Raw genomic sequence first — 288,358 nt, 5'->3', positions numbered from 1 at the left:
CTAAACCAAATTTCATAATTTTCCCTAATGTCGCTGCAAAGTTTCATAACCTAATAACAAGCACGTCACAATCGGAGCACAAAAGCCCCTAAACGAGTAATACGGTATTACCTTGTCGGTTTTCGGTGGTTTTCGATGGTTTAAACAACTCTCCGGGTCTTTGGGTCGTAAACTCAGTATATCTACATATCATATAACATCAAACAAAGCATAAATCATCCATAGAACAGCCTTGTTAATTAGGGTTTCGGTTTTGGTTTCAAACCGAACTTTTAAACCGTAAAAACGTAACAAAAACGTTCTAATTCGTGTTTTTGGCCAAAAGACCATAAGTTTCTGGTTATTAACCATGTCCAAAATCAAAATATGTTTTTATATGGTTTTAAGAAATTTTAGATGGTTAAACATGGTTTATACTAATCAAAACAAGTTTATTATGATTATATCAAGAACTAAAACAAGTTCATAATCATTAATTTTAAACCTTACCTTAAGGTTTTTGCTGGGGAAAGAATAACTCAGCGGCTAAGTTGTTAGATATATGTTAAAGTGTGAAAAATATCAATGAAATATCATGTTTATCAATCAAAAATATCTAAGGGTGTGTGTAATGTGTATGGCGGCCGCAAAGAAAAAGGGGGCCCATGTGCCCCTCTTTTGGCCCACATGCCTCGTTTTGCGTGCCCAAAGTTCGGTCTTGGTCCAAAATTTAATTCGGGTTCGGTTTTTCGCGAGAAAATTAAACCGGGTGTGAGAAATAGCATGAAAATATTCGTTTTTCGACTCATTTTTGCAAAATAATAAAAACATATTAAAAGGTTGTAAAAGCCCAAAATATTTTCATGGATAGCTTAGAACATGTCATATAAGTGTTTTATAAATCTTTTTCGGCTTGACGGATGCTACAATGCTCGTTTTGATGTTAACGATTGCGTTTAAAATCATAGCGTATCGTTAAACGAAACCTTTTTCGTTTAAACGGTTTTAAACGTACTGGGGCCTAAATATCAATATGTTAGCCTCTATAGTATATATATAACTCATATATGTCCCCTCGGTGTATATACGGATCAGTCGGTTACTCGTTTAATCGCTAAGAATTAACCGATTTATCGTTTACTCGCTACGTAGTGAATAAAGTATACCCTGTTTTGTCACGAATGTCACAATAGTTAATTTAAGAATTGAGTTAATAGTATTGAACCTCTGTCCAAATCGTTTCTCTCTCAATCTTCAACTTAATGTTATACATACACCTATATACTATTAATATATATATATATATACACTTAACATAAACATATAATCAACATATAGCATCATGAGCTAGATCCGTATGATAAACTATTAGATCTTAGATCTGATTAAGGTATCCACAAAAAGATTGAGGATTGGTTCATGAAAGGTGGAAGACATGATTATCAACTGACAAAGATTTATAACTTGTCAAATTGATTGAAGATATTCGGATGACATCAAGTTCATGGGTCTTTTACATTACTAATTGTTGAAGTTTTGGAAAACCTAGTCTAAGAAAACATCTAATGAGATTGCATGAAATGTCAACTGCTTAGACGACATGACTAAGCAATATCCGAGGGGGAGTCTGTTGGAGCATGAACATCTATCGCTTAGGTCTTGTTTGATAGTTAGTGAATTTGGAATATACTTTAATGTTTTAAAACGTATAAGTCACATATATAGCGGATATGTAGTTATACGACGTATATGTAAATATACGCCAAATAAGACATATACGCCGTATATGTTTTTTTCATGTCTATGAATAGATCTTTAGGCTTATACGTTCATTGTCCTTCTGGTTCAACTTGTACTTTTTATGTACTTGTTATATCATATTGTACTTCACTACTATTGATGAAAATATATGAAAAATAGTGACAATACAATGAGTAATATTGTTGTTTTCGATCACGTTTAGGGATTCCGCACCTTCACGTTGATTCTAGATATCGATCTACGTCTTGCTCATCAATAGTTCCTACATGTTTAGCTCATAAATAGTTTTACACATGCATAAAATGAAGAAGAGAGTCTCTTCTTCATTAACACTTTTCACGTCACAATACTCACCTGAATCGTGTACTTTCGTACTAGAAAATTTAGTGTGAATGGTTAGCTAAGGTTTAGGGGAGCTATAGATTACTATCATTCGATTATAGTTAATATATAAAATTGTTCTTCCACATGAAACCTCTTATTTAGCTCAAATGAATTATGTTTATTAAACTTGTTCATTTAATATACTAAATGAAGTTATAGTTCAAATATGGTTTCAATTAAAGTGATATTAATCCGTTCAAAGGATTAGATCAGCTGCTTACTGTTCCATTGATTGTGTTTTGTGCTCAAGTAGCTTAGATTACCATATCTACGATCCTAACAATTTGTGTCAAAGCACAGGATCACTGAACTTGATCTGACAATCAATTTAGTACCATAGATTTAAGCTCAATTTTATATTTCCAGTTGAGGATTCAAAAAGGATCAAAAATATGTTTCATACTCCATTATTATTGAGAAACCAATTGAATTCAGAATCATGTAGTTCGTACAAGATCCTCATAACACTGGGCCAACCTCCAAACCACCAATGTTGGTTCGAGATTGATATAACATATGGGCTCAAAGAATGCTCCACCATCTATGTAGCCAAAATACTAATTGTTGGAGTTATGTAGTTCATGGGCCTTTTTCCCCTAAACTGCTGATCCATTGGACGGAAACAAAACGATCAAGAAGGATCCTTAGGATTATTCTGATCAAGATCTGCAGAAACTTGAATTTGTTGCCAAAGATCATGTTATTCTAGCCATGGCAATTCCAAATGTAATTTATGGTAGATTAATTCATCAAAAATCTTTTAAGGCTCTATTGGATGCATTGAAATAACAATTTGGTGGTACCCCACAAGTTCTAGAGAATACACATGAAATCTCAGGCAACAATATGAAGCATTTTGTCACTTAAGAAGAGAGATTTTAACTCAACAATACGAACGATTCAGAACTCTAATCATTGAATTAACAATGGTTGGTGTTACCTTCGTAAACTCTTCTCTTAACAACCGATTTCTAAGATCACTTCCAGAAAATTGGGACACTCATGCTATTATACTAAGAACTGTACCAAACTTTCAAGATCTCAGTCTGACTACTCTTCATGGTATGTTACTTATCTTTGAAAGAGATGAGTCAAAAGAAGTAGTGATTGCTACTGTTAAAACCACTGATGATTTTACCAAAGGATAAACACTTCTATGTCAAGAGACTCCATCTGTCCAAACTGCTGACCAAAGTTATTATTACAACATGGACATATCAACTTGTATTGGATTAGGAGTTGATAATCAAGTATTTGTTGCTCAAGAGAAACTTCCACATGTATGACAATCTTCCATTTACCATGGAAGACTTGCAATACATAGATCCAACTGATTTGGAAGAAATGGAAATTTTGAACTCCTTGGCATTGCTTACAGTAAAGGCAAACAAGTTCTACAAAAGGACGAGAAAGAAGTTTCCTAGCATAAATAATAAGCCAAAAGTGGAAAATGGCATGTCACAAGTGTGGCAGATTAGGACACTTTGCACTCGAATGCATAACTCAGATATTGCCAAGTCCTAATCATGTACAACCTATAATAACCTACCCAAGTTCACCTCTACATCCTCACTCACAACAACAATCCTTCAATAACCTCTCCACATCACACTTTGCTCAAACCTCAAATATGCCAAATATTGTTCCTTAGTATCATTATCAGTATTCACCTATGCCTCAACAAATGTAGTAGATGCAGTTTGTTCAACTTTCTGCCATGCAACCCATTAACACACATGTTAAGCCAACTCCTATTGCTACAACTGGATCATCTTCATCTAGTCAAGATAACTCCAAGACAAGTTCTTAACTCAAGAATTTGTTAATTGGAGTAGTCTACCTAAAAAAATGAATACCAAAGATCTAGCTCTTGTGGTTATAGGAGAAGAAACTTCTGGGAAATGATAATAATATGAACAATTATATTCTTCAAGTGCTGATGACAAGTGATGTTTCTGCAAATATACAAACTGCTGCTGAGAAGGCTTTCCATACTGTTGTTGACAAAGTAAGACCTGAGATTTGTCAAAAGTTATGTTCTAATGACTACATCATTGCATTTTCAAATATCAAAATTGCAAACATAAAGCTCATCAAACAAGTTGCTGAACTTTAATCAGTAGTTCAAAATCTAAAAGTGACATGAATGTCAAGTTTAATGAAAAAGGGAAAGAGATTTTCAAATTAAAACATTCCTTGCCAGATAAAAATTCTTTTGTAGAAGATTTGTTGAAAAGTACAATGAATGCAACAAAGCATTAGAACAAACTCAAGTGAATTGTAGTAAATGAATTTAATCCAGCAAATGATTTCAAAGCTGCTAAGTAAGTAATTAAGCAACAATGTGAAGTTTGGTATTGGATATATTCATATTGAACAACCTCAAACTTATACTCCAATAACTCTTCAAAATTGTGTTGATGAACTTTAGGAAGAAGCAATTTTTCCCAAACAAGTTTCATCAATTGTTTTACCAAATGATGTTCCACCAAAACTTGCTAGCCAAGATAAAATAGGGAACTAATATCAAAGAACTGATGCATTCAAGAGTACAAACCAACTTCACTTTCTTATTTAAGTGTTCAATGATCAGTTGTTGGTCAAATATACTCAAATGAATTTCAAAATCTTAATGATCCATCAAAATTCTTATTTCAAGATGGAACCTAAAAATGGTATCAAACAAATGATTCACTTAGTGGAATCAAAGAGATTACCATTACTGCATTGGATGATCAAAAGTAAAATATTGAGCATTTTTAGAAAGTAAACACTACAACAGTTGGTTCCACTCAAACAGCTGATGCATCAAAGTCATCAGCGATTTCAAAGAAAAGTGAATTAAACAAACTAGTAGAAATTGCTCCCGCATTTGTTCCTAGATCAGTTGTATCTCAAGTCAACAACAATGCATCTGACATTAATCAAGCTGAACTTCATCCAACTTCTATACCTGGATACAAATCACCAGGAACAATAGGTGTTGATAGATTGGGTGTAACTAAAATGAAGAAGTCTAAAAATGGTCAAAAGAAACCTTTTTTTCCAAACCCATGTGAAGTATGCAAAAAAGAAACAATCATCTAACGGAGGATTGTAAATTCTTAAACGTTGTTCATCATAAGGAAATTGTTGAGACACTTGATGTTTTCATTAAAAACCAAAGTTCCACACCCAAAAAAAAAGTTCAGTTTGAAAGTGTTGAAATACCTGTTACTATGGCTTTAAAGAACATTCCCAGTTCATGAACGGTTCAACTAACAGATGCTCCACCAACAACAATCTTGTCACATAAATTGTTGTTTCAAATAATCCATCAGTGTAGGGATCAAGAACGGATCAAGGAAGATTGGAATCTTTTCAACCTCCTCAAGAAATGGCTAAGTATGGAATTCGAGCAAACTTGGCACTTTGAGAAAGCCTAGAACTTATTCAAGCAAGGTATCTTACTTTCGAGCAAGGTTATCTTTTGGATTTCTTCTAATTGCTAGTTCGAGCAAACTACATTGAATCAAGCTAGGTTGTTCTTCAGTCGAGCAAGGTTTGTTTTAGAGCAAACCTTTTTGACTTAACCAAGCTTAAAACCAAGTAATTTGGTGGGTCGAGCAAGGTTGCAATAAACAGTGATCTCAAGCACACTTGAAGGAATTTATGATGAAATTGAATTATTCTAAGGACATCTACGAGCAAGGTCCAACCTCGAGCAAACTACAGTGTTACCAGCGCACTTGGTTTATTTGAATAAGTATAAGACAAAAGGTTGAAGAGATCAAGAAGAACATGTTTGCTCGTAGGATATTATTAAGCAAAGTTTGATATTATCATGAACATTGAAGTCTGCTTGAAGATCATTTTCTAAAGAAAATATTACGAGTAAAGCTTGCTCAGAGAACTGTTCCAAGCACACTTATGGTTACATGGTTTGCTCGACAAAGACTAAAAGCTTAATCGAAGACCTTTTACACTTGTAATTGTCACACCCACACTAGGTAATTGCGGAAGCGTAGTACGGGAATGTAGCAGACTACTCTGGTATCAACCACATTGTTTATAAAGAAATTCAAAAGGCTAATTTACATTATATTACATTGGTTGGTACAAAATTTACAAACTAAGTGAAAACACATAACCAGTTCTCGTGGATGCTTATTCTTTAATATATACTCGTATCTATCTACAACGATTCAACTTCACTCTTAACACCGAGCACATAAGCAATTCATTCCAACTTTGGCTCACCATAAAAACATGTTAAAACTAGTCAACTACGTCTAGTTGGTGAGTTGTTAGTACACGGTTTTGCGTCTCGAGTCTTTGTATTTAACGTTAATGTAATTGTCGTTTAATTTATGTAATAAATTATTAAGTCTTTAAGTTAATTCGTTAATGTAATGTCTAGTTTGCTAAGGATGTTTAGCGAACTAAGACCTAAGTTATTATCCATCCTGATTCGTTAAGGATGTTTAACGCATCAGGGGTGATTCGTTAAGAGTATTTCGTTTTAATGCATGTAACGAAGTGGACTCTAGTTCGTTAGGGGATGTTAACGAACTAGGTCCATCTTCTATTTATATGTGAACACTGTTCACAATTAATGTAAGTTTTGAGTTTTAATTAAACGAACCTCTGCCAAAATCTCTCAAGCTTCATTAACGTATTCAATCTTAATATTATACATACACATATATACAACTAATACTAATACTAATACTAATATATAACATATAATCAATGGCATCATGAACTAGATCCGCATAATCGGTTAAGTAATCTAAAATCTGAGATCGATTTAGGCGTTCTCAAGTGGAATCAGAGCTTTCGGGGATTCGATTGCTCTTGATTTGGTTATTAATTCGTTAATTTAGGACTGTTAATTGTTAATTTGGTATTATTCAGTGTTCGGTTCGATCAAATTCAGTGTGAATTTGATTAAAATATGGATTGAGTTTGGTTAATTTGTGGTTTGGTAAGGTATTGGGAAGGATTGTTGGATTGTGATTGAGAATTGGTTTGGATATGGAATTGGCCGAAAACAGAGTGTTGTTTTGGTTAATTTGGGTTCAAGTTAAAGTAAATTGGATTATGGGATGATTTGAGATAGATTCGCGTTAAGTTTTCGAGTATTTTGGTAGTTCATTTGTGGGATTCGGTTGAAAATTGAGGTAGTATTACAGATTTGGTTCTGGGTTTGTTTTTTTTTTGGGTAAAGGGTTACCCGGTGATTCGATTAAAACGTCAACCAAAATAAAACAAGTAGTATGACAGAGTATCATACTAGTTCATGTAAACGACATGCCAATTACACGAAAAAACCCACCAGCCAAGCTAGACCCCCCCAATTACAAAACACAACACCCTTCCACTATATTACATGTTACATAGTGAAAAAAAGAAAAACAAACAAAGACTCAACCATAGCCGTCCCCAATACCATATTTCATCCATTTTTGCCATACACGGTTCTTCGTTTCCGTATTCTTGAACTTTAACGTGATAATCTTCAAAGTTATGGTCTTCATAATCACCTCCCTAAGTTGACAGGGAGTTCTTCTATCAGCTGTAAAGAGTCTTGAGTTGCGCTCTTGCCATATAAAATACGAACACGCTGCTACTCCAATCTTCTCAATAATAGCACTAGCCGAGCGATTGTTTGCTCGGGACACCATATAATCAACAATATTATTCCAGCTACTATCCACATGATCCATATCAAACATTGGTCTCATTTGATTCCACACCTTTTTAGAGAAAATACAATCAAAAAATAAATGATCATGTGAGTCAGGACCCCTCGAGCACAACGAGCAGCACATGAGATTCAGATTTGTCAAGCTTGTTGCATCCCACTCTTTCATTCTATCTTGCGTCTTGAACTTCCGTCTAAAAACCTGCCACATGTGAAACGCATGTCTCGGAATACACTGATTAAACCATACAATTTTTGCCCAATTCACCTCAGGTTGCCTCACCCGAATCGAATCCCAAGCAATAGCGGCTGAAAACGCCGTATAATCCTTTCCAAAAACTCGCCAAACCAAAGCATCTCTTTTATTCGGATCAATAATAGGTATTGGAATATTAATAAGGACTGGAAATAAATCATACCAAGCAACCGGCCATCTCCAAGTCCCAAACTCAACCAACTCAGCCACATTAGAGTCCAAATCAAAACCAGATCTAGCAATAATCCTTGGGGTAATAAAACCCCGTAAAGGGCTAAAGTCATTCCACCTATCACTCCAAGCATTCGTATCCATACCATCACCAATAAGTTTCCATATAAACAGTCTAAAGGTCTCACAGATCTTAAGGATCTTGTGCCAGCCCCAACTAACATTCCCACGCAACTGAACCTCCCAAAAATTTCGACCTTTCAGCTTGTACATTTGAACCCATTGAACCCATAACGAATTTCTATTAGACAAGATACTCCAAACATGGTAGGCCATAAGTGCTTTATTAACATCCGTTAATCGACGAATACCCAACCCCCCCCCCCCCCGACTTCGGAAGACACACAGAATTCCAAGAAGCTTTAGATTTATACTTACCCTCATTATCGGATCTCCAAAGAAACTGTCTCATCTTTTGTTCTAAATCTTTAATAATTCGAGAAGGAAGGATAAAAACTGAAGCCCAATAAACTGTCTCATCTTTTGTTCTAAATCTTTAATAATTCGAGAAGGAAGGATAAAAACTGAAGCCCAATAAACTGTCTCATCTTTGGTTCTGGGTTTGTGTTCATATGATTTCCAGATTTCTGGAAATCACATTTGAAGATTTGAAGATCTTCAAACAAATTTGAAGATTCATTGATTTTTGTTCAATTCGTTAACACTGTTCACCAAATTCGCTACCTGATTCGTTAATTTTTAAGCTAATTCATTATGAGTTTTAGTTGATACGTGAACCAATTCGCTACACAACCCGATTCGTGTCCAACTGATTCGTGTGACACGCGTCTACCTTGGAAATTGTGTTATAACAACTTTTGCCATGTGGCATTTGTTGTCAGAGTTTGTTACAAACCGTTGTAACAACCCGATTCGCTATAAGCTGATCCGCTATTAACTGTAGCTAGTTCGTTATCTAACTCGCTAGTGATTTTGGTTTGATCTTGGCTGATTCGTGTTTCCTTATTTATTGATCTTGATCTTGATATTGATTTTGGGGTATCTTGGCTGGATTTTTATTGGGGTTGCATGGAGAATAAGGGTGGCATTGGTTCTGTTGATCAGGTTATACATGGGTTTCCAGCGAATCGGGTAACGAACATTGATGGGGCTCCCCCTCGTAGGGGGGTTCTGAAAACTGGTTCTTCGGGAAACCCTAATGTTACGGGTTCTTTTGGTTCGTTTGCTGCAAACACTACATTCACTGCTCCGTTAAATGACGTTATCCATAATGTTGGTGGTTGTTCAGCCGTGGGGAACAAAGATAGTGGTTGCTTGAGCGATAACAAGGGTATTGGATCAGGTTCGCTAAAGAGTCAACAAGATAAGGGTTGTTCAGCTTTTGTTCCGAACGAAAATAAGGTGGTTGGAGCTGAATCGTCTAATATTCAGAGGGATGTAGGGAAGGAAAAACATATGGAAAATTCAAAGCCTTCCTACATGAGTGTTGTTCAACTTGAAAACAAAACATCGAAGGCAACTTTAAGAAAAGTAAATGTTGAATCAACGATGGATGGAGTTGATGTGGTTATACCGGTTGATTCTGTCAAGAAAGTTAAAGAGAGGTTTAATAATACTCTGTTTGGCTATTTTTTGGGTAATAGACTCCCTTTTCCGGTTGTTGAGGATTTTGCTAAGAAAAATTGGAACAAATATGGGCTTACGAGACTAATGATGAATGCGAAAGGGTTTTTCTTTTTCAAGTTCCATACGGAAGCTGGGATGATGAAGTTGATTGAGGAAGGTCCTTGGATGATTAGGAATGTTCCCATTATTCTCCAAATTTGGACTATGGAGTCAGATTTGGAGAAGGAGGATGTACGGTCTGTTCCGGTTTGGGTCAAATTACAAAACATTCCCCTGGGTGCCTTTACTGAGGAGGGTCTAAGTATGCTCGCGTCAAGAATTGGGGATCCGATAAGTATGGACTCTTATACTGCTAATATGTGTAAGGAATCGTGGGGAAGAAGTAGTTTTGCTAGAGTACAGGTTGAGCTCCATGCAAATCAGGAGATTAAAAGGAAGCTTGTTGTTGCTGTTCCGGATACGTGGGGGGAGACAAATAAGATCTCGGAGATTAAAGTTGAATATGATTGGGAGCCCCCCAGATGTTCTTTATGTGAGGTGTTTGGCCATTCGAACGCCCAGTGCCCGAAACAAGTTCACGATAGAAAGTTAAATGACGAACAAACGAAAGTCACTAATGATGATGGTTTCCAGAGGGTGAAGGGAAAGAAAAAAGTTAATACGCAAATCAAGAAACATAATCTTGTCTACCGACCGGTGGTTAAACCTGCTGTGCCACAAACTAGAAATAAACCATCCGCTCAAGAACAAGACAATAATTATCCTGTGGGTAAACCTACAACTTCCATGGCTAAGGGGGTCCAGTTAAAGGAAAATCATACTGTCCAAACCAGTAACAGGTTTGGTAAGTTGGCGGACGAGTCGGAAAGTGATGAAGATGATGATGATGTGGAGGAGTTGGTTACGGATGTGGCTAAAGCTATGAAAGCGGATATTTTTTCTGAGGGTGCAAGCACACCCGGTGAATTGGGTGTTTAATGGGTACCATCGCCACTTGGAATATAAGAGGGTTGAACCGCCCTCTTAAACAAAAAGAGGTTCGTAAGGTAATACAAGATAATAATATTCAGGTTTGCGCTATTCTTGAGTCTCACGTCAAATTAAACGCGGTTTTTGATGTTTGTAAGAAGATCTGTAATAATTGGGATTGGACCAGCAATGGTAGTGTTTGTGATAAAGGTACTCGGATTATTGTGGGGTGGAATACGGATTTGGTTGATCTTATGGTTATTGATTATTCGAATCAGGTTCTTCACGTTCAGTTAAAGTTTAAGCTTGATTGCAAGGTGATGTATGGTTCTTTCGTGTATGCTGAGAATTGTTATTTGAAAAGAAGGGAGTTATGGCGTAATCTTCTTGTTCATAAACAACTCACTCGTGATAAACCTTGGGCTTTACTTGGTGATTTTAATTGTGCTCTTAGTTTGGAAGACAGCTTGCATGGTTCTTCCAAAATTTCTACTGGAATGATTGATTTTCGTGATTGTGTTAACAACATTGAAGTTGAGGATATAAAGGGGGTCGGACTCAAATACACTTGGAGCAATAAACCGAAAACGGGTATGGGCCATTTTAAAAAGCTTGATAGGGTGATGGGAAACTCTAAATTCTTGGAGATTTTTAATGATTCTTCGGCGGTGTTCCTTCCGTACCGGATTTCAGACCACTCTCCATGTCTATTGAAATTCCCCTCTCTTATTAAAGGTAAGCCTAAACCGTTTAAATTCCCTAATTTCTTGATTGAAAAACCGGGTTATCATGATATTATTGCTAAAGGCTGGAATATTGAGGTGAACGGGTATCACATGTTTCGCGTGGTAAAGAAACTCCAGAACTTAAAACACCCTATTCGTTCTTTGCTGTACCGGCAAGGCAATCTCCATAAGAAAGTTACTGACCTAAGAACCCGTCTGGATGCTTGTCAAACCCGCCTTGACACTGACCCTACTAATTTGGAGTTGATTCGGGAACAGAGTAATTATCTTAAGGCTTATCATGAGGCGGCTAAGGATGAGGAAGAATTCCTTAAACAAAAGGCTAAAGTTGATTGGTTAAAGCTTGGTGACTCTAATACTGCATACTTTCACAATTCTTTGAAAATGCGAAACCATAGGGGTCGCATTGATATTATAAGTGATGCTCAGGGCCGTTTATTTGAGGGGTTGGATGTTCCTTCGGTGTTTGTTAATCATTTTACGAACATCTTTGGCTCTGATTTGAAACCATTGAGGAAACTGGATAATCAGATGTTTACTACTAAACTCTCGGCCTCCCAGGCGGAGTTTATGATTAGACCTATCTCCGATTTGGAAATCAAGGATGCGGTTTTCTCTATTGAGAATTCCAAAGCGCCGGGACCTGATGGTTTTTCCTCGGCCTTTTTCAAGAGTTCTTGGGATATTGTTGGGAAAGATGTGTGTTTGGCGGTTCGTGAATTTTTCAGCAGAGGAAGTCTCCTTAAACAGGTAAACCACACCATTATTGCCCTTATTCCTAAAGTGACTAATATTGTGACTCCGAATGATTTTCGTCCCATCTCGTGCTGCAACACTTTATATAAATGCATTACCAAGATTATCTCGGTTCGTATGATGAAGGGGTTGGAGTCGTTAATTGATATTAATCAGTCAGCGTTTGTGCCTGGGCGTAGGATTTCTGATAATATCCTTTTGACCCAAGAATTAATGCATAATTACCACACTAATACAGGTCCGCCTAGATGTGCTTTTAAAGTTGATATCCAGAAAGCCTATGATACGGTCAGTTGGGACTTCATACGTGATATTCTTTTTGGGTATGGTTTCCATGATAAGATGATTCAGTGGATAATGGAGTGCATAACCACTTCTTCTTTTTCGATAGCAGTTAATGGGAATTTACACGGGTTCTTTAGTGGTAAAAGAGGTCTGAGACAGGGTGATCCGATGTCCCCTTATATTTTCACGCTGGTTATGCAAGCTCTCACGTTGATTCTGCATCGAAAGGTTCGTATTGATGGATCGTTCCGTTTTCATCGATGTTGTGAAAAGTTAAATATTATCAACATTTGCTTTGCGGATGATTTGTTCCTGTTTGCTCGTGGTGATGTGAATTCTGCTAAAATTATTATGGGGGCTCTGAATGATTTCAAAGATATGTCCGGGCTTACTCCGAGTGTTCCGAAAAGTACCGCGTTTTTCTGTAATGTCCCGGACCGTGTTAAAGGTGGTATTTTGAATATTATGCCCTTTGTTGAAGGAAGGCTCCCGGTTAAATACTTGGGGGTTCCTCTTATATCCACGAGGTTAAATTACCGGGATTGTAAGAGGTTGCTGGATTGTATGGATAGTCGGATTGGAGATTGGAAGAATAAAACTTTATCTTTTGCGGGTAAATTGCAGCTGGTCAGGTCTGTTCTTTCGTCTTTATATATTTATTGGGCTGCTGTGTTTTCTCTCCCTTCTAGACTTATTGCTGATCTTGAGAAACGGATTAAAAACTTTCTTTGGGATTATGGTCAAAATAAGGGAAAGCATAAAGTCTCTTGGGATATTGTGTGTCGGCCGAAGTGTGAAGGTGGTTTGAGTATCCGGCGTATACGGGATGTCAATAACTCTGCTGGTTTATCATATTTGGAGCTTAATCAATGTGCGTAACTCGTTGTGGGTTAAATGGATTTATGAGTATAAAATGAAGGGGCGAAATTTTTGGAGCTTGCAGATTCCTAACTCGTGTACGTGGGGATGGAGGAAAATTCTTCAGTTCCGTCCTCAGATTAGAAAATTTATATGGCATGAAATTGGGAATGGGAGATCTACTTCAGTTTGGTATGATAAGTGGGATGAGATTTGTCCTTTAATTGAATATATTAACCCTAGTCATAATAACTGGGGTTGGCCGCCGGATTGGATTTTGAGGTATCCAATTCTTTTGAACCTAAAAGAAGTCAGCATTTGTCCGGATGAGAGGGACAAGATCGTGGTAATGGATGAGAATGGGACTTCAATGAATTTCTCGGCGTCTGGAATTTGGAATCTTATTCGGAGACCGGCTGATAAGGTGTCTTGGGTGCATGTTGTTTGGTTCTCTCAATGTGTTCCAAAACACTCCTTTATGTTGTGGATTGTGCTTCATGATAGGTTGAGCACGCAGAATCGTATTATGGGATGGAAAATTGGTGGGTATCCAAATTATAACTTGTATTGCTGCCCTCTTTGTAATGGAGAGCCGGATTCTCGTAACCACCTCTTCTTTGAGTGTAAGTTCTCTGCTGAGGTTTGGAGTATTGTAAGAATGAAAGGGAAGTTTCAGGGATGTAGGAATGGTTGGGCGAATATTCTTCAATATGTGTCTCAATTTGGAATGTCCAACTCTATTGAAAATGTTGTTAATCGGCTGCTATTTGGGGCTTCGGTTTACGTTATCTGGAAGGAGCGAAACAACCGGCTTTTCAAGAACTCTTTGAAGACCCCGAAGATGGTTGCGGACGAAATCATTAGGGGGACGCGCCTAAAGCTTATGACTCTAAAGTTCAAGAATTCTGAACGGGTTAATCGGGTTCTCGAGGATTGGCACTTTCCGCGGGGAGTTTCCCACCAGATTGATGATAATGGTTGATTTGTTTTAGTTTTGTTTATTTACATTGTTCTTGTGTAAGCTTTGGCTGTGTTTACCAATGTTTGGTGGTTTTTGGTTTGTTTACTCTTGTATGGCATGTCATACATGAGAACTAATATGGCACTCTGTCATATTACTTGTACTTTTTGATTGTGTGGAATGCATTTAACCGGGTGAATCCCTTTACCCAAAAAAAAACTCGCTAGTCCTGTCTTTGTGATTCGTTAAAGATAACTTTCTTATTCGCTAAGCCAATACTTAGTGATTCGTTTAGCTAATACGTTAGTTGACTTATTCGTTGACCATATGATTCGTTGATCAATTCGTTAATTTCAATTCTGATTCGCTACCTGATCAATCTTAATTTCGTTAAGATTTGATTCATCATTTACTGTTCACAGTTCGCTACAACTGTTCACAGTTCGTTACACTGTTTACAGTTCGTTAACAAATTTTAATTTTTAACCCTTGAATTTTTGAAACTTGTCAAAAATGGCTGGTATGTATGCACTAGCCTCACGGAATATGTTAATGAAACAAATGTTGCAACTTGATACTGAGATAGGTTCACATTTGAAATGTCCAAGGTTGATGAAATTTAGCGATTTTGCTAAATGGGAACCCCGGTTCCGTGCTCATCTAGGATCAGTTCACCCTGACTGCTCATATTGTTTAGATGAAGTTTACACCGTTCCTATGATTGGGGATGAGCCTATTGGCTTTACACCTAAGACTATCTCACAATATTCGGTTGAAGAGAAGAAAGCTTTAGAAATTGAGACAAAAGCCTATTATACTCTTACTATGGCTTTACCTGAAAATATTTTTCACCAAGTAGGGAGTGTAAAGATTTGTGCATCTTTATTTCAACATATCCGTATGAGAAGTATGGGAAACACCACTGAAAGTAAAAAGGTTATGCTCAAGTTTCAATATAGAAACTTTAACCTACTGTAGGGTGAAACTGTTGAAGAGATGACAACACGATTTAATCATTTAATAGCCGAAATGGACAAGATGAAATTGGAGATATCTGAATTTGACAAGATTGATACTATTAAAAGTGCTTTACCAAGTTCTTATTCAACTTTCCTTATGGTGTTGAAGGAGAATAATTATTTTAGTAATGAGGATTTGACTGCATCTGAATTTCTGCAGCAGATCGAGGCTCGAGAATATGACCTTAAGTGTCAGAAGTCATCAAAAGATAATCAAGATCCTGCATTTTATGGCGGAAGTATGCCATTAAGTTCAACCATTTCACCTATCGCTACTTTTCTCACACAAACTGCAAGTGAGAATGCAACAACTTTGTATAGTGATCCAAGAGCTTGTTTTTACATGACTGGAAATACTGGATTTTCTGGTGTTCCTAATTCATCTGGAGGATCTGGATCTTCATCGTCCACAAATCAATTCTCGTCTCAAACAAATGTCAACATGAGGGAGGTCAAACAAAATTTTGCGTTCTTGTCTGCCTTCATGACTTCATACGAGAATTTGGTTAGTAGTAAGATTGCAACAAGCGATCTGACTGAAGAAGATTACGATCAGATTGATCCTGATGATTTGGAATTAATGGACTTGAAGTGGAATAGGCTATGATAGTCAGGAAAGTAAAAAAGTTCATGCAGAGAACGGGTAAAGATCTTCCTTCATTGAACAAGAAGTTGGGGTTTGATAAATTGTAGGTCAAGTGCTACAATTCTCAAGAGTTTGCTCACTTTGCCAAAGAATGTGATAAACCTAAAAAGGAGTATACCGGTCCCAGAAAGCAAGATTAAAACTCATTGGGAAAGAGTGGTAATGATGCAGGAAAGTCTTCTGGAGGTAAATCTTCGTTTTCTGGATCTCAAGCAATGTTATCCAACGTAGATGGAGATGACTGGTCATAAAGGTTATTAAGTGGTAACAATGAAGCAAATCTTGCAATGCTTGGATTTCCTAAGTCCTTTTAAGATGTAAGTGGAAGTGAAATTTCTTCTGATGCTGATACTGAGTCTGAGTCTGATGATTCAAATGAAAAGCTTCCAACTACTTTCACCTGCATGGCAAAGATCAGTGGTTCAACCACGTCTGCTTGCATAGCTAAGCAAAATGAGGTTAGTAATTCTACTTCTAACTTATCATGTGTTGATTGTGAGACCAATAAGTCTAAGATAGATGCCTTGAAACTTCAAAATGATAATTTGCTAAAAGAGATTGTTTCGTTAAAAGATACTTATAGGCAATCCTTGACCTCTCAAATGAATTCAAGAGAGAAAAATGAGGCTTTAACTATAAGTAATCATGATCTTAAGGCTGAGTTGTCTGTGAAAATGACCATCAATGATCAAAAATTTCAAGAAATCTTGAAACATAGATCAAAGATAACCGAGCTTGAAAATAAGGTTCTTGATTTAAAGAACAAATTGGGCAAATTCAGAAACTCTTCCTTTTTGCTAAATGAAATAATTGAAGTATCTGGTAAGCAAAAAGATTCAAAGAAGGAACAGGTTTTGTCGAGATTCCACCACGTTTTCATATTTATTACAAACCAAACCCTTTTGCTAGATAAGAAGAGGATGTAATTTGTTTGAACTCAGTTAACCCTTTACTAACACAGATCTCAGATCTGAATTGTATATAAATTAACTTCTAATACGGATCTAGCTCATGATTGCCATTGATCTATAGTTAATACGTTATCTATCTCTATATGTATTAGTTGTATGTATGTTAATATTATTAGTATGAAGATTGAGAGAGAGATCGGGCAGAGTTTCGTTAATTAACTCTCAAAAACTTACATTAATGTGTGAACAGTGTTCACTATAAATAGACGATGGAGTTAGTTCGTTAACATACCCTAACGAACTAAACTACAATTCGTTACATACATTAAATAGACAATAATCTTTACGAATCACCCCCTGATTCGTTAAACATTCTCAACGAATCAGGAGGGATAATATCTTAAGTCTTAGTTCGCTAAACATCCTTAGCGAACTAGACATTACATTAATGAATTACACAGATAGATTAATTGTTTATATTAAACAAAACAACAAATACGTTAACAATAAATACAAAGACTCGAGACGCAAAACCATGCACTAACAGACACCCCCTCGTCTTGAGCTCTTTGTCTTTGATCTTCACTTGAAACGCTTGGACTGCCAATCTCTGCAGCTATGAATCTCGTTCTCATAACAAACATGCACAAAGCGTTGGAATTGCATAGCCAGATCATAGTCTTCATTGCGCTCAATCAGAATCTTGTTCTTGTGCAACACGTCATTATCGGTCTCGGATAAATTAACCAACCACATCGGGTCGATAATCTTAATAAGCTCAGTCTTCAGACCTTTACCCAACACAATGACGGCCTCGCCAGTACGGTTATCATAGTACCAGCGGTCGAACGAAAAATGCATGTTTTGGTGCATCGTCTTCACCGGCACACGCTTCATCGTCTTCGGCGGCTTTACCTTAAGAACAAGCTTCCTCCAGCCAGTCCTTGGATCAATTTCATCAATACGTTTAAGTGTAGGGATCTGGGGCTTTAGAAACTTGAAACCATGATTGACTTCGAACAGCAGGTGTTGATGAAACCACTCAGCTATCCGGTCGCCACCACGATTGATAAACGGACGACACGCGAGGGTACGAACATCCCAACGTGGTAAGGTAAGAACGTCCATTATCTTCTCGTAGTACTGAATTCCCTTCTCCCATTTAACGATACATACCTTAAGATCAGAATCATATAGCCAAGAGATGATATCACCATGAACGTTTGATACAGTCTTGAAAGATGTCACTTGGTTTGCTTTGACCCAAGTTGCAGCTTCATCTTTCTGCTCTTGATCGACATGCCGATATGCATCGATAATTTTACCCACTTTCTGGTGACTGAACCACCTTGCAATATCAGCATCAGTTGGGTTCTCAATTGATTTGAAACAAGTATCCACAACCTTCTTACCCTTAGACGTCTTTTCCAAATCATCCTCAGCTGCTTTAAATATATGCTCATTAAATACGGGAGCCCCTTGATCAACGTTTGTGTGTTGAAACAAATCAGGATACTGCTCAGCAGTGACGTCTTCAACTTCAACTTCCTCATCTTCATAAATAAAATCGTGTTCATCTCAACAGTTGGATCATTTAAGATCTCTTCATCGTTTACTACCTCAACATCAGGCTCTGTCTCTAGCACGGTCAACTGTTCATCATTCAACCCAAGCAGTATGGAAATCTGCTCTCGTGTTAGAGACCTTTCAACGAATTCACCAACCTCAATCTCATCCCTGTTCACCACACTCCTAACCATCCCCGATCCATCCACAAATATGACGGTATTGGCTTCAATCATTTCGATCGGTTTAACAGCAGTTGAGTCATGATATACAACAACCTGCTTACGTGAGTCATCACCACCACTTGTACCTGCACCGGAAGATGAGCTGTGCGTTTGTTTAGGCTCACCTCCAGCACCAGACTCATCAGGATCTTGGTTATCATTCTTGAGTTTCTTCAATGCATCATCTTTGCACGTTAACTGCAAAATCAAATCCTCCTGTTCTTTGAGTTTCACCCCCTGAGACATAACAATCACACGAAGCTCCTTTGTCTCTCTTTGACAGAATGAAACATAACTCATCAGCCTTCGTTGATTCTCCATTAGACGTTCTTGATTTTGACGATCAGCAGACATTTAATTTTCATACAAATGGAGGAGATTCAAAAGCATGTCTGTCTGACGATTCTGTGGCATATTATACAATGAAGGATGAACAGGCTGGATTGGTCCCTGAGGCCGGGTAGTTCTCATAAAAGAGACATCACTCGGTGGAGGAGGCCTCAAAGACGGTGTTGGAACAGTGGAAAGAGTATCAGAAGGCATTGGTAATTCAGCTAAAGCCATTTGTGGAATCATACCAAGCCTATCATGAGGAACCATCGTCGTTGTCAAGGTAAGCGCCAGAGTGCTAGTAGTAAGCGGCACTGCCGGGCGTTGAGACATGGTTGTACGAGGCGGTGGAACACCAATAATTACACCAGCTCCAGCTGATACACGTCTCTTGGCTGGAATTTCAGATGCCGGTCTTTATCCTTTAGTTTCCGTTCACGTTGAGCTGCAATTGTGGCAGCTAACGCGGCTTTGACTGCAGCTTGTTGTTCTTGAAGTGCTGCATCACCAGCACCACCATTTCCATCATCATTACCATCATCATTTTCATCGTTCCCACCTTCTCCTCCCTCACGCTCGGAATCTGAGTCATCGTGGATCCAGCGATCCTCGGGAGGACATTCATAATTAGGGTTAATGATATGACCAATCATACGTTTGTCTCGTGGCCTCTCCTTACGATAGATCGTCATTCTACGCACAGTATCGGCCTTCATGTGTTCTAAGTCAAGGACATCTTCCACTAACGTTCGATCAATCACCAAGGTATAAGGTCTTGAATTATCAACTGTAGAAATCGGGGATACATTAAGAACTTCTTCTTCTGAGCAGTTTGCTGAACTTGTTCTTTCAAATGATCGAAGACCAAGTTGAATGGTTTATTGAGAGAATAAGAGCCACAAATGCTGATTGCAAACTGATACGACATTCATCAAATCCACCCCGACGACCACCCAAACAATGAATCAGTACGTGTAGAAGATACTTGTAAGGTGGGCACAGTCCATTCTTGTTAAACATGGACTCTTCAACATCTCTACCATAACGTACACGTGTAAACAAACCCTTGATTAACTTCTTATCAAACTCACTTGGGTTATTATCATTGTCCCCAAACCGAAGCACCCTTCTAATCACATCAACATCCACTGTTATAGGAGTTTGATTGATAGTGGCTTGAATGTGATTCTCGACTTCAACAAACTCAGCAGTATTCCAGAACTGCCTAATAATGCTCAGATAAACAGTAGGTTGAGCAGTTATAGCATAATGTATCACCGAACGTCGTAAAAATGCCAATACATCCCCAAACATAGCTACGTCAGCAACATCTGGATCAACATAATCACATATGTTGTGTTTCTTATCATATGGTAGCAACTGAACGTCAGCTTGTTCTTAAGGTTGTTCTAGATATTGGGGTTGTTCTTGTTCTTGGGGAGCAACAGGTGGGTCTTGATCCATTTGATCGGCCATTACACTGAATAAATAATAAAATATGAACGAATATAAGTAATGAGAAAGTTTATATACTTTAGGCATTTATATATATCTATCAATATACAGTGTATTTAATTTTAGATGTCGTGTGTAATCGATGTATCGATGCGTTTAAACCTTTGGAATATTTTATTAATTTACAATATTTAGTTAAATTAATTAAATAAATTAATATTGAAATGTCATTCGTTAAAACATCAATCTGATTCGTTAAGGAAATATAACAAATCAATTGATTCGCTATCAAGTAAATAATTTAACGAAGGAGAATTAGCGAATTAACTATTAATACTAACGAACTAACTTGTAGTTCGTGTTAATTTGACGAATCCATAGCTGATTCGTTAAATAACCTATTCGCTAATCTAGTTCGTGTGAGTTACGTAACGAATTGGACACAAAGAATTCCAATTCTCTAGTTATAACAAATGGCCACAAAGTTGGCTTAATCTTTGACTCTCCTGGTCAAAGTCAAAATTAAATAAGAACACTGAAAGTCAACATGCTGAATCCAGGTTCGATTATTCCATAATCCTCGTTGAATAACCGAATCAACACTCGTAACAATCTCAGAAACACAATACAGAGAGAATGGTGTTGATTTGAAGTTCAAAAGCATGACATAAGTTAGGTTATTAAGGGTTTTAACAGAGCAAAAACACCCGAAATAACAAACAATCAATTTGACCCGGCAATCTAAAATCAAACTCTGATTAAAGACTACCAAGGGTGTCGGAATGATATTCCGATCACAGTGATATCAAAATAAGATACATTAACACAGTATGACTCCGATGATGCAGAGTTTAAAAAGCCGTAAAACCCTTATAACAAAATCACATAATTAGCCTATCAAAACTGTAACATTTTTGATGAAAATTACGAAGAAGTGATCATCTATACCTTAGCAATACACTGGTATACTCAAAAGGTCAAATTTCGATGATCGATTAATTATGAAAAATTTTGGCAGAGTAACTTTAAGTGTAAGGAAGAAGATGAATAGTATACGACGGTTCGTATACACGCCGTCCTATATACTCTGTCCTTACATGCTTCCCAAGGCACGAAATAGACTAATTCGTTTGAAATTTGAACTAACGAATCAACTAATTCGTTATTTAATTTGAACGTGCAGAGTAGCGAATGAGACTTGATTCGTGTCTTGATTCGTTAAATATGCATAACAAACTAGAAGTGTTTCGTTACAGAGTGCGGAAGCGAATTAGGTGAACGAACTAGAGTGTAGTTCGTTAAAACACCTAATTTGTTATCCATAATTAACGAATTAGACATTATTTTGATTTTATCTTTTAAATTAAATGAATTTAAATTAAATTAATAAATCAAATAAATAAATAAATGAATTAAATAAATTAAACTGATTACTAAAATAACTTACAAGAATTACCGAGGACCGTTATCTCAGTAATCGAATAACTTAAAAAACATAATTTAAAATACCACTTAAATAATATGTAAAATAAAAAACTAAAATGTTTTTGGTATTTTGTAAAAAATTAAAGAATGTATTTACAGAAATATCCGAACTGAAAACAAAAAGACAATCTTTTTTGTGTTTTTCTTTAATTTTTCAAAAGCAATACATATTTTTGTATTTTTGTTGAGTTTGAGCAGAGAATCATATTGATTAAAATGCCTTTCCATCACAGTTTTATATTTCAACACTATTATGACTGGCGTTAAGTCGGTCATTGATATTGTTGTCCACTTAAATCTTATAACAAGCCTTCAAGCATTTTTGTGATATGGTTTAGGGTTCAATTAGCGCACAGAATATCAGAAACTATCAGCCCCTAATCTCGGTTCAAGCTTATTTTTATTTTTGCCAAATCACCCCAACTTGACTTAAACCGTTGTAGTGTTGATCAAAATTTGAGACTTTTAGAATATATGGGCAATGCATCAAGTTTCCTTTACTGTGAGTGAGTATGCATGAGTCCATCTGTGGGCTTACATACATTGTATCCCTTGGGGTCCGTTTCTTATTGGTATTGAGACGCGCGCAAGGGAGGAACAATTGTATGACTAACAGCGGATTTTGATCAAGTCAGTAATTTGGATTGTACGAAGTACATCAGTGATCAAGTTTAATGACTTTGGGTTTGCTCTAAAAGCGAATGAAATATTCATGTTTATGAATACCCAGATGATTAAGCCGCATAAAGACTCACAATGTCCAGAATCCTAACGCTTGTTATTTGCTTTATTATATTTTTGGGAGATCAACAGCTATAAGGCTTGAGTATGACCGGTTATTACATTTCTGTCATCCTCACCGAGACTTTTGCTAGAGACTAACACCTCTTTCAGTTTGGCTTTTCTTTAGGTTTATATCACTTATTTTACTCTAACAGCTTGTTTAAGACCTATCAATGCACCAATGATTAAGCACTCAATCTTTTAAGCTTATTTCTTACTGGATTTGGGGTCAAATAATCAATGTACTATCATTTTCTCTTTTTGCTTCAAAAACTCAAAATTTTGAGGAGCATAAAAAAAATGAATTTAGTCGCCTCAGTTACTTTGAGTCTATAGATAAATGGCTATCCTATCCATCTACAGGTAGATAACAGGACCAAAACATGCAAGCATGCTCCACAAACTTAAATAACTGGTAAAATTTTCAGCGAGAAAATAAAGTAGAAAGCTCAACGAACGCCCCAAGTACTTTCCATTTGTCAGGTGAACGGCTAACCGAATATTTACAAGAAATTATCAGGACCAAACATATACAAGTATATGTCCTTCAAAATAGAAGCAAATGACATAATTTTCAGCGAACATAAGCGAAAATCTTTTTGGTTTTTCTCTTTGCATACATAAAATACAATCTTTTTGTCTTTTCAGATTTTTCTTTACAAACGAGAAATTCACATTCTTTTTGTCTTTTCGGATATTTCTTTACAAACGAGAAATTCACAGTCTTTTTGTCTTTTCAAAATTTCTTATAAATTAAAAATTAAAAGTTTCACAATCTTTTTGATTTTTCAATTTTTAAGATGTTTTTGAATTTTTAAAATTTTGAAACTTAAAGACATGAAAACTAAAGACATGAAAACACACTATTTTTGAAGTTTTTAATTTTTTTAAATATTTTTGGATTTTATCTATACAAACGAAAAGCACAATCTTTTTGTATTTTCTATTTTCACCCCGAAAAACCAAAATCAAAATAAAATTTAAACTAGAACAAACTAAAATAAAAGATAATTATCCTAATTTTAGGATCTCAGCAAGGGTCTTCAATCCATTTAAACCAAACAAAAATTGAAAACGTGTCTTTTCAAAGGATTTGGTAAATAGATCGGCTTTCTGAAAATCAGTATATACATTTTCATAATAATCCCGTATAAAATAATATCGAATTTCGATATGTTTCGTTTTAGAATGTTGTACGGGATTTTTGGTGATACTAATGGTAGCATAATTATCAATTAAGATGGGAGTAGTAAGAAACTTCAAACCGTAGTCGCGAAGATGTTGTTGTATCCACAAAACCTGGGAACAGCAACTCGAGGCTGCAACATACTCAGCTTCGGCGGTTGAAGTGGAGACCGTTGTCTGCTTCTTACATTGCCAGGAAACAAGCCGGTTTCCTAAGAATTGACATCCCGCTGTGGTAGACATCTTGCATCCTCCATAGTCTGAGTCGGAATAAGCGGTAAAATCAAAAGTATCGTCCTTGGGGTACCATAACCCGATGTCAGGATTGCCCCTCAGATATTGAAGAATACGTTTTACCGCTGCCAGGTGAGTCACTCGGGGACTAGCTTGGTACCTAGCACATAAACAAACAGCAAACATTATGTCGGGTCGAGAAGCAGTAAGATACATCAAAGAACCAATCATAGCACGAAAGAGGGTAGGATCGACAGTATCTTCCAATTCATCCGGTGATAATTTGTGACCACGGGGAGAGGATTAGAAGGGATTTTTCGGCAGTAATCTTGAATCACCTCAAGACGTCGTTCACATACTTTGTCTGGTGATTAAAGATTCCTTTCGCTGACTGATGAACCTGCAACCCTAAAAAGAAATTCATTTCTCCCATCGAACTCATCTCGAACTTGGTTTGCATTGATTTCTCGAACTCCTTACACAACTTATCGTTTGTTGACCCAAAGATTATGTCATCAACATAAATCTGGACGAGGAGAAGATCATCACCAATATTCTTATAGAACAACGTGCAATCAACAGTCCCACGTTTGAAACCATTATCCGTTAGATGGTCGGCGAGCGTTCCATACCAAGCTCTCAGGGCTTGATGTAGACCATATAATGCCTTGTTTAATCGGTAAACTCGGTCAGGATAATCAGGATCTTCAAAACCTGGAGGCTGTAAAACGAACACTTCCTCATGAAGTTCACCATTGAGAAAAAGCACTTTTAACATCCATTTGGTATACTTTAATGTTCTTGTAAGCAGCATATGCCAGAAAGATTTGAATCGACTCTAATCTTGCAACTGGAGCATATACTTCAGCGTAATCAATACCCTCTTGCTGATGAAAACCTTGCACCACTAAACGTGTCTTGTTTCTCACAATTACCCCACGGTCGTCTTTCTTACACTTATATACCCACTTAGTTGGAATTGCCTTCTTAACTCGAGCAGGTTTATCAATAAGATCCCAAACACCCAAACGTGCAAATTGCTGTAATTCTTCTTGCATGGCTTCTACCCAAGAAGGATCTTGAAGTGCCATACGAGGAGTCGTTGGCTCAACTTGGGATAGAAAACAAGTGAATTTTGCAAGATTTACAATCCCAGACGAGTGTAAGTCAGCATAAGCACATAAGACATTATTTTCACCCGATGAAGCAACTAGACGACGTGTTTGAACTCCCACATCAAGTTCTCCAATAATGTTTTCTTGTGGATGGTAATTATGAATCCTAAGAGTAGGATTCTCAGAAACAGCAACATTTTCAAATAAATTAGTGTAATATTCACCCAATTCATGAGATGAAACATCACTATCAAGTTCAACAACTTGATCCACAACTGTATTATCATCAGATGACGTAGAAGCATTATCAAAAAGAACAGGAGACTCATTCTCAGGTTCTTCTGTTGGAGCATCGATTGGAACTTCAACATCATTAGAACTTGCAAACCTTGGAATTTCCAGGTGTTCTTCAAAATAAGCACGAACTAAATCTTAATTTGAATGATCGGTTGTTGGAGTAAATGAATTAAATAAGCCATCATAGTCAAACATCCAGTCGGGACCTTTCCCTTGAGAAGGAGTAGTGTACTTTTGAAAGTCCACATGGTACCATTCTTCAACACAACCAGATGTAAAGTAAAAAACTCGTTTCTTAGGTGACGCATACCCCAAGAAATAACCTTCAATGGCTTTTTCATCAAACTTTCCCACATCCTTTTTCAACATAGTACAAGGACACCCAAATGGTTCCAAGTACTTTAAATTAGGTTTACGATTATTCAACAACTCATAACTGGTCTTCTTAAATCTCTTAACAGTCAGAACACGATTGAGTGTATAACAAGCCGTATTCACAGCTTCATTCCAAAAATGGATAGGAAGCTTTGAGTCGGCCAGCATCGTTCTAGCAGCTTTAATCAACGTTCTATTCTTTCTTTCAGCTACACCGTTCTGTTGTGGTACATATGGAGCACTGTATTCTAGATGAGTTCCTTTTTGTAAACAAAAGAAATCTAATACAGTTGTTTTAAATTCAGTACCATTGTCACTTCGAATTCTCCTCACTTTCTGTTTGTATAGTGATTCGATCTTAGTGATTAAGTTTTGAACGAGACCTGGTGTTTGGTCTTTTGAACTCATAAACAAGACCCATAAATATCGTGAATAATCATCTGTAACTACTAGGCAATACCAGTCTCCAGAAATACTCGCACGATTCACTGGACCGAATAAATCCATATGAAGTCGCTTAAGAGGAGTATCAATGGAATTCAATAACTTAGAGGGATGTGACTTTTTTTCTGTTTGCCCTTTTTGCAAGCAACACAGTGATCGGATAACTTAAAATTCTTCAAAGACACATAGTCAACTAGATCATTTGCCATTAGATAGTTCATCTTACGAACATGTATGTGACCCATTCTACGACCCCATAGAATAGAGTATTTCTCGGTTGTTTTCGAGACAAAACATGTTTCGATCGATGTTAATACTTTAGAACTCATATTCAAGACATAAATATCATTTGATCGAGGTGATCGCATGACAACCATGTCCTCGGGAATCACATATCCCGGTTTTAAAATCAGAAACTCTTTATCAATAAATATTGTAGTGTATAGCTTATCACAAATTTGTGACACACTCAATAAATTATGGTCCACTTTATCAAAATAATAAACTTTCTCAAAAGTAATCTTCCCATTCGAAACATCACCTTCTTGTGTAATCATACCCCCAGAGTTCCCAGCAAATGCCACATAACCTCCTTGAATATTTCTCACATTTGTTAACAGGTTGAGATTTCCGGTAATATGACGAGAACATCCCCTATCCATAATCCAGTTTTCACCAGATATGGTCTTGGACGTACCCTACACACAAAAGAAAATGATTAGTTCAAAACGGCAGCCCAGGCCTCAGTCTTGGGCACCTTTTGGTTTCCTTGAGAAAAATTAAACTTAGTTGCATTCAATTGTTGTTCAGCAACTCGAGAATAAGTTACAGGTTTCTTAGACTTTCGTCTTAGATACGCAGCTTGAACAACATTTGAATTAACATTTTTGCACAACGGTTCGGTTGGAATAAACTTTGGTTTAACAGAACCATGAGTTTCATTCACATGAACAACTTTTCGAGGATGCACGTTAGAGAACATAATATGAGTATCATCAGCATACGACACAGGTCGTTTCAGAATCTCCTTTACCAAAGAAACCGGCTTGGAATGGTCTTTGATAAAAAGGTGAAGATTCTGATAGTTCTTCTGGCCACAATTTCTTACTACATGACCTTGTTGACCGCAAAGGAAACAGCTTCGCATGTCAACATGATGATGTAGAGAATTAGTCGGAACATGTGACACAGAAGATGAATGTTGAATCACATTTTTGGTCAAGCTCTTAGCAAAATCATCAGATAAATCAGGTTTCTTTTTCAAGTAAAAATCTAAGTTAGAAATGTTTGAAAAACTTTTCAAAGTGTCAGCTCCGGTTGACTTTACAAATTGAATTTTCTTAGCATTTATTAAACTTGCTTAGCTTGAGTCAACTGATCTGATGAAGCTGATGTTTTAGCTTGAGCATACAAACGTTCAAGTTCACGAATCTTGGAGGTTTCATTATAAAACACACTCTCAATTAGTTCAGGTTTAATGATACTTATTTGAATGTCTTTCTCAGTGAACATCGTGTCCATCCCCTTTTAACATAAACACACGAGCAGATGATGGCTTAGATACATTAGGATTTATGAAACGCAACAAATCCTCATCAGAAATTTTGGGTTTTTCTTGTTTCTTAGCTCTCACTGGTTTGACATTAACATGACATCTTGTTTCACCTTGGTTGTGTGCGAACCATAGACAGCCTCCTTAAATTCATGAGGTTCACAAAGTATGTGATTAGAACTTGGAATGTTCTTGTTTTTGTGTATGATATCAGGTTCGAACACATCCTCAATGATAACTTTGTCAACATTTTCAACATAAACTTTTTTGCTTTGAACATGAGATTTTTGAGGAGCAAATTGGGTTTTAACAGTTTCAGATTTACTAAGTTTAGGATTTTCTGAAATCACAGGTTCTTTTACAATGACCTCTTCTTCCTTTTTAGCAAAAGGATTAATTTTATAATCATTGTGAAACAGTGCAGGAATTTCAACAAAACCTATACCTTTCTTTGAATCCTTTTGTTTTCTAGATACTTCAATAATTTCATTCAACAGAAAAGAAGAGTTTTGAAATTTACCCAATTTGTTCTTCAACTCAAGAACCTCATTCTCAAGTTCGGTTATTTTTGAACGATGTTTCAATATTTCTTGAAACTTTTGGTCATTAATAGTCATTTTCACGGATAACTCAGCTTTGAGATCATGGTTACTTGTTGACAATGCTTCAATCTTCTCACGAGATCTCATTTGAGATTCGAGAGATTGTCGATAAGTATCTTTTAGTGAAGCAATTTCTCTGACTAAATTATCATTATGATTCTTTAAAGATTCTAACTTAGGTTTGTTAGATTCACATTCAACACAAGTTACTTTAACCGATGATGTTGCAGAAATAGAATGACTAACCTCATTGATCTTAGCCATGCATGCAAAGACAGTTGTGGGCTTGTCACAAGAGTCATCAGAATCAGATCCAGAATCATTATCAGAAGACAACTCACTTCCACTAGCATCTAGAAAGTCTTGAGTCAACCCAAACAAAGCCAAATTAGCTTGATTATCATTACACAGTAGTCGTTGTGACCAATCATTTCCATCAGCTAACATTTCTTGTGACCCAGAACTTGAAGGTTTCTTCTCAGCATCATTATCTCGTGGTGTTGAAGAATTTTGATTATGACCACGAGGACCAGTATACCCCTTTTTCGGTTTGTCACTTTCTTTTTCAAAATGCCCGAATTCTTGACAATTGTAACATTTCACCTTTAACTTGTCAAATCCCAATTTCTTGTTCAAGGCAGGAAGATCTTTTCCGGTCCTTTGCATAAATCTTTTCACCTTACGAACAATCATTGCCATGTTCCACTTTAAATCCATGATTTCTAAGTCGTCTAGATCAATCTGATCATAATCTTTATCAGTCAGATCACTAGTGGCAATCTTACTACTAACCAAATTTTCGTAAGACGTCATGAAGGCTGATAGAAAGACAAAATTTTGTTCAGCTTCTTTCATGTTGATATTCGGAGGTGATAAGTATTGATTTGCAGTGGATGAACTTCCCGAACCAGCATAAGTGATCAGAGTTATCAGCAGTATAAAAACATGCTCTAGGATCACTATAGATGGTTGTTTCATTTTCTCTTGCATTCTGTGTAAGAAATGCAGTAATCGGTGAAATGGTTGAACTTAGAAGCATGCTACCACCATAGAAAGCAGAATCTTGACTTTCCTTGGATGATTTTTGACACTTGAGGTCATATTCACGAGCTTCAATCTTTTGTAAAAACTCACTTGTAGTCAAGTCTTCATTGAAATAACTGTTTTCTTTTAATACCATTAGGAAAGTAGAGTACGAACTTGGTAGTGCACTCTTAATAGTATCAATCTTATCAACCTCAGAAATTTCCAATTTCATTTTATCCATCTCTGCAATCAAGTGATTAAATCTTGTTGTCATTTCTTCAACCGTCTCACCTTTGAGTAGGTTAAAGTTTCTGAATTGAAACTTAAGCATAACCTTTTTGCTTTCAGCAGTGTTTCCCATTCTTATCATTCAGATATGTTGAAACAAAGAGGCACAAATTTTTATACTACCCACTTGGTGAAAGATGTTCTCAGGTAAAGCCATGGTTAGAGTAGAATAAGCTTTTTTCTCTATCTCTAATGCTTTCTTCTCTTCCTATGAGTATTGAGAGATAGCTTTAGGTCTGAAGCCTATGGTCTCTTCCCCAATCATAGGAACGATATAAACTTCATCTAAACAATATGAGTAATCATGGTGAATTGACCCTAAATGAGCACGAAACCGAGGTTCCCACTTGGTAAAATCATTGAACTTCATCAAACGTGGACATTCGAATGCGAATCAATCTCAGTATCCAATTGTAACATTTGTTGCATCAACATGTTTTGAGAAGCTAATGCATACATACCAGCCATTTTTGACAAGTTTTGAACTTCAAGGGTTAAAAATTAAAATGAATTAACGAACTGTAAACAGTGTAACGAACTGTGAACAGTTGTAGCGAACTATGAACAGTAAACAACGAGTTAGACCTTAACAAAGTTAAGATTAATCAGGTAGCGAATCAGAATTAAAGTTTAACGAATTAAGCAACGAATCTGATGGTCAACGAATGAGTCCAACTAACGCATTGGCTAAACGAATCACTAAGTATAAGCTTAGTGAATTAGAAAGTTTTCTGTCGAATCACCAAGAGATACTTAACGAATTAGATAACGAACATGCTACAGTTGATAACGAATCAACTTATTGCGAATCAGGTTGTTACAACGGTTTGTAACAAACTCTGACACCGAATGCCACATGGCAAAGGTTGTTATAACACGGTTTCCAAGGGAACCACGTGTCACACGAATATGTGAACACGAATCAAATGGATTAGCGAACTGATTAAACGAATCAACTGTAACTCATAGCGAATTGGTGAAATATGTTAACGAATCAAGTTGAATGGACTGTATGGATAGTCGGATTGGAGATTGGAAGAATAAAACTTTATCTTTTGCGGGTAAATTGCAGCTGGTCAGGTCTGTTCTTTCGTCTTTATATATTTATTGGGCTGCTGTGTTTTCTCTCCCTTCTAGACTTATTGCTGATCTTGAGAAACGGATTAAAAACTTTCTTTGGGATTATGGTCAAAATAAGGGAAAGCATAAAGTCTCTTGGGATATTGTGTGTCGGCCGAAGTGTGAAGGTGGTTTGGGTATCCGGCGTATACGGGATGTCAATAACTCTCTGCTGGTTTATCATATTTGGAGCTTAATCAATGTGCGTAACTCGTTGTGGGTTAAATGGATTTATGAGTATAAAATGAAGGGGCGAAATTTTTGGAGCTTGCAGATTCCTAACTCGTGTACGTGGGGATGGAGGAAAATTCTTCAGTTCCGTCCTCAGATTAGAAAATTTATATGGCATGAAATTGGGAATGGGAGATCTACTTCAGTTTGGTATGATAAGTGGGATGAGATTTGTCCTTTAATTGAATATATTAACCCTAGAGCTATTCATCGTGCTGGCTTGTCTTTAGAGACCTGTGTCAGTGATGTTGTTCATCATAATAACTGGGGTTGGCCGCCTGATTGGATTTTGAGGTATCCAATTCTTTTGAACCTAAAAGAAGTCAGCATTTGTCCGGATGAGAGGGACAAGATCGTGGTAATGGATGAGAATGGGACTTCAATGAATTTCTCGGCGTCTGGAATTTGGAATCTTATTCGGAGACCGGCTGATAAGGTGTCTTGGGTGCATGTTGTTTGGTTCTCTCAATGTGTTCCAAAACACTCCTTTATGTTGTGGATTGTGCTTCATGATAGGTTGAGCACGCAGAATCGTATTATGGGATGGAAAATTGGTGGGTATCCAAATTATAACTTGTATTGCTGCCCTCTTTGTAATGGAGAGCCGGATTCTCGTAACCACCTCTTCTTTGAGTGTAAGTTCTCTGCTGAGGTTTGGAGTATTGTAAGAATGAAAGGGAAGTTTCAGGGATGTAGGAATGGTTGGGCGAATATTCTTCAATATGTGTCTCAATTTGGAATGTCCAACTCTATTGAAAATGTTGTTAATCGGCTGCTATTTGGGGCTTCGGTTTACGTTATCTGGAAGGAGCGAAACAACCGGCTTTTCAAGAACTCTTTGAAGACTCCGAAGATGGTTGCGGACGAAATCATTAGGGGAACGCGCCTAAAGCTTATGACTCTAAAGTTCAAGAATTCTGAACGGGTTAATCGGGTTCTCGAGGATTGGCACTTTCCGCGGGGAGTTTCCCACCAGATTGATGATAATGGTTGATTTGTTTTAGTTTTGTTTATTTACATTGTTCTTGTGTAAGCTTTGGCTGTGTTTACCAATGTTTGGTGGTTTTGGTTTGTTTACTCTTGTATGGCATGTCATACATGAGAACTAATATGGCACTCTGTCATATTACTTGTACTTTTTGATTGTGTGGAATGCATTTAACCGGGTGAATCCCTTTACCCAAAAAATCAAGTTGAATGGGTTAACGAATCAAGCTTAAATTCTAGAATCAAACTTGAATCTTCATATCTTCAAATCTTCAAATGAACATTTCCAGAAATCTGGAAATTGAAGATCATGAACCCAGAAACATGAGTTTGTAATACAAACTCAATATCCAAACAAATCGCTCAAATAAGCTACCAAAATACTTGCACACCAATCGCGAATCCACTTGTATCAATCCCGTAACACAATTACACTTAACACATATCCAATTTAACCAAAAACCATCCTCTGTTTCTCGGCCAAACTCAGATCCAAACCAAACAATCCAAACACAGTCCAAACCTCAATTCCAGTCAACCACAGCTCACAATAACCTTACCAAACCCAAATCAAATCCAATTCAATCCATAACCAGCCCAATTTACACTCAATTGAACTAAATCAAACCGGAAACACAATTATATCACAATAACAATTATACGTCTATAATAACAAATTAACTATCAAATTCAAGAGCAAAAGAGCACCGAAAGCTCTGATACCACTTGCTTGAACTCAGTTAATTACTAACACAGATCTCAGATCTGAATTGTTTATAAATTAACTCCTAATACGGATCTAGCTCATGATTGCCATTGATCTATAGTTAATATGTTATCTATCTCTATATGTATTAGTTGTATGTATGTTAATATTATTAGTATGAAGATTGAGAGAGAGATAGGGCAGAGTTTCTTTAATTAACTCTCAAAAACTTACATTAATGTGTGAACAGTGTTCACTATAAATAGACGATAGAGTTAGTTCGTTAACATCCCCTAACGAACTAAACTCCAATTCGTTACATACATTAAATAGACAATAATCTTAACGAATCACCCCCTGATTCGTTAAACATCCTCAACGAATCAGGAGGGATAATATCTTAAGTCTTAGTTCGCTAAACATCCTTAGCGAACTAGACATTACATTAACGAATTATACAGATAGATTAATTGTTTATTACATTAAACAAAATGACAAATATGTTATCGATAAATACAAAGACTCGAGACGCAAAACCGTGCACTAACATAATTGTTAAAGAATCTGTGATTCCTGAAAAGACTAAACCAGTTAAACCTGAAAGTGTTAAAGCCCAACCTTCAATTCAGAAACCTCATGTTCAAAGCAACAAAGTTTTTGTTGAAAATGTTGACAAAGTTATCATTGAGGATGTGTTCGAACCTGAAATCATATACAAGAACAAGAACATTCCAAGTTCTAATCACATACTTTGTGAACCTCATGAATTTGAGGAGGCTGTGTATGGTTCGCACACAACCAAGGTGAAACAAGATGCTCATGTTAATGTCAAATCAGTAAGGGCCAAGAAACCAGAAAACCCAAAATTTCTGATGAGGATTTGTTGCGTTTTATAAATCCAACTGTTTTTTTTTGGGTAAAGGGATTCACCCGGTTAAATGCATTCCACACAATCAAAAAGTACAAGTAATATGACAGAGTGCCATATTAGTTCTCATGTATGACATGCCATACAAGAGTAAACAAACCAAAAACCACCAAACATTGGTAAACACAGCCAAAGCTTACACAAGAACAATGTAAATAAACAAAACTAAAACAAATCAACCATTATCATCAATCTGGTGGGAAACTCCCCGCGGAAAGTGCCAATCCTCGAGAACCCGATTAACCCGTTCAGAATTCTTGAACTTTAGAGTCATAAGCTTTAGGCGCGTCCCCCTAATGATTTCGTCCGCAACCATCTTCGGGGTCTTCAAAGAGTTCTTGAAAAGCCGGTTGTTTCGCTCCTTCCAGATAACGTAAACCGAAGCCCCAAATAGCAGCCGATTAACAACATTTTCAATAGAGTTGGACATTCCAAATTGAGACACATATTGAAGAATATTCGCCCAACCATTCCTACATCCCTGAAACTTCCCTTTCATTCTTACAATACTCCAAACCTCAGCAGAGAACTTACACTCAAAGAAGAGGTGGTTACGAGAATCCGGCTCTCCATTACAAAGAGGGCAGCAATACAAGTTATAATTTGGATACCCACCAATTTTCCATCCCATAATACGATTCTGCGTGCTCAACCTATCATGAAGCACAATCCACAACATAAAGGAGTGTTTTGAAACACATTGAGAGAACCAAACAACATGCACCCAAGACACCTTATCAGCCGGTCTCCGAATAAGATTCCAAATTCCAGACGCCGAGAAATTCATTGAAGTCCCATTCTCATCCATTACCACGATCTTGTCCCTCTCATCCGGACAAATGCTGACTTCTTTTAGGTTCAAAAGAATTGGATACCTCAAAATCCAATCCGGCGGCCAACCCCAGTTATTATGATGAACAACATCACTGACACAGGTCTCTAAAGACAAGCCAGCACGATGAATAGCTCTAGGGTTAATATATTCAATTAAAGGACAAATCTCATCCCACTTATCATACCAAACTGAAGTAGATCTCCCATTCCCAATTTCATGCCATATAAATTTTCTAATCTGAGGACGGAACTGAAGAATTTTCCTCCATCCCCACGTACACGAGTTAGGAATCTGCAAGCTCCAAAAATTTCGCCCCTTCATTTTATACTCATAAATCCATTTAACCCACAACGAGTTACGCACATTGATTAAGCTCCAAATATGATAAACCAGCAGAGAGTTATTGACATCCCGTATACGCCGGATACTCAAACCACCTTCACACTTCGGCCGACACACAATATCCCAAGAGACTTTATGCTTTCCCTTATTTTGACCATAATCCCAAAGAAAGTTTTTAATCCGTTTCTCAAGATCAGCAATAAGTCTAGAAGGGAGAGAAAACACAGCAGCCCAATAAATATATAAAGACGAAAGAACAGACCTGACCAGCTGCAATTTACCCGCAAAAGATAAAGTTTTATTCTTCCAATCTCCAATCCGACTATCCATACAATCCAGCAACCTCTTACAATCCCGGTAATTTAACCTCGTGGATATAAGAGGAACCCCCAAGTATTTAACCGGGAGCCTTCCTTCAACAAAGGGCATAATATTCAAAATACCACCTTTAACACGGTCCGGGACATTACAGAAAAACGCGGTACTTTTCGGAACACTCGGAGTAAGCCCGGACATATCTTTGAAATCATTCAGAGCCCCCATAATAATTTTAGCAGAATTCACATCACCACGAGCAAACAGGAACAAATCATCCGCAAAGCAAATGTTGATAATATTTAACTTTTCACAACATCGATGAAAACGGAACGATCCATCAATACGAACCTTTCGATGCAGAATCAACGTGAGAGCTTGCATAACCAGCGTGAAAATATAAGGGGACATCGGATCACCCTGTCTCAGACCTCTTTTACCACTAAAGAACCCGTGTAAATTCCCATTAACTGCTATCGAAAAAGAAGAAGTGGTTATGCACTCCATTATCCACTGAATCATCTTATCATGGAAACCATACCCAAAAAGAATATCACGTATGAAGTCCCAACTGACCGTATCATAGGCTTTCTGGATATCAACTTTAAAAGCACATCTAGGCGGACCTGTATTAGTGTGGTAATTATGCATTAATTCTTGGGTCAAAAGGATATTATCAGAAATCCTACGCCCAGGCACAAACGCTGACTGATTAATATCAATTAACGACTCCAACCCCTTCATCATACGAACCGAGATAATCTTGGTAATGCATTTATATAAAGTGTTGCAGCACGAGATGGGACGAAAATCATTCGGAGTCACAATATTAGTCACTTTAGGAATAAGGGCAATAATGGTGTGGTTTACCTGTTTAAGGAGACTTCCTCTGCTGAAAAATTCACGAACCGCCAAACACACATCTTTCCCAACAATATCCTAAGAACTCTTGAAAAAGGCCGAGGAAAAACCATCAGGTCCCGGCGCTTTGGAATTCTCAATAGAGAAAACCGCATCCTTGATTTCCAAATCGGAGATAGGTCTAATCATAAACTCCGCCTGGGAGGCCGAGAGTTTAGTAGTAAACATCTGATTATCCAGTTTCCTCAATGGTTTCAAATCAGAGCCAAAGATGTTCGTAAAATGATTAACAAACACCGAAGGAACATCCAACCCCTCAAATAAACGGCCCTGAGCATCACTTATAATATCAATGCGACCCCTATGGTTTCGCATTTTCAAAGAATTGTGAAAGTATGCAGTATTAGAGTCACCAAGCTTTAACCAATCAACTTTAGCCTTTTGTTTAAGGAATTCTTCCTCATCCTTAGCCGCCTCATGATAAGCCTTAAGATAATTACTCTGTTCCCGAATCAACTCCAAATTAGTAGGGTCAGTGTCAAGGCGGGTTTGACAAGCATCCAGACGGGTTCTTAGGTCAGTAACTTTCTTATGGAGATTGCCTTGCCGGTACAGCAAAGAACGAATAGGGTGTTTTAAGTTCTGGAGTTTCTTTACCACGCGAAACATGTGATACCCGTTCACCTCAATATTCCAGCCTTTAGCAATAATATCATGATAACCCGGTTTTTCAATCAAGAAATTAGGGAATTTAAACGGTTTAGGCTTACCTTTAATAAGAGAGGGGAATTTCAATAGACATGGAGAGTGGTCTGAAATCCGGTACGGAAGGAACACCGCCGAAGAATCATTAAAAATCTCCAAGAATTTAGAGTTTCCCATCACCCTATCAAGCTTTTTAAAATGGCCCATACCCGTTTTCGGTTTATTGCTCCAAGTGTATTTGAGTCCGACCCCCTTTATATCCTCAACTTCAATGTTGTTAACACAATCACGAAAATCAATCATTCCAGTAGAAATTTTGGAAGAACCATGCAAGCTGTCTTCCAAACTAAGAGCACAATTAAAATCACCAAGTAAAGCCCAAGGTTTATCACGAGTGAGTTGTTTATGAACAAGAAGATTACGCCATAACTCCCTTCTTTTCAAATAACAATTCTCAGCATACACGAAAGAACCATACATCACCTTGCAATCAAGCTTAAACTTTAACTGAACGTGAAGAACCTGATTCGAATAATCAATAACCATAAGATCAACCAAATCCGTATTCCACCCCACAATAATCCGAGTACCTTTATCACAAACACTACCATTGCTGGTCCAATCCCAATTATTACAGATCTTCTTACAAACATCAAAAACCGCGTTTAATTTGACGTGAGACTCAAGAATAGCGCAAACCTGAATATTATTATCTTGTATTACCTTACGAACCTCTTTTTGTTTAAGAGGGCGGTTCAACCCTCTTATATTCCAAGTGGCGATGGTACCCATTAAACACCCAATTCACCGGGTGTGCTTGCACCCTCAGAAAAAATATCCGCTTTCATAGCTTTAGCCACATCCGTAACCAACTCCTCCACATCATCATCATCTTCATCACTTTCCGACTCGTCCGCCAACTTACCAAACCTGTTACTGGTTTGGACAGTATGATTTTCCTTTAACTGGACCCCCTTAGCCATGGAAGTTGTAGGTTTACCCACAGGATAATTATTGTCTTGTTCTTGAGCGGATGGTTTATTTCTAGTTTGTGGCACAGCAGGTTTAACCACCGGTCGGTAGACAAGATTATGTTTCTTGATTTGCGTATTAACTTTTTTCTTTCCCTTCACCCTCTGGAAACCATCATCATTAGTGACTTTCGTTTGTTCGTCATTTAACTTTCTATCGTGAACTTGTTTCGGGCACTGGGCGTTCGAATGGCCAAACACCTCACATAAAGAACATCTGGGGGGCTCCCAATCATATTCAACTTTAATCTCCGAGATCTTATTTGTCTCCCCCCACGTATCCGGAACAGCAACAACAAGCTTCCTTTTAATCTCCTGATTTGCATGGAGCTCAACCTGTACTCTAGCAAAACTACTTCTTCCCCACGATTCCTTACACATATTAGCAGTATAAGAGTCCATACTTATCGGATCCCCAATTCTTGACGCGAGCATACTTAGACCCTCCTCAGTAAAGGCACCCAGGGGAATGTTTTGTAATTTGACCCAAACCGGAACAGACCGTACATCCTCCTTCTCCAAATCTGACTCCATAGTCCAAATTTGGAGAATAATGGGAACATTCCTAATCATCCAAGGACCTTCCTCAATCAACTTCATCATCCCAGCTTCCGTATGGAACTTGAAAAAGAAAAACCCTTTCGCATTCATCATTAGTCTCGTAAGCCCATATTTGTTCCAATTTTTCTTAGCAAAATCCTCAACAACCGGAAAAGGGAGTCTATTACCCAAAAAATAGCCAAACAAAGTATTATTAAACCTCTCTTTAACTTTCTTGACAGAATCAACCGGTATAACCACATCAACTCCATCCATCGTTGATTCAACATTTACTTTTCTTAAAGTTGCCTTCGATGTTTTGTTTTCAAGTTGAACAACACTCATGTAGGAAGGCTTTGAATTTTCCATATGTTTTTCCTTCCCTACATCCCTCTGAATATTAGACGATTCAGCTCCAACCACCTTATTTTCGTTCGGAACAAAAGCTGAACAACCCTTATCTTGTTGACTCTTTAGCGAACCTGATCCAATACCCTTGTTATCGCTCAAGCAACCACTATCTTTGTTCCCCACGGCTGAACAACCACCAACATTATGGATAACGTCATTTAACGGAGCAGTGAATGTAGTGTTTGCAGCAAACGAACCAAAAGAACCCGTAACATTAGGGTTTCCCGAAGAACCAGTTTTCAGAACCCCCCTACGAGGGGGAGCCCCATCAATGTTCGTTACCCGATTCGCTGGAAACCCATGTATAACCTGATCAACAGAACCAATGCCACCCTTATTCTCCATGCAACCCCAATAAAAATCCAGCCAAGATACCCCAAAATCAATATCAAGATCAAGATCAATAAATAAGGAAACACGAATCAGCCAAGATCAAACCAAATCAAGAACAATATCTCACTCACAATAAACCAAATCAGCCAAGAACAAGATCAAAAACAAGATTCGGCCAAACCAAGATCAAGATCAAGATCAAGAACAAGGTCCGCCAATAACAAGATCAAGATCAAGATCAAGAGCAAGATTCAGCCAAGAACAAGATCTCACGTAACAGCCAAGAACGAAGAAACCAAGAACAAGATCAAGAACCAATAACAAGAACCTTAATCCAGCCGAATCCAAAAAACCCAAGCCAGCCGAATCCAAGGAACCAAGAGGAGAATGGAACCTTAATCCAAATCTGCCCAAAGATCCAAGATCTAACAACCCCAAGAACGAACAAGATCAAGAAACAAGAAACAACCCTAACCTTGAAAACCACAAGATCCTTAATCAATTAATAGGGTGTTATCGATCTAACTAAACTATAACAATAGCCGTGATCAATAACAAACCTACTAAGCAATCAGAACCAAGGATTGGAACAAGATTAGAGCAACAAAAAAATCCAAGGAAAGCCAAAAACCCTATGCGGCCGATCGCATAGGGTTAGACACCAAAATCGCCTTCCTAGAGAGAGAACCTTTGTTTTAGCACTATTATTTTCCCCTATAAATCCAACTGTTTCCAAGCCATATACTGGTAGAGTATTTAAATTAAAGGGGATAGACACGATATTCACTGAGAAAGACATTCCAATAAGTATCATTAAACCAGAACTTATTGAGAGTGTATTTCACAATGAAACTACCAAGATTCAAGATCTTGAACGTCGGTATGTTCAAGCTAAAACATTTAGCAAAGCAAGTTTTAAAACAGGCTAAGAAAGTTCAATTTGTGAAGTCAACTGGAACAGATACGTTGAAAAGTTTTTTAAATTGTTCTAATTTAGATTTCTATATGAAAAAGAAATCTGAGTTATCTGATGATTTTGCTAAGAGCATGACCAAAAATGTGAGTCATCATTCATTCTCTGTGTCACATGTTCCGACTAATTCTCAACATCATCATGTTGACATGTGAAGTTGTTTCCTTTGCGGTCAACAAGGTCATGTAGTAAGAAATTGTGGCCAGAAGAACTATCAAAATCTTCATCCTTTTATCAAAGACCATTCCAAACCGGTTCCTTTGGTAAAGGAAATTCTGAAACGACCTGTGTCGTATGCTGATGATACTCATATTATGTTCTCTGGCTTGCATCCTCGAAAAGTTGTTCATGTGAATGAAACTCATGGTTATGTTAAACCAAAGTTTATTCCAACCAAACCGTTACACAAAAATGTTAATTCAAAAGTAGTTCAACTGCGTATCTACGACGAAAGTCCAAGAAACCTGTAACTTATTCTCAAGTTGCTGAACAACAGTTGAATTCGACTAAGTTTAATTTTTCTCAAGAAAACCAAAAGGTGCCCAAGACTGAGGCCTAGGCTGCCTTTTTGAACTAATCATTTTCGTTTGTGTGTAGGGTACATCCAAGACCATTTCTGGTGAAAACTGGATTATGGACAGCGGATGTTCTCGTCATATTACTGGAAATCTTGACCTTTTAACAAATGTAAGAAATATTCAAGGGGGTTATGTGGCGTTTTCTGGGAATTATGGGGGTATGATTACACAAGAAGGTGATGTTTCGAATGGGCATATTACTTTTGAGAAGGTTAACTACTGCGATAAAGTGGATCATAATTTATTGAGTGTGTTGCAAATCTGTGATAAGCAATACACTATAGTATTTTTAGATAAAGAGTGTCTGATTTTAAAACCGGGGTATGTGATTCCCGAGGACATGGTTGTCATGCGATCACCTCGATCAAATGATATTTATGTCTTGAATATGAGTTCTAAAGTATTAACATCGATCGAAACATGTTTTGTCTCGAAAACAACCGAGAAAGACTCTATTCTATGGCGTCGTAGAATGGGTAACATACATGTTCGTAAGATGAACTATCTAATGGCAAATGATCTAGTTGACGATGTGTCTTTGAAGAATTTTAAGTTATCCGATCACTGTGTTGCTTGCAAAAAGGGCAAACAGAAAAAAAGTCACATCCCTCTAAGTTATTGAATTCCATTGATACTCCTCTTGAGCGACTTCATATAGATTTATTCGGTTCAGTGAATCATGCGAGTATTTCTGGAGAGTGGTATTGCCTGGTAGTTACTGATGATTATTTACGATACTCATGGGTCTTATTTATGAGTTCAAAAGATCAAACACCGGTTCTCGTTCAAAATTTAATCACTAATATCGAATCACTATACAAACAGAAAGTGCGGAGAATTCGAAGTGACAATGGTACCGAATTCAAAAATACTGTATTGGATTTCTTTTGTTTACAAAAGGGGATTCATCGAGAATACAGTGCTCCATACGTACCACAACAAAACGGTGTTGCTGAACGAAAGAATAGAATGTTGATTGAAGCTGCTAGAACTATGCTTGCTGATTCAAAGCTTCCTATCCATTTTTGGAATGAGGCGGTGAATACAGCTTGTTATACACTTAATCGAGTTCTAACTGTTAAAAGACTCAAGAAGACAAGTTATGAGCTGTTGAATAATCGTAAACCTAATTTAAAGTACTTGGAACCGTTTGGGTGTCCTTGTACAATGTTGAAAAAAGATGTGGGAAAGTTTGATGAAAAAGCCATCGAAGGGTATTTCTTGGGTTATACTTCTCCTAAGAAACGGATATCTAATTTTACGTCTGGTTGTGTTGAAGAATGTGACCATGTGGACAGTGAAAAGTACACTACTCCTTCTCAAGGGAAAGGTCCCAACTGGATGTTTGACTATGATGGTTTATTCAATTCGTTTACTCCAACAACTGATCAACCAGATGAAGATTTAGTCCGTGCTTATTTTGAAGAACAATTGGAGATTCCAAGATTTGCAAGTTCTAATGATGTTGAAGTTCCAATCGTAGCTCCGATAGAAGAACTTGATAATGAGTTTCCAGTTCTCTTTGACAATGCATCTACTTCATCTGATGATACTCAAGTTGTTGATCAAGTTATCGAACTTGATAGTGATGTTTCATCTCACGATCTAGGTGAACACTACACTAATTTATTTGAAACTGTTGATGTTCCTGAGAATCCCACTCTTAGGATTCATAATTATCATCCGAAAGAAAAAATTATTGGAGAACTTGATTTGGGAGTTCAAACACGACATCAAGTTGCTTCATCAAGTGAGAATAATGTATTGTGTGCTTATACTGACTTACACTTGTCTGGGATTGTAAATCTTGCCAAATTTACTTGCTTTCTATCCCAAGTTGAGCCAACGACTCCTCGTATGACACTTCAAGATCCTTCTTGGGTAGAAGCCATGCAAGAAAAATTACAGCAATTTGCACGTTTGGGTGTTTGGGATCTTATCGACAAACCTGCTAGAGTCAAAAAGGCGATTCCGACTAAGTGGGTATATAAATGTAAGAAAGATGATCGTGGGGTAATTGTGAGAAACAAGGCACGATTAGTGGTGCAAGGTTTTCATCAGCAAGAGGGTATTGATTACACTGAAGTATATGCTCCAGTTGCAAGATTAGAGTCGATTCGAATCTTCCTGGCGTATGCTGCTTACAAGAACATTAAAGGTCAAGAGTGCTTTTCTCAATGGTGAACTTCATGAGGAAGTGTTTGTGTTACAACCTCCACGTTTTGAAGATCCTGATTATCCTGACCGAGTTTATCGTTTAAACAAGGCATTATATGGTCTACATCAAGCCCCGAGAGCTTGGTATGGCATGCTTGACGACCATCTGACTGATAATGGTTTCAAACGTGGAACTGTTGAGTGCACTTTGTTTTATAAAAATATTGGTGATGATCTTCTCCTCCTTCAAATTTATGTAGATGACATAATCTTTGGGTCAACAAACGACACGTTGTGTAAGGAGTTCGAGAAATCAATGCAAACCAAGTTCGAGATGAGTTCGATGGGATAGATGAATTTCTTTTTAGGGTTGCAGGTTCATCAGTCTGCGAAAGGAATTTTCATTCATCAGACAAAGTATGTGAACGATGTCTTGAGCCGATTCAAGATTACTGCCGGAAAAATCCCTTCTACTTCTCTCCCCGTGGGTCACAATTTATCACCGGATGAATTAGAGGATACCGTTGATCCGACCCTCTATCGTGCTATGATTGGTTCTTTGATGTATCTTACTGCTTCTCGACCCGACATAATGTTTGCTGTTTTTTTATGTTCTATGTACTAAGCTAGTCCCCGAGTGACTCACCTGGCAGCGGTCAAGCGTATTCTACAATATCTAAGGGGCAATCCTGACATCGGGTTATGGTTCCCCAAGAACGATACTTTTGATCTTATCGCTTATTCTGACTCAGACTATGGAGGATGCAAGATTAATTTCAAGTCTACCACAGCGGGATGTCAATTCTTAGGAAACCGGCTAGCTTCCTAGCAGTGTAAGAAGCAAACAACGGCCTCCACTTCAACCGCCGAAGCTGAGTATGTTGCAGCCTCGAGTTGCTGTTCCTAGGTTTTGTGGATACAACAACATCTTCGCGACTACGTTTTGAAGTTTCTTACTACTCCCATCTTAATTGATAATTCTGCTGCTAGTAGTATCACCATGAATCCCGTACAACATTCTAAAGCGAAACATATCGAATTTCGATATCATTTCATACGGGATTGTTATAAAAAGAAATTAATTGACCTTGAGAAAGTACATACTGATTTTCAGAAAGCCGATCTTTTTACCAAAAGCCTTTAATAAAACGCGTTTTGAATTTTTGCTTGGTTTAAATGGATTGAAGACGGGCTGATATCCTGAAACAAAGATGATTATCTGTCTTTTCTGTTAATTTTAGTTTAAAATTTATTTTGTTTTTAGGTTTTAGGGGGTGAAACTTAGAAAATACAAAAATATTATGCATTTCGTTTGTATAGATAAAACCCAAAAACATTAGAAACTTAGAAAAATCAAAGAGATTGTGCTTTCAGTTTGTACAGAAAATTTGGAAAAATAAAAAATAGTGTGATTTCGTGTCTTTAATATTTTTCTTTTATATTTTGAAAAACCCAAAAACATTAGAAACTTAGAAAAATCTAAGAGATTGTGCTTTCAGTTTGTACAGAAAATTTTGAAAAATCAAAATAGTGTGATTTCGTGTCTTTAATATTTTTCTTTTATATTTTGAAAAACCAAAAACATCAGAAAATTTTGAAAAGACAAAAAGATTGTAAATTTCTCGTTTGTAAAGAAAAATCCAAAAAGACAAAAATATTGTGTTTTTATGTATGTAAAAAGAAAAACCAAAAAGATTTTTGCTTACGATCGCTGAAAATTATGTCATTTGCTTCTATTTTGAAGGGCATATACTTGTATATGTTTGGTCCTGATAATTTCTTGTAAATATTCGGGTTAGCCATTCACCTAATAATGGAAAGTATTTGGGGCGTTCGTTAAGCTCTCTACTTTATTTTCTAGCTGAAAACTATGTCAGTTATTTAAGTTTGTGGAGCATGCTTGCATGTTTTGGTCATGTTATCTACTCGTAGATGGACAAGATAGCCATTAATTTATTAACTTAAATTAACTGGGACAATTAATTTGTTTATGCTCCTCAAAATTTTGAGTTTTTGAAGCAAAAAGAGAAAATGATAGTACATTGTTTATTTGACCCCAAATCTAGAAAGAAATAAGCTTAAAAGACTGAGTGCTTAATCATTGGTGTATTGATAGGTCTTAAACAAGCTGTTAGAGTAAAGTAAGTGATATAAACCTAAAGAAAAGCCAAAATGAAAGAGGTGTTAGTCTCTAGCAAAAGTCTCGGTGAGGATGGCCGAAATGTAATAACCAGTCGTACTCAAGCCTTATAGTTGTTGATCTCCCAAAAATATATTAAAGCAAATAACAAGCGTTAGGATTCTAGACACTGTGAGTCTTTATGCGGCTTAATCATCTGGGTATTCATAAACATGAATATTGTCAGGTCCCCGATTTCAGCTGGATCTTACTCAAATCAAGTCACAACTCACACAAATAGATGTGTCGACAAGGGAGTTAATGACGGGTTGCTATATTTAGAAAGATTACTGTTTATTAAAGGCGGAACCAATAATAAACAGGGTAGTTGCTAACAATAATCAAAGGTAACCAACACACACAATATTCACTCAAAAGATTTCCCTTTATATAACATTCATCATACAAAAGGATAATCGATGTAGCACGGTTTCTTGATAGGAAAGTTATATCCGTACAAATCCTAGGACAGTCGTCACTTTCGAGAAATATTCTTTCTTATCCGAAAAGTGTAAAGGCTAAAATCCGTCCTTAGCGCCGCAGGAGGTGTGCCCTAAATTATTCTATTAATAGGCCTGACACCTCCTTTATAGCTGTCATTCCTTCTAGAAACCCTAAACGTTAATACATATTCAAATTACATATTCAAAGTTATTCTAAGTGTGAAACAAGTCTTCCGGGTAGGCTTTGCAACAATATTCATTTTCCGAGTAGACTCTGTGTTCTGCCTTCCTTCAGCACTTGGTAACATAGATGTGTGCCCGGGATCAGTTTCCGGGTAGACTTTACTTGAAGAGTATTTTACCAAGTAAAATACTCACTGGGTAGACTTCAATCTTCTTGACTTTGCCAGACTTTTCCCGACAAACCCTTACGAGCAACCTTGTTCTTCAATGGTCCCTTTCAACTCTTTGCTAGAGAATAGCTTATTAGCAAAGTGTGCTCGGCAGCACTGTTCCTTGCTTGAGTTGAACCTTGCCCGATGTTACTGAGAGATATTCCATTAAAACATCAAGCCTACTTGGACCATAATTATTAATGAATACCTTGCCCGGTCTTCCAATCACTTGGCGTCATGAGCTTGGATAGCCAAATGCTTACTCGGGAGTGAACTTTACTTGGCTCTGAAGAACAGACTTTCTTGATAAAGTGAACCTTGCCCGGATTTGCATAAACTAGTGAACCTTGCCCGATAATACACCAATTTGCAAACCCTGCATCCACTAAAGAAGACTTCTAGAAGATAACCTTGCCCGATAGACAAAATATCGTACCCGGCTAAAGCTTGCTTGGAAGTCTAAGGTGTGCCCGGATCCATACTTAGCGAATGCTGAGGAGGTTGAGAAGATTCCAATCTTCCATATATCTCACTTTGATCAAATCTTTGACTCAACAATCTCCCCCTAGATTGGAACACCTCAGCTAACCCAAAACATTTCTATGGTTACTTACACTTAGTCAAAATACACATCAAACTAAAGTCAAATTACATATTCAACAAAACATAACAAATTACATAATCAGTATTCTGTCCGAAGACATTACATATCAAAGCCTATTCTAGGAATCTTGTCTCTTCCTTGCATTGTGTGCGGCTTGTCTTCTGTTGACTATTACTGATGCAGCTCTCAGCCTAAAGATATCAAGGATTTGGTAGTTAGTGTGACTTTCTTGTATGACCAAATCCCTTATATCCATCAGATCTTCATCATGCAAGTAAGTCAAGTCTTCATACTTTTTGATTATCCCCAGTACTTTTCCATCAGAGTTTCTCAACAAGTAATGGCCAACATCTTCTTTGTATTCAATCTCAGTTATGATGCCATTCCTTTGAACTGTGTAGTTGGGGCGTGTCATTCTTCTTTCAAGACTGATGCATGTGTTCATGTTTGACAATGGATTCCTGTCTTTGACATTCATCTTGTAGTACAGTTCAGCACTGTCCATTTTCTTTATCTTCTCTGTCCTTCTTGATCTGTGAAGCTGAATTGTTCTCCAGCTTCTTTTCTCTTTCAAGAATGGGAATCCCTTATCAGCTTCATCTTTCAAAAATTTTCACAAATCATTCATTTGTCTTCCAGCCATCTTGTTTCTGTTTCGATAATTTTACAGATTGAGTGTGGCCATTCTTTCCAGTTGTTCTTGAGTGTATTCATAAAAGTCACCTCTCACAACTATGTCACTCAGTTGTCTGCTTACCATAATCACTCTCAGACATTCAGATATAGAATCATAGTAGAGTTCTCTTGGAAGATCCACATCTGATTGTGGTCTTATTATTCTTTGGGGTTCAGATCTACTTGATTCTCCTCTTCCACCTTGTGGATGTCTTCTTGAAGTTGGAGGCCTGAATGGAATAGACTTCTTGGGTTTTCCAAGCTTCAAATTGAAGGTGTTGTTGTAGATTGCCTCTACCATTTTAGGTGGAAGGTTGGCAAGATCAACAAGATTGTGCCCTGCTTGTTCATTAAGAGTCTTCATCATTTTTGCTAAGCCAAGACTATTTGACAGTCCTGTAGGTATAAACCTTCCATCAACAAAGCTTCTAGGGTTATCACCTTCCCTCAGAGCTTTCTACCAATAAGCCTTTTGGATATAGAAAAGTTCTTTCAAGTCTTGCTTTTACAAGGCATTAAAAGAGGCTTCATCCATTCCCTTCTGATTTATCATTATGCCTCTCATAATATTGATCATCTTTTCATTTTCCAAAGGGACAATGGGTTCATCTTCAAGTTCAGGTTTGACTTCTTGTGGGATTGGGGTTTCAACCGGTCTGACTTGTTCTTTCAATTTCTCCCTTAAAGTCTGAATTCTTCTTTTCTTTGCATGAGGTTCATCAGATGGTTCAGACTGCTTTGAGGAGATCTCAGTTTGTAACCTCTTCAACTTTTGTTTTCTCTTGAGTTTATTGTATTGGTCCAACACTGATTCTCTTGATAAGTTCTCAACTATCTCAAGCTTCACCCCTTTCTCCAGCAAGTATCCACACATACCTTCAAATTTCTTTTTCAGAGCTTCCATTTTTTCAATCTTTTCATTCTCTCTAACATATTTTTCTATCACCTTAGCTCTTTCACCATTGTAAAGATCCTGAAGTTTGTCAAATTTGAAATGTGTTAGATCTTTTTCTGAATAACCATGCCTTCTAAGATATTCTCTGTATTTCTGATCATCTCTGTTCTTTTGTTGCATAGCTCTTCTGATCTTGTCATTTTCTTCTTCAAGTCTCTTATTCAATTCATCATCATTCATATGAGCAATACTCTCAAATTTTACACCAAGTGCCTTCAGCTTAACAATCAAAGGATTGTTCATTTTGGCATTCAACAAATTCTGCTCAATGTTATCCCTATTGTCACATGTGGGGATTCAACATTAGCAGTCTTTCCACTTTCCTTGATTATCATTGTCATCATCATCATCAGATTCATCAGACTCATCCTCCTCCTTAGTTGAGTTATTTACTGCATTTATCTTGGGCTCATCAGAAGGTGGATGTTCTGGGTTTGGTTCACTTCTAATAGGCACATCAGGAACACCTTGAACCTTTTCTCCTGGTTGCAGGGTTTGCAATGGGGCTGCCCTGATTGGGCATGCATTATCATCAGGAGTTTCTACAAAATATTTGTTCTTATCATCCTACTTGCCTTTCTTTGCAGATCTTTCAGACTTCTCATTTTCCCTCTTTCTTCTCTCATAGATCTTAGCAAATCTGTTGACTTTTTCAACAAATTGTTCATACATATTAGAAAGTCTTTCTTTCTTTGACGAATTGTTTCTGATTCTTGAGGTTGAGTCACATTTACCCTTTCAGACCAGCTGTCAGTTGGGTTTTTCTTTAGATCTTCTTTCACTTGCTCAGTCCATTTCTTGGCAGCCATTGAAGCAATGGACTCACCAATTTCTTCTTCAACCATCATTTCAGTATTCAGATTGACTGGTTCAACAGTTTCATTTGATTTCTTTTCAGGTTGACTTTGTGTTTGAAACGTGCTAACCACCATAGCCAAAGAGTTGTCTGCTTCCTCAACTCTTTTCAACTTAATCAAAGCTTCAATCACATCTTGATCAGCCACTTCTTCATTAATTTCTTTAGCAATATTGGATTGATTGATCAAGGCTTCCTGCTCTGCCAACTCTACAGGGTCCATGGTTTGGGCCAGTATTTATCTGTCCCTTGTTTCCCTCTTAATGTTTTCGTGTTCTCTCAAGGCAGCAGCAGCAGTTTCAGCATCATCTTTAAAAAGAATGTCTTTCTCAGGATTAGCCTTAACATGCTCTTCTTCAGTCACCTTTTCTTTACCTTTATCCATTCTTTTCTGCACTTCTTCCTCTTCATCAGTTTTTTGATAATCGTCAATTTCTTTCTCAAGTGCTTCTAATTCAGGATCAAACTCTACCCTCTTGGAGCTTTCAGGTTGCTCAACTTCAGTAGTGATTGGCTCCTCAGTAGCAGTATTCCCTTCATTGATTTCATCAGTTTGAGTCTCTTTTAACACATTAGTGACCACATCAGTGGTAGCCACTATCTCTTCATCATTTATCCTTTCAATCTCATCCTCTGTCTCTTCTACATTCTCAGCTTCACTCCAAACAACATTCATTATTTCATCATTTACATCATAGTTCTGTTCTCCAATGTCAGATTTATCAGCTTCGTACTCATCATTCTTCAATCTCCTTTCCTTACTATCCTCATCCTCATCATCATATGCATTCAAAATCAATTTCAAACCATCCACAGTCTCTACACCTGTTTCCATCTCAGTCTCAATATTCATAGAATCAGTTGGCACATTCACATTCTCCCCCTGTTTTGGGGCAGCTGAGGTCTTCTCAACCTCCTGCTCTAGGGTTTGAATCTTCATCATAGCTTGGGCCAAACGTTCCATCAACTTAACATTCTCCATAGTCACCTCCTCATTCCTCTTCTTCAATTCGGCATTTTCTTCCAACAAGTCCAAATTTCTTTGGAATAGGTCTGTGTCAGTAGGTGGTGATGTAAAGAAAGGTTCATATTCAGGTTGTTCTTGGGTTGTGATTTGAGGTTGGATAATGGGTTGTGGTGGTGATTGTGTATGGGGTGGGCTTAGAATAAATGGTTCTGAATGAATTGGGCTTGTGGTTGGTGGTGTTTGTGGTATTGGGGATATATAAGTTGATGTTTCAGGCTGGCTCAAGGTTAAGGTTTGGGGTGGGGATTGAGTGATTTGGTGTGGTGGAGTTTGTGGTGGTGATGGTATAATGGGTTGGTCAATGGGTAGTGTTGATTGCGGTGGTGTTGGAATAGGTTGTTCTGGTTCCTCAGGTTGCTCCCCCTGATCAAGTGCACCAATCTCCATGGCTACTCCAGCCCCTTCTTCATCTCCGTCATCATCATTATCATCTAACTCATCAATCTCCTCATCCTCCTCTGAGCTCAGCTCAGGAACCGGCATTATCTCTAAATCATGGTTCAACAACCATGGTAATATTTCAAACGGAATGTTGGAATCAAATCTGTTGGCAGCACCCGGATTTGCAATTCTTCTATATGTGTAGGGATTCTGCAGCAGATGTGTAATGCCAAGTGTGGGTAAGTCTTGTAATTCCCTGTTGAAAATTATCTGTAAGAATCTGGGGTATTGCAGGAATCTATCCACCTGTTCCTTCTTCAAATTTGATACTAATCCTTCAAAGATCATCTTGGAGAAATTGAACGGCAAATCATATATAATACCAACAGTGGCATTTGCTAAATCACGACTCATCAGAGTCCATGATCCTTTTGTTGGAGCAAACCCATGTATCACATGGTGAATAAAGAATCTATACAGCATAGGGAACATTCCCTTTTGAAATTGCCCATCATGTAAAGTTCCCTGATATCCCATTGTTTGTTCAAAGATCCTCATCAGGTGAGCTGTATTGAAATTTATAGAGTTATGGTCAACATCATGTAACTGCAAGCATCTTCTTATCATTCTCTCTGTCACATGTATTTCATGGCTTGCAACAGTACACATTAGTGACCACATCAGTGGTAGCCACTATCTCTTCATCATTTATCATTTCAATCTCATCCTCTGTCTCTTCTACATTCTCAGCTTCACTCCAAACAACATTCATTATTTCATCATTTACATCATAGTTCTGTTCTCCAATGTCAGATTTATCAGCTTCGTACTCATCATTCTTCAATCTCCTTTCCTTACTATCCTCATCCTCATCATCATATGCATTCAAAATCAATTTCAAACCATCCACTGTCTCTACACCTGTTTCCATCTCAGTCTCAATATTCATAGAATCAGTTGACACATTCACATTCTCCCCCTGTTTTGGGGCAGCTGAGGTCTTCTCAACCTCCTGCTCTAGGGTTTGAATCTTCATCATAGCTTGGGCCAAACGTTCCATCAACTTAACATTCTCCATAGTCACCTCCTCATTCCTCTTCTTCAATTCGGCATTTTCTTCCAACAAGTCCAAATTTCTTTGGAATAGGTCTGTGTCAGTAGGTGGTGATGTAAAGAAAGGTTCATATTCAGGTTGTTCTTGGGTTGTGATTTGAGGTTGGATAATGGGTTGTGGTGGTGATTGTGTATGGGGTGGGCTTGGAATAAATGGTTCTGAATGAATTGGGCTTGTGGTTGGTGGTGTTTGTGGTATTGGGGATATATAAGTTGATGTTTCAGGCTGGCTCAAGGTTAAGGTTTGGGGTGGGGATTGAGTGATTTGGTGTGGTGGAGTTTGTGGTGGTGATGGTATAATGGGTTGGTCAATGGGTAGTGTTGATTGCGGTGGTGTTGGAATAGGTTGTTCTGGTTCCTCAGGTTGCTCCCCCTGATCAAGTGCACCAATCTCCATGGCTACTCCGGCCCCTTCTTCATCTCCATCATCATCATTATCATCTTCATCATCTAACTCATCAATCTCCTCATCCTCCTCTGAGCTCAGCTCAGGAACCGGCATTATCACTAAATCATGGTTCAACAACCATGGTAATATTTCAAACGGAATGTTGGAATCAAATCTGTTGGCAGCACCCGGATTTGCAATTCTTCTATATGTGTCGGGATTCTGCAGCAGATGTGTAATGCCAAGTGTGGGTAAGTCTTGTAATTCCCTGTTGAAAATTATCTGTAAGAATCTGGGGTATTGCAGGAATCTATCCACATGTTCCTTCTTCAAATTTGATACTAATCCATCAAAGATCATCTTGGAGAAATTGAACGGCAAATCATATATAATACCAACAGTGGCATTTGCTAAATCACGACTCATCAGAGTCCATGATCCTTTTGTTGGAGCAAACCCATGTATCACATGGTGAATTAAGAATCTATACAGCATAGGGAACATTCCCTTTTGAAATTGCCCATCATGTAAAGTTCCCTGATATCCCATTGTTTGTTCAAAGATCCTCATCAGGTGAGCTGTATTGAAATTTATAGAGTTATGGTCAACATCATGTAACTGCAAGCATCTTCTTATCATTCTCTCTGTCACATGTATTTCATGGCTTGCAACAGTTGCTTCAATTCTTCGACCATTTATGTCATCAACAAGTCTTGCAGAGCGCCAGAAATCTAGTGAATGATTTCTATAGATAGGGCACTCTGTGAAAGCAAAGCTCACATTGGATCTGGCCATCCAGGTAATCATCCTTAACACCGGCTCATTATCAGGTGTAACTTGTAACAGTGCACACATGTTGTGTTTCTTTTCAAAGAAATATTTCGGTTGAACTTCTTCTTCTGCCATATCTGAACAACACAATAAAACATATTCAAAGTGAAATTAGTCATAAAGTTCACTACTTTAAGTAATTTCAAGTTATAAAAATGAAGAAGAAAGAGAGAAAAATACCAAGAACCTGTTCTTCGACAAGTTTATAACCTAAACACAAAAACAGAGTATTAGTAATCAAATACATAATCAAAGCCCATTGTAGTCTAATCGTGATCGGAAAACACATTATTATTGCTTACCGAGTCAGAATTAGAGGGCTGATTAAAATTAGGGTTTGGATTAGAAACGAATGTGATAAGTCGGTTTAGGTTTCTTTGTGATTAAGCAGTTGCAGTGGAAGGAGAAAGAGGGAAAAGTAATGTTGAAAAATATTTCTAAAATATTTCTAACTCCCTCTTATATACCTTTTGAAAGTGGGTTTTAAATGCTTTTTGTCGTTTAGTGAATTATTAGCTGTCAAACAGTAACATTATCCACTGAATATTTAAAAACATTTGAAAAAAAAACGAACACCTTTTTATCATTCAAGTTTAGCGAACCTTACCCGAAAAGTTTAATCCTTGCAAAGTCTACTCGGTATACTTCCACTTACACAAAGCTTACTCGAGAAAAATATCAAACCTTGCTTGGTAAAATTTTCATTATAAAATTAACAAAGTTTTCCCGGTACCTTGTACTCACAAACCTTGATTGGTCAAGCTAAGTAATTTAAAGTCAAGACATTATGAAGAAAGTTTACCCGAAATACCAGATTTCTTGAGAACTTAATCACAAGGTAAATAATCAAGTATAAAATGTCAAATAAACATCCTTGCTAGGAATCAATTAAGATACCCGTATACATTTCTTAAATTTAAACTAGAAAGCTTAATCTAGCATAAACCCTATCAGAATAAGAAACACATTCAATCAAGTATACTTGATTGCATAGTGTGTCCGAGCAACCTTCCTAATGTATAGTGGCCCGAACCACCTTCTTATGCAAAGTATACCCGAATAACCTTCCTAGAGTACAAAGTGTGCCCGGAAAAGGACTTCTAGCAGACAGTGTACTTGGAAAGTCAAGTTTTGAAATTACCAAGTAAAGTATATTGAGGAAACAAAAGTTATAAAGTGTGCCCGGAAAACAAGGTTGCCCGGAAACACTTGTAATTTCAAAGAAACATATTCACACAAATCACAAAGCTTACTTGGTGTACTAACTTAAGTTCACAAAGTTTGCTTGGAATAACAATCAGCATATAAAATGCAAAGCTTGCCTGGAACAAGAATTTCTTGTTAAAAGCTAGCTATCACACATAATCATCTCAAGACTTCAAGCTTGCTCGGGAAACTAGTACAATAGTGTGCTCTACCCGGAAAGTGTAAACACTTCAAGTGATTATATTAACCCGAGAGCTATACATGGGGCTGGTTTGACTTTAAAAACCTGTGTCAGTGATGTTGTTCATCATAATAACTGGGGCTGGCCGCCTGATTGGATTTCGAGATTCCCTATTCTTTCGAACTTAAAGGGGGTGAGTATTTATCCGGAAAAGAGGGACAAGATCGTGGTAAGGGATGAGAATGGGACTTCAATGAATTTCTCGGCTTCAGGAATATGGCAACTTCTTCGAATCCCGGCTGATAAGGTTTCTTGGATGCATGTTGTTTGGTTCTCTCAATGTGTACCAAAACACTCCTTTATGTTGTGGATTGTGCTTCATGATAGATTGAGCACGCAGAATCGTATAATGGGGTGGAATATTGGTGGGTATCCAAATCATAACCTGTATTGCTGCCTTTTATATAATGGAGAGCCGGATTCTCGTAATCATCTCTTCTTTGAGTGTAAGTTCTCTTCTGAGGTTTGGAGTATTGTCAAATTGAAAGGTAAGTTTCAGGGGTGCATGAATGGTTGGGCGAATATTCTTCAATATGTGTCTCAATTTGGAATGTCCAACTCTATTGATAATGTTATTAATCGGCTGTTACTTGGGGCATCGGTCTACGTAATTTGTAAGGAACGAAATAACCGGCTTTTCAGGAACTCTTTGAAGACTCCAAAGATTGTTGCTGATGAAATCATTAAGGGTACTCGCCTAAAGCTTATGACTCTAAAGTTCAAGAATTCTGATCGGGTCAATCGGGTTCTCGAAGATTGGCACTTTCCGAGGGGAGTTTCACACCAAATTGATGATAAATGGTTGATCTGTTTTTGTTATGTTTGTTTCTTTGGTTCTTGTGTAGGCTTTAGCAGTGTTTACCTTTGTTTGGTTGTTTTTGTTTTGTTTACTCTTGTATGGCATGTCATACATGAGAACTAATATGGCACTTTGTCATATTACTTGTTCTTTGTTGGTTGTGTGGAATGAATTTAACCGGGTAAAACCCTTTACCCAAAAAAAGTGTAAACACTTCAAAGCATGCCCGAAAATCATAAACTTAGTCAAAAATGACTAAGCTTGCCCGGAAAGGTCATCAAGCATCAAACCTTACCCGAAAATTCATATTCAACCATATTCAACTGTTTTGTGCCCGGAAAGGTTAGAAAGCATCAAACCTTACCCGAACTTACATATTCAACCTATTTAGGCAAAATGCAAAACGTTTTGACTTAAACCACTTGTCAAAATATATTTCTATTAAAGATCATAGTTTAAGAGCAAACGGTGCATTTAGAGATCAAATTTCAGTTGTATTTCTCTTCAAAACAGTTTCTTCCATTTTCTGAAAAGATCTCAAGACTGGGATCATATTGACTAAGTAGCTTTCTCAATACTTCATTCTCAGCATTATTATGACAACATAGATAGGTTAACAGCAGGTATAAACTTAGCATTAATTTCATCTCTTTGGTGATATGATTAAGGTTCATTTAGTAGCATAATACATCAATGGTCAACACTATGCTATGATGCCTCATATCTCTTCTCAAAGCTTATTTGGCTTTCCCCAGATCACCCCAATTTGACTTCAACCTCCTATATTTGGTCAAAATTGTTTTTGTATGACAGAACTTATTGGATCTTTTGTATTTTTGATTTTCAAACATATATAGAGGTTGAACGTTGGACTTACTGTTAAATAACAGGCCTTTCATTCAAGATGAGACAGATTTTGTCAACATCTTTGTAGTTCTTGTTGTAACCCTCTTGTTTGATAAAATATTTAAAACACTTATCAACTTTTGGTTGATTTATTCATTCTTCCCCCTTGTTTTTGATATTTTCTCAAATTTTCTTAAATAATGTTCTTTGTCATATTTAAAGATGTTTCATTTTCGGTTGACCAAATAACAACATGCTTGTGTATGACAGGGTAATCACTTTTCTGCCTATCATTTGGAGAGATTTATCTTGAGACATGCAAAGACAACTATGTATCTCCACATAAAGATTAGCATATTCATTATGTTTATATCACCTTAGATTTTACATCATCAAGGGAAAGCAACCATACATGTTAATGACTATACTAAAGTCCTTTTAGCCTATTAAATCCATATGATTGGCTAAGTAGTCAATGTACTATCATTTCCCAAATTTAATTCAGTTTAATATTCAATCACCCCAATTTCTCTTCATTGGCAGGTAAATGGCTATCCTGTTTGACCAAAAGTGGTCAACAGGACCAAACATACATGTGAATATATGTCCTTTCAAAGTCAGAGCTATTGACATGGTTTTAAGTGAAGGAGTAGAAAACAAGTTATAAGTGCCCCAAATGCTTTCAGTTTTCAGGTCAATGGCTATCCTTTGAATCTGTAGAGATTTTAGGACCAAACATACACAGGTGTATGTCCTTCCAACTGGGCAAATGACGTAATTTTCAGCAAGAATAACTACTTGAGATTTTTCATTGAAAATCCTTCTTTTTAAGCTTCTTTAAAGCTTGAACTGAATAATCTTATCATATCTCTACACCATTAATCAACTTGCTCATGTTTTGACCAAAATAAAGTGTTTATGCAAAATTCATTAGAAAATTCATTTTATCATTTAATTTTGAAATAAGACTCATTTTGACACAAACAGTTGTAACATAATCAAATCTTAATCAAACATAATATCATCAAGATAAGTAGACAGTACTAACATTCAAGGTCTATTCTATCTTAATAACATCAGAAGATCAGATAAAACACATATTCAAGCAATTTGAGCAGTGAAGTCAGACAAGCTTACTCTAGCAAGTAAATCATAACAAGAACACTTATCCTAACATCACAAATGCACATCAACTGATTAACATGCAAAAATATCAATCAAATCAATCATGTCAAACTTTTACACTCATAATCAGTTAAAGCACATAACAGTTAACATATCAAGTAACATAATCAAACATATTCACTTAACATTCATTGTGTGTAACCTCTAACAATATAATCAGTTAGCACATAGAGGTACACAACTAGGCACACATCCTTATTCAGATCTCATCAGAGTTGATCATTCCCAGGGCTTTCAGAAGAAAGTTGAACCTGGTTCTATCAAGTGGTTCGGTGAATAGGTCTGCCAAATTGTCACTTGTATCAACTCTTTGCATTTCAATCAAACCTTTTTCACTACAATCTCTTATGAAGTGATGTCTGATTTCAATGTGCTTAGTCTTAGAATGTTGAACTGGATTCTTAACAGTAAAATATGCAGCAATATTACCAATAAGAATAGGGGTATTCAGAAAATTCAAACCATAGTTCAGCATCTGGTTTTGAATCCATAGAACTTGTGCACAGCAGGCAGATGCAGCAATGTATTCAGCTTATGCAGTGGAGATTGAGACAGTAGTCTTCTTTTTGCATTGCCATGACACTAGCCTTTCACCCAAAATTTGACATCCACCTGAGGTTGACTTTCTGCTCATGTTACAGCCATCATAATCACTGTCAGTGTAGGCAATCAGATCAAAAATTGGAATCTTGCACACACACATACAACAAACATAATACCTGGTCTTGTTGCAGTAAGGTACATCAGGGATCCATTTTGGCTCTGTATTCATGTTCATCAACAGGCTCCCCCTTTTCATCAGCAATCATCTTTTATTTTGTGTCCATTGGAGTTGAAGCAGTTTTGTACTCATGACAGTTGAACTTGTTCAAGATGTCCTGTATATATTTGGTCTGGTAAATGAAAATCCCTTCAGCTTTCTGTTGAACTTGCAGTCCAAGAAAGAAGTTCATTTCTCCCATAGAGCTCATGCTGTATTTGGACTTCATTACCCCTTCAAACTCCATGCACATTTGTTCATTTGTAGATCCAAAGATGATGTCATCCACATAAACTTGTAACAGAAGCAAATCTGATCCCTTTCTTTTATAGAAGAGTGTCTTGTCAACGGCTCCTCTTTGAAAGCCATTTTCAAGAAGATGATTTGACAGCTCATCATACCAAGCTCTAGGAGCTTGATGCAATCCATATAGGGCTTTATTTAACTTATACACCTTGTTTGGATACAAAGGATCCTCAAAACCTGGAGGTTGAGCAACATACACCTCTTCATCAATCTTTCCATTTAGGAATGCAGACTTAATATCAAGCTGGAACACTTCTTTGAGGCAGCATATGAAAGAAAGATCCTGATAGCTTCAAGTCTTGCAACAGGTGCAAAGACTTCCTCAAAGTCTATTCCTTCTTCCTGAAGGCATCCCAGTGCCACAAGCCTAGCTTTATTCTTAATCACCAAACCCCTCTCATCCCTTTTGTTTCTAAAAACCCATTTAGTTCCTATTGCATATCTGTCTATTGGCCTATCAACAAGATCCCGCACATGTAGATCTCTGAACTGTGCCAGTTCAACCTGCATTGCTTCCACCCACTATTGTCTTTTAGTTCTTGAGCAATGTTCTTTGGCTCTATTTGGGATAGAAAGCAGGAGTAAAGACAGATGTTTGCAATTTCAGAATGGCTTCTTGTGACTCTTTCATGCAAATGATAAATGGGATGATTTATGTCCTTTAAGTGATTATATTAACCCGAGAGCTATACATGGGGCTGGTTTGACTTTAAAAACCTGTGTCAGTGATGTTGTTCATCATAATAACTGGGGCTGGCCGCCTGATTGGATTTCGAGATTCCCTATTCTTTCGAACTTAAAGGGGGTGAGTATTTATCCGGAAAAGAGGGACAAGATCGTGGTAAGGGATGAGAATGGGACTTCAATGAATTTCTCGGCTTCAGGAATATGGCAACTTCTTCGAATCCCGGCAGAAAAGGTTTCTTGGATGCATGTTGTTTGGTTCTCTCAATGTGTACCAAAACACTCCTTTATGTTGTGGATTGTGCTTCATGATAGATTGAGCACGCAGAATCGTATAATGGGGTGGAATATTGGTGGGTATCCAAATCATAACCTGTATTGCTGCCTTTTATGTAATGGAGAGCCGGATTCTCGTAATCATCTCTTCTTTGAGTGTAAGTTCTCTTCTGAGGTTTGGAGTATTGTCAAATTGAAAGGTAAGTTTCAGGGGTGCATGAATGGCTGGGCGAATATTCTTCAATATGTGTCTCAATTTGGAATGTCCAACTCTATTGATAATGTTATTAATCGGCTGTTACTTGGGGCATCGGTTTACGTAATTTGGAAGGAACGAAATAACCGGCTTTTCAGGAACTCTTTGAAGACTCCAAAGATTGTTGCTGATGAAATCATTAAGGGTACTCGCCTAAAGCTTATGACTCTAAAGTTCAAGAATTCTGATCGGGTCAATCGGGTTCTCGAAGATTGGCACTTTCCGAGGGGAGTTTCACACCAAATTGATGATAATGGTTGATCTGTTTTTGTTATGTTTGTTTCTTTGGTTCTTGTGTAGGCTTTAGCAGTGTTTACCTTTGTTTGGTGGTTTTGGTTTTGTTTACTCTTGTATGGCATGTCATACATGAGAACTAATATGGCACTTTGTCATATTACTTGTTCTTTGTTGGTTGTGTGGAATGAATTTAACCGGGTAAAACCCTTTACCCAAAAAAAAATCTCCAATGATGTTTTCAGAAGGATGATTCTTTTCTACATAAGGAGTTTGAACAATCATATCTATAGACACATTTGTTTCAAGATTTGATTCATTGAGATCTGGTTCTTCAATGATCAAATTAGTTTCTGCATCATGAAATTCTTGTGCTTCTTCATCATTCTGTCTTGAAGTGGATGCACCATTGTTTTCTAAATTCAATCTCTCAAATAGATCTTTAAATCTTGCAGTAGATACAACTTCTTCTTCATTTACTTGGTTACTTGTATTTCCCTCATTATGAATTTGATCATTCTGTACTTCTTGATTGTCTTGATTGATCTCAGTATGATCATGTTCCGGACTGTGATTGTTTTCTTGATTATTTTCTTGTTCTTGTTCAACAATATCACTTGAGGAATTCTTCACAAAAGTGTATTCCTTTCCTTTTCTAGCAACCCTTTTCCACAACTCTTCTAAGTCCAATGGTTTCTTCTTTTTCTCTTCAATTACACTGGTCTTGTAGAATGAGTCATCAAAGTCTTCAGGATAAATCTTGAAATACCTTATCAACTTCTCATGATCAAACAGCCATGCTGCACCATCAATTGTGTTGAATTGATTCTCATTAAAGATGATGTCAGATGATTCTATGACACTCAAATGGTCTTTCACATATACTCTGTATGCTTTTGAGTGTGTAGAATATCCAACAAATAAACAATCTAAAGATTTTGTTTGAAACTTGTTCAAATAATCTCTAGTGTTCAGAAGAAAACATTTGCATCCAAAGGGCTTGAAAAACTTGATATAAGGCTTTCTGTTGTGGAATATTTCATAAAGAGTTTAGTTGTGCCTTTTTTTTACAAGTACCCTGTTCTGAACATAGCAGGCTGTATTAATGGCTTCAACCCAAAAAGTAACATGTAAAAGCTAACATGGTTCTTGCAGCTTCAATCAAAGTTCTATTCCTTCTTTCTGCAACACCATTTTGTTCAGGAGTTCTAGGAGCTGAGAATTGTTGAATGATTCCTTTTACTTACACAAAATTCTTCCATTGCCCCATTTTTGAACTCAGTACCATTGTCACTTCTCATCATTTTAACCTTCTTATTCAGTTTGTTTTCAATCATTGTTACACATCCCTTAATCAACTCTGCAGTCTCATCCTTGGTACTTAGGAAATAAACCCAAGTATATCTTGAATAGTCATCAATGATCACAAGACAATATCTTTTCTTTCCTATACTTGGCACACTCACAGGACCAAAGAGATCCATGTGAAGTAATTCAAGTACTTGATCAATTGAATTGATGAGCTTTGTCTTATGAGAAGATTTGTGTTGCTTTCCTTTTTGGCATGAACTACAATGATCTTCCAATTTGAACTCTCTTGTAGGTAAGCCTATTACATGCTCACCTTTGACAAGTCTATTCATGTTTTTTAAGTTTACATGAAAAAGTTTCCTATGCCACAATTTTGACTCATTTTCAGTGGCTTTGGACACAAAACATGCTCCTCCCCTTGAAATAGCTTCTTTCATATTCAATTCATATAGATTGCCATTTCTTGGTGCAATCATCATAATCATTTCAGGTGGGATTACAAACTCAGGTTTTAGGATGAAACAATGTGAATCATCAAAACTGACTTTGTACTCCTTATTACACATTTGTGATATGCTCAGTAGAATATACTGTAGACCCTCAACATGAAACACATTATCAAAAGAAACTTTTCCATTTGTCAAAATTCCTTTCCCAACAATCTTTCCACCATTTTCATCACTCCCAAATGCTACAGGACCTTCAAACTTTTCTTCATAATTGACAAGTGATCTTTTGTCTCAAGTCATATGCCTAGAACAACCACTATCCATATACCATATGTCATTCAGAGGAGTGGACTGAGCCTGCACAAAAGAAAGAGTTTGATTAGTTGAGTGATGAAGTGCAGGCTGTTTTAGCTTGCAACTCATCAATTTCAGTTTCAGTGGCAGCTTGGGAAGTGAGTGTTGTTGGTTCAGGATCTTCATGAGTGACTTCTATATTATCTGAATTGTCTGTCTCATAACCACACTCTCTTGGGGTTTTAACAAATGAGGTTGAGATCTGACATTCTGCTGAGTCAGTGGCATACTCCTTTATCACATAGTCCTTCTTTTCAGAGTAGTCTCTTACATCATCAGCTGTCTCAACCTTAGTTTCAGCCTTAGGTTTCCAAAGGAACCCTTCAGGTTCAAACCCATGTTTCAATAGAAACTTCTCATCACCAGTAAGTTCTGTTGGTTTCTTTCTAGGAAAGACACCTCTGATTCTTGTCTCCTCATTGTTTGGTGATCCTTGAGAACTATCAGATTTGACTGATTGTGTATCCCTTTTAGGAATGATTCTCAAGGGTTGAAGTTCTTTTTGACATTCCTCTCATACTTTACAGGAGATTTACTCCTATGAGCTTATTTAGCCACATGTTTCTTGGCTTTCACTGATTGCTTCTGGCTTTCTTTATTAAGTTCTTCCTTTCCACAAACTTTTCCTTTTCCCAGGTATTCATCATACTTTTGCTTGTACACAACAAAGTCTTGACCATACTTTGTTTCATCTGGGACATGAAAAGGCTTGAATTTGAGTCTTTCATTACAAGAATCTGTATGATGACCATACTCATCACACTTTTTGCACCAAACTTTTCCCTTGTATTTTTCATGTTCTTTTTCTTTCTTGAATCTTTCACTTGGTCTAGGTGCTTTAACACCAAGTGTCTTCTGAGGTTTTAGACTATCAAAGTCTATTGAGAAAGGATCAAATTCCTCAATCTTGATGTCTTGTCTTTCAGTTTTGCTCTTTACAAACACAATTTTTTGCATATTCAGTGGTTCTTCATCTTGACTTTCATAGTAGACGGTGATTCAGACTTCATGAAGAAGTCTGAATCTTAGAATCCACATATCTTATCTCAAGCAAACCAACTTTTTCAAGCAGATGTTTGACCCTCATTTATATCTTCCAATCTTAAAGGCTCGTTCATAGTAGACAGTGTAGAAGGCAATACAGGATTATGTGTTGTTGAAATAGGTATAGGAACAACCGGTGGTACAACTGGGGGTATTTACATTACAGACAAAGCACTATTTCTACCTGGAATATGACTAGACAACTGGGATCTGCCAGAACTAGAGAGTGGTATCCTTGCGGAGTTTAACATTATGTGTTTTATTTTTATTTTATAGAGATAATACTGGGGTTTTTTAATATGTCTACACCCTTGATTGTCTTTTCTCATATTCTTCCATGGTTTCCACTTCTCCAATATCAAGCACCTCATAATTAGAGAAAATAGGGTAAATTGGGATAAAGTGTTCAACATCCACATTTTCTTTCACCTTTTTCTTGTTGTTCTGCTTTATCTTTTCCAATACTGCTTTGATTGGAGGCCTTACAACATTGTAATTTACCTTCTTCTTTTCACATATGTCAAAGGACACATGCTCTCTCTTCATCCTTTCATTCTATTTCTTCATTCTTGGTGTGACAGGTGGATACCTTGGAGGTTTGTCAATGGATTCTGGTTTCTTGTATTTTCTTCCTCTTTCAGCATCTTTAATTTCCTCATCAGTGATTTGATCACTCAAATCACTCAAGTCATCTTGATTCAAATCAATTGAATCAAAATCATCTTCAGAGACTTGAACTCCAATTGACTTTTCTTCTTTCATATCTTTCTTCACTACAAATTCTCCTTCTTCATTCACCTCAACATTCTTATACAAATCAACAAATTCTTCTTTGTCTTGAAAAACATCTTTGAATTGTTGTAGATATGCATCTCTTTTCTCTTTATCAACTTTTGGCATAAAGTTGTTGTTGAATGGTGGTGGAACTGCTTTGTATTTATCTTCTTCTTTTACTTGGTTTAGAATTCCACAGATGTTTCCAGTGGAGACCAAGTTCTTCAAGAATTCATTGTCAACTTGTAGTTTTGTGTTCTGCATCTTTTCTTCTATAATCATTTTCTTCAACCCTTCTATTTCAGTTGTGAACCTTTTCTGAGCCCTATAACTGTTTACACAATCTTCTTCCAAACTTTTCATTCTTTCTTCACTTATCAATTCACTTGCCTCATATGCATTTATAATACTTTGTTTCTTAAAACACTCACTTTCCAGCTTGCCTACTTTCATTTTCAAATCATTGATAACTTCATTTAAATCAATAGTAGGAGCAGAGTGTACCTGAGATGATGATTCAGTTTCTTTCTCAATTATGGCCATGAATGCCACATTTGCTTTCTTGATATCATCTTCAATGTCTTCTTCATGATTGCTCCAATCAAAACTACCCTCATGCTGTGTAGTTACAGAAACATTTCTTTTATTTCTAACCTGATTTTAGTTGGCTGGAATAGTGTTGTCTGGAACAATTTGAAGGTTTTGGTTGTTGTTTCTCTGAAAACCTTGATTCTAAGGCATTCCTTGATTATGATTGTTCATTTGAGGCTGGAAGTTGTTGAGGTTGGGATTATAATTGTTGTTGAAGTTGTTGTTGTTGGTTCTCTGCTGATTCTGTTGATATTGAGGTTGCTGATTTCTTGGTTGATTTTGAAACTGGTTCATTTGAAAGTTTCTAGGCATGTTACATTCTCTTGCAAAATGACCAGGCTGTTGACAATTATAGCAAATGGCTTTTGACTTATCAAAACCAATTCTTTCATTAGGTCCTGATAGTAGTGACCTACCAGTCCTGTTGTATAGCCTCTTGCTTCTAAGAGCCAACATGGCTGCTTGCCACTTCAAATCCATGTCCTCCAAGTCATCAGCATCTATCTGCTCAAGATCAACTTGTACTACACTTGTGTGAATTAAATTCTTTGCATCAAAAGCATTATATGACTCTGTAAACATTGAAAACAAGGCCTGTGTTTCACTGCCTTGACCATTTCCACCACTGGTATGAGGTACATGCCCACTTGTCATTGAGGCAGAATCAGTGTCATCAATCAGTTGCACATTGAATCTTTGCTGGTTTCCAAGATTACTTGTGCTACCTCCAACAAAAGATTTTGGAGTATCAGCATTATGCTCAACTGGTTCTTCAATAATGGGAATTTGCTGTTGATTCTTGATAGTCAAATTTCCCATGGGTGCAATCAATGCATTTGAAACATTGAAGCAAGGTGTTTCCTCCTTAATCATCTCATTCTCTATCATCTCAATCTCTGCAGCCTGAAGGAAGCACACTACATCATCCAATTTCAAATCTTTGAAGTTGTGCTTCTGAAGGATGAATTTCCAAGCAGTGTACCATTCCTTTGGCATTGAGTTGAGGAACTTGGTATTCAAGTCAAAGTCAGTCATAACATAGTCTGTGGTTCTGAGATCATTCACTATTGCTAAGAACCTTTCAAGAATAGACTTCAGCCTTTCTCCATCTTTATACTTAAACCTCTCTAACTGTTGTTTCAGTCTCTGCTTTTTGATGTTTTTGAGTTCAATGTTTCCCTCAAACATTTCAAGTATTGCATCATACATTGCCTTTGCGGTGGCATGGTGCAACCTTGGTAAGTATCTCCCAAGACAGACCTAACTTTAACATTGCTAAAGACTTGTCATCCACTTTTCTCATTCTTTCGCTCACAGCAGCAGTTGTACCCGGATTTGCACCATCCTCAACAGTGCCTTGTGTCCACATTCCTGATTGAGTTCCACATATCAACATCATTATGGCAAACGGCTGCTTCAAACAAGACCTTCCTTTTTGTGAAATTTTCCTGTCCATACAGTCTAGGAATCTTGTTAGTAGACACTTCTTGTTCTTTGTAACCAAACATTTTGAGAAATCAAAAATAGTTTCTTTGTAAAAACAGAGTTAAAAAATAATCAGATCTGAAAACCGGTTGTTCAGATGTGATGTGTCTGATGCGATTAGAACGAGATTTATATATAAAAATTAAAGCTTTAAATGAAATAAGGAATAGAAGACACCAAAAGATTGTAGATCTAGAAGAAAAATGAAGAACAAAGCTGCTGACGTCACTTTTCAATGGAACAGTGGCCTGCATACGTCATCTTTCTTCAAATCTTCAATGAGCAACAAGAATCTTTCCAAAATAGCAGCAACAAGCTCTGATACCACTTGTCAGGTCCTCGATTTCAGCTGGATCTTACTAAAATCAAGTCATAACTCACACAAATAGATGTGTCGACAAAGGAGTTAATGACAGGTTGCTATATTTAGAAAGATTACTGTTTATTAAAGGCGGAACCAATAATAAACAGGGTAGTTGCTAACAATAATCAAAGGTAACCAACACACACAAGATTCACTCAAAAGATTTCCCTTTATATAACATTCATCATACAATCGGATAATCGATTTAGGGTTTCTTGATAGGAAAGTTATATCCGTACGAATCCTAGGACAGTCGTCACTTTCGAGAAATATTCTTTCTTATCCGAAAAGTGTAAAGGCTAGAATCCGTCCTTAGCGCCGCAGGAGGTGTGCCCTAAATTATTCTATTTATAGGCCTGACACCTCCTTTACAGCTGTCATTCTTTCTAGAAACCCTAAACGTTAATACATATTCAAATTACATATTCAAAGTTATTCTAAGTGTAAAACAAGTCTTCCGGTTTGGCTTTGCAACAATATTCATTTTCCGAGTAGACTCTGTGCTCTGCCTTCCTTCAGCACTTGTTAACATAGATGTGTGCCTGGGATCAGTTTTCGGGTAGACGTTAACCGGGTAGACTTCAATCTTCTTGACTTTGCCAGACTTTGCCCGACAAACCCTTACGAGCAACCTTGTTCTTCAATGGTCCCTTTCAACTCTTTGCTAGAGAATAGCTTATTAGCAAAGTGTGCTTGGCAGCATTGTTCCTTGCTTGTGTTGAACCTTGCCCGATGTTACTTAGAGATATTCCATTAAAACATCAAGCCTACTTGGACCACAATTATTAATGAATACCTTGCCTGGTCTTCCAATCACTTGGCTTCATGAGCTTGGATAGCCAAAAGCTTACTCGGGAGTGAACTTTACTTGGCTCTGAAGAACAGACTTGCTTGATAAAGTGAACCTTGCCCGGATTTGGATAAACTAGTGAACCTTGCCCGGTAATACACCAATTTGCAAACCCTGCTCGGATTTCCACTAAAGAAGACTTCTAGAAGATAACCTTGCCCGATAGACAAAATATCGTACCCGGCTAAGTAAAAGCTTGCTCGGAAGTTAAGGTGTGCCCGGATCCATACTTAGCGAATTCTGAGGAGGTTGAGAAGATTCCAATATTCCATATATCTCACTTTGGTCAAATCTTTGACTCAACAAATATTTCATTCGCTTTTAGAGCAAACCCAAAGTCATTAAACTTGACACTGCTGTACTTCGTACAATCCAAATTACTGACTTGATCAAAATCCGCTGTTTGTCATACAATTGTTCCTCCCTTGCACGTGTCTCAATACCAATAAGAAACGGACCCCAGGGGATACAATGTATGTAAGCCGACAGATGGACTCGTGCATACTCACTCACAGTAAAGGAAACTTGATGCATTGCTCAAAAATTATAAATTTCTCAATTGGTATTCAAAATTTTGATCAACACTATAACGGTTTAAATCAAGTTGGGGTGATTTGGCAAAAATCAAAATAAGCTTGAATCGAGATTAGGGACTGATAGTTTCTGATATTCTGTGCGCTAATTGAACCTTAAATCATATCACAAAAGTGCTTGAAGGCTTGTTATAAAATTTAAGTGGACAACAATATCAATGACCGACTTAACGCCAATCATAATATCGCTGAAATATAAAACTGTGATGGAAGGGCATTTTGGTCAATATGATTCTCTGCTCAAACTCAACAAAAATATGTACTGCTTTTGAAAAATTATAAATTCTCATAAAGATTGTCTATTTCTTGGTTCGGATATTTTTCATGTAAATACATTCTTTAAATTTTTATAAAATGCCAAAAATATTTTACTTTTTCATTTTACATACTATTTAAATTCTTTAAATTATGTTTCAAAAATGTGAAATGAGTAAAGTATTTGATTATCGAAATAACGTTCCTCGGTAATTCACTTAAATTAATTGGTTAATGTTCAAATTCTTTATTTAACTCTTTTATTTATTTATTTGTTTTATTTATTTTAATTAAAGTTAAAATTAAATTAAGCATAATTCATTATTTATGGATAACGAATTAGGTTGTCTTAACGAACTACATCCTAGTTCGTTCCCTAATTCGCTTCCGCTCTCTGTAACGAAACACACCTAGTTCGTTATGCATATTAACGAATCAAGACACGAATCAAACCTAATTTGTTATACCACGTGTTCAGTTCGAATAACGAATCAGCTGATTCGTTATTTCAAATTTCAAACGAATTAGTTTGATTCGTACATTGGGAAGCGTGTAAGGACAGTGTATATAGGACGGCGTGAAACGAATCGTCCTACACTATTCCTTCATCTTCCTTACAACTAAAGTTACCCTGTTCAAATTTTTCCTGATTTTTCGACCTTCAAAATTCGGACTTTTGAATATACCATTGTGTTCGTAAGGTATAGATGATTATTTCTTTGTGATTTACGTCAAGAATGACACAGTTTTGATAGGGTAATTATGTGATTTTGATATCAGGGTTTTTACGGTTTTTGAAACCCGGTATAATCGATATAATACTCTATTAATATACTTAAGTTTGATATTATTTTGATCGGAATAGATTTCGACACCCTTGGTGATCTTTAATTATAACTTGATTGAGTGATTGTCGGGTGAATAATTATTGGTCATTTTGGATGTTTAAGCTATGTTCATAACTTAACTTATCAGTTGGTTTAGAACCTCATAAACGGTACTATTGGTTTTGCAATGAGTTTCCGAGACTTGTATAGTCATTTGTTCGGCTACCCATCGTCAATTATGGAGTCATTGATCTCCGATTTGCTACTTTGACCGTCTGTGTTCTTGTTAATTTTGACTTTGACCAGGAGAGTCAAAGATTAAGTCTAATTTTGACCATTCGTTAACCTTAGCGAATTGGAACTCCTTCGTGTCCAATTCGTTAAGGATTCACACGACTTAGATCAGCGAATCACTCACTCAACGAATCAAATGTGGATTCGTCAATTTGAAACGAACTAGAGGTTAGTTTGTTATCTTTTAATGGTTAATTCGCTAGTTCTTTCGTTAAAATATTTACTTGATAGCGAATCAGTCGATTCGTTATACTTCTGTAACGAATCAGACTGTTTTGATAACGAATGACATTTCTAAATAGATTATCTATTTAATGTAACTTAATAATTGTAAATTAATAAAAAATACCAAGGGTCTAAACGCGTCAATACATCGATTAACACACCATCTAAAATTAAATACACTGTCTATTGATAGATAGATATATATAAATGCTTAAAGAATATTAAACTTTCACATTACTTATATTCGTCTATATTTATTCAGTATAATGGCCGATCAAATGGATCAAGACCCACCCACTGCTCCACAAGAACAAGAACAACATCAAGAACAAGATGAAGTACAATTGCTACCATATGACAAGAAGCACAACATCTGAGCTTATGTTGATTCAGACGTTGCTGACGAAGCTCTTTTTGGGACTATGTTAACATTTCTACGTCGTTCGGTGATACACTATGCTATAACTGCTCGACCCACTGTTTATATGAGCATTATTAGGCAGTTCTGGAATACTGCTGAGTTTGCTGACACCAAGAATCACATTCGAGCCACAATAAATCAAACTCCCATAATAGTGGATGTTGAACTGATCAGACGTGTGCTTCGGTTTGGGGACAATGATGATAACCCAAGTGAGTTCGACAAGGAGTTAATCAAGGGTAATTTCAAAAACTCATCATTTTTGCTAAACCAAATAACTGAAGTTAATAGTAGTCATCCACAAGGAACTAAACATGGTATTGGCTTTGTTGAAATTCCTCCTTCATCTGGTCATGATTATATTATGCTACCTAATACTGAGAATCTAAAGAAGTGGATATTAAATCTCCATTGACTATAGATCCTCCGATTCAAGTTAATGTAGAAAAATCTGTTTAAAAGGAAAAAGTTATTCATAACAAATTAAAAGGTGTTGATAAAGGATAAAAAGTTAGCTACAAAACCTCATTGCAAGAGTCATATGGTATTTATTCAAACTGATGACAGTGTCATCATTGAGGATGCGTTTGAACTCAAATGAAAACATTCTATTTGAAAATCATATTCTTTGTGAACCACAACATGTTGAGAAATCTAAACTTGGTAACACATCATCTTTTGTTACACCTAAGAGATCTAAGAAGAAGATGGTCTCAGATGAAGGTTTGAAATTTTTTGTGAATCTGGTTGGTTGTTAGAAAAATTGGAAGGTGTACAAACTAAAGGGAGTTAATCAGGTTATTGATGATGAAGTATTTCTTTTGGCTTTAGTAAAACCAGAATTTGTGGAAAAGGTTTTTGATGTTGGGAAACCTATATCAAGGGAGACTAGAATTTCTATTGGGGAAATCAAGAAAGACAAGCCTAAATCCCAAAAGAAATTTCAACCAACTTTGTTAAATCATTTGGTTCCAACACGCTTAAAAACTTTTCTGAGTGTTCTAACCTAGATTTTTAGAAAAGAAAACAGAAAGAAAAGTTGGTTAAGTGTCAAGTGGAGGTTGTTACTTTTTTAACTTGTTGGTTCACTTGTGAGACCTAGTTCACCATATAAGTTTGTAGAAAAGGGAACTTGCTTTTCATGTGGTGAACATGGTCACATTGCTATTTATTGTGAATCTAAGTTGATCAAGATTGAGAAACCTTTAATCAAAGACAAACAACCTTTGATTAAAAGTAGACAACCAACACTAAAAAAGTTAAAAGAGAAACAAAAAGTTATTGAAATTATTGACTCTAAGAATGTTGTTGGGGTTAACAATGAATTGAAGAAGGTTGAAAACAAACAAGTTGAGCTTGTTAAACCTGTTTGTCAAAATTTTAAGATTGATGTAACTCCTGTCAATGCTAAAATGACTAAAAGGTCGAAGATAACTTTGACATTTAGACAATTTTAGAACTTACATAAGCATGATTTAAAGAAGAAGGTAAATGATGATATGGTTCCTGTTGAAGATTTGATAACATGAAAGCCTAAAGTTGAGAGAACACGGAATTAACTCAGATCTAAAACGATTAAACTATTAGATCTAATCCGTAATGGATCTAGTTCATGATTACTCTTAATTATAAGTTATATTAGGTGTATATATATAATAGTAATGCGTTAGATATAAGAAGCTTTGATCGAGAGTGTAAACGGACAGCAATTCAATACTTTAATCTCAAAACTTAAATTATCAGAGGTGTTCACCTCTATATATAGAAGATGGGTCTAGTTCGTTACAAATTCCGTAAAGAACTAGCCTTCCACTTCGTTACATTACAATACATTAAATAAACATAACGAACTAAGTCTCCCAATCATTAAACATCCTTAACGAATTGGGAGAAACAATACCTTAAACGTCTAGTTCGTTAAACATCCTTAACGAACTAGACATAACATAACGAACTAGTCTATAGTACAAGTAACTTTTACATTATAATAAACAAACGATAAATACAAAGACTCGAGACGCAAAACCGTGCACTAACAGACACCCCCTCTTCTTGAGCTCTTTGTCTTTAAGTTATTAGAAGCGTTTGATCTGCCAGTCTATGCAGCTGTGAATCCCATGCTCATGACATACACGAGCAACACGTTGAAATTGCATTACTCGGTCATAGTCTTCACGACGCTCGATTAATATTTTATTCTTGAACATCACATCATTGTCGGTCTCTGTCAAGTTCACGAGCCACATCGGATCAATAATCTTAATCAACTCGGTCTTTAAGCCCTTTCCTAAAACAATAACGGCCTCGCCAGTTCGATTGTCATAATACCAGCGGTTGAAAGTTAAATACATATGTTGATTCAGCGTCTTGACTGGTACACGCTTCATCGTTTTTGGCGGTTTAACTTTAAGCACCAACTTCCTCCAACCCATTGTTGGATCTATCTCATCAATGCACTTACGAATTGGAATCTGCGGCTTAAAGAACTTAATGTCACACCCCAACCTACGGCAGAAATGCCGGGGCGTGAGCTGATTGTCACAGCTCTCAAGGTTACTATCATGCTAATATTATTAAAAGTTTCGATATCTATTAATTAAATTTCCAAATAACAATCATCTTTACAAAATCCAAATAAACAAAGTACATATATCAATCAATCACAATATGTCTTAAATTTCCTTCTAGCATAAATCCTTAAGTAATCTTCTACTCTAGTTACTGACATCAAACGTAACCTGCATATGCGTTGAAAATAAAGTTGTTTTGTCAACACAAGGTTGAGTGAGCAACACACCAGTTCAAAAGTATAAATAAAAATAAGTAGTTGCAACAAGTCATATGAGTATAACAAATTAACCAAATGAGCAAGTATAATGAGATGTCGAGAAGCACAAAGCTATAACGACTGGCGTATGATCATACTAGACTGAGATTATGTTGGACCTCTCCGAATGCGAAAGCATACAAAGAAAAATAAGCATGTAAACAAGTAAGGTATAAGTTGTTAACACATAAGACAAAATTGCAGTTTTAAGTATAAGTATGTAATGAGAAATATATGTTGGAATCGATCTGCCCAAGACACCTATTAGAGTTGATGTGGCTAGTACGTATTGATCCAAAGTCGTCACGATATTTATTATTAAATATGATCTAGTTAATAAATATCAACACTTATAATATTTGGAAAATGGTTTTCTAAATATTTGCATTCGTGTGTTAAATAAATTATATGGATAATTTATATTTTGAGAGATGTTATTTAAATTGGTTAGATAACATATTGCATGTTACTTATGATATGTTTTATAACATAAATATTCTAAGTAAATATGTAAGTAATTAAAAGGGGATTTGAAATTTGGGTGGGAAAATTCCTCCCTCTTCTCTCTCCTCCTTTTATTTCTTTCAAGGCATGCAAGAGATACTATTGGAAGATCATTATTCTTGGGTGAATAATAATTTACACCTTCTCTCACACACACATATCTTTCTCTCTTTTTCTCCCTTTGAGGCTGAGAACAAGAAGAAGAAAAGGAACAAAGGTTGTTCTTGCATCAAGTGTTAGGACCCTAGCAACCAAGGTGTTTGTTCAAGCTCGTTGGGTATACAAGCTTGAGGTTTCCTCCATTGGAAGCTAGCCGTTCATATCTTTCATCCTCTTTATCTTTCGGACTTGAAGGTATGATTCATCGAACACCCAATGGTTGTTTTTATAGCATGCATTTTGTATATGGATCCGGGCATTGGGTTAATCTATATAAAATCGGTTTTATATTTATCAAACTAACAAGATTTAAAACTAATTATTATCCGCTGCGTTTTTCTATATAATGGGTTATATGGACTTTGATAATCTTGTTAAAACATGGAAACATGGAAAACAATATATTTATGCATATGTCCCCAAAACATGGAAAACAAGTAAAATAGGGGAATGTGGTACTCACCTCGATAGACGAACTAAGGTGATCAAGATAATAAGAATGTAGAAAATCACACGTTGACAATAAAGCCTTAAAGGAAACAAAGAGAAGTATGGATATGAACAAGATCGATTTTGAAGACTCGATAACCATTATTAATAAGTTAATATTTTAATGATAAAATATTATATGTAAAGATTTATATAGAATAATTAGTTTGATTATAAAACCATATTTTGAAAATATAATTTTTAGTTTTATAAATAAACTTTGTTCCCTTAGTTTCTTTTATATATATCAAAACATTAGTTTTTAAGTTATTATATATATATATATATATATATATATATACGTGTATGCTTATATGTATATACACGAAGGAAACGCGAGAAAGCAAGTATTATATAGTCGGTTTTATTTCAATGGTTTTAAATAATAATTATTGTTAATAATATAGTTATAAAATAATTTAAAAGAAAAATAAACAAAAACTACAAAAAAACCGGGGTGGCAGGGGGTTGAACCCGTGACCTGGCCCCCTGTGATCCATATGTTTTAACCAGCTGGACTATCCAGCAACTTGCGATATAGCCCAGACCCAAATTAATATATACATAAGCAGAACGAACATGAATAGATCATGAACCCTAATTTTTGAAATTGGGAGATCAGGTTTATGTACGAATGATTAAGTTTAGGGCTTTTAATCCCCGTGTAAATCCGACCAGAACCATAAAATTACATTACCTTAACTCGTTAAAATTGAAGGTGAAGGAGACGTGTTTAATGCCGGCCAAACTCGATTACGAAGGAGCTTATAGACTGAAAACTGATATAATTGATGTTAGGGGTACCGTTTGCGACGTCTAAGGGAAGGTTTGTGTGAATTCAATTGAGTTATAATGATCGTTTATATAGAAAACGAATTTAGGGTTTAGTTTGAAATTTAAAACCTGATAATAATGAACAATTGGAGATAATAAACACGTTTAGATTGTTTAAAAGGCCGGACGTAAGATATTATGATAATTACGAGCTCAATTATCACCAACAAACGAAGATTTAAAGTTCAAATTACTAGATTACGATTTCGAGTCTAAGAAGATGAAATGAATACGGGTTTGGATCAATGGGTATCCAGATTTGTGAAAATGGATTATAACAATATATACATATATGACCCTGGAGTTTAAGGATGGATACAAAAGAAATTTAAGCTTGGTTTGGGTTAAAAGTGTTAAAACAGAAAAGTTATAAATTGAATAAATAATAATTTATTAATAAATTTAAGCTCGATAAACGCATTATATTTTTTTTATAAAATAACGCGAACATTAAACCGAGTCGGGTAAAAGTATAAGTTCGAAAAACCCGAGTTGTTACACTTAAACCCGCGATTGACCTCGAACATCAGATGTTGATGAAACCAATCTGCATGTCGATTTCCCCCACAGTTGATGAATGGTCGGTAGGCAAGAGTCCGTACGTCCCATCTTGGTAATGAGAGAACGTCAGTGATGTTTTCATAGTACTGAACTCCGTTCTCCCATTTGATGATACAAACTTTTAACTCGGAATCGAAAAGCCATGAAATAATATCACCTCGAACTTTTGACACGACTTTGAAAGAAGTCATCTGATTTGCTTTGGCATGTGCAACGGCTTCTTTATTTCTTTCTTCATCAACGTATCTGTATGCATCAATAATCTTACGAGTCCTCTTGTCTCGACAGGCAAACCATCCTTGGATATCAGCAACAGTCAGATCTCGCTTTGAGTTGAATCTTGTATCAACGCTCTTGCCCTTTGACGTTTTCTCCAAATGGTCTTCGGCTGCATTAACGTTTTCTTCGTAAATACAGAAGCACCCTAATCAACATTAGTTCGTTGAAACATATCAGGGTATTCCTTAGCCGTAACGTCCTCAATCTCAATTTCCTCGTATTCATAAATAAAAGACGTGTTTATCTGAATAGTCGGATCATTCAAGACCTCTTCATCACTCACGACCTTCACATCTTTCTCAGCCTCTAACACGGTTAGCTCATCGTCATTTAGACCCAGAAGTATAGAAATATGCTCTCGTGTTAAGGACCGCTCAACAAATTGTCCCGCTTCTATTTCATCAACATTCACTATGCTTCTGACCATCCCCAACCCATCAATAAATATAACAATATTGGCTTTTATTGATTCGATGGGTTTAATGTTTGTCGAATCATGATAAACAACCAACTATTTTTCAGAATCACCAACTGTTGGAATCGATCTACCCAAGACATATATTAGAGTTGATGTGGCTAGTACGTAATTGTTTTGGATAAAAATCACTCAAGGATAATGTATCCAAATTCGTAAATGTGAGGTAAGGTGCTAACTTGATAATATCGAATGAGTAATCGTAATCAGGGTGAACACAGTGATTTGATCACGAGGGAAAAAGCCCTTAACCAAGATAGTCTTACCTCGGTCAAAACTTATCAAGGTAATCTCTTGGTCGAATCTTTTCGGTCAAGGATCAACAAGGTAACCTTTGGTCGATAAGTATGTGATTATCGTGATCTCCGGCACAAAAAACCCTCGGACGGTGAAAACTATCACCGTCGATTATATTGATAATAAAAGGTGGTTACAAGTGTTTGGAGATTGTGATCGATATTACAACGAAATGCTAGTGTGTAGAGAGAATTATAATTTCTGCTCTAGTGTGTGTCTACAATGTGTCCTAAAACTGATCATAATCTCAATTATATATAATAGATAATAACTCAATGGAGTTATTAATAATAAATGCTATTAACTAATTTTCCTAAAAATCCGCCTTTATCTTCAATGTAAACGTAACAGCCACTTTGACCACGTGCTCCATCACTCAGGCTGCGAAATAGGGGGTAGACCAGGTCTTGGAGCCGTTACACTTGATAAATATCAGCCTTCATATAAGAAATAACCGTTAATAGCACCAAATACCGAGGATCCATGATCCTGACATAGCTCTGGAACTTTTCAGAAGGATAATTGATCCAGATACGTATATATCTTCTTGACTACAAGTTAGTAGATAGACTGAATCTTCTAATCGTTATACCTGCTAAATATTAGATTACACATGAGAACAACCGTTAGTAAATAATAAGTACTGTGGATCCTTGACCCTGACGAGATCTGGAACACACGCTAAGGATAACTGATCCAAAACATATGCCAGGATAACATATTCACAGTGTCAAATTTCTGTGCACTAACAATTGCCCCCAAAATAGCAGTTGTGATAAGATCACAGCTGTCATTTTGCCTTTGAATTCAAACTTCCTGCAAAAACATATGAGATTTGACAAGTTGGATATAATTGTCACATATCAATAGAGTTTCCATGGGAACTTCCCTTCCGGCTGTATATCCTTCTCCTTGCAAATCATAAACAACTAGTAACACCTGTTTAACCCGGATGGATGGTCCATCTTTAAATGGTGAAATCCGGGTTAAAGATTTTTGGTAATTGCAAGTAAATAGTATCTTTTAACTATTTGTTGATTGTCTGTTATTTTGAAAGTATGTCTGATATAGCTTTAGACTTGTTGAAAGTTTTGAGAAATATTCTTTAGTAAACCGATAAACAGAAGTCATACCGTAAGGTCTGGTTAGACCTAAGTTACCATAAGTATTGATCCTTTTGCAATCCTTATAAAACTGAATTTAAGGATTTTGAATCCACAAGTATTGATTCTTCGGTGATCCTCAGAATCTAATTTATGATATCTGATGCAAATAACTTATGATATTATCTGGGATTAAACCCAATAAACCGGGGACAAGCCCATAAAATAAACTGGGGACAAGCCCGTGAACTGGGGACAAGCCCAAATACGGATGTTACTGGGGACTCGCCCAAACCGGGATTTAGGCCAAACGTGAGATAACGTGAAAACGTTATAAACCTTAGCTAACATGAAAATGTTAGAAACCTTTGTCTTGAGATAACGTGAAAACGTTATAAACCGGTGGTATGGTACGTCTACCATAAATCGTAGGATCCTCCATATAGCCGAAAGCAACGAAATTGTCAGCCACTAAGCGTGTACTGGTCCCGCTGCCCCGGACTATACGTTGGATAGCGTGCGCTCCAGGCGAGACTGTAGAAACTCTAATTTATAAGAAAGGTGAAAACATTTAAACCTTGGAGGATATGAACATCGGGGGTCATATCCAATCGTGGGCTAGGCCAAGGAAAATAGCAATGTACCTTAAGCGTGAGGGAGAGGTGGCCAACCTCTTAGACATTAAACCTCTTATTGAAATATGCATTGTTACTTAAAAACTTGGAAAAGATAAATGTTAAGAATACATTATCCTTAAATTATTAACAAGAATATGAAATAAATAAGTGATCAGATAGATATTACCAATTTTAGGATGCTTGATCCTAGATGGATGCTTGATTTTCGAAGGATACTAGATCCTGACTAGAAAAAATACTTCTTGAGATGGATAGCATTCCATGCTCTTGGTAATCTGTTGCCTTCCATGGCGAGCAAATGATATATCCCTTTCCCTGCTTCCGACTCGATCAGATAAGGACATTCCCACTTGGGTGCTAGTTTCCCATCTGCCGGATTGGTTGTGTATTGGAAGGCTTTCCTCAAGATTAGATCTCCTTCTTGAAATCTTCTTATCCCATCTGCCGGATTTTTGTTGTATGCCCCAGCTACCCTTTGTTGATATGCTGCCATTCTGATTTTAGCTAGGTCTCTGAGCTCATCAATAGTATCCAGGTCTTGGAGAAGGATTTCATTGTTGGCTTGAGGATCACGGATGCTTGTTCTGGCAATAGGAACCACCATCTCCGTAGGGATTACAGCTTCTGAGCCAAACACCAATGAGAAGGGTGTTTGACCTGTTGCATTCTTTGGTGTTGTTCTATTAGCCCAAAGAACATATGGTAGCTCTTCGGCCCACTTGCCTTTCTTGGATCCTAGTTTCTTCTTCAAGTTGTTGATAATAGTCTTGTTACTTGATTCTGCTTGACCATTAGCTTGAGGATGAATTGGTGTGGAGGTAATCATCTTAATGCCCCAACTGTCACAAAAGTTAGTGGTTCATTTCCCGATAAACTGGGAACCATTGTGACAAATAATTTCTGAAGGGATACCAAATCTAGTAATAATATTTCTTTTAATGAAGGATATCACCTCTTTTTCGCGGACTTGAACGAAAGCTTCTGCTTCTATCCACTTTGAAAACTAATCAGTCATTGCAAGCATGAATACTTTTCCTCCTGGCGCTTTAGGTAGCTTACCCACAACATCCATGCCCCACTTCATGAAAGGCCATAATGAGGATATAGGATACATAGGTTCTGCTGGTTGTTGTAATATGTTTCCATGCCTTTGGCAAGCATCACATTTCTTTGAGTATTCCATGGCATCTCTCTTCATTGTTGGCCAGAAGTATCTTGTTCTTAGAATCCTAGAAAACAGAGCTCTACCTCCAGTGTGATTACCACAATCACCTTCGTGAAAATCTTTGAGCACCGCTTTAACTTCAGGATCCTCGATGCACCTCAAGTATGGACCTGCAAGAGATTTCCTATACAGCACATCATGTAATAAAATGTATTGTGATACCTTGAGTTTGAAAGACTTCGGATTCTCTGTTGCTGGAATTTCTCCATCTTGAATGTATTTTTTTGATTGGGAGGATCCAGGATCCTTGGTTGTTTGAGGATGATGGATCCCAAAGTACGATGTCAGTTGTTATCTCCCTAACTTCTTGAACTCCTATTGCTGGTGAGAGAACATGAATGATTGGAATCTTCGTGTCTTCTGGAATTTTCAAAGATGAGGCTAAATTTGCCAAAGCATCTGCCACGGCATTTTCTTCCCTTGGTACCTGTATAATACTAAACAATTCGAAGGATTTTGCTAATTCCTTCACAACATCTAGATATTTGATTAGTTTTTCACCTTTAACAGCATATGAGCCATTAAAGTGGTTAGCAATCAATAATGAATCTATATATACTTGAAGATACCTGATCCTCATGCACTTAGCTAATTGCAAACCTGCGATCAAAGCTTCATACTCTGCCTCGTTGTTCGTTGCTTGGAACTCACAGGCTATAGATTGGGGTAATATGTCCCCCTGTGGCGATTTCAGTAGGATTCCTAATCCTGTTCCTCTTACATTGGAAGCGCCATCAGTGAAGAGTATCCAAGGATCCTTAGTCTCTTCTAGTCGTTGGACCTCCAAGTCAGCTTCTTTCTGCATGTCGCTACTGAAATCAGCCACAAAGTCTGCAAGCGCTTGTGATTTAATGGCTGTTCTAGGCTCATACTGAATATCATATGCACTCAGCTTCACAGCCCACTTGGCCATTCGACCTGATAATTCTGGCTTTCTAAGAACATTCTTAATATGATAGTTAGTTCTCAAAATAATAGTATGTGTTTCAAAGTAATGTCTCAATTTAGTAGAAGCCATAATAAGTGCAAGAATTAATTTTTCTAAATGAGAATACCTGGCTTCTGCATTTAAAAGACTTTTACTTACATAGTAAACGGGATGTTGTTCACCTTCATGATCCTTCACAAGGACAGCACTTACAGCGTTTCCTGAGACAGCTAGGTACAGGTATAAGGATTCAGATCCACAGGCTTCATCAGAGCTAGAGCTGAGGATAAGTAATCCTTCAAGGTACTGAGTGCAGCCTCATGCTTTTCTGTCCACTCGAACTTCTTATTCATTCTCAGAATGTCATAGAAGTCTTTGCACTTCTCGGAGGATCTTGAGATGAACCTGTTGAGAGCGACTATTCTTCCCGTGAGCCTTTGGACATCCTTGGCATTTGCAGGAGATTTCAAGTTGATGATGGCTTCAATCTGCTCGGGGCTTGCTTCAATTCCTCTTTTAGTCACCATATATCCCATAAACTTTCCAGCCTTAACACCAAAGTGGCATTTTGACAGATTCAATTTCATGTTATATTGGTCGAGTATACCTCCATAGTCTTGCCCAACTGATCCTTGAACATCATGTTGACTAGTCTTTGGTATGTTGCCCCTGCATTTCTTAGTCCAAACGGCATAGCAGTATAACAGTATATGCCTGTAGGAGTCATGAATGTTGTATCCTCTTGATCAGATGGTTCCATCTGAATTTGTTGGAATCCAGAGGAAGCATCCATAAAGGTAAGCCTTTCATGTCCTGCCGTTGCATCCACCATGGAATCTATATGTGGTAACGGGAAAGGATCCTTGGGGAATGCCTTGTTTAAATCAGTAAAATCGACACACACCCTCCACTTTCCATTCTTTTTAGAAACAAAAACCACATTAGCTAACCATCGAGGATACTTAACCTCTCTGATCATACCGGCCTTAAGAAGTTTTTCAACTTCTTCTTGTATGATCGCGTTCCTCTCAAGAGCGAATTTCCTTCGCTTCTGATGGACGGGTTTAATAGATAAATCAAGGCCTAATTTATGAGTAATTACCTCCTTGGAAATACCTGTCATGTCTGAATGTTTGAAGGCAAAAGTGGATTTTTTTCGCTTTAGTAAGGATATCATATCCTCCTCGATTCCGCTGGGGATACTGGATCCTAAGAACACCTTTACATCTGGATCCTCGGGTTTTAAGGATACTTCTTTAATGTCTTTCTCCCGAGCTTCCAGTACATTCCTAGGATTTTGCTGTAATTGCTATGCTATCGTTTGTTTAGCTGTCAGCTTCATGGATGAAGAATAATAATTCTTGGCTTCCACTTGGTCACCATCAATCCTTACTACTCCCCAAGGAATTGGTAGTTTAATGCACTGATGGTAAGTAGAAGCTACAACCTTCATCCCATGTAGCCAAGGCCTGCCTAAAATAACATTGCAACAAGAAAGGTTATCAGTAACACACATTTTTTTATATGAATTTAACCCTTCAATATTGGGAGGTTGATGTCCCCCAATGTCTTCATGGTTTCTCCACTGAAACCGACTAGCACTGATGTTCTAGGAATGATCTCCAAATCTGGTATATTCATCTTCTTGAGGACATCATGCTGGATAATGTTGACCGAGCTCCCACCGTCAACTAGGATCCTGCGTACATAATGGTTAGCGATAAATAAAGTAATAATCAAACCGTCATGGTGAGGATCCTGGATGTTTTGTTTATCTTCCTCATCGAAGAAGATCCTTTTATCTGTTGTCAAAGTGGTAGATACTATCGGTCGTTCTCCGTTATCCAACTTGATCTCTTTAGTGAGCCTCTTTGCTGCCGAGAAGGAAGTTCCACATATGTCTGATCCTCCAGAGATGAAATTGACCATTCGCACATCCATTTCATCCTGGTGAGGATCCTGGATACTTGAATCGAAGAAGACTCTCTAATCAGTTATTCGAGTAGTGTGAATGAGTGGTCTTCTTTCATCGTCCAACTTAAATTCTTCTGCAAGCTCTACTTTTGCAGGATAAGAGGTTCGAAACATGTCGTAATCTCTGGCAACGAAGTTGATTACATGAGCATCTTGTGGTGGTGTTGCTTTCTGTGGAAGGTCTTCAGGATCCTGGATCTTGGATTTCTTCCTTCCCAAGAGTTCTTTAAAGTGACCCTTGCTCAGGAGGTATCCAATTTCCCTCCTTAAACCGATAAACTCGTCTGTCATGTGGCCAAAATCTTCGTGGAAAGCGCACCACTTAGACTTGTCTTTGAAGCCGGTCGTCTTCTCATTCTTTCGGGGCCACCTTGCTTTTTCTCCCAGATCCTTCATGGCACAGATCAAGCCATGAGTGTCCACAGAGAAACAATAGTCTAAGATGCAAGGATAGTCTTCATCGTCATCTCCTTCTTCGACTGCTCGTACGTTTTGATTGTCGAACTTGGTGTACGGCTTCGAATTGTTGTTCCTGTATGAGGATCCTTTATTCTTATCGGGGGATTCTTGTTTTGTTTGCCCCCCAAGACGATCCTGGATCCTTTTATCATCTTCTAATCGGATGAATCTTAACGCCCTATTCCTTACTTCATCTAGGGACCTGCAAGGAGTCATCACAAGATCATCATAAAAGGGGGAGCCCCTCTGAAGTCCCATCTTGAAGGCTTCAACAGCCGTAGCCATATCAAGATTAGGGATTTCCAAGGCTTCCCTTCCAAACTTCGTAACATAATCCCTAAGGGATTCATCACTTGGTTGGATAACTTGGTATAAGTCACACTGGTTAACTTTTCAAATTTCCTATTACAGGAAAATTGACTGTTGAACAAGTTAACTAAGTGAGAAAAAGAACTAATTGAAAAGGGAGGAAGACTTAGCAGCCATTTTAATGTTGATCCTGTCAGTGTGGATCCAAAGCCTTTGCATAGGCAAGCTTCTTTGAGTCTCTCCGGAATAGGATTAATCTCCATCCTTTCTCTATATTGTGCCACGTGTTCTTCAGGATCAGTGGTCCCGTCGTAAGTCTTCATATTCAGAGTCTGGAACTGCTTCGGGATTTCAGCATCACAGATAGGTGGAGCAAATCTGGATAACTTGTGGCTCCCTTCTGGTATTTCAGGAATTGGACGGACCACTCCTGGCACGCTGGATATCATATCCTTAAGCTTCTGAAGTTCCCTAGCCATAGCATGATTGATACTTGTATCCTGCATAGAGCCAAGGTTAGTGTCTAAGGATATGTGATTATAAGCGTTACCTCTTGGTTGGTTGAACGTTGGCATCCCAGAAGTGTAGTTAAGATAAGAGGCATCTGCTACAGTAGCAGGTCCATTAGAGGCAATGGTCTGCATGGGGATTATATCTCCTTCATGGACCTCAGAGGATCGTTTATGTTGAATTCCTGAGGATCCTTGATTCTGCCAGAAGGATCCTTGAGGTTGGGAGCTGAAGGATCCTTGAGGATACATCCCAGAGAATCCTGGTTGAAGGATGGATGATCCTTGTTGAAGGAACGAGGATCCTTGAGTTTGCTGGCCCATGGACCCTTGTTGAAGGATAAATGATCCTGGTTGAATGAACGAGGATCCTTGATTTTGTTGACCCATGGACCCCTGTTGAAGGATACATGATCCTTGCTGAAGGATCGAGGATCCTTGAGTATGTTGAGCCACGGATCCTGGAGTAGTGAAATCCAACACCCTAGGCGTCAAGGGAGTCTGATCCTCCGCTGGCCTCTTTCTTTTCTTGAGATCTTCATTTCACGTAGGATCATCTGGTTGGTTTTGTTCTGCTGCTCCATGTATGCCTTAACCTGTGAAAACATTGCAGAAACATCATTGTTAGATTTGACCGCCGAAGTGGCAGCAGTGGCTTTTGAGCTCTGGAAGACTGGAATTTGTGTCTTGTTTCCAGCTGCGGTGGTCGTTTGAGAGGCCATCGGCGGCAAAGTTCTTGATGAGAGAGAAACCGAGGATGGCATGGTTGATGAAGCAGAGGTTGATTGAGAGGCCATTGATGATGATATGGGTATGAAAAGTTGAAAATTGATAGGAAATAATCTGGATTATAGCACCAATTGCCCCGCGGTGGGCGCCAAATTGTTTTGGATAAAAATCACTCAAGGATAATGTATCCAAATTCGTAAATGTGAGGTAAGGTGCTAACTCGATAATATCGAATGAGTAATCGTAATCAGGGTGAACACAGTGATTTGATCAAGAGGGAAAAAGCCCTTAACCAAGATAGTCTTACTTCGGTCAAAACTTATCAAGGTAAGCTCTTGGTCGAATCTCCTCGATCAAGGATTAACTAAGTAATCGTTGGTTGAATCTTTTCGGTCAAGGATCAACAAGGTAACCTTTGGTCGATAAGTATGTGATTATCGTGATCTCCGGCACAAAAAACCCTCGGACGGTGAAAACTATCACCGTCGATTATATTGATAATAAAAGGTGGTTACAAGTGTTTGGAGATTGTGATCGATATTACAACGAAATGCTAGTGTGTAGAGAGAATTATAAGTTCTGCTCTAGTGTGTGTCTACAATGTGTCCTATAACTGATCATAATCTCAATTATATATAACAGATAATAACTCAATGGAGTTATTAATAATAAATGTCATTAACTAATTTTCCTAAAAATCCGCCTTTATCTTCAATGTAAACGTAACAGCCACTTTGACCACGTGCTCCATCACTCAGGCTGCGAAATAGGGGGTAGACCAGGTCTTGGAGCCGTTACACTTGATAAATATCAGCCTTCATATAAGAAATAACCGTTGATAGCACCAAATACTGAGGATCCATGATCCTGACATAGCTCTGGAACTCTTCAGAAGGATAATTGATCCAGATACGTAAATATCTTCTTGACTACAAGTTAGTAGATAGACTGAGTCTTCTAATCGTTATACCTGCTAAATATTAGATTACACATGAGAACAACCGTTAGTAAATAATAAGTACTGTGGATTCTTGACCCTGGCGGGATCTGGAACACACGCTAAGGATAACTGATCCAAAACATATGCCAGGACAACATATCCACAGTATCAAATTTCTGTGCACTAACAGTAATGATCCAAGTCGGGTAATACCCAATAACAAGCTAGACAAACGCCACGATAATTATTATTAGATATGATCTAAGTAATGATTATCAACACTTATACATGTTTGGAAATATGTTTTTTAAATATTTGCATTTGTGTGTTAAATAAATTATATGGATAATTTATATTTGAGAGAAATGTTATTTATTTGATAAATAACATGTAATGTTTTAATAGAAAAACAAAGATGGGTTTTGAGTTTTTGGGGGGAAACCCATCCATGTGGGCCCGGCCCCTCTCCCTCTCTCCTATTTTTATTGTTTCTTTCAAAAACATGCATGGATGTCCATTGGGGGGATATAACATTGTTTGTATCAACAATTTACAATTTCTCTCACACACTTAAGCTCTCTCTCTTCTCTTCTTCCTTTTGGAGCCGAGAACAAGAAGAGGAAGAACAAAATCGGTTTTGCTCTTGCATCAAGTGTAAGGATCCTAGCAACCAAGGTGTTTGTTGGAGCTTGTTGGGTATACAAGCTTGAGGATTTCTCTCTTGAAGTCTTGCCATTTATTCTCATTCATCCCTTTCATTCTCGGACTTGAAGGTATGTTTGTTAAACACCCTATGGTTGTGTTTTGATAGTATGTATAATCGTATATGGATCCTGGATTGGGTTTAACATAAACGGGTTTATGTATTTGATAATAACAAGATTTAAAACTTATATTTCCGCTGCGTTTTCCTCAATAAATGGTTATTTTGGACTTTGATAATCTTGCTAAAATCCAACAATGACATCAAGAGCCGCTTATAGAATTACATGCTTTAAAAATGGGTTCTAAAGTGCTCGGGTTTGACGGTATTCTTTACCATTTTGGCCGAGGACTTTAGGCATTTTGGTTGCCCCTTGTTTTTCCATGTTTGTACCATACATGCATGTGGTAAAATCTGGAAAAATGGTCATTCGATTACCAAATCTTGTTCGGACAGATTCAGGGTTGTTTTCAGCTCTGGCCGAAAAGTCTTGGTTGGGAACTAAGGTTTTCGGTCTGGCCAAAATCACCCAGGACCCGTGTTCTCGGTGTTGACCGAAAACAAGTTCTCGGTTGGAGCGAGAACTGATGGTCAAGGACCATAGTTCTCGGTGTTGAACAATAGGTTCTCGGTGAACCAAATCTTTCGGGCCGAAAACTCTGAAGCTTTGTTCTTCTGGCCGAGTTTTAGGCCGAGAACTAAGGGAAAAGTGAAACCATTCTGGTCAAGGGTTGACCTGTTTGGTCAAAGTTTCACCTTCTTGTGTGGATGTTCATAACCTAGCCATGACCTTGTGTATATTGAAGAGACTTGTTGTGATTTATTCATTTGTTTGTAATATTCTTTATTCGGGTTTGTAATCTATTTATTCTTTCAAATGGTTTGTAATAATAAGTAGAATAGTTATATTTCTTTTATTAGACAAAATGTATCAGGATATATTTTGTAAAGGAAGATGCAACTACATCATTTTGGTGGAAGCCCAAGTAAAGAAGAAGGATCACAACAAGAAGTGAACTCTTGAAGCATAAGGATGCGGAGTCAAGTGGGAGTTCACCATCTCATACCTTGTGTCATGCTCGTCCCTTAGGAGAGACCTTATGACACACTTGTTTCGGTCAACATGTGATGTTTATTTAGGTGGCTATGGTTATGAACATGTGATTGTATTTTATGCTTGTGTGGTTGATTTATGTTTATTGTTTTATCATGTTTGGATGTTAACAATTAAAATCGACAACTAGCATAAAAGTGATTCCTTTGAAATTGTTAAGTTATAAAAATTGGTTTTATTAACTATTAATGATTTCATAATAAAATGGGTTTCATTAAAAGGAATTTGAAAATTGGTTTTCAAAGGTACCATACATTTGAATGCATGCAAATGGAAGGTACATTAAATAGTTTTTCAATCTAGAGTTTTGAAAACCTAAATCCCTTTTAAAACAAGTTGAACACCATCCTTTTATACGACACTTAAGTCACTTGTAGACTTGAATAGTGGGATAAGGGTCACCTAACCACATTTAAGAAAACTAGTGATCTTAAGGTGGTTTTACAATACTTGTGGGACGAGGGTCACCTAACCACTTGTATATGTAAACTAACACGTGTGTGTAAGTAGGACGACTTGATTTGGAAACCATGTGAACAGGGTCACCGACACATGGCGTTCAAAGGTGTTGATGGGATTAAATATGCCAACTAAACATATGATGTTTAACCGATCCCATAAAACTAAAAGTTGTAAAGGGCTGCAATTGTCAAAAGTTGACTACCTTGTAAATTTGAATAGTAGGATAAAGGTCACCTAACTATTATTAGAATGAAACGTTGGATTCTATATTTTAATCATTAATTGTCTTGGAGACATTAAAGGGTATTAACGATTAAAATTTATTGATTTTGAAAATAATAAATAGAACTTTGTTAAATTCTTTATAGATGGCGGCAAACAATCCATAGAACGCTATTATCCCTCATGTGAATAATCTATCACTTAGATCCATTCTGGACAAGGATCGTCTAAACTTTAATAACTTTATAGACTGGTATCGAAACTTGAGAATTGTTCTCAAGTAAGAGAAGAAGTCAACAACTTGGATGCCTACGCGGATTGGTTGAAATACACCGAGGATTCGGTGCAAGTTTCTTGCCTCATGTTGGGAACAATGATTCCCGAGATCCAAAAGGATTTCGAGAATCATGGGGCGTATGACACAATCACCCTGCTTAAGGAAATGTTCCTTACTCAAGCTAGGGTAGAGCGCTTCGAAACGGTTCGAGCACTTCATGCATGTCATATGGATGAAACCCAATATGTCTCATCTTATGTTCTTAAGATGAAAATCCACATTGATCGGCTTGACCGGCTTAACTGTCCCGTCTCAAAAGAGTTAGCCACGGATTTGATCCTAAACGGCTTAACTAAAAGGTTTGAGACATTCGTCATGAACTACAACATAAACGGATGGGAAAAAAGCATAGGTGAGCTTCACGCAATGCTTATGACAGCCGAAGCCGGCATGGGTAAAAAGGTTTTACCCGTTCTCACGATTAATGAGGGTGGCTTGAAAAAGAGGCAAGTCAAGAAAGGGTTCAAGGGAAAGGCAAAGGCGGAACCAAAACCCAAGAAGCTAAAGGTTAGCGCTGAGGATTTTTGGGTAAAGGGTTTTACCCGGTTAAATTCATTCCACACAACCAACAAAGAACAAGTAATATGCCAAAGTGCCATATTAGTTCTCATGTATGACATGCCATACAAGAGTAAACAAAACCAAACATGCCATACAAGGTTAGCGCTGAGGATCTGTGCTTTGGTTGTGGGTATCGGTCACTGGATGAGAAATTGTCCGACCTATCTCAAGGAGTTGAAAGCTAAGAGGGATGCGGGGCAAACCTCAGGTACAACTTTCATGATCCACACTGATCTTAATATTATTTCTTCTAACACATGGGTATTGGATACCGGATGTGGAACTCATATCTGCAATTCATTGCAGGGGTTCAAAAGAAGAAATGATTTCAAGAAAGGAGATATAAGTCTCTTCATGGGCAATGGAGCAAAGGTTGACGTCCAAGCCCGAGGAGATTATGTTTTAAAGCTTCCAAATGGTTTGGAAGTTCTTTTGAAAAACATTTTATATTCCTCTAGTTTGACTAGGAATATTATCTCTGTTTAAGACAATTTGGTTATGATTTTAAGTTTGTATACAATGGTTTTTATGTATTCATGAATGATGTCTTTTATTTTAAAGTAATGTTGTTTAATGGCATTTATGAATTGGTTCATGTTAATATATTCGTTGATAACTCTTTGTACCAAGCTAGCACCAAAAGACTCAAATTGGATTTGAGTAAACAAGGATCGCATTCATACACTTCAAAAGAATGGTCTTTTGAAATCAAGTGATGATTCATTTGATGAATGCGAATCTTGTTTATTAGGAAAGATGACCAAGGAGCCCTTTAAAGGAACCAATGAAGGCGAAAGACTTATCAGGTATCATACGTTCGGATGTATGTGCTCCTTTTAAGACAATGACAAGGAATGGTGAAAGATACTTCATTACCTTTATCAACAATTATAGTCGCTATGGGTATGTGTTCTTGTTAGGACACAAAAATGAAGCCTTTGAAATGTTCAAAGACTTCCAAAATGAAGTACAAAATCAACTCAACAAAATAATCAAAGTGTTACGTTCCGATAGAGGAGGTGAATACCTCAATGATGCATTTCTAGAACATCTTAGGAGTTGTGGGATTGTCTCACAACTTACTCCACCTGGAACGCCACAATATAATGGTGTGTCTGAAAGGAGGAATCGAACTTTATTGGATATGGTTCGATCCATGATGGCTAGAAGCACATTACCTCTATCATTTTGGGGTTTCACACTGATCTCTGCTGCCCGTATTCTAAATATGGCACCAACCAAGAAAGTGGAAAGGACACCTTTTGAAATATGACATGGAAGGATTCCATCATTATCATATTTTAGGGTATGGGGTTGTGAGGCTTATGTCAAAATCTACACCCAAGACAAACTGAAAAGCCGATCCACTAAGTGTATCTTTGTAGGTTATCCCAAAGATTCGATGGGATATTACTTCTACAATCCAAATGACCATAAAGTGTTTATAGCTCGCAAGGCTAAGTTCTTGGAAACAAGGTTCCTTATGGAAGGAACTGATAGAACTACGGAACCGAAGAGGATCGAGAACCACGAGCCGATACACGTTTGGTTGACACTAGCAATCAATAAGAGATTGTTGAGAATGATCAAATGGTTTATCAACCCACACAAAACGTTCGCAAATCTGGTAGAATTAGCACCCCACCTGAAAGATATGGATTTTTCATGGATGGATGCTATGTTGTAGATTCTGATGAAACAACCACATACCGAGATGCAATGTAACAATATGATTGTGATAAATGGCTAGAAGCCATGAACATTGAGATGCAATCCATGCATGACAACCAAGTATGGGACTTAGTTGCTCCACCTCTTAATTCCAAACTGGTTGGAAGTAAGTGGGTTTTCAAGAAGAAAACTGATATGCATGGGAACTTGGATACTTATAAAGCAAGACTTGTAGCAAAAGGTTTCACCCAAACTCAAGGGGTTGATTATGATGAAACTTTCTCGCCCGTGGCGATGTTAAAGTCTATAAGGATATTGTTTGCCATAGCCGCATATTATGACTATGAGATATGGCAAATGGATGTCAAAACTGTTTTTCTAAATGGACACCTTGAGGAAGATGTCTATATGGTTCAGCCTGAAGGTTTTGTCGATCCACAACATCCTAATAAAATATGCAAGTTAAAGAAATCAATCTATGGATTGAAACAAGCATCTAGGAGTTGGAATCACCGTTTTGATGATGAAGATAAGAGTTGATGTGGCTAGTACGTAATGATCCAAGTCGGGTCATACCCAATAACAAGCTAGACAAATGCCACGATAATTATTATTAGATATGATCTAAGTAATGATTATCAACACTTATACATATTTGGAAATAGGTTTTCTAAATATTTGCATTTGTGTGTTAAGTAAATTATATGGATAATTTATATTTGAGAGATATGTTATTTTTTTGATAAATAACATGTAATGTTTAAATAGAAAAACAAAGATGGGTTTTGAGTTTTTGGGGGGAAACCCACCCATGTGGGCCGGCCCCTCTCCCCCTCTCCTCCTCTCCTCCTTTTATTGTTTCTTTCAAAAACATGCATGGATGTCCATTGGGGGATATAACATTGTTTGTATCAACAATTTACACTCTCTCACACACACATAAGCTCTCTCTTCTCTTCTTCCTTTTGGAGCCGAGAACAAGAAGAGGAAGAACAAAATCGGTTTTGCTCTTGCATCAAGTGTAAGGACCCTAGCAACCAAGGTGTTTGTTGGAGCTTGTTGGGTATACAAGCTTGAGGATTTCTCTCTTGAAGTCTTGCCATTTATTCTCATTCATCCCTTTCATTCTCGGACTTGAAGGTATGTTTGTTAAACACCCTATGGTTGTGTTTTGATAGTATGTATAATCGTATATGGATCCTGGATTGGGTTTAACATAAACGGGTTTATGTATTTGGTAATAACAAGATTTAAAACTTATATTTCTGCTGCGTTTTCCTCAATAAATGGTTATTTTGGACTTTGATAATCTTGTTAAAACCCAACACCAACAGCACTTGTACCTGCACCATAAGACGAGTTGTGAGTTTGTTTAGGCTCACTTCCTCCAGTACCCGAAGCATTTGGATCTCATCATCATTCCTAAGCTTCTTAAGTGCATTGTCCTTGCATGTCAGCTGCAAGATAAGATCCTCTTGCTCCTTTATTTTCACCCCCTGAGACTTAACAATCTCACAAAGCTCTTTAGTTTCTTTTTGGCAATAGGAGACATATCCCATCAGCTTTCGTTGAATGTCCATCATACGCTCTTGATTCATTCGGTCGGCAGACATTTGATTTTCATATAAATGAAGTAAAATCAAGACCATATTCATTTGTTGATCATGTGACATAGCAAGAAATGAAGAATAGGTCGGCTGAACAGGACCTTGAGGTCGATTAATCCTCAAAAATGAGATATCCATTGGTGGTGGAGGCATCATTGTCAGTGTCGGAGAAACCACCGATGTTGCTGTAGTAGGCCTTGGCAATGTGGATAGAACAGATTGTGGAATCATGCCAAGCTGAGGATCCGACGTGAGTGTGGTCGTCAAAGTGAGTTCCGGGGTGCTAGTAGTAAGCGGCACCGCAGGTCTTTGAGGAATAAACGACCTTGGAGGTTGAACTCCAAATGAGATACCAGCACCAGCTAACACACGAAGTTTAGACGACCCTTCACTAGCTACCTCCTTCCCTTTTCGTTTACGTTGAGCAGCTATAGCAGCAGCTGCCTCAACCTCAACTTGTTGTTGGGCTGGATCACAACCATCACCATCATCACCATCATTATCATCACCATCGTTCCCACCTGGTCCTTCCTCACGCTCAGAATCCGAGTCATCGTGGATCCATCGATCATCGGGAGGGTATGTAATCCGGATTCACCAGATGGCCAATCAACCTTTTGAACCGTGGATTAGGAGTTTGACGATACAACTTCATCCTTTTCACAGTGTCCTCTTTCATATGTTCTAACTTCAACATATCATCTCGAAACGTCAGATCGATTACCAAATCACGAATCGCATCCTGAACGAAGAGTTCGATAAACCGTGGATACATTAAGAACTTATTTCATCGATTAACTACAAGACAATTCTCTTTGACGTGATAGAAAATCAACTCCGAGAAATTAAACGGTTTGATCAAAATTAACGCGACGAATGCCGATTGAATCATGATTCGACATTCATCAAAATCGCCTTTCCGTCCACCAAGGCAATGTATTAAAACATGTAGTAAATACTTGTATATGGGACACAAGTATGCCTTGTTATACATGGACGCATCAAGTTCTCCAGTATAGAAAACACAAGTAAATAGTCCTCTAATCAACCCTTTGTCAAATTCACAAGGATCATCCATTGTGTCATCAAATCTTAGCACACGTTGGATCGTCTCAGTTGATATCACAAATGGTTTACCATTTACCTCAGCAGCTATATGATAATTCGTCTCCACATATCGAGCCGTATTCCAGAATTGACGGATAATACTGAATTATACTTCCGGATTAGCTGTAACAGCATAACTGATGCGTGATCGACGTATAAAAGACAGCATCTCCCCAAATATATCTTCGTCAGCAAAATTTGTACCAAAAAAGGCACAAATATTATGCTTTTTGTCAAATGGAAGTAACAAGAGATTTTGTTCTCGTTGTTGTTGTTGTGGCTCAACTGCTGGAGGATCCTGATCCATATTGTCAGCCATTACTCTATATATATAAACCTGAGAACTAGTGACAATGAATAATAAGAAAAATAATATTAGAATATAATTAAAAGGATTAAAATTAAAATAATTTATAAACTTTTAACTTTAAAATAATTTAAAAATGTCATTCGTGAAATATTATGATTCGTTATAAAAAACTGGTGATTCGTTATGACGAGTTAGCTACTTCGCTATCAAGTAAATAAGGCGAATTAAGTTTAACGAATCAGGAATGGAAGGATGACGAAGTAAAGTCTGATTCGTTATGAATAACGATTTATATCCTGATTCGTGTGACCTGTGTAACGAATTGGACACGAATTAGTTCCAATTCGTTACAATATATAGCGAATGGCTCTTAAGGATCTTTGACCAATGAAAGTCCAAGTCAAAATTGGAAAGAACACAACAAGTCAAAATAGCAAACTGAAATCAATTCAAACGTAATCAACGATGTGAAACCAAACCAATGATCACAAGGATCTCGGAAACACCTAGTGAACTGATTCAACTTGTATACCAAAACATGATATATAAAAGGTAAATTAAGGGTTTCGTAATAACTTAAACCCGATAGCAAAATCAACAAATTAACCCTTAAGATGTTCATAAGATTTGACGAATATCATCACTTTGTGATCATCTTTACCTTATGATTCGATATTGATGATTAAAACACGAAATAATGATGATCGAAAATGTTGGAAAAATTTGGCTAGAGTTTCATTATGTAAGGGAGAAGAAAGGTGAATAGTGAAGACGAATGAGCTTCACATATCCCTATATGACATAGCACAATCTCTAATGTTACGAATCATCAGATTCGTTTAAATTTGAAATAATGAATCAGGTGATTCGTTATCATAAAAACACACGTGGCATAACAAATTAATGTTAATTCGTTAAGTTAAGTATAAGGAATTAGAAGTATGTAATTTTAAATTAAATAATTAAATAAATTAAGTAAATTAAGTAATAAATGTTTATTGATACCAATTGAGAAATTAAATAAATCAACGAAATCCCGTATCTCGATGATTATTTACCTTAACGTGTTTTACGGTCAAAAACACTTAACTTAAAAGGAATTAAATAATATGTAAAAGAAAAATCTTTTTGGTATTTTGCGTTTTCAAAATATTTACAAGAAAAATATCCGAAAATAAATATAAAGAGTAAAAATGTTTTTGTGTTTTTGTATGATTTTTCAAAAGCAGTACATATTTTTGGATTTTTGGTGAGTTTAAGCAGAGAATCATATTGACCAAATTGTCCTTCCATCACAGTTTTATATTTCAGCATATTGTGACTAGCGTTAAGTCGGTCATTGATATTGTAGTCCACTTAAATCTTATAACAAACTTTCAAGCGCTTTTGTGATATGATTAATTGTACAATTAGAGCACAGAATATCATAAACTATCAGCCTCTAATCTCGGTTCAAGCTTAATTTTATTTTTACCATATCACCCCAACTTGACTTAAACCATTATAATGTCGATCAAAATTTAAATTTATAGAACTTTTGAACAATGCATCAAGTTTCCTTTAATGTGAGTGAGTATGCACGAGTCCATCTGTCGGCTTACATACATTGTATCCCCTGGGGTCCGTTTCTTATTGGTATTGAGACGCACGTAAGGGAGGAACAAATGTATGACTAACAACGGATTTTGATCAAGTCAGTAGTTTAAATTTGTACGAAGTACAGCAGTGATCAAGTTTAATGACTTTGGGTTTGCTCTAAAAGCGAATGAAATATTCATGCATATGAATACCCAGATGAATAAGCCGCATAGAGACTCACAGTGTCCAAACCCCTAACGCTTGTTATTTGCTTTATTTTATTTTTGGTGATTAGACAAATATAAGGCTTGAGTATGACAGGCTATTACATTTCTGCCATCCTTACCAAGATTTTTGGTAGAAACTAACACCTTTTTCAATTTGGCGTTTCTTTATGTTTATATCACATACTCTAACGGCTTGTTTAAGACATATCAATGCACCAAATGCAATTAAGCACACAGTCTTTTAAGCTTATTTATTTCTGGATATAGGGTCAACTGATCAATGTACTATCATTTTCTCTTTTTGCTTCAAAACTAACTTTTTGAGGAGCATAAAAATAAATTCCATCGCTCCAGTCACTTTCAATCTATAGATTAATGGCTATCCTATCAATCTACAAATAGATAACAGGACCAAAACATGCAAGCATGTTCCACAAACTTAAATAACTGACATAGTTTTCAGCGAAAGAGTAAAGTAAAACGCATAACAATCGCCCCAACTACGTTTCATTGTCAAGTAAATGGCTATCCTGAATTTTACAAATAAACCTCAGTACCAAACATATACAAGTATATGTCCTAAAAATATAGGTAATTGACATAATTTTCAGCGAACGTATGCAAAAATCTTTTTGGATTTTCTCTTTACATACATAAACACAATCTTTTTGTCTTTTTCAGATTTTTCTATACATACAGAAAAACAATATTTCTGGTTTTTCAAAATTTTTAAAGTTTTTGGATTTTATCTATACAAACGAAAAGCACAATATTTTTGTATTTTCTATTTCTATTTCACCCCCTAAAATTCAAAACCAAAATAAAAGAAAAGAAAAATAAGACAAAATAAAAATGAAAATAAAGATAATTATCCTTGTTTCAGGATATAAGCAAGGGTTTTTAATCCATTTAAAGCAAGCAGAAAGTTAAAACGTGTTTTGTCAAATGCTTTGGTAAATAGATCAGGTTTTTGAAAATCGGTATGTAGTTTCTCAAAGATTAATTAATTTCTTTTCAAAACAATCCCGTATGAAATGATATTGGATTTCGATATGTTTCGTTTTAGAGTGTTGTACGGTATTTTTGGTGATGCTAATGGCAGCAGAGTTATCAATTAAAATGGGAGTAGTAAGAAACTTCAAACTGTAGTCGCGCAAATGTTGTTGAATCCACAAAACCTGGAAACAGCAACTCGAGGCTGCAACATATTATCCTTTAGCGGTTGAAGTGGAAACCGTTGTCTGCTTTTTACGCTGCCAGGAAACAAGCCGGCTTCCTAAGAATTGACACTCTGCTGTAGTCGATTTAAAGTTAATCTTGCACCCTCCATAGTTTGAGTCAGAAAAGGCGGTAAGTTCAAAATTATCGTCCTTGGGGTACCATAATCCGATGTCAGGATTGCCCCTCAGATATTGAAGAATACGCTTGACCGCTGCCAGGTGAGTCACTCGAGGACTAGCTTGGTACCTAGCAAATAACAAACTACAAACATTATGTCAGGTCGAGAAGCAGTAAGATACATTAAAGAACCAATAATAGCTCGATAGAGGGTAAGATCGACGGTATCCTCCAATTCATCCGGTGATAAAATGTGACCCACAGGGAGAGGAGTTGAAAGGATTTTGCCGGCAGTAATCTTGAATCGGCTCAAGACATCGTTCACGTACTTAGTCTGGTGAATAATGATTCCTTTCGCAAACTGATGAACCTGCAACCCTAAAAAGAAGTTCATCTCTCCCATCGAACTCATTTCGAAATTTGTTTGCATCGACTTCTCGAATTCCTTACATAACATGTCATTTGTTGACCCAAAGATAATGTCGTCGACTTAAATCTGAACGAGGAGAAGATCATGACCAATATTTTTATAAAATAAAGTGCAGTCAACAGTCCCTCGCTTGAAGCCATTATCAGTCAGATGGTCGGCAAGCGTGCCATACCAAGCTCTCGGGGCTTGATGTAGACCAAACAGAGCCTTGTTTAAGCCATAAACTCTGTCGGGATAATCAGGATCTTCAAAGCCAGGAGGCTGTAACACGAACACTTCCTCATGTAGTTCACCGTTTAGAAAAGCACTTTTCACATCCATTTGACAGCCTTTAATATTCTTGTAAGCCGCATAAGCCAGAAAAATTCGTATAGCTTCCAATCTTGCAACCGGAGCATATATCTCAGTGTAGTTTATGACCCTCTTGCTGATGGAAACCTTGCACCACTAGTCGTGCCTTGTTTCTCACGATCACCCCATGATCGTTCTTTTTACATTTAAATACCCACTTAGTTGGAGTAGGCTTCTTATACAAATTGTTGCAATTCCTCTTGCATTGCTTCCACCCAAGAAGGATCTTCAAGTGCCATACGAGTCGTCGTTGGCTCTATTTGGGATAGAAAGCAGGTGTATTTAGCAACATTTACAATTCTAGAAGAATGTAAATCTGCATAAGCACACAATATATTATTCTCACTCGAAGAAGCAACTTGATGACGTGTTTGCACGCCCACATCAAGTTCCCCAATGATGTTTTCCTTTGGATGATAATTATGAATCCTAAGAGTGGGATTCTCAAGACCAACAACATTTTTGAATAAGTTAGTGTAATGTTCTCCAAGCTCGTGATATGAATCATCACTTTCAACTGTATCAACACTATCAAGCTCAATAACTTGATCAACAACTTGATTATCATCAGAAGAAGTAGAAACATTATCAAATGAAGCCGGAGAATCATCACGTGGATCTTCAGTTGGATCTACAGTTTGAGCTTCAACATCATTAGAACTTGAAAACCTTGGAAGTACCAATTGAACTTCAAAATACGCACGAACCAGATCTTCATCTTGTTGCTTTGTTGATGGAGTAAACGAATTAAATAAACCATCATAATCAAGCATCCAGTCGGGACCTTTTCCATGAGGAGGTGTGGTGTACCTTTGACAATCCACATGGTACCACTCCTCCACACAACCAGAAGTAAAATTAAATACCTATTCTTCGGAGATGCGTAACCTAAGAAATAACCCTCAATAGCTTTTTCTTCAAATTTACCCACATCTCTTTTCAACATCGTACAGGGACACCCAAATGGTTCCAAGTACTTTAAATTCGGCTCTCTTTTGTTCAAAAGCTCATAACTCGTCTTTTGGAGTCTCTTAACAGTCAAAACCCGATTAAGCGTATAACAAGCAGTATTCACAGCCTCATTCTAGAATTGGATAGGAAGCTTAGAATCAACAATCATAGTTCTAGTAGCTTCAATCAAAGTTCTGTTTTTCCTTTCAGCAACACAGTTCTGTTGTGGTACATAAGGGGCACTATATTCCCAATGAATTCCTATTTGAACCCAAAAGAAATCCAATACAATGTTTTTGAATTCAGTACCATTATCACTTCAAATTCTCCTCACTTTATTCTTGTATAGTGATTCGATCTTATTGATTAGATTTTGAGCTAGAACAGGTGTTTGATATTTTGAACTCATAAATAAGACCCCATGAATATCTTGAATAGTCATCGGTAACTACAAGACAATACCAATCTCATGAGATACTAGCACGATTCACTGGACCGAACAAATCCATATGAAGTCGTTCTAAAGGAGTATCAATGGAATTAAATAACTTAGATGGATGTGACTTTTTCTTCTGTTTGCCTTTCTTGCAAGCAACACAGTGGTCAGATAACTTAAAGTTCTTCAAAGAAACACCTTCGACCAAGTCATTTGCCATTAAATAATTCATCTTTCGAACATGAATATGACCCATTCTACGATGGCATAGAATATAGTCCTTCTCAGTTGCTTTAGAGACGAAACATGTTTCGATCGATGTAGATACCTTAGAACTCATATTTAAGACGCAAATATCATTCGATTGAGGTGATCGCATGACAACCATGTCCTTGGGAATGACGTATCCCGGTTTCAAAATCAGACATTCTTTATCGTTAAATACAGTAGTGTACTTCTTGTCACAGATTTGCGACACACTTAATAAATTATGATCAACTTTATCACAATAGTTGACTTTCTCAAACGTGATATGCCCATTTGGAACTTCACCTTCTTGTGTTATCATACCCCCCAGAATTCCAGCAAAAGCAACATACCCTCCTTGAATATTTCTAACATTTGTTAAGAGGTTGAGATTTCCAGTAATATGATGAGAACATCCACTATCCATTATCCAGCTCTCACCAGACATGGTCTTGGATGTACCCTACACACAAAGTGAAAATGATTAGTTCAAAAAGGCAGCCCAGGCCTCAGTCTTGGGCACCTTTTTAGTTTCATGAGAAAAATAAAATTTAACCAAATTCAATTGTTGTTCAGCAACTTGGGAATAAGTTACAGGCCTTTTAGACTTTCGTCTCAGATAGGCAGCTTGAACGACATTTGAGTTCATGTTCTTGCAGATTGGCTCGGTTGGAACAAACTTTGGTTTTGCTTGAGCAGATGTTTCATTCACATGAATCACCTACGTGGATTCACATTAGAAAACATGATGTGAGTATCATCATCACACGAAAAAGGTCATTTCAGAATCTCCTTTATCACAGGATCCGGTTTTGATTGGTCCTTGACAAATGGATGAAGATTCTGAGATTTCTTCTGTCCACAGTTTCTCACAACATGACCTTGTTGACCACAAAGAAAACAACTTCGCATGTCCACACGATCATTTTGAGGTTTAGCAAAAACAAATGCCACAGAAGGTTGATGACTCACATTCTTAGTAAAATTCTTGGCCAAATCATCAGACGACAGCGATTTCTTTTTCATGTAGAAATCAAGATTAGAGTAGTTTGAAAAACTTTGTAATGTGTCATTTCCACTTGATTTCACAAAATGAACTTTCTTTGCAGTTTTTAACAATTGCTTAGCTTTAATCAATGGGTCTTATGAGTTTGATGTTTTGGCACAAGCATACTTACGTTCAAGATCTTGTATCTTGGAAGTTTCATTGTGAAAGACACTTTCAATCAATTATGGTTTGATGTTACTAATCGGAATGTCTTTCTCAGTGAACATGGTATCCAAACCCTTTAACTTAAACACACGACCAGTAGAAACTGTAGGATTTATGAAACGCAACAAATCCTCATCTGAAATCTTTGGTTTGTCGGATTTCTTTGAGTTGACCTTAACATGTGTTTTCTTTTTCTCATGAACTGTATTTGAACCATATACAGCTTCCTCAAATTCATGAGGTTCACATAGGATGTGATTTGAACTTGGAATGTTCTCATTTTTTTGTATAATTTCTGGTTCAAATACATCTCCAATGATAACTTTATCAACATTCTCAACAAAAACTTTATTGCTTTCAACATGATATTTTTGGGTTGAAGATTGGGCTTTAACATGATCAGTTTTTACTTGTTTAGGTTTTTCAGAAACAACAGGTTCTTTCACAATCACATCTTCTTCTTTTCTAACAAAAGGATTTGCTGTATAATTATTATAAAACGGTGGTGGTATTTCAACAAAACATATACCCGTTTTAGAATCCTTTTGCTTACCAAATACTTCAATTATCTCATTTAGCAAAAATGATGAGTTTCTAAACTTGCCCAACTAATTTTCAACTCCAGAACTTCATTCTCAAGCTCGATTATCTTAGAACGATGTTTCAAGATTTCTTGAAATTTTTGATCGTTAAATGTCATTTTGACAGATAACTCAGCTTTGAGATCATGATTACTTATCGACAATGCTTCAATTTTCTCCCTAGATCTCATCTAAGACTCTAAAGATAGTCTATAAGTATCTTTAAGTGAAGCAATTTCCTTCAGTAAACAATCATTATGATTTTTCAATGATTCTAACTTAGGTTTGTTTTTCTCACACTCAACACAAGAAATAGAATGACTAACTCGTTAATTTTGGCCATGCAAGCAAAAGTAGTCGGTTGCTTCTCACAAGAATCATCAGAATCAGACTCAGTATCATTGTCAGAAGATAGCTCACTCCCACTTGCATCTTGAAAATTTTCATTTGACCCTAACATAGCCAAATTTGCTTGATTGTCATTGCACAACAATTTTTGTGACCAATCAGTTCCATACATGTTGGGCAAAGCTTGTGACACAGAAGAAGATGGTTTGGTTCCAGAAGACTTATCAGCATCATTTCCATTTTTCCCAGATGAACTTCGATCTTGACTTCTAGGAAGAGTATACTCCTTCTTTGGTTTATCACACTCTTTGGCAAAATGTCCAAACTCTTGACAATTATAACACTTAACTTTCAATTTATCAAACCCAACCTTTTTGTTTAATGAGGGAAGATCTTTGCCAGTTCTTTGCATGAACCTTTTCACCTTTCTGACGATCATTACCATATTCCATTTCAAATCCATGATTTCCAAATCATCATGATCGATTTGGTCATAATATTCATCAGTTAACTCACTTGTGGCAATTTTACTACCAACCAGATTCTCATAAGAAGACATGAAAGCACTCAAGAAGGAAAAATTTTGTTCAGCTTCCTTCATATTCACAGTCAGTGGAGTTGAAAATTGATTTCCAGTAGCTGAAGTTCCATAATTACCAGAAGATCCAGAACCTCCAAAAGCATAGAAACAAGCACGTGGATCACTATACGTTGTTGTGGAGTTTTCTTGTGCATTTTGACTGAGAAATGCTGTGATTGGAGCAATTGTCGAGCTTAAAGGCATACTAGCACCATAAAAAGCTGGATCTTGACTTTCTTTCGAAGACTTTTGACATCTCAAGTCATATTCTCGAGCTTCAACTTTTTGCATAAACTCGGAAGCAGTATCCTCATTCTTGAAATAATTATTCTCTTTCAACACCATTAAAAATGTCGAGTAAGAACTAGGTAAAGCATTCTTGACTGTATCAATCTTATCAGATTCCGATGGTTCAATCTTTAACTTGTCCATTTCAGCAATTAAATGATTGAAACGAGTAGTCATTTCCTCATTAGTTTCACCTTTGAGTAGATTAAAGTTTCTAAATTGAAACTTTAACATAACCTTTTTACTTTCCTCAGTATTACCCATACTTCTCATTTTGATGTGTTGAAATAACGAAGCAGTAACCTTGATACTACCCACTTGATGAAATATGTTATCTGGTAAAGCCAAAGTAAGAGTCAAATGAGCTTTTGAATCGATCTCTAACGCCTTTTTCTCCTCTTGAGAATATTGTGAAATAGCCTTAGGAGTAAAACCAATATCTCCAATCATCAGTACAGTGAAAACCTCATCAAGACAATAACAACAGTCAGGATGAACGAAACCAAGATGAGCACGAAAACGAGGTTCCCATTTAGCAAAGTCGCTAAATTTCATCAATCGAGAACACTTGGAATGAGATCCAATTTCAGTATCCAATTGTAACTTTGTTGCATGAGTGCGTTTTGAGAAGCTAACGCATAAAAACCAGCCATCTTGAAAACATATTAACAAACTGCGAATAGTAAATCTAACGAAATGTGAACAGTGTTTTAACGAATTAAAATAACGAATCAATTATAACGAATTGACTGTTATCTGAGTAACGAAAAAGGAACAGTCTCACACGAATTAGCTTATGACGAATTGATAACGAATCACCAACGAACTGAGTCAACGAATCAGGTCAAGTTGACGAATTAGTCTAACGAATTAGATTAACGAATCTAAATTCAATGTAACGAATCAGACGAACGAATCTCTGAATCCACTTAACTAATCCAAGTAACGAAACACTAAGTCAACTTAACGAATCAAAGTAACGAATCTCTTATTCAATATAACGAATCAAGCTAACGAATTAGTTACAGTTAACTAACGAATCGGGTTGTTATAATGGTTATAAAAAACTCTGACAACCTTTGCCACATGGCAAAAGTTTGTTAGATACGAGGCTAACGAATCAGACCACGTGTCTGACGAACTAAATAACACGAATCAAATTTGGTAACGAACTCGAATTGAGCACGAATTAACCTAGTTTAACGAACTACAATAACGAATTAACTGAAGATATAACGAATCTTCAACAACTTATGAATATCTTCAAATCTTCATCCTTAATTTCTAGATTTCTGGAAAAATAAAGAACACTAAATACCAACTCAAATCCTTAATACTAACTCGATACTACACCAAATCACGCAAATAATAGCTCAATTTACTTGTAAACCCATTACGAAACCAAATCGCAACACTCTATATACCAAAACACTCAATATCCAATCCAAAAGTCCAAAACCAGACCCCTGTTTTCATTCAATCTCAGATCCAAATCACAACACAATCAATAATTTCCAATTTCAATCAACCACACATTACGAATACCTTAAAAACCATAATTCCTCCTCAATTCAGTCCATATTCAACCAAATCAACAGAGAATTCACCACAATTAACCCGAAACTAAGTAAAACCAAAATAACTTAATATTACTTCAGTTAACAACTTATAATCACTAGATCAAGAGCAATCAAACCCCGAAAGCTTTGATACCACTTGAGAGAATACAGAATTAACTCAGATCTAAAATGGTTAACTATTAGATCTAATTCGTAATGGATCTAGTTCATGTTTACTGTTAATTATAAGTTATATTAGTTGTATATATGTGTATATATAATAGTAATACGTTAGATATAAGAAGATTTGATCGAGAGTGTAAAAGGACAACAATTCAATACTTTAATCTCAAAACTTAAATTATCAGAGGTGTCCAACTCTATATATAGAAGATGGGTCTAGTTTGTTACACATTCCGTAACGAACTAGCCTTCCACTTCGTTACATTACAATACATTAAACAAACATAACGAACTAAGTCTCCCATTCGTTAAACATTCCTAACGAATTGGGAGGAACAACACCTTAAACGTCTAGTTCGTTAAACAACCTTAACGAACTAGACATAACATAACGAACTAGTCTATAATATTAGTAACTTTTACATTATAATAAACAAACGATAAATACAAAGAGATCCCAACTACCGGGAGATTAGGGTTTGTGGGGTTTCTTGGCCGTTTTCTTTGATTGCTGCATGATTGATTGCTGCATGATCTTGATCTTGGCCGATTAGTGTTTCTATTGCATGATCTTTGGCCGTTTCATCTTGATCTTGATCTTGATCTTTGCTGATTCATCTTGGCCGATCTTGATTAGGGTTTTCTTGGCTGATCTTGTACGTTTCTTGGGGAGATCTTGGCTGATCTTGGCTGATCTTGTACGTTTCTTGGGTTGATCTTGGCCGATTAGTGTTTCTATTGCATGATCTTTGGCCGTTTTCATCTTGATCTTGATCTTTGCTGATTCATCTTGGCCGATCTTGATTAGGGTTTTCTTGGCTGATCTTGTACGTTTCTTGGGGAGATCTTGGCTGATCTTGGATGATCTTGATCTTTCTTGGCCGATCTTGATTGATTCTTGGGGAGATCTTGGCTGATCTTGGCAGATCTTGATCTTTTCTTGATTGATTCTTGGGGAGATCTTGGCTGATCTTGATCTTTTCTTGGTCGATCTTGATCTTTGGTTCTTGCTCTTGATCGTTTCCTTGGATCTTGGTGTTGCTTGGCCGATCTTGATCTTGCTCTTGGCTGATTGTTCCTGGCCGATCTTCATCTTGATTGATTAGGGTTTTCTTGGCTGGTTCTTGGTGTTGCTTGAATCTTGATCTAATCCTTGGTTCTGATTGCTTAGTAGGTTTGTGTTGATCACGGCTATCGGTGATAGTTTAGTTAGATTGATACAATCCTATTAACTGATTAAGGACCTTGTGGTTAATCAAGGTTAGGATTAGGGTTTGTGAAGTGTTCTCGTTCTTGGGTTTGCATGGAGCAGAAGGGTGGTAATGGTTTTGTTGATCGTGTTAAGCAAGGGTTTTCAGCCAATAGGGTAACGAACATTGATGGGGTTCTCCCACGTAGGGAGGCTCTGAAATCTGGTTCGTCGGGAAACCCTAACGCTACGAGTTCGTTTGTTTCGTTTGCTGCAAACACTACATTCAATGCTCCTTTAAATGATGTAATAAACAAAGATGGTGGTTGTTCAGCCTTGGGGAAAAAAGATAGTGGTTGTTCGAATGATAACAAGGTTATTGGTTCAGATTCGTTAAATATTCAACAAGATGGAGGTTTTTCTGCCTTTGTCTCGGAAGACAACAAGACGTTTGAATCTGAATCATTTAATATTCAAAGGGATGTAGGGAAGGAGAAACATATGGAAAATTCGAAGCCTTCGTATATGAGTGTTGTCCAACTTGAAAACAAGACAACTAAGGTAACATTAAGAAAACTAAATGTGGAGTCTACAATGGAAGGAGTTGATGTGGTTATCCCGGTTGAATATGTCAAGAAAGTTAACGATAGATTTAATAATACTTTGTTTGGTTATTTTCTGGGTAACAGACTTCCTTTTCCGGTTGTTGAGTATTTTGCTAAGAAAAATTGGAACAAATATGGGCTTACGAGACTTATGATGAATGCAAAAGGGTTTTTCTTTTTCAAGTTTCATACGGAAGCTGGGATGATGCAGCTGATTGAAGATGGTCCTTGGATGATTAGGAATGTCCCCATTATTCTTAATATTTGGACTTTGGAGTCAGATTTGGAAAAGGAGGATATACGGTCTGTTCCGGTTTGGGCCAGATTACAGAATATTCCTCTGGGTGCATTTACTGAGGAGGGTCTAAGTATGCTCGCTTCAAGAATTGGGGATCCGATAAGTATGGATTCTTACACTGCCAATATGTGTAAGGAATCGTGGGGAAGAAGTAGTTTTGCTAGAGTTCAAGTTGAACTTCATGCAAACCAGGACATTAAGAGGAAGCTGGTTGTTGCTGTTCCAGATACGTTGGGGGAGACAAATAAGATATCGGAGATTAAGATTGAATACGATTGGGAGCCCCCAAGATGTTCCTTATGTGAAGTGTTTGGCCATTCGAACACTCAATGCCCGAAACAAGTTCAGGAGAAAATGTTAAATGAAGAACCAATGAAAGTCAATAATGATGATGGTTTCCAGAGGGTGAAGGGAAAGAAAAAAGTTAATACGCAAGTCAAGAAACATAATCTCGTCTATCGACCGGTTACTAAACCTGCTGTGACACAGCCTGCAAATAAACCACCCTCTCAAAGACAAGACACTAGTAATCCAGTGGGTAAACCTGCAGCTTCTAAGGCTGTGGGGGTTGAGTCAAAGGAAATGCATTCTGTCCAAACCCATAACCGGTTTGGTAATTTGGTGGACGAACCAGAAAGTGATGAAGATGAGGATGATGTGGAGGAGCTGTTTACGGATGTGGCTAACAGTATGAAAGCGGATATTGGTTCTGAGGGTGCAAGCACACCCGGTGAATTGGGTGCTTAATGGGTACTATTGCTTCATGGAATATAAGAGGGTTGAACCGCCCTCTTAAACAAAAAGAGGTTCGTAAGGTAATCCAAGATAATAATATTCAGGTGTGTGCTATTCTTGAGTCTCACGTACATTTAAACGCGGTTTTTGATGTTTGTAAGAAGATTTGTAAAAATTGGGATTGGACTAGCAATGGTAGTGTTTGTGATAAAGGTACTCGGATTATTGTGGGGTGGAATACGGATCTGGTTGATCTTATGGTTATTGATTATTCGAACCAGGTTATTCACGTTCAGTTAAAGTTTAAGCTGGATAATAAGGCGATGTTTTGTTCTTTCGTGTATGCTGATAATTGTTATTTGAAAAGAAGGGAGTTATGGCACAATCTTGCAGTTCATAAACATTTCACTCGTGGTAAACCTTGGGCTTTACTAGGAGATTTTAATTGTGCTCTTATTTTGGAAGACAGCTTACATGGTTCTTCCAAAATTTCCACTGGGATGCTTGATTTTCGTGCTTGTGTTAAGAACATTGAAGTTGAGGATATTAATGGGGTGGGCCTCCATTTCACGTGGAACAATAAACCGAAAATGGGTATGGGTCTTTTCAAAAAGCTTGATAGGGTGATGGGAAACTCTAAATTCATGGAGATTTTTAATGATTCATCGACGGTGTTCCTTCCGTACCGGATTTCAGACCACTCTCCATGTTTATTGAAATTCCCCTCCCTTATTAAAGGTAAGCCTAAACCGTTTAAATTCCCTAATTTCTTAATTGGTAAGCCGGGTTTTAATGATATTATTGCCAACGGCTGGAAAATTGAGGTGAATGGTTATCACATGTTTCGTGTGGTAAAGAAACTCCAAAACTTAAAACATCCAATCCGTTCTTTGCTGCACCGTCAAGGCAATCTCCACAAGAAAGTTAATGATTTAAGAACCCGTCTTGATGCTTGTCAAACCCGTCTTGACATTGACCCTACTAATTTGGAGTTGATTCGGGAGCAGAGTAGTTACCTTAAGGCTTATCATGAGGCAACTAAAGATGAGGAAGAATTCCTTAAACAAAAGGCTAAAGTCGATTGGTTAAAGCTTGTTGATTCTAACACTGCGTATTTTCATAACTCTTTGAAAATGCGAAACCATAGAGGCCGTATTGATACTATAAGTGATGTTCAGGGCCAATTATATGAGGGGTCGGATGTTCCTTCGGTGTTTGTTAATCATTTTATGAACATTTTTGGTTCGGATATGCAACCAATGAGAAAACCGGATAATCAGATTTTTACTACTAAGCTCTCGGCCTCTCAGGCGGAGCTTATGGTTAGACCTATATCCGATTTGGAAATCAAGGATGCTTTTTTCTCTATTGGGAATACCAAAGCGCCGGGGCCTGATGGCTTTTCCTCGGCCTTCTTTAAAAGTTCTTGGGATATTGTTGGGAAAGATGTTTGTTTGGCGGTTCATGAATTTTTCAGAAAAGGAAGTCTCCTCAAACAGGTTAACCATACTATTATCGCCCTTATTCCCAAAGTGACCACCATTTTGACTCCTAATGATTTTCGTCCCATCTCGTGCTGCAACACTTTATATAAATGCATTACCAAGATTATCTCGGTTCGTATGATGAAGGGGTTGGAGTCGTTAATTGATATCAATCAGTCTGCTTTTGTTCCTGGGCGTAGAATTTCTGATAACATACTTTTGACCCAAGAATTAATGCATAATTATCACACTAATAACGGTCCGCCTAGATGTGCTTTTAAAGTTGATATCCAAAAAGCTTACGATACGGTCAGTTGGGACTTCATTCGTGATATTCTTTTTGGGTATGGTTTCCACGATAGGATGATTCATTGGATAATGGAGTGCATAACCACTTCTTCTTTTTCGATATCCGTTAATGGGAACTTACACGGGTTCTTTAGTGGTAAAAGAGGTCTGAGACAGGGAGATCCGATGTCCCCTTATATTTTCACGCTGGTTATGCAAGCTCTCACGTTAATTCTGCATCGAAAGGTTCGTATTGAACGCTCGTTCCGTTTTCATCGTCATTGTGAAAAATTAAATATTATCAATATTTGCTTTGCAGATGATTTGTTCCTGTTTGCTCGAGGTGATGTGAATTCTGCTAAAACTATTATGGGGGCCCTGATTGATTTCAAAGTTATGTCCGGGCTTGCTCCTAGTGTTCCGAAAAGTACCGCGTTTTTCTGTAATGTTCCGGATCGCGTTAAAAGCGGAATTTTGAATATTATGCCCTTCGCTGAAGGTAGGCTCCCGGTTAAATACTTGGGAGTTCCTCTTATTTCTACGAGGTTAAATTACCGTGATTGTAAGAGATTGCTGGATCGTATGAATAATCGGATTGGTGATTGGAAGAATAAAACTTTATCTTTCGCGGGTAAACTTCAGCTGGTCAAGTCGGTTCTGTCGTCATTATATATTTATTGGTCTCCTGTTTTTTCTCTTCCTTCTAGACTTATTGCTGATCTTGAGAAACGGATTAAAAATTTCCTTTGGGACTATGGTCACAATAAGGGAAAGCATAAGGTTTCTTGGGATATTGTTTGTAAGCCGAAATGTGAAGGTGGTTTGGGTATCCGGCGTATCCGGGATGTCAATAATTCTCTTCTGGTTTATCATATTTGGAGCTTAATCAATGCTCGTAATTCGTTGTGGGTTAAATGGATACATGAGTATAAAATGAAGGGGCGAAATTTTTGGAGCTTGCAGATCCCTAACTCTTTCACTTGGGGGTGGAGGAAAATTCTTCAGTTTCGTCCCCGTATTAGACATTTTATATGGCATGAAATCGGTAATGGGAGATCTACTTCAGTTTGGTATGATAAATGGGATGATCTTTGTCCTTTAAGTAACTATATTAACCCGAGAGCTATTCATGGGGCTGGTTTGACTTTAGAGACCTGTGTCAATGATGTTGTTCATCATAATAACTGGGGATGGCCGCCTGATTGGATTTCGAGATACCCGATTCTTTCGAACTTAAAGGAGATCAGTATTTATCCGGAAAAGAGGGACAAGATCGTGGTAATGGATGAGAATGGGACTTCAATGAATTTCTCGGCTTCAGGAGTTTGGCATCTTCTTCGGAGACCGGCTGATAAGGTGTCTTGGGTGCATGTTGTTTGGTTCTCTCAATGTGTTCCAAAACACTCTTTTATGCTGTGGACTGTGCTTCATGATAGGTTGAGCACGCAGAATCGTATTATGGGGTGGAAAATTGGTGGGTATCCTAATCATAACTTGTATTGCTGCCTTTTATGTAATGGAGAGCCGGATTCTCGTAATCATCTCTTCTTTGAGTGTAAGTTCTCTTCTGAGGTTTGGAGTATTGTAAAAATGAAAGGTAAGTTTCAGGGGTGTAGGAATGGTTGGGCGAATATTCTTCAATATGTGTCTCAATTTGGAATGTCCAACTCTATTGATAATGTTGTTAATCGGCTGTTATTTGGGGCTTCGGTCTACGTTATTTGGAAGGAGCGAAATAACCGGCTTTTCAGGAACTCTTTGAAGACTCCAAAGATTGTTGCTGATGAAATCATTATGGGTACTCGCCTAAAGCTAATGTCTCTAAAGTTCAAGAATTCTGAACGGGTTAATCGGGTTCTCGAGGATTGGCACTTTCCGAGAGGAGTTTCCCACCAAATTGATGATAATGGTTGATTTGTTTTTGTTTTGGTTATTTCCTTGGTTCTTGTGTAAGCTTTAGCTGTGTTTTCCTTTGTTAGGTGGTTTTGGTTTTGTTCACTCTTGTATGGCATGTCATACATGAGAACTAATATGGCACTCTGTCATATTACTTGTATTTTTTTGGTTTTGTGGAATGCATTTAACCGGGTGAATCCCTTTACCCAAAAAACGATAAATACAAAGACTCGAGACGCAAAACCGTGCACTAACAAAAGTTGTTTTGTGTCAAAATGTGACTGAGGTGAAACCCAAGATTGAGGCTTGGGTAACCTATTCAAACTAATCATTTTAATTTCATGTGCAGAGTTCATCCAAGACTATTTCTGGATATAAGTGGATTGTTGATAGGGGATGTTGTCACACCTCGCAAATGGTGAAACACGAGATTTAACAAAATAAGGTTTCACAACACATTGATAAATGAGGATTTCATTTCATGTCTTAAAAATCTTGTATCAAATACAAGTGGCCAACATTACATCTGAATAATCTTAAAAATAACTAAATCTTATACAATCGTCCAAAGTAGCTTGTCATAACTAACTCTACTATCAACTGGTTCAACTGCAAATAAACTTATCAATGTCTTATAATCTTTCTGAAAACATGGATGAAAGCAGTCAACCAAATGAGTCGATGAGCTTGTAGGTTTTATCTTATATAACCAAACAAAACAAGTTTTAAAAATATACATGTTCCACTATAAGATATATTTAATATTTATATATATATATATATGCAAACAACCATAGTGTTGATAAACCCACATTGCGATTCCTGACGACATTTCAACCCTTCAACTCATCTTATTATAGAACAAGTCATTCCAAATAACGTGCATTCACAAGGATTATTCACGACTCCATCAAGTTTGTTGCTTCGAGTAAACAAAGGGATTTTTTTTATATGAACGACTTATTTACGTATTAAATTCATTAATGCATATATCATGACCTATATTTTCAAATAAACATCCATACCAATAAGCACACGGCTTATCTTGTGTTTATTAATGCAAATTATCAAACTAAAAATTTAACAATAATAACCCATGTTTCTCCCAAAACAAATATTCAAAAATAGGACTACAAGAACTCACAGTTTCAGTGTAAAGCCGGTTGATATCGAGCTTGAACTTGTAGTGAGTCAATAGCGATCCCACACTATGAAGGTGTCCTAATAAGGCTCGAGATCAATTGTGTATTTTGACCCGGATAAAATCATGAATATCGAAAAATAACGGAAAACCGAGTTTTAACGATTAAATCTCGGCATTAGAATGATATTCGGTTTAAAACTCAATCCGATCATTTTCCAATCTATGAACAAATAAGTGTTGGTTTTGACATGTTTGAGTTTTGGTATAAAAAATCGTATAATGCCTTATCATTGGTTTAACGGGTTCGGTTCATTAAACTGGTTTAAATCTACTAAATTGTAGAAGGTTTATCAAACTTGTGTTTATATATTAAGTTAATAAGTTTAAGATTTCATAAATTATATAAAAATGTTCTTTTTAATTTTTCTAAACTATTTACTTAAAACTACTTTTTTGTTGTTAGAAGTTTTAAATTTATCAATAAAATTTCATTAAATTTATGAAATCACTTTTGGAAAATCTTATAAAAATTTACAGAAGGTCTTCCACTCATAAAAATTCTGAAAACAAATTTTTTATATCATTTTACATTTTTTTTATTTTCTTGATTAAATGACAATTTATGACAATTTAATAAAGCAAAAATTAGAAAACATAGTTCCAGAATTCCAAATGTCTTGAAACTTAAACTGGAACTCATATATATATATAGTCTCAATTTGGAATGTCCAACTCTATTGAGAATGTTGTTAATCGGCTGTTATTTGGGGCGTCGGTGTACGTTATTTGGAAGGAGCGAAATAACCGGCTTTTCAGGAACTCCTTGAAGACTCCTACGACTGTTGCTGAAGAAATTATTAGGGGTACTCGCCTAAAGCTTATGACTCTTAAGTTCAAGAATCCGGAACGGATTAATCGGGTTCTCGAGGATTGGCATTTTCCGCGGGGAGTTTCCCATCAAATTGATGATAATGGTTGATTTGTTTTTGTTTTGTTTTTTTCCTTGGTTCTTGTGTAAGCTTTAGCTGTGTTTACCAGTTTTGGTGGTTTTGGTTTGTCTACTCTTGTATGGCATGTCATACTTGAGAACTAATATGGCACTCTGCCATATTACTTGTATTTTTTGGATGTGTGAATGCATTTAACCGGGTGAACCCCTTTACCCAAAAAAAAACTCATATATATATATATATATATATATATATGTGTGTGTGTGTGTGTGTGTTTAAGTTCAAGAAAGAAATCAAATTATTGTAAGAAATGAGAGAAATGAATATGAGCCACTAGTTTTATTTTAGGTTTTAAATATTTAAAATGAATAAAAAAAATGTTAATGCAATAATAAATGCACTCTCTCTCTCTTCAATTAATACAACTAATATAACCATAATAAATATCTCTAATTAATATATCTAACTAATTTAACTATAATAATTAAAAAGATAAAAACACTAATTTAGTTTTATTTTTTATTTACACATTATTCATTTTATTCAACATAAATACAATTTATTCATATAATACTATTTCTTTATATTAAAAAATAATTTCCACTCAATATATTAGCATATATCAACGTATTTAGGTTCGATAAATATACAACCTACACTAGTTTTGAGCAATAAAAACGTATAATCTACACAAAGTTAAATAAATATACAACCTACACAAAGTTATATAACGTACAAAGTTATATAACCTACACTTGTTTTGAACAAGTGTAGATAATCTACACAAAGTTAAAATTTTCGTGTGTAGGTGTTTTTTGTGTGTAGGTTATATGTTTTCGTGTGCGTGTGTATTTTATTGATGATAAATTTTGTGTGTAGATTAAATGTTTTCCGTGTGTAGGTTATATGTTGTCTTATTCTTAGAACAAGTGTAGATTATACGTTTTTGTGTAGGTTGTATGTTTTTTGTTGATATCTAATGCAAACACATGTAAAATTATTTTTTTGGTATTATTCATCATAATGTAAGTATGTGTTGATGGATATTAATATATTGAGTTGGAAGAAATTAGTTTTGGATAGAAAAAATTTTAATGTATGAATTAATTATACGTGTGTATGATAAAAATTCAAGAAACAAAAAGTAAGTTATAAAAATAAATGGGTTCTTAATATTTTCTAACTATAATAATTTATTTAGTTATATTAATTAAATAATTAAGTATTATGGTTTATTAGTTATATTAATTGAAGAAAAAGAATAATTAATAGTTTCTTTATTTAGCTTTAAGCATTTAAAACTTAAAACAAAACTAGTGGTCCATATTCATTTCTTACATTTCTTGCAATAATATCATTTCTCTCTTGAATCATTCCATATATATATATATATATATATATAACTACATTGTTTGTAAAAGATTCCAAGTCGTTTGGAGTTGTTTAACTCTTGTTTGAAAAATATACTTTAAATAAAGAAATAAAATTTAAAACAGTAGCCAAACATCTCCAAATTTTATAAAGTTTTATTTAAAAGCGTTTCGTGATATAAAAAAATTTGTGTAAATATTTCATATTTTAATAGGTCACGAATCATAAATTTATTATTTTTCTTGAAATTGCTGCATTATGACATTTATTTTCGTTTAAAATCCAAAACACATCAAACAAAACCACAACTTTAAATTTCTCAAAAAAGACATAAAGTTACTAATTAAAAGTGATCATACTCGGAAACAACATTTTTATACATTATTTGAAAAAAAAAATTTAAAATTTATTAAACTAGTTATGAAAATATGTGCTTTAAGGTATTGTACCTTTCCAATCTTTCAATTTTAACAAGTTTTGGTTTATGAGGTCATAACTAATATAATGTTTGATGATCTCTCACATTTTTTTCTTTTAAAACTTTAACATACGTTTTCAAGTATGTTCATAGAACTTAACTAACTTTTGCATGGTTTAATGGTGGTTTGATCATGAAATTCACCAGCTAAGATCGTTAATCAAAGTGAGTTTTCATCAAGATCACCTATGCTTCTTATTCATATATTTTTTTTTTATCAAAATACAAAGAAAACATAAAGTAAATTAGCATAGTTTACAAGTGTCCATCATCATAGTCATTTAACACTTGGTTGTCACATAATTGGATTTCAAAAACAAGTAAAATGACCTTATAACAACATTGGAGCAGATTTGGAACATTCCAAGTTGAGGAAGTGAGGGTATTTATAGGATGGAAGTGAGGGTGAGGTGGTGGTGTGTAGTATAGGTGGCTTTGTGTGGTGTAAGTAAGCGGTATTTAGGCTTGATTAGTGTTAATTCAAGGGCTCTGTAGGGTGACGAGGACATAAATATTATATTAATTGTTTTTCTTTAGTAATAGATATAATTAATTTATGAACTAGTGTCTGGGAAACTCAAAAAACTGATAATTTGATCAAACGCAGGCTTGATAAAATGTACTTCCAGTGTTATTTTATTAGATTAAGTAAGACTCTTATATTTTCATCCGTCGAGAAAGTATACAACTCACGTGTTTATAACTATATGTGTCAGGCAAACATTGCATGTTTGAATATTTTACATGCTTATAATAAAACTATTTGTTGGGATCAAGATTCGACAAAAGGAAAATTGGAATCTTCTCAATCTCCTCAGAAATGGCTAAGTATGGAATACGAGAAAGCTTGTCCTTCGAGCAAGCCTAAACTTAATTCAAGCAAGGTATTTTTCATTCGAGCAAAGTTATCTTCTGGAATTCTTCTAAGTGTCAATTTGAGCAAACTACACTTCATCAAGCAAGGTTGTTCTTCAAGTCAAGCAAGGTTCTGTTTCAGAGCAACTCTTGACTTAACCAAGCTTAAACCAAGTTGGTGGATCGAGCAAGGTTTAATAAACAGTGGTCTCAGCATACTTGAAGGAAGTTTATTGAAGAAATTACTAAAGAATTACAACGAGCAAGGTTCAACCTCGAGCAAGCTACAGTGTCACCAGCGCACATAACTTGTTCAAATAAGTTAAGTAACAAAAGCTTGAAGGGATTCAGGAAGAACAAGTTTGATATAAATAAGAAGATTGAAGTCTTCTTGAAATATCCTAAGTAAAGCTTACTCGGAGAACTGTTCCAAGCACACTTATGGTTACAAGATCTGCTAGACAAGGACGAAAGCTTACAAGCTTACTCAAAGACCTGTTTACACTTGTAATATTTTTGGATATGTTTGAATGTGTAATGAAAAAATCATTAGGGTTTCTAAAAGATGTCAGATGTGCCTATTTAAGGAAACTTTAGGACACGCCTATGACAACAGACACAGAGCAAATATTGTGATTTGATGGCTACCATTTCCTGAAAGAGAATATCTTTGTACGGAAAAGTTGCTACCAATACAAACATTCCACCTAGAAACCCTTCACAATATTAATGGAAATCTTTTGAGTTACTTTGTGTGTTTGTTACATTTATGTTTGTTTAGCAACAATTTGAGCATTATTGGTTCCGCTTTTCATTGGATCTTCACAAGAGCAGAACTCGTAACCGTCTTTTCAACACGCTGTTGTTGGTTACGAAACTGATTGTTGTGTTGATTGGTCCTGACAAGTGGTATCAGAGCTTCGTCTCTGCATTGTGAAGATTTGTTGCTGATTGTGAGTTTTAATGAATATTCTACTGATTTTGAAGATGAAGAATGATGATGTCAGCTGAACACTGTTCCATTGATTTGTGAGGTCATCTTCTCTATTTTTCATTTCTCATATCTACTGGTTATTGAGGTTTAAAAGTTTTCTTTTTCTCATATCTACATTGATTATATTCATCAGATTTGAGGAATTTATCCACAGATCTGGTTGTTTTAAAAATTTTTAAAGTTTCAAGTGATTTATGTTTTCTAAAACCTTTAAAAAATCACCAAAAACATTTTTGGAGTAATGGATGATCAAAAGTGTCAACTAACAAAATTCCGAGATTGTTAGGACATGAAAATTACATTCATTGGATGGTTCTGTTTGACGCAGATGTGTGTTATAACGATGTTGACATGTGGAATTCAATTAAGAGTGGCCCATATGTTCCTGATGGCACATCAAATAATCCATCCTTGGAAAGACATATGAGAAAGAAAGATGATAAAGCACTGTCTATGCTAAATTTTGGTCTGTCTTGGGAGAGTCTGACTAGTGTGGCTCATCACACTACTAAAAAGGCTATGTTTGATGCCATAGTGGAGATGTTTGAGGTAAATACTGAGCAGAAAGGCATCAAAGAAAGACAGACTAAAGCAACAGCTGGATAGATTCAAGTTCAAGAAAGGTTTGTTGCCATTGTCAATGAAATTAGAGCCACTGACCTTGCAATAACAGATTGTGATTTAACAATAAGTTGTTATCATCTTTGTCTGGAGAATGGTACACTGTAAGTAAGTTCATCAAAGAAAAGGCTAATTTCCCAACATTCAAGCTTGATGATGTTATTTGCTTTTTGCAAGCTGTTGAGCATGAAATGATTGAAAATCATGTGATCAAAGAAGACAAGCCAAGCTTCTAACTGGAAAATGCTCTAATTGCACCTATGTGGAATCTGTCAACAAAGAACCAACAGAAGGTCCCTATAATTGAAGAACCAACTGAGTATAGTGCTGAAACCCCAAGAGTGTTTGTTGCTGGTCAGTCTAGCAATCAAAGTGGGCAGTCAAGATTTAATTTTCAATTGATGGATTATAGTGATACATCATCAATGAACAACCTGATAACCATCAAGAACAAGACCAAACTGAAAGACAATCAAGATTTGAAACCTTGTTTCAAGACTTGAACATTAGAAGTGATCTTGCTTCAACATCACAACAGAATATTGAAGAAGAAGCTGATATGAAAAATGCAGCATCAGATTTAGTCATTGAGGAATCTGATCTCAATGATACAAATCTTGATTCAACAGTTTCTTCAAATCAAATTATTCAAACTTCTTTGTTGAAAGAAATCATCATGCTGAAAACATAATTGGTGATCTACATGAAAGAGTTACAAGAAGTGCATCTGAATCTGCAAACATTTTTTTGTACTCCTGCTTTCTATCCCAAATTGAACCCCGGAATATTGTTCAAGCATTGAAAGACAATAGTTGGGTGGAAGCTATGCAAGAGGAGTTGGCTCAGGTCAAAAATTCACAAGTTTGGGAACTTGTTGACAAACCAAAAGGAAAGTTTATGATTGGCACCAAATGGGTTTTCAGGAATAAGAAGGACGAAAGAGGGAGTGTAATGAAAAACAAAGCAACACTAGTTGCACTAGGATGCTTACAATAGGAAGGGATTGATTTTGAACAAATGTATGCTCTAGTGGCAAGGCTAGAAGCTATTAGAATCTTCTTAGCCTATGCTGCTTCTTAAAATATCAGAGTGTTTCAATTGGATTTCAGATATTCTTTCTTAAATGGAAAAATAGAAGAGGAGGTGTATGTCACTCATCCTCCAGGTTTTGAGGATCCCAAGTTTCCAAATAGAGTGTATAAACTGAACAAAGCTCTATATGAACTACACCAAGCTACAAGAGCTTGGTATGATGAGTTGTCAAACCATCTACTTGTTAATGGATTTCAAAGAGGAGCCACTGATAAGACACTCTTCTACAAGAAAAGAGGAAGATATTTGCTTCTGGTAAGACATGTTGATGATATCATCTTTGGATCTACAAATGAACATATGTGTTTGGAGTTTGAGGACCTATTAAGTCTAAGTATTGCATGAGCTCAATGGGAGAAATGAATTTCTTTCTTGGTTTGCAAGTTCAACAAAAGAAAGAAGGTATATTCATTTGGCAATCAAAATATATGCAAGACAAATTGAACAAATTTAAATGTCAAGACTTGAAGATTGCTTCTACCCCAATGGACACTCATCAAAAGATTATAGCTGATGAAAAGGGGGATTCTGTGGATGACATGAGTATAGAGCTAAGATTGGATCTTTGTTACATCTAACTACTTCAAGACCAGACATTATATTTGTTGTGTGTTTGTGTGTGTGCAAGATTCCAATCAAATCCAAAAGTTTCTCACATGACGGCTACCAAGAGAATCTTCAGATATCTGAAAGGAAAACCTGATTTGGCCATTTGGTATCCTATGAACTATGCTTTTGATTTAATTGCTTATACAGACAGTGATTATGATGGCTGAAACATGAGTAGAAAGTCTACATCAGGTGGTTGCCAATTCTTGGGAGACAGACTAGTATCATGGCAATGCAAGAATCAAACAACTATTTCAATCTCAACTGCAGAAGCTGAATAGAGTGCTGCATCTACTTGCTGTGCTCAAGTCCTCTGGATTCAGAATTAACTGCTGGATTATGGTTTGAATTACTTGAACACTCCTAGTTATATTGATAATAATGATATGCTATGTTCATAGTTAAGAATCCAGTCCAACACTCAAATACCAAGCACATTGAAATCAGACATTATTTTATTAGATATTGCAGTGAGAAAGGTCTGATAGAAATGAAAATAGTTGAAACTAGTGACAACTTGGCAGATTTATTCACCAAGCCACTAGATAAAACAAGATTTCAATTTCTACTAAAAGCTTTAGGCATGATCAACTCTATTGAAGTCTGATTGATGACATGTGCTCAATGTGCTACCTGTCTATTTTTTAAAAGGTCTTGAGTGAGTAAGTTGTGTTTTATGTTTGAATATGTGAAGCTGTTTTAACTTATGTGTGCTTTAATTGATTATATTTCACTTAGGTATCTATGATGCATAGGTATGAATTCAGTGATTGATCATGATGTTTAGATAGGTGTGTGAATATATGCTTTGAAATGATGAATCTGCTTGCTTATCCGATATATTGTATTTTGATTAGATTATCTGAAATGATGATGCACTTAGGATAGAATAGACTTTGCATAATTAATCTTGATTTGAACATTATGTTAGTCGGTTGTGTTAATGCATGCAATTCAATTTTGATTATTCTTGAATATGTTATTGAATGCCTGTGTCAAAAAAATTGTGCTTTGAAAATCAAACTGGTATGCTCAAATGAATAATTTTACAAATAATTTTTTTCAAAGAAAATCATTTTTGGCAAGCTGAGCAACTTAATGGTGGTGAGAAATAATAAGATAATTCAGTTCAAAGATTTGTAGAAGCTTAAAAGGTTTTCAATGAAAATTGATCCAACCTTTTGGGAAATGATAGTAAATTGATTATTTATACCAATCATATGGATTTAATATGCTAATGAATATGTAAAAACTGAGTTGATATAAACATAATGAATATGCTAAACTTAGGCCCTGTTCTTGAGTTTTTTTAAAGGAGGGAAAGGAAAGGAAAACTAAGGATAGTTAAAGAATTGGTGTTCTTGAGTTTTTTTAGGATGGAAAGGAAAGGAGTAGGAGGAGTTAGGAAGGATTAAATTAATGTATTTTCCCAATAAGTTATCCTCCCAAAAATGGGATGATTACTAAGGATAACTATTATTTAACATAGTTATCCTTTCCTTTCCTCTAATTTCCTTCCAACTCAAGAACACACCTAATTAAAAAAATTTTCATTTCCTTCCCTTCCCTTTCTTATCCTTCCCTCTCCTTTCCTTTTCTTTCCTTGGTTAAAAAACTCAAGAACAAGGCGTTAATGTGGAGATACATTGTTGAAATATACATGTTTCAAGATAAATCTCTTCGAATGATCGGCAGAAAAGTGATTACCCAGTCATACACGAGCCTGTTGGTATTTGGACACTCAAAATGAAACATCCTATGTATATGACAAAGAACAAATTTGTGCAAATTGATTATACATGTTGAATGAAAGGCCTGTAAGTCGAACTGCGTGGCATGTAAGTCCAACATTCAACCTTAAATGTTTGAAAATTTTGAAAAGAATTTTTTTTAAGAAAGTTTATATGTTTTGTCATAAAAATATTTTGACCAAATATCAGGGGGTTGAAGTTATTTGGGGTGATCTAGAGAAAGCCAAATAAGCCTTGAAAAGAGATATGGAACATCATAGTGCAATAAGTGTTATCCAGTTTTGTATTATGCAACTAAATGAACCTTAAACATATCACCGAAGTAATGAAATTCAGGCTAAATCAAAACCTAGTATTAACCTGCCTATAATATCATAATAATGCTGAGAATGAAATATTGAAAGGTGACTTAATCAATATGATACCATGTTGAGATCTTTTCATAAAAGAAAAGGATTTGAAAGGATTAGAACTGAAATTTGATCTCATTAAGCGCCATTTGCTCTTAAACTTTGAAGTTATATGAGTAAACTGTTTGATGAAAATTTTAAGTCAAAATGTGTTGCATTTCACCTTGAATATCTCTGCATATGTAATTTCGAGTAAGCTTTGATGATTTCAAACTTTTGAGTAAACTTAAATGCTTTTATTTGAAGTTTTAACCCATTCGAGCATACTTGATACTTCTTTGTTATGAATAAGACTGATCATGTATTTTCGAGTTCACTTTGACGATTATGCACTTTTGAGTAAACTTGGTTGCTTTGAAGGTCATCTCATACAAGCATACTTGCTGAATATGTGCTATAAATGTCTGAATATGCTTTAAATACTTGTTTTGAGTAAACATGTGTATTTTAATTGAAACCTCTATTTGTCAAGCATACTTTATGACTTTGGTTTTGAATTTGATCTAAATGAATATTTTTCGAGTACACTTGACTATGTAATTAATATTTAGCTCTATCGGGTACACATGGTAAATGTGTCAAGCATACTTGATAAAACTTTGATATACTTATTTATTGTTCATCTATGGATACTTTCTTTGAGATTGCAAGTGTTTTCGAGTAAACTTCGTTTATCGAGCAAACTTCATGCTTAGAGCACACTTGTATATTAATACAATAGTTCAAGTGTTCTCCAAGCATACTTGCATATTTCAAATGCTTTCGAGCAACCTTTACTCCACGAGTACACTTTATGCTTTGAGCATACTTGTATTTTAATATATCAAGTCTTCTCAAGCATACTTTGAACTTTTGAGGTAATATCGAGTAAACCTTTTTTCCGAGTATACTTGCATGTATATCTCTGGATAATGTTATCTCTTTGTATTTCTAAGTAGAATCGAGTAAACTATGTGATGATAAGGTATTCGAGTAAGGTTGACATTTAGAGATATTCCTAAGTTATTATTTTGGGATCTTTATTGGTCTCGAGTGAGGTTGTCTATTTGATCAAATATACTTGATTATTTAATTTGTGATTAATTTCTTGAGTAATCTTGTATATTCGAATAAGCTTCTTTCATTTTATTTACTTAGTTTATTTCTAATAAATTTAATTCCCGAGCAAACTCTAGGACGAGCAAGCTTGGATAATATACTTTATCGAGCAAGCTTTGTGCTGGTATATTTAAAATTGGGTTTTTGGCTGTATTCTCGTACTAAATGACAAAATTCATTTAAAACCCACTTTCAAATGTGCACAGAGTACACTATAAAAGGGGGACTTAGAAAATTTTCATTTCGCCTTTTCCCTCTTTCACTCTTGCATTATTATCCACTTGCTCGCAGCCTACATATTCAACCGTTGCTCAACATTCTTACCCGAAATTTTTCATCCTTCTAATTCCGACTCAGTAAGATTCAATTTAATGATTTCGGTCACTCATTGTATGAGTTTAGGGTCCTGTTTATTGATATCTCCATTTTCTGTGTAGGTTATTAATTTGTTGAAGAACAGGTTCATAAAGACTATCCTTTAATTTCTTCTACAAATTTAACTTGATGCATAATAAAGTGATTAACTTTAATGACTAATTTTAGTTTGAATGCATTTTTGTTTGTGATTGTGCACAAATGGTATACCTGTTTGAAATGAAGCACAACACTGTTTTGGATGAAAATCGGCTAAGGATAATATATCCAAATCTGTCAGTGAGGTATAGTGCTAACACGATAACAATGAATGTATACTCGAAATCTTGGTGAACACAAGGATTTGATCACGAGGGAAAAAACCCTTGAATACGATAATCTATACTTCGGTCAAAAACTAACAAGGTAATCTTTGGTCGAATTGCTTCGGTCAAGGATTAACAAGGTAATCTTTGGTCGGATGGTACGTGATTATAGTAATCTCCGGCACAAAAAACCCCTGGACGGTGAAAACTATCACCGTCAAGTTTATTGATAGTAAAAAGGTGATTACAAATGTTGTGGAGTCAATGATCAACGAATACTATGTGAGTGAATACAGATATCTTAGTAGCTATGATATGAGTGATGTGTGTGTTCTATGTTGATCTCAACTCCGTATATAAAGATAAATTGAATACAACAAACTAACAACTATTCTCTATAATCTCGCTAGTCTTCCACTTTCTTCCAACGTGCTAGTTGACCACGTGCCACAGAAGTCCGGTAGCGACATAAGCGGGAGAATAAGTCCATGAGCCGTTATTGATATTTGAACATCAATCCTTCACACAAAATCATCTATTAACAGCTACATTGAATAAGGATCCTGGATCCATACTCTAGCTGGAGTATACTCCATGAGGATAATTGATGTCAGCATGTCTTAAAATCGTCATACCTGTATAACACATCACCATACTAAACGCAATCATTAGTAAAAAAATAATACCGAGGATCGTCGATCCTTTATAACCTGATACATATCTCAAGGATAATCTATCCATAAGATAGTTAAGGATTAAGGATCCTCAGCCTAAAATTCAAGCCCTAACAATTGCCCCCAAAATGGCGGGTGATTGTGTAAAACAGCTGTCATTTTGAATTTCAAACCCCTGCAAAAAAGGAAGGTGATTAGACGTTTGTCAGGCGGTTAATATCTACAAACCATTATTATACGCTGCCTATATATGCGATGACCATAACTCTTTTATAACCACATATCCAGTCGTCTTTCAGGTATCCTTCTTTCTTTTTGTTTATTTTCTTTCAATATGTCGACTGTTTCTATATCCTCTTCCTCTTCTTCTTTCAATCATATCGACCCCGATGATCTCTACTCACAAGGTATCCTCCGAGCCCCCTCTTTCGAGGTGTGTAAGTTCACAGACCCGGAAATTGATGAAATCCGACCACACTTTCCAGCCGATACAGTTTTCCGACCCTTCGATTCTACAGCCCGTAGCGACAGTATTTCGAAAAATTGGGTTTGCTTTCTGGCCCAACCATTTCTCATAGGTTATAAGTACCCTTTTCCCGATTTCACCCAAAGGTTCTTCACCCTAAAGGGAATTAGTTATATCCAGACCATGCCGATGCTGTGGAGAGTCCTTCATACCATAGAAAGAATAATCGTAGAGGAGGGTGTCGAGTTTGGCTTGGCTGAGTTATCATACCTGTATAATCTGTTTACCCATGGTTTCAAACGCTTCGTCCTCAAATCGAAACCTCACCAAGTGATTCCCATTTCTAAAGTCACTCTAAATGGTACCCATTGGAGGAACCAATTTTTCTTTGTAAAAAGGGATTCCATACCTGGTGGAACTGACCTTCCCAAAAAGTGGATACCAAAGGGTAGGATCTAGGATCCTTAGGTAACCAAGGAAAAATATCTATTCTTCAGCTAACATCTTTCATTGCTTGTGTAGTTGAAAATTTCGATCTGATGTCTGATCTTCCTAGAGTCAAAGAGAGAGTCAAGAAGTTCTTATCACTGGATCCTGCAACTAGAACCTTTCAAGCCAAGTTTATAGAAGCTTTTCAAGAATCAAACTCAGAGTCAGTCATGTCAAGTAAGAATAACAGTTTTTAATATTAAAAAGATAAATATTTGAAAACTTATCTGTGAACTACTGTTTGTAGGTGCTCAAAAGTCAGGAAAGTCTGCTTCCAAGTTCTCCCTTGAGGACATTGACTGCATGTTTGTCAAGAAAGAGACCCCAAAATCAACTACATTGTCTGAACCTCGTCCGATCACTACTCGAGCCAAATTGGGATCCAAGAGGAAGAAAAGTTCAGATCCAGAGAACCCCTTCGACACTGAGAAACAGCTCCTCGAAATGCTTTCAACTATAAGGATCCTTCATTCTTCTAATCTTTATTGTCCCAATATCCTTATTCGGTTTTCTCATTATAGGCTAGCAATTCTGCACGAAGCTATTATGAGAAGACTGTTGGCGAGTATGAAGAGACCCTTGCTGCGATGAGATCCATGGCCGCTGCCAAGGACAAGGCCCTCTCCAAGATGACCAAGGAGAAGAAACAGGCAGAGGACCATGCTTCCACACTTGCAGTCCAAATGCATGATGAGATCAATCGAGCTACTGACGAGGCAAAGGTCTGGGCAGCGAAGTCGGTCCTCCTAGCTAGAATCAAGCTGGTGACCGAGGCTAATGATCCGTCCTTTGACAAGTCTTCATGGGAAATCAAGAAGTGGAAGCAAGCCTTGATCGATTGGGTGGTGGCGAGGACGAAGCTGAAGGAGGAATGGTTGATGCAGGTGAAGCAGGGACGAGCGGTGCGAAGGATCAGGATGAAGCTGAAGGAGGAAACGAGGCAATGGTGGAGGTTGAAGCAACTGCATGAACGGGCGATGAAGGATTCAGAAGACAAGGCCCAAGCCCGTTTTATTTTGCTTTTATGATGTTTTTCTGAACAATTTGCTTTGGTTTGTAATAAACAATAGTAATTAGGGTAAAGGATCTATGATCCTTAAGACAATATGCGGGGGTGACAAAGGTGGAGGGATCCTCTGTTTGTGGGGATGAAGCCTTTGTTGCCCCTATTTTTTAATTTTCCTGCACTTATGAACTGTTAGTAACACTCACTTAACCCGGATGCATGGTCCATCTTTTGCATGGTGAAGTCCGGGTTAAGAATTTTGAATAAGTCCTAGTGACTTATTATTAATATAAATTTTTTAACTATTCACTTTTCGTTTATTTTTACAAGTCTGTTTTGATATAAGTTTAGCATCTTTGATAGTTTTGAAAAATAATCTTAAGCAAAAGATTTTAGATAGAAGATCCTTACGAAAATTACTTAAGATACAATATCCTTAAAGAACAAGTAGAAGAATAAAACATCCTTAAAAGTTGATAAAAGTCAAACAATATATTATCCTTAAAGGACAAATTTTAGGATAGAGTATCCTAGAAAAGTAGATAAAAATTTTTTTTATTAATAAAATGACTTTAAGGGATTAACCTTCTAACTTGAAATGTCCAAAATTATTGCGACCAACATAATACATAAATTAGTTAACAGAAATCATACCAGAGGGTCTAGGTAGACCTAAGTTACCATAAGTACTGAATTTTCAATGATTCTTGAAGGAATAACTTTTAGGATTCTGGATCCTTAGAATTTTGATCTTCACAAAGAACTTAGAAAATCTGTTACAAATAATTCATAGCGTTATCTGGGATTAAACCCTATAAGCTTGGAACAAGCCCAAATAATAAACTGGGGACAAGCCCGTGCAACTGGGGACAAGCCCATGTAATCTGGGGACAAGCCCGTGAGCTGGGGACAAGCCCAAAACTGGGGACAAGCCCAAATACGGATGTTAACTGGGGACTCGCCCAAACCGGGATTTAGCCCAAACGTGAGATAACGTGAAAACGTTATAAACCTTAGCTAACATGAAAATGTTAGAAACATTTGTCTTGAGATAACGTGAAAACGTTATAAACCGGTGGTATGGTACGTCTACCATAAATCGTAGGATCCTCCATATTGCCGAAAGCAACGAAATTGTCAGCCACTAAGCGTGTACTGGTCCCGCTGCCCCGGACTATACATTGGATAACGTGCGCTCCAGGCGAGAGTGTATAAACTCTATTTATAAGAAAGGTGAAAACCTTTAAACCTTAGAGGATATGACCATCGGGGGTCATACCCAAACGTGGGCTAGGCCAAGAGAAATAGGATAGTACCTTGAATGTAAAGGAGAGGTGGCCAACCTCTTAGACATTGAACCTCTTATCAAAATCTGCATTGTTACTTAAAAACTAGGAAAGGATAAATTGTTAAGAATATATTATCCTTAAATCAATAATAAAAATTCAAAAAGAATAATTGATCAGATAGATGTTACCGATGTCGGGGATCCTTGATCCTTTAAGGATAAAATATCCTCTTAGGATATTGGATCCTATTTAGAAGAAATAATTTTTGAGGTGAATAGCATTCCATGCTCTTGGTAATCTGTTGCCCTCCATTATGAGCAAATGATATGCCCCGTTTCCTGCCTTTGACTTGATCTGATAAGGTCCTTCCCATTTGGGCGTTAACTTTCCATCGGCTGGATTAGTAGTGTTTTGGAAGGCTTTCCTCAAAACTAAATCTCTTTCCTGGAATCTTCTGATCCTGATATTCTTGTTGTATGCCCCAGCAACCCTTTGTTGATAGACCGCCATTCTAATCTTGGCTAGATCCCTGAGTTCTTCAATAATATCTAAATCTTCAAGAAAAATTTCGTCATTGGCCCGAGGATCACGGATGCTTGTTCTTGCTGTAGGAACCACCATTTCTGTGGGTATAACTGCTTCTGATCCAAACACCAAGGAGATGGGTGTTTGGCCTGTTGCATTTTTGGGTGTTGTCCTGTCGGCCCAAAGAACATATGGTAGTTCTTCAGCCCATTTACCCTTCTTGACTCCTAACTTCTTCTTCAGATTGTTGATGATGATTTTATTGCTCGACTCTGCTTGGCCATTAGCTTGAGGATGAACTGGAGTGGAGCTAATCATCCTTATGCCCCAACTGTTACAAAAGTTAGTTGTTCTTTTCCCAATAACTTGAGAACCATTATAACATACAATTTCAGAAGGGATACCAAATCTAGTTATGATATTCCTTTTAATAAAAGATATAACTTCCCTTTCTCGGACTTGCACGAATGCTTCTGCTTCAATCCATTTGGAGAAGTAGTCTGTTATCGCAAGCATAAAGACTTTTCCTCCTGGTGCCTTTGGCAGCTTGCCAACAATATCCATTCCCCATTTCATGAAGGGCCATGAGGAGGATATAGGATACATCGGTTCAGCTGGTTGATGGAGGATGTTTGCGTGCCTTTGGCAAGCATCACACTTCCTAGAATATTCTGTTGCGATTCTTTTCATCGTGGGCCAATAATAACCTGTTCTTAAAATTCTAGAGAGCAGGGCCCTACCACCAGTGTGATTACCGTAATCACCTTCATGAAAATCTTTTAGCACCTCTTGGATTTCTAGATCCTCAATGCACCTTAAGTATGGACCTGCAAGAGATTTTCTGTAAAGCATATCATCTAATATAATATATGGTGATACCTTGAGTTTGAAGGATTTTGGATTCTCAGTAGTTGGAATCTTTCCGGCTTGAATGTATTCTTTAATAGGGCGGATCCATGATTCTTGATCACCCAAGGATAATGGATCCTTATTATCCGTTATTTTCCCGACTTCTTGTTCGACAATTGCTGGTGTCAGAATATGAATGATCGGAATCTTCTTGTCTCCAGACATCTTCATGGACGAGGCTAAATTTGCCAAAGCGTCTGCTCCAGCGTTTTCTTCCCTTGGTACCTGTTCAATGCTAAAAATTTCGAAGGATTTTGCTAATTCCTTCACGACATCTAAATATTTGATTAGTCTTTCTCCTTTAACAGCATACGAGCCATTAAAGTGGTTAGTAATTAATAATGAATCTACATAAACTTGAAGATACCTGATCCTCATATTTTTAGCTAATTGCAAACCTGCAATCAAAGCTTCATATTCTGCTTCATTGTTTGTTTCCTGGAATTCACAGGCTATGGACTGGGGTATTATGTCCCCCTGTGGCGATTTAGGATCTCTAATCCTGTTCCTCTGACGCTAGAGGCGCCATCGGTGAAGAGTACCCAAGGATCCTTGGTCCTCTCCAGTTGTTGTACCTCCAATTCAGCTTCTTTTTGTAGGTCACTAGTGAAATCAGCCACAAAGTCTGCAAGTGCTTGTGACTTGATTGCTATTCTTGGCTCGTACTGGATATCATATGCGCTCAGTTTCAAAGCCGACTTGGCCATTCTACCTGATAACTCTGGTTTTCTAAGAACATTCTTAATAGGATAATTAGTTCTTAGAATAATAGTATGTGTTTCAAAATAATGTCTCAACTTGGTTAAGGCCATAATTAAAGCTAGAATTAGTTTCTCAAGGTGAGAATACCTGACCTCTGCGTCTAGAAGGCTTTTACTTACATAGTAGATGGGATGTTGTTAACCTTCATGATCCTTTACCAAGACGGCACTTACTGCATTTCCAGAGACAACCAAATAGAGAAATAAGGATTCTCCATCCACAGGCTTCATTAAAGCTGGAGCTGAGGATAGGTATTCCTTCAATGCCGTAAGCGCAGTCTCATGCTTTTCCGTCCATTCAAACTTCTTATTCTTTCTAAGGATCTCGTAAAAGTCCTTACACTTTTTTGAGGATCTCGAGATGAACCTATTGAGGGCGGCTATCCTCCCTGTGAGTCTTTGGACATCCTTTGCGTTTGCAGGAGACTTCAAATTGAGGATTGCTTCAATTTGCTCGGGGCTTGCTTTAATTCCTCTTTTAGTCACCATATATCTCAGAAATTTTCCCGCCTTAACACCGAAGAGGCATTTTGACGGATTTAATTTCATGTTATATAGGTCGAGGATATTGAAAGCTTCCTCAAGGTCCCTGAGGTGATCCTCGGCTTTCTTCGACTTCACCACCATATCGTCTATGTATACCTCCATAGTCTTGCCCAACTGATCCTTGTACATCATGTTGACTAGTCTTTGGTACGTTGCCCCTCCATTTCTTAGTCCAAACGGCATAGCAGTATAACAATATATGTCGGTTGGAGTCATGAATGCTGTATCCTCTTGATCGGATGATTCCATCTGAATTTGTTGAAATCCAGAGGAAGCATCCATAAAGGTGAGCATTTCATGTACAGCCTTCGCGTCCACCATGGCATCTATATGTGGTAATGGGAAAGGATCCTTGGGGCATGCCTTGTTTAAATTCGTGAAATCAACACACACCCTCCACTTTCCATTCTATTTTGATACAACGACCACATTAGCTAGCCATCGAGGATACTGAACCTCTCTGATCATACCGGCCTTAAGAAGTTGTTCAACTTCTTCTTGTATGATCTTGTTCCTCTCAGGAGCGAATTTTCTTCGCTTCTGATGGACGGGTTTAACAGTTAAATCCAGGCCGAGTTTATGTGTAATTACCTCTTTTGAAATACCTCTCATGTCTGAGTGCTTGAAGGCAAAGGTAGATCTTCTTCGTCCTAAGAAGGATACTAAATCCTCCTCAATCTTACTGGGGATACTGGATCCTAGGAACACCTTTATCTCTAGATCTTCGGGGTCCAATGATACTTCTTTAAGGTCTTTCTCCTGAGCTTCCAGCACGTCCCTAGGGTGTTGCTGTAGTTGCTATGCTATAGTTTGCTTGGCTGTTGGCTTCATTGATGAGGAATAATAATTCTTGGCCTTCGCTTGGTCACCAACTATCTTTACAACTCCCCAAGGAGTAGGTAGCTTGATGCATTGGTGATAAGTTGAAGCTACCGCCTTCATCCCATGGAGCCAGGGCCTACCTAAAATAACATTGCAACAGGAAAGGTTATCTATAACACAAAATTTTTGGTATGAATTTAACCCTTCGATATAAATTGGGAGGTTGATGTCCCCCAATGTCTTCTTGGTTTCACCACTGAAACCGACTAGCACCGATGTTCTAGGAATGATTTCTGAATCCGGAATGTTCATCTTCTTGAGGACATCATGTTGGATAATGTTGACCGAGCTCCCACCGTCAACTAGGATCCTGCGTACATAATGGTTAGAGATAAATAAAGTAATAATCAAACCGTCGTGATGAGGATCCTGGATTTTTAGCTTGTCTTCCTCATCGAAGAAGATTCTTCTGTCTGTTGTTAAGGTGGTTGATACTATTGGTCGGTCTCCGTTATCCATCTTGACCTCTTTGGCAAGTCTTCTTGCTGCAGAGAAAGAAGTTCCATATATGTCTGAACCTCCGGAGATGAAATTGACCGTTTGCACATCCGGCTCATCTTGATGAGGATCCTGGATCCTCGAATTGAAAAATATTCTCTGATCAGTCACTCGAGTTATGGGGATGAGCGGTCTTCTTTAATTGTCCAACTCGAATTCTTCCGCGGGATTTTCTTCTATAGCACAAGAATCTTAAAACAATTTGTAGTCTCTGGAGACAAAGTTGATCACATGAGCATCTGGTGGTGGTGGTGTTGCCTTTTGTGGAAGATCTTCAGGATCCTGGATCCTGGATTTCTTCCTTCCCAATAGCTCTTTATTGTGACCCTTGCTCAGGAGGTATCCAATTTCCGTCCTTAATCCTATGCAATCATCTGTCATGTGGCCAAAATCTTCGTGAAAGGCACACCACTTGGACTTGTCTTTGAAGGCGGTTGTCTTCTCATTCCTCTGAGGCCACCTTGATTTATCTCCCAGATCCTTCATGGCACAGATTAAGCCATGAGTATCCACGGAAAAACAGTAGTCGGAGATGCATGGATAGTCTTCATCATCTTCTGCGTCTTCGACTGATCGTACAATCTGGTTGTTGAACTTGTTATACGGCTTTGCGTTGTTGTTCTTGAACGAGAATCCTTGCTTCTTGTCAGAAGATTCTGGTTTGGTTCCCCAGACGATCCTGGATCCTCTTGTCTTCTTCTAACCGTATAAATCTGAGAGCCCTGTTCCTTACTTCATCTAGGGTCCTGCAAGGAGTCATCACAAGATCATCATAAAAGGGGGAGCCCCTTTGAAGTCCCATATTGAAGGCCTCAAAAGCTGTAGCCATGTCAAGATTAGTGATTTCCAAGGCTTCCCTACCAAACCTCGTAGCAAAGTCCCTAAGGGATTCATCACTTTGTTGGATAACTCGGTATAAGTCACTAGTTAACTTTTCAAATTTCCTGCTACAGGAAAATTGGCTATTGAATAAGTTAACTAAATAAGAAAAAGAAATAATTGAAATGGGAGGAAGACTTAGCAGCCATTTTAATGTTGATCCTGTCAGTGTGGATCCAAAGCCTTTGCATAGGCAAGCTTCTTTGAGTCTCTCCGGAATAGGATTGATCTCCATTCTTTCTCTATATTGTGCCACATGTTCTTCAGGATCAATAGGATTGATCTCCATTCTTTCTCCATTCTTTCTGTAAGTCTTCATATTTGGAGTCTGGAACCGCTTCGGGATTTCAGCATCACAGATAGGTGGGGCAAACCTGGACAACTTGTGGCTCCCCTCAGGTATCTCGGGAATCGGTCGAATCACCCCGGGAACACTGGATATCATATCCTTTAGCTTCTGTAGCTCCTTGGCCATTGCTTGGTTGATACCTGCATCCTGCATGGGACCATGGTTAACATCTAAGGATAAAGGATCATACAAGTTACCTTTTTGCTGAGTGAAGGTTGGCATCTCGGATGAGTATCTGGGATAAGAAGAGTCAGCGATAGGAGTAGGACCGCCTGACGCTATAGTCTGCATGGGAATGGAATCTCCTTCATGGACTTCGGAGGATCGTTGATGGTGAACCCCTGAGGATCCTGGGTTCTGAAAGGAGTATCCTTGAGGTTGAGAGTTATAGGATCCTGGTTGAAGGGTGGATGATCCTTGCTGAAACAGTGAGGATCCTTGAACCGATTGACCCATGGATACCGGTTGAATGATAGATGATCCTGGCTGGAACAGTGAGGATCCTTGAGCATGTTGACCCATGGACCCCTGTTGAAGGATAGATGATCCTGGCTGAAACAGTGAGGATCCTTGAGCATGTTGACCCATGGACCCCTGTTGAAGGATAGATGATCCTGGCTGAAACAGTGAGGATCCTTGAGCCTGTTGACCCATGGACCCCGGTTGAAGGATAGATGATCCTGGCTGGAACAGTGAGAATCCTTGAGCCTGTTGGCGCATGGACCCATGTTGAAGGATAGATGATCCTTGCGAGAGCTGAGCCATGGATCCTGGACTGGTGAAATCCATCATCCTGGGCACCAGGGGTGAGATCCTCTGCTGGCCTTTTAGTCTTCTTGAGATCTTCTATCTCACGAAGGATCCTCTGGTTAGTCTTGTTATGCTGCTCCATGTATGCTTTAACCTGCGAAACCATAGATGAGACATCATTGTTAGTATTAACCACCGGGGCAGCAACAGCGGTTCTCGAGCTCTGGAAGACCAGTAGTTGCGTCTTGCTTCCAGCAGCAGCAGTCCGTTGTGCTGCCGTGATTGGCGGAGGCATCGGTGGCAAAGTCCTCGATGAGAGAGGGACCGATGACGGCATGGTTGATGAAGCAGAGGTTGATTGAGAGGCCATTGATAGTGATATGGGTACCAAAATATCGAGAATCGATAGGAGTAATATGGATTATAGCACCAATTGCCCCACGGTGGGTGCCAAATTGTTTTGGATGAAAATCGGCTAAGGATAATATATCCAAATCTGTCAAGTGAGGTATAGTGCTAACACGATAACAATGAATGTATACTCGAAATCTTGGTGAACACAAGGATTTGATCACGAGGGAAAAAACCCTTGAATACGATAATCTATACTTCGGTCAAAAACTAACAAGGTAATATTTGGTCAAATTGCTTCGGTCAAAGATTAACAAGGTAATCTTTGGTTGGATGGTACGTGATTATAGTAATCACCGGCACAAAAAACCCCTGGACGGTGAAAACTATCACCGTCAAGTTTATTGATAGTAAAAAGGCGATTACAAATGTTGTGGAGTCGATAATCAACGAATACTATGTGATCACTAGCAGCTATGATATGAGTGATTGTGTGTGTTCTATGTTGATCTCAACTCCGTATATAAAGATAAATTGAATACAACAAACTAATAACTATTCCCTATAATCTCGCTAGTCTTCCACTTTCTTCCAACGTGCTAGTTGACCACGTGCCATAGAAGTCCGGTAGCGACATAAGCGGGAGAATAAGTCCATGAGCCGTTATTGATATTTGAACATCAATCTTCACACGAAATCATCTATTAACAGCTACATTGAATAAGGATCCTGGATCCATACTCTAGCTGGAGTATACTCCATGAGGATAATTGATGTCAGCATGTCTTAAAATCGTCATACCTGTCTAACACATCACCATACTAAACGCAATCATTAGTAAACAAATAATACCGAGGATCGTCGATACTTTATAACCTGATACATATCTCAAGGATAATCTATCCATAAGATAGTTAAGGATTAAGGATCCTCAGCCTAAAATTCATGCCCTAACAAACACGTGCCCCTTTCTCCAAGTTATTGAGGAGAAAAGGCCGATGGAATTGAGGATAAGGTGGCTCGTTCGCTCTAACATTCGATTTGCCCTAACTGAAAGCCCTGCGATCTACAGATGTCATCATCTCGATTTCTGGAAACAGCACACCTTGAAGATGATATTAGTGGGTCACGAATTGAAGACACTTTGGCTGGTCACGAATTGGAAATCACTGAGCAGAATAAGGGCGAGTCTACAGTTTGCATGATAATCTGAATGCCCTGCTATCTTATTCTACCCAACGATTGTTGAGGATTATCCAAGAAACAATGGGGTACCAAGGGAACATGCATGAAGGCCAATTCCAAAAGGGAATGTTCCCGGTTTTATACTGTTTCCTGATCCGCCACATAATCAAAGGTTTAACACCACGGAGGGGTACTTGGACCCTAATGAACAGCGAGATATCCACAGCCACAGTTGCTTTTGTTTATAATACGTCGCTTAATTTTTCAAGAGTGATCTTTGAAGTCCTGGTGGTGAGCTTAACATTCTATATCTAGATCTTCATGAACCGAACCGAATGTGTTTTTAAGAATTAACAGGTTGGGACCAACAAGCCCTTTCAATCCAGAAGTCGAGTATGATATTCTCCCTTGGCTTGTTGATAATAACATTGAAGTTATGGAAGTACCTGAGTCACCCAGGGTGACTGGTGATGAAGAAAGCAATGAGAGTGATGATGATGGTGGCATGTCGGATTCTGATGATAGAGGAGATGATGGACAATGAGGAGATGATCTTTTTGTTGAACAAGATGCTAAGAGAGAGGATGAGATTGTTAATGTTGATGATGTTTTGAATACAGTTGTGAATGATGTTATAACACAAGTTCAGGGGAGACAGTCAATGATGAAACCCAAGATGATTTGATCTTTGACAACATTGTTTCTACACCACCAACTTCACCACAACATCAATCACCACCTTTAAAACATACCCATGAGCCATATATACCTTCTCCACGTCACCATGATCAAACAAATGAACCATACATACCATCCCCACCTACCTCACCACCAACCCAAAGCCAAACACAAAGCCAAGACCAACCTGACCATGAACCTTACATACCAGAATACATTCCATCCCGTCTTATAAACCAACCCAACACACCTTACCAATCACCAATATATTCCCCAACTCTTGACCGACAACACATACCAACTTTAACAATCATACATACTCATACACCTACAATTCAAACCAAAAATCCTTTACCAAGCACCAGTGAAAATATCAATGAAAGCCCACCACATGCAACTCAACCAACTAAAATACCTGGTTCATTTCCTATATCACCTATAAACTCACCATTCCCTGATGCTAGAATGAGACTTCTTGACAGGAATATGACTGTTATTATTGATAACTGTGATCTAAGAAGAGAAAATCAGGTGTTGAAGAAGAAAACACTTATATTGAATCTCAACTGGAGCAGGCTCTGCAACAAATTCAAACCTGGTGACTTAGGTTGAGAAGACCTCAGATGCACAAAATAGGGGGAGAATTTACCTGTTTCTGGTGATGATGAAGAAGAGGATTTTTAAAAATTCTTGGTGATATGTATGGGAGTGAGGAGGAAGAGGAAAGTAGGGATGATGAGAGAGGGTATGAGGCAGATGTTTCTGATGACGTTGTCTAGGAGTATGTAAATGATGTTGAGGTGAATACTGATGAGAATGAAACTGGGGGTGAAATGAATGATAACATTGTGATTGAGACTATTGTCGAAAATGAAGGTGAGAAAGTGGATGAAGTGAATGAAAGTGTGAAAGGTGGGAATGATGAAAATTTGACTAATATACAAACAGATAAAACACTTGAGGCTTACAATGTCACTGAGGAGATGGTGATCTCAGGTGAGACTGTAGCCTTGATCGACAAAACTGAAGAGCTGAATAATGATATGAATGAAGTAACCTCCAAAGAAAAAGAAGTTGATGATGAATTGAATAATTTATTTAAAAAAATTGATAATTTCCCATAAGATTTCCCACCCATAGTGGTGAGGGAAGTAGGCCCATCTAGAATTGAGTATATTGAAGATGAAAGGAGGAGAATCAAGGGGAAGGCAGTGGCTGAACATGAAGGCCAGCTGCAACCCTTAAAACATAAAAGAATTGAGTCCAGTGATGAGGTACTCTTTGTGGATGAATCGGCTAAAGAAGGGATTAAATACATGATAAGATTGTGGGAGAATTGATGCAGATGGAAATGATTAATAGATTTTTGACTGACAAAGAAATGGAGGAACAAAAATTTTGTTGGAAGAGTGTGAGCTGAAAAAGAAATTAAATGAAGAAAAGGGGGGAATTGATCAATAAGTTATTGAAGGGTTATTGAGGTTACGTCAAGCAGAAGATGCTGACAAAGTTCTTGCTATTGTCATTTATAAATTCCAACAACCAAAAACCCCTAAGCCTCAACCGAAAATCCCTGGGCCTAAATTGAATATTCTCACTGCTAAATCTGTAACTGAAAATTCTGATAAGCAGCTGCTGACTGACCTTGATGGAAATACTATTCAACAATTGGTGAAGAAAGCAAGTGAGATGATGAATCATATCTTAATTGATGAAATAAAGAAAGTTGAGAAGAGTTGGCTGACTAATATGCTGCAATATGTAAGGAAAAGGAAAATATTTGGAGTGAATAAAATCCCTGAAGAGGCCTTACCTAAAAAGAAGATAGGGGTAATTCATGTTGTGTCTTTACAAATAATATAACATGAAGATTGTGTGGAGAATGAGCCACGAATTGATGCTCTAAATGACTTGACTGATGCTGAAGATGATGAGGTTGATGAAAACAAAGAGGTTCATGATTCGCCCAATGTGGATATAAGGGGGTGTTTGGTAGAGAGATTTGAGGGTGGAGAATTAGGTTTCTCTTGTTTGGGAGAATTAGGCGGAGAATTGGGCGGAGAATTGGTTTTCTCTGAGAATTGGGTGTAGGCAAAAAGTAGAGAAATCCAATTCTCTCCATTTGGAAGAGAAATGGAATTCTCTCTGCTTCTAAATCGCGTCTCTGCTCTACTCCGTTCGCGTATGATGATGATGATGCTCCGACCGGCGATGGTGATGATGATGCCGACGTCCGGCACGGCGGCCGACGCCGCAGCCACGTCCGTTCGCGTCTCTGAGCCAAAACGAAACCCTAAATCGCGAGGCGGTGTTGCGAGGCGGAACCCTAAATCGCGGTGTTGATGTTGCGCGGCGATGATGATGACGCTCTACTTCGTTCGCGGTGTTGCGACGCGTCTCTGAGCCACCATTTCTCCACCATGATGCCGAGGCGGAACCCTAATCACGTCTCTGCTCCCGTTTCTCCACCCATTTCTCTATTGTACCAAACAAAGGAAATGATTGTCAATTCTCCACCCATTTCTATTTCTCTCCAATTCCATTTCTCTCCCATTTCTATTTCCATTTCTTCCCATTCTTTTTCTCTGTACCAAACACCCCCTAACAGATATTCACAGGGAAAATATTCAAGCCAGACTGGATGAGTTGAAGAGAGAAGATCCCAGGATCATAATTTTAATGGGACATGGCTTTGAATTTGAGAAGTTGGCGGTTTTGACTGTTCTGATGATAAAAAATGATCTGATGAAATATTTAGCAGATTTGTAGGTAAATTTGGATTCCTCATTGAGCATGGTTTTAACCTTGAGATTGTGGACTCAATGAGCATGAGGGAATTGGACGAGAAGTTTAAAAGATTATCACAGAAAATAAAAGAAGATGCTAATAATGCTAAGAAAAAAATACTTTCACAAGATAAAATAAAGTTTATTGGAAAGATTGATGGTGGCAAGGGGTTAAGGAGATAAAGTGAAGAATTTGATTGATAGTGGGAAGAAGAAGATGTATGTGTACGAACTGTCAAAATACTTAGAGGAGAAGAAGACTGAATCTAAAAGTGATAAAAGAACTCAAGCTTCTCCTTTGTTGAAAAGAGTGAAGGAAGAACCTGCTGAAACAAGTACAAGAGTCAATCTATTGCCGTGGGAAGATAAATATAGAATCAGGACTCTAAAAGAATTCATGTCAAGTAAAGGAATGTCTGAAAAAGTCTTTGATAATCTTGGCCAAGCACAACTTAAGGAATTGTTCTATACTGGAAAGTACATTGGGAGAAATTGGAAGAAGAACAAAGAAAATTATTATCTTTCCAATAAGGACCAGGAGGGGAACCAGTTCAAAGGAAATCTCCCCCCACTGAACAAATTGATAGAGAGACAATGGAGATGATCAAAACCTTGTCTCAAGAAGGGGGTGATTACATAAAGTTGATCATGATGAAAAAGGCTGAAATTGTGAAACTGTATGAACAAAGGAGGCATGTGAGAAGACCTAAATCCAAAAGACAATATACTCCAAGGGTCTCCACTGTAAGTGTCCCCATTCCAACTACAAGGTCAAATATGCAGAGACAACAAAGGCCACCTTCAGATGTGGACCTACCCAAGAACCTTTATTTTGATTCATGGACAAAGACCTTGAAAATGATCATATCTAATGGAGAATTGAAGAAAATTATATTCAAAGATGACTTTCAAGATTACAAGAGAGACCAACTGGAAGAAATGGCCAGACTCAACATGTATGATTATCAAGAGAGACAAAGATTTGCTGGACAACAGAGAAATGAACTTTCTAGGTTCTTAAAAAAACAATCTAGAAAGGGATTTCCTTTGCTAAACAAGAAAAGGAAGGTGGAGCTCTCACAAGCTGAAAGGAAAAAGAGATAGAGGTGGATGAGTGATATTAGGATGACTGAACTACCCAACAAGCAAACAAGAAGATCCTCTAATCCTCTGGCTACAATAACGGAGTGCATAAACATGAAGTAGAAGATGTTGAGGCCCAACTATGAAGTCCAAAAATATGGTAAAATTACCAAGATAGTCTTTGAAGAAAAATCCCAATCTTTCATTTTGAGAAATTCTAATGGACTGGCCTTATGCATCACTGAGCATGCCACTGACTTGGAATATCTACATGTGGAGGATCTTGATGACATAATAAGATGGAATCTGCCGTCTCAACATCCATACCACAAGGAGATCTCCGTATTATAGCAAAAATTTTGATAGAAGATCAGAGGCTGGAAGCTCAGGAAGATGAAGGCCTTTTATTTTTCTATTTGATTTTGATGTGTAATATCCATGTTACAGCATTTTGAATATGTAATATTCTTTATGTAATGTAATTTTGATTCTAGAAATTTGATGTGTATTTTGAAAAGTGTATGAAACTACAACTGCTTTGGTGTATCAGAGAATTCCAGTCTATGGGGAGATTGTTGGGATCAATATTCAACAAAAGGAAGATCGGAATCTTCTCAGCCTCCTCAGAAATGGCTACGTATGGAACACGAACAAGCTTGGCCCTTCGAGCAAGCCTAAACTTAATTCAAGCAAGGTATTTTGCTTTCGAGCAAAGTTATCTTCTGGAATTCTTCTAAGTGTCATCTGGCAAGGTTATCTTCTAGAATTCTTCTTTAGTGGATATCCGGGCAGGGTTCGCAAATTGGTGTATTACCGGGCAAGGTTCACTAGTTTATGCAAATCCGGGCAATGATCACTTTATCAAGCAAGTATGCTCTTCATAGCCAAGTAAGATTTACTCCCGAGTAAGCTTTTGGCTAACCATGCTCTTCAAGCCAAGTAATGGAAGATCGGGCAAGGTATTCTTTAATAATATGGTCCAAGTATGCTTGATGATTAATGGAATATCTCTAAGTAACATCGAGCAAGGTTCAACTCAAGCAATGAACAGTGCTACCAAGCACACTTTGCCAATAAGCTATTTACTAGTAAAGAGTTGAAGGGACAATTGAAGAACAAGGTTGCTCGTAAGGGTTTGTCGGGCAAAGTCTGGCAAAGTCAAGAAGATTGAAGTCTACCCGGCGAGTATTTTACTTGGTAAAATACTCTTCAAGTAAAGTCTACCCGGAAACTATCCCGGGCACACATCTATGTTACCAAGTACTGAAGGAAGGAAGAGCACACAGTCTACTCGAAAAGGTAATTCTGCTACAAAGCCTACCAGGAAGACTTGTTTTACACTTAGAATAATTTTGAATATGTAATTTGAATATGTATTAACGTTTAGGGTTTCTAGAAGGAATGACAGCTGTAATGGGGTGTCAGGCCTATAAAAGGAATGATTTAGGGCACACCTACGGCAGCGGCGCTAAGAACGGATAGAGGCAAACACACTTTTAGGATAAGAGAGAATATTTTCTGAGTGTGACAGCCGTTCCAGGAACCATACGGATAAACTTTCCATTCAAGAAACCCTAAATCGATTATCGTTTGTATGATGAATATTATAAAAATGGAAATCTTTTGAGTTAATCTTGTTTGTGTTAGTTACCTTTGATTATTGTTTAGCAACTAGTCAGTTTGTTATTGATTCCGCCTTTAACAAACGGTAATGTTACTAAATATAGCAAGCCGTCATTAACTCCCTGTCGACACATTTATTTGTGTGAGTTATGGCATGATTTGAATAAGATCTACCTGAAATCGGGGACCTGACAAGTGGTATCAGAGCTTGTTGCTGCTATTTTGGAAAGATTCTTGTTGCTGATTAAAGATTTGAAGAAAGATGACGTAAGCAGACCACTGTTCCATTGAAAAGTGACGCCTGCAGCTCTGTTCTTCATTTTTCTTCCCGATCTACAATCTATTGGTGTTTTCTCTTCCTTATTTCAATTAAAGCTCTAATCTTTATTTATAAATCTTGTTCTAATCGCACCAGATACATCAGATCTGAACAACCAGTTCTCAGATCTGATTGTTTTAAAAAAAACTCTGTTTCTTTCACAAATTAACTGATTTTGATCTTTCAAAATGTCTGGTTATGAAGAACAAGAAGTGTCTACTAACAAGATTCCTAGACTGTATGGACAGGAAAATTTCACATAATGGAAGGTCTTGTTTGAAGCAGCCGTTTGCTATAATGATGTGGATATGTGGAAGTCAATCAAGGAAGGTCCACAAGGAACTGAGGAGGATGGGGCAAATCCAGCTGCAATTGCAGCTGTGAGAGAAAGAATGAGAAAAGTGGATGACAAGGCTTTAGCAATGTTAAAGTTAGGTCTGTCTTGGGAGATACTTGCACATCATGCCACCGCAAAGGCAATGTATGATGCAATACTTGAAATGTTTGAGGGAAACACTGAGCTCAAAAACATCAAGAAGCAGAAACTAAAACAACAGTTAGAGAGGTTCAAGTATAAAGATGGAGAAAGGTTGAAGTCCATTCTTGAAAGGTTCTTAGAAATAGTGAATGATTTGAGAACCAAAGACTATGTCATGACTGACTTTGATTTGAATACCAAGCTGCTCAACTCAATGCCAAAGGAATGGTACACTGCCTGCAAATTCATCCTTCAGAAGCACAACTTCAATGATTTGAAATTGGATGATGTAGTGTGCTTCCTTCAGGCTGCAGAGATTGAGATGATAGAGAATGAGATGATCAAAGAAGAAAAGCCCTGTTTCAATGTTTCCAATGCTCTCATTGCACCTATAGGCAACTTGTCAACCAAAAACCAACAACAGATTCCCATCATTGAGGAACCAGCTGAGCATGGTGTTGACACACCAAAATCTTTTGTTGAAGGTAGTGCAAGTAACCATGGTAACCAGCAAAGGTTCAATGTCCAGTTGATAGATGATACTGATTCTGCCTCTATGGAAAGTGGGCGAGTTCCTTACACTGGTGGTGGAAATAGACAAGGGAGTAAAACACATGTTTTGTTCTCAAAGTTTACAGAGTCATATAATGCTTTTGTTGCAAAGAATTTAATTCACACAAGTGTGGTACAAGATGATCTTGAGCAGATAGATGCAGATGATTTGGAGGATATGGATTTGAAGTGGCAAGCAGCCATGTTGGTTCTTAGAAGCAAGAGGCTATACAACAGGACTGGTAGGTCACTCATATCAGGACCTAATGAAAGAATTGGTTTTGATAATTCAAAAGCCATTTGCTACAATTGTCAACAGCCTGGTCATTTTGCAAGAGAATGTAACATGCCAAGAAACTTTCAAATGAACCAGTTTCAAAACCAACCAAGAAATCAGCAACCTCAATATCTACAAAATCAGCAGAGAACCAACAACAACAACTTCAACAACTATAATCCCAACTTCAACAACTTCCAACCTCAAATGAACAATCATAATAATCAAGGAGTGCCTCAGAATAAAGGTTTTCAGAGAAACAACAACCAAAACCTTCAAACCATTCCAAACAACATTGTCCCAATCAACCAAAACCAACCCAGAAATCAAGGAAATGTGGTTGTAACTACACAGCATGAGGGTAACTTTGATTGGAGCAATCATGAAGAAGACATTGGTGATGATATCAAGAAAGCAAATGTGGCATTCATGGCCTTGATTGAGAAAGAAGCATGATCATCATCTCAGGTACACTCTGCTCCTACTATTGATTTAAATGAAATTATCAATGAGTTAAAAGTAAAAGTAGGCAAGCTGGAAAGTGAGTGTTACAAGAAACAAAGTAATGGGTATGAGGCTAGTGAGATGATTAGTGAAGAAAGGATGAAGAGTCTAGAAGATGACTGTGTCAGTAGTTACAGAGCTCAGTAAAGGTTAACAACTGAAATAGAAGGGTTGAAGAAAATGATAATTGAAGAGAAGGCGCAGAACACAAAATTGCAAGTTGACAATGAGTTCTTGAAGAACTTAGTCTCCACTGGAAACATCTGTGGAATTCTAAACCAAGTAAAGGAAGAAGACAAATACACAGTAGTACCACCACCATTCAACAACAACTTTATGCCAAAGGTTGATAAAGAGAAAAGAGATGCATATCAACAATTCAAAGATGTCTTTCAAGACAAAGAAGAGTTTGTGGACTTGTATAAGAATGTTGAGGTGAGTGAAGAAGGAGAATTTGTGGTTAAGAAGGATGTAAAAGAAGATAAGTCAATTGGAGTTCAAGTATCTGAAGATGACTTTGATTCTGTTGACTTGAATCAAGATGATTTGAGTGATTTGAGTGATCAAATCACTGATGAAGAAATCAAAGCTGCTGAAAGAGGAAGAAAATACAAGAAACCAGAATCCATTAACAAACTTCCAATGCATCCACCTATTACACCAAGAATGAAGAAACATAATGAAAGAATGAAGAGAGAGCATGTGTCCTTTGACATATGTGAAAGGAAGAAGGTAAGTTACAATGCTGTAAGGCCTCCAAGCAAAATAGTATTGGAAAGGATAAAGCAGAACAACAAGAAAAGGGTGAATGAAAATGTGGATGTTGACAACTTTATCCCAATTTACCTTGTTTTCTCTAATCATGAAGTAATTGATATTGGAGAAGTGGAAACCATGGAAGAGTATGAGAAGAGGAAATCAAGACATAGAGAAAGTCAAGATGAAGAACCACTGAATATGCAAAAAATTGTATTTGTAAAGAGCAAGACTGAAAGACAAGACATCAAGATTGAGGAATTTGTTCCTTTCTCAATAGATTTTGATAGTCTAAGACCTCAAAAGACACTTGGTGTTAACGCACCTAGACCAAGTGAAAGATTCAAGAAAGGAAGTGAACATGAAAAATATAAGGGAAAAGTCTGGTGCAAGAAGTGTGATGAGTATGGTCACCACACAGACTCTTGCAATGAAAGACTCAAATTCAAGCCTTTTCATGTCCCAGATGAAACAAAGTATGGACAAGACTTTGTTGTGTACAAGCAGAAGTATGATGATTACCTGGGAAAGGGAAAGGTCTGTGAGAAGAAATCATTGAACGAGGATAGCCTGAAGCCATCAGTAAAAGGCAAGAAAAATGTGGCTGAACAAGCCAAAAGGAGTAAATCTCCTATGAAGCATGAGCAAGATGTCAAAACAAATTTCAACCATTGAGAATAACTCCTAAAAGGGACACACAATCAGTCAAATCTGACAGTTCTCAAGGATCACCAAACTGTGAGAAAACAAGAATCAGAGACATCTTTCCTAGAAATAAACCAACTGAACTCACTGGTGATGAGAAGTTTCTAATGAAACATGGTTATGAACCTGAAGGATTTCATTAGAAACCTAAGGCTGAAACTAAGGTTGAGACAGTTGCTGATGTAAGAAACTACTCTGAAAAGAAAGATTATGTGGTGAAAGAATGTGAAATTGCATCAGAAGAATGTCAAAGCTCAACCTCATTTGTTAAAACCCCAAGAAAGTGTGGCTATGAAACTGACAATTCAGACAATATAGAAGTCACTCATGAAGATCCTGAACCAACAACACTCACTTCCCAAGCTGCCACTGAAACTGAAGTTGATGAGATGCAGGCTGAAACAGCTTGAACTTCATCACTCAACTAATCAAACTCTTTCTTTTGTGCAGGAACAGTCCACTCTTTCTTTTGTGCAGGACTTGTGACAAGAGATCACTTGTCAATTATGAAGAAAAGTTTGAAGGTCCTGTAGCCTTTGGGAGTGATGAAAATGGTGGAAAGATTGTTGGAAAGAGAAATTTAAAAAATGGAAAAGTTTCATTTGATAATGTGTTTCATGTTGAAGGTCTTCAGTATAATCTGCTGAGTATATCACAAATGTGTGATAAGGGATACAAAGTCAGTTTTGATGATTCACATTGTTTTATCCTAAAACCTGAGTTTGTTATCCCACCTGAAATGATTATGATGATAGCACCAAGAAATGGCAATCTATATGAATTAAATATGAAAGAAGCTATTTCTAGGGGAGGTGCATGCTTTGTGTCCAAAGCCACTGAAAATGAGTCAAAATTGTGGCATAGGAAATTGTGTCATGTGAACTTGAAGAACATGAATAGACTTGTCAAAGGTGAACATGTAATTGGCTTACCTACAAGAGAATTCAAATTGGAAGATCATTGTAGTTCATGCCAGAAAGGCAAGCAACACAAATCTTCTCATAAGTCAAAGCTCATCAATTCAATTGATCAAGTACTTGAACTACTTAACATAGATCTCTTTGGTCCTGTGAGTGTACCAAGTATAGGGAAGAAGAGATATTGTCTTGTGATCATTGATGACTATTTAAGATATACTTGGGTTTATTTGCTGAGTACCAAGGATGAGACTACAGAGTTGATTAAGGGACGTGTAACAATGATTGAGAACAAACTGAGTAAGAAGGTTAAAATGATGAGAAGTGACAATGGTACAGAGTTCAAAAATGGAGTTATGGAAGAATTTTGTGTTGGAAAGGGAATAATTCAACAATTCTCAGCTCCTAGAACTCCTGAACAAAATGGTGTTGTAGAAAGAAGGAACAGAACTTTGATTGAAGCTGCAAGAACCATGATAGCATATGCTAATTTACCAGTTACATTCTGGGCTGAAGCCTTAAATACAGCCTGCTATGTTCAGAATAGGGTACTAGTCAACAAAAGGCATAACAAAACTCCATATGAGATTTTCTTTAACAGAAAGCCTTATATCAAGTTTTTCAAACCTTTTGGATGCAAATGTTTTCTTCTAAACACTAGAGATTACTTGAACAAGTTTCAGACAAAATCCCTAGATTGTTTCTTTGTTGGATATTCTACACATTCAAAAGCATACAGAGTATATGTGAAAGATCATTTGAGTGTTATTGAATCATCTGACATCATCTTTAATGAAAATCAATTCAACACAGTTGATGGTGCAGCATGGCTGTTTGATCATGAGAAGTTGATAAGGTCTTGCATGATTTATCCTGAAGATTTTGATGACTCATTCTACAAGACCAGTGTCACTGAAGAGAAAAAGAAGAAAACATTGGACTTGGAAGAATTATGGAAGAAGGTTGCTAATAAAGAAAAGGAGTATACATTTGTAAGGGTTCCCTCAGGTGATGTTGTTGAACAAGCTGAAGACAACAATCAGGAGAACAATCAGAATCCAGAATAAGATCATGTAGATTTGAATCAAAATAATGAAGAACCAAACAATGATCTAGTTCAGGATGAGGGAATCTCAGGCAACATGCAAAACAATGAAGAAGCTATATCTACAGCAAGGTTTCAAGATATGTTTCAAAGACTGAACTTAGAAAACAAATCATAATAAAGTATATGTGTTCCTTGTCAAGATGGGTTAGATTGATACCTGGTAATGCAAATCATAATTGATCTATTTGCAGTATGAAGTTTGATGAGAAATAGTTCGTCGGTCAATGAAGAAGATGAGCATCGAAACTCTAGTAAAATAAATTAATCAATAATAAAGTATATGTGTTCCTTGTCAAAGACTCAAAATTTTTCACATCTTAATTACTCTTACTAAGAGATATCAAGTAGCACTACTAAATTAACTAATTATTCTACTAGCAATTGGATTTACATTGGTTTACAACATTTATACATGTATTAGAAGAAGCTAATGGTTTCCAGACTAAAATATTGTCAAACTGCTCTTAGCTTATGCAAATGTCAACATATGTTGCAACGCGAGATGCCTCTATAATTCACATATTAATCACAAAGCACCAAATTATGAATTAACATGTGAATTACTCCAACTAAGCCTATAATATTAAAACTCACGATTTTAAGGTATCTAAGCTTCTCTAGCATGAAATCCACATTTATAAATTGATCCGAGACGGTGGTGATTCCATCTTCATTACTTTTAATAGAAATCTAATGGCCAAAATCTGATAAGAATAAACAAAATAAATGAAAAATATTTGAAATCATAATAAGCCCCTTATCAGTAGGAGCAAAAGATCGGCGTGGGTCAGATTGATACCTGGTAATGCAAATCATAATTGATCTATTTGCAGAATGAAGTTTGATGAGAAATAGTTCAACGGTCAATGAAGAAGATGAGCAAAGAAACTCTAGTAAAATAAATTAATCAATAGTGATGTAAACGGTCAATGAAGAAATGGTTCATCCTCAGGTTCAGGCTTAGGTTCCTCTGGGATGGGTGTTTCAATAGTAGGCACTTCATCTGGTTTTTCCTTTTCAGCCTGTTTCTTTTGTTTCTCCCTCAAAGTTTGGATTCTTCTCTTCTTTGCTTGAGGTTCATCAGTTGGTTTAGCCTGTTTGGTAGAGCCCTCAGTTTGGACCCTTTTCAATTTTTCTTTTCTTTTTAGTTTGTTGTATTGGTCCAACACTGATTCTCTGGATAAATGTTCAACAATCTCAGGCTTCATACCTCTCTGCAGTAAATAACCACACATGCCTCCAAACTTTTTCTTCACTCCTCCATCTTTTCAAGTTTCTCATTTTCTTTCACACATTTTTCAATCACCCTTTTCTCTTTCACTGTTATAGAGATCTTGGAGTTTATCAAAAGTAAAGTGAGACAAATCCTTTTCAGAATAGTTGTGCCTTCTGAGATAATCTCTGTATTTCTGGGCATCTCTATTCTTTTGTTGCATAAGCTTCTTGAGAGTATTATTTTCTTCTTCTAATCTCTGCTTCAATTCATCATCATTCATAGCAGCCAGAGTTTCAAAGCTTATACCAAATCTTCTTAACTTTATCACCAATGGATTTTTCTTTTTAGCTTCCAACACATTCAGCTCAATGTTTGCCCTATGTTCCTCAGTCATTGTGACTTGAGGGGACACAACATTAGCAGCTTTCACATTCATTGCCTGATCATTCTCAGGGTCATCATCATTATCATCATAATCCTCATATTCATCCTCTTCTTCAGTTAAATCATTCATGGCATCAATTTTTGGTTCATCAGAAGGTGGATGATCTGGTTCATTTCTGGTTGGCACATCAGGGACACCTGGGATCTTTTGTCCTGGTCGTAGTGTCTGCAAAGGAATTGCCCTTATGGGACCTGCTTCATCATCTGGTGTTTCAACAAAATACTGGTTTTTATCATCCCACTTTCCTCTTTTAGCAGATCTTTCTTGTTCGGTTTGCTCAGCTGACCTCTTTCTTCTCGTATAAATTTTGGCAAATCTGTTGACTTTCTCAGCAAATTCTTCTTTTAGTTTAGAAAGCCTTTCTCTTTTCTGATTGAGTGTTTCATAAGGCTCAGGCAAATTTACCCTTTCTGACCAACTGTCAGTGGGATTCTTCTTCAGATCTTCTTTTACCTGTTCAGTCTATTTCTTGGCAGCCATTGAAGCAATGGACTCACCAATTTCTTCTTCAATAATCAGACCAGTATTCAAGTTGGTTGGTTTAGCAGTTTCTGATTGTTGACTTTGAGACTGGAACTTTCTAACCACCATAGCTAGGGAATTTTCAACTTCCTCAGCTCTATTCATCATAATCAATTCTTCAAGCATCTCCTGATCAGCCACATCATCAATCATTTCTTTTGCAAGATTGGCTTGTTTGATCAAGATCTCCTGCTCTGCCATTTCTTCAGGAGTTATGGGTTGGGCTATTTTCTCCCTTTCCATTGATTCTCTGATAATTCTTTCTTGTTCCCTTAAGGCAGCATCAGCAGCAATAGCATCATCTCTAAATAATACATCATTTTCAGGATATGCCTTAACAGGCTCTTCTTCTGTAACTTTTGCTTTTCCTTTGTCCATCCTTTTCTTTAACTCTTCTTCACTTTCTTGAGGGAAATTATCAATTTCTTTTTCAAGTTCATCCATCTCATCATCACATTCTACATTCTTGGAGCATTCTGCTTGTTCATTTTCTGGTTCAGTGAGTATTAGCTCCTCAGTAGCAGTATCTTCATCATTCATCACTTCAGTGTCTACTTCTGTACGTATGTCAGTCAAGACATCAGTAGCTATGTCAGTAGGAGTATCAGTGGCCATATCAGTGATAGCCACATTTTCTTCTGTATTTATCTCTTCAATCCTTTCCTCTGTCTCAACCTGCTCTTCAACATTTATCTTTTCAATTTCATTCACTTTCTCAACAGTCTCTTCATCTCTTCTTTCATCAATGTAATCATAGTCTTGTTCTGCACCCTCAGACATATCTCCTTCATACTCATCATCATCAATCCTCCTTTCATCACTGCTTTCCTCTCCATCATCATACACATTCACAATCAACTTTAAAGCATCAGCAGTCTCTGCAACTGTTACATTTTCTTCATCATTTCCACCTGAGACAGCTGGCATAGATACATTCTTCCCCTGTTTTGGGGCAGCTGAGGTCTTCTCAACCTCCTGCTCCAGGGTTTGAATTCTCAAATTTGCTTCTACTAGTCTTTTCAACAACATAACATTTTCCTCAGTTACTTCCTCATTCCTTCTTCTCAGTTCAACATTTTCTTTTAATAAGGTCAGAAGGTCACTATCAGTTGGTGGTGTTGTAGGTGGTGATGTGGTGAAATGTTCATAATCAGGTTGTTCTTGGTTTGAAGTGTGGGATTGAAATATGGATGGTGGTGTTTGTGGTGGTGGGGATGTATGTGTAGGTGTTTTTGGTTGGCTTAAGGTTAGGATTTGTGGTTGTGTGTGAGTGATCTGGTGTGGTGGAGTTTGTGGTGGTGATGGAATTTTGGTTGTTCAATGTGCTCAAGTTGCTCCCCCTGAATAGGTGCAACAACTTCAATATTCACTTCGTCTCCTCCTTCATCTCCATTACCATCTCCATTATCAGAGTTTCCATCATCATCACTGTCATCATCCTCTCCTCCTTCCTCCTCTGAGCTTAACTCAGGTACTTGCATCACTTGCAAGTCATGGTCCAATAACCATGGCAATATCTCAAATGGAACATTTGAGTTGTATGTATTTGAGACACCTGGATTTTTGATTCTTCTATATGTGTTAGGGTCTTGTAGTTGGTGTGTAGTTCCAACAGTGGGTAGATCTTGAAGCTCACTATTGAAGATTATCTGTAGGAATCTTGGATATTGTAAAAATCTTTCTCTTTCAGGCTTCTTCAGATTTCCTACTAATCATTCAAATATCATCTTAGAGAAATTGAAGGGCAGATCATATATAATCCCAACTGTGGCATTTGCCAAGTCGTGACTCATCAAGGTCCATGATCCTTTCCTTGGAGCAAATCCGTGTATACCATGGTGAATAAGAAATCTGTACAACATAGGAAACATGCCCTTCTGAAACTGTCCATCATGAACATTTCCTTGATAACCCATTGTCTCTTCAAATATTTTCATCAAGTGGGGTGTGCTGAAGTTTATTGAGTTGTGATCACCATCATTCAACCTGAGACATCTTCTTATCATTCTCTCTGTAATATGTATCTCTTGTCTAGCCACGGTTGCCTCGATTCTTTTACCATTTATGTCCTCAACCAGTTCTGCAGATCTCCAGAAATCCAAGGAGTGATTTCTGTAAATTACAAGGCTTTCAGTGAATGCAAAACTGACATTGGACCGAGCTATCCGAGTTATCATCCTAGCCATCGGCTCATTGTCAGGTGTGACTTGTAGAAGTGCACACATATTATGTTTTGGTTCGAAGACATACTTGGGTTCATCGTCTGCCATATCTGAATCACATAAACAAACATATTCAAAGTGAAATTAGTTATAAAGTTCAGTACTTTTAGATAATTTCAAGGTATAAAAATGAAGAAGAAAGAAAAGAGAGAAAAATCATCAAGAACCTGTTCTTCGACAAATTTATAACCTAAACACATAAACAGAGTATTAGTAATTAGATACATAATCAAAGCCCATTATAGTCTAATCGTGGTCAAAAAACACATTAATGTTGCTTACCGAGTCGGAATTAGAGGGCTAATTAAAGTTAGGGTTAAGAATAATAGAATGTGATAAGTCGGTTTTGGTTTCTTTGCGAGTAAGCAGTTGCAGTGGAAGGAGAGAGGGAAAAATAATGTTGAAAATTTTGCCTAACTCCCTCTTATATACCTTTTGAAAGTGGGTTTTAAATGCTTTTTGTCATTTTGTGAATTATTAGCTGTCAAACAGTAACATTATCCACTTGATATTAAAAACAATATTTATATTTTAAGTTAATAAAACCTTACTCGGAATTATTCTTTTCAAAGTCTACTCGGTATACATCCACTTACAAAGCTTACACGGTCAAAATTTGCTTGGAAAATTTTCATTTTTGAATATACAAAGTTTGCCCGAATCCTTCTATTTATAAACCTTGCTCGATCAAGCTAATTAATTTAGAGTTAAGACATAATGAAGAAAGCTTACCCGAAATACTAGATTTCTTGAGAAATTAATCACAAGGCAAATAATCAAGTATAAACATCCTTACTAGGAATCAATCAAGACACCCATATAGATTTCTCAATCTCAAATTAAAACTTATCTAGCATAAACCCTAATAAGAATCATAATCAATTTTATCATACTAAATACCATATTCAATCAAGCATACTTGAAAACATAGTGTGCCCGAGCATCCATTCAAGAGAATATTGTGCCCGAACACCTTTCTAATGCAAAGTATACCCGAATAACCTTCATATAGTACAAAGTGTGCCCGGAAAAGGATTTCTAGCAGACAGTGTACTCGGAAAGTTAAGTTTTGAAATTACCAAGTAAATTGAGGGAACAAAAGTGTACCCGAAATATAAAGTGTGTCCGGAAAACAAAGTTTGCCCGAAAGCACTTGTAATTTCAAAGAAATCATAAACACACATATCACAGAGCATGCTCGGAATGAAATTAAAACACATAAACATTAAAGTGTGCTATAGTCTATAATTTCATAGAGCTTCCCCGAAAATCCTATGTTAGCACTAAGCTTGCTAGGATAAACACATTCAATCATCAGGTATGCCCTTACCCGAGGGATTTCAACATGCCAAACCATACCCGAAAAATGACAAACTTAAATAGTAATATCTAAGCACGCCCGGAAAGATTAACAAACCTTTCCTAACAACATATTCACACAAATCACAAAGCTTACTTGATGTACTTGACTAAGTTCATAAAGTTTGCTTGGAATCACAATCAGCATATAACATGCATAGCTTGCCCGAAACAAGAATTTATTGTTAAAAGCTAGCTATAACAATACATAACCATCTCAAGACTTCAAGCTTGCTCGGGAAATGAGTACAACAGTGTACTCTACCCGGAAAGTGTAAACACTTCAAAGCATGCCCGAAAATCATAAAGTTAGTCGAAAATGACTAAGCTTACCCGGAAAGGTCATAAATCATCAAACCTTACCCGAGATATCATATTCAAACATATTCAACTGTTTTGTGCCCGGAAAGGTTATAAAACATTAAACCTTACCCGAACTAACATATTCAGCCAATTAAAGGCAAAATGCAACACTTTTTGACTTAAACCACTTTGTCAAAATATATTTTTCATTTCAGATCATAGTTTAAGAGCAAATGGTGCATTTAGAGATCAAATTTCAGTTATATTTCTCTTCAAAATAGTTTCTTCCATTTTCTGAAAAGATCTCAAGAATGGGATCATATTAAGCTATCTCAATACTTCACTCTCAGCATTATTATGACAACATAGATAGGTTAACAACAGGTATAAACTTAGCATGAATTTCATCTCCTTGGTTATATGATTTAGGTTCATTTAAAGCATAATGCATTAATGGTCAACACTGTGCTATGATGCCTCATATCTCTTCTCAAAGCTTATTTGACTTTCCCCAGATCACCCCAATTTGACTCCAACCTCCTGTATTTGGTCAAAAACTTGTTTTTGTATGACTGAACTTATTGTATTTTTGTATTTTTTAGATTCAAACATATATAGAGGTTGAACGTTGGACTTACAATTAGTAACATGCCTTTCATTCAAGATGAGACAGATTTTGTCAACATCTTTTTAGTTCTTGTTGTAACCCTCTTGTTTGATAAAATATTTAAAACACTTATCAACTTTTGGTTGATTTATTCATTCTTCCCCTTGTTTTTGATATTTTCTCAAATTTTCTTGAAGCATGTTCTTTGTCATATTTAAAGATGTTTCATTTTTGGTTGACCAAATAACAACAGGCTCGTGTATGACTGGGTAATCACTTTTCTGCCTATCATTTGGAGAGATTTATCTTGAGACATGCAAAGACAACTATGTATCTCCACATAAAGATTAGCATATTCATTATGTTAATATCACCTTAGATTTTACATCATCATGGGAAAGCAACCATACATGTTAATGACTATACTAAGGTCTTTTTAACCTATTAATTCCATATGATCAGCTAAGTAGTCAATGTACTATCATTTCCCATTAAACACAGTTTAATATTCAATCACCCCAATATCTCTTCATTGTCAGGTTAATGGCTATCCTGTTTGACCAAAAGTGGTCAACAGGACCAAACATACATGTGAATATATGTCCTTTCAAAGTTAGAGCTATTGACATAGTTTTAAGTGAAGGAATAAGAAACAAGTTATTATTGCCCCAAATGCATTCAGTTTTCAGGTCAATGGCTATCCTTTGAATCTGTAGAGATTTAAGGACAAAACATACACGGGTGCATGTCCTTCCAACTGGGCAAATGACATAGTTTTCAGCAAAAACAACTACTTGAGACTTTTCTTAAAAAAAATCCTTCTTTTAAGCTTCTTTTAAAGCTTGAACTGAATAATCTTATCATATCTCTTCACCATTAACAACATGCTCATGTTTTGATTAAAATAAAGTATTTATGCAAAATTCATTTGAAATTTCATTAAATCACTTAATTTTGACATAAAACACATTTTGACATAAACAGTTGCAGTACATAATTCAATCTGAATGACACTCAATATTATCAGGAGAAGCAAACATTTAACAACATTCATGTGTAAGCCTATCCTAACAACATCAGATGATCAGATAAAACACATAGTCAAGCATTAAAGCAGTGATGTCAAATAAGCTTACTCTCACAGGTAAATCATAACACAGACACTTATTCTAACATCACAAATGCACATCAACTGATAATCATGCAAACCTATCAATCAGATCAAACATGCCAAATTTTGCATACATAGACAGTTAAAGCACATAACAGTTAACATATTCAGTAGCATATTCAAATATCATACTTAAGTAACATAATCAAGCATATTCACTAAACATTCAATATGTGTAATCTCTAACAAAATAATCAGTTATCACAGAGAGACACACAACCAGGCACACATCCTTAATCAGATTTCATCAGAGTTGATCATTCCCAGGGCTTTCAGAAGAAAGTTGAACCTGGTTCTTTCAAGTGGTTTGGTGAAAAGGTTAGCCAAATTGTCAATTGTATCAACTCTTTGCATTTCAATCAAACCTTTTTCACTGCAGTCTCTGATGAAATGATGTCTGATTTCAATGTGCTTAGTTTTGGAATGTTGAACTGGATTCTTAACAGTAAAATATGCAGCTGTATTGTCAATAAGAATAGGGGTGTTCAAGAAATTCAAACCATAGTCCAGCATCTGATTTTGAATCCATAGAACTTGTGAACAGCAGGCAGATGCAGCTACATATTCAGCTTCTGCAGTAGAGATTGAGACTGTAGTATGCTTTTTGCATTGCCATGACACTAGCCTTCCACCCAAAAATTGACATCCTCCTGAGGTTGACTTTCTGCTCATGTTACAGCCATCATAATCACTGTCTGTATATGCAATCAGGTCAAAATATTGATTCTTTGAATACCAAATCCCTAGGTCTGGTCTTCCCTTCAAATATCTGAATATTCTTTTAACAGCATTCATGTGGGAGACTTTTGGACTTGATTGGAATCTTGCACACACACATACAGCAAACATGATATCTGGTCTTGTTGCAGTCAGATACATTAGAGATCCAATTTTGGCTCTATATTCATATTCATCTATAGGCTCCCCTTTTTCATCTGCAATCATCTTTTCTTAGGTGTCCATTGGAGTTGAAGCAGTCTTGTACTCTTGACAGTTGAACTTGTTCAAGATGTCCTGCACATATTTGTTTTGATGAATGAAAATCCCCTCAGCCTTCTGTTGAACTTGCAGTCCTAGAAAGAAGTTCATTTCTCCTATAGAACTCATGCTGTATTTGGACTTCATTACCCCTTCAAACTCCATACACATTTGTTCATTTGTAGAACCAAAGATGATGTCATCCACATACACTTGTAACAGAAGCAAGTCTGATCCTTTTCTTTTGTAGAAGAGTGTCTTGTCAATGGCTCCTCTTTTGAAACCATTTTCAAGAAGATGATTTGACAGCTCATCATACCATGCTCTAGGAGCCTGATGCAATCCATAAAGGGCTTTGTTTAACTTATACACTCTGTTTGGATACATTGGATCCTCAAAACCTGGAGGTTGAGCAACATACACCTCTTCATCAATCTTTCCATTTAGAAATGCAGACTTAACATCAAGCTGGAACACTCTAATGTTCTTTGAGGCAGCATATGCAAGAAAAATCCTGATAGCTTCAAGTCTTGCAACAGGTGCAAAGACTTCCTCAAAGTCTATTCCTTCTTCTTGAAGACATCCCAGTGCTATAAGTCTAGCTTTATTCTTAATCACCAAACCCCTTTCATCCCTTTTGTTTCTAAAAACCCATTTGGTTCCAATTGCATATATGTCAAATGGCTTATCAACAAGAACCCACACATGCAGGTCTCTAAATTGTGCCAATTCCTCTTGCATTGCTTCCACCCAACTATTGTCTTTTAATGCTTGTGCTATGTTCTTTGGTTCTATTTGGGACAGAAAACAAGAGTAAAGACAGATGTTTGCAATTTCGAAATGACTTCTTGTAACTCTTTCATGCAAATCACCAATGATGTTTTCAGAAGGATGATTCTTTTCCACATAAGGAGTTTGTACAATCATATCTGTAGACATGTTTGTGTCAAGATTTGTTTCATTGAGTTCTGGATTTTCAATGATCAAATCAGCTTCTGCATCATGAAATTCTGGTGCTTCATCATTATTTTGTCCTGAAGTAGATGCACCATTGTTTTCTAAGTTTAGTCTTAAAAATAGATCTTGAAATCCTGCAGTGGATGCAGTTTCATTTTCACTTGCATGGTTGCTTGTGTCATCCTCAGGCTGAATTGTGTCATTCTGTACATCTGGATTGTCTTGATTGTGCTCAGCATGATCAAGTTCATCAGTGTTCCATGAGGAATTATTCACAAAAGAATATTCTTTCTCTTTTCTAGCAACCTTCTTCCATAATTCTTCTAAGTCCAATGTTTTCTTCTTCTTTTCTTCAATTACACTGGTCTTGTAGAATGAGTCATCAAAGTCTTCAGGATAAATCTTGAAAGACCTTATTAACTTCTCATGATCAAACAGCCATGCTGCACCATCAACTGTATTGAGTTAATTCTCATTAAAGATGATGTCAGATGATTCTGTAACACTCAAGTGATCTTTCACATAAACTCTCTCGGCTTTTGAGTGTGTAGAATATCCAACAAAGAAGCAATCCAGGGATTTTGTTTGAAACTTGTTCAAATAGTCCCTTGTATTCAAAAGAAAACATTTGCATCCAAAGGGCTTGAAAAACTTGATGTAAGGCTTTCTGTTGTGAAATATTTCATAAGGAGTTTTGTTATGCCTTTTGTTCACAAGTACCCTGTTCTGAACATAGCAGGCTGTATTTATGGCTTCAGCCCAAAAAGTGACAGGCAGATTAGCATCTGCTAACATGGTTCTTGCAGCTTCAATAAGTGTTCTGTTTCTTCTTTCTGCTACACCATTTTGCTTAGGAGTTCTAGGAGCTGAAAATTGTTGTTGTATTCCTTTTGCTTCACAGAATTCTTGCATAACTCCATTCTTGAACTCAGTGCCATTGTCACTTCTCGTCATCTTGACTGTCTTATTCAACTTGTTCTCAATCATTATTACACAATCTTTAATCAACTCTGCAGTCTCATCCTTGGTACTTAGGAAATAAACCCAAGTGTATCTTGAATAGTCATCAATGATCACCAGACAATATCTTTTCTTCCCAATACTTGGTACACTCACAAGACCAAAGAGATCCATGTGAAGTAATTCAAGTACTTGATCAATTGAGTTGATGAGCTTTGGCTTATGAGTAGATTTGTGTTGTTTTCCCTTTTGACATGAATCACAATAATCTTCCAACTTGAATCTTTTGTAGGTAAGCCTATGACATGCTCACCTTTGACAAGTCTATTCATGTTCTTCAAGTTCACATGACACAGTTTCCTATGCCACAATTTTGACTCATTTTCAGTGGCTTTGGAAACAAAACATGCACCTCCTCTTGAAATAGCTTCTTTCATATTCAATTCATACAAGTTACCATTTCTTGGTGCCATCATCATAATCATTTTAGGTGGAGTTACAAACTCAGGTTTTAAAATGAAACAGTGTGAATCATCAAAACTGACTTTGTAACCCTTATCACACATTTGTGATATACTCAGCAGATTGTACTGAAGACCTTCAACATGAAATACATTATCAAATGAGACTTTCCCATTTGTTAAGATTCCTTTTCCAACAATCTTTTCACCATTCTCATCACTCCCAAAAGCTACTGGACCTTCATACTTTTCTTCATACCCGGAAACTGATTTCGAGTACACTTCTATGTTACCAAGTCCTGAAGGATGGCAGAGCACAGCGTATTCGGAAAATGAAGATTTATGAAAAGCCTACCCGGAAGACTTGTTTTACACTTAGTTTATTTTGAATATGTAATTTGAATATGTATGATTGTATTTAGGGTTTCTAGAAGGAATGACAGCTGTCCTAGGTTGGCAGGCCTATAAATAGAATGTTTAGGGCACGCCGCCAAGGGGGACACACATAGACAGAGAAAGACAAATTTATTGAGATAGAATATATCGTGTGACGGCTGTCCTAGGAATCCCAAAACCCTAAATCGACTATCCACTTTGTATGATGAAAATTATATAGATGGAAATCTTTTGAGTGAATCATGTGTGTGCTTTCTACCTTTGATTATTCAATGCAACTGTATGTTTGTTTTTGATTCCGTCTTTAACAAACGGATATCTTTCTAAATATAGCAACCCGTCATTAACTCTCTTGTCTGCACATTAATCTGTGTGAGTTATGACATGATTATGTAAGATCCAGCTAAAATCGAGGGCCTGACAGCAGTTGCAGTGGAAGGAGAGAGAGGGAAAAGTAATGTTGAAAAATTTTGCCTATCTCCCTCTTATATACCTTTTGAAAGTGGGTTTTAAATGCTTTTTGTCATGTTGTGAATTGATAGCTGTCAAACAGTAACATTATCCACATGAAATATAAAAACATTTGTTATTTTCATTTAAGTTAAGAAAAACCTTACTCGGAAAGTTTAGTCTATTCAAAGTCTAGTCGGTATACTTCCACTTATACAAACCTTACCCGATTGAAATAAGAACATCAAACCTTGCTTGGTTAATCTAAATAATTTTAAGTCAAGACATTATTGAAGAAAGCTTACCCGAAATACCAGATTTCTTGAGAACTTAATCACAAGGCAAATAATCAAGTATAAAATATCAAATAAACATCCTTACTAGGAATCAATTAACATCCCCATATAAATTTCATGAATTTAAATTAAATGATTTAATCTAGCTTAAACCCTATCAAGATAAGAATCATATTCAAACAAACATACCAAGAAACATATTCAATCAAGCATAGAAACATAGTGTGCACGAGCAACCTTTTAAGAGTTTAATGTGCCCGAACAACCTTCTTATGCAAAGTCTACATGAACCACTTTCATAGAGTATAAAGTGTGCCTGAAATGATATCTATCAGACAGTATACTCGAAAAGTCACATTTTGAAATTACCAAGTATATTGAGGGAACAAAAGTGTACCCGAAATATAAAGTGTGCCCGGAAAACAAGGTTTGACCTGAAACACTTTTAATTTCAAAGAAAACATATTCACACAAATCACAAAGCTTACTTGGTGTATTGATCCTAAGTTCACAAATTTGCTTGGAATAACAAACAGCATATAAAATGCAAAGCTTGCTTGAAACAAGAATTTCTCGTTAAAAGCTAGCTAAAACACATAATCATCTCAAGACTTCAAGCTTGCTCGGGAAATTAGTACAATATGTACTCTACCCGGAAAGTGTAAACACTTCAAAGCATACCCGAAAATCATAAACTTAGCCAAAAATGACTAGGCTTGCCCGGAAAGGTCATAAAGCATCAAACCTTACCCGAAAATACATATTCCACCATATTCAACTGTTTTGTGCCCGGAAAGGTTATAAAGCATCAAACCTTACCCGAAAATACATATTCAACTGTTTTGTGCCCGGAAAAGTTATAAAGCATCAAACCTTACCCGAACTTACATATTCAACCTATTAAAGGCAAAATGCAACACTTTTTTGACTTAAACCACTTGTCAAAGTACATTTTTCATGAATGATCATAGTTTAAGAGCAAATGGTGCATTTAGAGATCAAATTTTAGTTGTATTTCTCTTCAAAACAGTTTCTTCTATTTTATGAAAATATCTCTAGAATGGGATCATATTGACTAAGTGGCTTTCTCAATACTTCGTTCTCAGCATTATTATGACAACATAGATAGGTTAACAGCAGGTATAAACTTAGCATGAATTTCATTTCTTTGGTGATATGATTAAGGTTCATATAGGAGCATAATTCATTAATGGTCAACACTGTGCTATGATGCCTCATATCTCTTCTCAAAGCTTATTTGGCTTTTCCCAGATCACCCCAATTTGACTCCAACCTCCTGTATTTGGTCAAAAACTTGTTTTGTATTACAGAACTTATTGGATCTTTTTGTATTTTTGATTTTCAAACATATATATAGAGGTTGAACGTTGGACTTACTGTTAAATAACAGGCCTTTCATTCAAGATGAGACAGATTATGTCAACATCTTTGTAGTTCTTGTTGTAACCCTCTTGTTTGATAAAATATTTAAAACACTTATCAACTTTTGGTTGATTTATTCATTCTTCCCCTTGTTTTTGATATTTTCTCAAATTTTCTTAAGCATGTTCTTTGTCATATTTAAAGATGTTTCATTTTTGGTTGACCAAATAACAACAGGCTTGTGTATGACTGGGTAATCACTTTTCTGCCTATCATTTGGAGAGATTTATCTTGAGACATGCAAAGACAACTATGTATCTCCACATAAAGATTAGCATATTCATTATGTTTATATCACCTTAGATTTTACATCATCATGGGAAAGCAACCATACATGTTAATGACTATACTAAGGTCCTTTTAGTCTATTAAATCCATATGATTGGCTAAGTAGTCAATGTACTATCATTTCCCATATTAGGTACAGTTTAATATTCAATCACCCCAATTTCTCTTAATTGGCAGGTAAATGGCTATCCTGGTTGACCACAAGTGGTCACAAGACCAAACATACATGTGAATATATGTCCTTTCAAAGTCAGAGCTATTGACTTAGTTTTAAGTGAAAGAATAAGAAACAAGTCATAATTGCCCCAAATGCATTCAGTTTTCAGGTCAATGGCTATCCTTCGAATATGTAGAGATTTAAGGACCAAACATACACAAGTGTATGTCCTTCAAACTGGGCAAATGACATAATTTTCAGCAAAAACAACTACTTGAGACTTTTCTTTAAAAATCCTTCTTTTAAGCTTCTTTAAAGCTTGAACTGAATAATCTTATCATATCTCTACACCATTAAACAATTTGCTCATGTTTTGATCAAAATACAGTGTTTATGCAAGATTCATTAGAAAATTCATTTCATCATTTAACTTTGACACAAACAGTTGTAACCTAATCAAATCTTAATCACACACAACATTATCAGGACAAGCAAACAATATCAATATCCAAGTTTAAGCCTATCCTAACAACATAAAATGATCAGATAAAGCACAAATTCAAGCAATTAAGCAATGATGTCAGATAAGCTTGTTTTGGACAAAAATCTGTTGAGGATCATGTATCCAAATCTGTTATGTGAGGTAAGGTGCTAATTCGATAACGACGAGTATATAAGCGTAATATTGGTGAACGCAAAGATTTGATCACGAGGGAAAAAGCCCTTAACCAAGATAGTCTTACTTCGGTCAAAACTTATCAAGGTAATCGTTGGTAAAATAACTCCGGTCAAGGATTAATAAGATAATCTTTGGTCGAAGCACTTTAGTCAATGATCAACAAGGTAACCTTTGGCCGATGAGTATATGGTTATCGTGGTCTTCGGCACAAAAAACCATTGGACGGTGAAAACTATCACCGTCGATTATATTGATAAATAAAAGGTGATTACAAGTGTTTGCGGAATATATGATCGAGATTACAAAGAAAGCTAGTGTGTAGAGAGAGTATTTGCTTCTGCTCTAGTGTGTGTGTAGGTACATGTGTCCCCTAACTGATCACAATCTCCCTTATATATAAAAGATAATAATTCAAGGGAGTTATGAGTAATAATGACTATTAACTAATGATCCCTAAAAATTCGCCATGTCTTCAATATAATCGTAACAGCCACTTTGACCACGTGCTCCATCACCCAGGCTGCGAAATAGGTGGTAGACCAGGTCTTCTTGCCGTTACACTTATTAAATATCAGCCTTCATATAAGATACAACCATTAATAGCAGCAAATACCGAGGATCAATGATCCTGACATAGCTCTGGAACTCTTCAGAAGGATAATTAATCCAGACACGTCAATATCTTCTTGACTGCAATTTAGTGGATAGACTGAGTCTTCTAACCATTATACCTGCTAAATATAAGACCACACATGAGAACAACTTTTAGTAAATAATAAGTACTGTGGATCCTTGATCCTGACGGGATCTAGAACACACGCTAAGGATAAATGATCCAAAACATATGCCAGGATAACATATCCTCAGTGTCAAATTTCTGTGCACTAACAATTGCTCCCAAAATGACGGTTGTGATAAAATCACAGCTGTCATTTTGCCTTTGAATTCAAACTTCCTACAAAAACATATGAGATTTGACAAGCTAGATAAAATTGTCATATATCAATGGAGTTTCCTTGGGAACTTCCCTTCCGGCTGTATATCCTTCTCCCTGCAAATCATGAACAACTAGTAACACCTGATTAACCCGGGTGGATGATCCATTTTTATGAACAGTGAAATCCGGGTTAAGATTTTTGATAATTGCAAGTAAGTTTAATAAATAGTATCTTTTAACTATCTGTTGATTGTCTGTTATTTTGAAAGTTTGTCTGATATAGCTTTAGACTTGTTGAAAGTTTTGAGAAATATTCTTTAATAAAAAGTTTTTAGGATAAAATATCCTTGCAAAAATAAACCAGGATCTTAAATCCTTATAAAAATAGATTGAGAATAATGATTCCTTATATCTATGAAGATATAAACTGAAATCAAATAAGTGTAAATCGATAAACAGAAATCATACCGCAATGTCTTGTTAGACCTAAGTTATCATAAGTATTGATCCTTTTACAATCCATATAAAACTGAATTAAAGGATTTTGAATCCATAAGTATTGATCCTTTGGTGATCCTCATAATCTAATTTATGATACATGATGCAAATAACTTATGATATTATTTTTGGGTAAAGGGATTCACCCGGTAAAATGCATTCCACACAACCAAAAATTACAAGTAATATGACAGAGTGCCATATTAGTTCTCATGTATGACATGCCATACAAGAGTAAACAAAACCAAAACCACCAAACACTGGTAAACACAGCTAAAGCTTACACAAGAACCAAGTAAATAAACAAAACAAAAACAAATCAACCATTATCATCAATTTGGTGGGAAACTCCCCGCGGAAAGTGCCAATCCTCGAGAACCCGATTAACCCGTTCAGAATTCTTGAACTTTAGAGTCATAAGCTTTAGGTGCTAACCCGTTCAGAATTCTTGAACCCGATTAACCAAACACTGGTAACTTATGATATTATCTGGGATTAAACCCAATAAATCGGGGACAAGCCCATAAAATAAACTGTGGACAAGCCCGTGCAATTGGGGACAAGCCCGTGTAATCTGGGGACAAGCCTAAAAACTATGGACAAGCCCAAAACTGGGGACAAGCCCAAATACGGATGTTAACTGGGGACTCGCCCAAACCGGGATTTAGCCCAAACGTGAGATAACGTGAAAACGTTATAAACCTTAGCTAACATGAAAATGTTAGAAACCTTTGTCTTGAGATAACATGAAAACGTTATAAACCGGTGGAATGGTATGTCTACCATAAATCGTAGGATCCTCCATATAGCCGAAAGCAACGAAATTGTCAGCCACTAAGAGTGTACTGGTCCCGCTGACCCGGACTATACGTTGGATAGCGTGCGCTCCAGGCCAGAGTGTAGAAACTCTGATTTATAAGAAAGGTGAAAACCTTTAAACCTTGGAGGGTATGACCATCGGGGGTCATACCCAATCGTTGGCTAGGCCAAGGAAAACAGTGATGTACCTTAAGCATGAGGGAGAGGTGGCCAACGTCTTAGACATTGAATCCTTTTATTGAAACCTGCATTGTTACTTAAAAACTTTGGAAAAGACAAAAGTTAAAAATATATTATCCTTAAATTAATAAGAATCTGAAAAGGATAAGTGATTAGATAGATGTTACCGATTTTAGGATCCTATATCATTTAAGGATACTCAATCCTCTTAGGATACTTAATCCTGATCAGAAAAAGTACTTCTTGAGATGGATAGCATTCCATGATCTTGGTAACCTGTTGCCCTCCATTGTGAGCAAATGATATGCCCCATTTCCTGCCTCCGACTCGATCTAATAAGGTCCTTCTATTTGGGTGCTAACTTTCCATCAGCCGGATTGGTAGTATTTTAGAAGGCTTTCCTCAAAACCAAATCTCCTTCTTGAAATATTCTGATTCTTATATTTTTGTTGTATGCCCCAGCTACCCTTTGTTGATAAGCTGCCATTCTGATTTTGGCTAGGTCTCTGAGTTCTTCTACAGTATCCAAGTCTTCAAGAAGGATTTCTTCATTGGCTTCAGTATCAAGGATGCTCGTATTTGCTGTAGGAATCACCATTTCTGTAGGAATTACTGCCTCTGAGCCAAATACCAATGAGAATGGTGGCTGGCCTGTTGCATTCTTGGGTGTTGTCCTGTCGGCCCAAAGAACATAAGGTAGCTCTTCGGCCCATTTTCCCTTCTTGGATCCTAGTTTCTTCTTCTGATTATTGATGATGATTTTGTTGCTAGACTCCGCTTGACCATTAGATTGAGGATGTACTGGAGTAGAGGTTATCATCTTGATTCCCCAGCTGTCACAAAAGTTAGTGGTTCTTTTCCCGATAAACTAGAAACCATTGTCACAAATAATTTCCGATGGAATACCAAATCTAGTAATAATATTTCTTTTAATGAAAGATATCACCACTTTTTCGCGTACTTGAGCAAAAGTTTCTGCTTCTATCCATTTTGAAAAGTAGTTTGTCATTGCAAGCATGAATACTCTTCCTCCTGGTTCCTTAGGTTTGCCTACAATATCCATACCCCATTTCATGAAAGGCCACAGAGAGGATATATGATACATAGGTTCTGCTGGCTGGTGGAGGATGTTTGCATGTCTTTGACAAGCATCACATTTCTTTGAATACTCCATTGCATCTCTCTTCATTATTGGCTAGAAGTATCCTGTTCTCAGAATCCTTGAAAACAGGGCTCTACCACAGTCACCTTCATGAAAATTTTTGAGCACCTCTTGAATTTCAGGATCCTCGATGCACCTCAAGTATGGACCTAAAAGAGATTTCCTATACATCACATCATGTAATAAAATGTATTGTGATACCTTGAGTTTGAAAGACTTCAGATTCTCTGTGGATGGAATCTCTCCATCTTGAATGTATTTTTTGATTGGGAGGATCCAGGATCCTTGGTTGTTTGAGGATGATGGATCCCAAAGTACGATGTCAGTTGTTATCTCCCCAACTTCTTGTTCTCCTATTGCTGGTGAGAGAACATGAATGATTGGAATCTTCATGTCTTTTGGAATTTTCAGAGATGAGGCCAAATTTGCCAAAGCATCTGCCCCGGCATTTTCTTCCCTTGGTACATGTATAATACTAAACAATTCGAAGGATTTTGCTAATTCCTTCACAACATCTAGATATTTGATTAGTTTTTCACCTTTAACAGCATATGAGCCATTAAAGTGGTTAGCAATCAATAATGAATCTATATATACTTGAAGATACCTGATCCTCATGCACTTAGCTAATTGCAAACCTGCGATCAAAGCTTCATACTCTGCCTCGTTGTTTGTTTCTTGGAACTCACAAGCTATAGATTGGGGTTATATGTCCCCCTGTGGCGATTTTAGTAGTATGCCCAAACCTGTTCCTCTTACATTGGATGCTCCATCTGTGAAGAGGATGCAAGGATCCTTGGTTTCTTCAAGTAGTTGGACCTCTAGATGAGCTTCATTTTGTATGTCACTACTGAAATCAGCCACAAAGTCTGCAAGCGCTTGTGATTTAATGGCTATTCTAGGCTCATACTGAATATCATATGCACTCAGCTTCACATCCCACTTGGCCATCCTACCTGGCTTCTGCATTTAAAAGACTTTTACTTACATAATAAACGGGATGTTCACCTTCATGATCTTTTTCCAAGACGGCACTTACTGCATTACCTGACACAGCTAGGTAGAGGTATAAGGATTCTCCATCCACAGGCTTCATCAGAGCAGGTGCTGAGGATAAGTAATCCTTCAAGGCTGTAAGCGCAGCCTCATGCTTTTCCGTCCACTCAAACTTCTTATTCTTCCTAAGGATGTCATAGAAGTCCTTGCACTTCTCGGAGGATCTTGAGATAAACCTATTGAGAGCGGCTATTCTTTCTGTGAGCCTTTGGACATCCTTTGCGTTTGCAGGAGATTTCAAATTGAGGATGGCTTCAATCTGTTCGGGGCTTGCTTCAATTCCTCTTTTAGTCACCATATATCCCAGAAACTTTCCAGCCTTAACACCAAAGTGGCATTTTGACGGATTCAATTTCATGTTATATTGGTCAAGTATATTGAATGCTTCTTCAAGGTCTCTAAGGTGATCCTCAGCTTTCTTCGACTTTACCACCATATCGTCTATGTATACTTCCATAGTCTTGCCCAACTGATCCTTGAACATCATGTTGACTAGTCTTTGGTATGTTGCCCCTGCATTTCTTAGTCCAAACAGCATAGCAGTATAACAGTATATGCCGGTAGGAGTCATGAATATTGTATCCTCTTGATCAGATGGTTCCATCTGTATTTTTTGAAATCCAGAGGAAGCATCCATAAAGGTAAGCATTTCATGTCTTGCCGTTGCATCCACCATGGAATCTATATGTGGTAATGGGAAAGGATCCTTGGGGCATGCCTTGTTTAAATCAGTAAAATCGACACACACCCTCCACTTTCCATTCTTTTTAGAAACAACAACAACATTAGCTAACCATCGAGGATACTTAACCTCTCTGATCATACCGGCCTTAAGAAGTTTTTCAACTTCTTCTTGTATGATCGCGTTCCTCTCAGGAGCGAATTTTCTTCGCTTCTGATGGACGGGTTTAATTGAAAAATCAAGGCCTAACTTACGAGTAATTACCTCCTTTGAAATACCTGTCATGTCTGAGTGCTTGAAGGCAAAGGTAGATTTTCTTCGCCCTAAGAAGGATATGAGATCCTCCTCGATCTTGCTAGGGATACTGGATCCTAGGAACACCTTTATCTCTCGATCCTCGAGGTCCAAAGATACTTCTTTAAGGTCTTTCTCCCGAGCTTCCAGCACGTCCCTAGGATGTTGCTGTAATTGCTATGCTATAGTTTGCTTGGTAGTTGGCTTCATCGATGAAGAATAATAGTTCTTGGCCTCTGCCTGATCACCAACTATCTTCACAACTCCCCACGGGGTAGGTAATTTGATGCATTGGTGGTAAGTTGAGGCCACCGCCTTCATTCCATGCAGCCAGGGCCTGCCTAAAATAACATTGCAACAAGAAAGGTTATCAATAACACAAAATTTTTTATATGAATTTAACCCTTCAATATAGATTGGGAGGTTGATGTCCCCCAATGTCTTCTTGGTTTCTCCACTGAAACCGACTAGCACTGATGTTCTAGGAAAGATCTCCGAATCTGGTATATTCATCTTCTTGAGGACATCATGCTGGATAATGTTGACCGAGCTCCCACCATCAACTAGGATCCTGCGTACATAATGGTTAGCGATAAATAAAGTAATAATCAAACCGTCATGGTGAGGATCCTGGATGTTTAGTTTATCTTCCTCATCGAAGAAGATCCTTTTATCTGTTGTCAAAGTGGTAGATACTATTGGCCGTTCTCCGTTATCCAACTTGATCTCTTTAGCGAGCCTCTTTGCTGCCGAGAAGGAAGTTCCACATATATCTGATCCTCCAGAGATGAAATTGACCATTTGCACATCCATTTCATCCTGGTGAGGATCCTGGATACTTGAATCGAAGAAGACTCTCTGATAAGTTATTCGAGTAGTGTGGATGAGCGGCCTTCTTTCATCGTCCAACTTGAAGTCTTCCACAGGTTCTACTTCTGCAGAACAATAGGTTTGAGATATGTCATAATCCATGGCGACGAAGTTGACTACATGAGCATCTTGTGGTGGTGGTGTCGCTTTCTGTGGAAGGTCTTCAGGATCTGGATCTTGGATTTCTTCCTTCCCAAGAGTTCTTTAAAGTGACCCTTGCTCAAGAGGTATCCAATTTACCTTCTTAAGCTGATGCACTCGTCTGTCATGTGGCCAAAATCTTCCTGAAAAGCACACCATTTAGACTTGTCCTTGGACGCGGTTGTCTTCTTGTTTTTCCGGGGCCACCTTGCTTTTTCCCATAGGTCCTTCATGGCACAGATCAAGCCATGAGTGTCCACAGAGAAACAATAGTCAAAGATGCAAAGATAGTCTTCATCATCATCTCCATCTTCGACTGCTCGTACGTTTTGATTGTTGAACTTGGTGTACGGCTTTGAATTGTTGTTCCTGTATGAGGATCCTTTATTCTTATCGGGGGATTCTTGTTTTGTTTGCCCCCCAAGACGATCATGGATCCTTTTATCATCTTCTAGTCGGATGAATCTTAACGCCCTGTTCCTGACTTCATCTAAGGTCCTGCAAGGAGTCATCACAAGATCATCATAAAATGGGGAGCCCTTTTGAAGTCCCGTCTTGCATGCTTCATGTGACATTCGTGACAAAACGAGGTATATTATATTCACTATGTAGCAAGTAAACGATAAATCGGTTAATTCGTAGTGCTTAAACGAGTAACCGACCGATACTAATTATGACCCGTATACATACTGATGGGTCATATACGAGTTATAGATATATTATAGAAGCTAACATATTGATATTTAGGCCCCCGTACGTTTAAAACTCTTTAAACGAAAAAGGTTTCGTTTATCGATACGCTATACGCTTAAACGCAATCGTTAATATCAAAACGAGCATTGTAGCATCCGTTAAGCCGAAAAAGATTTATAAAACACTTATATGACATGTTCTAAGCAACCCGTGAAAATATTTTGGAATTTTACAACGAGTCAGTACGTTTTTCTTATTTTACAAAAAGAAGCTGAAAAACACTCGTTTTCGCTCTGGTTTTCGCACTCGAACTAGTTTTCATGCGAAAAACCAAACCCGAATTAAATTTTGGACCGAAGTTTACGTATGGCACGAATACCGAGGCACCATTGGGCCAAAATGGAGGCCCAATGGGCCTTATACATTGGCGGCCGCAAAGGGGGCAGCCCACCCCCTTCTAGTATTTTCTATATAAAAAAAATTAGAGATATTTCGGACCAACTTTTCCAGAAAATACTTACCCTTGCTGTTCTTCTTCATCCTCCAGCCCAAACCCTAAGGTAAATATTGATTTTTACATTAATTTTAACCATGATTAACATAGTTTAACCATGAAAAATTAATCCTTAATTAGTTTTAAACATGTTTAACCATCCAAAAAGCATAAAAATCAAGTAAAATCATGTTTTGATGTTAAACATGTTTACAAACCAGGAACATATACTTTTTTGATCAAAAACGCGGATTAGAACATGAATACAACGTTTTTACGGTTTGAAAGTTCGGTTTGAACCCAAAACCGAAACCCTAATTATCAAGGCTGTTACATGGATGATTTATGCTTGGTTTGATGTTATATGATCTGTAGATACACTGAGTTTACAACCCGAGACCCGGAAAGTCGTTTAAGCTAGCAAAACTCATCGAAAACCGACAAGGTAAACCCGTAACACTCGTTTAAGGGCTGTTTAGTATTAGGTTGTGACGTGCTTGTTTTTAGCTTGTGAAAATTTTCAGGGACAATAGGGATCATATAAATTAGTCCCTGTTCAAATTTGGTAATTTTTCGATAAACGGAGAATATTTGGTGAATTTATTTCCGTTTATGAGCGTTTATTTGGAAAAAATAGCTAAACATATTGAAAAATTATGAAATTTGGTTTTGGATATTAATATGTGATGGTAAGATCACTGGTAAAGTTTGGGGATCATTGGAAATGCCTAAGTATGGTTTTTGCAATTATGATTTAACCGAATTTTAACAGCCGAAAAACGCACAAAAAGGCATTTTGTCAAAAGAGTTAGGTTCTGGAGATTTTTCAGGGGCTATTTAATAACATTGATGCCAATTGTAAAAATTATCGGATTTTTCGGAGGTCGTTTGATATAAACGGGCCATTTATTACACGATTATAACCTATTAAATGAATTTTTATAAATAAATAATTAATCATAAAATTTCTGAAAATATTTTTATAAAATTATCCATATTTTAATGTATTTTTACAAAAAATTACATAATTTATATATAAGTACATACTTAGTTATGAATAATCAAAGATTTAAATTATTATTGTTTTAACGAAACCGGCAGTTTGATGTTTAACGGACTGACTGGTACGTCAAAATATCAAAAGTGGTCAAATATTATATTTTTGGATGAAATTGATAAAAACGAACTTTTTACGAGAATTCCGGACAATTCGGGTGGATTGTACGCGTCTTGTATAAATAAACCCGTGTGAAAACGGAAACGAACCCTGCGATCAATCCAGTTACCGAAACCTTAAAATTCTTTTATAAATTAAATCATTTTATCAATCAATATGTTTACTTAAGTTTTTATGATCTTACCTATTCCCGAAACGCGTAAACGATCAACTTGGCTAGGCTCGGAAAACGGTGAAACTGAGCCAAATCTGATTTTAAGTATTTCACAGCATACAACGTCACAATCTAAGACTATGGTCATGTTTTGGGCCTAACAGCTATAACCAAACAAGTTATACACTCTGATTTGGTTTAAACACTGTACTAGTATTAACAGTACGATACCGATTATAGGATACAAGCTATAATCGAGGCATAACACTTATTGACGTATATTACCTGCTCGAACTACAATAAGGTGAGTTTCACGACCCCACTTTCTAAACTGTTTGATGAATTTTTGAGGTGGAAAGCATGTTTACATATACTTATATACTTGAAAACGTGTGATGATGTGAATTATCTAAGTACTAACACTTGACAAATCCCCACAAACACAAGTGATTAACTTCGTGCCGGTGACGTGTGGATAGTACTATCGGTTTGACAAACCCAACTGACAGAGCCGGTGGGGTATGCCGGAACATGTTAACCCAGTTGCACATTGTCATTTAAACTTATTACATACTTCTATGTGGTGTTAGACATAGTACATACTTGGGGCAAAGTGGCTGTTAAATGCCAACGGGAGTGCATGGGCAGGGGTGGCCATGTGTTTTAGCTCGTTTCGGTTTCACTTGTGGCTTAGTATAATACATCATACACATACATGTATACATACACACTGTAAACTTTACGAACTCGTATACTGATTTCGTTGATACTCGTGAATCTTGAAACTCACCAACTAGACGTAGTTGACCCGTTTTAACATACTTTTCAGGTAAAGCAAAGGTGGAATGATTTGCTTACGTTCTTGGTGTTAGGAATGAAGTTGAATAGCTGTGAATAGACGCAGATATATAATATTGAATAAGAAGCTCGTAAACCGGTTATGTGATTCTCATCTAGTTTGTAAACATAGTACCAACCCATGTAATATGATGTAAATTAGTTTGTGAATTTCTTTATTAACAATGTTGTTGATACCAGTATTATCTGTTACATTCCCGTTTTACGCTTCCGCAACTACCTAGTCGGGGTGTGACAGAAGTTGGTATCAGAGCCATTGGTTATAAAGAATTAGGTTGTCCCTTAGGATACCCTAAGATAACCGTAGGCTCGATTAACTCTGGGAATAAAATAATATTAAATAATATACACTGATGATTCTCGTGATGAACGCGAATGGACAAGTGGGTTATTATGGTCCGGAACGTAATAACGGACTTGTTTGTACGAGGAAATTCGAGAAGAAGTCAGTAAACAATCCGATAAGTAAAAACAGCAACATATGTGTAGAAAATATAATAATAATAATAAATATATATATATATGTATATAAACGAATATTTGTGCTTATGTGTATAAATACCTGCATGTATTTTACTTTGATTAATATAGAAAGATATTATTCTTATTACTAACAATTGTGCAGGAATATGTCAATATCTACTGATCGTTTATCTAATACCCTACCAATATTGTCTGAGGAGGAGGAGGATCCAGAAGAGGAAACTTGGGAGGAATCAGAGGAAATGGAAGAAGGTTCAGATGCGGTAATTCCCCACGAGGTACCCTCAGATCAACCCGACTTATCGGGTTACCGTTGTGACACCTATCCCCCTAGGGAATCCCCTAGGAATGTTGTGGGACAGGGACTAGCTTATCATTCACCTATTAGGGCACCCAGATCCCATACTCCACCCGTACAGCATACACCAGTACCCCCAACCACTATTAGAAACCGTCAGACCGCTCGTATTTCAGTGCGGCCACCTGAGCACACCTCTCCCCCACCTCGATCTACGTACCATAGGGGAGAAACATCACGTGTCCAGGTCACTGAAATACCCATTCCCATCTGGGGTCTACCCGCCCCGGTACCAGAGCCACCTCTTCTGTCTGATTCAGCATGGTTGGGTTTAGTGACTGATCAGACTTTAGAACAATCACATTCGATAAATAACCTTAACCAGCATAGACATGATATGCAAGATTACATGTGGTACATGCAGCAAGAAATCAGAAATGTGCAAAGATCTAGTGCTCACAGCCATGGGCATCAAGATCGGGCAATGATACTGCTAGGAGCATGTTTAGCGGTTAATGCAGCCCTAGTGGCTGCTGTTGTTTGGTTGTGGCTTCATGTTACAAAGAATGGATAGGACATAGTAGTATAGCCTTATGTATATAGTCTTTTGATATCCCAAGCAACATTTTGTTACAGCGTGTTGGGCTGACTTGGGAGTTGTTTGTGGTTTAGTACTATTTCAAGCACTGGCCCTTATCGGGTTAAGTCTATATGTCACTTAGTGACAAATTTTGATACGCATATAAGCGCTGGCCTATACCAGGTTAAGCCTATGCGCTAATTTTGGATGCATATGTACAGTAATGATTATAATTAATACAAATGTGTTTTCTTTGGCATAGTTGTGTGTTGTGAAATTGTAATATCGTAAAGTTGTGCTGGTTATAGTGAAACAATATTAATTATTATATAATTGATTATTTTATAGAATTGCCCCGAAGAAAGCAAACCCTTTGTCTGAGGCGGAAGTGGCCGCAATGATTGCTCGTCAACTACAAGCAGTGATACCAACAATTGTAGCACAAGTCACTGCAGGCACAATACTGTTAATCAACCTACGAGCACCACCATGGCCACTGCTAATATGCCTCCGCCGGACACTAATGTAGCCCCGGGTGTTACTACCCCGGTGAATACTGATAATGTATAAACACTAATAATACTCGCCCGACTGTTAATGTTGTTGGGAACCCTGAAACCGTTTTGAACCCAAATAATGTCACGAATCTAAATCTCGTACCGGTTATCAACCCAACTGTTAATAATAACACTCAACCAAATACGGGTAATGATCGTAATAATCCCGAACCCCCACGTCAGGAGTACGCATACAAACAATTTACATCATGTAAACCGATTGAGTTTAAGGGTATTGAAGGACCTAGCGGGCTGGTCAAATGGATAGAAAAGACCGAATCAGTAATTAATATCAGTGAGTGTCCACCGAACCGCGTGGTCAAATTTGCTACCAGTATGTTTCTAGACCAACCGCTGATGTAGTGGAATACGGTAGTCCAAATAAGGGGACAAGATGCTGTTAATCGTATGTCATGGACTGAATTAAAAACCCTCATGCTAGAGCATTTTTGTCCTAAAAGTGAGATTCAAAGGTTGGAACACGAGTTATGGAATCAAGAAATGAAAGAAGCGGACCATGTGGGATACACGAATCATTTTAACGAACTGTCCCGCTTAGTTCCGTGGTTAGTTACACCGGAAGTGAAGCGAATTGAACGTTATATCTGGGGACTGACCCCTGCTGTGAGAAGTATAGTGAATTCAGTAGTCCACCCAACATTAGAAAGTGTTGTATATCAAACGGGTGTCGTTACTTTTGATCTGATGAGAAGTGGAGTGATAAGGATGCCAGGTGAAACAACAAGTTTAAAACGAATTGATTATGGGACAAGGATGCAAGGAAACCCTCAAAACAAACGGGCCCGTTCGAATACCCGAAGTTATGCCATGACCAGTTCTAATGTAAAACAAGAGACCTATAAAGGGACGTTACCGAAGTGCAGAAGATGTAACTTTCATCATGTGGGTGATTGCAAACCGATCATTTGTTAGAAGTGTGGAAGAACGAGACACTATGCCCCCAACTGTAGAACCCCCACCAACGCTGTTAACCGTCCACCGCAATCAACTCAACTACCTCGACCTCAACCAACCCGATCCCAACTCAATCAAAAAACCCCACCCACCATGAACCTCCGTACTTGCTACGAATGTGGTAGTACGGATCATTTTCGGAGATACTGCCCCAAGCTGAATCAGGGTGCAGTGAGAAGGCAGAACCAAGCACAAGCATCAACCTCCAACGCAGCTAGGGGACACGTTTGTATTAGGATCGGGTGAAGCGCGTCATGATCCGAATGTGGTGACAGGTACATTCTTAGTTTTCGGTCAGTATGCTTTAGTTTTGTTTGATACGGGTGCCGATAGAAGTTTCGTATCTGTTAACTTCTTACCCTTAGAAAATATGCCGGTTAGTGAACTAACAAAACCATATACTATAGAACTCACTAACAGTAAGTCTATACTTGTTAACCGAATAGTCCGAAACTGTTCCCTCATCCTAAACGACCACCCATTCCTTATTGATTTACTTCCAGTGGAATTGGGAAGTTTCGATGTTATAGTCAGTATGGACTGGCTATCTAAGTATAGAGCTGAAATTGTCTGTAAGGATAAGACTGTTAGGGGCTATGACTGTTCAAGGTGAGAAATCTGGTACTATGTTGCCTCTCGTATCCCAACTTAAGGCATTGAGATATTTACGCCAAGGTTGTACGTTATACTTGGCGAGTGTAACAGTTAAGGAACCCGAGGAAAAACGAATGGAAGACATCTCAGTGGTACACGAGTATTCAGATGTATTCCCCGATGAGTTGCCTGGTTTACCACCGACCCGACAAGTGGAATTCCATATTGATTTGATACCGGGAGCAGCCCCCACTGCTAAGGCACCTTACCGACTTGCACCTTCTGAAATGCAAGAACTATCCAACCAATTGCAAGAATTGTTAGACAGGGGTTTTATCCGACCTAGTTACTCACCGTGGGGAGCACCAGTGTTATTTGTAAAGAAGAAAGATGGGAGTTTTCGAATGTGTATTGATTACCAGGAATTGAATAAAGTGCCTATAAAGAATAGATACCCCTTACCTCGAATTGATGACTTGTTTGATCAGCTCCAGGGTGCGAAGTATTTTTCGAAAATTGATCTTAGATCTGGTTATCATCAAGTAAGAATTCAGGAAGAAGACGTACCAAAAACAGCTTTCCAAACTCGGTATGGTCACTATGAATTTTTGGTTATGCTGTTTGGGTTGACAAATGCACCTGCAGTGTTTATGGACCTCATGAACCGAGTTTGCAAACCTTACCTTGACAAGTTCGTGATAGTGTTTATCGATGACATTTTGATATATTCGAGAAGTAAGGAGGAACACGAACAACATTTGCGGGAAGTCTTAGAATTATTGAGGCAAGAGAAGTTATACGCAAAGTTGTCCAAATGTGAATTTTGGCTACAAGAAGTACAGTTTTTGGGGCACATTGTGAACCATCAAGGGATCCAAGTAGACCCAAGTAAAATTGAGGCCATTAAAAATTGGCAAGTGCTTAAGTCACCAAGAGAAATTCGTCAATTCTTAGGACTAGCCGGGTATTATAGAAGATTCATTGAAAACTTTTCAAGTATTGCCCAACCTCTAACCCTCCTAACTCAAAAAGATCGAGCGTATGAATGGGGATAAGAACAAGAAATGGCCTTCCAAACATTAAAACAGAAGTTATGTGAGGCTCCAATATTAAGCCTTCCAGATGGAACTGATGAATTGGTGGTATATTGTGACGCGTCTCGTAAAGTTTTAGGATGCGTACTGATGCAAGGAAAGAAAGTAATAGCATATGCCTCCCGACAATTAAAGATACACGAGAAGAATTATACAACCCACGATTTGGAATTGGGAGCGGTTATTTTTGCATTGAAGATCTGGAGACACTACTTGTACGGCACAAAATGTACTATCTATACTGATTACAAAAGCCTACAACACATATTTGATCAGAAAGAGCTAAACATGAGACAAAGGAGATGGGTAGAACTGTTAAATGATTATGATTGTGAGATTAAATACCATCCGGGTAAGGCCAACGTAGTAGCTGATGCTTTAAGCCGAAAAGACAGAGTCAAACCATTAAGGGTACGAGCACTCGGAATGATTGTTCAAAGTAGCCTAACCGAACAAGTTCGTGTTGCACAAGATGAGGCTTTGAAGGCAGATCAGCTAGAAAAAGAAGAACTACATGGGAATGAAAGGAATTTTGAGAAGAAAATTGATGAAGTATATTATTACAAAAACCGGGTCTGGATTCCAACACTTCATAAACTCCGAAAGTTGATTCTTGATGAGCACATAAGTCCAAATATTCTATTCATCCAGGTACTGATACGATGTATAAGGATGTTAAAGAATTTTACTGGTGGCCTAGCATGAAAAAGGATATAGCCGTGTATGTAAGTAAATGTGCAACGTGTGCAAGAGTTAAAGCCGAATATCAAAAACCTTTGGGAATGTTACAACAACCCGAAATCCCACAATGGAAATGGGAACAAATTACCATGGACTCTGTGACGCACCTTCCTAAAACCTCCCGAGGACACAATGCTATCTGGGTAATTGTTGACCGATTAACCAAATCCGCACACTTTATTCCCATTCGTAACAACTACACCACTGAAAAACTCGCTCAAATTTACATCGATGAAATTGTATCCCGACACGGAGTACCTCTTTCGATTATTTCAGATCGAGACAGTCACTTTACTTCACATTTCTGGCAAGCAGTACAAGAATCTTTTGGAACTCGAATAGATTTGAGTACCGCCTACCATCCCCAAACCGACGGCCAATCTGAGCGAACCATTCAAACCTTAGAAGATCTACTCCGTGCTTGTGTACTTGATTTCAAAGGAAACTGGGATCAACATCTCTCGCTTATTGAGTTTTCCTATAATAATAGCTACCACAGTAGTATAAAAGTTGCACCTTATGAAGCTCTATACGGGCGAAAATGTAGATCACCACTATGTTGGACGGAAGTGGGTGATACCCAAATTTCAAGGTCAGATTTAATTCAGGAAACCACCGATAAGATTCACCAGATTAAGCAAAAATTGAAAGCTGCCCGCGACCGACAAAAGAGTTATGCCGATGTTCGCAGAAAACCGTTATCTTTTGAAATAGGTGATACGGTGTTTTTAAAAGTATCGTTGTGGAAAGGTGTTATAAGATTTGGAAAGACTGGTAAACTAGCCCCGAGATACATCGGACCTTTTGAGATTATTGCAAAAATTGGTCCCGTAGCTTACCGATTAAAACTACCCTTAGAATTGAGCACTATTCACGACGTGTTTCATGTATCGAATCTGAAAAAGTGTTTGACTGATGAAACGACAATAGTATCACTGGAATAAGTTCAGATTAATGAAAAGCTCAACTTCGTAGAGGAACCGGTAGAAATTGTGGACGGGAAAACCAAACAGTTACGACACAACAAAATATCTCTGGTAAAAGTTCGGTAGAATTCAGAACAAGGACCCGAATATACTTGGGAACGAAAGGACGAATTCCGAAAGAAATACCCACACCTGTTTCCTAAAAAGAAAACCGATGACACATTAAATTTCGAGGACGAAATTTCTTAACGAGGGGAGAATGTGACATTCGTGACAAAACGAGGTATATTATATTCACTATGTAGCAAGTAAACGATAAGTCGGTTAATCCGTAGTGCTTAAACGAGTAACCGACCGATACTAATTATGACCCGTATACATACTGAGGGGTCATATACGAGTTATAGATATATTATAGAGGCTAACATATTGATATTTAGGCCCCAGTACGTTTAAAACTCTTTAAACAAAAAAGGTTTCGTTTATCGATATGCTATAAGCTTAAAAGCAATCGTTAATATCAAAACGAGCATTGTAGCATCCGTTAAGCCGAAAAAGATTTATAAAACACTTATATGACATGTTCTAAGCAATCCATGAAAATATTTTGGAATTTCACAACGAGTCAGTACGTTTTTCTTATTTTACAAAAAGAAGCTGAAAAACACTCGTTTTCGCTCTGGTTTTCGCACTCGAACTAGTTTTCTTGCGAAAAACCAAACCCGAATTAAATTTTGGACCGAAGTTTACGTATGGCACGAATACCGAGGCACCATTGGGCCACAATGGAGGACCAATGGGCCTTATACATTGGCGACCGTAAAGGGGGGCAGCCCACCCCCCTTCTAGTATTTTCTATATAAAAAAATATTTAGAGATATTTTGGACCAACTTTTCCAGAAAATACTTACCCTTGTTTTTCTTCTTCATCCTCCAGCCCAAACCCTAAGGTAAATATTGATTTTTACATTAAATTTAACCATGATTAACATAGTTTAACCATGAAAAATTTATCCTTAATTAGTTTTAAACATGTTTAACCATCCAAAAAGCATAAAAATAAAGTAAAATCATGTTTTGATGTTAAACATTTTTACAAAACAGGAACATATACTTTTTTGATCAAAAATGCGGATTAGAACATGAATACAATGTTTTTACGGTTTGAACCCAAAACCGAAACCCTAATTATCAAGGCTGTTACATGGATGGTTTATGCTTGGTTTGATGTTATATGATATGTATATACACTGAGTTTACAACCCGAGACCCGGAAAGTCGTTTAAGCTAGCAAAACTCATCGAAAACCGACAAGGTAAACCCGTAACACTCGTTTAAGGGCTGTTTAGTGTTAGGTTGTGACGTGCTTGTTTTTAACTTTTGAAAATTTTTAGGGACATTAGGGATCATATAAAAGAGTCGCTGTTCAAATTTGGTAATATTTTGTTAAACGGAGAATATTTGGTGAATTTATTTCCGTTTATGAGCGTTTATTTGGGAAAAATAGCTAAACATATTGAAAAATTATGAAATTTGTTTTTGGAGATTAATATGTGATGGTAAGATCACTGGTAAAGTTTGGGGATCATTGGAAATTCTAAAGTATGGTTTGTGCAATTATGATTTATCCGAATTTTAACAGCCGAAAAACGCACAAAAAGGCATTTTTCAAAAGAGTTAGGTTCTGGAGATTTTTCAGGGGCTATTTAATAACATTGAGGCCATTTTTAAAAATTATCGGATTTTTCGGAGGTCGTTTGATATAAACGGGCCATTTATTACACGATTATAACCTATTAAATGAATTTTTATAAATAAATAATTAATCATAAAATTTCTGAAAATATTTTTATAAAATTCTCCATATTTTAATGTATTTTTACAAAAAATTACATAATTTATATATAAGTACATACTTAGTTATGAATAATCAAAGATTTAAATTATTATTGTTTTAACGAAACCGGCAGTTTGATGTGGAATGATTTGCTTACGTTCTTGGTGTTAGGAATGAAGTTGAATAGCTGTGAATAGACGCAGATATATAATATTGAATAAGAAGCTCGTAAACTGGTTATGTGATTCTCATCTAGTTTGTAAACATAGTACCAACCCATGTAATATGATGTAAATTAGTTTGTGAATTTCTTTATAAAAAATGTTGTTGATACCAGTATTATCTGTTACATTCCCGTTTTACGCTTCCGCAACTACCTAGTCGGGGTGTGACACTTCAACAGCCGTAGCCATATCAAGATTGGGTATTTCTAGGGCTTCCCTGCCAAACCTTGTAACAATCCCTTAAGGATTCATCATATGGTTGGACAACTCTATATAAATCACTAGTTAACTTCTCACATTTCCTACTATAAGAAAACTGGCTGTTGAACAAGTTAACTAAATGTGAAAAAGATGTAACAGAATAAGGAGGAAGACTTAGCAGCCATTTAAGTGCATATCCTGTTAGTGTGGATCCGAAACCCTTGCATAGACAAGCTTCCTTGAGTCTTTCAGGAATTGGATTGATCTCCATCCTTTCCCTATACTGAGCCACGTGCTCTTCCGGATCAGTGGTCCCATCATACACCTTCATGTTGGGTGTTTGAAAGCGTTTTGGGATCTCCGCATCGCATATCGGTGGAGCAAATCTGGACAACTTATGGCTCCCTTCTGGTATTTCAGGAATCGGACGGTCCACTCCTGGAAAGCTAGATATCATATCCTTAAGCTTTTGAAGTTCCCTAGCCATAGCCTGATTGATACCTGTATCCTGCATAGAGCCAAGGTTAGTGTCTGACGATATGTGATTATAGGCGTTACCACTTGGTTGGTTGAACGTTGGCATCCTAGAAGTGTAGTTAAGATAAGAGGCATCTGCTACAGTAGCAGGTCCACTAGAGGCAATGGTCTGCATGGGGATGATATCCCCTTCATGGACCTTTGAAGACCTTTGATGGTGAATTCCTGAGGATCCTTGATTCTGCCAGAAGGATCCTTGAGGTTGGGAGCTGAAGGATCCTTGAGGATACAACCCAGAGGATCCTGGTCGAAGGATGGATCTGAAGGAACGAGGATCCTTGAGTTTGTTGACCCACGAACCCCTGTTGAAGGATAAATGATCCTGGCTGAAAGAACGAGGATCCTTGAGTTTGTTGACCCACGGACCCCTGTTGAAGGATAGATGATCCTGGCTGAAAGAACGAGGATCCTTGAGTTTGTTGACCCATGGACCCCTGTTGAAGGATAGATGATCCTGGCTGAAAGAACGAGGATCCTTGAGTTTGTTGACCCACGGACCCTTGTTGAAGGATAGATGATCCTGGCTGAAAGAACGAGGATCCTTGAGTTTGTTGATCCACGGACCCTGGTTGAAGGATGGATGATCCTTGCTGAAGGATCGAGGATCCTTGAGTATGTTGAGCCATGGATCCTGGAGTAGTGAAATCCAGCACCCTAGGCATCAAGGGAGTCTGATCCTCCGCTGGCCTCTTTCTTTTCTTGAGATCTTCAATTTCATGTAGGATCCTCTGGTTGGTTTTGTTCTGTTGCTCTATGTATGCCTTAACCTCTGAAAACATTGCAGAAACATCGTTGTTAGATTTTACCACCGAAGTGGCAGCAGTGGTTTTTGAGCTCTGTAAGACTGGAATTTGTGTCTTGTTTCCAGCCGCGGTGGTCCTTGGTGCTCCCGTAATTGGATGAGGCATCATCGGCAAAGTTCTTGATGAGAGAGAAACCGAGGTTGGCATGGTTGATGAAGCAGGGGTTGATTGAGAGGCCATTGATGGTAATATGGGTATGAAAAGTTGAAAATTGATAGGAAATAATATGGATTATAGCACCAATTGCCCCACGGTGGGTGCCAAATTGTTTTGGACAAAAATCTGTTAAGGATCAAGTATCCAAATCTGTTATGTGAGGTAAGGTGCTAATTCGATAACGACGAGTATATAAGCGTAATATTGGTGAACACAAAGATTTGATCACGAGGGAAAAAACCCTTAACCAAGATAGTCTTACTTCGGTCAAAACTTATCAAGGTAATCGTTGGTAAAATAACTCCGGTCAAGGAGTAATAAGATAATCTTTGGTCGAAGCACTTTAGTCAATGATCAACAAGGTAACCTTTGGTCAATGAGTATATGGTTATCGTGGTCTCCGGCACAAAAAACCCTCGGACGGTGAAAACTATCACCGTCGATTATATTGATAAATAAAAGGTGATTACAAGTGTTTGCGGAGTATATGATCGAGATTACAAAGAAAGCTAGTGTGTAGAGAGAGTATTTGCTTCTGCTCTAGTGTGTGTGTAGGTACATGTGTCCCCTAACTGATCACAATCTCCCTTATATATAAAAGATAATAATTCAAGGGAGTTATGAGTAATAATGACTATTAACGATCCCTAAAAATTCGCCATGTCTTCAATATAATCGTAACAACCACTTTGACCACGTGCTCCATCACTCAGGCTGCGAAATAGGCGGTAGACCAGGTCTTCTAGCCGTTACACTTATTAAATATCAGCCTTCATATAGGATACAACCGTTAATAGCAGAAAATACCGAGGATCCATGATCCTGACATAGCTCTGGAACTCTTCAGATGGATAATTAATCCAGACACGTCAATATCTTCTTGACTGCAATTTAGTGGATAGACTGAGTCTTCTAACCGTTATACCTGCTAAATATATGACCACACATGAGAACAACCGTTAGTAAATAATAAGTACTGTGGATCCTTGATCCTGACGGGATCTAGAACACACGCTAAGGATAACTGATCCAAAACATATGCCAGGATAACATATCCACAGTATCAAATTTCTGTGCACTAACAAAGCTTACTCTAACAATTAAATCATAACAGAAACACTTATACTAACATCACAAGTGCACATCAACTGATAATCATGCAACCATATCAATCAGATCTAACATGTCAAAAATTATGTAATCATAATCAGTTAAAGCACATATCAGTCAACATATCAAGTAACATAATCAATATCATATTCACTCAACATTCATTATGACCTGTTAACAAAATAATCAATTAGCACATTGAGGCATACAACTAGGCACACATCCTTAATTAGATCTCATCAGAGTTGATCATTTCCATGGATTTCAAGAGAAAGTTGAACCTGGTTCTATCAAGTGGTTTGGTGAATAGGTCAGCCAAATTGTCACTTGTATCAACTCTTTGTATTTCAATCAAACCTTTTTCACTGAAATCTTTGATGAAGTGATGTCTGATTTCAGTGTGCTTAGTTTTAGAATGTTGAACTGGATTCTTAACAGTAAAATATGCAGCAGTATTGTCAATAAGAATAGGGGTGTTCAGAAAATTCAAACCATAGTCCAGCATCTAATTTTGAATCCATAGAACTTGTGCACAACAGGCATATGCAGCAACATATTCAGCTTCTGCAGTGGAGATTGAGACAGTAGTATGCTTTTTGCATTGCCATGACACTAGCCTTTCACCCAAAAATTGACATCCTCCTGAGGTTGAATTTCTGCTCATGTTACAGCCATCATAATCACTGTCTGTGTATGCAATCAGATCAAATGATTGGTTCTTTGGATACCAAATCTCTAAGTCTGGTCTTCCCTTTAAGTATCTGAATATTCTTTTAACAACATTCATGTGGGAGACTTTTGGACTTGACTGGAATCTTGCACACACACATACAGCAAACATGATATTTGGTCTTGTTGCAGTCAGATACATCAGAGATCCAATTTTGGCTCTATATTCATGTTCATCCACAGGCTCCCCCTTTTCATCTGCAATCATCTTTTCTTTGGTGTCCATTGGAGTTGAAGAAGTTTTGTATTCATGACAGTTGAACTTATTCAAGATGTCCTGCACATAGTTAGTTTGGTGAATGAAAATCCGTTTAGCTTTCTGTTGAACTTGCAATCCAAGAAAGAAGTTCATTTCTCCCATAGAGCTCATGCTGTATTTGGACTTCATTACCCTTTCAAACTCCATGCACATTTGTTCATTTATAGATCCAAAGATGATACCATCCACATACACTTGTAACAGAAGTAAGTCTGATCCCTTTCTTTTATAGAAGAGTGTCTTGTCAATGGCTCCTCTTGTAAATCCATTTTCAAGAAGATGATTTGACAGTTCATCATACCATGCTCTAGGAGCCTGATGCAATCCATAAAGGGCTTTGTTTAGCTTATACACCCTGTTTGGATACATTGGATCCTCAAAACCTGGAGGTTGAGTTACATACACCAAACCCCAGTGCAAAGACTTCCTCAAAGTCTATTCCTTCTTCTTGAAGACATCCCAGTGCCACAAGTCTAGCTTTATTCTTAATCACCAAACCCCTCTCATCCCTTTTGTTTCGAAAAACCCATTTGGTTCCTATTGCATATACATTGGCCTATCAAAAAGATCCCACACATGTAGGTCTTTGAACTGTGCCAGTTCCTCCTGCATTGCTTCCACCCAACTATTGTCTTTTAATGCTTGAGCAATGTTCTTTGGTTCTATTTGGGATAGGAAACAGGAGTATAGACAGATGTTTGCAATCTCAGAATGACTTCTTGTGACTCTTTCATGCAAATCTCCAATGATGTTTTCAGAAGGATGATTCTTTTCGACATAAGGAGTTTGTACTATCATATCTGTAGACAAATTTGTGTCAAGATTTCTTTCATTGAGATCTGGTTCATCAATGATCAAATCAGTTTCTGCATCATGAAATTCTGGTGCTTCATCATTATGTTGTTCTGAAGTAGATGCACCATTGTTTTCTAAATTCAGTCTCTCAAATAGATCTTGAAATCTTGAAGTAGTTGCAGTTCTACTTCATACAATAGGTTACTTGTGTTTCCCTCATTCTGAACTGGATCATTCTGATAGGAATCGTTTGGCCATGCTGATAGGAAGTGTCCAAAACAAGTTAAGGAGATTGTTAAAGAGAAGAATCGGAATGATGAGGAGGGATACCAACAAGTTCAACGAAAGCATAAATCAAAAGCTGGTGGTAGTGAGCATAAGATTATTGAGGGTGTTCATCTCTCTAAACCTAAGCCAAAATTCGTTTACCGTGTTAAAAAAATTCAGAACTCTGATAAAATGAAAGGGATTGAAAATTCTTTTGCACCTTTGTCAGAAACCATAGGAGATGTGGATGGGTTCAATGAAGAGTCGGATGATGATATTGAGGAAGTTTTTAATGAGATTAATTGTAAGGTAAATTCTGAGGGGGCAAGCACTCCCGTTTCAATGGTTCCCAATGTTTAATGCTATGTCTTGGAATGTGAGGGGTGTGAACCGCTCCCCTAAACAAAGTGAGGTTCGGCAGGTTATAGCTGAAAATAAGATTTCGTTATGTGCTATTTTAGAATCGCATGTTCAACCTTCTAATTTGAATGGGATTTGTAGTAGGATATTTCGTAATTGGAGCTGGAGTTCGAATGGAAATGTTTGTGATAAGTATTCTCGGGTTATTGTTGGATGGGATACGAATGTGATGGATTTGATGATTCTCTCTCTATCGGATCAAGTGGTTCATACGCAAATTACCCTTAAGGCTGATCGGAAAGTAATTTTCTTTTCTTTTATTTATGCTCATAATTCGTATCTTTTGAGGCGTCAATTGTGGCAAAATCTTCTGATTCATAACAATTTTGTAAATAATCAGCCTTGGATTGTGATGGGGGACTTTAATACTATTATGAGTCTGGATGAGTCTACTTCTAGTTCCTCTTCGAGGAATATCTCGATGGTTGAGCTTAAGGATTGTATTCTAGAGCTGGAAATTTTAGATTTAAAATTTTCTGGTCTTCAATACACTTGGAACCAAAAACCTAAGGGTGATTCGGGTCTAATGAAGAAGCTGGATAGAGTAATGGGGAACCAGGTTTTCAATGATGTTTTCCCGGGGTCTTATGTTGAGTTTCTGCCTTATAGAATATCGGACCACACGCCGGCTATTATTTCTATTCCGTTGTCCAAGAAGTTCTGTCCGAAGCCGTTTAAGTTTTCAAATGTTCTAATTTCGCATCCAGGTTTTAAACAGGTGGTTACGGCTGGTTGGAATATAGAGGTAGAGGGCTATTATATGTTCTCTTTGATTAAAAAGCTGAAAAATTTGAAGAAACCTCTTCGTAAACTGTTATATGACAAGGGTAATCTCCATACTAGAGTTAATAAATTGCGGATGGAAGTGGATTCTGTTCAAAGGAGTATTGATGCGGATCCGTTTAATCAGATCTTGCGCGAGGATCATGCTGCGTTAGTTTTTGCGCTGAATGATGCTATTTTGGATGAGGAACGTTTTCTTAAACAAAAGGCAAAGGTGGAATGGCTAAAGTTGGGTGAGTCGAATACAGCTTATTTTCATAAAGTTGTCAAAGCTAATCAGTCTCGTAATCGGATCGATTGTATTGAAAATGAGGCGGGAAATGTGTTTCATGGGGAGGATGTTGCTAGAGTTTTAGTAAATTATTTTAAAGGTTTTCTTGGTAATATGGGTACGGTGTCTGAGTTGGATGATCAAGATCTTTTTCGTACAAAACTTTCGACGACTCAAGCTAACAGTATGGTAGGTCCCGTTTCGTGTGAGGAGGTTAGAGGTGCTATGTTTGATATTGGAGATGATAAAGCCCCCGGTCCGGATGGTTTTTCAGCCGCTTTCTTTAAGAGTTCGTGGGATATTGTCGGTCCTTTAGTGATTTTGGCGGTGCAGGATTTCTTTATGTCGGGGAGATTGCTTAAAGAAGTTAATCATACTATTCTCTCCTTATTACCTAAGGTGGGAAATGCTCGTTATCCGAAAGATTATAGGCCTATATCTCTTTGCAATGTGGTGTATAAATGTATTACTAAAATCATTGCAAATCGTATTAAAGGTTCGTTGGAGGGTATAGTTGATATAAATCAATCGGCTTTTATTCCTGGTAGGAGTATTTCAGATAACATTTTACTCGCCCAGGAGTTGATGCATAGCTACCACCTTGATCGTGGAACGCCTCGATGTGCTTTCAAAGTGGATATTCAGAAAGCCTATGACACTGTTGATTGGTCGTTCTTGAAGAGGATTTTAAATGGTTTTGGGTTTCATCCTAAAATGATCAATTGGATCATGACTTGTGTTACCTCGTCCTCTTTCTCAGTTTCGGTGAACGGCATTCCGCATGGTTTCTTCGTGGGTAAACGTGGATTGCGTCAAGGGGACCCGTTATCCCCCTATTTATTTACTCTTGTTATGGAGGTTCTCACTCTTATTTTGAAGCGTAGGGTTCGAAATTCTGGGGGTTTTATTTATCACCCGAATTGTGAAGACTTGGACATTGTTAATTTATGTTTTGCGGATGATCTCTTCATTTTTCTACATGCAGATCCGGTGTCAGTTCAAGTTATTATGGGAGGTTTGGAGGAATTTAAGGATGTGTCGGGTTTGGCTCCTAGTTTACCAAAGAGTACTGCTTTTTTCTGCAATACTCTGAACCATGTCAAACTAGCTATTCTAAATATCTCCCCTTTTGCTGAAGGTAATTTGCCCGTAAAGTATCTTGGTGTACCGCTGGTTTCTAAAAGTCTTTCTTACAAGGATTGCCGGGTTTTAGTGGATCGTGTTCGAGGAAGGTTAGCTGATTGGAAAAATAAGAGTTTGTCTTTTGCGGGTAGGCTTCAATTAATTAAATCAGTTATTTCTTCTATGCATATTTATTGGGGTATGATGTTCTTACTTCCGGCTAAATTAATCACTGAAATTGATAAACTCATGAGAAGATTCTTATGGTCTAATGGGGATAGTTGTCGGGGAAAAGCTAAAGTGGCTTGGGAGGCTGTATGCCTTCCTAAATCTGAAGGTGGTCTTGGTATTCGAAGGTTTTCCGAATTTAATGTTGCGCTTTTGTCTGCTCATATATGGAAGTTGCTTAGTAATAAGGAATCTCTTTGGGTCAGATGGATTCATACATATAAACTGCGGGGTGTAAGTTTCTGGGCTGTCCAAAATCGGGGTAATATGTCTTGGACTTGGAGAAACCTCTTACATATTCGGCAAATGGTGAGACAATTTTTCTGGTTTCGAATAGGGAACGGTGAATCTACTTATGTCTGGTATGATAACTGGTGTGCTATGCGTCCTCTGATTGATATGGTTTCTACTAGATCAATCCATCGGGAGGGTTTTTCGTTATCTGACAAAGTTTCAAATTTGGTTGAAGAGGGTTTTTGGAGGTGGCCGGTTGAATGGAATTCTATTTTTCATTCAGTGCAGTTTCCTTCAATTCAAAATCATAAAGATGATGAAGTTTGGATCAAAGATTTGAATGGAAAGTTTGTTCAGTTTTCTGTTAAGGATATTTGGCATGCTTTTCGAACTAAGGATCGCAAGGTCACTTGGTGTAATGTTGTATGGCATCCTAACTGTATTCCAAAGCATGCATTTTTATTGTGGCTGATCATTAAGAATCGATTAAAAACTCAGGATAAGGTGAGGTATTGGGAGACCCGAACTGATGTCAGCCAGGTATGTCCGTTTTGTGATTCTCAACCCGATTCTCATGATCATCTATTCTTTCGATGCTCGTTTTCGCTTAAAGTCTGGAAAGGTGTTTGTGATTTTGCTAAGATTGAGTCCTATTCTGATTTTTGGGGGGATATCTTGGTGAAATACGAGTCTCTTACTTCTTGTAAAGCGGCGGATGTGGTTACTGCTAAACTTGTTTTAGCTGCGTGTTGCTACTTGATTTGGCAGGAAAGGAATTTAAGACTATTCAAAAATCAAAAGAGGGATTGCAATCAGATCATTGAAGCGGTAGTGGGCATTGTCAGATTGAAACTTCTCTCGAGTCGGTTACGTTCGGGCTCAAGGAAGTGGATGGAAGTTTGGAAGCTGCCTAATGCTACGTTGGAAGTCTAATGTTTATTTGGTTTTCTTGTAGTTTTATGGGCTGTGTTTAGTGTGTTTTGGACTAGCGAGTGGTATGCCTCTCGTCTAGTTTGTGGTTGTGTTTTTTTGTTGCCGTTTTGATACTCTGTCATTACGCCAGTTTTTAATTTTAATATAGCCTGGGTAACCCCCTTTTACCCAAAAAAACTGGATCATTCTGTACATGTTGATTGTATTGATTGTTCTCAGTATGATCATTTTCAGGATTGTGATTGTTATCTTGATCTTATTCAGCAATATCACTTGAGGAATTCTTCACAAAAGTATATTCGTTTTCTTTTCTAGCAACCTTCTTCCATAATTCTTCCAAGTCCAATGATTTCTTCTATTTCTCTTCAATTTCACTGGTCTTGTAGAATGAATCATCAAAGTCTTCAGGATAAATCTTGAAAGACTTTATCAACTTTTCATGATCAAATAGCCATGCTGCACCATCAACTGTATTGAATTGATTCTCATTAAAGATGATGTCAGATGATTATATAACACTCAAATGATCTTTCACATATACTCTGTAACCTTTTGAGTGTGTAGAATATCCAACAAAGAAACAATCTAGAGATTTTGTTTGAAAGTTGTTCAAATAATCTCTAGTGTTTAGAAGAAAGCGTTTACGTCCAAAGTGCTTGAAAAACTTGATATAAGGCTTTCTGTTGTGGAATATTTCATATGGTGTTTTGTTATGCCTTTTGTTCACAAGTACCCTGTTATGAACATAGGAGGCTGTATTAATGCTTCAACCCAAAAAGTAACAAGTAAAATTGTATCTGCTAACATGGTTCTTGCAGCTTCAATTAAAGTTCTATTCCTTCTCTCTGCAACACCATTTTGTTCAGGAGTTTTAGGAGCTGAGAATTGTTGAATGATTCCTTTTTCTATACAAAATTCTTGCATTACTCCATTCTTGAACTCAGTACCATTGTCACTTCTCATCATTTTAACCTTCTTATTCAATTTGTTCTCAACCATTGTTACACAACCTTTAATCAGCTTTGCAGTCTCATCCTTGGTACTTAGGAAATAAACCCAAGTATATCTTGAATAGTCATCAATGATCACAAGACAATATCTTTTCTTTCCTTTAATTGGCACACTCACGGGACCAAAGAGATCCATGTGAAGTAATTCAAGTACATGATCAATTGAGTTGATGAGCTTTGGCTTATGAGTAGATTTGTGTTGTTTTCCCTTTAGGCATGAACTACAATGATCTTCCAGTTTAAATTCTCTTGTAGGTAAGCATATTACATGCTCACCTTTGACAAGTCTGTTAATGTTCTTCAGGTTCACATGACATAGCTTCCTATGCCACAATTTTGATTCATTTTCAGTGGCTTTAGAGACAAAACATGCACCTCCCCTTGAAACAGCTTCTTTCATGTTCAATTCATATAGATTGCCATTTCTAGGTGCCATCATCATAATCATTTCAGGTGGAATCACAAATTCAGGTTTTAATATGAAACAATGTGAATCATCAAAACTGACTTTGTATCCCTTATCACACATTTGTGATATACTCATTAGATTATACTGAAGACCTTCAACATGAAACACATTATCAAATGAAACCTTTCCATTTGTTAAGATTCCTTTCCCAACAATATTTCCACCATTTTCATCACTTCCAAATGCTACAGGACCTTCAAACTTTTCTTCATAATTGACAAGTGATCTCCTGTCACAAGTCATGTGCCTAGAACATCCACTATCCATGTACCATATGTCATTCAGAGGAGTGGACTGTTCCTGCACATAAGAAAAAATTTGATTAGTTGAGTGATGAAGTGCAAGCTATATCAACTTGCAATTCATCAGATTCAGTTTCAGTGGCAGCTTGGGAAGTGAGTGTTGTTGGATCAGGATCTTCATGAGTAACTTCTATATTTTCTGAATTGTCAGTTTCATAACCACACTCTTTTGGAGTTTTAACAAATGATGTTGAGCTTAGACAGTCTTCTGATGCAGTGTCACACTCCTTCACCACATAGTCTTTCTTTTCAGAGTATTCTCTTACATCAGCCACTGTCTCAACCTTGGTTTCAGCCTTAGGTTTCCAAAGGAATCCTTCAGGTTCAAATCTATGTTTCATCAGAAACTTTTCATCACCAGTGAGTTCTGTTGGTTTCTTCCTAGAAAATGCATTTCTTCTTCTTGTCTTCTCACTGCTTGATGATCCTTGAGAACTATCAGATTTAACAGATTGAGTATCCTTTTCAGGGATAATTCTCACGGGTTTAGAATTTTGTTTAACCTTTTTCTCATGCTTTATAGGAGATTTACTCCTTTCAGCTTGCTTAGCCATAAGTTTTTTGGCTTTCATTGAAGGCTTTTGGCTTTCATCCTCAGAACTTCTTTTTCACAAGCTTTTCTTTTTCCTAGGTATTCATTATACTTTTGCTTGTACATAACAAAGTCTTGTCCATACTTTGTTTTATCTGGGACATGAAAAGGCTTGAATTTGAGTCTTTCATTACAAGAGTCTGTATGATGACCATACTCATCACACTTTTTGCACCAAACCTTTCCTTTATATTTCTCATGTTCCTTTTCTTTCTTGAATCTTTCACTTGGTCTTGGTTCTTTGACTCCAATGGTTTTCTGATTCTTTAGTTTATCAAAGTTGATTGAGAAAGGGACAAACTCCTCAATCTTGATGTCTTGTCTTTCAGTCTTGCTCTTTACAAACACAAATTTTTCCATATTCAATGGTTCTTCATCTTGATTCTCTTTATGTCTTGATTGTCTCTTCTCATATTCTTCCACTGTTTCCACTTCTCCAATATCAAGGACTTCATGATTAGAGAAAATAGGATAAACAGGGATAAAGTTTTCAACATCCAGATTTTCTTTTACTCTTTTCTTGTTGTTTTGCTTTATCTTTTCCAATACTTCTTGGCTTGTTGGCCTTACAGCATTATAGTTTACCTTCTTCTTTTCTCATATGTCAAAGGACACATACTCTCTCTTTGTTCTTTCATTATGTTTCTTCATTCTTGATGTGATAGGTGGATACATTGGAAGTTTGTCAATAGAATCTGGTTTCTTGAATTTTCTTCCTCTTTCAGCAGATTTGATTTCTTCATCAGTGATTTGATCACTTAAATCACTCAGGTCATCTTGATTTAAATCACTTGAATCAAAGTCATCTTCAGAGACTTGAACTCCAATTGACTTCTCTTCTTTAGAATCTTTCTTTACAATAAACTCTCCTTCTTCACTCACCTCAACATTCTTATACAAATCCACAAGTTCTTCTTTGTCTTGAAAGACATCTTTGAATTGTTGTAGATAAGCATTTATTTTCTCTTTATCAACTTTTGGCATAAAGTTGTTGTTGAAAGGTGGTGGTACTGCTTTGTACTTGTATCTTCCTTAACTTGGTTTAGAATTCCATAGATGTTTCCAGTGGAAACCAAGTTTTTCAAGAATTCATTATCAGCTTGCAGTTTTGTGTTATGTACCTTCTCTTCTATAATCATTTTCTTCAACCCATTTATTTCAGTTTTGAATCTTTTCTGAGCTCTGTAACTGTTTACACAGTCTTCTTCCAAACTTTTCATTCTTTCTTCACTCACCAGTTCACTTGCCTCATATGCATTGATAATACTTTGTTTCTTAAAACGAGGAATCCTAGATTAAGTTTGCAATCGAAAACCTAACGATTTGGAGGTTTTGTGGAGGTTTTGAAGAAAGTGACGATGAGGATGCGTTTTGAAGAAAATTCATGATTTAGAGGATTTGTGGAGGTTTTTAAGTTAATTTTACGGATGATACAATAACTTTAATAACGGAAGATGTTGTTAATGCTCGTAACGGACGATGATTTTAATTCGCCGGAGATCAGAGACTTACCGCAGACCTAATGAACATTTAATTTAACGGTGTCTTATGAATTATGGAGAGAGTATGAGAGATGAAGGAGACGAAAGGACGCCTATGTCCCCCCTAAGGCGGAAACGCTAGGGCGTGCGTAATCTGAAATCATGCACATGGAATGAAATGTAAAAAACTCTTATTTAAATAAACCAACACATTGTTTAAACCAAACATAATACAAATAACAAGCAAAACATAACACTTGATTTACTTACAACTTCTAGATCTAATACATCCACTAAGTGATACTTCATGAATTTTCATCTCCTGAAAAAAATACGAGAGTGTCAACTAAAAATAGTTGGTGAGAACACAGGACTTAAATTTAAAATAATAGGAAAATATATTTTATGTTTAAAACATTCCATATGTGTTAAGTCACTTTGTATACTTTAGTGATTACAACCAAACCTCTGGCAAGTTTAGTGAGTCGTCTAATCCACGATTAGACTATTATGTTTAATGTTTAATGATCGTCTGATTCTAAACACACATGCCTCTACCCGAGGCCTGCATGGGCGGGTCGGGTCAATAGATCTATCATCATAATACCACTGGCTTAACAAGTTAATGGTTATCAATTCGAATATGTATACACTTCTAATAATCACACAATGAATATCATGAATAAAGCTTGAATCAAATAGCATGTAAAATAAATTTTCATGCATATTTTCCACCCCAAAGTATAAAACGTTTAAAAGCATGTAATAGGGGCTATGAACTCACCTTGCATTATGGGTGAACACAAACAAGAGCAAGAGTTTGTTGAACCGGTCAAGGGATGCCCTAGATTTAGTTTTGATTTTTAAATTAGTTAGAGTGTCGTATACTAGAATTTTCTAAACCAAGAGCATGACCTCCAGCAAGTTGATTCCCAGGTACGAGTCACGGGTCCAACGGAATTATTTACTCCACTCTTTCCTTCGATAGAACCATTTGCTAGTCAATACATACATACCCGCTTTATACTCTATTTGTATACTAACTTATGGTTTTGATAAATGAGAAAAGATGAGGTTAAAAGTGTAATATGATATAGTTTGGGTGTTTATTGACATTTAGGAAAGTATAAGGTTTAAAGTGTGAATATTATAATTTAGGATATCTATTAACATTTATGAAAGTATAGGGTTTAATGTGTAAATATTATAGTTATTAGTTATGATAACATTATGAGTTTTTGAAGATCATAAGAATATTCATAGTTGTTTATGGAAATATTTATACTTTGATCCAATATCTTGAGAAAATGATTGTACTTTCTTGGAATAACATGATCATCATAATACTTTAAAGCAAAAAGTAAGGTTTTATAAACTATTTTTGATGATTACGGTGAGAGTATATGAACAACTATGAAGATTCAAAAGAGAACGCGAGAACATAAGACCAAACTAAAAGATATTCATAAGAACAAGATCAACATCAAAGGAAATGAAGAACACAAAAGAAAACATGTAAAACTTACTTGATTATGCTATAGAGAATCGGGAGAATGAGATTTGGTGTGAAAAATAATGAGAATGAGAGGCTTTAGTTATAGGCCAAAAGTTGAGATTTGAATGCAATTTAGGTAGAGATAAAACTTGTTTCAAGATCAAAAGATAACTTAAAACTTAATGACAATAATAATAATGATAACAAAAATAAAAATATGTATATTATATGCACGAAACGTTTTGTTTTTCTTTTCTCTTTTGCAAATTAAATTAACTAGATAAACTTACTCGTGAACCAATGGTAAGATAGAAAGTTCTAGAATGTTCCATTTTTTAATCACATGATCAATTTAAAAAAAAAACTTAGGATAAAATTAGTAATAACATAATATTTTTGTTACATGTAATATTATAATCTAGCTATTCCAGTTCAACGTGTCAAATTAGCGATTAAGCATATCTGTGATTAAATGAGTATATGAGCATATAATTACGCATACAAAGTTAATGTTATTCAATAAATAATATATAATTCAACACAATAAATGTAGGCGATGAAATGAATACGAGAACTTTATTAAATGAGTACAAACGACTAGCGTTTTAAAAATGCATAGATGTTACAGTCTCCCCTACTTAAGGGAATTTCGTCCCGAAATTAAACATTGGAGATTGTTTCGGATTGAAAAAGAGTAAGGTATATTTGTTTCATTTGATCTTCAAGTTCCCAAGTAAACTCGGGTCCTGTATTATAGTTGCACTTCACTTTCACCAGACGGATTCGACTTCGCTTGAGTTTCTTGACATCATGATCCACGATTTTGATAGGTTCCTCAACAAAGTGAAGTTTATGATCAATGCAGATATCATGAAGGGGAATAGGCTGAGTTTCATTAGCTAAGCATTTCTTGAGGTTGGAAACATGGAAAGTGTCATGAACACCGCGCAATTCCTGAGGTAGTTTAAGTTTGTATGCCACTTGACCAATTCTATCAAGAATCTCAAAAGGTCCAACATACCTAGGAGCAAGCTTTCCCTTTTTCCCAAATCGGACAACACATTTCTAGGGGGAAACTTTGAGTAAGTTTTGGTCACCAACTTGAAATTTCAAGTGACTTTCTTCGATTATCGACATATCACTTTTGTCGGTCACGAGCAGCCTTAAGTCTTTCTTGAATTTTGGCAATCCTGTCAAAAGTTAATTAGACGATTTAGGGACCAATAAATTGCAAGCCACCGTTTCGGTCCAACACAAAGGTGTTCGACATTTCCTGATATACAAAACCAAAAAAGGATCACATTTGATGCTAGTATGGTAGCTGTTGTTATAGGAAAATTCAATGAGAGGTAGATGATCATCCCAATTTCCTGCAAACAATATTATGCAAAAACGGAGCATGTTTTCTAAGGTTTGATGGTTCTTTCGGTTTGACCATCCGTTTGGGAATGATAGGTTGTGCCAAGATCTACACGAGTCCCCAAAGCTTTTTGAAGGGATTGCCAAAAGTTAGAGGGAAAGCGGCTGTCACAGTCGGAGATTATGGATAAGGTAACACCATGACGTGTCACAATTTTGTTGATGTAAATTTAAGACAACCTTTCCATTTTGTAGGCTTCTCTAACATGGATGAAATGAGCTTATTTGGAGACACGATCGACTATAACCCAAATAGAATCATGTCACACCCCAACTTAGGGCCTAGGTGTGTGCCAATAGTTGGTACCTGTTTTGCAAATATATCAGAGTTTAAGGTTGTAAAGCAGGAGTTATGATTAAAATATTAATATATTCCAAAAGACAGGAATTTAACACCCGTTTTGTTACAAAAGAGTTGAAGTTATAAACCATAATTCACAATATTTTAATAATAAATCTTCATGATCCATCATATCGTCTGACGGCTAGACTCCAACTCCAAACATTCTATTATTGATTACTTGTAAACAGATTATAAAATACATCAGCAACACATACTGGTGAACATGTTGACGCTAAAACATTAATGAAAACCTTTAGTTCATACTCGAAACAATCAGCGGCCCTCTAGACCGGAGAACCAATTATATCACGTTAGTCCAGCCTTCACAGCCCTATAGACTGTCTCAATGAGACGAGGACCTGGTACCACACGTGGTGGGGTATGCTTACCCTATGACCACATATGTAAGGATCCAAACACAAGTATAACTTGCCCAATTGCCAGCATATATTAAGTTTTAGGGATACGATATCCCATGTAAACTTTGGTTTCTTGGTAAATGACTCGATGAAAGAGTTTAATAGATGTGAGCGTATTCACCTTTGTTTTGATCAGCGCTTTCATTGATTTTGTTTTGAAGCTACCTCGGACCTATAGTACGAGAATAACCAAGTAGAAATACTAGATCAACAATCTAGCTTTAGACCTTTAGTCTATTTGCATAATCATTACATTGATAATTATTTCTTTACACATGGACCTTTTGTCCAAAACATTTATTCATAAAATATTACGTTTCTTCTTCATGAAGAAACATATATACTAAGTTTCTTCTTTGTTAAAAAACTTTATAAAACTTTATAAAGAAATAATATTTTATCTATACCCTTGTCTTATAGAACTATATTTCACTTTTAATCTTATCAAGGTATAGACTATACCCCTGACTAGGGTCTAAGCCATATATAATAAAGTAATCGGGCAGAACCCCTACATTGTATGGCTATCTTATATGAAATGCCTAAGCTTGACACGGGCAACCCTTCTACTTGTCGACGGGTAATCGAGAATCCAAACAAACAAAGGTTCAACACTTGCACGTACTTCGAGAAACCAATTGTCGGAACGTCAGGATCGAGGCACGATTATCGAGACAAGTGAGTTGTGAACTTGATTTGGGATGCACAAAGAAGAGCCCGACACCCCTATTTATAGAGTTGAAATTGTGACCCATTGCAATACACGATGGGTTCAAAAGGGATCCATCGCGTATCGCGATGGAGCGCTTAACCGCCACTGAATACTATTTCCATCGCGTATCACGACGGAACTTAGGTTCGACCATCGCGTATTGCGACGCCGCGCACTAGGTTTGATTGGTAGTAGACCTGCCACGTGACGCCACGTGTTCATGATTGCTTCGTATGGTATCGCGATAACCCAAAAGGCTAGGCGATCATGTACCGCGACACCGCTCATCCTGGGGCACTATGATGTACCCGTCACGTATCTCGATGGGTTATTCCTTTGATCCATTGCGTATCGTGATGGGTCTTTAAATTAAGTTTTTTCACTTTAGTCCTTGAACTTTTATATCATGTCACTTCCTGGCCTCGCTTCCACTTTCCAAAAACAATAAGGCGGCTCGCGGTGATGCGAGCGTGCAAAGTGCAAGTGCTCCATCAAAGCGCCACATTGCGTCCTTCACCTTCGCCGTCGACGTTGTCCTCGCTCGAGCCCGTGCGCATCAGGTGCTCCGCACCCTCCGCTAGGACCACTTGGTGCATGCTAAGCGTAAAAGAATATTACTATGGAAACTCCATCTCTCATAAAGAGCTTTCAAATCTATCTCACTTTCCATGTGGGATATAATTTATTTTCCTTATTTATAACCATGGAATGGAATTCAATTTTCTTCCTCCTTTCCATGTGGGATGGAATCCTTCCTCGCATTTCTTTAATATGAATTCTTCTAACTTAATATAGTCATGTATATTATTTTTTTTTTACCATATTTATTATTAAATTATTTTGGGTCCTTCTATTTTCAAAATTTACATTTTAACCCAAAAAATAAATATGATATTTTTCAAGATGTCACATTCACCCCATCATAGAATGAATCTCGTCCTCGAGATTCATTAAAACTAGGTGTGGGTATTTCTTTCTCATCTCATACTCCAATTTCCAAGTAGATTCTGGTCCTCTTCTAGAATTCCATCTTATTTTGACTAACTTCAGTTTTTGCCTTTTAAGATTGTTAACTTTAAAATCTTCCACTTGTAGAGGTTGTTCTACAAATTTCAGATTCTCGTTGATTTCAACATCTGTTAAAGGCATAGCTAGAGTTTTGTCAGCCAGACATTTACGTAGGTTCGAAAAATGGAACACGTCATGTATTCCTTTCATTTCTTCGAGCAAACGTAAGCGATAAGGTACAATGCCTATTCGCTCAAGCACTTCAAAGGGTCCACCAAAACATGGACTTATTTTTCCTTTCTTTCCGAATCGGACAAAACCTTACCAAGGTGATACTTTTAATAACACTTTATCGCCTACTTGAAATTCCAACGGCTTACGGCGTACATCAGCATAACTCTTTTGTCGATCTGTAGCCGTCTTAAGTCGCTCACGAATTTATAACACTTTATCCGTGGTTTCTTGGACTATTTCGGGTCCATACATTTGGTTATTTCCAATTTCAGACCAACATACCGGTGTTCTACATTTTCGTCCATACAAATCTTCGAACGGTGTGGTTTGAATATTTGTGTGATAATTATTGTTATACGAGAATTCCATTAGGGGAAGATGATCGTCCCAACTTCCTCCTAAGTCCACACAAGCTCGGAGCATATCTTTAAGCGTTTGAATTGTTCTTTCGCTCTGCCCATCAGTTTGAGGATGATAAGCTGTGCTAAGATTTAATTGAGTTCCTAACAATTTTTGGAAACTATACCAAAAATGAGATGTAAATCTACTATCTCGATCAGATATGATAGATAATGGCACACCATGTAATGATACGATGTTGTTTATTCATATTCGTGCCACTATATATATCCATAGAGCAAGACTAGAAATTAGCGGATTTGGTTAACCTATCAATGATAACCCAGATTACATTTTGTTGACGAGTAGTCTTTGGAAGTTTTATTATAAATTACATGGCTATCATTTCCCATTTCCAAACGGGATGTTCGGGTTGCTGAAGCAAACCCGAAGGCTTTTGATGTTTAGCATTTACTTGTAAAAATGCAGAGCAATGCCTTTACTTGGCTACATGCAGAACAATGTCTTTCTTCATTCCATTCCACCAATAGTTAGGCTTGAGATTTTGATACATTTTGTCACTACCGGGGTGCATCATGTATTTGGATTTATGGGCTTCACTCATTATCTTTTCACGTAACTCTATATGACCGGTACCCGAATCCTGTTTCCAAGTCTGAGTATACCGTCGTCACCTTTGACTAACAAGTCAATGGTGCCATTACGGTTTTCTTCAGAGATGTTGTTTTCTTCAATGGCTTGCTCTTGAGTTTTCTTAATTTTCTCGATTAGATCTATTTGAAGTTCTAATCTTAAAGCTCGAACACTTTTGGGTTTCTCATGTTCCTTTCAACTTAATGCGTCATCCACTACATTGGCTTTACCTTCATGATAAATGATTTCGCATTCATAATCATTTAGGGTTTCCACCCACCTTCATTGACGCATGTTAAGTTCTTTCTGATCAAAGATGTGCTTTAAACTCTTATGATCAGTGTACACGATAAATCTAACTTCATAGTGATAGTGCCTCCATAGTTTAAGGTGAAAATTATGGCACCTAACTCTAAATCGTGAGTTGTATAATTCTCTTTGTGCACTTTTAATTGATGAGAAGCATAAGCTAAAACTTTCTTTCTTTGCATTAATACACAACCCAAACCCAAATGGGATGCGTCACTAAATACAACGAAATCTTCCGTACCTTCTGGCAAGGACAGTATAGGTATGTTAGTAAGCTTTGGTTTGAGAAAGTCAAATGCTTCTTGTTGTTTAGTTCCCCATTCATACTTGACGTTCTTTCGAGTTAACGAAGTCAGAGGAATGGCTATACATGAGAAATTTTCAATGAATCTTTGATAGTATCCCGCCAAACCTATGAAACTTCGGATTTCGGTTGGTGATTTTGGAATTTCCCACTTAGTTATCGCTTCAATTTTGGCAGGGTCTACTTGAATTCCTTTAGCATTAACCATATGACCAAGAAATTGTACTTCATGAAGCCAGAATTCACACTTTGAAAACTTAACGTACAATTTCTCGTTCCTAAGTATTTCAAGTATGATTCTAAGACGCACTTTGTGATCTTATTCCGATTTAGAGTAATTGAGTATATTGTCAATGAATACGATTACAAATTTATCTAAATAAGGTTTGCAAATTTTGTTAATCATGTCCGTGAAAGCGGCTGGGGCATTAGTGAGTCCGAATGGCATTATGGTGCGTTCATAATGTCCATACCTTGTGCGAAATGCCGTCTTCGGAATGTCTTCTTTTTTTGGGTAAAAGGGTTTGTACCCAGGCTATAATAAAAATAAAAACTGGCGTAATGACAGAGTATCAAAACGGCAACAAAAAACACAACCACAAAAACTAGACGAGAGGCATACCACTCGCTAGCCTAAAAACCCACTAAACACAGCCCAAAAAACTACAAGAAAACAAAATAAACATTAGACTTCTAATGTAGCATTAGGCAGCTTCCAAACTTCCATCCACTTCCTTGAGCTTGAACGAAACCGACTCGAGAGAAGTTTTAATCTGACAATGCCCACTACCGCATCAATGATCTGACTGCAATCCCTCTTTTGATTTTTGAATAGTCTTAAATTCCTTTCCTGCCAAATCAGGTAGCAACTCGCTGCTAAAACAAGTTTAGCAGTAACCACATCCGCCGATTTACTAGAAGCAAAAGACTCGTAATTCACCAAGATATCCCCCCACATATCAGAATATGAATCAATCTTAGCAAACTCACATACACCTTTCCAGACTTTGAGTGAAAGCGAGCAGCGAAAGAATAAATGACCATGAGAATCAGGTTGAACATCACACAGCGGACATACCTGGCTGACATCAGTTCGGTTCTCCCAATATCTTACCTTATCCTGAGTTTTTAAACGATTCTTAATGATCAGCCACAATAAAAAAGCGTGCTTAGGAATACAGTTAGGATACCATACAACATTAAACCAAGTGACCTTGCGACCCTTAGATCGAATAGCATGCCACATATCCTTAACAGAAAACTGAACAAACTTTCCATTCAAATCTTTGATCCAAACTTCATCATCTTTTTGATTTTGAATTGAAGGAAACTGCACAGAATGAAGAAAAGAATTCCATTCAACCGGCCACCTCCAAATACCCTCCTCAACTAAATTTGAAACTCTGTCAGATAAAGAAAAACCCTCCCGATGGATTGATCTAGTAGACACCATATCAATCAGAGGACGTGAAGTACACCAATTATCATACCAGACAGAAGTAGAGTCACCGTTCCCAATACGAAACCAGAAAAATTGTCTCACCATTTGCCGAATCTGTAAGAGGTTTCTCCAAGTGCAAGACATATTACCCCGCTTTTGGACAGCCCAGAAGCTAACGCCCCGCAGTTTATAAGTATGAATCCATCTGACCCAAAGAGATTCCTTGTTACTAAGCAAATTCCATATATGAGCAGACAAAAGCGCAACATTAAACTCGGACAACCTTCGAATACCAAGACCACCTTCATATTTAGGAAGGCAAACAGCCTCCCAAGCCACTTTAGCTTTTCCCCGGCAACAATCCCCATTAGACCAAAGGAATCTTCTCATGAGTTTTTCAATTTCAGTAATTAATTTTGCCGGAAGTAAAAACATCATACCCCAGTAAATATGCATAGAAGAAATAACTGATTTAATTAATTGAAGCCTACCCGCAAAAGACAAACTTTTATTTTTCCAATCAGCTAACCTTCCTCGAACACGATCCACCAAAATCCGGCAATCCTTGTAATAAAGATTTTTTGAAACCAACGGAACACCAAGATATTTAACGGGTAAATTACCTTCAGCAAAAGGGGAGATATTAAGAATATCAAGTTTGACATGGTTCAGAGTATTACAGAAAAAAGCAGTACTCTTTGGTAAACTAGGAGCCAAACCCGACACTTCCTTAAATTCCTCCAAGCCTCCCATAATAACTTGAACTGACACGGGATCTGCATGGAGAAAAATGAAGAGATCATCCGCAAAACATAAGTTAACAATATCCAAGTCTTCACATTTCTGGTGATAAATAAAACCCGCCGAATTTCGAACCCTACGCTTCAAAATAAGAGTTAGAACCTCCATAATTAGAGTAAATAAGTAAGGGGATAACGGGTCCCCTTGACGCAACCCACGTTTTCCCACGAAGAAACCATGCGGAACGCCATTCACCGAAACTGAGAAAGAGGACGAGGTTACACATGTCATGATCCAATTTATCATTATAGGATGAAACCCAAACCCACTTAAAATCCTCTTCAAGAACGACCAATCAACAGTGTCATAAGCTTTCTGAATATCCACTTTAAAAGCACACCGGGCTGCACCACGATCAAGGTGGTAGCTATGCATCAACTCCTGGGCCAGTAAAATGTTATCAGAAATATTCCTACCAGGAATAAAAGCCGATTGATTAATATCAACTAAATCCTCCAAAGAACCTTTAATACGATTTGCAATAATTTTAGTAATACATTTATACACCACATTGCAAAGAGATATAGGCCTATAATCTTTCGGAAGACGAGCATTTCCCACCTTAGGTAATAATGAGAGAATAGTATGATTAACCTCTTTAAGCAATCTCCCCGAAATAAAGAAATCCTGCACCGCCAAAATCACTAACGGACCAACAATATCCCAAGAATTCTTAAAAAAAGCAGCTGAATAACCATCCGGACCAGGAGCTTTATCATCTCCAATATCAAACATAGCACCTCGAACCTCCTCAGACGAAACAGGCCCAACCATACTGTTAGCTTGAGTCGTCGAAAGTTTTGTGCGAAAAAGATGATGATCATCCAGATCAGAAACTGTTCCAATATTGCCAAGAAAGCCTTTAAAATAATTCACTAAAATTTTAGCAACATCCTCCCCATGGAAAACATTTCCCTCCTCATCTTCAATACAATCGATCCGATTACGAGACTGATTAGCTTTGACAACTTTATGAAAATAAGCTGTATTCGACTCACCCAACTCAAGCCACTCCACCTTTGCCTTCTGTTTAAGAAATCGTTCCTCATCCAAAATAGCATCATTCAACGCACTAACTAACACAGCTTGATCCTCGCGCAGAATCTGATTAAACGGATCCGCATCAACACTCCTTTGAACAGAATCCACTTCGAACCGCATTTTATTAACTTTAATATGGAGATTACCCTTGTCATATAACAGTTTACGGAGAGGTTTCTTCAAATTTTTCAGTTTCTTAGTCAAAGAGAACATATAATAACCCTCTACCTCTATGTTCCAACCATCCTTAACCACCTGTTTAAAATCTGCATGAGAAGTCAGAACATTTGAAAACTTAAAAGGCTTCGGACAGAACTTCCTGGACAATGGAATAGAAAGAATAGCTGGAGTGTGGTCCGATATTCTATACGGCAGAAACTCAACATAAGACCCCGGGAAAATATCATTAAAAACCTGGTTCCCCATTATTCTATCCAGCTTCTTCAAAAGACCAGAATCACCCTTTGGTTTTTGGTTCCAAGTGTATTGAAGACCAGTAAATTTTAAATCTAAAATTTCCAGCTCTTGAATACAATCCTTAAACTCAACCATCGAGATATCCCTCGAAGAGGAACTAGAAGTAGACTCATCCAGACTCATAATCGTATTAAAGTCCCCCATCACAATCCACGGCTGATTATTAACCAAATTGTTATGAATCATAAGATTTTGCCATAATTGACGCCTCAAAAGATACGAATTATGAGCATAAATAAAAGAAAAGAAAATTACTTTCCGATCAGATTTAAGACTAATTTGCGTGTGCACCACTTGATCCGATTGAGAGAGAATCATCAAATCCATCACATTCGTATCCCATCCAACAATAACCCGAGAGTACTTTTCACAAACATTTCCATTAGAACTCCAGCTCCAATTACGAAACATCCTACTACATATCCCACTCAAATTTGAAGGTTGAACATGCGATTCTAAAATAGCACATAACGAAATCTTATTTTCAGCTATAACCTGCCGAACCTCACTTTGTTTAGGGGAGCGGTTCACACCCCTCACATTCCAAGACATAGCATTAAACATTATGAACCATTGCAACGGGAGTGCTTGCCCCCTCAGAATTTACCTTAATATTGATCTCATTGAACACTTCCTCAATATCATCATCCAAACCTTCATTGGAACCATCCACATCACCTATGATTTCTGACAAAGGAGCAAACGAATTTTCATTCCCTTTCTTTTTATCACTACTTTGAGAATTCTGAAACTGTTTAACACGGTAAACGAATTTTGGCTTAGGTTTGGAGAGATGAACACCCTCAATACCCTTATACTCACTACCACCAGCTTTTGATTTATGCTTTCGTTTAACTTGTTGGTATCCCTCCTCATCATCCCCATTCTTCTCTTTCGCAATCTCTTTAACTTGTTTTGGACACTTCCTATCAGCATGGCCAAACGATTTACAAGTATTACAATGAGGAGGCTTCCATTCATACTCTATCTCCACTGTTTGTTTAATGACACCCTCCCCAATCAACGCTGGAATTCCCACTACTAAAGAATCTTTAAACTCATGATCCGCTTTCAATTCAACCAAAGCTCTAGCATAGCTACTGCGACCCCAAGAATCAACACACATAGATGATGTATAAGAGTCCAGCATGATCGGATCACCAACCTTTGTAGCTAGCATACTTAAACCATCCTCCGTATAAGCAACTAACGGCACATGATGCATTTTAATCCAAACCGGGACACGGGTAACTTCAGATTTACATAACACAGTGAACGGTGTCCATATATTTAAGATAAGAGGCATCGACCTGATTAGCCATGGACCATGTTCCATAACTCTATCCATTCCCTCCTTTGAATCAAATTTAAAAAAGAAAAATCCATCCGCATTCATCATGCACCGTTGTATACCAAATTTAGCCCAAGCATTTTTAACATATGATTCTACAACCGGAAAAGGGAGTCTTTTGTCCAAAAAATAACCATACAATGTATGTTCATACCTTTCATTGACCTCCTTTATTGATGATTTTGGCAGAATCACATCCACACCTTCAATGTTAGAATCTGACTCCAAACACCTAAAGTTTACCTTCTTTTTCTCAGAATTTCCAGATTTAAGAACCCCGGCATAAGAATCTTTTGAACCAGAATTTTCAACACCATCTTTCCTACCAGAATCGCCTTGAGGATCAGCAATCTTATCATCCTCCAAATCAACATTCAGATCGTTAATATTTTGGGAAACAACTCCATTTTTGTTAACTGAATTTGATAAACTAATATCCTGATTCATAGAATCAAGAATATTATAAGAAACCCTAGTCACCTTTGCATTATGTGGAACCCTAGCCACCATTGGATCAGCCATCACATGAGCAGAAACACCATGATTATGTTTCTTTAAAATACCACGTATCGGAGCACCATCAATGTTCTTTACCTTTGACACGAGATTGACCTCCTCTTTAGACTCCATACTCGGACATCAAAAGCACAAGTGAGGTTAACTTCTGCCAAAAAAACGGAAAAGAAAGCAAAGAAAGAACGAGCAGCAAAGAAAGCAACGAAAGAACGAGCAGCAAAGAACGAGCAGCAAAGAATCGAGCAGCAAAAACCCGTGCAAAACAGAAACGAAAAACACCAAGCAAAACCCTAATAAAGAATGACGACAGCAAAGAAAGATCGAGCAGAATTTAGAACTGAAGGTTATATTCAAGGATTACTACCAATAAGGAATCCGAATAAACCCCAAACCCTAAACAAGATCGATCACAAGAAGAAAAATCAGCAAAATCGCCATTCTAGAGAGAGAGAATTAGGGTTTTGACGGCAGCTCGATGAACTTGGTAAGTTTCCTTGGGAATGTCTTCTTCTTGAACCTTCAATTGATGATACCACGAACGTATGTCTATTTTGTAAAAGTAGCTCGCTCCTTGCAATTGATCGAATAGGACGTCAATTCTAGGTAGCGGACATCGATTCTTAATAGTTAGTTAGTTCAAGCCTCTATAATCAGTTGACATTCTCATGGATCTGTCCTTCTTGACGAATAATATCGGAGCTCCCCAAGGTGTTGAACTTGGAAGAATGAATCATCTATCCAGCAGCTCATCTAATTGTTTCTTCAACTCTTTCATTTATGTCGTAGCTAAGCGATATGGGGCTTTGGTGTAACATCTATGGATTTTTCATGCTAATAAACGCTGGTTTTTTTTACTCATTTAATAAAGTTCTTGTGTTCATTTCATCGTTTACATTTATTAGTGTATAATTATTTTTTATTATTGAATAAAATTAACTTTGTATGTGTAATTATATGATCCTATACTCATTTCATCATAAACATGCTTAATCGCTAATATGATACGTTGAACCGGAAAACCTAGATTAATATTTTATCATGTAACAAAATATTTAGTCATTATTAATGTTATCATAAGTATATAAATTAATCATTTAATTTAAAGTGAAATATTCTAAACCTTCTATCTTAACCTTGTTTCATAAGTAAGGTTGTCTAGTTAATTTAATTTGAAAAAAAAAGAAAAGAAAAGAAAAAAAGTAATAACAAAAAAAAGTGTCGTGCACCTATATTCATGCACACATATATTATTTTATTTTATGATTATTATGATTATTATTATTATTATTATTATTATTATTATTATTATTATTATTATTATTATTATTATTATTATTATTATTATTATTATCTCTAAGGTGATCTTTTAATCTTAAAACAAGTTTTATCTCTATCTAAATCATATTCAAACCTCACATTTTGGCCTATAAATAGAGCCTCTCATTCTCATTATTTTTCATACCAAATCCCATTCTCTCTTTTCTCTCTAAGCATACACAAGTAAGTCTTTATAATTATTTAGCTTTTCATTGTTGTTTTTATACATTTTTGCTTTTTATTATGAATTTCTTCTTGTTTGTTCTTATGTTCTTGAGTTTTCATTTGAATCTTCATAGTTGTTCATATACTCTCACCATGATCATCATAACTTGTTAATAAAATCCTTACTTTTTTGCTTTAAAAAATTATGATGATCATGTTATTCCAAGAAATCACAGTTATCTTCTCAAGATCTTGGATCAAAAGTATAATTTTTTCATGAAAAACTATGAATATTCTTATGATCTTTAAAATCTCATAAACTTATCATAAATATCCTAAATTATAATATTTAAACTTTAAACCCCATATTATAATAAAAGTCAATAAGTATTCTAAACAATAATGTTTACTCTTTGAACCCTATACTTTCCTAAAGACAATAAATACCCAAAACTATAGGATATTAAACTTTTAACCTTGTACTTTCTGATTAATCAAAAACATTCTAAAACATTTTGAGTTAGTATACAATTAGAGCATAAACCGGGTATGTATGTATCTGACGAGCAAACGGTTCTGCCTAAGGAAAGAGTGGCGTAAATAATCCCATTGGACCCATGACTCTTACATGGGAATCAACTTGCTGGAGGTCGTGCTCTTAGTTTACAACATTGTAGTATGCAATACTCTAACTAATTTAAGAAGCAAAACATAATCTAGGGAATCTCGTGACCGATTCAACAAACTCTTGCTCGTGTCCGTGTTCATCCATCAAGTAAGGTGAGTTCATAGCCCCTTTTACATATTTTAAATGTTTTATACTTCGGGGTGGAAACATGCAACTTATTTATTCTATGTTTTAATATTCATTGTGTGTGATCATTACAAGCATATACTTAATCACATGTACAACCGTTAACTTGTTAAACCTGTGGTAGTATGATGATAGATCTATTGGCCCGACCCGTCCACTCAGGCCTCAGGCTGAGGCCTGTGTGTTCAGAATCCGACGATCGATAAACATTAAACATAATAGTCTAATCATGGATTAGACGACTCGCTAATTTTGTTAGAGGTTTGGTTGTAATCACTAAAGTATATAAAGTAACTTAACATATATGGAATATTTTCAACATAAAACTTATTTTTGTATTATTTTAAATTTAAAGCCTATGTTTTCACCAACTATTTTTAGTTGATACTCTCGCATGGTTTTCAGGTAATGGAAATTAAGGAAGATTCTTAAAGTTTCATATAGGGGATGCGTCAGACTTAGAAGTCTAATTGCTATGTCATGTTTTCTATTTTGGATTATTTATGGTTTGAACAACGTGTTGGTTTATTTTAATAAGAGTTTTTATATTTAATACCATGTACATGATTTTAATCTACACACGCCCCAGCGTTTCCGCCTTCGGCCGATATCCATTTGGATATCCATTTACCAATCCCGACCCATATCCATTTATTGTACCCAAAATAAAAGATGAATTTCATGGGACAATAATCTTTGTGTAATTGATGAATTTCATCTCGTAAATCGTTTATATTTACCAATTGCGGCTTAACCGACATCTTATACGAGTTAGAAATATCAACTAGTGATCCGTTTTCCTTTTTTATTCAAGCCGACAATTGTATTAACCCTAGAACTCGAAAAGGTTTGTGATATTTCAATTAATTTACATGATACGATCCTTATATAGTGGCCGACATTACCCCTGTATATAATTAGATTAACTTGATCTTTAAGCTGTTTGTTCATACACCTTATTGAGCCGGTACTGTTTGGTCTAATTAACCTCGTCTGGTCATCAATCAAGGTAAACAAATTACATGGTTTTGATCGCGAGATGGTGTTTAACAAAAGCCCCATATTTGATTTGATTAATATTAACGGATTGGATCAAATCAAATGTTAGGGTTTATAATCAAATTGGTTGTTTCTGTTTATGTATTTATATAATGGAAGCCAACTCTTAACTGCACGTCGTTGTAGCCCAGCTGGTTAATATATCCGAGTTATGGGGCGGAGATCGCGGGTTCAACCCCTTGCACCCGATATTTTTGGTTATTATTTCTTTTAAGCAATTACTAATTATATTATTAATAATAATAATTGATTAAAGATTATTTTAATAAAAACCGGCTTTGTAATACTCGTTTTCGTCATTTTTTGTTCATATATATTTTCATAAAGGTATATATATATATATATACATACATACATATATATATATATATAGTACACAATAACTTAAAAACTAATGTTTTAATAGATATATAAATCAAGTAAAATAATTTTATAAAATATTTATAAGACTATAAATAATATTTACTAACTTATGTTTTTATAAGTTAAAATAATTGTTTTATATAATAAATCTTGATATATAATATTAAATTATTATAATATTGTTTAACTAGTGTTAATAAGAAATCTTTACTTAGCGTATCCGTTGCTCTCGTTTCTCATTAGGCTTTAACGTTCTCTGTGACTTTACTGCCTTCTCATTATTTTAATCTCCTTTGTTCGTCTTTGAGGTGAGTACCACATTCCCCGTATTTTACTCGTTTTCCACGTTTTGAGGACATATGCGTAAATATACTTTTTATATATACTTATACACAAAACTGCATCTATTGTCTTATGTGCTAATGAATTTTATACCATACTTGCTATGTGCTTATTTTCTTTACGTGAACCGCATTCGAAGAGGTCCAACATAATCTCGAAATAGTATGATCATACGCCAGTCGTTATAGCCTCGTTCTTCTCGACATCTCATTTATACCTGCTCATTTGGTTAATTTGTTATTCTCATATGACTTGTTGCATTAACTATTTATATATATATATATATATATATATATATATATATATATATATATATATATATATATATATTATATGTACACTCAACCTTGTGTTTACAAAACAATATTATTTTCAACGCATATGCAGGTCATCGTGTGATGTGAAGTAGTTGAAGTTGGAAGATCACTTAAGGATATATATTAAAGAAAACTTAATGAGACAATTATTTTATGGTTATGTTTGTTTGATGCTTTAATTGTTTTTGGGATATTGTAACAAATATTTTTATTTGAAATTATTAAATAGATATTGAAATCTATAATGTTGCATGATAGTAACCTTGAGAGCTGTGGGCAATCAGTTCACGCACCGGCATTTCTGCCGTAGGTTGGGGTGTGACAGTCTCTTAGGTTGAAATTATGTTCTATTAGATGTAATAACTTCTCTTTTGTAGCATGTCTTTTGATTCCGCCAACCCTTCCAAAAACTCCGACATCCCCTTACCACCATTGGACGAAGACTACATTGCGCTAGAAGACTTGGATGTACCCTTGAACCCTCCATCACCAAATCTCCAAATACTACCCATTTAGTTGGGCCCGTTTAATGAGAAGTCCTTCCCCCACACATGGAGAACAAATAGGCCTAATCGGAGAATTCGTAACCCAGTTAGTCAATAACTCGGTAGGATGTAATAAACTTCTTGACGATGAGCTCGAGGATGATGCCACTAGCAAATGGGGCTGGACCATTACAACTCTTGAATACTAGCAGACTTGTTGGACTTGGAGTGTTGATGTGCCTTTATGACTTTCCTAATCTATCTATGTGTAGTCTTGATCCGATGTTGATTTTGAACCCCTTGTTAAATGAAAACCGACAAAACTAGACTTCCCTTACACCGTCGAGCTTGCCAATGGTACATCTATCTAAGCCAATACTCTTATACGCAATTGCACCTTGAATTTTGATGATCATTCTCTTAATATGATCTACCCTTGAAGATTGGTAGCTTTGACCTAGTTATGGGAATGATTTGGTTATCCCATAATCAGGCCGAAGTTGTATGTGCCAAGAAGCTCATTCGTATCCCGTTACCATCCGGTGAAACACTAATCATTCAACTATTCAAGAAGAAAAACCATATCGTAACCTAAAAAGCATCTCTTGTATGAAGGCCCGTAAACTTTTGAGGAAACAATGCTATGCCTTTTTAGCCGATGTAGTTGACAAGAAATCCGAAGGGAAAAAGATTCAAGACATTCTTGTTATCAAAGACTATCCCGAAGTATTTCTCGACGACTTTCTAGGACTTCCTCCGTCTCGACAAGTAGAATTCCGAATCCACCTTATACCCGGTGCAACACCCATAACAAAATATCCTTATCGCTTAGCCCTATCCGAGATGCAAGAACTCTCTAGCCAACTTCAAGAACTTCTCGAAACAGGCTTTATTCGACCCAGTTTCTCACCTTGGGGAGCTCTTGTCCTTTTCGTAAAAAAAGAAGGACGGATCTTTCCGAATGTGTATCGACTACCGAGAGTTAAATAAACTTACCATCTAGAATCAGTACCCACAACCAGCTTCAATGAGCCACTTGTTTTTTCAAAAGTTGATCTCTACTCAGGTTATCACCAACTGCGAATTCTAGATGAAGACATACCTAAAACTGCCTTTCGTACCAGCTATGGACACTACGAGTTCATGGTTATGCCCTTTGGCAATGCACCCGCAATGTTCATGGACCTCATGAATCGTGTCTGCAAACCATACTTTTACAAATTCATCATTGTTTTTATTGATGACATTTTAATCAATTCAATAACCAAGACTGAGCATGAGAACCACCTTCGTCTCACCTTGGAACTGTTGGAGAAAGAACAACTTTATGCTAAATTTTCGAAATGTGAACTCTGGCTTCGCGAAGTTTAATTTTTGGTCATGTTATTAACAATAAAGGTATGCACGTTGATCCCGCAAAAATCAAAGACATCAAGCTCCGAAAACCCCGTAAGAAATTCGTTCGGAAGCCCTCGGGTTTGCTTCAACAACCCGAGATTCCTCTATGGAAGTGGGATCAAATTTCCATGGATTTCATCACTAAACTACCAAAAAAAACTTGTAAGCATGATTCTGTTTGGGGTTATAAAATCGATCATCTCTCCAAATCTGCTCATTTCATCCCTGTTAGTGATGCCTACAAGATGGAGAGGTTATCTCAATTTTACATCAACGAAATCGTGACACGTCATGGTGTTCCCTTATCCATAATCTTCGACCGTGATAGTCTCTTTACCTCCAACTTTTGGCAATCCCTTCAAAAAGCTTTGGGGACTCGTGTATATCTTTGCATAGTTTATCATCCCTAAATGGATGGTAAAACCGAGAGAACCATCTAAACCATGGAAGACATGTTTCATTCTTGCATAATCGAGATTGGAGAAATTGCGATGATCATTTACATGTCATTGAATTTTCCTATAATAACAGCTACCATACTAGCATCAAATGTGTTCTTTTTGAGGTTTTGTATGGTAGGAAATGTCGAACACCCGTGTGTTGGACCGAGATTGTTGACTCACAAGTTATTGGTCCCGAAATCGTCCAAGCAACCTCCGACAGGATTGCCATCATTCGAGAAAGATTTAAGGCCGCTTGTGATCGACAAAAGAGTTATGCCGACAATCGAAGAAAACCACTTCAGTTTCAAGTTGGCGACCAAGTCTTACTTAAAGTTCCCCACTGGAAAGCCATTGTCCAATTTGAAAAAGGGAAAGCTTGCTCCTAGGTATGTTGGACCTTTTGAGTTCTTGATAGGATTGGTCCAACGGCATATAAACTTAAACTACCTCAGGAATTGCGCGGTATTCATGACACTTTCCATGTTTCTAACCTCAAGAAATGCTTAGCCGATGACACTCAGCCTATTCCCCTTGAAGATATCCGCATTGATCATAAACTTCACTTTGTTGAGGAACCTATCGAGATCGTGAATCATGATGTCAAGAAACTCAAGAGAAGTCAAATCCGTCTAGTGAAAATCAAGTGGAACTATAAGCAAGGACCCGAGTTCACTTGGGAACTTGAAGATCAAGTGAAACGGAAATACCCTCATCGTTTTCAAACCGAAAAAGTCTCCCCTATTTAATTTCAGGACGAAATTGACTTAAGTGGGGAAAACTGTAACATCTATGGATGTTTCATGCTAATAAACGCTAGTTCTTTTACTCGTTTAATAAAGTTCTAGTGTTCATTTCATCTTTTACATTTATTAGTGTTGAATTATTTTTTATTATTCAATTACATTAACTTTGTATGCGTAATTATATGATCCTATACTTATTTCATCATAAACATGCTTAATCGCTAATATGACACGTTGAACCGGAATGTCTAGATTAATATTTTATAACATGTAACAAAATATTTTGTCATTATTAATCATATCCTAAGTATTTAAATTAATCATGTAATTTAAAATGGAATATTATAGAACCTTCTATCTTAACCTTGTTTCACAAGTAAGGTTATCTAGTTAATTTAATTTGAAAAAAAAAAGAAAAAAATTAATAACGAAAAAAGTGTCATGAACTTTATATTCATTCACACATATATTATTTTATTTTATTATTATTATTATTATTATTATTATTATTATAATTATTATCATCATCATCATCTTCATCATCATCATTATCTCTTAGGTGATCTCTTAAGCTTAAAACAAGTTTTATCTCTATCTAAATCATATTCAAACCTCAACCTTTGGCCTATAAATAGAGCCTCTCATTTTCATTATTTTTCACACCAAATCTCATTCTCTATTTTCTCCCCACGCATAAACAAGTAAGTCTTTGTAATTATTTTGCTTTTCACTATTGTTTTTATACATTTTTGCTTTCTATTATGAATTTCTTCTTGTTTGTTCTTATGTTCTTGAGTTTTCCTTTGAATCTTCATAGTTGTTCATATACTCTCACCATGATCATCATAAATTGTTAATAAAACCCTTACTAAATGTCAATAAGTATTCCAAACTACAATAAATATCCTAAATTATAATATTTACACTTTAAACCCTATACTTTCATAAATGTCAATAAGTATTCTAAACTATAATATTTACACTTTGAACCCTATACTTTCCTAAATGACAATAAATACCCAAAACTATTGGATATTACACTTCAAACCTCATACTTTCTGATTAATCAAAATCATTCTAAAACATTTTCAGTTAGTATACAATTAGAGTATAAACCGGGTATGTATGTATCTGACGGGCAAACGGTTCTACCTAAGGAAAGAGTGGCGTAAATATTCCCATTGGACCCGTGACTCTTACCTGGGAATCAACTTGCTGGAGGCCATGCTCTTGGTTTAAAACATTCTAGTATGCAACACTCTAACAAATTTAAGAAACAAAACTTAATCTAGGGAATCTCGTGACCGGTTCAACAAACTCTTGCTCGTGTCCGTGTTCATCCATCAAGTAAAGTGAGTTCATAGCCCCTTTTACATGTTTTTAAACGTTTTATACTTTGTGGTGGAAACATGCAACTTATTTATTCTATATTGTATAAATGCTATTTGATTCAAGCTTTATTCATAATATTCATTATGTGTGATCATTACAAGCATATACTTAATCATATGTACAACCATCAACTCGTTAAGCCCATGGTAGTATGATGATAGATCTATTGGCCCAACCCGCCTACTCAGGCATCGGGTAGAGGCATGTGTGTTCAGAATCCGATGATCGTTAAACATTAAATAAAATAGTCTAATCGTGGATTAGACGTCTCGCTAATCGTGTCAGAGATTTGGTTGTAATCACTAAAGTATATAAAGTAACTTAACACATATGGAATATTTTCAACATAAAACATATTTTTCAATTATCTTAAATTTAAAACCTATGTTCTCACCAACTATTTTTAGTTGACACTCTCGCATGTTTTTCAGGCAATGAAAATTAAGGAAGATTCTTGAAGTTTCATATAGGGGATGAGCCAGACTTAGAAGTTTAATTGCTATGTCATGTTATCTATTTTGGATTATGTTTGGTTTGAACAACGTGTTGGATTATTTTAATAAGAGTTTTTACATTTAATACCATGTGCATGATTTCAATTTACACATGCCCCAACGTTTCCGCCTTCAACCGAGGGGGGGGTGACATTTGGCTATTGGCGTAGTTCCAGGCATTAAGTTTGTTCTAAACTCGACTTCTCGGTTAGGTAGAATACCTGGTAACCCCTCGTGAAAGACGTCTGAAAAATCGGCAACTATAGTTACATCTTCTATCTCTTTTGGTTTTAGCTCTTGATATCATAGGCCATAAATGCTAAACAACCTTAGCTTAGACATTTGTTAGCTTTAATCATGGATAGTAGGCTAATTTGACCAGCATCTTTGTCACCGGCAATTTGTATTGTTCGTTTATCTAGAGTTTGTAGTTCTATGGTTTTCTTATTGCAGATGACACAGGTATGGTTATCGGATAACTAGTCCATACCTAGACTATATCAAATCCGTCTAATGTCATGGGTAATAATTGAACGAGTATGACATAATCGGCTAACAAGATCTTTCCATTTTCTAAGGTTTTGGAAATCTTAACTACCTCACCATTGGTCGTTTCAAAGTTTAAAGTTTTATTCAATTTTGTTAAAGGTTCGTTTAATAGACTACAAAAGTTATAATCTATAAAACTTTGATTTGCACCAGAATCAGATAAAACTCTAGCATAAACGTTATTAACTAAGAACGTACCGGTGATGGTGTCCGGTATGTCTGCACCCTTCTTGGTGTAGAGTACAAAGACTAGAGCATTTCCTTTCTTTCCGTCATTCTTGGTGCCGCTTCCTCCAGCACCTCCTCCAGTTCCTCCAACCAAAGTATTCTTTTTAGGGCAATCGAAACTTAGATGCCCCATCTCCTTGCAGTTAAAGAAAGCCATGTTTTTCTTCCAACAATTTTCCACTAGATGGCCTGGTCGTTTACATGAGTCACAAAATTTTGTTGGTGAAGTAGAAGCTTAATATCTGCATCGCCCTAAATGGTGTCTCTTGAAAGTATTGCATAAAGGAATTGTTGGAGTAAATCCTGCCTTCTTCCTCTCCACTTGTTTACCCTTGAAGCGGGTATCCTTCTATCCTTCACCATCTCCTTTCTTGTCTTCCTCCTTGTTTCGAATCAAACCATTCATTAGTTAACCGGCCATTTCCATGGCGGAATCAGCAGTTTGTGGCAAATGAGACCTCGCCATGTCTCGTATTTCCCGTGGTAAACCCCATATGTAACGGGTCACCTTACTTGAATCAGGAGTAACTAACTGAGGCACCAACCAACAACACTCTTGGAACTTAGTATTGTAGTCTTTCAGATTGGTTCCGACAACCTTGGGGTTTAGGAACTTGGTTCAGATTAAGTCTGTTTCGTGCATTGAACAAAGTTTCTGCATCACCAATTCTTTAAATTCTTCCCACGTCAACTGATACATGGGCTCTCTTCCTTTAGACATAATTAGAGTGTTCCACCACTCTAACGCTTCACCATTAAACATTTAAGAAGTATATTGATTCTTCTCCTTTTCAGTACACTTGCTTATTACCACAATTGATTCCATTTCTTCTAACCATCTTATAGCAACAATGGCGTCCTTGTCGCCATAAAATTCTTTTGGACCATATCTCTTGAAATCTTTAAAAAGGCAACATTCAATCCTAAGTTTCTTTTTGAAATTTCGGTTAAAGTTATCACTAGCATTCAATCCTTGGTCGCTTTCTTCATCTCGGTGGGTAGGGTTAGGATGTGTCTTGGTTTTGATGGTTTTGTTAGATTGTCAGGTTTCACTTTTGCGAATTGAACCTTCTTTCATAGCTTGAACCAGTGGGTGCATAGCTTGTGTAATCATTTCTCGTATTTTTATCATTAGATTCTAGGGAATTTCAGCGAGTTCGGTTCTAGTTTGATTTCTTCTTACGTTAGATGCTTCTTGGTTTGTGAAGGATTATTGTAAGTCCCCAAAGACGGATCTTTCAATATGATATTAACACACCTAAACAATATTGCGGAATATATCGCATGGTGATTCAAGACAAACAAGCAAATACGTAAAGAACACAATGGGATGCTTCAAAACATGCGTATATTAAACGTCTGATGCTTAAGAAAAAACAATACTCGTTCAACACAATAACAAAGTGACGGCCAAACCGAAACCCTATACATGTAATCTACAGGAAAGACAAACAACCTAGCCCAATAAAGCCCAAGCCCACCGATATCCCTAAGGATCTCGGTTTACATACATAACCCAAAACCAAAGCTAACTCACGTGAATATAAGTACAAACCACCAACATAGACCCAAAAATCTCCCCCTTGGTTTGTAGCTTCGTTCATAATCATGCTCCATGTAATCGATATCCGCATCCTTTAGAGCATTTGCCCAAAATTTAGTTCTGACAATAGAATCTGCCATACTTGTGTATTCCTTTGCAGCCGCTTCAAAAAGTGGATCAACAATGATTTGAAATGTTCTGAGTGTGTTAATGTCTCTTTCACCAAAGTTGAGCAAGTCTCTTGGATCAACAAACCTAAATTGCCCTTTGCCCTTCTATAGACGTACGACAACGGTAGCAGTCTCACTATCAAACATCCAGAACCTCATATTATCCAGGGTACCATCCGGGATGGCGTTAGGCATATTAATATGATTAGCCTTATTTGTAGCAGGCCACATAACATTTACCATGGTCTTTCCTGTCCTTGGATCTCTAACCCCCTTAGCCTTCTTCAAAAAAGAATCAGCAGTCTTCATGTTTGGGAACCCAATATCAACTTGACGCTGAATAAAGTTCTAGAAGTCAGTAGCTCGATTATCATGAGTTGGGTTGTGGAATGGGGCGTTGAACAAGCCTCTTAGATCTACCTTCGTCCAAGATCCGAAGTCTTTCATCTTCTTATAATACTCAGTATTCGCAGCCTTTCGTCTAACCCACCACATGTTCTTTTCAGCATCAAATCCCCATGACAAGACTCCAGAGCGATCACCATACTTGTCTGAGAATCCCTTTTGAAAAGTGACAATAAACTTGTCTGGATGATCGGATGATTGAACGTTTTGATTAGAATTCTTCATTATGAGGAGCATTTTCTGAATGCGTTCCGGTTGTTCAGCTGTTTTTGGTGGAGTTGAAAGATAGTGCTCTGGTGACTCAGTAGCGTCAGCATGAGCAAAAATTTGTGCAATAGAGCTCCCACCTTGTTCAACAGTAGTTGGCTTCTTAACTTGTTCTTCACTGCCCTTGAATTCGTCTCCAAATTTTTGAATAAGTCTCTATTGGAGTCTTGGTTCCTAGTAGTTAGGCCTCCCATGTTGGACTAAAGCTCTTTGATCTTGGAATTTTTATCAGGGTTGCTAGATTCAAGTTCTTGAATACGCACGTCTTTTACAATTGAATCTTGTTCGAGTTCAAAAACTAGACGTTGCAGAGCTTGTACGACAACGGGAGCAGCTTCAAGTAAAACCCCCTTTCCTTTCTTTTGCAAATAAGTCTCTTGCATGGCGAGAATATGAGCAAGCTTCTCGGAGGCACTAGAGCTTGACTGACCCTGATTTATTGGGTCAGATGAAACAGATGGGGCATCAATATGTGGAATATCGGCCTCAAAATTAAACTCACGAGCAATGTCATCATTTGTTCTTGAGGTTGAGGCTCAGTAGTGGATGGACTAGGGTCAACATGAGTCTCAGGAACTTCCGACTCACGTTGATATGGTTGTTGTTGTTGGCTTGTTGTTGTTGTTGTAGCTTCAGTGACCAGCACGGCAGGTCTCAGATCTTTCTTCCTTCGTTTACGTGGAATGATATCGGTGGCTAGTTCCTCAGGGGTATCATCATCTTCATTTACAGTGACTTCTTGAGGAGGCTTCAAGGCAGTCGACTGTAATAGTTTTTTAAAAGTCTCAAAATCTTTTAGTTGCTCAGTAGTCGGAGCATTACCTGTTTCACGGTATTCAAACTCCATATGTTGTACGGGAGTGTCCTCATCTTCATTATCTGAAATAATCTCAAGTGTAGCAGCACGCCTCTGAACTGGGACCACATGCTCTTCAGCAACTTGAGCTCTAACAGGAACAGTCTCCGTTTCAGCAAAACGACCAAACTTAACTAGATTATGAAGGCCCTGATAAACGACAAGTGACCCTTTCCTGGACTGCTTCTATAATCCAAAAGTATTGGGTACCGTCGACTTCATATCTAGTGTCTCAGCAGATTTAACAAGATCAGTGTAATGTTAATCAAAGATTATCTGTTAGAACCGAGGATACATAAGAAACATTTCTTTCTTCTTTCCCTTCAGGTTGCTCATCGTCTCATCGAAAATGAATTTGGAATAATTGAAGCTCCAACCCATGATCAGAGCAGCTACTGCCGACATCTGAATGTGGCTAATTTCATCAGATCCTCCCTTTCGTCCCAACACACAAGTGAAGAATGTGTGTATTAAAAATCTCCAGTAAGGGTGGAAGAGTTTCTTGATTGCAAGAGGATAAGTTCCCTCGTAACCCATTCTTGTTAATAATTCAGTAACAGCAGCAATCGAGAAATCCTGCATGTGTTGAGACTGACGATCATGGACTTGAACTCCTTGTGTGCAAATGGAGGATCAAACAGGTGTCCAACAATATTATGAGTATCCACAAACTTTAATGGAGCCTGATCAGCCATTACCGCAACAAACGAGTCAAGTTAGTAAATGTTTACATAACTTGAATAACAGTTATAAGCTTAAGGGCAAAATTGTTAATTTCTTAAACTTTTAGGACCAATTGTGAAAAAAACATATTAGAGGGACCAAAAGTGAAGTATAAAAATGTTTTAATAATGAATTTCTGTCCAAAACTGTGTTTTCTGTCCACACAGGAAGATAATGATCAAAGATAGGAGTTTTCGGTCAAAGAGACGTGTTTTCTGTCCATTCCCACCGAGAACACTGGTTCTCGGTCAGTCTATGAGTTCTCTGTTCTAAATTATCGAGAAAAATGAGTTCTCTCGGTCACTGATGAGAGATCTCGGTCAACAAAAGTCGACCGATAACTCTTGGTATGCCCAAGTGTTTTCGGTCAAGCCACCAATGAGAAAAAGACCCTTTGAATTCAGCCTAGAACCCCGTGTTATCTCTTCCAAATGATGATATCTCCATTGACGATAAACCTGCAATGTATTCCTAACATCCAACAATAACGAGTTTCAATCAAAGGTCTAATGAAACATGTAACCAACATCTGTATCATCTACGAGATTCCATCAAGCCTTGAGAACACATCCCAATCGATCTCTTAAAGATCAAGCAAGACAAAATCAAACGTTCATTACATGTTTTTGAATCAAAGAGTACCAAGAAAGGCTAAAGCAGAATATCAGTGTTAGGGTTTTCGGCCAGATGTGATATTAGAGAGAGAATGATTTCAAGATAATAACAATAATTGAGGCTCAAAAATCAATTATATCCCAATCTTTATGGGCCGAGAACCCACAATGACCAGCCAGACGAGCCCAACTCAAGGCAAAAACCCTTTTATGCTCCCAATCAAGTGGGCCGAGAACCCATATGGTTCTAGCCGAGCCCAGTATAGAAGTTCAGCTCAAAACAAGTTATCAAAAATACTTAAACAAGCTCAAGGTCCAGTACGTTTTAACCAAATTGAAATTAACCCTTTCATAACATGTTTTTCGAGGAGAGTAGTTTCGAGATGAAAACAAAAATGAACAAAATAAAATAAACAAAAATAAAAGAACAACACCAAACACCAGTCTTCTTGTAATTTAACAGGATTTTGGGATCAAATTTCAGTTTTTGATAAAATTGCCGCCTTTATTAAAAGATCCGAACATGGAATCTTATTGATCGAGGGACTTTCACAAGGATTCATGTTCGACGTTATTATGGCATAAAGAAACAGGTTGATGGCAGGTATAACGGACTTAGCATGATTTTCATTGCATTAGTGATATGGATTAGGTTCAGTTAGGCACAAAGCTTAGATGGACATCACTTATGGACCTGTGATGCCTCCTATCTATTCTCAAAGCTTATTTGGCTTTCCCCAGATCACCCCAATTTGACTCCAACCCTTAGTGCTTGATCAAAGGATTTTTATAGAAACAGACAAAGATTTAAGCTTCAAGGTTGAACGTTGGACTTAAATGCCTTTCATTCAAAGTGTTTAGGACTTATTTGAATGCCCCACCCTTGTATTTCTAGTTTGACCCTTTAAGCTTTTGAAAGACCAAGTTTTTAACAGCACGAATTATATACATACTCATAAGATTTTTTTTAATAATAATAAACATAATAGCACACTTATTTTGGTGATCAAGACACTAACGGGTTCGTGTATGACTGGGTAATTGCTTTTCTACCTATCCTTCGGAGAGATGTATATGGAAAAATGCACATTTCTTCACAATGACTCTCCACAGCAAGTTTAGCATATTTAGTTTATATCACTTCAACTTTTACGCATCATGGAAAGCTACCATACAAATCAATGACTGTCCTAGAGCCTTTTAAGCTTAATAACTTCACCCGTTAGGCACACAAAACAATTTTTCTATCATTTTCCAAAGGTTGGATCAATTTTCATTTGAAAAATGTTTTGAAGCTTCACAAAGCTTTTAACTGAATAATCATATCATTTCCTAGAAGACAGTTTAAAACTTAGTTACCCCTGTCACTCTTAGTTTTAAGGTAAATGGCTATCCCGTATGTCCACAAGTGGTTAACAAGACGAAACACATATGGAAATACACGTCCCTCCAACTTAAAGTAATCGACATAATTTTAAGTAAAAGAGTTCAAAACAAAATACATCACAATCGCCCCGGATGCTTTCAGTCTTTAGGTAAATAGCTTTCTTGTGAATCTACGAGTAGATGACCGGACCAAACATATACAAGTATATGTCCTTCAAACATGAGCAGCCGACATAATTTTAATCGAAGATGAATAATAAAATAAGAATAACACACACACATTTTAATTTTTTTTATTTTTTTTAATTTTATGAAATGAGAAGAACACACACACACTATTTTTGACTTTTTGATTTTTCTCCCCCTTAATATGTGCATCTTTAGAAAATATGTACAAATTTATACTAAAAAAGACTCAATCCTCGAAACGAAGAATTTTAAGAAAACTCACAAGCACATTAAATCTGACTGTTCCGACCGGTTTTGTAAAAATAAGTCCACCACATTATTATCAGTGTGAACTTGCTCAAGATGAATCCATTTTCGGTCGTAACAATCACGAATAAAATGTATTTTAATATCAATGTGCTTAATTTTTGAGTGTTGAACTTGATTTTTAACGATTGCAATGGCAGCATCAGTATCACATAAAATAGGGGTGTCAAGAAATTCCAAACCGTAATCCAGCAATTGATGTTGCATCCAGATAACCTGTGAGCAGCAAGCTGAGGCGGCAACATACTCAGCCTCGGCAGTTGATGTAGATACCGTTTGTTGCTTCTTGCATTGCCATGAGATGAGACGATCGCCCAAAAACTAACAGCTGACTGATGTGGATGTCCTGTCAATGTCATCTTCACCATAATTTCTATTGGCAAAAGCATAAAGATCACAATCTGAGTTTTGGATACCAAAGACCTAACTTCCATTGTCCCTTCATATATCTAAAAATATGTTTAACAACAATTAAATGAGAAAGTTTAGGGTTAGCCTGGAAGCGGGCACATTGACAGACAGCGAACATGATATCCAGACGACTGGCGGTGAGATACATCAGGGACCCGATCATCGATCGATAGTACATTTAACTACAGGACTCCCTTCAGGATCAGACGACAGGAGAGATCTTTCCGCCATAGGAGTGGTAGCACTCTTGGATCTTGAAATTCAAATATAGCTAGCATATCTTCAACATACTTTCCTTGATGCAGCAAAATTCCCGTCTAACTCTGACGAACCTGCAACCCAAGAAACGTTGTCATTTCTCCCAACGAGCTCATTTCGAACCTCTTCTTCATTACTTCTTCAAATACAGAGCACAACCCAGCACCGGTAGACCCAAAAATAATGTCATCCACATAGATCTGGACCAGAATCAAATCTTTTCCGATAGTTTTAAGGAACACAGTTTGATCAATGGTCCCTCTTTTGTAACAATGACCTAGAAGATGAGCCGTCAACATAGCATACCACGCCCGAGAAGCCTGATGAAACTCATACAACGCTTTGTATAACTTGTAGACATGAGTGGGATTCTTAGAGTCCATGGTGACGAAAACCACGATCGACTAACCGTGCCTTGTTTCTAACAATTACCCCTGTGTCATCTTTCTTATTTCGGAAAACCCATCTCGTAACTAGTGTTTCTTCCCTTTCGGCAACTCAACCAATCTCCAAACTTTCAATTTATCAAATTGATTTAATTCTTCATGCATAGCGTCCCCCCAGCTTGGTTCCTGAAGAGCCATTTCAACCGATTTCGGCTCAATCTGATAAATAAAACAGGAAAACAAGCAACGGCTTATATGTCCTGTCTGACCATGGTAGACACGCCTGGTTCAAGGGGACCTATGACATTTTCAATTGGATGATTTCGTTGAGTTCTTGATGGAATTGGTTGTTTGGGAACAGCTCCCGAAGAAGGTAAGTTTGACATATTCTCATCAATCTTAGTGAGAGGATTCTTCCATCTAGAGGTTGCCATACTTGGAATGACATCAGGAAACAAAGTGCTCCCGTTAAATGACGAATTGGACTCTCCCCCTCAACTGCTGGAGCATTTTCTGAAGAAGTTGAAGACGCAGTTTCAGTAACTTCTTCTGGTTGATTGACGACGACGGGCGGAGTGACATCAAGTGTCTCTATGAGATCATCATCCAGACTTGGAGATATGTGAGATACTGCATGTGGTCCTTCTTTCTCAGCATCTACGGTAGCACCACCTGAAGTTTCTGTGTTGATAATCGGAAGTACATTAAACGGTTTGAAGGGTTCATTGTAATCGAACAACCAGTCAGGACCAACACGGGTATCAGTCTCGTTTTCTTCCAACCAAAGAACATCATATGATTCCAAAATCTGCTTGTTTGACTTATTGTAAACTCTGTACGCGGTATGACTAGCATAACCAACAAAATAACAATCATCAGCTTTGGCCCCGAATTTTGGAGTTGAATCGAGATTCAGTAGAGTACACGGGCATCCAAACACTCTGAAATGTGCAACTGTGGGCTTACGACCATAGATAATCTCATATGGAATTTTCATTTGAGACTTGTTTATTAACTCTCCATTCTGAACGTAGCATGTTGTATTAATACCTTCTGCCCAGAAGAACAATGGTAGCTTAGAATCACACAACATGGTCCTCACTACCTCGATAAGAAACCTGTTTCTCCTTTCAGCCACACCATTCTGTTGCAGTGTCCGAGCTGAACTGTACTGACGAATCACCCTATGAACAAAAATAATTCAATGAAGCATTCTTGAATTTCGTACCATTGTCAAAACGAATTCCCTTTAGCTTCAGATTTAGTTGATTTTCCATAAGAACCACAAACCTCTTAATCAGTTCTGCAGTTTCACTCTTATTTGACAAGAAAGACACCTAAGTAAAACCTGAGTAGTCATTAGTAATAACGAGATGATAAGAGCTACGAGAAAGACTCAAAACATGAACCGGTCTGAAAAGATCCATATGTAGCAATTGAATAACTGATGAAATGGTATTAATCAATTTTGGCTTATGAGTTTTTTGATGATGTTTACCCAAAGCACATGCCACACAGTTTTCAATAGTAACAAAATCTTTAACGGGCAAACCATGCACCAAATCATTTTTAGCAAGACGGTTCAAGTTTTTCATATTTGCATGACCAAGACGGCGATGCCAAAGCATGGCATTATGTTCTGACACTTTTGAAAACAAGCAGGTTATTTCATCCGGATCATTTTTGTTCATGTGGATCACATAGGCATTATCTTTTCTTTGTGATCGAACAAGAATCCAGTCTTCTGGTATGATGATACCAGGTTTCAAAATCAAACACTCTTTCTTAGTAAAATGAGTTGAAAAGCCTTTATCACAGATTTGTGACACGCTCAACAAACTGTGCTTCAACTCTGGAACAAAATTAACATTTTTGAATTTCAGAACACCGTTACTTACAGTATCCTTCTGTGTAATATTCTCCTTTTCTCCTCCCGCAAAGGACACATACCCACCATTAAATATTTGAATGTCGTGTAGCTGGGAAATGTCTCCTTCATGTGCCTGGAACAACCACTATCAACATACCAAGGTCTGATGATATTCCACCATAGTTTGTCCTGCACGATGTGCGAGATTAATTAGACTTTGGTACCCAGTCCATAGTTACAATGGGTGACCCTGACTCATCTAAGGTTGTCACAGGTTGCCATGACATGTCCTTTTGATCATCTAACATAGAATTTAAAGACTCTTTTACCGAAGATTTAGGCAACCATTTATGCACCATTGTAAGATTTGGCACCCGCCACCCCCTTTATGTTTTGTTCATGTAAAAATGAAAGGAAATCATACATTTTATCAGCTGTGTTCTTTTGGTAGTTTATGATATCAAATGATATTTCGGTAGCGCACATATGATGTATATATGTGTGAACCCTCGGGTGGGCAAAAGTGAAATTGCACTAATTTTGACATTATTTTACTAATCTCGTGAAAATAACGTTAAAAGTGACGGACGGTTAATCAGGCATCATGTAGTGGCGTTGATAGCCGAAAGACAAGGGTACATGCACCGATCAGCCGGGGTCCCGATGATTGAGTGCTATGTGCCTTATACCCAAGGCTTGATTCAAAACTACTATCGAGCCGGGGGTCTCACCGGAAGAAGCCTCTCTATCCCTATGGGGTAGAGGTAAGGTTGTCTACATCTTACCCTCCTTAGACCCTACCATAGCTTTGCTATTGGTGGGATATACTGAGTACGATGATGATGATGATGATGATTGTAAGATTTGGCATTATAAGTACGAATGGATGACTTGATCTTTGGTTTTTGTGGGTTAGAAACAGACGATTTTGTCTTTTCCACTTGTTTCGGTTTAGAATTCGTGTTTGTTTTAGAGACCAAAGCACCTTTTCTACCCTCTTTAAGAAACATGTTAGGATTGGTCTGATGAGGACTAAACTTGCCAGATTTTTTTATGTTCCAATCATCATAAGAGAGATTAGCCTGATTATGCCTCAAATTTTGCATGTAGGTATTATGAGGCATATAACGCATATTCCTCTGATAAAATCCATAATAAGGAACATATGGACAATGTGGATAATTTATGGCAATTTGACCGGGAGTGCCACATCTAAAACAAGTTTGATGTTTTGCATAGAAACAATTCTGGGCAACTCCTTTTCTGGACCGATTGTGTGGACCAGTTTGCTTTACTTGACGCTTACCACATGTCACATTATTTAACTTACTGCCTAATTTGTCAATAGAGCATCACTCTATAACAAATTAGGCGATGAGTACTTGTTGGAGTTTTTTGACCTTTTAAACTTATTAGAAATCACATTATCAGAATTCAAAGTCTTAACAGAATCAACCACACAAGTATCCTTGCTCTTAAAAACAAAGCCCCACACAAACATTCGGAATAACAGAATTCAAAACAGGTTATTTTGAAGAAACATCAGAAATAATGTCTTTATTAATTGAAACACGAGATTCATCATCCTCATCAGTCCAATCATCAAAGATTATTCTATCTGCACATGAGGCAAAAACATCAGAATCGTTCACTTTTGAAGTGGACGCAGTAGTGTCTACTGAGTTGATCCTTTCATTATTAGCAGGATTACCATACTTCATATCTTTAACCTTTTCTTCCTGCTCTTTGGTAAGAGGAAGACCTGTGTAGTTGTCATTATATGGTGGGGGGTACCTGACTATATCTTATACCCTCACCCTCATTCTCTTTCCTCTATAACTGATTTTCAATCACTGAATTAACTACCTTATTGGAGCCATCAAACTTTCTAAAATCAAATTCAGCCCTTTTAATTTTTTCAGTTAGATTTGATAATTCTAACATAGAGGCTTCCAGTTCAGCAGTTAATTCAACAATTTTCTGTATGGCATCTAGATAGTGACAATATTTCAAACTAAAATTAGATTTTAGTTTGGAAAAGTCCTTTTTCTGTGCCTCTATTTTATTGAAATAAGCCTTTTTTAGTTTTCTTAAGCTTATGGTTTTCAGATTTTACCGTTTCCATTTCTCTAAGCAAGTTACTGTTATGAGATTTGTAAAGATCTAATTTATCCATACAAGCTTGAGAACATAAGGAAGAACTTACCTCAGAAGATCTCAGAGAAGTGAATGCCATAAATGAAAATTGAAGTTGCTTGACTTGTTCCTTTGCAACATTTTCTTCTTCACTCTCTTCAACATGAGCAAAGTTGGCAGTTTGATTGTTTATGTTGAGAGCAACCATCTGATCAAACCATGAGAACTGTTGAGCAACCAAACCCCTTTTACCATCACCTGAGCTACCCCCAGCTTCTCCTCTAGCATTACCCACGGGAACCAATGCGCTTTCCATATTTCCTTCCTTAGCTGGACTGGTGCACTCACGGGCAAAATGACCTGGCTCATGACAATTGTAACACCTCAGAGTGTCCTTGTTAAAACCCACTTTCTGATTATTGGACATGATCCAATTATTTCTTCATGTTCACTTATTTAATTTCTTGGTTCGAAACACTGGCATGGAGATTTTCCAAGAGATATCCATTACCTCTACATTATCAAGATGAATTTGATCAAGTTCAACAGCTACTACAGGTTGAACCAAGCCTCCCGCAAGAAAGGCATTGTAACAGTTCATGAACCCCCGCCACTAAACCAATGTTTTCTTTTGTTTCTTTTAAAATAGAAGGAGCTTGGCTGGAATTCTGACTAGGAGAAATGCCAGATGATTGAGACTGAGCATTAACAATAGGAGATTGACCAGGCCTAGCAAAGAACACTGGTGCTGGTTGTGGTGAAACATGAGAATATTGACCCTGACCCTGAGTGGATTTAAACATTGAGAAGTTGGCTTGGGGTTGAAAATTATGTTGTCCCTGATCAGTCTTGAACATTGAGAAGTTATCTTGTGAGATGAGTGCCTTATTTGAAGCAACATTGTAGCCAGCTGCACTGTAGGAGTTTTCATGGTTTTTAGCACGTTGTTTTTCATCCATGTCACATGCTTTGATGATGGCCATAACCTCAGACAGTGTTAGCTTGTTGAGATCTTTCGTCTTCTTAGTGACAACAACATTCATGTCCCAACTTTGAGGTAATGAGTTCACCAACTTATTGTTTGTCTTAGCAGCTGTTAAATTGATGCTAGTAGATCTCATCTCAATCACAAGAGCTATGAACCTCTGATGCTGAGTTTCTAACGACTGTCCTTGAACATGATTAAACATATTGAATTTTTGTCGTAGTAGATATTGAGGACTTCTCTTCATGTCTTCATTTCCTTCATACACATCAATTATTGTTTCCCATAGTTCCTTAGCGGATAGCAATTCTCTAAAACCCAGGGCAATCTTAGGTGAGAGTGCCATAGTCAAAGTTGAAACTGCTTTTTCATCCTCTTCTATTTTAGCAAGATCATCATCATCATCATCATCATCATCATCATCATCATCATCATACATAGCAATAGGCTTTACAACAACTTCAGTAGAGTTCTCACATTGGTAAGTGATGACTTGGGGACCCCTAACTATGCTTCTCCATAATTTGGCATCTTTCATCTTAACATACTTCTCGAAACGAAACTTCCACTCGCTAAACCCCTCATGAGACAGTAGACGGGGCACACGTTCTTGATGAAGTGAAGCATTGGATGACCCATTACTATTAATTAATTGATCCATTTTAGTTTAATCAGTTCAAAAGTAATTTAAGTCCAAAAATTCAAAAGTCCAATAAACCAGGCCCAAATATGATGGATCAGGCCCAACTATGTGCACAGTCTGCGTTGACCGAGAACCAAAGTTGACCGAGAACTGAATGCGTTGACCGAGAACCAAGGATGTTGACCGAGAATCAAGGAATGTTGACCGACAACCACAGAATTTGACAGAGAACTCTTAACTCTGGCCGAAAACGATCAGATGTAAGAGAGAACACTTGAAAGATTGGCCGGAAACCCTCAAATATGCCCAAGAACTGATTATACTGGCCGAGAACTAGAGAATCAGTTGACCTTTTTAACAACTGACTCCATAAATTAGCGGGATTTGAATAAGTTCCAAAGATAGCACAATCTTTTACCAAAACAATTCCTTTTCCTCTTCTCGGATTAAAACCTCGCCAGAATACAACCACCACCAAACACACTTAGAAAATTTGTTGATATCAAAACTGAGCCTTGAATGTTTCAAAAGGCTCTGATACCAATTGTAAGTCCCCAAAGACGGATCTTTCAATATGATATCAACACACCTCAACGATATTGAGGAATATATCGTAAGGTGATTCAAGACAAACAAGCAAATACGTAAAGAACACAATGGGATGCTTCAAAACGTATGCATACTAAACGTCCGATGCTTATGCAAATACAATACTCATTCAACACAATAACAAAGTGAACGGCCAAACCGAAACCCTATACATGTAATCTATATATAGGGAAGACAAACAACCTAGCCTAACAAAGCCCAAGCCACCGAGATTAGGGATCTCGGTTTACATATATAACCCAAAACCAAAGCTAACTCACATGGAACTAAGCACAAACCACCAATATAGACCCAACAGTTATTTTGGTTCGGCATCTGAAATTACAAGGAATAGATTTAGAACCAAAGATTTTTATTTATATACCGATGGATGGAATATCTTACGAACACAATTTGGAATATCATACAAATGACTATTACTACGAATCCTAATGATAGAGTATATTAAAAATACTAACACCGAAACAAACGATACAAACACAAACGGACGGGATTCCTAATCTTTCATGTAATCCTTGATTATCTTCTTCATCTTACTACATTTCTGTAGTAATTTATTTCCAACCTTCTTCTTCTTGCCACCATTAGTAGCAATCTTCTTCCTCAAATCATCGGTTTCATGCAGGGCTCTATCAAGATGTTCCTCTTGTGATAGAGCATTAAATTTGGGTATCCATATTGTGGTGGTGGATCACGGTATCCCATCATAAAAATATCATAGTGAGTCTTCGGGTATGTTGGTGGGAGACTTGATTCAAATGGTAAGTTGTAAAAAGCTTCAGCAGTTGCTTCTTGTTCTCTTATTTCATTGGCTTGTTCCGAGATGGTAGGAACAATTAATGCGTATGGTGGAAAACTTGGAGTGAACATTTGAACATAAGGGTCTTGAGAAATATATACATAAGGAATCTAGAATGATGGTTCTTGAAAGGCATAACAAGACGTCATAGGAAGCATGGGATATTTGCAACCAATATTTGGTGGACAATCACACTTTAAAGTGTCCTGAGTACGAGGGTTTTCTTCCTCGATCCTTTTCTGATTCTTCCTCCGTCCACATCTCTTCATCATCTTTATTCAAATATACTTCTATTTTTATATTTTCTTGAGGTTGTATCACCCTCATATTAGGTTTCCTTGATGGACCTGCTATGGAATCATTGTTGGAATTTGTTGGATTATGAGTTGGAGTTTCAAAATGCCATATTCGTTGATCGGAATGATATTGCATCCAACTAGATGTTTCTTGCTCGGATTCCGAGTTAATAGGCTTATCAACTTTCATTTCATTGGAAGGGTGATAGTTCGGAATATCAGACGGATGATACACAAGAGTTGGTGGATCACTTGGAATGAGAATTGATATATATTCCGTTCCGGGAAAATAGACGGGTTGACTTCCATATAGAACTACGGGTATGATTGGACGATCTTGATTAGTGAAATCTTCATAATAATCTTCACTCTTGTTGTGCTCCGGAAGTATTGGCTCTGGGTGACCAACTCTTTTGGCGTCGCTCATAAAGTCGTCTATCACTTTCTTGAATGACATCTATTTTTGGAATTTTTAGAATGATGAGGGATAAGAAAGAATACCAACCTATCATATCCCTATAATATTATAATATAATAAAATATTGAAAGTCATCACTTGATCAAAGCTTAGGTACGATTAAATACCTAATTCGCTAAGATCGATGGCTCTAATACCAACCTATCAAACTCCAACTTAGGTCCTAGGCATGTGACCAATAGTCAGTACCTGTTCTGTATATATATCAGAGTTTAAGGTTGTAAAGAGAAAGTTATGATTAAAATATTAATATATTCCAAAAGACGGGAATTTAACATCCATTAGTTTGTTACAAAAGAGTTGAAGTTATAAACCATAATTTACAATATTATAATAATAAAACTTCATGAGCCATCAGATCATTTAACGGCTAGACTCCAACTCCAAACATCAATTCTTGATTACCCGTAAAACAGTTTATTAAATACATCAGCAACACTTGCTAGTAAACATGTTGATGCTAAAACATTAATGAAAACCTTTAGTTCATACTCGAAACAATCAGCGGCCCTCTAGACAGGAGAACCATTTATATCACATTAGTCCAGCTATCACAGCCCTATAGACTGACTCAATGAGACGAGGACCTGGTACCACGCGTGGTGGGGTTTGCCTACCCTTTGCCCACACATGTAAGGATCCAAACACAAGTATAACTAGCCCAATTGCCAGCATATACTAAGTTTTAGGGATACGTTATCCCATGTAAACTTTGGTTTTTAGGTAAATGACTCGATGAAAGAGTTTTAAGATATGAGCGTATTCACCTTTGTTTTGATCAGCGCTTTCACTGATTTTGTTTTTGAAGCTACCTCGGACCTATAGTACGAGAATAGCCAAGTATAAATATTAGATCAACGATCTAGCTTTAGACATTTAGTCTATTTGCATAATCATTACCTTGATAATTATTTCTTTATACATGGACCTTTAGTCCAAAACATTTATTCATAAAACATTACATTTTTTTTCTTTATGAGGAAACGTATATACTAAGTTTCTTCTATTTAAACAACATTATAAAATCTTTATACATAAATAATATTTTATCTATACCCTTGTCTTATAAAACTATATTTCACCTTTTATCTTATCAAGGTATAGACTACACCCCTGACTAGGGTCTAAGCCATATATAATCAAATAATCGGGCGGAACCCCTACCTTGTATGACTAGTTTATATGAAATACCTAAGCTTGACACGGGCAACCCTTCTACAAAGCTTCAACACTTGCACGTACTTCAAGAAACGAATCATCGAAATGTCGGGATCAAGGCACGATTATCGAGATAGGTGAGTTGTGAACTTGATTTGGGATGCATAAAGCAGAGCCCGAAACCCTTATTTACAGAGTTGAAATTGTGACCCATCGCGATACACGATGGGTTCAAAAGGGATCCATCGCGTATCACGATGGAGCACTTAACCACCACTGAATATAATTTTCCATCGCGTATAGCGATGGAACTTAGTTTTGGCCATCGCGTATCGCAACGCCGCCCACTAGGTTTGATTGGTCACCTAGTAGACCTCCCATGTATTGCCACGTGACACCACGTGGGTGGCCACGTGTCCACGATTGCTTCGCCTGGTCATCGCTTATCGCGTTGACCCAAAAGGTTGGGCGATCGCGTATTGCGACACCGCCAATCCTGGGGCATTGTGATGTACCCATTGTGTATCGCGATGGGTTGTTCCGTTGTACCATCGCGTATCACGATGGGTCTTGAAATTAAGAGTTTTCACTTTAGTCCTTTAACTTTATATCTTGTCACTTCCTGGCCTTGCTTCCACTTTCCAAAAACTATAAGGCAGCTCTCGGCGATGCGAGCGTGCGAAGTGCAAGTGAGCCATCATAGCGCCACATTGCGCCCATCGCCCTTCGCCGTCTCCTTCACCATAGCCATCGCCATCACCATCGTCCTCGTTCTTGCCCGAGCCGATGCCCATGCGCATCGGGTGCTCCGCATCCTCTGCTAGGACCACTTGGTGCATGCTAAGCATAAAAGAATATTATTATGGAAACTCCATCTCTTATAAAGAGCTTCCAAATCGATCCCACTTTTCATATTGGATGTAATTTATTTTCTTCTTCCTCCTTTCCATGTGGGATGGAATCCTTTCCCTAATTTCTTTAATATGAATTCTTCTAACTTAATATTATCCATATATTTCTTTACCATATTTATTATTACATTATTTTTGGGTCCTTCTATTTTCAAAGTTGACATTTTAACCATAAAATAAATATGATATTTTTCAAGATGTCACAAATCATGCTTACAAGTGGTTTTTGGTAGTTTAGTGATGAAATCCATAGAAATTTGATCCCACTTCCATAGAGGAATCTCGGGTTGTTGAAGCAAACCCAAGAGCCTCCGATATTCAGCTTTAACTTTTGAGCAAGTGAGACACTTCCCTACGTATAGGGCGATGTCCTTCTTCAAACCAGACTACCAATAAATTCCCTAGGATTGTGGTATATTTTATCGACTCCCGGATGGATAGAATATCAAGTTTTGTGGGCTTCGTCAAGGATAGGATTTCGAAGGTGTTCAGAATTTGGAATCGATATGCGTCCCATGAAGTAAAGATCTCCATCGGATTTAGTTTCCAATCGTATTTCGGCTCCACAATCCAATTCGGCATTGAGATTGTTTTGGGCTTGAGCTTCAAGAATTTGGGCCTCGATGCTAGTGTGAATAATCATTTCCATGGCCCGAATGCGAGAGGGTTTAACTCTATCTATTTCGGCTTAAGGCGTCGGCCACGAAATTCGTTCTTCCAGGGTGGTAACGAATTTTGTAATCGTAATCATTAAGTAACTCGACATTTAGTTCTACATTTAGAGAGAAAATAACTACACCTAACTCAAGATCATGAGTGGTGTAGTTCTTTTCGTGGATCTTGAGTTGACGAGAGGCATAGACTATGACTTTGCCTCGTTGCATGAGTACACAATCGAGACTTTGATTTGAAGCATCACAATAGACAAGGAAATCATCATTTCTATAGGGAAGGCTAACATGGGGGCATTACAATTTTTTTTAAGGTTTGGAATGCGTCTTCTTGCTTTTGTTCCCAAATAAATGGCTTGCCTTTTTGAGTTAAGGTGGTGAGAGGTAAGGCAATTTTTGTGAAAGTCGAGATGAAACGCTGATAATAACCGGCTAGACAAAGAAGGAATCGATTTCTGATGGGGTTTTCGGAGCTTCCCAAATCTTGATGTCTTTGATTTTGGCAGGGTCCACGTGTATACCTTTATCGTTGATAACATGATCCAAAAATTGAACTTCGCAAAGCCAGAATTTACATTTTAGGTGGAGGTGTTGCTCATGATCGGTCTTGGTTCTTGAATAGGTTAAAATGTCATCAATAAAAACGATGATGAATTTGTCAAGGTACGGTTTGCAGACGCAGTTCATGAGGTCCAAAAACACCGCATGTGCATTAGTCAAGCCAAAGGGCATGACCAACTCGTAGTGTCCATAGCAGGTACGAAAGGCTGTTTTAGGTATGTCTTCATCGAAAATTCGCAGTTGGTGATAACTTGAGCGGAGATTAATTTTTGTAAAAAAAGTGGCTCCTTGAAGTTGATCGAAGAGATCATCAATCCCCGGTAATGGGTACCGCTTCTTTACGGTAAATTTATTTAATTCTCGGTAGTCGATGCACATTCGGAAAGATACGTCCTTTTTAACGAAAAGGATAGGAGCTCCCCAAGGTGAGAAACGGGGCCGAATAAATTCTCTGTCGAGAAGTTCTTGAAATTTGCTAGAGAGTTCTTGCATTTCGGTTGGGGCTAAGCGGTAGGGAGATTTGGCTGCAGGATTTGCACTGGGTATAAGGTCGATTTAGAATTCGACTTGTCGAGACGGAGGAAGTCTTGGCAAGTCGTCTGGAAAAACTTCAGGATAGTCTTTGAGAACGGGAGTGTCTTGAATCTTTTTCCCTTCAGATTTATTTTCAACTACATGGGCTAAAAAACATCATTTCCTCAAAAGTTTACGGGCCTTCATACAAGAGATGATTTTTAGGTTATGATCGGGTTTTTCTATTGGATTTTAACAAAATTATCAAGGTCATATAAACCCATTTATATGAAAAAACGCAGTGGATAATTTAAGTTTTAAATATTGTTAATTAGATTAATATAAAAACGATTTTATATATAAAAACCCAAGCCCCGGATCCATACACGAAACTACATGCTATCAAAATCAACTATAGGGTGTTTTCATGATACTACCTTTCAGAATGAAACTTGAAGAAGAGAATGATCTTGAATGGCTAGTCTTCAAAGGAAAAGATCCTCAAGCTTGTATACCCCAAGGCACCAACAAATCACCCTTGATTTTCTAGGATTTTCACTTGACACTCCTTCCTTGCTCCTCCTTGATCCTTGGCCGAAAATTAGGAAAGGGAGAGGAGAGTTTACTTTCTTTTTTGTTGTATGAGAGAGAGAGAGAGAGAGAGAGAGAGAGAGAGAGAGAGAGATGGATGCCACCATGCACCACTCTATTGGCCAATAACCTCACATGAATGTTCTTGAAGGAACAATATAATAAATATATGAGAGAGAGAGATTTTTCCCTCTCAAATATTCAAAACCTTTCATTTTATTACTTATCTTGAGAAAATGATTGTAGTTTCTTGGAATAACATGATCACCATAATCTTTTATAGCAAATAGTAAGGTTTTATTAACAATTTATGATGATCACGGTGAGAGTATATGAACAACTATGAAGAACTATGAAGATTTCAAAGAAAACAGAAGAACATAAGAACAAACTAAAAGATATTCATAAGAACAAGATCAAAATCAAAGGAAAATGAAGAACAACAAAGAAAACATATAAAACTTACTTGATTATGCTATAAAGAATAGAGAAAATTAGATTTGGTGTGAAAAATAACGTGAATGAGAGGTTTTATTTATAGGCCAAAAGTTGAGGTTTGAATATGATTTAGATAGAGATAAAATATGTGTCAAGATCAAGAGATAACTTATTAAACTTAATGATAATAATAATAATGATAAAAAAATAATAATATGTATTTGCATATTAATGCACGACACTTTTTTATTCCAAATTAAATTAATTAGATGAATTTACTTGTGAATCAAGGTTAAGATAGAATGTTCTAGAATGTTCCATTTTTTAATCACATGATCAATTTTAGTACTTAGGATAAAATTATAATAACAAAATATTTTGTTGTATGTTATAAAATATTAATCTAGGCATTCCGGTTCAACGTGTCATATTAACGATTAAGCACGTTTATGATGAAATGAGTATATGAGCATATAATTACGCATACAAAGTTGATTTTATTTAATAAATAACATATAATTCAATACTAATAAATATAGAGGATGAAATGAATACGAAAAATTTAATAAATGAGTAGAAAAGACTAGCATTTTTGCAAGAAGAATCTATAGATGTTACAACTTATCTATATTATAATGTAAAATAGATATAGATAATTTCATAAAAACGGTGAGAACAAATCCTATATGTTTAATTTTTTTAATCCATGGGTGAGGTTATGATACATGCAAATTAAATTTCCTTGTCGTTTTAAATGGGAATAAAGGGCGCAGTTTTGGAATCAGAGCAATTTTAATTATAGAACTTAAGAAAAACCGCACCTCATAGGAAAGGCGATTTTGGTGTCTAACCCTATGCGATCGGCCGCATAGGGTTTTTGGCTTTCCTTGGGTTTTTTGTTGCTCTAATCTTGTTCCAATCCTTGGTTCTGATTGCTTAGTAGGTTTGTTATTGATCACGGCTATTGTTATAGTTTAGTTAGATCGATAACACCCTATTAATTGATTAAGGATCTTGTGGTTTTCAAGGTTAGGGTTGTTTCTTATTTCTTGATCTTGTTCGTTCTTGGGGTTGTTAGATCTTGGATCTTTGGGCAGATTTGGATTAAGGTTCCATTCTCCTCTTGGTTCCTTGGATTCGGCTGGCTTGGGTTTCTTGGATTCGGCTGGATTAAGGTTCTTGTTATTGGTTCTTGATCTTGTTCTTGGTTTCTTCGTTCTTGGCTGTTACGTGAGAACTTGTTCTTGGCTGAATCTTGCTCTTGATCTTGATCTTGATCTTGTTATTGGCGGACCTTGTTCTTGATCTTGATCTTGATCTTGGTTTGGCCGAATCTTGTTTTTGATCTTGTTCTTGGCTGATTTGGTTTATTGTGAGTGAGATATTGTTCTTGATTTGGTTTGATCTTGGCTAATTCGTGTTTCCTTATTTATTGATCTTGATCTTGATATTGATTTTGGGGTATCTTGGCTGGATTTTTATTGGGGTTGCATGGAGAAAAAGGGTGGCATTGGTTCTGTTGATCAGGTTATACATGGGTTTCCAGCGAATCGGGTAACGAACATTGATGGGGCTCCCCCTCGTAGGGGGGTTCTGAAAACTGGTTCTTCGGGAAACCCTATTGTTACGGGTTCTTTTGGTTCGTTTGCTGCAAACACTACATTCACTGCTCCGTTAAATGACGTTATCCATAATGTTGGTGGTTGTTCAGCAGTGGGGAACAAAGCTAGTGGTTGCTTGAGCGATAACAAGGGTATTGGATCAGGTTCGCTAAAGAGTCAACAAGATAAGGGTTGTTCAGCTTTTGTTCCGAATGAAAATAAGGTGGTTGGAGCTGAATCGTCTAATATTCAGAGGGATGTAGGGAAGGAAAAACATATGGAAAATTCAAAGCCTTCCTACATGAGTGTTGTTCAACTTGAAAACAAAACATCGAAGGCAACTTTAAGAAAAGTAAATGTTGAATCAACGATGGATGGAGTTGATGTGGTTATACCGGTTGATTCTGTCAAGAAAGTTAAAGAGAGGTTTAATAATACTTTGTTTGGCTATTTTTTGGGTAATAGACTCCCTTTTCCGGTTGTTGAGGATTTTGCTAAGAAAAATTGGAACAAATATGGGCTTACGAGACTAATGATGAATGCGAAAGGGTTTTTCTTTTTCAAGTTCCATACGGAAGCTGGGATGATGAAGTTGATTGAGGATGGTCCTTGGATGATTAGGAATGTTCCCATTATTCTCCAAATTTGGACTATGGAGTCAGATTTGGAGAAGGAGGATGTACGGTCTGTTCCGGTTTGGGTCAAATTACAAAACATTCCCCTGGGTGCCTTTACTGAGGAGGGTCTAAGTATGCTCGCGTCAAGAATTGGGGATCCGATAAGTATGGACTCTTATACTGCTAATATGTGTAAGGAATCGTGGGGAAGAAGTAGTTTTGCTAGAGTACAGGTTGAGCCCATGCAAATCAGGAGATTAAAAGGAAGCTTGTTGTTGCTGTTCCGGATACGTGGGGGGAGACAAATAAGATCTCGGAGATTAAAGTTGAATATGATTGGGAGCCCCCCAGATGTTCTTTATGTGAGGTGTTTGGCCATTCGAACGCCCAGTGCCCGAAACAAGTTCACGATAGAAAGTTAAATGACGAACAAACGAAAGTCACTAATGATGATGGTTTCCAGAGGGTGAAGGGAAAGAAAAAAATTAATACGCAAATCAAGAAACATAATCTTGTCTACCGACCGGTGGTTAAACCTGCTGTGCCACAAACTATAAATAAACCATCCGCTCAAGAACAAGACAATAATTATCCTGTGGGTAAACCTACAACTTCCATGGCTAAGGGGGTCCAGTTAAAGGAAAATCATACTGTCCAAACCAGTAACAGGTTTGGTAAGTTGGCGGACGAGTCGGAAAGTGATGAAGATGATGATGATGTGGAGGAGTTGTTTACGGATGTGGCTAAAGCTATGAAAGCGGATATTTTTTCTGAGGGTGCAAGCACACCCGGTGAATTGGGTGTTTAATGGGTACCATCGCCACTTGGAATATAAGAGGGTTGAACCGCCCTCTTAAACAAAAAGAGGTTCGTAAGGTAATACAAGATAATAATATTCAGGTATGCGCTATTCTTGAGTCTCACGTCAAATTAAACGCGGTTTTTGATGTTTGTAAGAAGATCTGTAATAATTGGGATTGGACCAGCAATGGTAGTGTTTGTGATAAAGGTACTCGGATTATTGTGGGGTGGAATACGGATTTGGTTGATCTTATGGTTATTGATTATTCGAATCAGGTTCTTCACGTTCAGTTAAAGTTTAAGCTTGATTGCAAGGTGATGTATGGTTCTTTCGTGTATGCTGAGAATTGTTATTTGAAAAGAAGGGAGTTATGGCGTAATCTTCTTGTTCATAAACAACTCACTCGTGATAAACCTTGGGCTTTACTTGGTGATTTTAATTGTGCTCTTAGTTTGGAAGACAGCTTGCATGGTTCTTCCAAAATTTCTACTGGAATGATTGATTTTCGTGATTGTGTTAACAACATTGAAGTTGAGGATATAAAGGGGGTCGGACTCAAATACACTTGGAGCAATAAACCGAAAACGGGTATGGGCCATTTTAAAAAGCTTGATAGGGTGATGGGAAACTCTAAATTCTTGGAGATTTTTAATGATTCTTCGGCGGTGTTCCTTCCGTACCGGATTTCAGACCACTCTCCATGTCTATTGAAATTCCCCTCTCTTATTAAAGGTAAGCCTAAACCGTTTAAATTCCCTAATTTCTTGATTGAAAAACCGGGTTATCATGATATTATTGCTAAAGGCTGGAATATTGAGGTGAACGGGTATCACATGTTTCGCGTGGTAAAGAAACTCCAGAACTTAAAACACCCTATTCGTTCTTTGCTGTACCGGCAAGGCAATCTCCATAAGATAGTTACTGACCTAAGAACCCGTCTGGATGCTTGTCAAACCCGCCTTGACACTGACCCTACTAATTTGGAGTTGATTCGGGAACAGAGTAATTATCTTAAGGCTTATCATGAGGCGGCTAAGGATGAGGAAGAATTCCTTAAACAAAAGGCTAAAGTTGATTGGTTAAAGCTTGGTGACTCTAACACTGCATACTTTCACAATTCTTTGAAAATGCGAAACCATAGGGGTCGCATTGATATTATAAGTGATGCTCAGGGCCGTTTATTTGAGGGATTGGATGTTCCTTCGGTGTTTGTTAATCATTTTACGAACATCTTTGGCTCTGATTTGAAACCATTGAGGAAACTGGATAATCAGATGTTTACTACTAAACTCTCGGCCTCCCAGGCGGAGTTTATGATTAGACCTATCTCCGATTTGGAAATCAAGGATGCGGTTTTCTCTATTGAGAATTCCAAAGCGCCGGGACCTGATGGTTTTTCCTCGGCCTTTTTCAAGAGTTCTTGGGATATTGTTGGGAAAGATGTGTGTTTGGCGGTTCGTGAATTTTTCAGCAGAGGAAGTCTCCTTAAACAGGTAAACCACACCATTATTGCCCTTATTCCTAAAGTGACTAATATTGTGACTCCGAATGATTTTCGTCCCATCTCGTGCTGCAACACTTTATATAAATGCATTACCAAGATTATCTCGGTTCGTATGATGAAGGGGTTGGAGTCGTTAATTGATATTAATCAGTCAGCGTTTGTGCCTGGGCGTAGGATTTCTGATAATATCCTTTTGACCCAAGAATTAATGCATAATTACCACACTAATACAGGTCCGCCTAGATGTGCTTTTAAAGTTGATATCCAGAAAGCCTATGATACGGTCAGTTGGGACTTCATACGTGATATTCTTTTTGGGTATGGTTTCCACGATAAGATGATTCAGTGGATAATGGAGTGCATAACCACTTCTTCTTTTTCGATAGCAGTTAATGGGAATTTACACGGGTTCTTTAGTGGTAAAAGAGGTCTGAGACAGGGTGATCCGATGTCCCCTTATATTTTCACGCTGGTTATGCAAGCTCTCACGTTGATTCTGCATCGAAAGGTTCGTATTGATGGATCGTTCCGCTTTCATCGATGTTGTGAAAAGTTAAATATTATCAACATTTGCTTTGCGGATGATTTGTTCCTGTTTGCTCGTGGTGATGTGAATTCTGCTAAAATTATTATGGGGGCTCTGAATGATTTCAAAGATATGTCCGGGCTTACTCCGAGTGTTCCGAAAAGTACCGCGTTTTTCTGTAATGTCCCGGACCGTGTTAAAGGTGGTATTTTGAATATTATGCCCTTTGTTGAAGGAAGGCTCCCGGTTAAATACTTGGGGGTTCCTCTTATATCCACGAGGTTAAATTACCGGGATTGTAAGAGGTTGCTGGACTGTATGGATAGTCGGATTGGAGATTGGAAGAATAAAACTTTATCTTTTGCGGGTAAATTGCAGCTGGTCAGGTCTGTTCTTTCGTCTTTATATATTTATTGGGCTGCTGTGTTTTCTCTCCCTTCTAGACTTATTGCTGATCTTGAGAAACGGATTAAAAACTTTCTTTGGGATTATGGTCAAAATAAGGGAAAGCATAAAGTCTCTTGGGATATTGTGTGTCGGCCGAAGTGTGAAGGTGGTTTGGGTATCCGGCGTATACGGGATGTCAATAACTCTCTGCTGGTTTATCATATTTGGAGCTTAATCAATGTGCGTAACTCGTTGTGGGTTAAATGGATTTATGAGTATAAAATGAAGGGGCGAAATTTTTGGAGCTTGCAGATTCCTAACTCGTGTACGTGAGGATGGAGGAAAATTCTTCAGTTCCGTCCTCAGATTAGAAAATTTATATGGCATGAAATTGGGAATGGGAGATCTACTTCAGTTTGGTATGATAAGTGGGATGAGATTTGTCCTTTAATTGAATATATTAACCCTAGAGCTATTCATCGTGCTGGCTTGTCTTTAGAGACCTGTGTCAGTGATGTTGTTCATCATAATAACTGGGGTTGGCCGCCTGATTGGATTTTGAGGTATCCAATTCTTTTGAACCTAAAAGAAGTCAGCATTTGTCCGGATGAGAGGGACAAGATCGTGGTAATGGATGAGAATGGGACTTCAATGAATTTCTCGGCGTCTGGAATTTGGAATCTTATTCGGAGACCGGCTGATAAGGTGTCTTGGGTGCATGTTGTTTGGTTCTCTCAATGTGTTCCAAAACACTCCTTTATGTTGTGGATTGTGCTTCATGATAGGTTGAGCACGCAGAATCGTATTATGGGATGGAAAATTGGTGGGTATCCAAATTATAACTTGTATTGCTGCCCTCTTTGTAATGGAGAGCCGGATTCTCGTAACCACCTCTTCTTTGAGTGTAAGTTCTCTGCTGAGGTTTGGAGTATTGTAAGAATGAAAGGGAAGTTTCAGGGATGTAGGAATGGTTGGGCGAATATTCTTCAATATGTGTCTCAATTTGGAATGTCCAACTCTATTGAAAATGTTGTTAATCGGCTGCTATTTGGGGCTTCGGTTTACGTTATCTGGAAGGAGCGAAACAACCGGCTTTTCAAGAACTCTTTGAAGACTCCGAAGATGGTTGCGGACGAAATCATTAGGGGGACGCGCCTAAAGCTTATGACTCTAAAGTTCAAGAATTCTGAACGGGTTAATCGGGTTCTCGAGGATTGGCACTTTCCGCGGGGAGTTTCCCACCAGATTGATGATAATGGTTGATTTGTTTTAGTTTTGTTTATTTACATTGTTCTTGTGTAAGCTTTGGCTGTGTTTACCAATGTTTGGTGGTTTTGGTTTGTTTACTCTTGTATGGCATGTCATACATGAGAACTAATATGGCACTCTGTCATATTACTTGTACTTTTTGATTGTGTGGAATGCATTTAACCGGGTGAATCCCTTTACCCAAAAAAAAACCGCACCTCATTAATTAATGGAATTTTGAACATCAAAACAAAACAGAAATGGTAATCAACATTAAATATTAAAAAAAACCCCTCGATTAAGTGGTAAATTTTCTTGTGCTACATTTATTTTTCTTTTGGATTATACCTTTTATATACATCGGTAATGGTAACTATAAGGGTTTAGATATGGTAGAAAACATATGTTGGGTAGAAATATTAAGAAACAATCCAAGCCATTCATTATTAAATCCAATGGATCATGTTGTGTTTTGTAAAACAATGTGTTTTCTATGTTTGAAACATTTTTTAAAGGGCATAAAGGTAAAGTTAGGGCTTTGATAAATCAGGAGATTGCTTAATATTTTTATGGTCTTTTTTCTTAAACAAAAAGATCACGCAGTTCCCTCCCGGATTGCACTACTTGTTCGACTCTCAAGATTAAAGAAGAGGCAATTGAAGATCATCGACCACGGCTGGTGGGTGTTGGGACGATCACGGCTGGTGTGGGTTTTTTGTGTCCATGCTAAAAGGATATGTGATATTATATGGTATTATTAGGTTGTGTGTTGTTAAGGATTATGCATTTTTGTGTTGGTGTTGGGATTGATGATAAACTATGTTAGTGTTGATATGATTTGAGCTCTTTTGCTTTTGTGTTGGAGTTGATATAATTCGAGCTATTTGGGTTTTATGTTGGTGTTACCCATCTGGACTTAAACCCATTTTTACTCACCTATCCATATTGTCATCCCTAGTTATAACTAGAATGTCTTGGTTTCTTAAAAGGGGTTGCGTTGTTGATAATGTATGTGGTCATAGGTGGCTAGATAGTGTTGGTGGTGTTGGTTTTATTTTTTTGTGTTACTAATTACAATGTATATGTGGTGGTAATATTTGTTAGTAAAATATAAGCTAATTTGATGTGTGTAAGTTAAAAGTGGTGATGTTATCATGTTAGTATTATGATGTGCTGGTAAAGTTTGTGATGCTAAATGACTCAAACTTTAAAATTTTTCCAGCAATATTCATATGGCGTTTAAAGTGGTATGCTTTGGATTAATAGAGTTCATGCCCTTTCCTAACTCTTGAGGTAAGCAACCAGGTCCCGCGTCTGATTGGAATTTATGCGCATTGCTTATCCTTAGGTTTCAATAACCTTGGTGTCAAGAGTTCGGAAAACAAGCACGTCCCCGTTACAGTTTACTACATACCCTCCACAACGAACCATCTTTACGAAGAAGAAATATCGGAGAACAAAAAATCGAAAATTTGATTATTGAAATTGAAAATCTTTGCGTTAGGCATAAGCCTTGTACTTGTGTGTGATTGTGTAATTGAAGTAATTGAATCATCAGTATAATAGTATCAAGTAAGTGCTTTGAACAATCAAATAGGGCCCACAAAATTTCTAACAAGAAACCCTAATTTAATAAAAATAAGCTACAACCAACTAGAACACTACGTCTAATGTCCTATCTCATAGTTATGGCTCTAATACCAATCTGTAACACCCCGGCTAAAGCGGAAACGTTTGAGTGTGACGTACACATTGCTCAAAACACATGTGACACTATTAGGTGACAATAATATGATTAATTAATTTAAACATCAAGTACACAAGTTTGTAACAAGAAATACATGGAAAAATATAGGAGCAATTAACAACTTGTCTATTTATTAATATAACCTAACTTCTAGTGTCCTTGTCACGGCAACATTCTCTAAATAAGGTACATGTAGCATATATATAAAATAATGTCAACTAAATGAATAGTTGGTGAGCTTCCACAGTTTGATATAAATACATAAAAATCTACAATTCCATGAACATGTGTAAAACGAATTAGGGTTCTTTACACTCGTATCAATGTCCTAAGTGTAAAGAATAAATGAAGGTCCTTTCCAGTTGGGATTGTGCACCAACGTACTCAGATCGGGGTCCCTTTTCCACTCGAATCTATGTCCTGAGTGCAAAGGGGGGCGTATGATCATACTTATCGAATAAATCCATGCTCGTAATATTTGAGCAAATAACAAGTAAACACACAGGTCTATGTAGAGAATTGTAGTTTGTAAATAATGCATAAACGAATTTGTATTTTGGATAGGATATATATGCTACCCCAAAACTAGTAACAGAGTAAAAAGGGCGTGTGAGAACTCACCTTGAAGTTGAAAACAAACTTGAAATAAAACTGAAAGTGCGTAAATGAATGTCAAATCCCGAAATTTCTAAAATAATATTTAATATATTATTTACGTCGGAAGGATTATTGAGTTAGTAGAATAATAATAATAAGATAATAATAAAGATAGAAGATGGTAGGCCTTAAAGATGGAATTAATTATGGATTAAAAAGGAAAGATGGGCCTAAGGTTCATGGGCTTAAGGGAGTATAAATACCCCTTAAACTTTAATCATTTCCATTTCTATCCATCTCTACACCATAGCATACACCTTCAAAAACACACACAAACCCTCTCAACCTTTCAGCCGAGATTCAAGTTCAAGAATCAAGCTTAGATTTGATAGATCTTTAGCTAAATAAACAAGAACAAGTCCATAAGCTATACGTGAAGTTAACCATAGCCTTTAAAATGTAAAAAGGTACGTGCTTTACGTTTAAAGGTTGTGTTTTCATGAACGGTTTTCCCTAAGACTTGGTACTAAGGCAAATCGGGTATTTTTATACCATAAAAATATATACTTGATTTTAGAAATTGACTTAATGGACTTGTTAGTAGGTACGATTCCAATGGAAACCCTAGATCTAGCTTAAACGCATTTAAAATCAATAAAGGTTTAGACTTTATGGTTAAACGAGCTAGATCTTGGTCTAGATTAGAAGGAAGCATGTTTAAAATATAAAAGAACACTAAAATATGATTATAGATGTTATAATATGTAGTGAAAAGGATAACTATGGTACATAATACCCTACAGTGGGTATATTCGAATAGAATACTCCACTAGAATAGAATACTCCATTCAAATGGAATACCCATTCGAATATAATGCCCATTAGAATAGAATACTCCATTAGAATAGAAGGCTCCATCCAAATGGAATGCCTATTCGCATAGAATGCCCATTCGAATAGAATACTCCATTAGAGTAGAATACTCCATTCAAATGGAATACCCAATCGAATAGATTGCCCATTTGAATAGAATACTCCATTCAAATGGAATATCCATTCAAATAGAATGTCAATTCGAATAGAATACTCCATTAGAATAGAATACTCCATTCAAATGGAATACCCATTCGAATAGAATGTCCATTAGAATAGAATACTTCGTTCAAATGGAATACACATTCGAATGGAATACCCATTCAAATAGAATGTCCATTAGAATAGAATACTCCATTCAAATGTAGTACCCATTCGAATGGAATACTCCATTAGAATAAAATACTCCATTCAAATGGAATACCCATTCGAATAGTGTGACAATCGTCAATTTCAGGTTAACTCCGTTAACTCAACTCCGTCAATTCAAACTTAAAGATCACTGAATATATAACGCACACCTCATTACATTTAAACTAGGGTTTAAATGACGCTTAACACTTACTACATGTGTAGTCTTTCGGGAATTGCACCGAAATGCAAACGAGTTGACGCAAATGATTGGTGAATAAACGAAAAACGTCAAAACAATAATTATGTGATAATTATGTGTTATGTGTTATGTGATAACATTGTTATAAACTAGTTAGTTAAGCTAGAAAAGCAACAATCGAAAGTTGAGGGACTTGAGTGTAACATATTATTATTATAAATAATAATAATAACTAAACCCTAACTTATTATTATTCTTCCCTACACATTCTGATCGGTCTCTCTCTCCCCTTGATCCTTGGCTGCCGTCACCTACACACACACATACAACCAAGAATTCAAGTGTTTGATTGAAGAACTAGGTGCTAGGAAGGTATAATCGATTATCCTATGCATCCTTTATACTTGATTTTGATGTTTGTTGGGTTAATTACAAACCCTAGCTGCCGATTTTTATATGGTGTTGTGTTAATATGATTGTTGTTGATTTGATAATGATATGATAACTAGAATTGGTATTGTTACATGCTAATTACTTGTGTCTTTGATTTGAGTTCAAACAAAAACCCTAATCATGTATGTAATGTGTAATTGATGTGCATGGATAGTGTTTATGGAGTTTAGAGTGTTATATGAATGCATGATGGTCATTAGATAGTTAATATGTTGAGTTTGGATGCAAACAGTTTCTGGACAGGTTGTGTTAGTGATGTTTAATTGACTGTAACGAAGTGTAAATGTAAAAATTGGTTGAGATTATTGATACTACAGTAAACTAGGTTGAGTCTAGTTTCTAAAGAATATAAATTTGAAATTTTTGGACAAGTAAAGGTTAACTTTTATGATTTTACAAAAACGTTGTGCAAAGCTGAGCTGTTAGACCTGCTGTTAGGTTGTTTTGTAAATGTTATATCTCATGAACTACGAGACCAATTGGGTTGGTTCCACTTCTGGAAGTTGACTTATTGAGTTAGGAACCTAACCCAAGTGGTCTTGCATTTATTGGATTTTTCGTTTAACAGGAATTTTAAATAACATTCTGTTGCGCATGAATTTGACTGTTATGAGTTTGCTGTAATGATTTGATGATTGTGAGAAACCTATGTGGAATAAAAATATAATAAAATATGTTCTGGAAACCTAAGACATATATGGTTTTGTGATGATTTTTGGTAAATTAATTGTGATGCTATGATCGGTGAGATAGTACAATTTTTCAAGTAGAATTTCTGTCTCTGTGAAACTAGCTGCTGAGTTTTGTGAAAATGCATGAAACATGATACTTGCTATATAATTGTTATGTTTTGACCAAATTGCCCTTGCGGGGAATAATTGCTAATTGATTGTCATGATTTGACCAAATTGCCCTCGTGGGGAATAATGGCTAGTTAATTGTCATTTTTTGACCAAAATGCCCTTACGGGGAGTAATTGCTAGTGATGAATTTTATGAATACATGACACGTAAATAATTGCTTACACATGTAACGTATCACAAATACATATGTTAAAGTCACACACGACTCACAAACGAAACACGAGACATGTTATGTGCATAGGTATTATGTGCCGGGTCTAGAGACTCGATAATATTCCGACACTTAGAAAAATCTCTTTGTTGTTTTAGAACGCTAGAGAGAGTTTTTCTGTGACGCGCATCTTGGTGATTTAATTTGGGAATTTCTTTGCAAACAGTGAGTTTCACTTTCCCCTTTTAAACTGTTTTTAAACGCTTTTCACTTGGGGGAGATAACATACTCCGAAACGCATTTATGATTTTGTTAATATAGATTATATATCACTTGTAAAGACTAAGTGGCAAACGCGTAAACTAAAAGTCCTTCATAACATCGAACCGATTAATATTTGGATAATAGCGAGTCACTGTTGAGTAGTACTACTGGGTTCGACAAACCCCACCCAACGCTAACTCGACTGGATGTCGAGCGGGTGTAATCTTGGCTAAACACATACCATGGTCTGGATGACTTGGTGGCAAGGCAAATGATAAACAGTCAGCTTCGGTGTCGAACACTTAGTGATACTTGTTTTATAGGCTAGCTACCTATAGATATATAATTGACATAACACTATCTGGTAACGCAAAACGCTGTAACGCAAAACGCTTAACGCAACACGCTGAACGCAAACGCTAATCGCTTTATTTTTATTTAAACTTGTGAACTCACCAACCTTGTGTTGACACTTTTAGTATGTTATTCTCAGGTAGCCGAGGCGGGCGCGCGGTTTAGGAACATGCATTGCTTGAAACATTTTTAATTATGCAAACTTATTTTAAACTGTTATCATTGGGTTTTAAGTCGTCCTGGGTGACGCAACATTGGTTTCTATGGTTTTACGCTTCCGCATTTAATTACTCGTAAACGTTTTCATGGTTTTGAAACTTTGTTTTATGGTTTGATTATAACTACTGATTCCGATCCTGTTAGTTCACACCCTCTGACGGTAAAACTCCGTTAGTGGATTTTGAGGGTGTGACAGATTGGTATCAAAGCCATTGGTTATAGCGAACTAGAAGCTGCATGCATACTAGACTATAACCGCGACGACCCATTAGTTATAATGATACGCACTGCATGTGTTTGTGTAGTCTTTGTTATCTTATCTCTTACCTCATTCACTCATACGCGCGTATACACGGCTTACCTGTAGAGATGTCGACGCCACCATCATCATCATCATCCGATCAGATGACTCATGCTCATGGGAAGGAGCCGCAGCTACCTACCTCATTGCCACCCCGTGTAGTCCCGGAACTCGAAGCTCCTGCACCGAAGAGGTATCGCTTCACACCCTCAAAATCCACTAACGGAGTTTTACCGTCAGAGGGTGTGAACTAACAGGATCGGAATCATCAGTTATAATCAAACCATAAAAACGTTTAAATGAAAATAAGTGCGGAAGCGTAAAACCATAGAAACAATGTTACGTCACGTAGGACGATTTAAAACCAATGATAACAGTTAAAAGTAAGTTTGCATAGTTAAAAGTTTTTCAAGCAATGCATGTTTCTAAACCGCGCGCCCGCCTCGGCTACCTGAGAATAACATACTAAAAGTGTCAACACAAGGTTGGTGAGTTCACAAGTTATATAAAAATAAATCGTTTAGCGTTTGCGTTCAGCGTTTTGCGTTACAGCGTTACAGCGTTTTGCGTTACAGCGTTTTACGTTTTGCGTTACCAGATAGTGTTATGTCAATTATATATCGATAGGTAGCTAGTCTATACAACAAGTATTACTAAGTGTTCGACACCGAAGCTGACTCGTTTATTAAGCGCCTTGTCACCAGGTCCTCCAGACCATGGTACGTGTTAGCCAAAATTACACCCGCTCGACCTCCAGTCGAGTTTAGCGTTGGGTGGGGTTTGTCAAACCCAGTAGTACTACTCAACAGTGACTCGCTATTCAAAATATTAACCGGTTCGATGTGTAGGACTTCAAATGTTTCGTTTGCCACTTAGCCTTTACAAGTGATATATAATTTATAACAAAATCTTAAATGCGTTGTGGAGTATGTTATCTCCCCCAAGTGAAAAGCGTTTGAAAACAGTTTAAAGAGGGGAAAGTGAAACTCACTGTTTGCGAAGAATTTCCCAAATTAAATCACCAAGATGCACGTCACCGAAAAACTCTCTCTAGCGTTCTTCCTAGCACCTAGTTCTTCAATCAAAAGCTTGAATTGAGGGTTGTAGGTGTGTGTATAGTGGACGGCAGCCAAGGAGCAAGGGGAGGGGGTTTGCGATCGGAAGTAGGAAGGAAGAATAATAATAGTTAGGGTTAATTGTTAAGGATATATATATAGAAAACTATGTTACACTTTGGCCCCTCCACTTCCAAGTATTACTTTTTCCTAGCTTAAACTAACTTAGTTCTTGTTTCTTGTCTAGCATTACATACAATATAAGCAAGTAACACATATGTTAACACCTAATTATCACATAATTATTATGTTGACGTTTTTCGTTTATTCATCAACCGTTTGCGTCAACTCGTTTGCGTTTCGGTGCAAATCCCGAAAGACTACACATGTAGTAAGTGTTAAGCGTCATTTAAACCCTAGTTTAAACGTAATGAAGTGTGCGTCATAGATTTAGTGATCTTAAGTTTGAATTGACGGAGTTGAGTTAACGGAGTTAACCTGAAATTGACGATTGTCACATCATTCCCATGTTGAAGAATTTTCGTCCCGAAAATTTGAGTCAAGTCGTGATGAGTGTCTGAAAAAGTAAGAAAAATTTTCAGTTTGTCATATCATCCCCTAGTAGAAAGAAATTTCGTCCCGAAATTTAATTCATACCTCCGGTGATGTCTGACGGTTTGCCGGGTTTCGCGGTTTTCTGTGTTTGGTTAGCCCTTCAAAAAGGTGAGGATACTTTTTCATCATTTGATCCTCGCGTTCCCACGTGAACTCCGGTCCACGTCTCGAGTTCCAACGAACCTTAACGATTGGAATTTTGCTGTGCTTGAGCGTTTTGGTTTCCCAATCCAAAACCTCGACTGGTTCCTCAATGAAACGTAACTGTTCATCAACTTGCAGTTCCTCCAAAGGGACTACTTGGGTTTCATCAGATAGGCATTTCTTCAAATTGGGCACGTGGAATACATTGTGTACGCCACCGAGTTCCGTTGGTAGGTCCAGTCGGTACGCCACCGGACCAATGCGCTCAGTTATCCAGTAAGGACCAACATATCGTGGGTTGAGTTTGTTTCGCTTACCAAAGCGAACCACACCTTTCCAAGGTGAGACTTTGAGTAACACTCGATCGTTCACTTGAAATTCAAGAGGTTTTAGGCGCTTGTCGGCGTAACTCTTTTGGCGATCTCGTGCTGCTGCAATGCGATTTCGGATTTGGACAATCTTTTCCGAAGTTTCGAGTACCAGTTCCGGACCAGTGATTTGGCTGTCACCCACCTCTGCCCAACAGAGTGGTGATCGAGACTTCCGTCCGTACAGCGCTTCAAACGGCGCTGCTTTAATACTTGCGTGGTAGCTGTTATTATACGAAAACTCTACCAAAGGTAAGTGAGGTTCCCAACTTTTTCCGAAATCCAATACGCAGGCACGCAACATATCCTCCAGGGTCTGAATAGTTCGTTCACTTTGCCCATCCATCTGAGGATGGTATGCTGTGCTCATATCAAGACGGGTGCCTAGTGCGCTTTGCAGCGACTTCCAAAAGTGCGAAGTGAAACGAGAATCTCGATCGGAAATGATCGAGACAGGCACTCCGTGTCTAGATACCACTTCTTTCATGTAAACACGAGTTAGTCTTTCCATTTTGTCCGATTCCTTAATCGCTAAGAAGTGTGCAGACTTAGTCAACCGGTCAACGATCACCCAGATGGTATCGCATCCCGTCGGTGTCTTAGGTAAACCCGTAATAAAATCCATTGAGATGTGTTCCCATTTCCACATTGGGAGTTCCGGTTGTTGCAGTAGGCCAAATGGTTTCTGGTATTCTATCTTGACTCTGGCACAAGTCAAGCATCTGCTCACGTAGGTGGCAATGTCGGCTTTCATGTTCGGCCAACAGTAAAGTGCCTTTAAATCATGATACATTTTATCTGAGCCAGGGTGGATAGAATATCGGGACTTGTGAGCTTCGTCCATCACTAGAGTCCTCAACTCTCCGTACCGTGGAACCCAAATCCGGTTCTCAAAATATCGGACCCCGTCCGATCTGGTTTCAAGTTGCTTGTTCATGCCCCGCATGAGTTCCAACGGAAGATTGTCATCTTTTAAAGCTTCAAGTTGCGCATCGCGAATCTGATCGGGTAAGCTGGCATGAATCGTGAGTTGCAATGCTCTCACCCGTCTGGGTTTATCTGTTTCTTTTCTGCTGAGGGCGTCAGCCACTACATTGGCCTTGCCAGGGTGGTACTTGATGGCACAATCGTAATCTTTGAGCAGCTCGACCCAACGGCGCTGTCGCATGTTCAGCTCCTTCTGATCGTAGATATGTTGGAGACTCTTGTGGTCGGTGTAAATGGTAAACTTGGTACCGTACAAGTAATGCCACCATATCTTAAGAGCAAACACCACAGCTCCGAGTTCCAAATCATGGGTCGTGTAGTTCTTCTCGTGAACCCGTAGTTGTCGAGAGGCGTAGGCTATAACCTTCTCGAGTTGCATCAGCACACAACCGATACCTTGTATAGATGCGTCACAGTGTACCTCAAAATTTTCCGTTCCCTCGGGAAGGGCTAGAATAGGGGCGCTACAAAGTTTGGTTTTCAACAATTGAAAAGCGGATTCTTGCGCGTCACCCCAACTGTACTTAGTGCCTTTATGAGTCAAAGCGGTGAGGGGTTGAGCAATCTTTGAAAATCCCTCGATGAAACGCCGGTAGTAGCCGGCCAGTCCTAGGAATTGCCGCACCTCAGTCGGAGTCTTAGGTGTTTCCCAGTTTTTGATGGCCTCTACCTTACCGGGATCGACATGGATACCATTCTCGTTGATCACATGTCCTAAAAAGTGAACCTCGCGAAGCCAAAATTCACTTTTCTTTCTTACTCTTTCAGACACTCATCACGACTTGACTCAAATTTTCGGGACGAAAATTCTTTAACATGGGAATGATGTGACAATCGTCAATTTCAGGTTAACTCCGTTAACTCAACTCCGTCAATTCAAACTTAAGATCATTGAATCTATAACGCACACTTCATTACATTTAAACTAGGGTTTAAATGACGCTTAACACTTACTACATGTGTAGTCTTTCGGGAATTGCACCGCAACGTAAACAAGTTGACGCAAACGATTGAGGAATAAACGAAAAACGTCAACATAATAATTATGTGATAATTATGTGTTAACATATGTGTTACTTGATTATATTGTGTGTAATGCTAGACAAGAAACAAGAACTAAGTTAGTTAAGTTAGAAAAACAACACTTGAAAGTAGAGGGACTTGAGTGTAACTTGTATGTCTATAAATATATCATTAACTTAACCCTAACTATTATTATTATTAACCCAAGATCCCGATCGGAACCCTTCACCCCATCCCTCACGGCTGCCGTCCACTTTATACACACATACAATCCTCAAATCAAGTGTTTGATTGAAGAACTAGGTGCTAGGAAGGTATAATTGATCATCCTTTACATTCTTGTTGCTTGATTTTGATGTTTGTTGGGTTAATAACAAACCCTAGCAGCCGATTTTATGAGTGTGTATAGCTAATATGATTGTGGTTGATTGAATGATGATTTGATAACTAGATTGAATCTTGTTGCATGTTGATTGTTGTGTCTTTGATTTGAGTTCAAACACAAACCCTAATCAAGTATGTAATATGTAATTGATGTGCATGGATGGTGTTTATGGAGTCTAGAGGGTCATATGAATGCATGATAGTTCATAGGTTGTTAATATATTGAGTTTGGATGCAAACAGTTTCTGGACAGAATGTGTATTTGATGTTTAAGTGACTGTAACAAAGTGTAAACATGAAAATTGGTTGAGATTGTTGGTACTACAGTAAACTAGGCTGAGTATAGTTTCTAAAGAATATAAACTTGTAATTTTTGGACAAGTAGAAGTTAACTTTTATGATTTTTCAAAAACAATGTGCAAAGCTGAGCTGTTAGACCTGCTGTTAGGATGTGTTGTAAATGTTATATCTCATGAACTACGAGACCAATTGGGTTGGTTCCACTTCTGGAAGTTGACACATTGAGTTAGGAACCTAACCCAAGTGGTCTTGCATTTATTGGATTTTTCGTTTAACGGGAATTGCAAATAACATTCTGTTGTGCATGAATTTGACTGTTATGAGTTTGCTGTAATGATTTGATGATTGTGAGAAAACTATGAGGAATAAAAATGTAATAAAATATGTTCTGGAAACTTAAGACATATGTGCTTTTGTGATGATTTTTGGTAAATTAATTGAGATGCTATGATCGGTGAAATAGTACAATCTTTCTAGTAGGATTTCTGTCTCGGTGAAACTAGCTGCGGAGTTGTGTAAAAATGCATGAAACATGATACTTGTTATATAATTGTTATGTTTTGACCAAAATACCCTTGCGGGGAATAATTGCTAATTGATTGCCATGATTTGACCAAATTGCCCTCATGGGGAATAATGGCTAGTTAATTGTTATTTGTTGACCAAAATGCCCTTACGGGGAATAATTGCTAGTAATGTACGTTATGAATACATGGCACGTATATGATTGCTTACACATGTAATGTGTCACAAAAACACTTATTTAAGTCACCCACGATTCACAAACGAAACACGAAACATGTTATGTGCATAGGTATTATGTGCCGGGTCTAGAGACTCGATAATATTCCGACACTTAGAAAAATCTCTTTGTTGTTTTAGAACGTTAGAGAGAGTTTTTCGGTGACGCGCATCTTGGTGATTTATTTTGGGAAATTCTTCGCAAACAGTGAGTTTCACTTTCCCCTCTTTAAACTGTTTTCAAACGTTTTTCACTTGGGGGAGATAACATACTCCACAACGCATTTAAGATTTTGTTATAAATTATATATCACTTGTAAAGGCTAAGTGGCAAACAAAATATTTGAAGTCCTACACATCGAAACGGTTAATATTTAGAATAGCGAGTCACTGTTGAGTAGTACTACTGGGTTTGACAAACCCCACCCAACGCTAAACTCGACTGGAGGTCGAGTGGGTGTAATTTTGGCTAACACGTACCATGGTCTGGAGGACCTGGTGACAAGGCACTTATTAAACGAGTCAGCTTCGGTGTCGAACACTTAGTAATACTTGTTGTATTGACTAGCTACCTATCGATATATAATTTGACATAACACTATCTGTAACGCATAACGCTGTAACGCAAAACGCTATAACGCAAAACGCTGTAACGCAAAACGCTGTAACGCTGAACGCAAACGCTAAACGATTTATTTTTATATAACTTGTGAACTCACCAACCTTGTGTTGACACTTTTAGTATGTTATTCTCAGGTAGCCGAGGCGGGCGCGCGGTTTAGGAACATGCATTGACTAAAAACTCTTTTGTCCTGCAAACTTAATTTTAACGGTTATCTTTGGTTTTAAGTCGTCCTGCGTGACGCAACTTTTGATTAAAGGTTTTTAAGCTTCCGCATTTAATTACTCGTAAATGTTTTAATGGTTTTGAAACTTTGTTTTATGGTTTGATTATAACTGATGATTCCGATCCTGTTAGTTCACACTCTCTGACGGTAAAACTCCGTTAGTAGATTTTGAGGGTGTGAGCCGTAGCTACCTACTTCATCGCCACCCCGTGTAGTCCCGGAACTCGAAGCTCCTGCACCGAAGAGGTATCGCTTATCCGGAGGCATGTACGAAAACGAAGTTAGCTGGGATTGGTACCCTAATATGATTAGGCGTATGGTCTATCGCGAACAAGTTCCCCCATTACCTCACCCGAACCACCCTGCTTACCCCAACACCCTACCACCCTTAACCGAACCTGTAGAACGAGTTCTCGCAGCTGTTGTTTCATGTTTGGAGCGTGACGTGGGTTACATGCGCTATACGAGAGCCAACGTTTCCGGACTGTTGAAGGACGGAACCGAGACTAAGGAGGAGATTGCCCGCATGGCAGCGGCAATGAAGGAAATGCAAGAGGCTAGTGATCAACAGATGAAGATTATGAGAAAGATGCAAGCCGAGATGATAGACTTGCAAGAGCAACTCCAAGAAGCAAGGACCCGATCCGAGATAGCTTTAGAGCGTTGCGATGTGTTACAAATGCAAATTGCTCAGAACGCAGCCGAACCTGAGGCAGAGCCCGAAGAGGAACCCGAAGAAGATCCCGAAGAGGAGCCTGAGGAGCATCCCGAGGAAGATCCCGAGGAGGAACCCGAAGAGGAACCGGAGGAAAAACCGGCTGAGCCAGAGGCACACTCAGAGGTGTCCCCAGACGATGTGCAAATGTGCAAATTCTTGGATTGGAACTGGCTAACGCTATGAACTGAGAGGAGTTCAAGAACATGATGCGAGAGGAGTACTGTCCGAGAGAGGAGATTTCGAAGTTAGAGTCAGAATTTTGGTCACTGAAGATGGTGGGCTCAGAAATCGAAGCCTACACTACTCGTTCTCACGAGTTAGCAGTGATGTGTCCGCGGATGGTAGAACCGCCGAGTAAGAGGATTGAAATGTACATTGATGGGTTAGCACCGCAGATTCAGGGCATGGTGACGTCTTCCAGACCAGCCACGATTCAACAAGCGATCCGTTTAGCTCACAAACTGACGGATCAAGCTGTGACCCAAGGTGCGTTACCACCTAGGGGTTCAACCGCCAAAGCCCGTGACAACCCGAGTAATGACAACTACAGCAACAGCAACCCGAGCGGCGGAAAGAGAAAGTTTGACAACACCAGATCTTCATCCTCGAACCTCCCACAGCAACAACACTACCGTAAGCCCGAATTCACTCGGAGCTTTAACAATCAGAGTCACAACAACAATAACAACGGTAGCGGGCAGGGTTCGAGCGGATATGCTGGGAAATATCCGAAGTGCAATAGGTGCAACTATCATCATGTTGGCCCATGTGACCGTGTCAAGTGTCAGAGATGCGGAAAGATGGGTCACCAGGCGAAGGAATGTAGAGGAGACCTTGCGGCAAAGGGTGCTCCTAAGCCACCTATGACGACGAAGGGATGTTTCGAATGTGGGCAGGAAGGTCATTTCAGGAAAGATTGTCCCAAGCTGAAACAGAACGACAACAATGGAGGTAATGGAAGTGGCAGTAGTGGTGGAAGCAATGGCAAAGGAAGAGCGTTTGTAATTGGGTCGGGTCAAGCTCGCAATGATCCGCACGTGGTGACTGGTAAGTTCCCTGTGAACGATTGTTTTGCTTCTGTATTGTTTGAAACTGGAGCTGATAGGAGTTTTGTGTCGAAAGCCTTTAGCCAACTCTTAGACTTAACTCCAACTCCGTTAGATGATAAGTTTCCTGTTGAATTAGCTGACGGTAAGACTATAGTAACGACTAATGTACTTGCGGGATGTAAGTTAAAACTGTCAGGTCATGTCTTTGATATCGACCTTATTCCTTTTACGCTTAGTAGTTTCGATGTCGTGGTCGGCATGGACTGGTTATCCGAGAACCAAGCGGAGATTATATGTCACGACAAGATAGTCCACATTACTACCCCTTCCGGCGAGATTATTTCGATCCGAGGTGAGAGAAGCGGCATGACCACCAGCGTCATTACCCTTATGAAGGCGCAGAAGTACCTACGAAAGGGTCATCCAGCAATTTTGGCCCAGATTGTTGAGAAACCCGCGGAGGAGAAGCGAATTGAAGATATACCGATTGTGCGAGATTTTCCGGAAGTTTTCCCGGAGGATTTGCCTGGACTCCCTCCTATACGACAAGTCGAATTCCAAATCGAGTTGACACCCGGTGCAGCACCCATAGCACGAGCCCCGTATCGGCTCGCACCGGCGGAGCTTCAGGAGTTGTCCACTCAGTTGCAAGATTTGTTGGATAAGGGTTTTATCCGACCTAGCTCATCGCCATGGGGAGCCCCTGTCTTGTTTGTCAGAAAGAAGGACGGGACTTTCCGAATGTGTATCGACTACCTGGAGTTGAACAAGGTGACGGTCAAGAACCGTTATCCTTTACCCCGAATTGATGATTTGTTTGACCAGCTTCAAGGATCGAGTTACTACTCGAAGATCGATCTGCGATCTGGTTATCACCAACTAAGAGTGCGCGAAGAAGATATCTCAAAGACGGCTTTCAGAACACAGTATGTTCACTACGAGTTTTCGGTTATGCCTTTTGGCCTAACCAACACACCAGCCGTATTTATGGATCTCATGAATCGAGTATGCAAGGCGTACCTCGACAAGTTTGTGATTGTTTTCATTGACGATATTCTCGTCTACTCCAAGAACGAGGCTGACCACGAAGAGCACCTGAGGTTAATTCTGGAATTATTGAAGAAGGAACAACTGTATGCTAAACTCTCGAAATGTGAGTTTTGGCTTCGCGAGGTTCACTTTTTAGGACATGTGATCAACGAGAATGGTATCCATGTCGATCTCGGCAAGGTAGAAGCCATCAAAAACTGGGAAGCACCTAGGACTCCGACTGAGGTGCGGCAATTCCTAGGATTGGCCGGCTACTACCGACGTTTCATCGAGGGATTTTCAAAGATTGCCCAACCCCTCACCGCTTTGACTCACAAAGGCACTAAGTACAATTGGGGTGACGCGCAAGAATCCGCTTTCCAACTGTTGAAAACCAAACTCTATAACGCCCCTATTCTAGCCCTCCCCGAGGGAACAGAGAATTTTGAGGTACATTGTGACGCATCAATACAAGGTCTCGGTTGTGTGCTAATGCAACTCGAGAAGGTTATAGCTTATGCCTCTCGACAACTACGGGTTCACGAGAAGAACTACACGACCCATGATTTGGAACTTGGAGCTGTGGTGTTTGCTCTTAAGATATGGAGGCATTACTTGTACGGTACCAAGTTTACCATTTACACCGACCACAAGAGTCTCCAACATATCTACGATCAGAAGGTGCTGAACATGCGACAGCGTCGTTGGGTCGAGCTGCTCAAGGATTATGATTGTGCCATCAAGTACCACCCTGGCAAGGCCAATGTAGTGGCTGACGCCCTCAGCAGAAAAGAAACAGATAAACCCAGACGAGTGCGAGCATTGCAACTCACGATTCATGCAAGCTTACCCGATCAGATTCGCGAGGCGCAACTCGAAGCTTTGAAAGATGACAATCTTCCATCAGAACTCATGCGGGGCATGAACAAGCAACTTGAAACCAGATCGGACGGGGTCCGATATTTTGAGAACCGGATTTGGGTTCCACGATACGGAGAGTTGAGAACTCTAGTGATGGACGAAGCACACAAGCCCCGATATTCTATCCACCCTGGCTCAGATAAAATGTATCATGACATAAAGGCACTTTACTGGTGGCCGAACATGAAAGCCGACATTGCCACCTACGTGAGCAAATGCTTGACTTGTGCCAGAGTCAAGATAGAATACCAGAAACCATCTGGTCTACTTCAACAACCGGAGCTTCCAATGTGGAAATGGGAACACATTTCAATGGATTTTATCACGGGTTTACCTAAGACACCGACGGGATGCGATACCATCTGGGTGATCGTTGACCGGTTGACTAAGTCTGCACACTTCTTAGCGATTAAGGAATACGACAAAATGGAAAGACTGACTCGTGTTTACATGAAGGAAGTAGTGTTTAGACACGGAGTGCCTGTCTCAATCATTTCTGATCGAGATTCTCGTTTCACTTCGCACTTTTGGAAGTCGCTGCAAAGCGCGCTAGGCACCCGTCTTGATATGAGCACAGCATACCATCCTCAGACGGATGGGCAAAGTGAACGAACTATTCAGACCCTGGAGGATATGTTGCGTGCATGCGTATTGGATTTCGGAAAATGTTGGGAACCCCACTTACCTTTGGTGGAGTTTTCGTATAATAACAGCTACCACGCAAGTATTAAAGCAGCGCCGTTTGAAGCGCTGTACGGAGGGAAGTGTCGATCACCACTCTGCTGGGCAGAGGTGGGTGACAGCCAAATCACTGGTCCAGAACTGGTACTCGAATCTTCGGAAAATATTGTTCAAATCCGAAATCGCATGGCAGCAGCACGAGATCGCCAAAAGAGTTACGCCGACAAGCGCCGAAAACCTCTCGAATTTCAAGTGAATGACCAAGTGTTACTTAAAGTCTCACCTTGGAAAGGTGTGGTTCGCTTTGGTAAGCGAAACAAACTCAACCCACGGTATGTTGGTCCTTACCGGATAACTGAGCGCATTGGTCCGGTGGCGTACCGACTGGACCTACCAACGGAACTCAGTGGCGTACACAATGTATTCCACGTATCCAATTTGAAGAAATGCCTATCTGATGAAACCCAAGTAGTCCATTTGGACGAACTACAAGTTGATGAACAGTTGCGTTTCATTGAGGAACCAGTCGAGGTTTTGGATTGGGAAACCAAAACGCTCAAGCACAGCAAAATTCCAATCGTTAAGGTTCGTTGGAACTCGAGACGTTGACCGGAGTTCACGTGGGAACGCGAGGATCAAATGATGAAAAAGTATCCTCACCTTTTTGAAGGGCTGACCAAACACAGAAAACCGCGAAACCCGGCAAACCGTCAGAAATCACCGGAGGTATGAATTAAATTTCGGGACGAAATTTCTTTCTACTAGGGGATGATATGACAAACTGAAATTTTTCTTACTTTTTCAGACACTCATTACGACTTGACTCAAATTTTCGGGACGAAAATTCTTTAACATGGGAATGATGTGACAATCGTCAATTTCAGGTTAACTCCGTTAACTCAACTCCGTCAATTCAAACTTAAAGATCACTGAATCTATAACGCACACCTCATTACATTTAAACTAGGGTTTAAATGACGCTTAACACTTACTACATGTGTAGTCTTTCGGGTTTTGCACCGAAACGCAAACGAGTTGACGCAAATGATTGGTGAATAAACGAAAAACGTCAAAACAATAATTATGTGATAATTATGTGTTAGACTTATGTGTTATGTGATAACATTGTTATAAACGTTAACTCAACGTACTAGAACTAGTTAGTTAAGCTAGAAAAGCAACAATCGAAAGTTGAGGGACTTGAGTGTAACATATTATTATTATAAATAATAATAATAACTAAACCCTAACTTATTATTATTCTTCCCTACACATTCCGATCGGTCTCTCTCTCCCCTTGATCCTTGGCTGCCGTCACCTACACACACACATACAACCAAGAATTCAAGTGTTTGATTGAAGAACTAGGTGCTAGGAAGGTATAATCGATTATCCTACGCATCCTTTATACTTGATTTTGATGTTTGTTGGGTTAATTACAAACCCTAGCTGCCGATTTTTATATGGTGTTGTGTTAATATGATTGTTGTTGATTTGATAATGATATGATAACTAGAATTGGTTTGTTACATGCTAATTACTTGTGTCTTTGATTTGAGTTCAAACAAAAACCCTAATCATGTATGTAATGTGTAATTGATGTGCATGGATAGTGTTTATGGAGTCTAGAGTGTTATATGAATGCATGATGGTCCATAGATAGTTAATATGTTGAGTTTGGATGCAAACAGTTTCTGGACAGGTTGTGTTAGTGATGTTTAATTGACTGTAACGAAGTGTAAATGTAAAATTTGGTTGAGATTATTGATACTACAGTAAACTAGGTTGAGTCTAGTTTCTAAAGAATATAAATTTGAAATTTTTGGACAAGTAAAGGTTAACTTTTATGATTTTACAAAAACGTTGTGCAAAGCTGAGCTGTTAGACCTGCTGTTAGGTTGTTTTGTAAATGTTATATCTCATGAACTACGAGACCAATTGGGTTGGTTCCACTTCTGGAAGTTGACTTATTGAGTTAGGAACCTAACCCAAGTGGTCTTGCATTTATTGGATTTTTCGTTTAACGGGAATTTCAAATAACATTCTGTTGCGCATGAATTTGACTGTTATGAGTTTGCTGTAATGATTTGATGATTGTGAGAAACCTATGTGGAATAAAAATATAATAAAATATGTTCTGGAAACCTAAGACATATATGCTTTTGTGATGATTTTTGGTAAATTAATTGTGATGCTATGATCGGTGAGATAGTACAATCTTTCAAGTAGAATTTCTGTCTCGGTGAAACTAGCTGCTGAATTTTGTGAAAATGCATGAAACATGATACTTGCTATATAATTGTTATGTTTTGACCAAATTGCCCTTGCGGGGAATAATTGCTAATTGATTGTCATGATTTGACCAAATTGCCCTCGTGGGGAATAATGGCTAGTTAATTGTCATGTGTTGACCAAAATGCCCTTACGGGAGTAATTGCTAGTGATGAATTTTATGAATACATGACACGTAAATAATTGCTTACACATGTAACGTATCACAAATACATTTGTTAAAGTCACACACGACTCACAAACGAAACACGAGACATGTTATGTGCTATGTATTATGTGCCGGGTCTAGAGACTCGATAATATTCCGACACTTAGAAAAATCTCTTTATTGTTTTAGAACGCTAGAGAGAGTTTTTCTGTGACGCGCATCTTGGTGATTTAATTTGGGAATTTCTTCGCAAACAGTGAGTTTCACTTTTCCCTTTCAAACTGTTTTTAAACGCTTTTCACTTGGGGGAGATAACATACTCCGATACGCATTTAAGATTTTGTTAATATAGATTATATATCACTTGTAAAGACTAAGTGGCAAACGCGTAAACTAAAAGTCCTTCATAACATCGAACCGGTTAATATTTGGATAATAGCGAGTCACTGTTGAGTAGTACTACTGGGTTTGACAAACCCCACCCAACGCTAAACTCGACTGGATGTCGAGCGGGTGTAATCTTGGCTAAACACATACCATGGTCTGGATGACCCGGTGGCAAGGCAAATGATAAACAGTCAGCTTCGGTGTCGAACACTTAGTGATACTTGTTTTATAGGCTAGCTACCTATAGATATATAATTGACATAACACTATCTGGTAACGCAAAACGCTGTAACGCAAAACGCTTAACGCAACACGCTGAACGCAAACGCTAATCGCTTTATTTTTATTTAAACCTGTGAACTCACCAACCTTGTGTTGACACTTTTAGTATGTTATTCTCAGGTAGCCGAGGCGGGCGCGCGGTTTAGGAACATGCATTGCTTGAAACATTTTTAATTATGCAAACTTATTTTAAACTGTTATCATTGGGTTTTAAGTCGTCCTGCGTGACGCAACATTGGTTTCTATGGTTTTACGCTTCCGCATTTAATTACTCGTAAACGTTTTCATGGTTTTGAAACTTTGTTTTATGGTTTGATTATAACTAATGATTCCGATCCTGTTAGTTCACACCCTCTGACGGTAAAACTCCGTTAGTGGATTTTGAGGGTGTGACAAATAGAATGCCCATTCGAATAGAATACTCCATTAGAATAGAATACTCCATTCAAATGGAATACCCATTGGAATAGAATGCCCATTCGAATAGAATACTCCATTCAAATGGAATACCCCATTCTAATAGAATGATCTAGACTTAGAAGTATTAGGAGGAAACTTAAATGATGTGCAAAAGGTTAGTGGTTTCTATATATAATTATCATACAGTTAGTCGTTCTCAATTAAAGAAGGGGATGGCTATAAAATCGAAAACAAACAGGAGACAGGTGTGTTTCTAGCCCCACTTCCTTGTTATGTTTTCGGGGTTGTGTGCATACTCAATGTGAATGTTAATACACTTACCCTAAGTGGTAAGTGTATGTCATAGTGATTGATGTGATAGTTATATTATAATGACGTTATGAATAAATGCTTGTTGGTGCGTGAACGATCTTCGAATATTGTACGTATCGTCAGGGAAGGCAATGTGTAGTATGCCTAGTATGATATATGTATATATGGAAGTATGAAATGGAATGTGTATAGAAAGATGACACCATAGTAGGTGTACGAACGGTACAAAGTAATTTAGGATGGTAAATCCCTCTAGCTTCTATTGTACATGGATGTGGAAAGTGACAGTGTAGATAAGGACTGTGGACCTTGGTGTTCCTTAAATGTTTAATATATAATAAAGTATGCACTCCTTCTATGGATAATAGTTACTGATCCTTCTATGGATAGTATAAAGTGTTCCTTCTATGGATAATATAGGTTGTTCCTTCTATGAATAGTATATAATGTTCCTTATATGGATAATGTATAGGTTGTTCCTTCTATGGATAGTACAAAGTGTTCATTCTATGGATAATATATAGATTGTTCCTTCTCTGGATAGTATATAGTGCTCCTTGTATGGACAATAGTAAATGGATATGAAGTGACGTTCCTCTTATGGATACTTAATTAATTGGCAGTTGGTAATTAATGAGTTGAATAGATGTACATATGAATTATAAGCAGGCCGAGTATGAATTCGTATCTTCGGATACGCATGTGTGAATGTTTATGTATTGTATGTTGCCTGATTAACTAGAACTCACTCAGCGTAGCTGACTTTTAGTATGCATACATGTAAATATGTTTAATGAGCTAGCATGAGGATGGAACATGGCATGGATTGAACGGCTGGCATCTGAAGATGGAAGAATTGATGTTTTAAATACGATGTTTTATGTTATGGTTTTAAGGACAAGTTTGAAAGTTTTGTATCGAATAATTGAAGTTAACGTTTCCGCGAAAGGTTTTAATTAACTATGATTTGTAGAACTGTGTTTATGAGTAAATCCGACGTTAAAGTAGGTTTCCCGGGACCGGGGCCTTACAAGTTGGTATCAGATCATTAGTTCGAGAGAATTAACCATCCTACATGCTTAGACTCGAACAGAGAATGAGACTTAAGTAAGAAAAGAAAGAAGATGCCAGTTCAAGAAAGCCATGTTTCACTCAAGCAAGATAAGTAAATGTGAAGTATGTGATTAATTTCACGTGTAATGTAAGAATGTGTAAGGAAGTTAGCTTAATTGCTAGAGATAAGAGTATGATTATGTGTACTGTTTGATTGTCTAACCATTAAAAGTAGAATTAGCACAAGTGGACTCACAAAAGGGAATGTATAGGACACGGAGAGTAACGTGATCAACTAATCACAACTGGCCATTGTTTTTACCTGTTAGCCTTACTATCCCTATACTAAATAGTTCCTTAAATGATGACATTTGTGTATCCTTAAGGAATACGAATGTCTGGAGCAAGAAAGATCGTTTATCAAGGGGTCGTGCTGGACATCGTGGTAGGCCACGTATTATCCGAGAACTTTCTGTAGAGCCAGTTACTAACACCAGAGCGGAAGGAAGTGCAGATAGGCAGAATCCAAGCAACAATGAAGAATATCAACTTGATCCTGCGGTTCAGGAAGCCATTTCTCAAGCTATAGCTGCTGCAGTGAAGAACCTGCAACCTGAAAGGTCTGCAGAATTCTATGCAAGGACCGCTGAGAGGGTAGGGAATAATGGTAAGAAAGTTGATGATGAGGAAGGCAACTCGAGTAAAGTTCTATCTGTGAAGGTTGATGCAAGGAAAAGAGGAAGAGGTGGGTGTAACTACAAATCGTTCAAGGGATGTGACCCACCGAAGTTAACTGGCCTAGAAGATGCGACCGCTACTCTTCAGTGGATAACCGCAATGGACAAGGTTATTCGAACTAGCGGTGGGTTATCCCACCCAGTCGTTTGGGGATGAGGCTATGTTCTGGTGGGAGACAGTGGAACAGAGGAAGACCCGATGTAACACCCCGGCCTCTCGTACCACCAATATTGTTCGCTTTTCCCCCGATGGGTTGCCCATCCGAGAACTCACGGCTTTGTTTTTGGTTGCCCAGGTAGAGACTTCTCAGGTGGTCACCCATCCTAGTACTACTTCCACCTAAGCGCGCTTAACCGTGGAGTTTTCATGTGCCCCACAGCCAACTAAGCCCAAAACGCGTTGGTGATTGAAGAGGCAGGACATTTACTTATGAACCAAGGATCTCTATTGTCCACAGCCGATGTGGGATAGCCTAAGAGTGGGACGATGTTGTGTTTGCCAAGGGTGTTACAGACAACCCCCTTTTGGACTCTTCGTCCTCGATGAGGCGTGCGCCATCATCCCGAACGACACAAGAGTAGCTTTGATACCAATCTATAACACCCCGGCAAAAGCGGAAACGCCTGAGTGTGACATACAGATTGCTCAAAACACATGTGACACTATTAAGTGACAATCTTATCATTAATTAATTTAAACATCAAGTACACAAGTTTGTAGCAAGAAATACAAGGAATATACAATAACAATTTAACAACCTGTCCATTTATTTAAAATACCCGAAGTTCTAATGTCTTCGTCAATTCATCCTCTAATAAGTGTACCTGTAGCATACATATAAAATAATGTCAACTAAATGAATAGTTGGTGAGTTCACACAAGTTTGATATAAATACATAAAAATCTACAATTCCATGAACAAGCGTAAATGAGCAAGTAAGGTCCTTTCTAGTTGGGATTGTGAACCAACGTACTCGGATAATAACGCAAGTAAGTGTTCTTTCCGTTGGTAATAACCAACGTACTCGGATCGGGGGTCCCTATTCCACTCAAAACATCGAGGTCCTGAGTGCATAGGGGGGGGGGGGGGCGTATGATCATACTTAATGAGGAAACCATGAGCACGTAATCTTTGAACAAGTAAGAAAATAAACACACAAGTCCATGTAACGAATTGTAGTTTGTAAATAATGAATAAACGAAATGTACTGTTGATAAGATATATATTCTACCCCCAAAAGTAGTAAAAGAATAAAAAGGGGGTGTGAGAAACTCACCTTTGAGATTGAAGATAACTTGAAATAATAACCAAAAGCGCGTTTAAGGAAATTGAAACGATCGAACATCACGAACTATAGATAAAAAGGAAATACAAAATCTAAAGACTAACTATTGGGATTATAAAAGTTAAATAATATTAGTGTTAGAAATTAGGCATTATTTTAATATATATATATATATATATATATATATATATATATATTTCATTAACTTATGACAAATAGGGACTTGGAGATTTTAATGAGGTTAACAAAATAAACAAAGTTTATAAAAAACATTTGATGTTTATTAGTTGAAGAATGAACTAAGTAATATATATATATATATATATATATATATATATATATATATATAATTATTTGTAGATACATAATTATAACTAATTAATATAAGATTAAATAACAATATTAATAATAATTTATGATTAAACATTTTTTTTCAAGTTACATAATTAATTAATTTACTAATTAATTAACTTAAATGTTTTGTATGAAATTCTTTTAAAGAAATTATACATATTAGTTTATGTTTAAATACAATAAACAATAATTAATTTACTCAATTATTAATTTAAAGATATGAAGTATGTTATATCTATTGTAAAATATTTTAAATAAAAGAAATTTTTACAAATCATCATATTTAGAAGAAAGTATGTAAGTTTATGATGATCAACAAATCATAAGATTTAGATAAATATATATTCATGCTTTTTCTTGCAAAATAACTAGGTTTGATCCAGGATTTAGAAAAAAATCAAAGTGTTTATATTGGATATCCATGAAGATTCTTAAAACCAAAATATAAGATTTTTATGATAAAAGTAACATGACCATGAAGAACAAATTATGAACATTCAACATTAAATCAAAACAAAACTATAAAATACAGGGAATCATAAAACTTACTTGTTAATGCTTTCAATCATAAGAAAATAATGGATTGAGGTGTGAAAATAATGAAGGATTTGTCATCCTTTTATAGTGAAAATATGGAGTTGTTATTATGGAATTTATGAAAATTAATCATATTTAATATAATTAAAAAAAATTAAAATGGTTTAAAAGGTTTTCAAAGTGTTTAACTCTTTTAATAAATTTTATTTAATTAAAACATTCATTAGTTTTTTTATTAGTTAAGTAACATAATATGAAAATATTATGATAATGATAATGATGATGATGATGATGATGATGATAATAATAATAATAATAATAATAATAATAATAATAATAATAATAATAATGATGGTAATAATAATATTATTAAAAGTAGTAGTAAGAGTTAAATAATAATTCTAGTAAATTGCATGGGACATGTACATAATTATTTGATCTTGATTATGAATGTTTTAAATGAGTATGTAATACTACAAGGGTGGTGAAAAGTATAATTGCAATGAAATGATCACATAAAATACATTAACGAAAATTGAGATTAATTAATAATATTATAAAAATATATAAATTTAAATAGAAACAAAACCAAAAATTTAAAACGGGTCGGGTTTTCGGTTTTGAAAATTAACGAATGTTACAAGATTCACAACTTTTAGAAATTTCGTCCCGAAGTTAAAATAAAATAAAATTTTAAAAGAAAAAACCAACTAGTACATGTAGTTGTTAAAAGTTAAAACATTTTTATATATACATATTTAGATAAAAAAAAAATTAATAACGCCGATCTTTGAATGAACCTAAGGACGCCACAAATAGGAAATATGACAAGAACACTTATATATAGGATGCACCAGTGGCGTATCCACCATGCCGCATTTGTCCCATTTTTCTAAAATCATTCCAAGTTTCGAGTTATTGCACACAACAGTCATTACTATGATTTCAATGCGAGGATTTTGATAATTACATGTGCACCCGTAATTACTTTGTTCGTCGCATGGTCCACATGGTTTGCACTATTGTGTAGTTTTAAGACATAGACCTTAGATAAATAAGTAAAATTCTCATATATAACGTTTGAAAATAAATAACAATGAATTAAAAGGGTAAAAAAAATAAATATTTCAAAACACGTTGATAGACCATTCAGGCCAAGGACAACATGTAAACACTAAGTCAAGTTGTTGGTGCATAATGTCAGTAGTTCATAGTCTAGTGTCTGTAATCGAGTCTGTAATGTTTAATTATGTTTTGTATGTTTAAGCGAAGTTACTGACAAGTTCGCTTAACAGGCGAACTTGTTAGTCAAGCGAAGTTATGGACAACTTCGCCTGAACATGCCAGGCGAAGTTGTCGTGTATTTATATACCTAGCTTACGGCTTAGTGAAGTACTAGTTAGTTGTTCGTTTCAGTAGTTTATCAAGTTCATTGTAACGTGAGGACGAGAGTCTGTAATAGTGATATCGTATCACGTGTTTGAGTTATTATATAACGTGTGTTCGTTTCGTGTGTTCGTGTGATTCGTGTTCTATACTCGTAACGATCTACGCAGGGATTCCGCACCTGAGTTGATCGAGATATCTCGTGCGATCCGTCCAGGGAACCTACAATTGGTATCAGAGCATTTGCTCGATTGTGTGGTTCGGGATATTCACGCGGGTGTAGAAATCGTCCCGTTTCGACTATTCGCGGGAAGTGTTTTCTGTGTTTTTGAGTCAATCTTACCTCCTACCATCGTAATCAAGCCTTTGCACCGTCAAAAACCTCGTAAAATCCAGATTTCAGATCTGCAAAAACGTCCGTGTTCATCAGGCGAAGTTGCCGTCAGGATACGTAGGGTTTCGGCGAAGATATAAGGTTAAGCGAAGTTGTCCACAACTTCGCCTACCTTCTCAAGTTCGCCTAACTCAGCGAAGTTTTCTACAACTCCACCTACCTCCTAAGTTCGCTTACCTTAAGCGAAGTTAATCATCTGCGAAGTTCTTCAGCGAAGTTAATCAGCGGCGAAGTTAAGGATTAAGCGAAGTTATCCGTAACTTCGCCTACAGTACTTTTCAGAAAATTTTTTTGATTTTTTTTCGGGTTTCTTACTTTTCGGGAAAGATGTCGTCGATTAACATCTCTGAGTTAGTGAAGAAGGAAGTTGAAGCAGGGTCAGCTACTAAGGCCCCAAGATTGATGAAGGGAACCAATTTCGTTGCATGGAAGGATCGGTTCATACAATACGTCAAATACCAGGATGCGAAGATGTGGGTATGCATCCAGGATGGTTATATTCCACCAGTTATGGAGTATGAAGGTCGTGATCAAATCAAAAAGTATAGCAAAATGGAAGAAGAAGAGAAAAAGATGTATGAGGCCGAGAGCAAGGCTCATGCTGCTATTACTATGGCTCTTCCACAAGAGATCCTTCATACGTTTAGAAAGTACACGTCAGCAAGAGAGCTTTGGGAAGCTCTTGAGAACAGATTTGAAGGGAATGTAGGAATCCGTGCTTCAAAGATAAAATTGCTCAAAACCCAGTTCTCAGTCTTCAAGTATTTGAAGAATGAATCTTTAGATGATATTATCACTCGATATTACCATCTGATGACTGAATTGAGCAACTATTCAATTTCCTACCGAGAAGAAGAAATAGTTGAGAAGCTTCTAAATGCTCTCCCACCAAAATGGGAGAGTACACTGTGCTGATGAGGGAAGACAAAGACTTTCCCACATATGATCTAGAAACGGCAGTTAACAAGCTCCGAACCTTTGAGCTTAATATGGTCAGAAAGGAGACACCTATGGATCAGGTTCAAGATCCAGGTATGTATGGAGCTAAAGTCAACACTAGCTCAGGATCGAAGACTGAATCTGCTGCCTACTACTCGAAGGGAGAGTCGGGCGCAAACTCATCACATGAGGGTCATGTGTCAGTCAACACAAATGGTGATGTTTGCTATGTAGCAGGTGGATCGAGTGGTTCTCAACCCCAGGTAAGCAAGAGTAGTTACTCTCCAAGTATTCCCAGCAACAACTACTCCAAGATGCCTATGAGTGTCAAGTCTGCTGAAGAGCAGTTTGGTCTATATGCTTCTTTTATTGCTTCCTATGAGAACTACATTCAAGGGAAGATTGTTGATCCAGCTGTGTTGGATGAAGACTATGACCAGATTGATGCTGATGATCTGGAGGAAATGGATTTGCAATGGCAGATGGCTATGATCGTAAGAAGAGTGAAGCGGTTTATGAGAAAGACCGGAAGAAAGTTTGTCGGTGGAAAGCCAGGGTTTGACAAGACGAAGGTGAGATGCTACAACTGTCAGCAAAACGGCCACTTTGCAAAGGAATGCAGGAATGAGCGTGTGGAACGAAGTCAGGGCAGGTCTACACAGCAAAGTGGGGGTTCTAAAGATTATAGTGCAATGATTTCCAGAGGAGATGGTGAATACAACTGGAACTTGCATTCTGAAGAAACTTTCGAACAGGCCAATTTGGCGAAGGTTGAAACTGAAGGAAATGAGAAGGTTACCGGAGAAGAAAAAGCTTTCATGGCAGATGTTAAAGACCAGCTCTCCGAGGTATGTTCTAAACCTACATGTTCTAAATGTGAAAACTTGTCTGAGCAATTAGCAACTATAACCGATCAGTATGTTAGGTTGGATGCTGAATTTAAAACCCTAAAAGAAGATCATCATTTTACAAAAGCAAGAGAAAATAGCTATAAAGTCAAAATAAAAGCCTGTGAAAAAGATGTTAAAAGTCTAAAAACAAAACCTGCTGAAAAAATTGAAGTGATTGATTTAAGCTATGAAGTTTTGGAAGAAAAAACCAAACTAATTGCTGATAGAGAAAAACAGATTGCTGATCACCAGGTAAAAGTGGTGGAACTGAATAGAAAACTAGAGCAGTTCAGAAATTCCTCTGCTATTCTTGATCACCTTGTTAGTGATCAAGGTTCCTCTGCTAAGAGAGGAGGAATCGGTTATCATGAGGTTCCACCACCTTATAATCACAATTACACTTTTAACCCTAGTGTTCAGAAATCTGTTGACTTTGAGGTTGCTCATACAGTACCAGTTAAAGTAACTTGTAAAGAACCAAATGTTAGTGGAGGCGAAACAAGTTCGCATGTTTCAAGTGTTAAAATTTCCGATCCAAGTCCAGTCTCATCGGATTCGGATAAGTCATCTGAGCCTGGTAAGGCAAAAGAGGAGGTGGTATTACCCAATGGTGGAGAGAAAGATAAGACGAATAAAAAGAGTACTCCACTAAACCCGTACGTCCCACCATATGTGAGACGAACGGGCGGTAATAAAGCCTCGACATCTAAAACACCGGTTGATAAAAAGGTTGAGCATAGGTGTTGTTTTAGGTGTAATCAATTAGGGCACCTAGTTGCAGATTGCCCTCTGAAGCAGCGATTCAGAGGTGTAAGGCCTACTAAAACTGAGAATAAGCCTAATAGTAATTATCATGCTGCTAAAAATGAAAACCATTCAAAATTCAAAAATGTGACTAATTCAGGTTTTCATAGAAACAAATCTCAGTTTTACACTGCTAATAACCAAACCACAAGCTATAATTCTTTCAATACACAAAGGTTTGGAAGGCCTCACAATCAATCTTCAAGGAGATATCCTTATAGGACTTACAGGAATTATCCAGAGACTAACTTTGGAAAGCCAAAGTTTGGGATGTATAGATCCAAGACCAATTGGTCTTGGGTCCCTAAATTCTAATCTTTTGCTTTATTGTGCAGGAACAGTTGAACAGCGCTGCCAACAATCTTTGGGTTGTGGATAGCGGCTGTTCCCGGCACATGACGGGTAACAAATACTTGTTACACAATTTGAAACCTGTTCAAGGAGGGAGAGTGAGCTTTGCCGGTGAAAGTGGAGGCAAGATTACAGGAATGGGAATGGTGTCGAACGGAAAGATGACATTGGAGAAAGTTAACTTTGTGGAAGAATTGAAGCACAATCTGCTGAGTGTGTCGCAGATCTGTGATAAGGAATACACCGTTCATTTTACAAAGAATGAGCCGATTGTGTTGCAACCTGGTTTTCAGATACCAGAGGAGTGGATTGTGATGAAGGCTCCACGTGAAAGAAATACGTACATTATGGATATGAGGTCGACTGAAATGGCCACGGAAGAATCATGTCTTATGACAAAAGCGAGCGAATTGGAGTCCGAATTGTGGCATAGGAGAATGGGGCACATTCATCTTCGGAAGATGAACCACATTGTCAAGAATGGACTTGTGCTGGACGTTCCCTTGAAGAGTTTCAATTTTGAAGATAAATGTATAGCGTGCAAGAAGGGAAAGCAGCACAAGAAATCCCATCTCACCAAGAAAGTCAATTCAATTGCCAGTACCCTAGAATTGCTTCACATGGATCTCTTCGGTCCTGTGAATGCAAAAAGTCTAGGAGGTACTTCTTACTGCTTGGTGATCACTGATGATTACTCACGATATTTGTGGGTATATTTCCTGAAATCAAAAGATGAAACGGCTCAGATGGTGAAGAATTTGATTACCAAAGTTGAGAACGTTATGGATAAAAGGGTTAAGTTCATCAGGAGTAACAATGGAACGGAGTTCAAGAATTTTGAGATGGAGATCTTCTGCCTTCAGAAAGGGATCGAACACCAATACAGCGCTCCGTATACACCGCAACAGAATGGAGTGGCTGAAAGGAAGAACAGAACGTTAATTGAAGGAGCCAGAACAATGCTGGCTGATTCGAAGCTTCCTGTGGTGTTTTGGGCTGAAGCTGTTGCTACAGCCTGTTATGTTCTGAATAGAGTCTTAACTGTTAAAAGACTTGGTAAAACGTGTTATGAGCTTATGCATGGGAGAAAGCCCAACTTGAGTGGTCTTGAACCATTCGGGTCCCCCTGTTCGATTTTAAAGACAAATTCTAAATTTGGTGAAGTAGCCGATGAAGGAATCTTAGTCGGTTATGTTGTTGGGACTCCCACCAGACGTGTCTTTAATACATCGACCAGCAAGGTTGAGGTGGTGTGTAACACCGATATCACAAGTTACCAACCGCCAAAACCAAGCAACGGACCTGCTGAGTTTTTCGACTATGTTAAACTTTTTAAGTCTTTTAACATACCTTATTTGGATATTGCTGAAGAAGAAGAGAGAGTTGCTACGAAGATGATCCTTGATGAGGAAGAAAATCTATTGCAAAGACAGCTGATCGATAAATGTCAACCTTCCTCATCAAATGCTATCGATACCCCTGCTGCCTCGACTGAAGAAGAATTTTTCAATCCATTTCACTCTCAGCATGAAACAACCATTGACGAGCTCTCTTCTAACTTGGAAGACAATTTGCATGTCGGTTCTGTTCCGATCACGAGAATTCATAAAGATCACCCTTTGGAGAATGTGATTGGTGATGTGTCCTCCGGTGTACAAACAAGACGTAGCTTGAATGAGCACACCTGTGATTAAAAAGCATCAAGGAGACAGGCATAATCAACGAATGCTTGTACACCTGCTTTATCAGCCAGATTGAACCGAAGAATTATCAAATGGCTCTCAAGGACAGCTCGTGGGTCGAAGCTATGCAAGAAGAGTTGGCTCAGTTCAAGAAAATGGAAGTTTGGACTTTGGTAGAAAAACCGAAGCATGTGCATGCGATAGGCACAAAATGGGTGTTTAAGTGCAAGAGAGATGAGAAAGGGATTATCATAAGAAATAAGGCGAGGCTAGTCGTTAAAGGTTTTAATCAACAAGAGGGGATTGATTATAATGAAGTGTTCGCTCCTGTGGCAAGGTTGGAAGCCATTAGATTGTTTTTGGCGTTTGCTGCTTATAAGAAGATGAAGGTATTTCAGTTGGATGTGAAAAGTGCGTTTCTGAATGGGAAAGTTGATGAGGTAGTGTATGTTGAGCAACCTCCGGGTTTTCCTGACCCAGACTTTCCAGACCACGTGTACAAGTTAAGCAAGGCGTTGTATGGACTTCATCAGGCACCTCGTGCCTGGTACTCAACTTTATCAGATTACTTGCTTGAAAATGGGTTTGAAAGAGGGAAGATTGATAGCACGTTGTTCTTCAAGAGAGAAGGAAGCGACTTCCTGCTGGTGCAAGTCTACTTGGATGACATTATTTTTGCTGCATCAAAAGTCTCCATGTGTCAGGAGTTTGAGTCTGTCATGAAGAAAAGGTTTGAAATGAGTGCTATGGGTGAACTAACTTTCTTTTTAGGATTGCAGGTTGATCAGAAGAAGGAAGGGATGTTCATTCATCAGACCAAGTATGTCCATGATGTGCTCAAACGCTTCAAGATGGAGGACAGCACTCCATTCGACACTCCAATCTGCGTCAATCACAAATTGGGTGCTGAGTCAGACGGTGATGCAGATGTGGACCCAACTCAATATCGGGCTATTATAGGTTCTTTAATGTACTTAACTGCTTCTAGGCCTGATATAATGTTTGCTGTTTGTCTTTGTGCACGCTTTCAGGCAAACCCAAAAGAATCTCATCTGAAGGGTGTGAAGAGGATACTGAGGTATCTCAAGGGCAAGCCGAAGCTGGGGTTGTGGTACCCGAGAGGAGGAGACTTGGAGATAGTCGCTTACACAGATTCTGATTATGGAGGGTGCAATCAAAGTCGGAAGTCAACAACTGGAGGATGTCAGTTTCTAGGTGACAGATTGGTGTCGTGGCAATGCAAGAAGCAGACTTCAGTCGCAATTTCAACATGTGAGGCAGAATACATGGCAGCATCCAACTGCTGCTCCCAGGTTCTTTGGATTCAACAACAGTTGCGCGACTATGGTCTGAATTTCTTACTTACTCCTATTTGCATTGATAACACAGCTGCTATCTCAGTAACTAACAATCCCGTGAAGCACAGTAAAACTAAACATATTGACATAAGTCATCATTTTATACGGGATTGTGCTGAGAAGAAACTGATTGTGCTTGAAAAGGTGGATACGCTTGATAATTTCGCTGATCTTTATACTAAAGCGTTTGACAAAACAAGATTTCAAAACCTTATTGAGTTGAATGGGATGATCAATCCTGAGTAACCATGCTTTTTGTGTTCGTTTAAAAAAAAAAAAAAACCTCATTATCGCTTAAAATTATGTCGGTTACCTCAGTTTGAAGGACATGTCTTAGGATATGTTTGGTCCTCATTTTCTACTTGTAGAATTTGAGGATAGCCATTAACCAGATGACTGAAAGTGACCGGGGCGGTTTATGATGAGTTTTCATTCTTTCACTTAAAATTAGTCGATCATACTTAGTTAGAAGGACACATACTAGTATGTGGTCGGTCCAGCTGATCCATTGGATCTTCGGGATAGCCGTTTACCTGAAGACTTTGTTTTGGTCGGGGCAATTAATGTTAAAATTTTTTAAGGGAAATGAAATTATTTTTCAAGTCTACTACTTCGTAAGAAGTTCGTTTGCTATGTTTAACAGAAAATTGATCCAACCTTGGAAAATGATAGATATACTGATTCTGTGTGCTTAACTAGTTAAGTTATTAGGCTTAAAAGACTTTAGGACAGTCATTGTATGTCATGGTAGCTTTTTATGGTGCGTAAAAGTAGACGTGATACAAACTAAATCTACTCGATTTTACGTGGAAACTCCTTACGAGTTTTGCATGTCTTCATATATATCCTTCCGAATGATAGGCAGAAAAGCGATTACCCAGTCATACACGAGCCCGTAAGTGTTCTGATTCCCGCAAAGATAGTGTGTGAAGAAACTGCAGTGATCCAGATTCGGGACTTGCAGTTGTTTACTACTCTGAAGTCTATGTAAATGTTTATCATAAAAAAAAAAAAAAAAAAAAAAATTAGGAGTTATTGAAACATTCTATAGCTGAAAATGTCAAGACTTCTCAATCATGGAGTAAGAAAGAGAACGGGAATCAGATGAAGAGTACTTACAAACTTAATCAGACACTATGGGTCGAAGTCAATTCGGGGTGACTTGGGAAAAGCCAAATACGCTTTGAGAATAGATAGGAGGCATCATAATCTCTGAGTTGTTACCCACTTAAATTTTGAGGCATAATTGAACCTAACTCGTATCACAGAAATGATGAAAACCATTTTAAGTTATTTACCTGCCTACAACCTGTTTCTTTATGTCATAATACAGCTAAACACGGATCTATGTGACAGTCACGTAATTAGTATGATTCCTGTTCGGATCTTTTCTAAAACGTAGTAGTCCCTTGTAAAGACTGAAATTTGATCCCTTAAACTTTAAATTGTTAAAAGTTTTCTTTTTATGTAGTTGTATGCTTTTATATCTGGTTACTTGGACTTGATCGTGTCATTTAATTCTTAGAGGGAAGTTTTAAAAATTAATTGAAAAATGTTCAAATTATAAGGTTTGATTTTGTAAATATAGGCGAAGTTGTTAAACAGGCGAACTTGTGAATAACTTCGCCTAACCGTAACTTCGCCTGTGTAACTCCGCCCCTATATAAAGAATACTTAAGGTCATTCGTTCAGTATTTTCAATATCAGCGAACTTATCCTCCGTAATTATCGGCGAACTTATCCAGTTTTCCGGCGAACTTGTCGATTATTCCGATTCCTTGTTCTTTTTCTCAGTTTACGTTACGATTCAAGGTTCGTGGTGTCATTATATCGTATAATCATTGCTCTCCGATGTTAATCAGTGGTCGTTTTGACCCGGTTATGGACCTCCGACCGTCGGATGTTTGAACCCTATTTCAAAACTTGTTTTTACGTGGTCATGAACAAACTGATCGTCCAGATACTCTTAATATCATGTGTTTTAGACTCCTCAATCGTGAAAATTGACCGAAACATCAGATTTTTCGATTTTGAATCGATCTTACTGTTGCCGTTTCAGATTCAGGCGAACTTAAGGTTTGGGCGAAGTTATCCGTAACTTCGCCTGAGGCTTAAATTCGCCTGAGGCGATGTTGTGGTGAGGCGAAGTTAACATTAACTTCGCCTGGACCTTTTAACTTATTAGTTATCAGACGAACTTAAAGATGAAGCGAAGTTGTTCCCAACTTCGCCCCAACTTTAACTTCGCCTATACAGATTTTATCACAACTTCGCTCATGGTAACAAGCGAACTTGTGTTATGCCTTAACGTTTATCTAACTTGGTTCGTTTGTTGCAGATTTGGCTGCAGTAGCAGGTGCTGGAGGTGCTGGAGGAGATGACGGAGATAATCAGAGGCAATTCTTCCCGGGTCACAATATGTTTATCACCTTAGACCCGGAAGCGAACGGAGTTGAAGATTACCGCGAGATAATCACTTTCCTCCTTCGCTCGAGGATATTCCATGCAATCACTACGACTCTGCCGATTTCCTTACCCAATATTGAGGATTTTTGGCAGACAGTGGAATACGATTGCCGCGTTGAGCCCCCGGTTATGCGAGCAACCGTCAACAATCAAGAAGTTCAGTTCTCTTCTGAACAAATACGGGTGGCTTTACGTTTTGGAGAGGAGACTAGGGATGACCCTACAGAGTTTGTTGCTCCGTTCCGCGATGGAGCATTTCTACGAATGGGCTATTCTGGTCCATTGGGCGATACACAACGGAGGAAGGGTTTCCTACTTGATCAGTGGCGCTTCCTCATGCAGGTAATGATTGTCTGCATGTCTGGGAGGAAGGCGGGCACTGATGGTATGGGTGCGACCATGCAGTCAGCAATGACTGCTCTGACTTATAACAAACGTTATAGCTTTAGTCAGATGGTCTTTTACGAGATCGATAGACAGAGAAGAGCGATGGCCCGTGAGAGGTTCATCATGTATCCAAGATTCATTCAGATGATCTTGAATTATGTTGCTCCCACGTTGCCTCAACGACGTCCAATACGATACGTGGAGAGTGTGAGCAAACGTATCTTCGCTCAATGCCGAACATCCAGTGCGAGGAGCAAGCCTGAACTGCGTCCAAGGCATACTCCACTCTTTGGGTACTTAATAAACCCGGGGTATGTGCCAGCTCGTGGGGATGAGTTCAGAGACCCGGCACCACAACAGGCAGGAGCATCTCAAGCTATACCTGCTGCTCCTGTTGTGTCACCGGAGGAGGAAGTGGACCTTGATGCAGAATTCGGAGGTCAAGGATTCTTCGATATGGATCGGGTGGATCCAGAGGAGAACGTTCAGATCCCAGTTGAACGTGTCTCGACTGTGCGTATTACTAGAGCAGCTACGACGGTGGCTGACTCAGATCTTGATGATGTTATGGATGAGGCGAGAAGGATGTTGGTGACTCAAGAGAGGACGTTTGGAAAGAGAAAGAGGACAGCTGATGATAGTGAGTCAGAAGAAGAAGAGGATATTCACAAGTTGATTAGACGTTCAAGACGGGAAAGGACAGGTGCAGGTATGGGAGCTGGAGAGACTTCAAGAGTTGTACGTTTCGCTCCGCCCGCACTGTCAGGTATGTCGATTGTTCCTACATCACTACAGGTCACAAGTTTAAGCGCCGCGGATGTTCCCGTGGTGGCTACATCATCAGCTTTCGGCATTCCATCTACTACTTTCCAAAGGACGACTCCGGAGATTGTGTCTTTACCACCTCCAACGCTTACTCCTTCAGAGGTGGTTGCACAATTTGTAGAGTCCACAGTCGTTGCAACTGCAGGGTTGTCGGTCACGATACCACCTGCGGTTACGTCCACAGCTGCTTCTGATGTCCTGGTTTCATTCGAAATCCCTGCTGAGTATACTCAAGACACATCTCACATGAGGTTTGATTTCGATGCAACCCTCTCAGACTCGGAGAGAATAGCTGCACTTGAGCGGGTCGTGGCAGAACAATCAAGGGTGAATCTTGTCCAGACCCAGGCTATTCAACGCCTAGTAGCAGAAAATCAAATACAGTCGTCCCTCCTGGTTGAACATGGGAGAATTATAGATGCTATGAAGGAGTTCTTGGCATCTCAGGGGGAGACAGGCTGTAAAGGCGACGAGTTAAGAACAAAGAAGAGAAATGATAGAGACGATGATCCCAATGCATCGAAAGGTGCAGGTGGTGAGTTGCCAAGAACTACTCAAGCTCTTGGGACTTCCACAGCTCAGGGGGAGTCTGCAGGTGCGGCTGGCAGTTCTGGTGGTGATGAAGTGGTGATGGTTGATGATGAAGAAATGGGAGATGATGTGATTGATGCTTTGAAAGAATTAGATGATGATATGTTTAGTGATGATGTGTTGTTTGATGATGATGTATTGCCAGTCGAAGAGATTGAAAAGATTGGTGCTCAGATTGTGATTGAAGAAGATGTTGAAGAAGGTGAAATAGAAGAAGAGAATGTGGAGCATGACATTCCAGGTGTGGAGAAAGCAGATATGGGTAATGAGACAGTAATCAATGAGACTGAATGGGAAGAGCAGCCTAGGTGGAAGGAAGGCTATGCTCAGTGGTTCGTCAAAACGAAGAAACCGGCGGTCCCTACAATGTTAAAGAAGAGTTACAATATTAAAGGCTATGCTGAAGCGAAGAAAGGGATTATTTGCTGGATCTATGATGAGCAGTTAAAGCTCTTTGTGATTAAACGGTATGACGGCGTTCAGTATTTTAAAAGAATGTTAAGGTCGTTGAATACACTGCCGGAATGTGAAGTGAAAGACTTAGCCAGATTGGGGTTAATCAATCGGAGTGACGATAATATGGCTAGAGTTATTGGGAAAATTGTATGGAGAGAGAGTATAAAAGAGAAGAAGTTTGAGCTGTTGAAACCGCAGAAGGGAAAACTTGTTGAAGACAAGGATAGAGGTTTGAGAGCTGATGGAAAACCTTGGAAGGTCATGAAGTATAAACCGATCCGGTGTTTGAAAGAAGTACCGATGAAGCTTATGCCCAAGGATGTGCTTAAAGACCTAAAGTGGTGGTTTGTGGATTGTGAGACAGCAGAGGCAGTGATGGAAGACGAGGATGAACAAGAGCTCCTAAGAGTTTACGATCCGATGCATTTGGTAAACTTATCGCAAACTGATCTGCAGGTGCTCAATGAGAAGAAAATCTTTTATATTCCTGCTTGGAAGGACGAAGCGAGGAAGTATCAAAGAGTTTTGTCAGTTTGTGTTAGAGAAGGAGTGCATGCGTGAAGATACAAGGTTGAAGATTACAAGACAAGTGCTTAAAGATCAAGATATGAAGCTACTGCCAAGGGGGAGTCTGTTGGTGCATAATGTCAGTAGTTCATAGTCTAGTGTCTGTAATCGAGTCTGTAATGTTTAATTATGTTTTGTATGTTTAAGCGAAGTTACTGACAAGTTCGCTTAACAGGCGAACTTGTTAGTCAAGCGAAGTTATGGACAACTTCGCCTGAACATGCCAGGCGAAGTTGTCGTGTATTTATATACCTAGCTTACGGCTTAGTGAAGTACTAGTTAGTTGTTCGTTTCAGTAGTTTATCAAGTTCATTGTAACGTGAGGACGAGAGTCTGTAATAGTGATATCGTATCACGTGTTTGAGTTATTATATAACGTGTGTTCGTTTCGTGTGTTCGTGTGATTCGTGTTCTATACTTGTAACGATCTACGCAGGGATTCCGCACCTGAGTTGATCGAGATATCTCGTGCGATCCGTCCAGGGAACCTACACAAGTAAATCAGATCATCGTGTCTAAACCAAGTAAACAATGTTAAAAACGAAATAGACGAGGTAATGAAGTTAAAGAATGAAACATTTAGAATTATGAACATCGTAACATGTAATTGGAATAATGGGGTCGAAAATAACGTGATAAGTAAGCGTAGCATTTAACCAACGAAATATGAACATGTAAATTGATAACGCATTGAGTTCGAGAATAACTTAGATAAACGGAACTTTTAAGTATCAAAATATCATGATGTTTAACAAGTGAAAATCTCCAACAAAACATCGACGTGACCAATGGTAACGTTGGGATGAATAAACAATTATATCTTATAAACATGTAAATTGATAATAACTTGAAATGAAATGGATAAACGAAATTTTAATATTCAAATTTTGAAAACGATTAAGTTTATGAAAAGAAAATTTTCCAATAGTAACTTTGTGCTCATCAAGTATATAATTAGAATTTCGAAATCAAAATAAAGTATTTTTCATAGATTGATGAAATCAAGAACAATAAAATGGTTCAAATAAAATATAGAGTGGAAGAGAAGTACACGAATAAACAAAATAATTTGTGTAAAAACAACATAACATAAACTTAGCATGTACATGGGACACAATCCCGGTTCTAAGTAAACGATTTCATTTGGAGAGAATTGGTCGCCGATAGTCAAATGTAAAAATAAAATGAAAATATGGTCTACATTAGGTAACTATGTACACATACATGTTCATAGTTCCAATTTCCACTTAACGGTTACGTTGATGGGAAATTGGTCATAGACTCCGAGATAACAAACGTAAAATGATTCACAACATGCGACCAAGAATGATGTACGGATTTGCGTTTTGTAAATTACAAACGAATATGGATCAAAGATCAATGAACAATCGAAATAAACATCGTAAAAATATTCTAAAGATGTGGATAAAAATCACTTTGGTAAGTTCGAAAAAATACGTGAAGGAGAAAAATAAAGAAAAGTAGAGATAGCTTGCGAAGTTCGTCTTCTCAAGTGTCGGTTTGTTTGTGGTATGAAAGTTGACGTGGGAGATGGTGCCACGATTTCTTAGCCGAGTCTCATTGACGTTAACGAAATGGAAGGAAAGGAAGGGATACAACATATATTTTAATTTACGAAAATCGGTTGTAAATCGTGATGTTTTATATCTCATGGTGAAATAAGATTTACTCTATTTTTATTTAGGCAGAAGGTTTTTTATTTTAGCTATCGCTAAGACTTGCAAGTTTTATGAAATCTTAAGCGTAAAAAAAAATTTATTTATTTATTTATTATTATTATTATTTTTTGGCCAATGACATAGGAAAAAAAATTAATTGTCAAATAACTTAACTTGTTGAATGAAAAATAGTTTCAAAAGGGCTCAAAACTTGTTTGAAGCAATATTTTACTTTAAATATTATTATATTAATAATAGTGACGATAATACACTAATAATAATATTACTACTAATAATAAAAACATTAACAATAGTAATAATAAAAATTTTAATAATAACAATATTGATAATCACCGTAATAATAATAATAATGATAACGGTTATGGTACTAATAACAATAGTAGTAGTAATATTAGTAGTGATGATAATGTTAATAACTTTAATAATAATAATAATAATAAAATAATAATAATAATAATAATAATAGAGATAATAAATTCTTTTTAAAGAAATCCTTTTGACTGAAAGTTAAGTTAAAAATAACTGAGAATTTGGGATTAGGCGCGAGGTGTTAGTAAAACAAATAAAATGTAGGAAAGTTTGCAAAAGAAAATATAAACGAGTTTGATGAGTTTTGTAAAGATCTAAGTATTGAAAATGGGAAATCGTGTAGGGTTGACAAAGGATGCGGGGTTAGGAAATTGCATGGCGGAAACAAGTTAGGCCTTCCAAAGTATGGCAGGTGTGCTCGGGTTACCCTAATGATGGCAGGCTTGAAGCATGAGGTCAAGCATATGATTGACACAAATGGTTAGGTATAGGTCTTGCACATGGGTGAGTGGCATTGAGTTTGGGTAAGTTTTAGCAATAAGTGGTAATTAAATCTATCACAGATTGAAGTATATCAACGTTTCAGGGAAGTAAAGTGGTGGAATTTACACATACTGTACAAAGGGTGTGTTTCAGCGCGAGACCTTTCGGTTGGGTTTAGTTTGCATTTCCAAGAATGGTGTTGTGTTTGAGTTTGAATTAACTATAACGATGAAGGTAGGTGCGGTCAAACGTGGGGTGATCGGGATCGCAGAGGCCATTTACTTGATAACCTGGATTGTCATTTTGCGAGTTGAGTGTGACAACTAGGTAAACAAATAAGAATGATATGAAACGTGAAGAATTCGCTTGACTTGAGACATAAGTATGAAAACGACTAATATATACAAGTAAAGAAAAAAAATCACATGAAACAAATTTGAAATCGAAATTGGAATTCCCATGAAACGTCATGAGTTTTCACCTTTCAATAAACGAAAACCTCATAAATTATTGAATAATCACATAGAAAAAGTATTAAACGTAACAATAAATAGTGAAATCGAATTGAAAATTGAGTGTTCATGAACCACCATGACTTTTAAATTTCAATTCTAAAACATAAGAGTAAATCAATATAGCAATAACGTAATCGAATTGAAATTCGACCATTCATGTATCACCATGACCTTTCGAATTTTCAATTCTAAAACATAAGATTAAATTGATATAGAAATAAGGTAATCAAATTGAAATTCGACCATTCATGTATCACCATGACCTTTCTAATTTTCAGTTCTAAAACGTAGTAGTAAATGAATAATATAATATAGTGATCGAATCGAAATTCAACCATTTATATATCACTAAAACTTTTTGAACTTTAAATTATAAAGTGTAATAGTAAGATAATAAAGTAATCGTATTGAAATTCGGTTATTACCTTTCGAACTTTTAAAATTTTAAACCGTATATGAATGTATAAATAAAGAAAATGAGTTGAAACTTGACTATTCTCGTATCAAAATTCTTAATCAAATTAGTACCGAAAGCTGAGTATTTGTGTATCATCATGACTTGACAGAATTTCAGTTAAAACACATTGTAAAACATAGAGAGTCGGACGTCAAAGAACGCATAAACCATCGAAAACTGAAAATCAAAAATCTGATTATTAAAAATCCTCAGAATCTTTACGTTAGGCATAAGCCTTGGACTTGTGTGTGCTTGTGTAATTAATGTAATTGAATTATCAGTATAATAGTATTTGTGTACATGAGGCATAAAATAATTAATAATAACCAAATATTGTGCATTGAACAATAAAATAAGGCTCACATAATTTCTAATCATGCAATCTAAACAATTAAGCAAATAAACTATAACCAACTAGAACACTACATCTAATGTCCTATCTTATAGTCACGGCTCTAGTGGGATGACCTGAAGAGTTGGTGATGAAGCGATTATGTGTTGATGCTGAGGTTGAGAGAGCTGAGCTAAAGTTTTTGAATCTGAAGGCAGGAAAATGACACACCGTGAATACACCACTAGTTCAACCCCATGTCTAGGCTGGTTCCCGAAATGGTTAATACTGAAGCGAAAATAATCAAGTGATTCATCAGAGGACTACCACAAAGTGTCCGAACATTGGTTAGGGCTAATAAACCCGCAAAATTCGATTCAGCCATGGAATTGGCCGAAATTGTTTATGATGACCTTGCCATCAGTGAAGAGGAGAAGACTAGACTGAAGAAAAAGAACCCAACCCCAAAACCAAATGAAGCTAATGAAGAGGATCCACGTAAGAAGAAGGCAGGCAGAAGGAGTTCACTGATTGTGAAAAATGTGGAAGGAAGCACCTGGGAGAGTGAAGAATGGGATTAGGTGTTTGCTACAGGTGTGGGAAAGCAAGGCATTCCTCCTGGGAGTGCAAGGATCACCATAGGTGTCATAACTGTGAAGGGCATGGACACCTAGATAGGGACTGCAGGAAGCCAAGGAAAGGGCGCAGAGTAGAGAAGAATGCTTGAGGCTTAACAGTTTCTACCATATGCTTAGAGAAAACCATTCAAGAAGGCTAGCAACTAGCCATAAGTTTTCATCTATGTTTGATTTATTAATGACTTGATGCGTGTTGTTTTATATTAAAGTTTAGACTGGATATGGCTGAATTAATTATGATATGAAATTGTCATGAATGAATTTTGGTTATGGTGATTATTGTGTCATGATAAAGTGTCGTCTAGGGCTCTAGTGTTAAATAGTTTGAAGCAATGAAGGATGATGCAAGACTTGCTGAATTAGGAAAAGAAGCAGTACATCGAGGGCCTCATGGATAAGCTATCTTGAATAGCTAAAACCCATGAACATCACCCGGTGACTGCAAGGTCAGGAGTAAGGAGGATAACCCAGAAAGCTAAATGGTCCAAGAAGGTGTGTGAATATATGAAGAATTCCTTTTTCAATGGATTAGTAGGTTTCGGGGACGAAACCTTTTTTAAGGAAGGTGTTGAGATGAGAAAAGTGCTAAATGAAGATTGGGATCTTCTCAAACTTTCTAAAATTCGCTAAGTATGGATACCGAGCACACTTAGGCCTCCGGGAAAGCTTTTACTTTCCCTAGCAAGGTATTTTGCCTTTCGGGCATGGTTATCTTCTTGAATCCCTCTTAAGTGTCAATTCGAGCATGGTTCACTTTGTCTAGCAAGGTTGTTCTTCAAGCCAAGCAAGGTTTGTTTCATAGCAAACTCTTGGCTAAACCAAGCTAAAGAAACCAAGTACTCTGGAAGGTCTAGCAAGGTTTATTATTAATAAACAGTTGTCCGAGCATGCTTGAAGAAAGTTATAAGGAAATATCTTAAGGACTTAGTCGAGCAAGGTTCAACTTCGAGCAAGCTACAATGCTACCAAAAAAATCTACAGTGTTACCAGCACACTTTTGACTTGTTCAATAAGTTATTTACTAACAAAGAGTTGAAGGGATTTCTGAAAAACAAGTTTGCTCGTAGGACCATATCGAGCAAAGTTTTCTATGGTCAAGAGAATTGAAGTCTACTAGGTAGTAAAGTCTACCTGGAGAACTATTCCCCAGCACACTTTGGTTACCAGGTCCGCTCGAAGATGACAAAAGTTGCAAAGCTTACTCGAAGACCTGTTTTAAACTTAGAATCTTTTGTAATGTGATTTTTCGATTATGTATCATTGATTAGGGTTTCTAGAAGGAATGACAGTTGTCAGGGCATGCTTATAAATAGAATAATCTAGGGCACGCCTAAAAGAGATGCACGAGAATAGACACGACGGCTGATATTATTCCTGAAATTTTGAGTGTGACGGATGTTCTTTAATACGTACGGACAAAACATTCCTTCTAAAACCCTGATTGATTTTCGTTTGTATTGATCATTCTATAAATGGAAATATTTTGAGTTACAATTTGTGTTTGTTACCTTTGTATCTATTAAGCAACATATAGTTTGTTAGTGTTTCCGCCATTAATACATTATTGCTCTTACCTTAAATAGCAAGGCGTGACCCATCTTGTCAACACTTAACCATGTGGGTCGCGACAGTGGAATAGTGATCGATATACGGGACCGACAAGTGGTATCAGAGCTTGTTCCTGTTGTTTGGGTGAAGAACGGTTGCTTATTATTGCTTATTTGAAGATGAAGAATAACGTCCGCTGAGAATTGTTCCATCGATTAGTGACGTCGGCTATTTTGTTCATCATTTCTTTCCAAATATGCAATATTTTGGTGTCTTCTTTCTCCTATTTACATTAATGTTTTGATTTTTTTCTTAGATATTGCTTTTATCTGACTAAATATATCAAATTTGAGGATTTCATCCACAAATCTGATTATTTTTCAAGAAAGTTAAAAATTTGTTTAAGTTTGTTAACTGTTTTCCCTGTTTTTCAAATATTTTCAAAAATTCTCAAAACAATGTCTGGACATGATGAGTAAGAAGTCTCAACTAACTAAATTCCAAGACAGTATGGACATGAAAGCTTCATAAAATGGAAAGTTATTTTTGAAGCTGTTGTATGAAATAATGATATAGAAATGTGGCAGTCTATCAAGAATGGACCTTATGTGCCTGATGTTACAAACAACAATCTGGTTGTTGAAGCAAGAATGAAGAAGGTTGATGATAGGGCACTAGCTATGTTGAAATTGGGTCTATCTTGGGAGATTTTGACAAAGGTTGCTCATCATCAAACTGCTAAAGCCATGTATGATGCCTTGTTAGAAATGTTTGAAGGCAATTCATAATTGAAGAATATTAAGAAGGAGAGGCTGAAGCAACAATTGAATTGGTTCAAGAATAAAGATGTTGAGGGTGCAAGCACACCCGGTGAATTGGGTGTTTAATGGGTACCATCGCCACTTGGAATATAAGAGGGTTGAACCGCCCTCTTAAACAAAAAGAGGTTCGTAAGGTAATACAAGATAATAATATTCAGGTATGTGCTATTCTTGAGTCTCACGTCAAATTAAACGCGGTTTTTGATGTTTGTAAGAAGCTTTGTAAAAATTGGGATTGGACCAGCAATGGTAGTGTTTGTGATAAAGGTACTCGGATTATTGTGGGGTGGAATACGGATTTGGTTGATCTTATGGTTATTGATTATTCGAACCAGGTTCTTCACGTTCAGTTAAAGTTCAAGCTTGATAGCAAGGTGATGTATGGTTCTTTCGTGTATGCTGAGAATTGTTATTTGAAAAGAAGGGAGTTATGGCGAAATCTTCTTGTTCATAAACAATTCACTCATGGTAAACCTTGGGCTTTACTGGGAGATTTTAATTGTGCTCTTAATTTGGAAGACAGCTTGCATGGTTCTTCCAAAATCTCCACTGGAATGATTGATTTTCGTGATTGTGTTAAGAACATTGAAGTTGAGGATATTAATGGGGTCGGGCTCCAGTACACTTGGAGCAATAAACCGAAAACGGGTATGGGTCTTTTCAAAAAGCTTGATAGGGTGATGGGAAACTCTAAATTCATGGAGATTTTTAATGATTCTTCGGCGGTGTTCCTTCCGTACCGGATTTCAGACCATTCTCCATGTCTATTGAAATTCCCCTCGCTTAGTAAAGGTAAGCCTAAACCGTTTAAATTCCCTAATTTCTTGATTGGAAAACCGGGTTATAATGATATTATTGCTAACGGCTGGAATATTGAGGTTAACGGTTATCACATGTTTCGCGTGGTAAAGAAGCTCCAAAACTTAAAACATCCTATCCGTTCCTTGCTGCACCGGCAAGGCAATCTCCATAAGAAAGTTAGTGATCTTAGAACCCTTCTGGATTCTTGTCAAACCCGTCTTGACATTGACCCTACTAGTTTGGAGTTGATTCGGGAGCAGAGTAGTTATCTTAAGGCTTATCATGAGGCGGCTAAAGATGAGGAAGATTTCCTTAAACAGAAGGCTAAAGTCGATTGGTTAAAGCTTGGTGACTCTAACACTGCATACTTTCACAATTCTTTGAAAATGCGAAACCATAGGAGTCGCATTGATATTATAAGTGATGCTCAGGGCCGTTTATTTGAGGGGTTGGATGTTCCTTCGGTGTTTGTTAATCATTTTATGAACATCTTTGGTTCTGATTTGCAACCATTGAGAAAACCGGATAATCAGATTTTTACTACTAAGCTCTCGGCCTCTCAGGCGGAGTTTATGGTTAGACCTATCTCCGATTTGGAAATCAAGGATGCGTTTTTCTCTATTGGGAATTCCAAAGCGCCGGGTCCTGATGGTTTTTCATCGGCCTTCTTCAAGAGTTCTTGGGATATTGTTGGGAAAGATGTTTGTTTGGCGGTTCATGAATTTTTCAACAGAGGAAGTCTCCTTAAACAGGTAAACCACACTATTATTGCTCTGATTCCTAAAATGACCAATATTGTGACTCCTAATGATTTTCGTCCCATCTCGTGGTGCAACACTTTATATAAATGCATTACCAAGATTATCTCGGTTCGTATGATGAAGGGGTTGGAGTCGTTAATTGATATCAATCAGTCTGCGTTTGTGCCTGGGCGTAGGATTTCTGATAATATCCTTTTGACCCAAGAGTTAATGCATAATTACCACACTAATACTGGTCCTCCTAGATGTGCTTTTAAAGTTGATATCCAAAAAGCGTATGATACGGTCAGTTGGGACTTCATTCGTGATATTCTTTTTGGGTATGGTTTCCACGATAAGATGATTCATTGGATAATGGAGTGCATAACCACTTCTTCTTTTTCGATAGCCGTTAATGGGAATTTACACGGGTTCTTTAGTGGTAAAAGAGGTCTGAGACAGGGTGATCCGATGTCCCCTTATATTTTCACGCTGATTATGCAAGCTCTCACGTTAATTTTGCATCGAAAGGTTCGTATTGAAGGCTCGTTCCGTTTTCATCGTTGTTGTGAAAAATTAAATATTATCAATATTTGCTTTGCGGATGATTTGTTCCTGTTTGCTCGAGGTGAGGTGAATTCTGCCAAAACTATTATGGGGGCTCTGAATGATTTCAAAGATATGTCCGGGCTTACTCCGAGTGTTCCGAAAAGTACCGCGTTTTTTTGCAATGTCCCGGACCGTGTTAAAAGTGGTATTTTGAATATTATGCCCTTCGTTGAAGGAAGGCTCCCGGTTAAATACTTGGGGGTTCCTCTTATTTCCACAAGGTTAAATTACCGGGATTGTAAGAGGTTGCTGGATTGTATGGATAGTCGGATTGGAGATTGGAAGAATAAAACTTTATCTTTTGCGGGTAAAATGCAGCTGGTCAGGTCTGTTCTTTCGTCTTTATATATTTATTGGTCTGCTGTGTTTTCTCTCCCTTCTAGACTTATTGCTGATCTTGAGAAACGGATTAAAAATTTCCTTTGGGATTATGGTCAA

This window comes from Bidens hawaiensis, unplaced genomic scaffold (genome assembly GCF_021521415.1).
Source record: "Bidens hawaiensis isolate Kalapana, Puna unplaced genomic scaffold, B.hawaiensis_p1.1 tig00000566_1, whole genome shotgun sequence".
NCBI lineage: Eukaryota > Viridiplantae > Streptophyta > Magnoliopsida > Asterales > Asteraceae > Bidens > Bidens hawaiensis.
Note: the sequence above shows the minus strand (reverse complement) of the source record.